This window comes from Scatophagus argus, chromosome 5, assembly GCF_020382885.2.
Source record: "Scatophagus argus isolate fScaArg1 chromosome 5, fScaArg1.pri, whole genome shotgun sequence".
Taxonomy (NCBI): Eukaryota; Metazoa; Chordata; class Actinopteri; family Scatophagidae; genus Scatophagus; species Scatophagus argus.
Window position 1 is genome coordinate 13598921 of NC_058497.1, and position 222595 is coordinate 13821515.

Consider the following 222595-nt stretch of genomic DNA (forward strand, 5'->3'; position numbering starts at 1 on the left):
GTGAGAGAGGAAGGACTGAGGGAGAAAGGGAAAGAGGAATGTATGAGACGATGAAGGAAATGAAAAGCGAGGAGGCAAGGCAGGGAGGGAAAAGGAGACGGAGGAATGAGGAATGAGTTAGAGGAAAAGGGAGTGGAGAGAAGCACAGGAAGACAGTGAGAGGATGGAAGGAGAGTAAATAAGACCTAGAGGGTGGACAAGAGAGGTGAGAGGAGTGTGTGTGTGTGTGTGTGCACGTGTAGAGGAAAACTCCCTGGAAAAATACCAGCAGGCTTTTTCATTTCCTTCATCAATGTATCTCATCACAGCTTTGAATGCAATTTGTTTTTATGTCCACAAACAAACAGACTTCAGACAACAGGAAGTATCCATATCACCTATTCAGCTTTAACTTAGATGTTAACATGTGAATTAGTTCAGATATTGGATTTTAGAGAAACAATCAATGAAGGGATATTAATGTTGATAATAAAATAAGAATAAAAGAGTTTGTTCTGTAGTGTGATTGGTGCCTCATGTTCAAGCTCGTGAATTACAGACTATTTATAGAAGCAGGAAGCGAGCCTCTGATGACTCATTGCTACTTCCTAAAGAACCAACTGAGGGCCCAGTGCAACTCACAGTCTTCTAATTACCCACATACTATACCCAAGCAGACAGCTGAGAGATAAAATGACTGCACCAAAAAAAAATCATCATGAATAGAATTAGAGTTGTGGCAGGTTTTTTGTGTATTAAGTTATAGAGAACACTCAAGTCAAAGTCAAGTCAATTTATTTTCTCCAAAGATGAGTCATGATTGGTGCTGGGAGTGTGTGTGTCTAGTGTTATGTTGCCTCTGTATAGGTCTGGACCTCAAAATGCATTGAGTTGCTGAGTATTGGGTGTTGTGCACTTTTCATGCCACATGATATGCTGGTATTGAGCAGAAGTGAGGCAGTACACTTAGTCCTCTCAAAATATTAAGCTAGATGAGAGATGTTGAAAGCTTTAAGACAAAATGAAAAGTAATTATTAACACTAATTGGCACTAAAAGTTATCTAACTATCAACTGGAGTGCAAGAATAAGATCCTTAGACTAACAGACCAACTACCAGTGAGTCCTTCAGCATGACCCTAAGCAGCCTCTTTGGTATTCAGCATATGAGCTACAGTTCAGCTATGAGTATGTATGAAAGGTAACATCAGCAGAAGTTGAGTCAAGCAGAATACTGCACAGGTTTGTAGTACTGAACGGTCTCAGCAGCAACAGCGTACAGCTGCCCTAAACCCAAAGAAAACGTCTACCAATCAGACACCACCCACATTACTTAAAGCAAGTCATACAGTCATATACCAGTCATACACTACTGAATTTGTTACGCTGTTTAGGGTTGTAAGACTGCCATTTATATGGGTGACAGTTAGTTTGGCAACATATATACACCGAGTAGGTGGGAGAAGACTACAGCCTTTGTCAATGTCAGACTGCAAGCTGAGTCAAGCAATGGCTATTTCCCAAATAAGTGCCAGTGTAGACCAGGCGGATGTAGATAGAAAGGAATCATTAATTAATTTTTGACCAGCACTCATTGTGATAGGCAGTGAAACTTGGCTTGTTTTGTTGCTCTGCTGAGAAAGATCAAAGTTTGCAGGAACAACTCACACAGCACAGATAGCAATCATCACTCAACTGCTGAGGGTAAACTGACTCGCAAGATTCAGAGGCACTTGTGTGGAGGAAGTTTTAGTGAAACAAACACTTAAATAGGACACCCGTGGTGACTTAATCAGCTTACTGTAATGCCGAGTCAGACAGGTTAATGTGGCAGGAAACCAGGATGGGGTTCACCTCACTAAAGCTCTGGCTCATACTGTAATACTGTCTGATTGTTTGCTGAGAACATCACAGACATTTAAAGACAATGCAGTGTGCAACGTGCTGCTTCTATTGTATATTTGTGTGTGTGTGTGTGTGTGTTGCCCAAACACAAGCACACAGTAGGATCTCCCTTCTCTCCTGAAGGCACAACAAGGTTATGTTGTGTATTGAAACACATTAGTTACCCAACACCTTGAACACAACCCCAGAAAACTGGACAAACAACAGCCAAAAAAATTTATCCATCTCATAGATAACATATTGTTGGGCCACTTACCCTAACAAACTATTCCAGATACATAATACAAAATAATTTAATTTAAATCCTGTGTCTACAAGGCTACCAGTAGGGGTGACCTACTGGAATATGAATGAATGTTCCTGAGTCAGAATAATGGGCAGCTTTCCCATTCTTGCTATTCAGCTGACATTGGATAAATGTAGCATAATTGCCTCCTGAGACCTCCCACTCCTGCAACGCATCCTGTAGCAGGCCGTTCCGACTTCAGTCTTTTATCAACAGGTTGACCCTGAAATTGTCAAAAAAACAAAAACTGCGATTAGCAATTGTAAAGTAATTACCAAATTTACAGTCTCTACTAGAGGTCACAGTACACATTTCTGAAAAAGGCGATTAATGTAAAATGTGACAAAGTAATGCATAATTTTTAGCTGATTATTAGCTGCCAGCTAGAGCGGAGGAACATAAAACATTCTGCCAAAGCATCAAGCCAAAACATTGTATCTGTCTGGAATACCATAAAAAGTCAAACATTTTCCATGACCAACCCTGTAAGCGTTATGTCATTTGTCCAAGCAGAAACTACTGCTCAGCCACCAGCTATTCCCTGAGTGTGTCATCCGTTCTGTCTGGGTGCATGTCTGGGCACGTCGCAGAAAGGCCTGACCCACCCAAGTCTGGATCTGACTGCCTACATGACTGCTTTCCTGAAGGGTGTGAAGGGGTAGAGAGGGGTTTGGGCTAATGGAGGGACTTGGTGGGAAGAGAAGACGGACGACAGGAGGGGAGGGGAGGGAGGGATCTCGGGAGGAAGGGAAAATGTGGGTCAACGCAGTCAAAGCCCTGTCACATGTTCCAGTCAGCTGGAATCTTGCCTCCAGTCCAAACTAGAACATTATGTAAGAGGTTATTGATCCGTGAGAGTGCATGTCGGAAAACGGAGTGCCAGTTGGAGCTGAGGCATCTCGCTGGTCTGTCTGCCGCAATGCTGTCACATGGTGTCACAGCATGGACAGCAGACATGCTAGAGTATTGCCGGAGGTGCTAACAGGCTGGCACAAACTGATCCAATGAGTATGAGATCTTGAGTTAAAATGAAACAAAAGATTTGGATGGAGTTAATGTTTAACCTGCTGGTGTGAAAAAGTAAGCCCTGATGCTTTGATACTGCAAAAAAGAAAGTGCCTGAGAGTGGCCTGTCAGTTCTAATAGCTACCACTTGTCACTAACACGTCTTCTCGCAAAGTCTCCCTATCGGAGTGATGTCATCACTTTCAAGGGCCACAGTTCTGCCAGCTTGTCTCCAGCTATTAGCTTCAACAGGCCTTGCTGCCATTTGTTTTTCTTTTTTTTTTCATTGTAAGAAGAGAGAAGAGCATCTCAGACGCTGTCATCATTAGTACTTCCAAGCATCAGACAAATAAGAGTGTTTGGAAAGAATGGAGGTTGGATCACATTGACTGAGGATAATGTGTTCCTTTTCCACAAGCAAGGCTAATCATATCTTTAAGTAGGCCTTGGCCCTGTGTGTGATAAACAAAGATAAACCTTATGGAAACGCTGTTCTCCTGGAATTCGGGCACAAGTGGACATTGCTGTGGCCTCCTCATCCTCACATGCAAAGGGATCAGACTTCCCTATTTGCTGTGGATAACAGTAGGTAATGAGTAGAAGAATGATATAATAGAGTCACACAGGTCGAAGAAACCTTTTCCAACTAAAAGATCTGATACACCTGCAGTTCAAGGGTTAGTCTAAACTGTGACTAGGCATAAAATCCCTCCCTGCAGTTAATCCTGGCTACAATTACATGAATGAGTTGACATCATAGTCACAACATGCTTATGAAACAGTTGGATGTGGATCACATGAATCAATGAGGAAACAGCTGATTCCAGAAAGTAGGTGATTTCTCAAAGTGTTCAGGGTTCAAGTGAGAACATTTCCTGGAACAAACACAACGTGGAGAGATGACAGAGACCGAGGGCAGCGGTTACAGTTCACTGACTGCAGCAGAGTACAATAAGCACAGAAAGGAGAGCACGAGGAGGACAGTACTTTGGACCAATGTTTGCTCTACTAGGAGCAGAACTTTTCCTTTGTCTGCAATTGTCCCTTTTATTATGCAAGCAGTCCTCACATTCGCCTTGTAGCATGAATAGAAAAGAAATAGTTGTATGTAAATATTCATTTTAACATTCATAACCCCTTCAGCATTCCTTCAGTTGCCTAACAGATGGCACACATGTGCAACTCAACCAACACGGTTTTCAACAAAATGACACTCACTCACAAAACTCTCAGACAGGCAGTGAGTTTGCATTGCTGTACCACAAAGTTACAAATTGTGGCTTGCCTTGTTTGAGCATCACTTTGATTTCACCATCTTTTCCAATTTGAATTGTCACCATAAATAAAAAAAAAAATTAACATTCCAGAAAAGGCCACTGGGTCTGCTACACTGGCACTGGTATCCTGATAAGTGACCATTATCAGGATACCATGATTGTGTCACAGGCTGCCGTCTGGGTGACAAAAACTCACGGAATGTAGAGAGATGAAATAAAACTTCAGCTTGATAAAGATGTCTCATTGCTAACAGCTAACAGTTGTTAGCAATCATTTAGGCTTTCACTTAGGCCCTAAATGAAGGCCTAAATGAAGGCCTGTGCTTACTTGTTGTCAAAAGTTACATGAGAACATTAATACACCCTCATATTGTATCCTTATGTTCAATGTGACACCACTGGTAGAAAGTAACTCACATACATAATCAATACAATTCAATAGGAAATACTGTAGGCTATCACTACTTTTATATAATAGGTTGAATTAGTTGTTATTTTCCATGTACTTTTACTTAAAAGAATTTAAATGTAGGACTTTTACTTGTAACAGGGTTTTTTTTACACCATGGTATTTCTTCATTTACTTAAGCCAATAATGGTGCTAAAAAGTGAGTTTTTGAGGTGCTGGAAGCACAGAGACAGGCTAGCTATTCCCCTGTTTTCAGTCTTCAAGATAAGCTAAGCTAACTGTCGCTGGGTTCCAGCTTCATGATGAACAGGCAGACGTTTTCATCTAACCCACTGTAAAAAAATGAATGACCGCATTTCCCAAAATGTATGTCTTTCAGTGACATCAAATAGAGGCTCCTTGCAGTGTTAGCTTGACTGGGATGCTGAAGATGCAGTTGCTGAAATACTGCTATACATACATATGTATATATATATATATATATATATATGTATGTGTGTGTGTGTGTGTGTGTGTGTATATACACACATGTGCAGCTCCAGTCGTCACAGAGGTGTGCTGTGCAATGCTGACTGTTGCAGGCCTGACCAGAACAATACTCAGGAGTATACTTCTCCTGTGGCCTAATGGAAGTTTCCACTGCTGCTCACAGACCTGACTTCTTCACAATACCACCCAGTGTTACAGTATAGAGAGGAAGAAGGAACAGCGCCCGGCCAGATTATAATGTGGGTCATTCAATCTATAACAGAGCTGAAAGGGCCAGCTCTTTATCAACTCTAGATCTGTGTACCAGTGTGAGGTCGACTTGGTCGGTCATATTTGAGAAAGCAGATTATAAGAAGAGGAGGATAAAATTATTGTGCAAGATGATAACCATCTTTAGAGTGATATTCTCTGGAGAATGACTTAAAATACAAATCAGGTCAAAACTAAAGTTTTATGACATAGAGTCCATTGATAGCAATCATTACTAAAAGTGTATCAAACTGAAGTTTTCTCATTAAATACTTCCTACATACAGTGAAAAAAAACTTGTGGTGAGTAAACTGAGCTTTCACACTTATACATCGCATATCCTTTCAAACCATTACTGATAGCTGTAGCGTTGCATAATGGTAGTTTATACAATGCATCTAACAGAAGGTGAACCATTGCATTGCAGCATTTTGAGTGAACCGTAGCGCAGATTGCGTTCTTGAGGGTGTCCGATGATGAAACAAAAGACCCTAATGTTCTAATGTTCCTATATATGTCTTTTCGTGTGGGTTTATGTATTGTGAAGCACACTGTTTTGCCTCATTTTGCAAGTAATGTGCTATGTTTAAATATAATTGCTATATTATCTCAGAATAAATTGCATGCTAATATGTACCCAACTTTTTTTTTTGTTGCATCGCAGCATATTTTAGCTCTATAATGCACACAGTTCACAGTCAGAGTTCAGAGCTGCAAATGAAAATGAAAATATAGTATTCATTCTTGCAAAACTTCATGTTTTAAAGGGCTTGCTTCTATGATAATGCAGTTGTTTAGTTTAGATCACCTTGTAACATTACCACCCTCAACTTACCACTCCGTTCAGTGCAGAGACTTAAAGTACTATGACCTCTCAGTCAATAACTCCCTGCTCTCCCCATGCAATTTTATGTCTCCACTTTTAAAGCAAGATGTTAAGCTAACCCAACTTGAAGGGGTCACCACAGTGCCCCTCTTAGATGGCAATGTGATTACATTTATTAAAGCATTACAGTTAAATGCACTTAGATGTTACCCAAGATTGCACTGGGTATTTCTACAACAAACATCCGTATATCCCAACTGCCAACACTTAGTCAGACCTTGTCTCCTGAGTGAAAAAAGACAGGTGCAGTCCTCTAATGGACTCTGCGCTGCTTTTACTGACAACCAATAGAACAACCCGGGTCACATAATTTTGTGATCTGCGCAGGAGGAGGGAGTGAACACTTGGCCTGATTTTGAAAGTGCATTTTTCAGGTTCTTGCATCCTGCAACGCTGGCCCTTTAAATCGCAGCAAAGTGTCATCTCACACGCACCCAACTTTGCTGAGTCATTGGGTTCAGACTGCTTTTGTAACCTCCACCCAGCAGGGCTTCTCATTGGCTTTGGTCTCCACATAGCACTCTGTGGTTGGCTGCCAGTACTACTAATCAGGTTCTTTTCACCAGAGGCATTTCTTAAAGTGACAGAGGTGCTCCCCTGACTCCCCTGTGACTGATGTCTAACTGACAGTTTGAGAGGACCAGACCCAAGAAGCCCATAGGAGTTTGGTTGTCTGGGTTTTGGAGAAAGAAGCTGTGTGGGACCTGTAAAGGGAAAGACAGGATGGGTGGTGGAGTGATGGGGTAGAGGGACACTTGTGGTGGTAAAATCAGAGACTGAAGAAGACTGGGGCATTATGGAGTAAGTACATTAACAGAAGAATAGGTGTCATTCAACAGGACATCCAACAGAAGGGGGGTCATTGGATGTTAGCTCTATAAAGTTGTGTGAAAGTTGAGTCAGTATATGAACCTGAAGCTTTATGGACATTTCTATTCAAAGAACTATCAAGCACCATGATGAATTAATTTTCACCTAAACCGTATCTCATTTTCAGTACATTTAAGTAGCTAGGATATGGAAGGATAGTTCCATATCCTAAAATGAATACTTACACATATAAATACTGATTCTTAGCCACATTAGCTGTGTGATTATGCGAATGCGGCTGACAGGCTGTCACACAGTCTGTTGATCCACCACTTTCATTGACTTTGACGATCCCTTGATGTTTCTTCTGGTGTGTCCATGGGGTTGACACTTCTGGTTTTATGATATCCCAGTCAGCTTCAGCTGTACTCTTTCAAATCCAAATTATCAAATGTTAGTTCTCTAAAACACTGATGAAAGTAAAGGTTAATATTGTAAACAAACCTGCTAAACATCTGCATTTTAGCATTAATACTGCAGGCATGTTAGCATGCTGACATTAGCATTTAACTCAAAGCACACAGTGGTCCTTTGTGTAGCAACGTCAGTAATTAAAATAAATTAATTTGCCAAGTAGAAACAAATACTACCATGTCATATTTCTTTGACATGTCTCAGTTTACTTCATTCAGCAGAATGATGATGATTTTGAGCTTTTCCTGGACCATAATACCTTGTTCCTGAGTGGCCAGGATGACGTTAGTAATTTCCTCTGCAGTCTGTCAGTGTTGAACCTTCTGACATGATGGCTTCAGGCTCTCAATTTTCTCGCTCACTCGAAGCAGAAAGCCCCCCCACCTGTTGCAGTGTATGACAATGCAATGTATTTTCTCTATTCGGCTTTGGAGAGCCATTACCTGGCTTGAATCGTTTCCAGATTGCTTCTTGTCTGGTAGAGTTGCCAATTCCGTCTTGGAAACTATTTAAGAGAGGGATTTATGTAGCCTTCAGAGCAAGGAAGATCGCAATTGAGAGAGGATTTAAAAAAAAAAGGAAGACAAGAGACCGGACACGGCGAAGAGACCGAGAAGAGCAAAATGTTTTTAAGTGAGATGAGGATGGAAAATGTTTGGCTTTAACTAACAGCAGGTACCAGTGTAATTAAATCACAGCATTGTTCTTGAGCGCGTGGTCTGGTTAAGTAGCAGCATTATGTTTCCACTGATACACTTAAACACGTCACACCAGAGGCAAAGCGTGAAGGCTCGAATGCTCTGCGATGCAACGCTTTTTCTAAATGAAGGATGGCGATACATGCTGCTCTTCATTTTTGCTAATCACTCAGGCTCTATTTATATAATAACAGTGGAAGTACACTATGATTTAGCTTACATGCACCAGAAGATCTCAGGAAGTATCCTCAGTATCAATTATTTTTCAATCACAGTTGCAATGATGACGCAAACAAATTACAGAAAGTTTTAAGGGGATCAGTGTAGGAGAAACTAATGTTCCCCTAATTATTAAAAATCTTGTATTGTGAGTAGAAAGTTTGTAATGGTGTTGTGTATGTTTGCTGGTGGGGAAGTTGAGCTACAGCTTGTTTGTATAGATAAAATTCATGTGACCATACATTTTCCTTTAGTTAACCAGAGACAACATGAGGCACACTGTAAGTTACTTATTTGAATATTAGTATTCAATCATTATTTTTAACATAATAACACATTACAGTTGTAAGTAACTGCTGAACTAAACTCAAGCCACACACAAGCGAGAGAAGTCATTTAACGTGTTGCACATGTGATGTGACTCAAAGGCTGGTGATTAGCAATTCAGATTACTAAGCAAAGCAATCTAGTCTACAATTAAGTTTTGACTCATGCTGCAAAAGCACATTTTGTGTACAGTCCTTCTGATTTCTTAATCAACAAATTCTCCCACAGACGTGCTGTTAGTTGTGAGATAGAGATAGAGATAGAGGAGATAAAAGAAACTCCTAATTGCAAAATGATTTTAGATGTTGAAAAATAATTTTTAAGGCAGTTTTCCATCGAGCGAAACAGTCCCAGTGTGCATACAAAATAGACAAGGGTTTCCAATTATCAAATTATCCTCTCCCATGAAGCCAAACCACCCTTCGATGCACTACAATCCCATACAACTAACAACTTAAGGTCTCAATTGTTACTAGGGAGCTGAAATCATCCATGACTTGGTGTGAGAAAAGGTGAACATTTTCATGTTTTACTACCGTTCTGCAGAGTCCCACTGTTGGAATAGAACATACAACGGTATGTTTGGCAAGTGGCAATTTATAAAGCAAATTAAAGATGAAGGCTTTTACATTCACTCAGCACTAAAGCATCACTAAAACTTCATAACCTAGCATAGTCTGTTCTCTGTGCTGTGCAGATGAAGATATAGAGGAAAGTATGGAAAGAAATCCTAAAGGATGCAAATTTCAGCCATGTTGCATTTTACAACTTATCAAGTGCACAGTACTTTACTGAGATTTCAAGCTTTATATGACCACTTCTCGTCCTCCTCCTACTACTAACACTAGCCAAACAAAAGATTTCACAAATATAATCATCATTGTCTGGAGTTTAACTAACTTCATAAATGTTCAGGCTGCATTCATCAGAAAACGATGAGTGAAAATATAATCCATTCATCCATCCATCCATTTTCTATACCGCTTATCCATCAGGGTTGCGGGGGGGCTGGAGCCTATCCCAGCTGACTACGGGCGAGAGGCGGGGTACACCCTGGACTGGTCGCCAGTCAATCGCAGGGCCGAAGATATAATCCAACTCCGTAAAAAGTTAAATACTCCAAAATCAAATCATTCCTTCAATTTAAAGAGATGAGATGCTAAGCATGAACTTATTCACCACTCTAAAGACACTTCAGCCCTGATAAACTCATGTAAACACTTACGATAGCACATAACATGTGATATGGCTGATATTTGAACGTAAGGATCACCAATAGCAAACAAAACTGGCTTTCAGTCAGCTCTATATGTTTACTCAAGGCTTCAGGAAGAGTTTTATTAGTTCTGCAGCAATGATGAGTGTGTATAAGAATGTGCCATCCCTGAGATATGAACTGAGAGGTTTACCCTGCCCTGATGGGTTTAAGTCAACAGAGACAAAGACAGTGCAGTACAAAACAATTACAGTGGCCTCACGGTGAGGGTTAGAACCATGCAAGAATGCATAGGGAAGGACGGACTGGTTTCTTGAACGATGTGTGCCTGTGGTGCGTTCTTTCCCAGCTTTGTGAATGCATCAACATAAATTTAGGCAAGGAATAATAGCTGTGTCACTGTGCTGAGGTTGCATTGTGTTCCTGCCTGTTTAAAATATGTTACAAAAGAGCTGATAGGTTGTTGCCCTTGATCTTCATAACTCGTCTGTTCTGTTCCCCAGCCAAATTGGGCTGACATAATGCCATGAACCGCATTTGTTTGATTCTCTTCTGACGTGAACAGGAACATTTACAATACATAGAGGTGCAACTAAATGTGCATGCTATGCGGGTTGGGAATAAAAACGGGCTGCAATATGTGTGTGCCACATGCACTCACAAATGACTACATTAAAAAGTCATGAGAAAATTCAGCCAAGATTTGGTTCTTCTCATGCTTGCACTGCAGTGGCTTAAGAAGACTTCAGGTATTTTCAATTATGCAGCACAGGGCACTGCTTGTCAGTAGACTCAATACTCTTTACTACATTTCAGGAAAGAAAAACCTGCTGGTCATGTCTACATGTCAAATGTTTCATGTTTATTCCTTTGGTTCGAAGGGAAAACACAGCACACCCCATTCTCTTTTCCAAATGTGGAATTGTAGTGACTTCAACAAGCAAGCCTCCAATTGAGGTTTCAGTGCATGAGAAGTGCAATCACTTATTTGGTAGTACCCGATTCTTCCTCCATTCCAAACCACAGGAATGCTGTGTTTGCTTAAAAAAGATGCAAAACTCCACGCTGAAATGCAGTTTAAAATGTGAAGAAGTTTTGGTTGTTAAAGCGTTCTCTTTGATGTCGACAAAAAAAAATAAAATAAAATAACACATCCATACTACAGCTTTAAATTGAATTTATTTGGATGGGAAAGTAGTTTACTAGCTGATGTTTACATTCTATTAGCACAGCAGTAACTGTCAAGAGTTAAGTCCAAGTGGTAGTCCTAGTGCCTTCTGGGAATGCATAACGTTTCATACTGTATACTAACACCGTCAGTTTAATGGCATTTTTATTACACAAAGTGGTAGTTGCATAAACCAGTGCCACTGCACAGTGAATCTGTAACGCACCCCTAACATTTTTTCGAACTTAAATAATAGTTTATTTATGTCCCTTTCCAGAGCTGTAAAAATAAAAGACAATGACAGGACAAAAGCAGGGTTGAAACATGATACATGAGGTAGCCTGTAAACAGTGTTTTAAGATGAAATGTAAAAAGCAGAGGCTGTGCCAGGTGATTTGATGCTATACGGAGGATTATTGGAGAGAGAGTTGAGGAGCCAGTACAGAAAAAAAAAAACTAGATCACCTGTAGTTGTTTAACCTGGACTCTGAACTAAAAACGATCAAACTGAAAAGGCCTCACATCTGAGCTTGTCACATGACTGTCAGAAAATAGAGTGGCCCTTGCTAGAATAGAAGAGTGGGAGCTTTTCAGTCTCTAAAGATGTATACTATACAGATTATAAAGACCTCTGAAGTGAAAATTATTATTTAGGCCTGCGTCACATATAGACTATATAAATAAAACTGACTCGATTTGAATACGGAAAAGATTTGAATTGTTACAGCCTGCAGTCACAGCAAGTTAAGACATTTCATTCCTTCGACTATCTGTAAAGTTTCATTATATTTAGTTTCATTTGAAGCCTGCTTTTGCAGAAAAGTTCCTCACACTTCACACGTTATATGTCCTCAAGCCTCATAGGTCGGTGGATGAAACGCCTCCCATGGGCGGACGCAATCCCATTGGTCACTATTTCTAGAGCCCGCCTCACTTTTCACAGACGTCTGCTTTGTCATTGGTGGATGTAACTGATCGTCATCGTGCATATACAGTGGGCGTCAGCAGGGATTTTTTTCCGGTTCCCGTCTGATTGGCCCGTTGCGGGTGTTGACGTCACGGCCCTGCCAGCTGATCGGAGTGAGAAGCCGGTTTGAAGAGAGGAGTTGGACCGGAGAGAGAGACCGGGGAGGGAGCCCCGAGCAACACGGGGTGGGACTGGCCAACCGGATACTCAGATTGGACCGTTTTTATATTTCTTTTTTAGAGGTTTAAACGTTAACACCGGAGTCCACGAGACGCGCACAGCGTCAGGCTTGTCAGGGTGAACTTGCTTTGCTTCGCGTCTCGTCTCGTCGAAACCTCTGGAGCTGTCAGAAAAAAAATCATTCAGAGTTAAGGTGTGGCTGAGGGTTTCAGTGAGGGTTCTGGACTGGAAAAAATGTTACAGAACCGACTGTTTCCATCCGAGATTGGCCAGACAGGGCTGAGGGTGTTTTATCTACCGATGGCTTTAAAGATTCTGTTCAGTCATCTTCGTCAAGGAACATATTACATAACAAATGTATTACCATCTTGATGTGCGCACCTTTTGGCTTAAATCCCTCGCAGTAGGCTAGATTAATGGGACTGTTACGCAGTTAAGAAGTAAGTCGAGTCTTTTTTTTAACAGCTTGGCAGGTCGTTTTGGTTTCATAAGTCTGTGAGATACAACGGACGTGGCAACTTTACAGTAGCCAGCTTTGCTGAATGCCACAGGCAAACTGGGCGTGGGGGAAACCGTCCGAACAGAGCCTAATAATCCACAAATCTCATCCACGGCACAAATTGCGCATATTTGAAATAGTGTGACCGCACCGACGAGAGCCTCGATGGAGCCAGTGGAATTACCTGAACCAAAGTAAGTAAGTGCGACAGTCAAATTACATTTTGCAAACTTTTCAGCGAAAGTGACATTTAAAGGCCACAAGAGAGGGCGTGCTACAGTGTTATCCGAAATGCATTTTACAGTTTTTTATGGAGACGTAGCCTGTTGTCATTCTAAACAGGAGAAACGGAGTGATTTGGCACAGAAGGTGGTGTGTCGGTCGGCGGAGGCCTATATACATTTTAATTCTCTGTGTTAGTCTATGATACAGTGCGAGGATATTACCAGAACGGGATGGGGCGGGTGTGTCTTTACCTTTACCAAACGCTCAGGGCTTTCAGTGAATTTAAACCCAGCAGGAAAGGAGCGGATTATAAGAGTTGGGTCTATATTACAGTAGTCTGCTCGACTTGTCAAAGAATATCGAGGAGTCATTCCACACTTTTGCCACGCGTTTAAAGCGCAAAAGCTAATTCAATCATAACTGAGTGCATAGGCAGAGTGACCCTGTATAGTCTAATTAAGATAAGCTTTAAGTCGTGGGGAAAGCAGATAGAGTGAATTCCTCAAGGCCCCACCCTTCGTAGCGCAACATGGATGTGGAGGGTAGCCCCCCTCCTCCTCCTCTTCCTCCTCCTCCTCCTTCTCCTCCTCCTTCTCTCTCTTCGTCTCTCCATCCGCGTCATTCATTTTTTCTCTTTCTCTTTCAAGCTTGCCTTATGCTGCCCCCCCCATCAGTATCCCCAGGTGCCCGCAGCAGATCATCTTGTCTTTTTACCAACTTTCGATCATGGCATCAGGATCTATTTCCAGGATTCTACAGAGCTGTTAAGTGGTGGAGGTAAGTTGCATTTGAGTCAACCTGTGGAATGCATAACAATATAAAATAAAAGCTTATTTATCTACTTCAGCAGAAAAAATGTGTCATATTGGTGGATAGCATGGTTTTGATCATTTGTTCCTTTCTTTTTTTGGCTGGCACCATTGCTCTGCTCATAAACCTGTTGCAAGTTCAGACAGTGTATGTACTCTGCCCCACATTTTCATGAATTTTAGTGGCAGGGATTATGTAATTTTATAGGCAGCATTCAGGGCTCTTTTTCCTTATGCAATCTCAGTTTAAAGATTTCAGCAGTAAGGAAGACAATGGGTTGAAAAAATGACAACTTATCAAAGTATCAAGTTCCACAGCCCAAAATTCGTAGGTAGAAAACTGCCTTGAGTCTGGTTACAATTCATTAAGGATGGCCGGTTTTCCGTCTTCACGTTCTATTTAGCCACCGCCTGCTTTTTTCACCTGCATCTCCATTATGTCAGACAAATGGCAGCTCAGACTTTGTCATCTCTGATCTTTGCAAGGCATAAAAGCTCCTTGACCTTGTGCAAATCACGGCCATTTCTCTGGGCCAATGACCTGCCATTTTTTTCTTCTCAGATTGTACTTCTGAGGGATTCATAAGTGGCTCCCATTGCTGCATATTTTCCAAGGGCCTGCGTAGTCTGGACAAGATTTCTTGGTGAAAAAGTAATAATGTTCCTCTTTTCTTTCAGTTCCTCCTATAATTCTACATTCACGTCATGTTTAAAGATGCTCTAAAAATGGTTGTTAGCTGCACGGGGCTCACTTCAGTGTTCCCTCACTGCCTATACCCTTTTTCACAGGAGTGCCCGGCCTTCTGTAATGATCCCCTTTTTGGGTACAAATAGTGAATAATACATGAGGCAGCAGGCCGTCAGAGTTTGGGCCACTGGAAACATCTGGATTGTCAGGATTCCACCATTTGAATTCGCAGTTTTATGAAGAGATCTAACCTGGTATTTATGTCCCAGCACATGTCTCACCCTCAATACGAAATGCTGTGCTGGGACTAGTTTCACTTATAAGGGTGTGAGAATGTATTTACAAGGCCTTGCTGACTTTATAATTACACACTGTGAGTGTTAAAAGACGGGTATGCAGAAAGGATGTGAAATTGTTGTCAGTCATAGCAAACTGAGAAGAATTTTAACAGAATGAAATCTGATCCAGGTTAGAAATGCGCATCAGTGTCACATTATTAAGTAAAAAAAAAAAGAAAGAAAAAAAAAAGCTGAATCTGCAGCCTTGGTTGCTGCATTTATGAGACTCAAGAGTAATCACTGTTGATTTGTGGAGAATTTAATGACTTTATAAATCCTCAGTCGAAATGCTGTCGAGATGATATCCTTATTCACCACAGACATTCTGCTCTTACACACCATGCAGTGTAGCATACTGCTCTGTTGCGCTAAGCAGTTGCTCCCTTATAGGCTCTTTTTCGCCCTCTTTCTCTCTCTTCTTTCTTCTTTGAGTGTTTGCTTTGTCTGGGCTCTGATTGTTTAGCCACATTGGATTGACCCACGTACGTCTGTGTGTGTTAGTGGTTAGCTGGCACAGTCGTTATCTCTGCATGGCTGGATGTGATTAAGTCAGTCGTCCAGCGGTGGCGTCCATTGTGCCACTCCCCAGACACAGGCACACACACACATAAAGGGCACGTAAGAGGGCCGAGAGAAATTGGAATCTCATGTTTGTGACCGCAAATTTGTGTCCCTGTGCTCTTTAATCTAGAGTCAAATGTCAAGTCATCCTGAAAGTTGGTGTTTTGAATGCATACGAATGCATTTTTCCTTGTGTGTGTGTGTGTCTGAGTATTTGCTTGAGTTTATGCAAGTGTGTGTCTATTTGTGGGTCAGCACATTGGGAATGGTTTAGCCTGACTAATAGACCTTTTACTTAACTTTCCAAAATAACCACAGAAGGATCTGGAACCACTTTTGTGCTTCAGAGTTCCTGACATTGATCAGAACCATAGAATATAAAGATGTGTCATTTGATGACTCACATCTCCATCTCCATCTGCTAACTCAAGCTTATGAATGACCAGCCCGTCAAGTGACTTGGTGTATCCGAGCAGGACAGAACATTGACTGTTATTGATGGCCAGTCAAACAGGGGAGGATCTGCGGTGGAAATGCAGTAGCTGCAGTGACGTTGCACATTTTATGGCCACACCCACGCAGTCTCAGAGAGCCTTCATTAGCGTGTGCCAAATTTTTGCACGGTTTAGGATGAATGCCACATTGTTAATTGGATATTTAAATGCTGCTTCTATGCTGTTCATAAGAGATTAACAAGTATAGAAATTTTTAGTGGGTTGGAAGGTCCAAAGCTCCTTGGCAGGTGTTGTCATGCTCTCCGTAGGTGTGTGTATGGTATCATCTGATGGAGAGACAGATGGACTCTGTCTGTGCCTGCATGCGTGCACACGCGCAGGACATGGATGTCTGGGAGTATGCAGCATAGCGAAGTATGAGATGTAGTACTTGGTGATGTAGCGCTAACCGTATTCCAACTGTGTCCTAGACTAAATTGTATCTGCCTCATATGGAGAGAAACTGCCACTTCTCCACAGCAGAACTTTATGTGGTTTACCAGACCAGCTCCATGCTCATATGTACAACACATGTTGCACTGTGTGCCTGCCCGCTGGAAAACTTCACTCTAAGAGCGAATATGTGAAACTAACAATGAATGCTTTTATCTGCTAAATACAGGGATAATCAGTTAACCTGTCTGTTGCTTGGTCTCATATAAGTTTTCCACATGGAGCTGCCAGACTGGACAGAAAATATTCAAGTCATGAGATGATTCCCTGGGGTATTCACCCCCCAATGTGCATCTGAAGGTGATCTAGTCAAAGAATAAGGTCCACTTTTTTATAAAATTTGCACACATATGCAAAGATAGAGCCAGAGCTTGTAGCCTGAGAGAACAGATATACAGGGAAACTGCAGCAGCCTGTATGCAAGGAACGAGAGCTTAATGAAACCTCATTGTTGCAGCTTTTAGTGCTGATTTCTGATTTGTGAGGCTGCAGGCACACGCTGAGCTGCATTAAAATTATTTTAGGCTGAAGCATTGCTGTATCACGCTCAGCTTTGGGCTGGTCTCTGCGGGGCCAGCGGTGAGGAGCGGTGGGCCTCTCGGCAGACAGGCTGGAATGTGGACCATATGTAGCAGGCATCCCAGGAATGTAACTCAGCCTTGCTGAACTGACCAACCTAAAGACTCGGGGAGAGCGGAGGAGAGAGAGGGACGGATAAAATGAATGTGGAGCAAAGAAGATGATATTAAAGGACAGAATAGATCACAGAGAGGAAATGGACTGGAGAAAAATGAAAGCTCAGAAGATAGAAGAAGAGAGTTTAACGAAGTGCATAAGAGGTGGGTGTAGGAAAGGTGGGAGGGTGAAAAGGCTTAGAAAAAGGATAGCAAGTGGCAACGGACAGGCTAAAAGGAGATAAAGTAGGTGACAGTAGATGTGTACTCCAAAAACCCTGGTTTACTTGATCAAATCGTCTAAGTCACGACATGCTGACAGAAAGATTTTTTTTACAGACTATAAGACTGCATCTTTAGTCTGCACTGCCCTGCTGTTATCAGCGTGCTAAATACACTCACACTTGCTATGACGTCTTTTCCTTATGCAGTACACTCAAGAATGAGCTCCGGTCAGTTGACAGAAAATTAATACGCAACAATTCTGAGAATCAGTTTTTGTTTTAGTCTTTTGTTTTGCCCAGTTAGTATTTAAACTGAGCAAAAAAGTATAAAATATTTGCTGGTTCAGCTATCTTAAACAAAAGGATTTTCTCCCTTTCTGTGTTTTAATTGAATATCTTTGTAGTTCAGTATGTCACCTTGAGCTTTTTAGATCTTGTGAGAGATATTTCTTAAAAGTGTTTATAGAGCTGAAAAAAAAATATTGACAGATTGATCAATCAACATCAGAACCTTTTGTCCCACTCAATAATCCCATCTTACCTCAGCAATTACAGCATGTGATGCCTCTAGTGTGACTGGAGAAAGAAACAAAGGGACACAGTTTGATTTAATTCTATGAGTTAACCTTTAATTTTAACATCTTTGGATGTATTGTTACTCTTCATGACTTGACGCTTGGTCCTTCAATTATATTAAAGATAAAGACCATTTAGGCTCAGTCTGGTGGGTTTTACTTAATGATTACCTCAGTCTAGTCATGTCATAACGTATTCAGTTAGCAGAGGCTTTATTCCGTAAATAAGGTTGTTTGAATGTCAAACTGTATCCAATGTATTCAGTAAACACCTGTACGATAGAAGATACGTAATAGGGTGAAACTTGTATGGATGAAACGTGAACGTGTGTCATTCTGTGCGTCAGACCGCAGTGTTCTTCCAGTTCACTAAGTCAGGGTGAATGTCTCCGTCTCGCCTCTGTTAGCTTAGCACTCTGTGCTCTCAGGCCATCTGGGTACAGCTGGGGCCAGAACGGCAGGAAACACACTCACTCACAGATACACACACTTAGACAAACATTTTTTTTTTTTATTCTGACATACCCCGACCGTGCCCCCTACACACACACGCGCACACACACGCACACTGTGCAGTGGAGTGTGATGGCAGTTGACCTCCACTTGCCACAGTTTTTCATTGACCAACAAAAATGTCATCTGCTTGTCATTTCATCCTCTGTCGGCATAACAGGCGCGAGCTTCTTAATCCTTTTCAATGTAATTGGAAATGTAACTCATAAAGCCATGAACCAATAAACCAAACTGTGATCTCTACATTGTGTTAGGACACTCCCATATCAGCACGGTAAGCATTTATGGTTGCCGATCTGCAGCTGGAGACGACAGGCTGAAGACGGTTGGGTTTGGACTGTGTGAGGTAAATGTTTGTCTCCACACATGAGAAAGGCAGAGGTCAAAGGTCACATCAACTTAGTATGGTCGGCAGGATAAATTCTCTGGTGCAAAACCTTAATCACACTTTATTATCAGTGGTTTATGTTTTAAATTGTAGATCTGTAGTGAAGAAGATGACATTGGTCAGTATGAAGATGGTCTATAGCATGTTTTGTGTGTGTGTGTGTGTGTGTGTGTGTGTGTGTGTCACGTTCATCGTTTGCTGGAGAGAGGATGTGGGGTGAAGGGATGAGACTGAGATGATCCTCTGGATTCACATGGGCAGCTGCCACATCTTATTCATTTGCCCTACAGGCATTTCCTGTCTTTCAGCACCCTAACTAAACTGTTGGTTAGAGGGGGGCAGGGGGTGACAAGCAATAATATGTACAGAAAGAAAAAGGAGAGCAGGGATGAATTTGTGGGGAACACAGGGGGATTTGGCCAGAGCAAGGAATGGACACAAACAGATACAGAGAGAGAAACAATACACTCTTTGACACACTTCTTCCCAGTGGTAGGAAGGGAGATGACAGCCAGAGGAAGCACACAAATATTTTCTTTATGTTGAGCCCCTTTACCCACATGTTAACACCCCTACTTCCACCCCTCTGTATCTCACTGTCTCAGGAGGCTTTTCTCTCCCTCCTGTTCAGTTATATTTTCCAGTTGATGATTTGATATGTTTGTGTGTGTGTGTGTGTGTCCTTCAAAGGTAGTTTGCATCAGAGTCATGCTGCGTCACTGTCTCATCTGTGGATGGTGGGAACACCAGCACCAGGCTGTCTGCTTCTCACTTCATGACATCACGGAGGCAGATACCACCCTGCCTCTCTCTCTTCCTACACTGACACGTACGCACATACTCCATACTGTTCCCATGCATTCCTGACTCCCGATACGCAGTATGAAATCCTGTTAGACGCTCTGCAGGACTTCACTGGAAGGGCCATTTTCCCTTCCTCTTTCCCACCTGCTGACTTCCTGCCAGTTGACATCACCTCTTCCTTAAGCAAATACCATCATGCACTTGAAGGAAATCAGTATTTTAACAAGCTGTGCTCGCTGGATCAAAGGAGGCTGCAAAAATTCACATGTGTGTGGACAATGACTGGCATAATTGCTCTCAGGTTGTTCAGTGTTCTGCGTATTTTAGAAGCAAGTCTGTCTGAGTCACTTGTTTATGCCATGTTTCATTGGCCCCACCCTCACTGCTGTCTTTCTCTGCATCCTTCTCCTTCACCCCGAAGCCTCCAGCTTCAACCTCCAAATTAAAAGAAAACCTCTTATTACTGCACTTTGGGACATTACTGGATGTTTCCTACAAGAGGAACAGCTGTAGTAGACAAAACCTCTTATGAGGAACACATTAGCCTTTTATGGGGCTTCAGTCCACGTTTAAAGAATTCCTCATTCAGGTTCCTGTTTTCAGATCCAGACAAACAGCAGCCATGGGCACAAATAGAGATTATACAATATAGATGCATTGGGTTCATGCATTTTCACACATGCACGCTCACTGATTCAGCAGCGTCAAATGGCGTTTCATAATTCACATGGCGTGAGTGTGTGCCTGTTGTGAGAGAACATGCTGCTTCTATAAAATAGGGCGTGGATTTTTTTTTCCTCTCCCATGGATGCATACATTTGCTCGCATACACATCATTCTGCTCTCACACACACTCGTAATGATCGGTTCCAGTCACTTCCCATCTTGATCATTTTGAGAAGCAAGCAGTACAAACGGTGAACGTACTCTGACAGAGTGCTAGTGTTAGCATGCATCTCCAGTCATCGGCTTTACTCATCAGCAATGTGAGCTTGTGTGTGTGTATGTGTGTGTGTGTATGTATATGTCTGTTGAAATTCATTCCCTTTTTTCTTGCTAATCCCATTGAAAGCTGTAGGAGGAAAGTGCTGGCAAATGTATTGATCCACTCTTGACTTGAAAGCAATTTGTCATGGCCTTGGGTAAAGGATTATGGGGGTTGGGTGTGCACATACTGTATGATCTGGTGCAGACCAGCTGAAATCTGTGATAATGCACATACTGCCGTGCACACTGGGGATTATAAAAGTATGAAATTTTAATTGTTACCTTTTTTTCCACATTAAATCAGATTGATATTTGACTTTAAGTGAGCTTTTTATCAGAACCAACACACACAGACACTCTGACACAGTGATGGCCTTGTCTTTGTGCTGCATATGTGACAAATCTTAGAAGAATGCAGACGCAAAGGAAGCATTTTTGTAGGCTGAGCTAGAGGTGGCTTGATTCAAAAATGTTCATTTTCCTCAGAGATTAATTTACAGAATCTTCTCTTGTACTCCTGGTGCAGTCATTATTACCTCCACCAAGGAGGTCCTGTTTTCAGTGTGGTTTGTTGGTTTGTCTTTGTGTATGTTTGTCAGCAGGATTATGCAGGATAAAACTACTGGCCACATTTCATGAAACTCGAGTGTAGCATGGGCCAAGAAAGAACCCATTAAATTTTACAAAGGATTCAGATCATGAGGCACATACACAAATTAGCTTTCAGTTTTGCAGAGTGAGTATATGTAGGCCTCGGCTGACGATTGGCCCCTTCTTCCCTCACGAGAGACCAGCAATGGTCGAGTGAGCCAGGCAGTGAATGAAGAGAGGGAGCGTTGTTAGTGACAACAAAGCAGCGAATCAGAGAAATAAAAAGTTATTTTCTGATTGTTTTCACAGTGGGTATATTTTAAGCACAAATAAATAAGCCCACACCTCCGCAAAACCCTGCAGGAAGGCACCATATCGGCGGATGTAGTGTTAATTCAGTCAAAGCACGCGTCGGTCAACAGACCTGCAGCTCTTTATACATCCATGACACAGACAGAACAGACGAGAGAGATGCACTTCTAAGTGGGTCGTACGTGTTGACTGGGTGGTGATGCTGACGCTTTCTGATGATGGGTTTCATTCACTTTCCATAGTAAAACATATGAAGCCCAAATTCTTATCAGAAATCAATTCTGTCAGTTTACGGGTCCTTGATGTGAAGAACCCCTGTCATAGTGGAGTGGACCACTGGCCTTAGAGGAGGTACGTGCTCCCCTGGTGCCCTTCTAGTTCGTATTAAAGATTATAGGCAAAGTCTGAGAACACATGTTTTGGATTATTTTTGTAGCCTACACTGACATTTATAATGTTTGCTAAGCAGTAAATGCTAACTTTCCAAAGAATGAGCAAAGTGTTTTTTGGACTTTTTGTTGTACTTTGGGCCCGCATGGATATTATGGCTGGGATGGGACCTAATGCCTGATGAATTAATTTGATTTATTTAAATTTTTTTGTGTTATAATGGAGAGAAGTTTGATATTGGACAAACTGGCAATTTGTTACGCTGTTACTGAACTGTTAGTCTTTGGTATGCTGCAAGGTTACTGCGATAAAGCCAACATTAGCCATTTTGCCAAACGTGTCTTTCAAGGGAAAATATTTCAGATTACTGAGATACCAAAAAAGACAAGGACTTGGTGACGCTGCCTGTAATTGGATATTGTTGTTGTCAGAATGTGTTTTAAAGCTGCTCTCCGCCTCAAAACAGAGCAAGCACATACTGTATTTGAGATTATCTTGCCCATGTGGAAAACACCGAGGGTATACTCAGCAGTGGTATTAGCCCTACATTTACATACAGCATACAGTCTGGCTTTAAACTTTGTGTGGTGGTTTCTGGTATCCTTGTTAGCATTTTGCTGTCTCATGCTGCAGGAGAAACGTTTATGTTCTATTTCCATTTATTCCCATGACAATGAAACTGTACAAATATCACAATACAGACTGGATGCATTTTTCACAATCAATTTTGGATGTGCATTGGCATTCTTGGAATGATTCATGAGGCTTCCCATTCTTTTGTTTTGGCCAAGTCATTCCCTGCACGGCCCTCTGAGATCTGTTGTTACTGGCAAGCACTCATCGATTTAATCTATTCTCCAGCCTGTGTGTGTGTGTGTGTGTGTGTGTGTGTGTGTGTTTTAATAATACTTAAGCAATTACATCTCAGTCAAATGAGAAAGGCCATTACAGATCAAACCAAACCCATATCTGCCCCCAGACAACTTAGGTTTCATTGGAAACATGTAAGTGTGTTTCCCATCCCTCAGAGGTAGTGCTCTGTGTATGAAGTCAAATCACTTTTCCTATGTGAATATGTTGATACTTTTGCTAGGCAAAATGTTGTCAGGTCATTTGCATTCTAAAACACTAAAATGAAAGTCCTACTTTCACATCTCACTTCAGTGAAATGTTAGCCCTCATCTTAACCAACAAAGCAAGTTAACCACCACCTCGTCCCCATCACCACTTGACACACCTTTTGGCCTAGTTTTATGTTGTGTTTCAGAGCTTTGCTTTTGCTTAACAGATATTCAGTCCATCTGTCTCCTAAGCAGTCACTGTGCTGCCTCAGGAAAAACTCACACCTGAAATACAAACATTTACTTATGGGACATTTCTCTGCGTCTCTGTGCATGTTAACCAAAGAATAATGACTCAATTTGGGGACAGTAGGCCGTGTTCTCCACAGCTTAGGTTATCACTTGCACACAGCTTGGATCTGTGCTTGAATCACTAATACGCACATGCACTGTGTGCATCTTGTGCATTTCTGTGTTTGTGCGTACACACTCCAAGGAGCCATTTTCAGCCTGTTGCTTAGGCTGGCTGTAATTGTCCTGGGAATCGTCAGCTCTGTGTAATAAATCACTCCTCTGGTACACTGTGTTCTCAGCTCTGGGATGGCCTCTGTGTGCGTGTACTGTGCATGCTTAACATATTGTGAGCAAAGAACATAGCAAAGGAATAACAGGGGTTGAAAATTACATTAAGAATGACAAAGCTGGAGCAACGGCCTTTTTAATTCACTCAAGGAGAAAAATCAGCCAGCAGATGTAATTGGTGTTCGATGAGGATGTAAATTCATTTTGTATAACCTTGTCATTTTCTGTCTTGCACCTTTTGGTGCACATTCTTGTCTCTCTTTCAATTTCCCCTTCAGCCTTACATGTTCAGACAGTATAGAAAACAGGTTTTTCTGACTCTCATTTTAAGCCATACGCATTTTCTGCTGAAGTTCCAGAGGAAGCTACAGCAGGGGTGTGTGAATATGACTGCAGATTACATCAGGCTAAAATAATTCTAGTACAGTTAACACATTAGAAACAAAGAAGGGAAAGTTGATAATCTGGTAAGGTCAAAACATGTTGACAATGTCCTTTGTTCCCTCCGACTGTGTGTTTGGGTTATTTATCACTTGTCAACAGATCCTCTTCATCTTTCCCTCTAGAGTGTCAAATTTTGAACTAATGCTACAACTTCACTGATAGTCACCAGAGATTTCTGCTAGCTTGAATTAGCAAGCCCTTTGGTTGTGAATATTATTTCATTGCACATTATGTTTTCAGCTGAACTTTCTTGTTTGTGACCTTTGCAGGTCTTATTATTTTATCTGTTCACCTCTCTCGCTCCATCTTCCAGTAAAACAATTCTTCCTAGTTTAACTGCAGTCTGTCAAACATGGGAAGAAACTTATCTCCCATCTAGCAACAAAAGCCAACAGAGCTATCAGTTGCCTCTTTACAAAGGTATTCACAAAGGTGAAGTCTTTGACCTGGATCTCCTCTTCAACAATACACACCCACAATGGATCCCACTGGATTCAGTACAAGATCGAGGCCCACAAGCCCATTCAGAATTCTTGTCTCAGTGGAAGAGGACCATTCGGTCACATTGTGTGTATGCTGTGTGTGTGTGTGTGTGTGCGTGCATGCAGTCCACAGCTTTTCTCTGTTGCTCAGAGCAGCTTGGGGTTCGTTGAGTTTCCAGGGGTTGCTGGGTTCGCCAGGCTGCTGAGAGCTAGTTTGCCCAAAGTCCTGTCCTTGAACTGTGAAAGAATATGCTGCTAGGGAAAGGCTTTTCAGACTGACTGACTGCAATAGTTGAATTTGGTCCAGCTGAACAGATGCCAGGCAAGACAAATCCTGGGCTACTTGTAAGTATTGCACAGTGGCCAGCTGAGAGCAAATGTTAAAGTGGTACATCACATGAACGGTTTTCTTGTCACTTCTGATTTCTGACACTTGATTGGGCCATAGTTAAACTTTCAAAACCACTTCATAGTAAGTGAGGTGATGGACCAAACTGGCCCTGTGTAGTTATTGTGAAGGGCTTCATCCTTCTACCAAACGTTCAGGAAGTGACATTGGGATGCAGATTTGTGGGATTTTCTCAAGGTGAAGTAACAAAATACTTGATGTGTTGGTGGAGCAGTCACACACCCAAGAGAGTGGAAGTATCTAAACTGCAAGGAAAATTCCTTCATTCAGCCCTGTATGGCTGCTGTAAACTGAATAGCCCCACAGGACAAGAGCTGTTTTCTATCAGGAGTTCCAGGCTGTAACCAGAGGCCAAGCTATCTTGCTAGCAAAGACTTCTGTATTCAATTATAGCTAAAGCAGAGAGAATGCTCAAACAGAAGGCTGGCATGTCTGATGCAGGCTTGCACCGTGCCCATACGCACGCACAGCTTGTTTGTTTATGCGCGCGCTCACATTTAAACACGCTGTAAACCACAGTGTTCACAAATAAGGACAAAAGAATGTTATAAAGTTTTCTTCTGTGCTATCTTTCTCTCTACCTCCTCACCTCTCTCCCACAACAAGTTTCCTTTAAAGCCAGACCAGAAAGAAGGAGTGTGTGAGTGTGAGTGTGTGTGTGTGTGTGTGTGTGTGTGTGTGAGTGTGTGAGTGTGTGTGTGTGTGCGCGTGTGCGTGTGTGTGTGCCAAGTGGCAACCACCGTGCCAAAAGCTGAAGCCAATGTGGAAGCGCCTTAAAATGAAGCACAAGTAATGGTTGCTAAATGCTGGCTCCAAAAAAGCTCCAACTGCATAGAATTCCATTAAAAGGTCCCAAATTTTCTCTCAGATCAGTTGTTTTGTCAGAAGAAGTTATGGCCTCAACAACTTATTTAACTTGCTAATTTGTGTCTCAGCAGTGATTCAGAGAACTGCTGATTCATTATGGACGATATAAGGACTGTGTTTGCTTAGGGTTTGCTTCAGGTGTCTTATCTTGCTAGCTTCAGTTACTGTCCCAGATGGCAGTTAAAACTGAAAGCAGAACTTCAAAATGTCAATTTCAGAAGAAAATGGTTGACTTCAGCGGCTTATTTCCATATTTTTCTTCGGCTTATGGTATGTATAAGGGCATGATGGGTAAAGGGTGCTCATTGGCTGACCTACAGCAGTTCTTCACTGGCAAGCTTTATGTCCTCATGTACCAGCTAAAGCTGCCAGCTGAAGAACTGTTGTGGTCGGCCCTTTCCTGCACTGAAGACTGAGACAGAGTACATCACCTGGACTGACATGAAGATAATGACCGAATGGCATCCAGCCTCTGACCATCATGTAAAATAATAAGCACGGTCCATCACTGCACGGAAACCCTGTTACTTATGCGGCATGTTCATGTGTTGAGATACACACCATGACACCTGCTGTATCATGTAACAAAAGCATTGCATCATGAGTGTGCAGACTTTCCTGTCTTTTGGGGTTACTTTCCATGATAGCTGTGCAGTTAAGTGTTTGTTTTAATGACATATTATTATAATATCGCTGCACAGTTTCACCTGGTTTGCATCATCCCAGAAAAACATTTTTAGTTGAGCATCAGCAGTCACATTCAAGTCTTTCATTTCTTGTTTCAAACTTGAAATAAGATTCCTCATTAAAATTTAAAAGGAAAACAAACATTTGAAAAGGATTTTTTTTAGATATTTCGAATTATATTTCCAGTGAAATATAAGAAGTTTAGAAACTCCAGTCCAGTAGATCAGCATCACAGTTGAAGCTAATAAATCTATATTAAAAAAAAACATTGACAAAGTGCTTTCACTTTTCACTTCACTATTTCTATGTTGATATTTTCAATACTAATACAATTTTAGGAAAGTCCCAATTGGTAATGGTGACAGTGGTTAGTTGTAATGATCTTTTTTATAATCTATATTTATATGCTTTATGGATAGTGAGAAAACCCCCCAACTAATAATACATTAATAAAATAAGAATTAAACAACTGAAATGTTCTGTTACCAACATGCTTCTTCTTTTCTCTTCTGTGTCATAAAAGACAAACAACATTTCTCTCCTGTTGCAACGCCGAGTGTCATGCAGAAGAGCACACATGTAAACAGACGTGCAGACATCTTTTCTGTGACCCCCCCGTGGTCATAAATCGAACTTTAAGAGAGATGGCGATGCCCAGAGCAGGATATGAGAGCGAACGTGTCCCTTTAAAAGCTGCCAGCCGGAGTCGAACAGAGGGAAGGAATGTACTGAGGCCTTAACAAAACCAGATGCCCCGGCTTACTCTCCCTTGCACACATGCTCTCTGTTGCCTTCTCTCACTCCCTGAGCTCTTACTTAACACCGCAGATGGAAGCGAGAACTGGGCAGCCTCCTTCCTCAGCCTGCCTCCAGTACATCGTCTTCTTTTTATTGACTACCTTTAATGTAGTCTGGCTCCTTGCTCCTTGTCTGCGTCCCAATCTCCTTATCTTCTTGTCTGTTCCTCTTTACATCTCTGTCCTTTATGCTTGGCAGATCTTTTCCTCATCCTCCTCCATCCGATGAGACACACACACACACACAAACGGGAAACACCATACTGGGATTATTCCGCTCTCTCTCCTGTACATCCTCTTCAGGGAGCACTGCCAGTACCTGCATTAATGCACCACACCAGTGCGTATAAGGGTCACGCCTTGACCTTATGTGTCGTGTAGGTTGGTTTCAGGTCACTGGCTCGTCTGCTTGATCCGCTCCCAGGGAAACGTTGCATGAGTGCATTAAGAGATTGTGGAAGGAGGGATGCATGAGAAGCACCTGCAGTAAGATGAATCCACCTGACCCAACAGGATGGAGTCATTTTGCGTTTTTGGTAATTCATATGTGTACATGCGGCGCTCTCTTCTTCCCTTTTCCCTTCCAGATGTGCTACACCCGTGCCACCAGACCTGAGTGCCAGCTGTGCAGGGTGAGGAAGCCGAATAGCATCAGAAAGACATGAACAGACTGCTGCTTCAACCAGAGGGATGGAGGAGCTTCATCAAAGGAGGACTGTGTCAGACTACATGTATAAAATATTCATTATTAGGTCGCAGTTATTTTACACCAAAGTACATATTATTAAGTCAAAAGCTTTTAAATCATTGTGCTGCAGTCATACACTATAAATATGTCCTATAATTAAAGTCTGTTTGTCTTTGATTAAACCCCCTCTGAAATTTCATTCACTTTAGAAAATAATAAGTATGAGAAAAACATTTTACAATATTTTTACAATACCCATGAGTACTGTGTTAATAGGAGTATTTTGTATTTTATATTTATCAGTCATCTTGCATTCAAATGAATGTTCAGACTCATGTCAGCAGATGAAATACAGCACTTTGGTGTTCCTGGCTGTGTGCTCAGGGACTTAGCAAACACACTTCCTGTTTTAAGACATACATTATACTGCCAGAGGGAACATAAACAATAATCTTCTTAAGGTGTGAACTGCTCTGTAAGCATAGCAAGGCCTTACTCAAACAATTTACTGTACGTGAAGATCAGATGGTGATTAGTGTAGTACCATAATGTGGTATTGTAGCGCACTTAGTGGTTAAGTCAATTAGACGCTAAACATACACTAAAATCATCAGGATGTTTTTGATGATATTGGTGAAACAATCAGTTCTGTCTAACCTGGCAGAGATACAAATACTGTGTTCTTAATTTACTATTAATGCATTAATATGAACATTAGCACACATAAACATTAGTATAGAACAGCACAGGTGAAATTATGACATTAACAGTGGCTCCTTTAGGTGTCACAGTGAGCTTTATCAGTATTTGTAGTATTATAGAGTCTCGGGGCCTTCCTGGAAAGCAGACATAATGGTTCATCAATGTTATCGATTACACTTCTGCTTTTCAGGCTCTCACATGTTAAAATGTCTGAGTCCCAAAGGGTTTTTTTTTTTTTTTTATCCTCAAAGGTTGCAGTTGGTCCGGCAGTAACATTTACTAATAGCAAACCTTTCACCATTGCAGTCCTTTAATCAGCATCAGACAGGCATCTGCAGAGGGTTAGTTAGCGCACAAACAGCTCAGCAAGCTATAATCTGTCTTAGCTGTGGAGGGGCTGCTGCTTGAACTTAGTGAGCAATAGCCTGAAAGAGGCTGAGGCAGAAGTGGATACAATCATTTTTAATTGTTTTAAATATAAGAGGCCAACTGAAGGACTGTTTTTTTTTTTTGGGGGGGGGGGGGGGGGGGGGTTCCATCTAAATTTTTTTAACTTAGTTTTATAAGTAACTCGACTTTGTGAATTTAAGGTGGAATTTCAGTTTCTTCTTTATTTCCAAAAACAAAGCATTTCAAATGCTGATCTGCTGTGCTGTCAGATGACAAAAATCAGAGCTTTGTGTGGACACAGAAGACTCAGTGAGACAGTTTTTCCTGCGAGGATAGGGTTGCCAGTGCCCTTTGGAATATGTAACAGCAGTAACATCTTTGCACAGCATGAAGAGACATCAGGCTGTTGACTTTGACCCCTGGTAGATTAACTTCTAGTCAAGTCATCAGAGTCAGTCAGAGAAGGTCACAGAAACTTCCTTTTGAAGAGGATAAATCAAAATCTGATCTCTGTCTACCCTGAAGATATTCTCCAGCAGGACATCTCTGTAGGATCTGATCTATGTTCCTTATCATCTGCTTTGGCTAATGGAATGATAGGCAATGTGTTTTTATCGTACTTTGAAATAAAAAGTCTGAGAACAGAACACTAATGGACAAGGTGCACATGTCCCAGATTTACAGATAAATCTCAATGGTTTGTGTGTGTGCAGGAATGACGTGTGTTGTTGCAAATGAGCAGAGGGGGTTTGGTAGATTCAGTATCTTCTGTTGCTGTCCAGCCCTTCTCCAACTCCTCAGTCAAAGCAGGAAGAAGCTCCAAGGCCAGGTCTGGAGAGGTTTACAAACCTCTCCTAAATTCTTCCCTGTGGGTAAAATCATGTGAAAGCTGCTTATGCAGATTATCCCTGCCTCGACGGCAGCTGGCAGCGCGATCGTTTGGAGTGCACCTGACTCAGTACTGGTGGTGACGCAACCTCAGCCTGTGGCGCAGCGTGCTCGCACAATCCTCTGTGACCTTTACCCCCAGGGGCAAAAGTGCATCTTGTGATTTAAGAGATCACACACACAAACTTACACCCACTGCACTAATGCCTTAATCAACATGCAAGTGATCTGATTACACAATATTTAGAAATATTTCATCTGTTACAGATGAAGCATGAAACAGTCACTTCATTGGAATCTTCGGGAATGTGTTTTAAGTAAATTGTGTGGTTATGAATAAATACTGAAACACTATGTGATTGTGAGAGGTGTCTAATTCATGTTTAACCTTTAAATTTTATGAAACATGTTTGGAATATGGCCCTGCAATTGACTAGTGACTAGTCTAGAATGTAGCCTGCCTTTCGTCCATAGTGAGTTGGGATAGGCTCCAGCTTCCCCCTGTGTAAGCAGTATAAAAATGGATAGATGGATGGAATATTTTAAATTCATGATATTGCTAAATAACAAAATGGGACAAAATCATCCTGTTCCTTTTTTGGACGTATTTCCATTATTATCCCTGGTGTTTACACAACCAGAAACCTTTCTCAAAGTTGGAGACGGGCATTCAACAAAATAACTCATTAATCACTAATAACTGTATTTAGTTTAAGCAAAGAAAAGCTGCACAGACTTTTGTTCTGTTTGAAGAAAAAACATAAAATTTGCTGTGGGTACTCTCAAGATTTGCAGCTGCACACGACAAATCAATCAAATTTTTTGTTGCTGTTGTTGTTTTAGAGTTTTAAATATATTTGTCAAGCTTTACATGGCAGACAAAGTGAATTTAAAAAAAAAAAGTTTAAAATTAATTTGACATCAAGCATTTGCCATAACTTAACATTTTGGAGATACAACCATTTCTGTATTTAGTTGTTAGTCGCATGGGGTTACTCAGTTTATCACTTTTCACAAAAACACTGGTGGAAGTAAAAGTTTTTATATTTACATGTGGAAAAAAATTGTTCACTGAATTGTGTTCTGATTAACTGATGACTATTCTTAAGGTGCACAAGCTTTGTGTGTGCTAAAACCTTGTCAGTAAACCGCAAATATAGTTTCAAAGTGTGATATTTCTAAATTAAGTGCAGGAATAAAACAGTCTCCCTCCAAGTATATTTTCACGAGATCTCAGGTGCACTGTCACCTCATGAAGACACAATGCTCTCATAAAACTCATGTCTTATCACACTCAGCCACTGAGGCGAGTGTTAATGAAAACAAAAGGCGCTTCATACCAGAGTTTTTGCCATGTAGAAAAATTACACTAATGGTTTGCTGAAGTGAGAAATACTTCTTTCTTTTCAGCCGATGCAGAGGTAAAGCATGGTGCTGTGAGCCGCTGGAATACTCTTCATTCAAAAACTACAATTTCAGGGGCCATTACACAACCCACAAAGCTAAATATACCAAACGCACTGTCTAGGCGACAGCTGTAGTCTTTGATTTGTAAACTAAAAAATATATATTTTCTCCTGTGAATGACATGAATTAAAAACAGAGAAATGCTACGATGACTCATCGTCTCTTTCCTGGATGAGCAATCAGCAGAAGGGACGTGAGCGCTTACATTGATGGCATCCAGATTCATTTGGTGAGTCTTTTGCAATTTTCTCTTCAATCATTTTTGTCTTTGTTTAGGGCCTTTTCAGACCTTCCCACCTACATGATATCATTTTCATTTTTCTGACTTAACATTTTGTCTATCGAGACCCCAGAATACAAGAAAAATAACACAGACTTGAATAAAAATGTAGAAATTCTTAGAGATATTAATCAAAAAATTCTAATGCATTGTTTCACTCTTTATATTCACAAAATAGCAGAAATATGTTGAATAAGTATTTACAGCCCATATAAAGTGATCTTTGAAACTCAAATTGAATCGAATTGCTGTTTTAAGATATCTTCATATCGTACTTTGGTTGCTGAATAAAAGCCCCACATGAGCACATGTTCCTACATGTTACATAAATAAAGATATATTACTACATGCTGAATGTATTCACGGATGAACAGACACGTAGATGTTCTCCGGTTTATGTCAAACACAAACAGAAAAGGTGCAATTACTTTTGACATGTTGATTTAATCTGATTTTTCACTAGCTTGATGTAGCAAAATTAGTGAAATGCACAAAGATGTCAGCAACTCGCTCACGAGAACTGAACTGTGACTGTAGAAACGTCAGCGGCTGAAATATGATGATGTCTGGTTCTTCTCATGCTGTCTTTTCTCAGGGTTGTACAGTCTTATTTTGAGTGTAAAGAATTTATCACCACGGTCTTTTGCCTTGTCTCACGCAGCTGTGTTACAGCTTTGATAAATGAGCAATAAATAAAGCAATTTATTGAAACAGGCAATACTGTAACCATCTTCAGAGCTTTTCGTCATATTTTTCTGTGTAACGGACATGAACATAAATCATATGAGGACCTTGCTGGCACCCATCTCTGCATAAATTGCTTCAGAAAAACCAAAGGCAGAGTAATCTCGTTTGATTTTTTTTCATGAATGTTTTGAACGTGGAAACATGCAGGTGAAAATCCAATCAGAGACGAGTCCAAAAAGAAGGATGAATTCAGTAGAGGTTGGATTTGCACCAAAATAAATCTGCATATCAAATATAATAATTCTCAGATACCAAATCAAAGAAAAAAATGTGTCACAAAACGGTTTAAAATCTGATTTCAAAACCAATACACAGCCAGGGATTGAGAGATTATAAAAAGTAGCCAACACCCACTTACCACTGTGCTTAAGCCAGAACGCATCCTGTCTCAAAGGGGCCCCTACCAGTGATGTGTTCTACACATTGCAGCTGATACTTGGCCAACACCGAGCTCCCAAAATAGACATTAGTTCCAGATAGGTGGGCTGTGAGGTGAAAGAGAGAGAAAGTGAGAAAAGGCGGTGAGAGTGGGATGCAGGGTAGAGTAACAAAAGGAAAGAGGGCTGGTGTAGTGTGACTACAGTCTGCTGCCTGCACCCTGCACTCCCAGTTCACTCTGCGGGTGTCCATGTGTGCGGTGACGTGTACAAAGGTGCTCCTGTCAGTCCGCTGCTCTTCACTGAGGGCCCATTATGTAATACTTTCAAAAGTCCGACCAGTATGGGTCAGATATCCTCGTTAAATGGCTGTGATGGGCAGACACGCAGACGCAGACTGAGGTATAAAGATGTGTGTGAAGCAGAACACAGAGGCCCATACATGTCTATGGGTTGGAGTGGGCTACAGAGAGTGGAGGCTTACCCAACAGAGTTATAAATAACTGGAAGGCCTGCACCTTAAGACGGTTTTGTCTGAGTGGAGGGCGCTCAGAGTTCAATGTAACCTGACAACTTAATCCCTTGTAAGAGAGAGGCAGAGAGACTGACTGGTGAATGTGGGGCCGTCTAGGATTTCCAAGCTACTGTTGCTTATTAGTACTTGGAGAGAAACAAACATTAGCTTTTTTGCTTTTTTCCTTCACTTTTTTTTGGATACAGTTCAGCTTGTGATACACATCCACACATTCACATATGCACATTGTTTCTGCTACACTTTTCCACTCAGCCTCACATTAGTAGGTTACTTGTAGGTGAAAATGCATTATTGGATTAAATAAATAGCTTTTGGAAACCCTGAAAAGACAGATATGTTACCATGGAGATTCAGCTGGTTGCCTGCCATCATCATCTTCATCATCCTGTGCGTGCCCCCCCGCCACCACCACCACTATTGAGAGTGAGACTGTTTGACAATAAGAGATTCAGATTTCTTCTTTCTGTGGTAGCGAACACCTCCAAGCTTCCTGTAAATTTACTCGTGTGATAAAGTGAAAGAGAAATCCATTCTCTGGTGTCATCCTTTGGTTGCATGCCAGAGACCACAGGCAGATTTTGGGTTTTTTTAAGTCGAGAGGTTTAGCAACGAAGAACTTCGCTGGAAGCACTGTTTTCCTGTTTTTCTTCTTAAACAGGTGAACAGATAGACAGACAGAAAGACAGACAGTGTGCACGGCTGTAGTAAGTCTGTGTCTGTTCACCATGTGAGAGCAGGCTGACCTTTGATTTTAGCCGCATACGACAACCTCACTAGGATGAAGAAGTGTGTGTGTGTGTGTGTGTGTGTGTGTGTGCGTGTGTATGTGAGCGTGTATGTATCTGGGAGTGTCCCTCTCTGAGCACATCTCACACATACTTGAGGAAATTGTCAATAGCTGCTCATGAAGAACAGGACCAGCTCAGTCCTGCCCTGCCCTCCGAGAGCACATGGTCCACATTAAAGCCCATCAGATGCTGCCATCTCCCACAAAGGCGTGCAGGCCATCAGGTCCTGCAGTCCAACTTCTGCCGGTTTCAGTGGTCGTTCTTGGTCAGGAAATGACATTGCATTTGAAATGGGGCTTTTGAGTGGATAATCTCTCCCGGGAGTGTTCACAGATACTTCCAAGTTCACTGGGTTTGTGTTCAGTCATGCAGAGCGTAACAGTGGACTGTGATACTGTAAGGCTGGGATCGATGCATTATTCACATAACTTGGTTTAGTTCCATGGCTCCAGAGCAATGCAGCCCAGTTTCCTTTTAAAGATATGAAGTGCACCTCAAATTAAAATCAAGCTAAAATGTGCATCTGCAGTTTGCACATCTCAGAAGGATTTCTCATTTTTATGATCTAAAGTTCACATGTAGCCTCTCTGTGAGTGCAACAGCGGTTTAGAGATTAAAACTAACCCAAAAAGACAACTGTGTTGTTACTTTGTACCGTGATTTACTAGATTTTAGGGAGACGTAGTCTGCACTTTGCTTGGTACAAAGCTCAGAGCTGAACCTGGTTGCTGGTGTGCTACAGTACATCTGCTGAAACTGGGATTAACTGATATGAAAAATGTAATTTCATATTTACTATAATAAAATAAAGTTGGTAGATGCTGTAACCCCAACTGTGGCTGGAATAAGTTTAATATCACACTTTCCGATGGCAGAATCCCAGCACATTTTGCAGCTTCAACCATCTGCTTCTGAACAGGTAGACGGTTTGACTTAAGGAATGGGCCAGGTTAAGTGTATTGAGGTCAGACAGGATGGCTGCTGAACAGCACCCATTTAATCCCTTGACCTGGCCCAACCGCCAGATTAGACCAGCTTGTTGGGGGAAAAAACTCAGGCCGATCCTGTCGCTCTCTGCTGGCTGCATTTCAATCACATTCAATATCTCACTTCCCTCTCATATCCCCATTGGCCCGACATAAAAGGTCAATACGGCACCATCACATAGCTTCACCACAGAGCGGGACTACTTTAAACAATGAGTAATGACAGGAGCACGGCCACGACTTTGTAATAGGATGACCTCATGGCATTTAGTACAGGACAGAAACCAGAAAAGAACAAGTACTGCCATAAGAGACAATGAAACCATAAGCCAGATCAGTTCCATTAAACTCGCTAAAAACACAACACCTCTGCAGTAGGTTGAATAACAACTTAAGCCAACATCATTGAACTAGTTTAATTCAAATTCAGATGTGACATGCCACAACCTTTATTTGGATAGGCTGCATATTGACTGTCAAGCCGTGGGTAAAGTCACAAGAGAGATCATAGAAGATGAAAATAAAATGTAAAAAACATCCAATAAGTTAACTTAGCATTGGTTAAAAACACTTTTGGATTATTGTTGTAATTTAGCAAAAAAAAAAGAATATATATATATACCATATACCATACCATACCATATATATTTTACCATATATATATATATATATATATATATGGTAAAAGTGCTGCTGTCGGTCATAGTAGAGTTCAGTGAATTGCACAGTGACTGACATTGATCAGGAAAGTGATGCTATAGATACTTAAAGAATAATTCATGATACTGTAAGAGTGGTGCTGGTACTAAAGAGAGCTCTTTACTGAATTTAATTTAAAGTTAACGTTTTTGAGTTTTGTATTTGTTGTTTGCTGATTGAAATAGCACAGTGCACCCGCTATGTGTCTGACGTTGTGAAAGTTCACTGCAAAGAATTCAGTCGGTAGATTAAGTTTCAGTTTGGTGAATTCATGCTTGTGTCTCACTGCGGTACTGACATAACTTTTAATGTATTTTGAGCCGTAGATTTCTCTAGACTGTCTTGCATTAGCACAAATAATCTCATGGGAATGTCCTGTGAATGTCTGTAAAAGGGCTTCTTCTGTGTTTTGTATGTTTGCAGGTGAGCCTTTGTTGAAAGTAAACAGGATTAGGTCTGTGCAGGGCTCTTAGGCCTGTTAGGTCAATAAGCTCCATAAGTACACAGCATGGACGCAGGAGGATTTGACTTGTCTTTGTCAGTCTCATCAAAACTATACTGTCAATTACTACTGACATCACTGACAACTGTCCAGAGAGATGACACTTTAAGGTGGACTGTGATGACCGGGACTTCATCCGTTCCTGAATACTGTGATCTAAAGCAAGCATTTGTCTAGTGACCCTGAGTTCTGTCCCAGCCAGTAACCCAGGGTAACCCAGCTCACTGTGAAGGTAGCTGTGACAGTGACCCTGCTCACTTGGACTTATATACCACTCTTGATGCACATCACAGTGCTGGATCCAATATTTCCTGGGCCACAGACAGCACCTTTGCATCAGTGTGTGCAGAAGAAACAGTGAGCCAGTATGTACTTCATGAGTGTGTTTATGTGTCGCGTGCATTTGCCCTTTGTCCTGGCTGCTATGTGTTCTGGTATGTAGCTAAAGGTCGGGGCCAGGCGTAGAGCAGGACGGCAGGGGCCCGTTTTAGGGGGGAAGCTGTGGAAGAGCCTCAGAGCCAAAGGCCAGAATGAGGATTAGGACAGAGCTGTGAATTTCAGAGCAAAACAATACAGATCCTTGTGTACAGACTAAATGGATTACAGCCTGTAGAATGCAAGAGGAAATAATCAGTTAGTGAATTATGTATTTTTTTTATTTCCCTCCACAGAGAGTTGTATTAAATAAAAGTGTGTGGGTAATTTAAGAGCAACAACTGATGTGCACGACTCAGGAATCTGAGCTAATGTGTAATCCTAGAAACTTCTCGCCTGCATGACTTCACAAGACTCCAGTGCAGGCTGTTCCTGAGAAATCTGCGAGTCAGGAGAGCTAAAGCACACACACACACACACACACACACACACACACACACACACACACAGCCATGCAGCTGTCCTCCTATTGGCCAGCAGAGGCACTGCAGGGTCAAAAGTCCTCTGTCCCAGCGGTTCAGAGAACAGTGTCTCTGACCTCTGACCTTTTATGCTTGGGCTTGTGGGCTGTTTCACACATGTCAGGGCTGTGTTTTCCTGCATGAATGGTCTGGATTTACACAAGCAAGAGAGTGGATATCACTGCGTGGCCTGCGCTGGATTGTTTTCCTGTTAGTTAAAATTGGAACCATTGCTAGATCTGTGCTAAACATCTATTTAGGTATGTTTGTTCCTGTGCTAATCAGAACAAGTCATTATCATTTTGATCTTTGTAATACATATTATTTGGGAGGCTGCTATTTGTTATGCAGATTTTTTCAGATCTGTGACCTACAAGGAAATTTAATATTACAAATATGTGCTAGTGGCAGAGTTGGAAACAGTATCATGAACCTCTGTACGAACTGGTGATGAACAGTATAATAACATGGATACATTTATATTTCTCTTTGCTACATAACATGTTAGGAGCACAGGCGAGCAGGTGATCGTTCAGATTACACATCTGTGATCTATGAATGAATATTGTATGCACAGCTTTCCTCCATTTTGGTCATTTTAATTAAAAAAAAAGAGCACACACACACACAATTTGAGAAGGCTGAAGGCTGAAAGGAAGATCCAAATCTGAAATCCCCTGAGCCTGAGGGATATGACCGGCTTGATTGAACTGCTGCCATCTTGCTTATCCTTCTCAAATCTTTGAAGGAAATATAAGGAATGGACCAGAAATCTTAAGAATTTTACGTCCCAATCGAGTGGAGTAGAAGAGTAGAAAGGAGTAACTTTTATTGTTTTAATTCATCAGGGGGTTTTTTTTTTTTTGATGGCCGTCTTTATGAATGACACAGTGTGGTGAGTCCTGGACATTTACTCTGTGTCAGTGGACTCTGCTGATGTGGACAGCTGGAAATTGTAAACAGAAGAAATTTTCTTTGTTTCTTTGCTATGTTGGTCACTTTTTGAACTAGTGATTCAGTCAGTGCTCTGTTTCTTAACCTGTTCAGGCAAGTTGACATTAACATATGACTAATAGAACACCTCAACATTCAAATACTGCTGGATGACTTCCAGTAACAGAAAACATATTGGAGTGTGTGTGCATGCACGAATAATGGTGAAGTTGGAGTCCTTTTTTTTCTGTTCCTGAGAGTCAGTTGGTTGATCATCGCAAATACACTCCACCCGCCCACCCACCTCCTCCCCCCTCCTCCCCCCTCCTCCCCCCGTCCCCAGCTTCCTCCATCAAGTGAGGACAAAAGGCCTCTAAATAGTATTTAAAAAAAATACAAGTGTTTAAAGTGTTGTTTTCAAAAATTCTCTTTAAGCTGCTCAAGTTAACATTTTTAAACTTGTAATGATGTAAATGCCTACTTGTGCGTGAAATGGGTTGCACATAGAAACAAATCCACAGAGAATTGTCACCTGACGCTGCAGTTCCTCTCTGGAGCATTTTGCCGTCTTTCTTTTTACATCCTGCTTTGTTTTGGTTCATCAGCCTTGTTTCAGGTGACAGCAGGAAGTTGTTTTTACTGCAGTGACGCTGTAGTTAGTCAGTCAGTGTAGTTAATTACTTTGGTTTGTTTCTGTTTCATGCAACGTGGGGTTACAAGACACAAAAAATTATTTGAGTATTCAAAAAAAAAAATCAGTGAATGCAAGTTAAAGTTACTGCCAAATTAAGCACAATCGACAAAATTTACTTGAAGTTTCAGAAGTGAATGCCTCTGTCAGTGTTAGTTGGATTATATTTATTCATACTTTAGCACATTTGCACATAATGATCCCGACGCTGCTTGGATTGCATGTTCATCTTCCTTTTAGATCTGCTAGGTCAGTTTTGTGTATCAGCCTGACAGCAGAGTGAAAGAAGATTTTCTCTCTCTCGCTCTGCCTCTTTGTGAGCCTCATTCACACAGCGAGAAGCACAAAAGGTTTACACATCCATAAACATTATTCTATGTGCGTATATGTTGTGCGTCATGGAAGGAGCCCTCCCCCATGTGTTATGTATATGAATGAATGGCTTTTACACAGGGAATGGCTCCTCCCCAGGAAATCCATGACTGTACTTTCCAGAAATAGAGTATGACTTGCTTAAAGTGGAACTAATGCATCAGCGATGGGTTTCCAGCGAAGCTAAATGTGATGGAGACCAGGGTGTACCTCCCGCTGGCAGGTCTGCCTGTAGCTGAACCCGTTCTCAAAGATGTGTGTGCATGCAGTTCAGCAAACAGGCACATTCAATTTCCCACGCTACAGTGTACATACAGCAAACACGAATGATTGTATACACACACACACACACACACATAGGCAGAGCAGTGGAGAAAGGTGTGGGTGGTGTGACGCAAGCGAAATGAGTCACTCTGACACAAAGCCTGAGTAACAACACACACCGTCGGAGCTGCAGTGATTAGTCAATTAACATATTAGATGAGAAAATTACTTACCAGCTGTTCTGATAATTGATTAATAGTCAAGTCAGTTGTTTTCTTTGTCTCTCATGATAGTAAATGAAGAGTCTTTGGTTTTTGGGCTGCTGGTCGGAGAAATGTGAAGAGCTCACTTTGGAATCTGGGAAACTGTAACGGGCATTTTTCACAACTTTTTGAAATGTTATAAATGAGTAATTGTGAAAATTCAGATTAATTAGTGATGAAAATAATCCTAATCATTTGTGATAGACTTACCTGTCCAGCATGTTGGATGGATTGCTGTTCTCCCTCCCTCCCTCCCTCCCTCACTGGCAGGAAAAATTATCAGAGTTGAAGACCCTGACACAACTTTAAATCACCAAACCAAGATCTCTATTCAGCACCTCTTTTTAACCTACAGATATGATCATGTTGTAAAAGGATGTAACTATAGCAACACAAAACCTGTCATCCGAGAGAAGCTCCCCACCATATGTCCAGTGTTTCCAGAGAATAGGATGGGGGTGCATACTGTCATTGATATTGTAATAAAATAATACTCCACCAAATCTGCAGGGTCACAGTTTCCATGTTCATGCGTCAAAGAGTGCAGTCAAATTAAGTGTATTTTACATATCTTCCTCTTTTCCTCTTTTCCTCCCTTATAAGGACTTGTATATAGCTGTATATTATACTGTGTTTACTGTACTGTAAATTATTAATTTGTTAATATGATTTATTACCTCTATATTTTTTTTGTAACTATTTTTGCACACTTTTTGCTTTTTGCACTCTGTTTCTGTTCTTGTGAGCTGCCACGACAGGTAAATTTCCTCACTGCAGGATCAGTAAAGCTCATCTTATCTTATCTTATCTTATAAATGTCTCAAAGGGCTTTAGAAAGGCCCAGTGAGATTAAAAACAGGCAGTGCCAAACTCGTGTTGCACTGCCGACCTCATCCACAAGAGAGCGTACAGTCTGTTCATTGGCTCTGCTTGGAGAGCTGCCACGTACATACCAAACTGTTGCCCAATCCTGTTTGTCACATCAGTGGGAAAAAAAAGGCAAACTTGATAGTGTGTTGCAGCACTTTCCGATGATATAGAGGTCTTATTTGAATAGAGAGAAGGTATCTCACCTTTGCCTGATAATTCATGATGAAACACCTATTCCTCCATGGAGCTCCACAGAGGAAATACAAAGCTGTAAAGTTATACAATTGTGAGCACTACACTGCCAAGGTGCAGTTATGGGGTTTTCTGTGTGTGCAATTAGTAGTGAATAAGGCTTTGACACTGAATAACGTTTCAGAATAATTGCCTTCTCAAAGCTACTTGCATACACTTCAACAGCCTTGGATTACTAACACACACACGCGCACACACACACACACTTCCCAGATGGGAGACAGATGTTTAATATACAAGGTCAAGGAGTCCATACTGTAATTGTCTGCTTCACCATTTCTCAGTATTCTCTGCGTTGTTCAGATCACCACATCCACATAAATCCAGGAAATTTCCTCTGGAATGGAAACCACGTCCTACTCTTACAGACCTGTTTGTGTTTGTTTTATTTCTTTCTCCTACTTTCTCTCTCTCTATGTCTCTCTCTCGCTCTATCACAAACACGCACACACACTTTTATCTGGTCTCATGGTAAATTCAGCAATGTCGGATTCGTGACCCACGCAGACGGTGATATGTGCGTCTAAAAAAGCAAAAACAAACATAAGTCACTCCTTCAAAAACACTGAATCAAGTTCACGTTTCTTTTATTTCGACTCTCTGTTTCTCCTCCTTTCTGGATGCTTCCGGGGTCGGACAGTATTCAGAGAAAGTGCTGGTGAGGACTGTTATGCAACCTGACAGCAACATGATGAAACATAAGGGGAGAAGAAGTTTCTAATCTCATTATCCCTACCTAATCTAATCCACCGGGAACAACACCTCCAAGACATCCACACCTTTTTACACATGTTGTGCTCCACACATCATATACACAGACTTACCCATATGATATCGATGCATGCGTGGTAATATAATAAAGAAAAAAGATGTCGGACATGCAGGATACGCTGTTGCTGGGCTCAGAGGGAATCAAGAAAACCATCCTGCATGGAGGGACCGGAGACATCCCAAAACTCTCCACCGGGGCAAAGGTAGCATCAGCCTTCAGTGATTTATTTACACTTTCTGATGAATCTAGAGCCTCACTGATACACACCTAATGTGTTTTCACTTTCACTATGTAGTGTTAGTCGACAGCTATTTCACAATACAGCCCATTTATTTATTTAGATAAATAGCAGCCCTGTTTGGGATGATTTAGAATATATCTCACAACGCTGGTTTAATTAGAGGTACTAATAGAGTTTGACAGGTGCACATGATGATTACACTGTGTACAGCACAGACAGGGCAGTCTTTTTAGGTGATAGAACAGCTGCAAAACTTCAGAAAATCTGCCTTTAAATGACAGATCTGCTATTTTTAGAATAGATTATCTAATAAAGGGTCAATTCAGCTGTGTTTGTTTTCTGTCCTTGAGCAGTTTTGTTATTGGTCTGTTGAAAAGCGTGCCTGTGACATATTCTGCAAAGGTTTGAAAGGCTTGTTGTTCCGTCTTCTTGGGACTCCTTGCATGAGATTTATTGATTTCATTTTCCTGACCACTTGAACAGGTTTTAAGGTGTTCTGACTGACCAGGATGGGTGATGAGAGGCACAATCAGGGTGTTGCAGTTCCAAAGCACAGCCAGCAGAGGGTGATAGAGGACATATATCACTCAATGCCCCTTTAATGAGAACAATATTTTCAGAGCTATCAGCACACTTTGACCCATCTGTATCAGGTTTGACAAAAACAGTCTGCCCTGAGGAATGCTGTCATGCAACATGTGTGATTATTTTTTTAAAGAAAGCCTCTCTGACGTATTAATGCTTTTGAAATATTAGACCATTCTTGAATTTGAAAAATCATCTCATATTTCTTGAAAATCTTGTCTTTACTGGTCCTGAAGGTTACCTAATAGTGTCTGACATCACCCAGGGTTCATAAAGTCGCTCTTGACTTGTACTGGTACTGTATGTGAGAGCACTGTTATCATGAATTATGGAAGAGGTTCATGAAAAAGCAGCTCCACGGTGTGCCAGCAGTTCTGTTAAATGGCTTCTGTGGGCCTTATTCAACCATGGAACCCCAAAATGCCCGTCCTTCCTCCTGTCTGTCTTCTCTGTTGAATAAGTGAGCCGTGTGAAGTATGTGACGTTACATTTTTTCTTATCTTGTTTACTCCGCTATTTCAACAAAACAAGTTAGCTTTGGCTGACAGCAAGTTTCGACTTGAGACAACACTCTGGCCTTTAGAACAATCATGTCACTTTTACTGCCCCATATTACCTGAAAGAGTTATTAGCTATTTTCAAAGCTGACGAAAGTCTTATGAGGAGTTTTTAACAAGCAATCTTCATGTGGTTCCTCTGTCAATATGGTTCTCTTTCTTTACTCCAGGTAACGTTCCACTTCCGCACCCAGTTGTGTGATGATGAACGTACTGTGATAGATGACAGCAAAGCGGTGGGGACGCCCATGGAGGTAGTGATTGGCAACATGTTTAAATTGGACATCTGGGAGACCCTGTTGGCCTCCATGAGGATCGGTGAGGTGGCTGAATTCTGGTGCGACACCACTGTGAGTGCTTAAAAAACTTTTTGTGTGTGTGCCAGCTGCTTCGTGTTACCTTGTTTTGTTTTTCAGCACGGTGCATCAGACTCTCTTCTGAGAAGTTTGACTGTTCACTTCATACAGAATGACTTCACGCTGCAGATGTGGAAATCAGAGACTGTGCTTGCAGTAGCAAGCAAAACAGCTCATCACAAAACAGCACAATAAGGTGTTATGTTCTCCAGAATTTATCACTCCTTCTTTGACATCTCTCCTGTTTATAAAACAGAGACAGCTATCACAGGCGTAACCAGACACCGTGAGAAAATGTATCCGTATGTATATAAATACATATGTTACACGACAAACATACTTCCACTGTAATCGTGTTAATTTGTCTGGTCTGTGTTCCTGTGTGTGTGTGTGTGTGCGAGTGTAGGAGACAGATGGGTCGAGGCATACTGTCATTAATCTGCGGCAGCCTCACTTTTTCCTAATCGGCTCTGATTCCTGCTGAGTCAGCACTACCGATTCCCCTCTACTCTGATTAGATCTGAAGGGGCTTAGAGCATTTATTCACTCCCCTGAACAGCACCGCACACTCCGCTTCACGCGCGCTGCAGTGTCGCTCCCATTCAGTGGAGGGAGAGGTTGGCGTGTCAAACGAGGAGGAAATTATGTGAAACTCATTTAAGCTTAAATAACAATAAATTTTTGATCAGTTTAATGTAAAATGAATCTGATTTGGCGTGCAGGGTAAGAGTAAGTACGGTATGAAGAGCATGATTTATATCACCATGGTTCTCTTTACCAAGCAAGTCTATGCATGAGACAGATTCAAACCAACAGATTAGCTTCAGAGGTAAGCAGCCACACACTGTGAGACTTGCTTGACTGCTGAGAGAGAACAGTCAGTCTTCAGTGAACACAGTAACAGGGTGGGTCCATTAAGGGCAAAGTGAATAAAAAGGTGCTGGGTACACATGATATGTTCTGCACGTCTGTCCGCTCTGCAGGAAGGATCCCTCCTCTGTTGCTTCTTCCATCTTTCCCCCATTGAAGGAGTTCGCTTAGGGATTATATGAATAGAGACTGTCATACACTGCACAGCCCGTTAGACCTCTTCAAGTGAATTTGTGAGTTGGGATACTGGACCACATAAATGTTCATATCAGGTTTGAGATGCGATTTTTAATTAGTGAGCTTAAAAGTGAAAACAGGCTGTAATGATGACATGAAGAGATAAAATGCAGAAGCTGCTTTAATGAGTAATGGAAGATTTGAAAATGTGAGCTGAGGCTTTAGAATTTATAATCTGCTTTTGCTCTTTTTCTTAAGAGGCTCAAACACCAAACCCTCAGTCACCTTTAGTCTACACTGCAGGTTATCGACAGGGAAAGAACCTTACTTTTTCTTCCTTCTCTTTTCGCAATTTAAACATTAACTGTTGTGAGTCTCTCCTCTCTCGTCTTCAGCACACTGGTGTTTATCCGCTTGTGTCCAAGAGCATGAGGCGCATCGCAGAGGGCAAAGACCCAGTCGACTGGCACATCCACACATGTGGTATGGCCAACATGTTTGCCTACCACAGCCTTGGCTACGACGACCTGGATGAGCTGATGAAGGAACCAAAACCCCTCTACTTTGTCCTGGAGCTGCTCAGGGTGAGAGAGAATAGAGACAACCACACTGATGTGTGCGGGACCTTGGGGGAATCTGAAAAACAATCTCCCATTTGTGTCTGTGTGTGTGTGTGTGTGTGTGTGTGAGAGACAGGTGCAGCAGCCCAATGAGTACAACAGAGAGACGTGGGCTATGAGTGATGCGGAGAGGCTGAAGGCTGTCCCTGTGCTGCACGGCCAGGGGAACAAGCTCTACAAACAGGGACAGTACGAAAAGGCCACGCAAAAGTACAAGGAGGCCATCATCTGCATCAAGAACGTTCAGACGAAGGTGACTACGTCAGGCAAGTCGGCCAAAGTAGAATTTCATTTGCTTCTACAAAACAGTACAGGCATGAGTGTGATGTACTTTGCCTTTCAGGAGAAAGCATGGGAGGTCCCATGGCTGAAGCTGGAGAAGATGGCCAACACCTTAACGCTCAATTACTGCCAATGTCTACTGCGCATGGAGGAGTACTACGAGGTCATTGAACACACCAGCGACATTATCAACCAGCACCCAGGTTTGGCACTGAGAGAGAGAGACTGACAGGATGTGTGTGACTCCAGTATGACAGAGTAAAGGGTTGTGTAGACATTTTAAAGCAGAAGAGGTTTTCTTTGCTAAACAGATTAACATATTCCAGCCAGTGTAAGTGTGAAAGTCTGCCGTGCTGTGTAAGGTGTGAAGGTTGGAAAAGACACACTCCTGTCTTACTACAGAGCTGCAGATGTCCCTCACACAGCAGGCCGCTCTCAGACATGTTTGTATTACGTCTTCCAGGTGTAGTGAAGGCTTTCTACCTGCGAGGCAAGGCCCATATGGAAGTGTGGAATGAGGCAGAGGCCCGGCAGGACTTCAGCAGAGTGCTGGACCTGGACCCCGGGATGAAGAAGGCTGTCAAGAAGGAGCTGGCTGTGCTTAACATGCGTATGGAAGAGAAGAACCAGGAGGACAAGAACAAGTACAAGGGCATGTTTTGACCAGGGGAGACTGCAGCAGAGGGCAGAGAATCAGAGGAGTGATGTGCTGAAGGAGAGCGAAGTTGTTTTATCACAAATCTCCACCACATCCAGCTCCCTGCACTGACTTTGACTTGGGTGAAAGTGAAAGTCTAATTAAAATAATCCCGCTTGATTAGATCAGGACCTTATTTAAACCACTCCCATATGGTCTGTCTTTCTTTTCATTCCAAACACAACTGATAACTGAGTTGATATAGATAGATAGATAACTAAACTGCTTTTACTACTGTCCTAATGCTGTTCTGATCCAAACATCCCTGAATGATTGCAACTAATAAATTGTTGTTGATTAAATGTGTCCCACCAGATTTTATGTGAGCAAGTAGCATCGTTGCATTTGTTTAAAAAATATCGACCTTTGCTATTTTCCCTCAGCAATGACAAAGAAGTGGTGGCTAAGTCGTCTCTAAAGTTGTGTGAAATAAAATTAAAAGCGAGTCCTTTCTCCTGTCTTGTAAGCACGTCGCTCTTCCACAAGGGGGAGCTCTAACTACAATTATTTTTTTTTGCTGAGGAAAGCAGCGTTCTCCTTTGCCTCAAGAGTCCTGGGGCTCGTAAAATAAACGATCTGGATTGTAGCTACGGCTGATTTCCTTCCCGCATCTTATGACATCTTACTGCAGAGTGTGTGTCACAAAGAGGGGAGAGACACAGCTTTGAGATGAGGGTCGGAGCGAGCTGAAGGTAAAGGTTGTGGATAATAGAACAGAGAACAGCGCTGAAAAACACAGGTGAAAGCACTTACGTTTGTGCAGTGAGATTAAATATTTCAGCAATAGCACTATGACATCACACTGGGAGATCAGTTTCATTGAGGGAATCCCCACTCATCACTACACTGCTGTGTACCCCCCCATCCCCACTCATCACAGGCACAGATCACAGTGCAGCGCAGTGCAGCCGTCACTCTGGAAAACGAGGCTGACGCTAATGCACCAGTCTAACGATGAGGAAAATCAATAACAGCAGATCAAAGAAAAGAATAAAAAACACGAGGATCTCGATGAGCAGGGAAACAATTCATTAATCGTCACACCTGAGTATCCGCAGTGCTATTTAGAAAACGGACTCAGACAGTTGAGTTAGTTTTACTAAAACACGACGGGACTACAGTAAATTCTGCACCGCACCACAATCTGCAGCTGGCTTTCCTCCATAAACCACTGGTGCTGATGTTGGGAAGAGGAGAAGAAAGGGAGGAGGAGGAGGAGGAGGAGGAGGAGGCTCCGCGCCAGATTGTCCCGCGCCAATAGATTCGTCAAGTTAGCCAGAGAAAGCTAATTTCAGACCGGAAGTACAAAGATCCTTTCCCTATTCGATTCTTTTTAAATGTCGGATTTTAGAGGAAAAGCAATGGAAGTACATGATTTTGTGCCACCTGTCTACTTACTTAGGTTTTTTTTACTTGTAAAATGACTATTTTATTTCAATTTACAGTTTATATACAAGATGCCGAGGGACACGATGACACGTGAACAGAAGTAGCTAAAATCTGAACCAGAAACTCTATAATTACCAGCTAACTTCTACAATCTGATCTTTATACACAGAAGCCATGTAGGCTACACAGGCCGTAATAGTAGCTTACTGAACAGTATCTGACAATATCAGGACAGAAAATATTTTGTCATTTCAGATAGTTTGCCTTGAAAGAGAACACAAAAGTCATATGTCATTAAAAAAATGTATTTAAATTTGAAATTGAATTGAACTACAACACTGGGGTGCTCCACTGAACACATATAGAGAACAAATTATAATAATAACAATAAGAAGAAGAAGAAGAAGAAGAAGAAGAGGATAAAATAGCCCTAACCCTAACCTTAAAATAAAAACTGATTGAAAATAAGTAAGTAAGCCACTTAAAAAAGCAAAAATACAGAACAAGTTGGTTTCTGGTTAAAGGTTATTCCTGACCTGGGGGTCTACTAAGATGGGCTTTAATAATAATAATAATAATAATAATAAGTATATACTTTAATTCAAGATAAAATGTATATGTTGGGGGCAGCCGTGGCCTAGAGTTTGGAGAAGCGGATTGTGATCGGAAGGTCACCGGTTCGATTCCCCCACTGGACGGGCAGGAAAAATTTGGGTGTGGTGGAGTGATTAATGCTGTGTGTGTTTCACTACATGTAATTTGCTGGGTGTTGCATGTGTGTGTTCAACTAAGGATGGGTCAAATGCAGAAGATGAATTCAGTGTGTGTATGTAAAAAATATATATACAGCCAATAAAGATTCTTCTTCTCTTAACATGTCACATACTCTACACTCAAAAGTCCCTTCTTGGCAAACGAAGCTTTTATTTTGTGGTTCGTCGTCGGAAGTGTCCTGCCTTAATCCGGGTAACTTGACGCTGGTCCCAAGTTGAGTACAGTCGCTGTGCCGCTGCGGAGTGGGGAGACAGTGGAGGAGGGGGAGGACGAGGAGAAAGTGGCTCACTTGGGCTCTTCTTTGAGGGAGACGCTTCACGTTCGTCCCTGCTCTCGAGTGAAAGCGACAGAGGGGCGTTTAGGCTACTTATCAATGTACAGACAGACTTAAAGGAAAAGTGGATGACTGTGGGCGACTGATTTGTTTCTCCTCGGATGTATCGCAGAGGAGGGGAGGTTTACTGATCAGAGCCCCACGTCGGGAATGACTCAATCGGCGGATGTGAAAGAAGGTGAAGGAAAGTGATGCGGGAGGAGGAATGACATCTACAGGAATCTTTCACCTCTTCTCTGATTTTATTCTTTTCTTTAAGGGGGTTTGATCTCACACAGCCGACATCACTTTTCAGATAATCTAATTTTTATCCACTCGCGGCGCCTCGGCTGGTGATCACACTCCTGTTATTCAGTCAAAGTGGACCGCAGCTTCAAAGATTGGTTGTAAAAACGTGCAGGTCTGTTATGGGATATCGCTGCGTCTTGGCTTTTCATCAACTTTAAAACAATTGTTAAATTATTATAAATATAATACTTTGTATTTTTTGATCTGATTTGATACGACTGACTCTTGAACATGGCCATCAACATGGACACCGACTTCCTGAGGTCCAACTTGGGTGAGGGTGGAGGATGCGCGCCGCCCGCGGACTTCCAGGAGACCGAGAAACTCCTGACGCTGACCTCCGAGCCTGGAGGGAATGGGATGAAGATGTCCACCTCCTTCACGGTCAACATGGACAGCGACAAGGGCCTGGAGGCCGACCAGAACGGCCACGGTGTCACTGTGAGATCGGGCTCTGCCGGGCAGCTGGCCGCCGCCGCCCCCCTCTCACCATCCAAGGTCAGCCTGAGCCGCTCCTCCACCGGGAACGCCACCGTCCAGGAGAGCCCGAAACCCAAGGATTACCTCATCCTGGTCATCGTGTCCTGCTTCTGCCCCGTGTGGCCCGTCAGCATTGTGGCGCTGGTGTACTCCATCATGGTGAGTGTCACCTCACTGAGCTGTCCCTGCAAAGCACCAAAACTACAAAAACAAAAACAAACAAACAAACGAGAACTACAATAGACTGTTCTGAGTAAATGTCAATGTGATGGACAGACGCTGAGGAAGATGCTGAATAGTCTCATGTCTTAATCGGACACTGATCAGTTGGAGGAGTTTAGAATTTCAAACTTCATAAACTTACCAAATACTTTTGTTGAGCTCTATGTCAAAATTAGAAAAATCGGTTTGATAACAGTAAGAAATGGCCAATTTGTAGGATGAATTTGAGACATGATGCCTCCCAGATCAGCCATATAGTCCTGCAGTCATCTGTTGGGGTTTTATTATCTTCTACACTTAAAGTGCATTTAAGCTGTCACTACATCATTTTGATGTTTAAAGAAAGTGAGAGTGAAATTATAGAGAAAATGGATATTATTACTATTAAAGAGCATTAGTGAGAGGACGGCACCATCGGGTAGTTTGAGAGGGGCATCATTTACCAATCATTTCTAATTAAAAATAGATGTTTTCCTGTGAAATAATAAGAAGAAGAGAAATCAAAAACAAATTATCCATCACAAGCTCACAGAGTCAAAGCTCACAAAGCCAAAGCTGTCTGGCCAGCAGTCCACAATTTAATTTTACATAAGATTCACAGTAATGTTAAACAGATCAAATTTGAGAAGCCAATTTGATCTTGATGAAACAGACATTACAGAACTGCAGCTGTCCACCATTCAAACTCACTTTTTTCTTTTGCTTTGATGCGTTATTAAAAAGTCATTGTTCGATTGTACAATGTAATGAAACCTGCATTCAGACTGGCTCACTATGAACCTCGCTTTCACTATGCAGTCACCGGGTATAGTCCTGGGATAAAGAAGGCCGACTGTCCATCGGGTCAGTCTGGCATCCAGGCAGTATTTCTATCAGCTTTCATGTCTCCATAATAGACTAAATGAATGAAGAAACTCCAGCTTTTGTGGTTGTAGCTGCTACTCACTTCAGCTCTGCCTTCAATAAAATCCTGAGTCGGGCCCCAACCCAGTGATGGCCCATGCGGACAGTCCACATTGTCCGTATTCCTATTGCAGCACAGAGTCTACAGATGTGCGTACGACGAAACTGAAAGCCGACACTCTCTTGTTGCCGCCCTCCGCAGTGGCGAGAGGGCCGCAGTGAAAATGGTGGAGCTGTTACTGAAGGCTGTGGGAGCTTGTAGCTTACTTCAGTCAGCGTGTGCAAAATTTAGACGTGACGAAGGGATTTAGATGTGGTGAGAAGATCAAGAGTCACCCGACTAAAGCAGGGATTTGTGTCACTTTTTTGTTTAACAGTGCTTAATAGATCGGGCAAATATGTTGCTAACTTTGTGATTTAAAAAGCAGCTTTTATGAAAGTGGGCTTTTCCTCACTGATGATGACCCCCGCTTCACTTTGGCACAAATACGGTCATAATTTATGCAGAAAACATATTAATAAAAAGTGTCATTCCAGCCAACTTGAAAGCTCCATATTGGGTCTTGTACTATCAACTACTCTTGGGCAAGTCGATACTGTAAAACATCCTGCCGGGAGAAGCTAATTACAACAGCACTATACTTTACTAGGTTAGTACAACCCATCAGATCGTCACACTCCTCCATCAAAGTAGACTCAGATGTGGAAGAGCACAGCTTTGAAATGCACAAAGTCAGTATGTGAAATAAAAACATGTCAAGGTTGTATGGGATAAGAACTGCAAATGCAAAAGAGTTCAGTATTTATTCCTTTTAATTTGTAATTGTCTTAATCTTCAGTGAGAAGATCTGACACCACCAGTGACAAAACCTCCCCTGCTGAATCATACAAAAACCTTTTGTCCTTACTGCTTACTGATGCTGATGAGGCTCAGCGATTATTTGCGCGTGTGCTTGAACTATAGACTCAACCATTTGGGATTATGCTTCCAGGTCAGAGTTATAATGGACAGCATGCAAGTCTTTGGAAATTTACAATCAGAACTTCAGAAAGTTTTAAACAGGGTTCCCATTGCAAAATCTGTGGAACCTCCCTTCCTCCTCTCACATGGGACCAGTTCTATGTTTGGTATCGTGAGCCAACCTGTCCTTTGCAGCTTTCACCAATATGTTGTCCCAGTTCAGAAATGTTCAGATACTTTGAGCTGGCAAGAATTATGAAATCCATCAATTTGTTTTTGACAGTATTCTGAATTCTATCCTCATGTAAACTATTGGTCAGCCCTGCGATTGACTGGCGACCAGTCCAGGGTGTACCCCGCCTCTCGCCCATAGTCAGCCGGGATAGGCTCCAGCCCCCGGATGGATGGATGGGATGTACTATTGCAGTCAGTGGGAAATGCACATTTTTGTCAAATATGGAGACCCCAGTTTGAAATCTGCCTTTACATACAAGCCTGGTGATTGTCATAGTGTCATGTGTGAAGTCATCACTGGTCCCCTCACTTGGTAAGTAGCTCAGCAAGATCCTGACTTAGCTGTGGTGTTTGAGGTCGTGAGTTTGAGCCCTGGGTAATGCAAAATGAACAGCTTATATCCAATCAGACATAGTGCTGGAGAGCTCCACTGGCTTCACCATTTTGCTGGGTAGCTCAACATGATCATGATGTGGCACTGGTGGTAAAAGGTTGTGACAGAAAGAACATGGTATACCTACCATGTGCTAATTAGAGTTAATTAGAAACATGACTTTAATAAGATTTAATGATAGTTTTGGTGCTGACAGTTCTGCTGAAGGACCCTCCTGTATTTCTCATCTGTCTTACTCCTCTACCTCGTCCCTCAAGAGAGGCAGTGTGAGGAGTCTCCCAAATCTTGCATTTCGTTATTCATTATTTCGTCTTAATTTGCTTTTTAAATGGAGAGCATCAAAAGCCAAAGAAGACAAACCTTGTGGAGGGGGTTGGAAATTGCAAAATATCATTTGTTAGTTTGTATCCATCTGCCACCTGTCCCCAAACTATTGTAACTGAACAGTACAGATAAATACCGTTTTTGACTGACCTTCGCGTGAAGCACCTGGCAGTATTCTACCAGGAGTCTTTCAGTATTAACTCTGTTGCACCAGGCTTTAAACTCCAGCTGACTGACTGCAGCTTAGTTGCTATTAGCACAGCCATTTGTGTTTTTCAGCGCACTTTACTTCTGACACTGTACACCAGCCAACATATCAGATCCACAGAGAAACAAGGCAAAGGCAGTGCAGTAAAGCCATTAGTTCTGTAATATCACTCCTGTGGGCACTACACACCAAAGGGAATATCAGGCAGTATCCACGAGACAGCCTGTACTTCCCCGAGCCATCATCATGAACCCACTGACATTCACAAGTCAGCCGCTTGCTAATGGCACAGGCTGTGTGTGTGTGTGTGTGTGAGAAAGAGAGAGAGAGAGAGAGGGAGAGAGGCTTTGACCGAGGGCAGAAGAAAGAAGAGTGAAGGAAGGAGAAACTGGAGCTGGCCACTAACCCAATAGAAGGCGAGAGAAGTCAATTTAGTTTCTCTGCAGAGGGCATATTGCAGCAGTTAGCCAATGCTGTGGCAGCGATCAACATCCTCTGTCTTTGTGTGGAAAGGAGATACGGGCTTCGCAAAGAAGATCTAAACATGATTCTCTACAAGGGCAGATGGGTGTGAGAGCGGGAGAGAGAGAGATGGCAAATAGCTATAAAGTAGTTCCCATCACTGGATTAGGAAGGTATTGAATCAGATACCACAGTGAAGTCAGATAAGTGCCAGTGAGTCAGAGCAGGAAAACAGAGGTTTACAACACTCGCTGTGAACAAATGAATCAAAAGTAATGTGGTTGATACCACAGGATATGTAGCCCTAGAGTGGGAGCTCGCTACTAAGTGCTAATATCGTCCTCGCCCATGTGAAATGGAGACTTTTGGAAAGTTGAATAGGAAAAGAAGAAATTGCTCAACTGATGTTAAAATGGTTTTAATGAACGGTGGTGAAAGATGACAGGAAATTGTAGACATATAGCTTTTTGTTGTTGTCTGAGTACAGTATGTGAACTTAAACAAAATCTTAAAGCTGCACTTATCCATATTTGACTGTCAAATATGAAAAAGGGCCTCTTCTGTGCACCCACAGAGGATTATCATCCAGCTCTGATGCCAGGTCCCCTTTTGGTTTTTCGGCCAACAGCTCCTCTTTCATCTATCCGTTCTTTTAGCACCAGCAGGCACCCAAAGCCGATTGGAGCAACAAAAAAAAAACCTGCCAAAGTTATCGACTACCCCGAGGAGACAGTGGAGCATTTAGCAGCTGAGGAACCAGATATTTCCCTCAGGAGCTGTTCAGGAGCTCCCCAAACCAGAGCCAAGAGTGACAGTGAATTTTACATTCATCAGCACACAAACACAACTCTAAATGAATGACAGTATTTCTTCACGTCTGCCATGTCTGTCATGTCTGAACAACTCTTTTGGATGCCAATTGGTCAATGTTTGTTTTCACCTTGCTTCACTGTTCCCAAATTGCCCCAAAAAATCAATTTATGCAGCTGTGAGCTCATCCAAAGTGTTTTATTTGCCTACATCTACCTTCAATAGACCTGAACAATTCATACTGCCACATGATTCCTTTTGTTGTGGCGATGAAACACACAAACCTTCAAAGCAAGAGAGCCTACCCTGTTTTGATGAACTACAATTAACTACAATCTGTTGAGGCCTCATTTAGCCCTGTAATAGAGTCAGCATCTTTCTGTACTGGCAGATGGCGCCTTACTAACAAGAACTCCAAAAGTTATATCCATCATCACCCACCACCACCACCGCCACTTTGAGCAGCAGGCCCACCTAAAAGCCAACCTCCAGCTGGCTGCCGCCACAGAGCTCTGACAGATGCTCTGGTGAGAAAGGATTGCGGCTGGCAAACATGGAAGATGTGCAGTCAATTACGGGGATTGGAGTGGCAGGGGTTTTTACTGCCCAGTCCAGCCTATCCCAGTAATAGGACGGCCCAAACAACGGGAGTGTTATTGCACGCTCAGCAGATTTGCTTGTGAAATATGGACTCGCTATGCTGCACTGGATGACTGCGTATGTGTGTGTGCGTAGGTAAATGACTTCTTATTAGCAGTCTAATACTGCAGACATAGTGAGAGTGCACTTCTCACTGCTGCTGCCAATAGCATGAAGCCTCTCAGAGAAGAAACCAAAGGCTGCCCATGTTGTAAGAGTAAACTGATTTATTTAATATTTGCAATGTTACCGACATAGGTGATGATATTATCATTCTACGGTCGCTAAAACAGAATATGTGGAGGGTTAACACTGTCATGTTGTGGATAGAAGTGATGGCATCAGAGGGGAGCTGTCAGATGCATACATACATGCAGGGGCGTCTGATACAGGCATGAGGTGCTTCCAAAGTCGGAAATCTTCAAGATCATACAAGAAGGAGCTTTGATACTGAAACTGAGTGAAAATTTTCTTTTTATTAGTTTTGTAATTACAACAGTACAATCGCAGCAGAAACGGGTAACACTATCTGTTCCTTTTTTGGCAGGACAATTGGTTTCCAAAGTGCATTCTGATGTCCAGTAATAAGACAATGATACGTCAGCAAAAAGAAAGATATTGCTTCACCAAATTTCAGTATTCTTTTATTCTAATATAGTTCAGTACACCTCAGCATAAAGATTTTGTCTATAGATGTTAACTCTAGTAAATGCACATAAGTTGTACATGCCCTCATGACATTTGGTTTTTAGTTGCTCACTAAACCACTTTGGTCCACACTGAAATAGCTAAAATAACTATTGAATCAGTTGCCATGAAATTTGGTTTTTGCACTCATCTCCCTCTCAACTCTTTGTATCTTTGGTGACTTTTCATTTGGAGTAATTGTCAAGTAAAATTTTTAATTTGTACCAACTTAGGTTCATGACTAAATACCTGCAAAACTAATGACATCCACACAAGCCTCAACTGCGGTGTGCTAATTAGCAAATGTTCTGCATGTTGTGCATACAAGCACAATAAAGATAAACTAAGACTGTGAACACAGTGGAAATTATACCTGCTTAATGTCAGCAGCTTGAATTTCCTATGGGATAAACAAAGTATCTATCTATCTATCTGTTAGTTTTGTCAGTGTGAGCAAGATAGCATGCTGCCGTTAGCTTTCATCTCAGTGCACTGCTGTGCCCGAGTGCAGCTTTAGCCTCTTAGTGCAGCTAAGGTTTTACAGCTGATTCCTTCAGAACTCTAAACTTTGTTTCATCATGTCTGTCCAAAATTCACATCACACTGAGGTCGTGAAGAACTATGACTATGGAGCTATGAACTATGTGTATACCCCATTTTGGAAAGGAAAGCCAGCACTTTATACTGTGTAACAGTAACATCCTTTTCTTTTGACAAACACATTGCTAATAGCAGCGTGGTCGGTTAATGTTAATAACTGTGCTCTGCTATGCACTAAATTGTGAAAGCACTCATTGCTGATGTGCTAAATGGAATATGGCCCAGTGATTTTGTGGCGCTAACACTGAGTTAGCTTATTTTAACTGTGTTTCCAGTTCACAAGCCAACCAAGATATAAATACAATTAAAATTTATGAGCTGCAGCAGCTAGAATGCATTTCATAGCTTCAAGAATGAGGGCTTTACCATCACGGGTCTGACAGATTTGATCACCTGACCACATTGAGTGGTTTGCAAATTTAATGGAGATTCAAGTATAACAAGACTAAAGAGTCTAAAAGCCTTGTTAGCGACCCCTAGAGGCCATGAGGCTCCTTACACTCAAGCAGACAAAAGAAGTATAAATCAACCGACTGAGAAGCAGTCCAATAGAACTGCTCTCTTGTTCTTTTACGGCTTAAAAAAAATCCTCAAACTGTGAACGTTTTTTTTTTCTAATTAAAAAGCTTCTAAGCTTTGTAAAACAATGGGAACACACTTTCTAGAGGGTAACATAAAACACAAAGCATGAAAGCAAAACATGAACATTTTATCAGAAATCAATTGGTGTAAATCCAAATAAACAGTTTTTATTTGATCCAGATGCTCAGGGTGACAGACAGAACTACACACCAGCTCATGGTTGTACATTGTTCCTCTCCACCAGGCTGCTGCTGGTCCTCCATTATTAATGACAAGAGAGAAAAGGGGGCACTTACTGACTTACTAGCCTCAGCTGAACACATGAACTACTGAGAGAAAGAGAGAGTGTGTGTGTATGAGTGCATGTGTGTGTATGAGTGTGTGTGTGTGTGTGCACACCGGCCACACAGACTTTGAGGGTAGAATTTCCCATTCACAAAACAAATATGACCAGGCTTATTCCCATTGCAAATCAATATAGACATTCATCTGCTTAGCCCCCACCGACACACACACACACACACACACACACACACTACATCTCTGACAGCCCCTGAGGCTGACATGAAAAAGGCTAGGTGTGTTAAGCAAGAATGCTGATATAGAAGTCTGCCCTTATTTCTTAATTTATTTTCTTTTATATGATGGATGGAAAATATTACCATTTTCTTAAAATTGTTCCATGTTGTCATCAATTTTTTTTCTCTCAGCGGGCTAAACAGGCAGTGTTTTCTGAAAGAGGCTTCCATTGATTTAAGGTGCTGATGCTGCTTTTCTTTGTGGTGTGAGTCGGGATCAATACGGGCTTCGCCGGGGCTGTGTTTGTACCATCGCTTCACATTGCAGACGTGGAAGTGAGAAGCTTAAGTGTGTGTGTGAGTGAGGAAAAAAAAAAAATCTGTTATTTTACTGTCAGGAGCCCAGATTGATATGTGCATTGATTTAGCCTTTGTGGTTTAACTCAGACTGAAAAATCCAACTTGAAAGTTTTAAAATTTCAACTGGGTTCTGATTGCTAGAATTCCCTATCTAATTAAATTAAAATCTTTTTCATAAAATGTTTTCATTGTCTTACAAAAGCATTTTTATTCTTTGAAGCAAAGTGAATTAAAGCCTGCTAAATAAATTATGTTAACCGAATCAAATTAACTGAACTTAGAAAAAAAAATTCTGTATGCTTATTAAATATATCCAAACTATTAACTTTCCCATAAGAACATTTTGAAAAGCTGGCTATATACATAAACAGGACGTTTTGTATGTATTGTTTTCAAAAACATAAAAACTAGATATCAGTGTATTCCTCATTAAAAAGTGGCTCCCTGGTTCAGCGGAGCACCCCAGGGCCACACTGTCCCCCCCGACACCGAGTCCACTGTGGGATCTGACTACACCAGAGACAGCCTGGAGACAGAGAGGCTCATGGGAGTGAGAGGATGAAGTCACGACTGGGAGACTGGGGAGGATGAAGGGAGGGCTCTCCCTCTCGCTCCCTCCGCAGTGTAATCTGATCTTGTACTGAGGCCCAACTCCACAACTTTGTAATAACTTAGCACACGTTGCCAGGGAGCCCCTTGGATCTCAGTGCTGAAATTTAAGGAGCAATGCAAAACTCATAGGGGAAAGGACACCACGCTTCTAAAAATGAAAAATGGAAGTTAATTAAGTCTAGACTGAAGAAAACAAAACACATTTTCATCACAGTGAACTAGTAAATTTGTTTTTCCACTGACATTCGACTCGCCTTCCCTCCATGTAACATCCTTTCTAATTCCATATCGTGAAACATCCTGTTCTGTTTCGTCATTGGTACGACACAATCACAGAGGGTTATCTATCAATAGATCTATTTGATCTGCTGGCTTTGATGATTTAATATACGTAGGTATACAGATATATGTACACACAATACATATTGAACTTTAAGGGTATGGGTAGTAATTATTTTGTTTAATACCACTCTATCTTCACAGAGAAACACCTTACAAAAATATGGCTGTGTGATCTAAGTTAGAGGAGGGGAGTGAGTCCAGCTGTACTGCTCTCAGCCTCTTGTTTAAATAGACACGTCCAGCACCAGGGACAGCTCCTTAAGTTTTCCTCAGCCACGGGAGAAAGGTTTGTCACACGTGACCTCTCTTCAGCCTCTCTCTTGAACACAGAGTATGAGTGGCACTTTTCTAATACTGTTTGAACAGTCTTATCAGGTCGTGGACCCCAAAAGGTCCTTAACACCACCCCACAGAGATGCTGACCCACACTGACACACACCAGCTGTCACTGTGCATAGAGAACCAATCAGCTCTGGATGGGATGCCCTAATGTGCCCCCCATGGACCAAAGCCCTTAGCTGTTTGATTGACTGCGACCCGTAGTCCTCTGCAGTGTCAGACCTGTGGATCAGGGCACTAAGTAACCTCATTTCACTGTTCATAAAGCATTCCTGAAGTGTTTTGATGTCCCAGCAATGGTGCATCATCCTATTACAATAATACAACTCTGACTGGTCATTGGTCGTTGTACAGTGTTTGCGTTAAGGACAGAACAGTTAGGCATTCTTATTATGTTTTATTTTTCCCCCCAGCTTTTGAAAGAATGTCTCATTCAGTGTAGACAATAACAGAGGTCAGAGGAATATTCAAATCAGCTGCTATCTGTCACTGGGATGATTTCATTGTTGGTTCTGGTCTTTTCACAAGATTTAGTGACAGAAATGGAAATACAGATGATCAGCTGCTAAAAAGGTTTGTATTGAAAAGTACATTCTTTCATTTAATTAAGTAGAAATACTTTCTTTATTACTTTAAGTAATATATAATATATAAAAGGAGTAAAGACTTACATATTAAATATTTTAAGATTTAAGATAAAAACTGATCAATAATAACTTTTGAATAGAAAGAAAATTGACATTTCATGAACTGAACCTTTGTTTTATGACATCTTAATGACGCATTTGGGTGGGGGTTGTATGCTCGTTTAAGTGTCGCAAATTAAAAGCAGCCCAAATAAAACGTAAACCAAGGTTGATGAGAAGCCAGCGGCATCGACTGTGTGAGATTTGTTGTTTTGGGACTCACATGTGTGAAAGCACTGCACAAGGACTGAGGATCCATCGGTCACACCTCACACACACATACACATCAATCGTCCTGTCTCCATATCTGCCTCATACATAAAGCAGTATACATACAACATTAAGTTGATCTACGGTCCTTTCACAATGGCGCGCTGACCTACTCCATCCATTTGGCTCTGTGAGTCACATCTTTCCATCAATCCATCCCACCAATCTAAAAATTGACAATTTCACCATGATAGAATAAGTTATTGTTGGTATTTTACCTTTTACAGCAGACAAGGTAGCATGACTGTACTGTGTCTGTGTCACTTCCCCTTTAAAATAACTCTGTACCATGGAGGGAAGGTTCTCTGTGCAGGGAACCCAAACCCAACGCTTCAGTTTAGTTTAATAGTGTTAGTTTGGTTACAAGTTTTCTTTGCTGCTGGTAGCTATACTGATAAATTGAAACTCAGAAATGTGAAATATGATATATATAATCACTTTTAATTTTAAAGCATTCGACACGGGAATCATTATACTTGTGCAGGACTCTTTCAGTGAAATTTGTAATGTTTTATATATTCAGTTTGGTGTGTTTTTTTTTTTCACAATATTTTCCATATCAGTCATATCGTAAAGTTAAGGTGAATGATTTTAAGCAGATATTCATCCTGAGCCATGTGTTCAAATTTGCTCAGCTATGATGTGGTGAAAGAGCAATCATTTTCTATTCCAGAAATTTTCTCTATGCTAAACGGACTTTCACCCAAGCACACCGATGGTGACAGAGCTTCCGTGCACAGACAAGAAAAGCCAGGAGTCAAACCACCGAGTCTGTGAAACTCTGTGGCACTTAAATTAATTTTTATCGTTTCAATCTGGTTTGACATGTCTGCAGGTAATAGCGGCCATCTTCACAAGTCTATATTTGGAGAAAGAAAGTATTAGGATAAAATATGTGAGTCATATGTTTGCTTAACAAATGTGGGCCAAACTTTTCTTAGGAGGGGCGTCAGTTTGGTTAGATCTCTCTCTCTGGATTTCAGATGCTCACACCTTTTTGGTGTTATTGTTGCTAATAGTTTGTAGTCTGTATTTAAAATGGATGTGGGCCTAAATGATCTGCACTGCACTTGTCCTCTTTAGGGATTATTGATATTATTCCCTTGCTCCAGTTTGTTCTTCTTGAAGCATGTGGTTAAAGCACCTGAGGAGCACAGGTGTTTATTCGGGCTTGAATGTTTTGGACAATTTGGTTATGAAACAGACTCAGCTGTGTTGTTCACCAGATGGCTTTGCCCAGTTTGGTTTTCTCTGCAGTCAGTGTCAGGTGACCTCCTGTGGTGGGAAGGTCCAGAGATTTCAAGAACTGATCCGGAGGTACTTGGGTATAAGCTGTCAGGTTGGCGTATATGTTTGTATTTCAGAAATTTTTTGTATTGTAAGGTCATTTATTTCCTCATTTTCGTCTTGTCTCTAGATTAGGCAACCCAATCACATTGAGTGTTGTTCGTCTGCGTTCTCAGTAGTGCGTTTGCTTCCGCTTCTACGCGCTCTGATTGCATTGAGGTGTGGTTTCATTTTCAGTTATTCTGTAATACGTACACTGTTATACTGTGTGTATACTGTGTTACTATGCTCTTAGTGTTACTGTTCAAATGTTCCTCTTAGTAACACTCTGTGCTTCTGTGTGTGTCCAGTCCAGAAACAGTCTCCAGGAGGGGGACATGGACGGGGCCAGGAGGCTGGGTCGACTGGCTCGTCTGCTCAGCATTGTCTCCATCGCCCTGGGCATTGTCATCATCATAGTCTACATCTCAGTTTCAGGTACAGGAACAAAGACAGGAAGCACAGATTTCAAAATACAGTGATGTAAACTTTGAAAAATAAATGCCATTCACATCAGCCTTTTTTAGTAATTGTCATAATGACTCACATATACAGTATCTGGTGAAGCATGCAGTGTGCTGTGCATGAAATAAACTTTGCAATGTACTCATGAATATGCAAAGGGAGAAATATTTGAAAATGATATATGGTGTGTGAGCATGTGTGTGTGTGTGTGTGTGTGTGTGCACGTGTCCACTCACTGACACATACACAGCCATTTAACAACAAGTGTTCAACAACAAAGAATACCTACTGCATTACGATTACAGGGTGATATATGAAACCACCACACAGGCATGAGATGTGTGTTTTTCTATATCCAAACTCAGCACATTTCCAAGCCTCGTGTTTGTGTTTGTGTGTGTGTGTGTGTGTGTGTGCAGATCGATTTAGCACTGCAGCGAGCGTAGTGGGCTGACTAGGCAGCAAGGCCAGCTACGCCACACCTCACAGCCTTCGACACCAGTGAAAAAGAACAAAAAATGAAGCTGTCTTTGTGTCTGACTTTCCCTGACGATGCTACGCTTCTACTCTTCTTTCTTTTTACAGTTACAAGCTAATGACATGGAGGACCTGAGGGAGGGAAAATCAACCGTGAAAGCCAAACCACGGATGCAACAACTATAATTAAATAATTAAATACGATTCCTAACTTTACTCAGTTCGGTGATTCATGACCACCCTCAGAATGCAAACAATAAAAATGTTAGGAAAAAAGAAAAAAATGAGAGTGAGTACGGCAACAATAAACAAGTTTTAAAAGAAAATTCAGAAATGCATGCATTAGAATTCAGTAACATTTGCTTGACAAAAATAATGAAAACCAGATGTAGCATTGTTCAGGTTAAAAGCAGAGGAGAAGGAAAATGCAGATATTTGTGTGGTCACGATGACTCAAATGGTTCTTTTGGGAATAACGGACTTCTTTACATGACAAGGATGAGGACAATAGACGTTTTCTATGTCTGGGATGGGGCTAATTTGAAGAAACGGACTCTGGGTTTGAACCTCAGCTGTGTATAATCCTCATATATTCTTTACTGAACCTCTTGCATTCAAAGCATATACAGCTACGAATATATTTGGAACATGGATACGTGAATATATATAGATGTACATTTTCTAAAACTGTTTGTATGCCAAGTGGTGCTGGGTTTGTTAAGACTGTCATAATGGCAGCTTTGTCAGTGGAAATTCAAGGGTTTGTGAAAAGGGGCAGGGAACACATTTCTAATTTTGTTATTTATTATAATTTTTTGAACTAAAAAAAAAAAAACTGAGACCAACTGCATGCCTGAATGTAGATAACCAAACATCTGCCTTCGTTATGACTGTTATTAGTTGTCACTTTTCTTAGTGGAGAGTGGAGAGGCTAACAGGTTTGCACATGGAAGAGTGATTTGTGTACAATATGTGAGTCCAGCCACTGTGGACTGTGTGAAGACTGTGATCAAACCCTCTAACACCCCCATTTTATGTCTGCAAAATCTCTTTGCCTTGCTCTGGCAGAGACTGAAACTGAAATTGCATTGACTGAAATGTCATTGCAATGCATTCCCTCCTGCAGCATCTTTCAATTCCTTCTTTTCCTTCCACATCCTCTAAGTCTGTACCACAAAAACCTGCTGTCCTTCGGTTTTGTCTCTGCTAATTCATCTTGTACCTTCAAACTCCATTATACACATTACCTTGCACTACCTTTCTGCACCGTAACTCCTCATTTTCATCTTACCATTCTTACATTGTTATACGTGGACTGTTAAATGCCATTGTTTCACCGAATGTTTTTTCCGCCCCTTGTGCTGGTATGAAATGTATTTATATGGGAAAATATATATGCAATATGTATGCATGCAGTGGGCCAAACAGGCTTACACACGTTTATTTTTTGTAATGAACAGGCCTATGAGTTTGAGTTTGACTGAGTAACAGCAAATAGCATTTAAATAATCTTTCTTTAAAATCTGAGCAGGACAGATTGTCTGTATTCATTGCTTTATCAGAGAGTCACTGTATTAAATCTGCTGTGACTACACAGGACTCTTGTATTGACACATTACATGCTTAAACTACAAGCACAGGTAACATCACTGTAAGACCATGTGCATTATATTATCCATAGCTTTTCTTTGCGCATTAACACTATTTCTTTGAGTCTTGTGCAATTTAAATCAGGAATCGTTTGCATAAAGTCCCTTTCAAGTGATAAAAAGTGAGTTCTAGTGGTTGTTTAAGGGCTCATACAAGTGAAACATGAGAACACCAGCTAATTACAACTGATCACGGATGAAATTTATTTAACTATGCAGCTAAAGTGATTCTTCCAAGTCCTAAACTGAACATCAACATAAGGCTGAACAACTGCAATCAGGTCAAGTATTAATACTGTATAGCACAATGTGTTGGGCAGTTTTTATCATCTCCATTGCAACTCGTAGTTGTACATAAAAATCACATTCTTTATCAATACATCTGAAAGCAGCAAAATCCAAAGAGTCCCCATGTTTACTACCAGACTAACAAAATAATGATCTTATATCGTTGCCAAATTGGCAACACGTGTGTAATTTCTGTAGAAAACAAATTTCCCACCTCTTAAACTGGTGTTTTACAGCCAACTGTCTGCCTATAAGCTCTGCTCTGTCAGTTAAACAGTTCAAACCTTCACTTTATCTCTATAAATATACATATATATATATATATATATCACTGTGTTTCTTTTCCAGTATACTGTATGCACCAGTTTTCATCTCTGGTGTACATTTTGCATGTCTGGAATAAATGTTACCATGCATGGTCCAAGTTTTGCTTTTTGATGATACTGTTTACAAGAAGTTTGTGTACTGACAGTCAGAAACATTTGGAAATGAGTTTAGAGAACTCCACATGAAGGCTGGACGGAGATGACACGTTGAGGTAAAGCAGGCATAATGTTTACCACCTTCACCATCTTGGCTTAGCATATTAGCATGCTAACATTTACTGTTTATCCCAAAATAAAAACTGCAGCTGAGGCTGATTGGGAGTGAAAAATGAAGAGTAGTCATCAAAGTTACCTGAGCCAAACACCACAGCAATCCAACGGACAGCTCTCAAGATATTTCATTAAAAAACTAAAGTGTTAACCTTAAGGTGACACCATAAGTAAAGTCAGGGCATCACCACAGTCACTGGGCTTTAGCCTCTGGGAGTCATGAAAGTGTGCACAATATTTAACGTCCATTCACCCAACAGTCGTTAAGATATTTCAGCCAGGACAGAAACAGTGGCCCAACCGACCAGTTCACTTTGGTACCCCCTGCTTCCCTCTGACCGAATGTCTGAAAGTGAGAGTGTTTTTGAACACATAACAGGAACAACAGTGGTGCAAAATGGTAAAGGCCCAGAAAAGCTGTAAAACATCAAAATGATATAACTAAGCCCAATTTGTTTTACTTACCTCATGCACATGCAGGGATTGGACACATTAAGAGCTATACCTGTAACAGAAAAAAAACACAATATTTGTGAATGATGTTTTTATTGGGACTGTTTTTATTATATGTGAACACTGTACATACTGCAGGTCCTGATTCACAAACACCATTTATCATGGCTGCCACAACTACAGGTTATGGATGACCCTGGGAAAAAGAAATTAAGAATTCATTTCAGATTAGGTATGTTTAAAGCCTACCCACACCTACACACTCTGCAGAGTAGCAGCCTGATGCAAACCTTGTAACACCACAATCCCAAAAGATAAAATAGACTTCCATTTTGCAGGGATTTTCTGGGTTTCAGATGTAAATAGTCTGTCCTTGTTTGTTTTGCTTAAAGTCAGAACTATGCCCACCTTGAACGTCACAGCCATGCGATTTCTTCACAGACACAGAAAGCCAGACTTGCGTCTTGTTCCTGTTGCTGTGAACAAACAGACTCTGTGCTTGTCAGAAGTCACTGTAGTCGACCTTGCTAAATGAGGGGCTCTGGTGCTTAGTCTTGCTTGGGTGGCATACAGTTTGCGTGGCTGAAATATTCAGGAGTTGAACACATCAGCACCTCCACACTCTGCTAGACAGTGTGTACACATGTGTGAACCAAATTTAGACTTCAGCACAGGGTTTCCCTCCTGAAGGAAGAGAGATATTCAGGTAAAGATTGAAATGCTTGTCTGGCTGCTGTAGAAGAGAGGAAAAGGCAATTCCTTTTATAAAATGCCAGATTGACATCCATCCATCCATCCATTTTCTATACCGCTTATCCGCCAGATTGACATGAGGATATTTTACAAAAACTGCAGTCTGCTAGCATTTCTGTACTTTTTTTTAATAGTTTTTCTTTGTGAGGAAGGCATCAAACAGAGGGAATGTGGACAAGAAACCAAATTTATCCTCTTCAGTCCATTGAAGTGAGGCTATTTTATTTGGATTCCAGTTGAGAAACAGTCTGGAGCTGTGAGACAAGAACACATTGATGTTTCTCACACGGCTGCCTTGCACAATCCTAAACCCACAACAACAAAGTGGGACTTAAACAAGTCAAACCCAGTCTGTAATCACTCCCATCTCATCTCTGAATACTTTAGTCCCTACCCTCAAATGCACATCACTTTGTGCTCCAGGTGGACTGAAATCAAAGAGGCTCATTGGCTCTGCCAGGTAGACTATATTAAGAAAGATGCAGAAGTCCTGCAGTAGCTGATCAACAAAGCCTGTTTTCATTTCTCTTCAATAGACACCTGCAAGTCGTGCAGCAAAGGCAACGGTGTTGAAGACATTTCACCACCACCACATGAACCTGGTGACTGTCAAGAAAGAAACACAAGTTTAAACCCAAATACTTGAGAGACTTGTGAGATCTGAACACTCATATTTTGATAACTGTGCACTTCTTCACTTTTCTGACTTAAAGATCACAGAGAAAGTCACTGGACATGCAGATATGAATGCAAATAGGACTTCAACTATTGATTCATATGCTGGTTATTTTTATTGATTAATCTCATCTATGACAAGTTTAATGAAATAATCAGTGGTTTCTGATTCATTTTCTCTTGAATTGGCCCAATGATTGTTTCACCTCTAAATGTAAATGAAGTCAGAGCAGGGTGCCCTGGTGGCTGAGGAGGTTAAGGAGCTGACCATAAACCACAGCTTCCATGGTTCAGATCCAGCCAGGGATCTTTTGTTTCATGTAATTTCTCGTCCCTCTCATTTCCTGCTAACCTTCCAATAAAGGTTTAAAAATAATTTTTAAAAAAAGAACAGCTGCAATATTTTTGAGATATGTAAATGCAGCTGTGATCGAAATTTCCTTCATATCTATTTTGCAGTCTCTTCTCTCAGCATAAGTTATTAGACAAACAGTGCCTGTGCCCACACTTTACATTCAGTATGCTCTGGGTCAGGAGGCTTACAGGAGACAGGGAGTAGACAGTCAGTGGCAAAGGAGACCAGGTGTCCTAAGTGGTCCACTGAGTCCTCAGGGGCTCAGTGTAGCAGAGAGGTTACTGCGTGAGGAACTTGAGATATTCAAGTAATATTTAGACTAAATATCCAATCATTTTAGAACACAGAGGATATGCCCATGACTGTAGAAATCTCCTGACTTGCATACGACAGGCAGGATCAGGTGACATTTCACCTCTGTTGCTTTGTGTTGTTGTGACTCCCTTAATGAAGCATTGTTCAATAAATAACATCTGCAGTAAGACATCATCTGGTCTCCTGAAGTCTTTCTTGTACCGAGTCCTTCAGAAAATTTCTCATCAGCAGTAAAAGTAATTATTTTAATGGGCCCTGCTACAGCATCTTGGTGGTTGAACTCACTCAGAAATGGGAAAAGCACAAAAAAATAAAAAAATCGTTCAACAGAAATTATATATTTTGAAAAATACAATATTTGAAATGTTTATTATCTAATAGTGTCACACACCTTTTTGCGCATACTGACATGAATAATTTATTAATTCAAATTTTACAGCCCACAATGAACTAGTCATCCCAATCCATCCATTAAAAAGGATCATTAAACTAAAAATCCTTCCACCTGCGGGGGGGAAAAAAAAAAAAAAAAAAAAGATAAACCACACATTCTCTCAGTCTCTTCACACTTTTCCTCTGTTTCAGTTATCAGTTATCAGTGTAAATGTTTATTATTTTATCTTATTTGAACTTCTGGACCCCCTTCTGTTGTTGGCCAAAGAGCAGCCAACCACCAGCCCTTCATTTGTCCCACTGCTGAATACAAGTTCAGAAGTTCACGTTGACCGAATTTTGTTCCCATCCAACAACTGGACCAACCGAATGTCTTTCTGCTCGGGAGGCTCCAGGGTCCTTCAATCACTGAGCTCAGTCTCCTCGGGGTGCCCATGCTACAAAGAAGCAGATCAGTCCTGCTCCTCATAAGATTTCACCCGGCCGGCACGTTCAGTGGAAAGCATAGAGCAGAAGGAGAATGGTGCACACGCCGATCACCGCGCCCAGGATCAGAGAGTCCCGTCTCTTCCGCAGGTTGATTCGCTGGATGAGATTGTTGATGGTTGGGAAACGATCTAGGCAAAGCCAAAAGTTAAGGAACATCACAAATATTTCAATTCCTGAATTTTACACTGGATTAGGAATAAATTAAGAAAAAAAACTTTTGAAAAGAGAAGCTTTTGCAAGTGACAGGTGCACTATGATAACTAAAGAAACAACTCCTATAAATTAATTAATTATTACCTAACCAATTACATTCTAACTCTTAAGTTCTACAAGAGTAGATCTCCCTTTGGACAACAGGCATGGGTCAAACAAACTGACTGAATGTCATGCAAAACCAACAACAACAACAACAATCTGAAATCTCTCAGAGTTTCATACTGGGTCTTAAAAGTCAAGTCAGCAACTTGAATAAGGATTGGTCTGGAGGCTTTATCGTTAATGTTATAAAGAAGGAGAGTGCTGTTTCATAACCAATATGCCCTTAAATCCCATTCTCAAGCAGCTGCAGCTCTTTATTCACACCTTCTTGCATTGTTTGGTGTGTACAAAATCAGAGGGTCATTTGGGTAACTGACATAGCGACAACTTGGAACATGAATCTATGAAACAGCAACACACAAGCACTGATTTCTTAAGGACTTGCAGTGATTTCATAATGGACTACTTGGCTGCGCAAGTAGCCACACACACAGAACCACGCACATAGGCAACAAAAAGGATACTGGCCAGCGTGTTGACCCTGCTCTGTATGGATTTCAGCATGCCCCTCTGAGAGGTCATGTTCTCCTTGGTCGCCATGGCAATACTAAAAGAAAAAGAGAGAATAAATTGAGAAGTGACGATATACTATACTGCATTGTAGTTATTAGTACTGTAAAGTTCATCTCAGTGAACCCACATATGGTTAGAAATTCATTTCCAAGAGGGAATTGCTTGTTGAGACATCCAGTTTAAATCTATCTATCTATCTATCTATCTATATATATATATATGTATATTACACCATAAAATTGTGGTGCAGGAAAGAATGTATCATCCAAGAAAATACAGTTTCTGTCAGCCAAAACTTGGTAACACATTTCAAGGCACAAACAGGAAATGTGGAGAAAATTACCTGATGATGTTTAATTTAAAATCAGTTGTATTTAAATCATCATTAACAGGTGCGTCTCACTCCAGCAAATCCACAGCTGTCAGTCAAATGAATCAATATGCGAATTAGACTGCAAACATCGTTTGCAAATCTTGGTGTCCTCCTGTGCTACAGGGGAGCGGATCACTCTGGGGTGAAACGCAAGTCATCTCATCACGTTTTCCTTCAGCTCAGTGTGGGTCCCTGCAGTAAGTGTGCGAGTCTCCCCGGCTTGTAGAAGGAAGGTGTAGAATTGCTGTGATATTGTACCTCTCTTGCTCTCAAAGCTGGGCCTCAGCAACTTTCAGTGCAGGAAAGTGCAGCTGGGCAGTTGACAGGAAAGGTTTCAGGCTCTGTGTTTGCCTTCTGTGGCATCTGTTACACACAATAATCAATAGCAGCCACTGAGCCCACTTTTGAATCCTTCACACTGGGAGCATTTGAGTAAAAGAAATGAGCTCCATATAAAAACAATAACTTAAGTACAATGTTGATATGCTTAAAAAAACAGGTGGTGCAGGTGCAACAGTTTTTCTCTTCATTCCAAGTTAACTTTATGTAACTCTTGAACAGGGTGACAACCAGTAAGCACTGGCCACTGGGGACGAACTCCACCCATCCCAGAGTGACAGAGTCCCACAGGAGGCAGGTCAAAACAAGGTAAATGAAATCACCACAGTTGTTTACTCTTCTGGCTGGCAGAGCTGATGAGCAGCACACCTGGAGTATGTGTGTATGTGTGTATATGTGTGTGTGTGTGTGTGTGTGTGTGTGTGTACATGAATGCAGGTAAAGGCAGAATTTGCAGTGTGTAACTAAAAGGGTGTGGGTGAGGCCTTCTCCTGGCAGTCTGCAGTTTTGGCCTGGAGCCGTGTCTTAGGGATCGTGTTCTCCTCACTCAGGGAGAAACACTTTGCTGACTCCAGCAACATCAACGAGCCTTTATGTCAATGTTAACCAGCTCATGAGAATCAGAGCTGGTGGATAAAGATTCTCTCTCACACTCACACACGTATGTGATCAGTGCTTAAAAGGGACACAGACAAGTGGACGAGTGACATGCAACGCAGAGAAAACGAAAATGGGGTTTGAACTGGTTGCCACAGGAGGGCACGGATATAAACGGTAACTTGGTAAATTTTAACTGGCTGCTTTTCCTACAGGTAGCACATCCAAATGAAATGAAACTTTTATAAGTTTGAAATGATAGAGACAGAGAGAAACAACATTAAAAAGTCAATTGATAAAAAAGCAAGGTTCAAAACATGTAAGAAAAAATCTGGTTTGCTGCAGTGCTAATGTGGGGCTGAATTTGAAAGTCGGGTACTGCAGAAGTATGTGGACGTGTTCAGATGAAAACTAATGTACTTTCAGGTTCAGGATTCAATCAAGGCAAATTCAGCGACTACGGTTGGCTGTTTTAACCTACAATGAATCAAACAATCCCACTGCCCTGCTGAGCCTCACAGGTACAGCTTCTACAAAACAGGTAGAAAAACATGATTTCTCAGAAATACAGTTAAAAATATATCACATAAAAATATTTAGAACCACTGATCATAAGACTACATTGTGATTCAATTAGCCAGGCGTCACCCGTGTGCCTATGTAAGGTCATAGCTAAAATAAATCTTTCAAATGCAGAAGTAGAGTGGGACAAAATATGACAGAAAACTGCAGCTCTGGTCACTCCTAATTTGCTTATCAGATGACAAAGGTGGAGGCGTAAAAAAGGGTACTACTTTGTCTTTCAAAGACAAAGAGAGTATACATATGGAGGTCCTATAGTTTGTTTTCTGGTATTGCAGTTCTAAAATGGCAGGTAATGAGACAACTTCATTTCTTGTTGAATTTATTCATTTCCTCACTCGGAGTTAGCACCTCTGCTCTGTACTGACAAATGAAGGATGAGGGGCAATAAACAAGGATCATTTTTCTACAGGTTTACTGCCCCAACTCGACGGTACACGTCAGATCTGACATATCCAGACGCAGTTAAGGTCCATTTTTGCACACACACACACACGAAGGGTTCTGAGTCAAGCTGGTAAATAAGGAAATGGAGAGGGGGTGGGTCGGAGCTGTTACATATGAAAATTTATGTCTTCCCATACGTGCAAGACAGAAAGCAGGTCCTACCTTATTGTGTCATCCATCAGACGGTCCGAACTATAAACAAGAGTGGGAGATGGGGGCAGGGAGATAAAGAGAAAGAAACGTTAGTTACTGACATAAGACAGTGTAGTAAAAGCATGGAATAATAATAAAACATAAGATGTGTGGGTGGTTATCAATATCAGTTTCTGACTGGCAGGGATCAATACTGAATTCTCATTTAATTAACATCTAATTCGCATACAGACACTGACACTAAACCGGATGAGAACTCAATTTGATTTCATGTTGTTTGAGACTGAATTTCCTTTTCTCGTCTCCTTATTAATCTTATCACCTCCCACGTAGTGACTAACCAGTCAGAACACAGCGTAAGGCCATTTGAATCTTCCCACTAACATCAGGGTGTTCTTCTTGTCTTTTGCTTGTCCTAACTGACACAAACAACAGAAGGTCTTTGTCATGTAAGTAAGAAGTCAGTACTAGTGTGACTGTTTAGTAATTTGTTTAGTGCGTCTTCTCCTCACAGAAGACTCACACAATGGGGAAGTTTGGACTAAGTAGTCCCAGAGAGGATTTCACTTCAGAGATCCCGGGGTTTTAGCTTTTGCATAGTTACATAAAAGAGGGAGTGTCAAACGTTTGCTATTGTCCTACAGGGAATATTGAAAGGCGCACACAGACAACCTCTTTTGTTGTAATGCCAGTTTTGTGTCTCAGTTCGCTCATAAACAACAATGCTCTCAGCAGTTTAATCCATGATTGGAATCAATCTGGATAATGTTTCAGAGAACTAAAGGGAAACCAAACAAGTAAAATTGCAAGGGGGTTGAATTTCATTGCTAAACATCCATTCATCAACTCCATATCCTCATTGTCTTTGCTCAATATGTAGTTTCTGTTAGGCCGTTAGCATGCTTATGTATCCTATCCAATCCAATCAGAGTTGTGAGAAGAGATAAGCTCTCATTCTCACACTAATGTTGTCCACACCAAAACTCAAACATCTCCAGCCTTTCCTTAAAGTCTTCTCTTTATACCTCAACTTGACCACCACTTTTACTTTAACCAATACTCTTCGTGGTTCACTATTTGGAAAAATGAAGAACCAAGCCAAAGGGAGCTTTTAAACAATTAGCGTTAATGAATTGGGACAAAGTTGTGTGCAGATGTGCCCCAATAAACAACACTTTTGTCACAACAGCCATTTTGACCTTTTCCTTCTGTGAAAAAGGCAACATCTAAAACTGATGCTCTATACCTACTTTAAGTGTGTGAGACATTCATATATTCTGCACTTCTTTTTACTTTGGCTTTATGGCAGCGTCACATCGCTTTTTATCATATCACTTTGTGTGAAAGTATTTTTATTTACATTCATTTTATCATGTGGTAAACTGGCAAAACAAGATGGACGAGTGTGTAGTTCTCCTTAAATTCTCCCTCTGCACTGCAGGTTTTATTCTGAGGGGAAAACTTACCATGAGGCCCTGTATATGCACATGCATCGTTGGCAAGTATGCGTGCTGACAGTTTTTTTCCATTTAACAGATGCTGGACTGCCTTAAAATGAGTTTCAAAGACCTGGTCTATCAAAAATTATGCATCTTAGGTAAAAGGAACTTAATAATCTCTGAAGAATGTGAATAATGGCAGAAGGAGCAGTGAAAAGCTCAAAAAGCAAACAGCTAAACTCAAGCTTGGATTCAGGCAAGCCAAAAATGATTATTTGATTGTAGTATTAGAACTACAAACACAGGTAATACCATCAAGAGCGTCTAACTACTCTGAGGCTGGTTTTGCCAATGACTTGCAATGTTAGTGTCCTTGTGGTTGCAGAGGGGTAAAACAGGAATGACTGGCCATTAAAGCTACATGAGTTTATCCTCATTAGTCTGATTTCTTCCTGCTGCTGAATTATGTTTTGGACTAATTTAACAAAGTTCCGATGTGATTTTTGTCACAAACAAACAAAATCATTTTTCATTCTAATCATTTGGTGAAATGGTTCGGTAACTGGCGCAAAATTGAGAGTGAAAGTCACAACTGATGAACACTGTAATCATGGGTAGTTATAATGCAAAGCACAGTCCAGGCTTTTTCAGTCTCAAAACAAATGTCATTTCAAAAATCTTACAAACTCAATATTTTTATTTGATTATTATTTTAAGTAGAATGTGGTGGGCGAAGGAGAGACGTCCACGTGAGGCTGATCATAAACGATCAGAGAAAAAGATATCACGGTGGACAGAGAAAACTGACAGACAAAGAAAAGCAAAACGATACATTCTGTCTGCCCACAGTGTTCAACTGATAACTCATGAGCTGAACAGCGGAAGAGAGAGGGGTTGCGAGCTGAGGCGAGCCTTGATTCATGGAGTTTTTATAGCAGAGATAAGATGGGGCCAAAGATTTATGCTTTGTTCCCCCCATAATCAAGCTGCTGCTGCTGCTGCATTGGTGTGGTTAATTGTGCCATCACATTCATGTATATGTGGTTTCGGGTTTGAGATGGGTTCTTTCCGTTTCCCCTGATCATTGGTGTTTTGCTGCAGTCATTAAATCGCTCATTAGCTCAGAGCGAATTGCCTTTTCCAATATGATGAAGCAACTCACCCTGCCCACATGCTTTCATGCTGTCTTGCCAGTCACACATGCACACAGAAATGGACAGACTACTTAATGTTCACATGAATGTGTCCATATTTTTTTGTTTGCATTCAGAACTGCTACAACCAGTAGTAAAAATGAAGCCTAAATGACTACAAAGGATTTATCAAAGTGATTGATTGCTGTTGACTCATCAATTATTCTGAGGAAATACTTGACAGCAAACTTCTGAGAGAATTGCCCTGTCTGGCTGGCTTTTAGAGCAATATGGGGGCAACTAACAGAATCAGCCAGGTGAAATGAAATTAATTACTTTGCCTATGAAACGGTCTTGTAAATCTCGGTAATTGTTGCAGAAAGCAACTACTGCATCAGTAAAAAGAAAAAGTGAGCACAAATCAGAGCTCAGAGGTGACTCAAAATCCAACTGATACACACTCAAGCTGCCATTCACAAAGACTTCGATGCCAATTAATATAAAACCAAGCATGAGAAAGATGGCAAAAACTTGAACTGCTAAACTCTAAAGTAAATCTGTAGTAATTAAGGACTAAGGAGCTACTGGCCCTCTAAATCTTCTGAACTGAACTGTTTGGATTCCTGTGGTGAAGCAGCGAGAGCAGGCCGGTACTTTATCCTGAATCCTACCAGCTCTCCTCTGCTGAATACATAAGCATATCAGGGAATCGGCAGCTCTCATCAGATTTCCTAAAGCATGCAACAGGCCAGGAAAATAAAAGTGGTGGTCTCATACTTGCGGAAAAGGAGCGACAAGGAGAGAATTAATTCTCTAAACAGGCTTTATTTGTTTTGTTTATGTTTTCAACTCGCACATTAATATTGTTTTCAACTTCTGTTTCAGTTCTAAGTACTTTCACAATGAAAGTGAATATCATGAGGCATGATTTTTTTTTTTTAACATCCTTTCTTTTGTGTTTTCTGAGCTTTCACACCATGAATAAAAAGTAACAACAAATCATTTTGAGCAAAACAAACATCACGGTCACAACTCTAAATGACAATAGTGGACTTGTTCATTGTTTTTCTCATCACCCAGTATTATATGGCAAAGGACCCAAACTTCTAAAGTTAACGTGACAGAAATGACTTGTGATGAGTAGCCTCGATTGCCCCCCTGTGCAGCCTTCTTTGTGGGATTTATGGACGAGGAACTGAAGTCATTATATTCACTTGTAAACAAGGATAGCAGGGACCAAGAACCTCTTCACAATTTGGGCCTAGAGACTCATCGAACCAAGGTAATCAGGAAAGAGCAACACTGCTTTAATAAACATTTGTGAGCTCAGATGGCCTGCGACAGCATGCAGTGCCCGGAAGTGATCCAGCCTTGGAGGCAGAGGATTATTGAGTTCAACTGCATGCAAGGCCAATGGAAAAATGTAAGTTCATGAGAAGAGACACAGTACAGGAGTTCACTTTATGAATCTACAGAGTGAGGACAAAAAAAAGCAACTGGAGGAACACTACAGAAAAAAGTGAACATCCTGGTGTGGACCACTGCTGTCCAAAAAAAAATAATAATAATAATAATCCTCTGTTAGACAGGAAGTCCTTGTCAGAGTGACCACTACCATTAGAGCTATTCCAACATGAACTTTTAATGAACCTGCCCCTCCTTCCCTCTAGTTTATTCATGAACACTGATCTTTACGGCAAAGAGATATGGAATAGCAGATACACAGAAGACCAAGGGATGAGCTAAACTTACAGACGGCTACAGAAATATCTACAGCACTTATAACTAAACAACATCAAGTTAAAAGTTAATCAACATTTAGCATGTGCTGTACATCTGCTCCTGGCTTCCTCACATCCAACCAGCCTGTACACCACAGGCTGCTGCTGTCCACCTAATATTATCTCGTCACGTAATGTGCAGGCAGGTCTGGCTGATGTAAAGAGGATACTGTTTTAAAGATGGTTTCATTAGGTTCTGTTGAGAATAAATGCCAGCTGGCAACTTTCATTCGAAAGTGATGAGTCTTGGCTGTTCTGTTTGGAAATGTCGGGACCATCACTTGCCAAAACATTATAGACTCAAACTCACTAATACTACACAATGCCCCCTATACTGTTTTATTTGAGTTTATACAGATCATACATTACATTATATACACTAAAACTATTGCAAAGACATACTCGTGATGGCTCACTCACCAAAGGTAAAAAGCCAAGGGCATAAAACATGGTTTTAATCACAAGCTGAGCTACAAAGACATCTCCACAACGCCTCTCTCTAACAGGCTTTGAGTATTAACAGAAAACATCTCAAAAAGGTAATGTTGCATAAGGGACACCTCACTATTCGTAAAACTGTCTTTTGTAAAGAGAGCATCACAGACTGTAATGCATCAGAAAGTGATTTTAACTTGAGTTTCTCCTCTTTATCAAGTATCTCTGCTTTGGCCCCACTGAGACTTCAAGACCATCGCACTGGCCACTAACACATTTTAGCCCTTTTCTCTTAAGGCCCTCTTTCCTGTGTTATGGCTCTAATAGGACCAATCAAGTGTAACTCAATCCTCATCTCCAATCTCCTCTTTCCCTTCCCATCTTTGTCAATGGTTTGGGGGAAGCCCTCTAATATGGGCTGTGGTTTAACGAGATAATTTCATTATTGATATGCCGATCAATTATGCTGGATTGGCACAAGGGCTTGAATGCTGGGAGTGCATGTGGCTACAGGATGCCAGAAGAGGTTCATTACAATGTGTCGTAGCCAGTCCTGTTCTCATTTCACATTTCTAAGATTATTTTAATCATCTGTATTCAGTCTGGATATTTGGAGCCCAGTTCGAATAAAAGAGAAAAGAAAGGGTATATCATATTATCATTTCTTGAAAAACTACTTATCTAGGAAAAAAAAATCTTTCTTCACTCAGAATATAAAGAAGGTAGACATCAGACACCTGTAACCATATGAATCAATCTTTAGGACCAAAAGAAGGATTCGCTCTCTCTCTCTCTTCTGTCTCTGCTCTAGTACATTCATTCACTGAAGCATGCACATGGATCTCTTCTAGTTGTGTGCAACTTCACACATTATTGGAATATTTATGTGAATACACTGACAGAATGCTGACAAGGAATGACAGGTGGATCAGATCAGGAACATCTGCAGGCAAAGCCAAACAAAGTACCTCTCAAGTCCCTTTCCTGTAAACCATTAAAGGCATCTGCAATGAATTGCTAATAACAATCACAATAGCATTTATAAAAAAAAATGTTTTAATATTATAGATTTAATAATAATGTTTAATTTTTAATTTAGTTATTCTATTTGGCAGAATTGTATTTTAAAGATGTTCATGATGTTGACTTCCTTTTATCATTTCATAAACTGAGAGATAAACCATGTCGTGTCAGCTGAGCTAAAGGCTGTTTTGAAATGAATTAAGAGGTCTTGATGGGGAATAATTGAGGCATTATGCCTTTGAGGGGTTGAGACAGGAAACAAACATTTGTCCAAAGAGAGAATCAATCAGCTTTGTATGCGATCATCGAGCCTGAGCAATGTTAAAAGCTCTTCTGCGGTTTATTTGTGCTTTTTTCTTTTTCTTTTTTTTTTTTTTATGGATTGTGTGTGTGTGTGTGCCCTGCTGACATCCAATTTTACTTTCCACACAGGATGCTTCTCACACCCAGGTACACACATAGAGATTTCAAAAACTTTACTCCCTCATGCTGTTCTGCAGAGCTTGAAAGTCAGCCAAATGATAGTAGGACACTAATGAGGCTGCTGGCAGATGACTGTTTGACCTACACTGTCAGTATGAAACTCTGCTTAACTTTACAGCTTTAAATTGTGGTTATGCAACAGAGTAGAAAACTTGTTTCAGGAATTTGCTTACTTGATAAAACAATAAAACCATTGCCCCCGCACACACCCAAAAGCCTGGCACTGTCGATATCTTCTTCAACAAGGCAAAAAAATATGCCTGAACTAGCCAGGAAAGCACTCAGATTTGATCTACATTTTTCTCTATCCTGAGTTATGCGACAAACTCTAGATTAATGAATGCAACATCAAAAAAAAAATGTAAAAAGTTGCTTCCCAAGTGCTATAGAGTGAAAGTGCAAAGAGATAAAGTGCCAAGGGGTGCCAGAGCTTAACAAGCAAATATGAGCAACCAGAGCAAATCCAAAGGGCTGTGCTGCACCACCACAATGATTCATCCCCTCTTCGATATCTGGAAAGCTGCTTCACCAGTAAAGGCTTTACAGCTCTGGAAAAATGGCTAACTATATTCTAATAATTCTATATTCTAATTCTAATAAACATCCTTAAAAACTCTGTTCTGAGTGAATGAAAAAGTTGGATTCACTTCAAATTCCTTAAAACGTGGCAAAGACAGGGATGTGAACTTACTTTCTCAGGTGCTCATGTTCCTTTAGAAACAGCTCTGTTCTTCTGTTGTTGACCCCGGAGCCACTCTTGTATGTCCTGAAAACAACACACAGGATAAAGAAGTAAAAAGTCTGTCCATTTGAATAAAGTCACAAATCAATTAAAGTTGTGTAACACGATATCTGAAAAGAGTCAGTGAGCGAGATTGTTTGCAACCAGCAGCCATGAAACAAAGAGAGTAATTCTTATCTTTCAAGTCTGTTTCCTATTGTGTCTAAGTCTCACCCAAGGAAATGTCTCATTCCTCTGGGCACATGAAATTTGAATGTCTCCAGCACAGCCCTGCTGCTCAGAGGAGTGAAATGCTCTGACACGGTGACACATATCATCATACAGCACAGCAGGTCCCATTCTTCACAAGATGGGCATTCTTCTTCTTCCTAGCACACTGTACAAACCCCCATTCAGGTTTCCAGCATCGACTTCATGCAACAACTCAACTGAGAACAAGATTTACCCTTGAGTGGAGCAAAAGATAGAAAAAACGAAGTTTTATTTCTCTGTCATCTCACTTTAATAACAATCTGAAACCGTCAGTGGTAAAAAAAAATACGCATTTGTAGTGGATTGACGGTGTGCAATTGCCCAGAAAAATTGTATTGCAACATATTTTGCAGGCTGCCAGCTGCAGCACTCTCACTCAATATTGGGAAAATAGGGTCCAGGGTGATAAACAGCGAAGTTACCCTTTAACTGACAGCAGACAGCCTTGAGCCTGACCATTGGCTGTAGCCTTTGCAGTATATATAGTGCTAATGACCCTTCTCTGTTCAGAGAAAGAGCTATTTGAATGGCTACATATTTAGTGAAGTTTCTCATCACCTTTTCTCTTCCTCATCCAGAGACAGTTCACTGTCTATGGTTAAGATGTCTGTCTGGCAAATTCTTCCCACATAACTTTAGGGACCTGCTGGTGTGGTAAAAGGCCTTGCTCATGGTGAAGAGAAGCTATGCTGCAAACACACATGGCTTACAGCTCTTTATCTAACTAGCTCACCTGGACTACTACTTCTTTTACTAATCCTTGGGATATTTAATCTAATCCACTAACAAAAGTCCAGGTGTAATTGCTGTGTAGACCAATTTTTATCAGTGATTGAAAGCAGAAGAAAATGCTCAGTTTGCATTAGTATCAACTTAACACAGCAGCAGTATGGATGCAGCAGATCAGAAAACACGCTATCGGTTGTTTGAAAGTCAGAGTAAGATGGCAGGAGAGGAACAAACCATGTCATGTTACACCTCAGCTTTTACAACACTGAGAGAAAGCAAAATGTTAAAAATATAGACATTTCTCTGATGAATGACCCCATACGTCAAGCCAAGTCATTTATTGCAACACTATTTCGAAGAACTGTTCCTAAGCAGGGCCAACCTGGGTCTCCCCTGCTATGAAGGAGCAATGGAAATTGGCAAAAAAATTACCAAAAATCACAGCTCTGCGTGACCCAAAACAGCTACAAATGAGCTAGAACATGGACAATGACTCAAAGCGGGCGGGTAGTCCAGAGACTTACAATTCTTATACTACTCACTGCATTAGCTATGTAAGAGACCAATGATTCATCCAAATACTGATACTATGCAATCTCAAGTTGATAAAGGAGCAGAAATAGTGTGCTTTATTACTAAACTCTGTGGTAGCAAAGCAGTCAAAGTTAATGGGCGGGTTGTTATACCACTCACAGAGCTAACACATCACATCCATTCTCCAGCTCTAGCTATCAGCATCTCTGACCAGCTGGCTTCTCTCCTGGGTTTCTGGTCATTTACCACAGCCCCACCCTCCTATTGGGTGACAACGAGATAAAAAGCAGGAGTGGAGGGAGGAACTGGAAAACACAAAGAGTATGTGCACACATATACCATTAAACACACCAGCAAACCCACCCAGCAAACTGTGAGCAGTCCAAAACATATGTGCCCAATTCGTCCCCAGTGCACCATCCAAAGCTGCTAGATGAAAACACTATATTCACTGTGTGCACCACAGAGCACAAGCTGGTTGCCCCACCAGGAGAGCTGATGCCTTTGTGGAGCTAGAATAGCCTGTACTGACAGCCAGCTTCATCACTCCAGCAAGGCTTTTTAAAAGGGCACCAATGTAAATCAAGGCTAGCTGTCAATTTTGTTGCTGACATTTAGAATGAAAGCGGGAGCAGAGCGAGTGTTCGGTCTGAGCTCAGCTCTGCTCCATTCTGCTGTTATGAATGGTGCAGCTGTGTGCACGCTTCAGAATATGTTCTGCTTACAGAGCCTGCATGCACGTTATAAGATATTGATACAGTGTTTGATAAATTGTCATGCTACTCATTTGTGTGGTTGCATAAATTAGAAAGCGTGCACTATTTCTTTTAATCAGTATGGATTTTTTTTTGAGTGTGCAGTGTAAACAACATGGACACACAAACATCTACAGTGAACAGCATACTCGTTGGGTTTACTCCATGCCAAAGATCTCTACTGCCCTCTACTGAAAAAAGCAAGAAAAAGCTGCAACAGAGACATCCATCACTGTGTTAATGGAATGAAAGCCTCCAACAGCGGATGCAAATTTGAACCTATTTCAGACTTTTGTAAAAGTCAAAAATAAGTCAAAATATTGTGCCCTTGCTTTTGTGATTTAAGCATTGCCATAAAGGAAATGTAGTTTATCTGCGATAAGTAAACTGAACATCTTGTCGATCCTAAAGGTGATCTGATCTGTGAATCAAAACTGTGATATGTGAAATGTTACTTTTTTGGGGTTTTTTTTTTTGCCACACAGCAATTTTCACTGTTCTGGAAAACAACCGCTTCACGTTTCCTGTGTTCCTCAGAAAATGCATTAAAGACAAGGCAGCTCCAAGAGACCAAGTCTTGAAAAATAATAAGGCAGCCTTCCAGCCCTCCAGGATACAGCTTCTCTCATATATTCTGAAGGTCTATTTTATCACATTCCCAACAGTAAAGGTCAGTGAAGGAGGTTAGGGACGTAACACTCTTCAAAAGAACTTCTCTCATGTAAAGCATCCACACTCCACATCTCACCGCACTGCACGTAACAGCAGCACTTATAATTCCTCTACCTGTAAGCTCAGATGGTTGCCTCATTAGCAGCCCTTGGGCACATTAGTCATCATTAGGCTAAGCACTCGCTCATTGCTATGCATTGATTTGATTCATTAGCACTGAGCCCATTAGCTGACCCTCAGTGGCACTCCTTAGTAAGGTGATTTAATGAAAAGAAAGCGAACTGTTGCATGTGGTGCCAGACCTCTCAGGATGTTACTGAGTAGAAACACAGCTCAAATTTGACAGTTTATGAGCAGCTGCGACTACAAATTATCATTAGGTAATACTGGTATGGTGGTGCATTTACAGGAGTAGCTCTAACAAAGTTCAACTTTGTTCATTTACACATAAAAGAAGGAGGCTGTTGAGGGTATACTGATTTGCCACAATATCAATACTGGCCATCACATGTTCATTGTTTTTAAGGAAATGATTTTGGATTTAGCAAACTGATTCTATACAGAGCTAACATGAAAAGACACAAAATGTCAAATGTGTCAAGTCTGGTATTTCAAAATTAAAATCACACTGTCATAGACGGTGAGCTGCACAGCTTGAAAGATCTGTGTAATGAGCTCAAGTATGTTTGCTAAGAAAGTCAATTTCTTGTAGCGCTGCCATGATGAATCGATCCAAAAACAAAAATTAGTTGCCAATTTTTGCCAACTATGTTGGTAATCCATTCTTTGTCATTTGTGATAGCAAATGAAGACAACACTTGAAAACATACAAGGTAGCCTGTACAACAATTGACAGCCTGTTTTATATCCCCCCCAAATCAAATGTATAGAAGTGTATAGAAGTCTATAATTGCACACTTATTAAATTTTACATTTTTAAGGGTAAAAACAAATGAGAATTAAAAGAATCACAATATTTAGCAATAAGAGGACTGACAACCTTCCATGGACTTTTCATTATGACAACTTCATGAGATCATGAAATCAAGTGACTGTGAGGCCTACGGAACACATAGGACTGATATCCGCATGCTATCTGCCTACCAGCTGAATGAAGGGGGATCAATAGGAATCCTGTCGTGCTCACCATATGCTCTCTGCTGTGTCTTACAGATCAATAAGCAATTCCATGAAAGAGTCACGGTCTGGAGGAGTTTCCATCTCATTTAAATACACTGCCTCACAACTGAGACAATCTGAGGAGAGGACACTTTCTCAATACAAGGCACTGAAAAGGTTGTAAATCTTCTCTCTCGGCTATCATTTGTCAAGAGCATGGCAAGTGGGAGTCAAGGTTCAACTGTGCCTCCAAGGTCTACAACACAGATGCACTGTGAATAATGCTCTGCAATTTTTATTCCTCCACAGCTGCTAAGGCCAAACACGAGCAATGTGTCACATGATAATACTATTTGTTTTGGATGAACTACCACGTACAGCTTCATGTGAGCGAGACAATAACAGACTGTGTATCAACAGTTCGAAGCACTAAAAGTGTCTTTATAATGTGAATGATAAACTGTAGAGATCACAAATACACAGTCAAATTAATCATAAAGTGGTGTGACTGGGTACTCACTCAATGTCTTTCCGGACAGACCCTAGCAGGTCTTCCCTTTCCCGAATTGCCAAGAAGTTACCTTTGGTTTTGTGGTATTCATGTGTGTAATCCTATAAAGAAACAAACAAAAGTGAAAAAGGGTTGGAGGAAGCACAAATAGCAAGAGGACAAAATGGAAACATTTAATGTAAAAGTGATGTTCTGCAGTGAACTGAGTATTCACATTCACCACACTGGCATTTTACATAAAACACAAAATACAAAGAAAGACATATAAAGAGTACAAAAAGCAGATAAGCAAGAAGAAAAAAAGACAAAAAATGAGAGGAATAAGAGGGCAAACCTGAAGGATGTCTCTGTGTCTCTGAAGTGTGTGCATGAGAGCAGCATTGAGAGAAGCCGTGCCCGGGGTGTTGGTGTACTCCGCCATCTTGTCATTCACTGCTGTTAGCTGACAGAGAGATGGAAAATGAATAAATGAATGGATAGATGGATGGATGGAAAAGACATCAAGGAAACCAGGAGATCAGCAAATGAGTTGAAGGTCCACACAGAGTCTCAATACAACAAGCTGCATATGCAAAACACAAATGGAGGATGTACACTTTATATTTTATCCTTCACACCAAAAGATACAAGATATTACAGACATGAATACATACAAACCTTTTGTGATCAGTATTTCTAAATATTGCTATTATAATGCAGCTGTTGTTTCTGACTTACAACTCACAGTTAAATTTTATTCTTCTGTTATGAACTCTTGTTCTTCATGGAGTAATTGTCCCAATTAAAAAGTATCACAAATCTTATATGTTTAAGAAAACACATTTAAACATTCTAAGATCCAGTGCAAACCATGAAGAGAAGTGGAGCCTACAGCCTCCTATTTCCTTGATGAAAGACAAGAGCCTTGGCATAATTGCTGTTGTCATTACAGTCTTTTTGCTGGCCTTTCACAAGCCACTGGCCCGTGATAATTTACTTACTTTGGCCAGCAGCTGCTCAATCTCCACAGACATGGTGTCAAACATCCTGTCCTGGGTAGAGTTGTTTAGTAGTGGGGTGGTGTCTGACCTTGAGAAGGAAAAACAAAGAATGGAAAACAATTAGACAAATTAAAGTTGTTTGCATGTCTTTTTTTTTTTTTGTTTAACCTTTACAGGTTTCTCATGCCTGAATATTAGAAAAATATTCTGGTACTGGTATGAGCTGTTAAATTAAGTGTAAAACTTGATATTAAAGGGTTATTGATTGTGTGAAGGTTCTTGTGCACTTGGGTTCCAACTGTGTAAGTTACATGAAAACATTTTAAAGCAGAAGGTTAAGTCCAAATGAGAATAACATATATCATAAACTAATGCTTAATCAAAAATTACTCAAAACTAACTTTCACTGGTACAGTTCATTTAAAATGTTTTATTAACACCGTCGCCATAGCAACAATTCCTCCAGAGAATAGACACTACTCCCCCTCTATTATACTCAGATTTTCAAGTGTGATTGACAAGTCGTCATCAGGAAGCATCAGCAGAAATATACATTGGTTGTTGGCAACAAAAATCTTCTATATACAGATGAGTAAGGGTGGGCAATGTGGCCAAAAAAATGGCATTAAAATCTATTTGATTCTACTCACGATTCCACAATCTAAATTACTTAACCTTTATTCTCAATTTGTAATGTTTGTTTCTCGTCATATTACGTTCCAGAATCAAAATTTAAAGGTTTGCTACATCTACAAGTAATTCTTACAGCTTGCAAGTAGTGGCTAAATTGCCAGTAGAAACAAGTGTGTACTGATATAATAACAGGATCTCGATAGGGAAGTTCCTCTTCGCGTGCATCCTTTCTTGGATATTATAGCCAGTGAATAACAGACACAGATGGTATGGATTCAATGTGTTATTCATAGAAACTTCCTTCCTGCAGCCAACACTTTCCTGTGTTGGCAAGCCTCCACCCGAATACCAAGGCCATCTGATGACTATAGCTTAGGCCACATTTGCATCTTCATGGTCCTTGAGATTGTTAAATAAATGCTAGAAAATTTTTCATGCAAATTTTATTTTTTATAAATGCAACCGCGGTATTAATTTTTTGATAATCCTTTGGCTTTTAAAATGTCAACAAATGCCATCACTACTTCCAAGACCACAAGGCTGCCTCTTATTCCTTATCCTGGTCATCAATCCAAAACCCTATAATATCCAATCACTGTCATATCTGATAAAAGCAAATCCTTACTTTTGAGAAACTGAAATCAGAAAAAGTTGGAATTTATGCTTTTGACTGTCAAATCAAAAGAACTCAACCTAACAATCCCATTCAGGGCAAATGTGTTTTTGCCTTGATGTACCTGGTAGTCAGAGATCTGTTTGATCGGCTGGGTGTACTTTTAATTACCTGTGTAGTCTCCAGTCAAGCTACCCTTGCCTCATTGCTTCTAAATATCCTATGACTTCTATGACTATGAATTTACATAAGGGTTTTTGACTCTGCGGGTGCGAAAAACAAACAATAAAGATAAAAAAAATAAGCAAACGTACGTGTCTCCTCGACGTCCATCCCTGGAGCTGCTGTAGCTGGTGCACAGTTTACTGAAGGAGACTAACTTCAGGTCAAGTTCATTCTCCAACTGTCTGGCCTGTTTTCGCAGATCTGAAACACAGACACACATACAGAGAGAGAGAGAGAGAAGGGCAAAACATTTCACTACTTAACAACAGCTCGTTTCATTACCTTATTTTTCATTTTTGATTACCAAAGCCAAAACAGTGGCAACGTTACTACAGCAACGCTTATAAACTTGTAACATGGTTGAGCTGAAAGAGCATGTTTCCTAATGACATGACATCCACCGAGGGAGAATGAATACAACGCATTCAGCAGCTGACATAGCTGCCTACTCGATAAACCGTTTACAGTGGCGACACAGGTTCAGCAGCTTAAGGAGTAACGTTAACTTTCATGGTGACATGTTAGCTAGCTAGTTGTTGTACAGACGCGTATGTTTAAATCGTGGTTATTTAAGGCAAACGGGCCGACAATGATAAAAAAAGGGTTGACATTATGAATATTACACTAAGTGTGGGTGCCAACTACCGTGAACTGTATATCGAGTCAAATTTTGCTCTCTTACCTTCCCAGTAGTTGCTGCTTCCTATTCCTGCCATCTTTGTTGCTCTGGGACGTCACCAATTTCCGGGGTGTGTCACGTGTCAGGAGAAGACGTCCGCTTACGAACAGCTGTAGAGTATCTATCGCACTCAGCTGAGCCTCACGGGCAATTTGTCCACACGTAGCAGCCCCAGTTATATAACCAGCGCCCCCTAGAGACCATTTAGGGTTTCTACAATAGGGTTTTTGAAGCGCTTCCACTAACATGACCCGGATGACTACATCGATACAATTGGGTTTCAACAGTCAGGTATCGATCAGCACAGTCGAAAATTTTTTTTTAAACCCTGTATGTGCTACATTCCTGTGAGGAGCTCTTTCACAACACACAAAAGACAAAATTAGGGATTAAAGCACATCATTTGCTGACAGAAGTTGTGAGATGTTTTATTACACTGTGTTTTGAGGTTTCTGAGCATATTCATGGTTAACATGAAGTGCATTTCTCATTCACAATTGGCAAACATTATTTACAGTTGATTCCAGTTTATATAAAATCTGCTCACCAACACTGCACAACCCTGACACACCCTCAACTTTCATATATATATATATAATTCATACACACATTTTGAGAGATACAATGTAAGAAAGAAAAAAATAATATACAAAACTGTCTCTACACAGATATCAGGTTCAACTTAACTGATGACAGTTGCATTTGTTTTAATATGCAAAAAAAATCTCTTCTCAAAGTAACTGAGAATCAAGGCAAATTCTTTTGTGAACGGGTGTGTGTGAGTATGTACACGTGTGATGAAAAACATGCACAGTATTTCCAATACAAGGCCTGAATTTAATGATCCAGTGCAAGTTAAGAATGGTTACACATGGATTTCTGATGCAAAGCACAATTTCAATTCTTGGCGGTTTGTGTGATTTGGTACAGGACATTTTCTATGCCATGCTGGATATTTCATCATATGACTACCAAAACTTTTTTGTCCTCCAATAACTCTTCACTTTATGTGCACCTATGCTCGCTTGATCGGTCCGTATACCCCACTCAGCGTCATCCAATCACTAATGAGATTCTTTAATGTATGAGAGAAATGAGTAATCATTTCACACCCGACTACATTGTTCTTTAAGGTCACTGAGGCAATCGGTCTGTAGCATCCCTGACAACTATCTCAAGTACTGTGAGTTTCACTGTATATTAAACTGCAAATGAAGCATATCAAATTTACAACACAACGGCAGTTGTGTACTGGGTAGCTTTACACCTGACAAGCCTCAAATCAAAAATCAACTTACTAGAATTTTTGCAACTTTCAACCACACTTCAGTCGAGTTGACTGTGATCCACACGCCCTTTGTTCTTCTCAAGTTTGGAAAATATGAATTTCATGTTCAATGGATGACTCTGACCTAATTTGTAGACGGTGATCATGAATGGACGGACAAACGTGGTACAATTTCTGCCTTCCAAAAGATTTGTTTAGCAAATAATAACATATTCAAATAAAAATAGAATTGATATTCATTATTGGAAAAAATTACAGACATAGTGAGAATGCACAAAAACAGGGCACAAAGTGACATGCACGCAAGTCAATGGCAGCTTTCCATGTACAGACAGTTTGCACCTATAGTTAAAACAAAAGGGAAAAAAAAAACATTCTTTTTAAAATTTCATATTGAAATTTTCTATTCCTGGCCAAAGACATGGGACAATCTTTGCTTTCCATTTAGTACAAGTGATCTCCATGCATACACTGGAGGACCCTGCACTTACTGGGAAGGGTTTCATTCAAGCAATTCATTGGTAACATTTTCTCCCTGATGCTTTAAAGCTTTTGCTCATTCTCTATTATGATTCTAGCCGACGCACTGATTCACAGGAAAAAAAACACAAATCTACTCAATCCAGGCCAGCCAGCCAAGACTCGTCTGTGCAGAAACAGTGCAACGCTGTAATTCAGCAGTCCATCAATTAATAATCTCTCTTTTCCTACCACCTGAGTATAGGATGGATCAAACTTCCACATGGCCCAACTAAAATCTACTCACTATCTCGGTGCTTGCTCTCATATACTACAGCCCGAGTAGACTGTGAACTTTACAGAAGCCAAGGCACAGTATTGGATTCAGTCTCCCAAAGGCTCGGACACTTCAATGTGAAAATGATGTATTGGATAAAAGAAAACAGATAATTTTTAATTTCCTAACTCAAAGCAGTGTTGGAAAAAACACGAGATCAGTGAGGAGGTGGTGCAAGACTGAGGACTTCAAGAATTCAATACAAATTCTCTAAACAAGAGTTTTTTTGGACTTATTGGCTGGGACCCCTCAGCCAGGCAGGCAGGACAGTTGGTGGTCTTAAAGGGCACTCTCGTGTGGCTTGGAAATGAAAACACTGTGGGATTCAAAACCTGGACGGATCAGGGCCACAGTGGACCAAACCTTAATTCTTCTCTTTTTTTTTTCCTTTAAAATCCCCGTCTCTGTCTTTTTGACCTGATCCAGTCAGAAAAAAGACTGTCCACTTTAGTCCAGAGCAGGATCCTCTTTACGTATTAATTTAGTAGCAATAATAACCAAGCGACTGCGAGTGAGCCTTCAGGACTTGTTGGTGTATGCGAACAAAGTGTCTTTATCACTCTTGTAAGTTGATCACAGAGAGAGGTGCAGCCTCGTTCTCAACCTGTTGCTTGTTGGCCAGGAGTTGAATTAAAAGGGGAGATCAAAACGAAATATTGAGCCAACAACTGAATTAGTGCAACGTTTCTCAGATTTTGTTGGCATACAGCGTCTCCTCATCGCTTTCACTGTCGTCCTGAAACTCGTGGGAAAGCAGCGACTTCTTGGAGCCCATAGACGTGAGCCGGATCTCATCTTCATAATCATCTCGGTGCTGCCGCAAACGGTGGAAGCCATCTTTTTGACGATTAGACTTGGCCGCGCACACACACCAGATGATGCACGCCGTCACCACCAGTGCTGTCATGGATGCCGCTGCACAGAAAGAGAACAATGGTGAGCATGTCTGTGTACTATGAACAGTTTCTAGCAGGAAGAAGACTTAACACACATTAGATTGCACTGCTCAAGACATTGTGATTTCAGTGTCCACAAAGGCAACTCTTTTTGTAGTCAAAACTGCCTGCATTTCAGAGAGGGGATGCAGTTATTTAGTGCTTGCCATCCATGTCAAAGATCACCAGAATGGCATGCTAGATGGAGGCAAAAACCTTGTGAAGAGATCTGCATCATAGGAGTTACAAAACATGGAAAAGGGTAAAAGGTTTTCAGAAATATTAAATCAAAACAACAGGTTGGGATGCCATTACAGAAGCCAAAATGACATACGCATAAGTGGACAGATCACATCATGCATACGGTCAACACTGGTTAAAGAAGGACTTTTCATAGATATGCTTACCTGCACTGGCCACCACAAACTCTCTAGGCAGGCCAAAGATGCTGTTGTCCATGTCAAACTCAATGATGATGGAGTTAGCAGCTTCATAAGAAGACACCACCACCTGCAACACAGAAAAATCTTCAGTGAGCCTCTGAGCCTTCCTGAAACACAGTCTCCTTTCAATACACTGTAACAGTGGCATTTCTAATATGGAAATTTTATGTACAACATCAGAATCAAACTTGATTTGACACTCAAACTGCAAAAATAAAACAAGTTTTCCCACATCTTATCAATTCTGGCTGTTTCTCCAAACCAAAAGCTGTGTGGTTAAGAAGTGAGTAGTTAATGGTCTAATTAGCAAGACTCATTTGCAGGTGTGACTGCTTAGTATAATGTGGCGCAGGTTGTCTTGTACATCTAAAATAGGATTTGAGCACTGGGCTCATGAAAATCCAAAATTACTAAGATATCTTCTGAGAGGTAAATTACAAGAACCCCATAATTCATATGTTGTCATTTGAATGACTTTTCTCCATAGGAAATGAAGCATCTCTCATTTATTCACAGTGCCATTATTAAAGAACAGTTTTAAAAAATGGGGAAACCAGACTCAGGGCTCAGGAAACAAGGTTTTCTATCCATGTGGTTTCAGACCTGATTCAGTAATGTCGTCTGAGCACATACTCTAAGAGTTGCTGCTAAAAAGTAAGTGCATGTCTTGACCTTGAATTTTTCTTTTTTTTTTTTTTTTGCTTGTTTTCCCACTGTCGATATAGTCTGCTGGTTGTTTTCTGACAGCAAAAAACAGAAGAACCTACAGAGGAGGCATCCAAATCTACAAAAACTAATCTCGCTTCAATTTCCAGAGGGATGAAATGCGTCCTTATGGCCTGAGGCAAAGTATCCGATGTCCCAAGAAATATGGGGAGACTATTAAAGAGAGGAAATTCATGCTGGCCTCAAGTTATGACTTGGACCGTTTATGTGAGCAGAGTGAAGTAGATCACCAGAAACCCCTGGATGACAGGCATATACGGAACGCGGCTATTCTTCCAGATCTCGAACTCCACAGTGACAGAGGCGTCGCTACTGAAGAGAGAACCTCCAGCAGAGATTCAACTAGTGAGCCAGGACCTCTGATGATCCACGGATTCACCGCATCAGAGTACCAGCAGGCATATCATTCAGTAGTGGATCCCCTGCTCTTTAGTCCTTGCGGGAAGCTCACAGCCTACAGTCTGGATCTGGGCCGTCACATTAAAGAACATCTGTTTACAGCGCTGGCCTACCCGACCCTTCAAATTTCAGAGCAGCCAAATGGCAAAATGAAGGTGATGGAGAGATTTTGTGTGCTCCGCCCAACACCTTTCATAGACATCGACAGTAATGGGGAACCACAATAATATTCTCCCACACACTTTTCATGACACAAATGTGCTATTTTTTTGTTATTTACGTCTCTTGATAAGGCATTTAGACAATTTTTGTTTTCCTTAGCTAAATGTATATTTCAAATGTTTATTGAAAAAATGAATGTTAATTTCTGATTTTTGCAATGAAACCTTGGAAAGCTTTTCAGTCACTAATATAAGATAGCATAATGTATGTGTGTGTGTGACATCACCATCCGATTTTTGCTTTCTAACACCTCCATAAAAACCTTTATTCAAAACCAGTCATCGTGAGCCTTGTGGTTTTAGTCGCATTATCATCCCATTAAAGTGCTTTAAATGAGTTAGAAAAAAACATCTACGTTTTGTACGCATTTTAAATGATCATTAAAAATATACATGAGGTACTACAACTCAGATTTACTCCTTAAATGTTCTCCATTCATGGTCATCCTCCTGAGAGAGAGTACAGCGCCAGCCCACGCAATGCATGGCATGTAAATAACCGCGTACCTTTTGACGTTGTTGTTGGTAACCATCGGCAACAGCTTCAATGTTGTGGTTTCCAGGAGCCAGCAGCGCATGAAAGTAGCCGCCCTCTCCAGTAAAGACTCTCACCCCCCCATTCAGTACGATAATGGCCCCAGCAATAGGCTTTCCACTCTTGTCTCTCACCACACCACGCACCCCTTTATGGACCTGGAAGGGGTAGAAATGAAGAGAAGAATAAGAATAATGTGTTGATGGAAAGAATTATCAAACATAGCTGAAAATATCTCATTTAAAATTGGTCACAAAAGGAGTACAGAGTCATATGACTGAAAATCCACGCTAAACAAGTCGTCCAAAAGGCTCCATGTTGTGCTGATTAAAATCCTGCATCTTACCTCCACCAACATGCTTAGGAGAGCCTTCTTGTTCTCAGCCCAAAGTGTGGCCAGCTGCTCAGCAGGAGGGAACAAACAGCAGGCAGTATACACTGTGATTTCTGGACAGTGGCCAAAGTCCATACTGAAGTCCTAGGAAGACACAGAGACACAAAACGACGCATGAGACAGTGTTGGGGCAGAAGGCCATTTCTGGTTTTGTTTTACTTCTCATTTGATCTGACAGGCATCTCCAAGATAACATTCAGGATCTCAAAACTCTTTAACAAGTTGTCAAAAAGCAACATTTTTGTGTTTTTTTCCTTTCAGGTCATATCTCAATAAAACCCAATTACTTTTTAGTGAGAGGACAGAGAAAGGTTTAAGTGCCGTAACTGCTATCATGCACACTGCAGTGACTTAGACTTACCTTCATGCTGCCCATGTGACTTCGTCTCTCTGCTGCCCTCATTACTCCATCTGGGATGTTGCTTACTGAGGAATAGAGCACCATTCACAGTTAGCCACTATTGTCTCTTTGACGAGTACCAGTCAATGCAAACATTAGAATTATTCATAGTACTTAAATTACATACCCTGCCCATTATTTGAACATGCAGTGTCCCCGAGGTGCATCTTCGGATGGTTGTTGGCATAAACACTTGCCAAGTACTTCAGTGTGCCTTCATTTTCAACTGGACAAAAAAAAAAGATTAAATAAAATCACACAACCAAATTCAGATCTATTAAGTAATGTCTAACAGCAGTCAGTGTTGACATGATTTTTCTCAATTCCACTCTTTCCAAATTCCTGTTATATACTACATAACTACAAAGGAAAAGTGGAAAAAGTGCATGAGTGGAGCTGCATTTCTCAACATTTAACACAACAAAAGAAGACAGAGTGTAAAGTTCCAATGGCGTGTGAAGTGCAAATTTACTGTAATTAATCTTATAGCCTTATCAACAATAGTTGATAAAGTCAACAAAAGTCATGCTACAGAACCGTTCAAAGGGGTGTCACACTGGAGATGGTTCATCTTCTTTGGAATGTGCTCAGTAAACATCATGAAAATCAGCGTGGTTACATGTTGATGTCTGCATAGTGGTGTTACCAGACTGGACAGGCTTGTCATAAGGGTAGGTAGCAACAAGGGAGCCTCCATCGAGGGCTACGGAGAGAGTGTAGTCCTTTTCTAGTATTAAGTCCATCATCGCTCTGGTCTCCGGTTGGGTCTCCACCACACGCTGAGACGCATTGCCTAGAAAAGGAGGAAAACACATGGACAGGAAATGGACTTGTTAGAGCATGTTCAGTTTTGCTGTAAGTAGAATCAATGAAATTTGTTTGTTACATTCACAGCAAATCTTTGACAATTGTATCTTTCATCTATCTGTGTTTCTGTCTTTCAGTTCAGTTGTACACACACGCACACACGCATACAACTGACCAAAGAAATCAGTGTCCAGGTCCTTGCCGTGAGCATTAGTCAAGCCCTGGGTGGAGGTGCACTGCTTCTCAACAGCCTGTTCTCGTCCATCTGGATTGATGGAGGGCACGATGACAATCCGGGTCTCATTGATCAGCTGAGGAGGAGAAATGGAAAAGAAACAATTACAGACATGGCTGAACACAGCTGATACATACAGTATATCAAACACTATGTTTCCCTGAGGGGTCCCAAACCTCACCCTGGTAATGGTTGGGTTTTTGCCATAGTTGATACACAGGAAGGCAGCGAACTCCAGCAGCAGCTCTGTGCCCACTGGGGAATTGCCATGGATCCCGGCTACAAAGCGGATCTTGGGTTCAGACGGTTCAGCTTCCCCTGGGTTGTTGGAGATTTCCAGAGCCAAAATGGTTCGAAACTCTACACTTTGGCCCAAACTGGAGGGATCAGGAATTATATAGTCAGTATAATAAGAGGTGTAACTGTTATGTAAGTTATGAAACACAGAGTAGATCTGGACAGCATTGAGTTTAACCAACTCAACAGAATTGACTACTGGCTTGCAGAGGATGAGAGGAATAGAGGTATGATGGCAAACAGTTATGTATCCCAGTTAAGAAATGATGTGACTATTTCAAATACAGAGTTTGTGGGAAGATAAAATCTCCCTACCTACGAAAAGATGTAATTTTGGGGAAGTTAAGCGTGAGGCCTCTCACGAACTCGGACATCTCTTTGTAGCTTCTGTAGCGGAAGCTGCTCTCTGTAGCTGTGCTCTTGACCAGCTGCTCCAAACCCTGGCCTAGAGAGAGCTCCCTGATCAAGCTCCGGAACGCCTTCTCAGAGGGGTTCTGTGTGGGCTGGGGGCCATTAGGGCCTGAGTGTACACGTGTTAGTCTGAAGTCCACCACCTCCACTCTGTCCTTTGAGACTGTGGCGTAGGTTCTCACAGATTTATATCTGACCAACAGATGGAGTTAAGGGAGAGTTTAGGGACATAAGAGCACAGAACTATACAGAATCTTCATGGCAAACTCTGTTTGTTCTTCCTACATAAATCTAAATCTCACCCATGGGCAGAGGCAGTGACAGAGTAAGTCCCAGGAACCAGCAGTCTCCAGTAGTCTCCAGTACGAGCTGTGGTGACGTTGTGGTCTATCTCCTCCACACTGATAGTGGCATTGGGAATTCCTGTACCATCCCTACTGTCAGAGACGGTGCCTTTTATGCCACTGTGAACCTATGGAGACACATAACCACACAAAAATGAATAGATGCAAAACTGAGTTAAGTGAGGAGACAGTACATGGTGATGTCAAGATTTCTGTTTATTACCTGATGAATAAACTGAAGCAAGGCTCGTCGGTTTTGCTCCCAGTATTGAGGAAGGTCCTTGGCCAAAGGGTACTTCACACAGCCCAACTCAATGGTCACCTCAAAACAGTTGGTATTTAAGTAGTTCCAGTCTTGCATGCCACCTGGAGATAAAAGTTAAGTCTTAGACTTCAAAGCTTTCTTTTAAAGCCACTACAGTGGGTATAAAAGTTTTATTTAGACAATTTAAGTGAAAGGATGGTGCAGCCTATGTGTTGCTTTTTAGCACTTTTCTCTAAATACCATCAAGTCTGACCAATGCACTGTTATACCACCACAGGGTAATGACAAAATGGCAAATTCAAACACAACGGCTTTAATTAAATATCATGATCAACTGCACAGAGTCAAAATGTGGCTGACTGACTTAATGTAATATTGTGTCAATTACTGATGAACCAGGAACAATATATTCTGCGTATGTGCACCTTATGTCAAGACAAATTCCTTGTGTGTGGAATACAACTTTTACAGAAACTTGTAAATAAAACATAAATATCAATCCTCTTTGCATTTTGATGGCATAAGATAAAAGTCTGAATGGGCCCAAGATGTGCAACCAAAGCCTATTTTCTACATAAAAATAACTTTTCTTGATTGAGCTGTTGCTGATCTCCTGCGGAAAAACAAAATGAATGCAAGTAAAGGACGATGAAAGATGTAGGCATACCGGGGACATTGTACCAATTGGCGCCATTGGTTATGCCATCCTCAAAATATTCATCAGGGTACAGGAACTCACAAGGGTGTCCATTGTGCATCAGAGCGTTCTCCTGCACACACATCAGACACAAGTGAGAACTCAACAATAAGCACTGTTGTAGCCACGATTTCAAACCCTGTTCCCACAGATTTCACGAAAAGCCACCTGCTTTTATCAGACCTAATTTTGTTTTCAATTGTAACATGGAACTAAAAGCAAACATTATTCCAGCCTGAAACAGATCTAACAGCCACAGCGTCAAGTTACCTGTGAGTAGGCTCTAGACACCTGCTGAAAGACTTTGTCATCAGGTGACTGACTGTACTGAGTTTTCCCCTTTTTGTCATCATCATATGGGTAGTTCACCACCAAGGAGCCTAAATTCCACAATACAAAGATAAGACAGAACAAAACTAATGAATTTGTGGTTAAAATAAACAGTATGCTTCACATTTCATAATCTCGTTTAAGTGTGGCATCTGTGGCAGTAATCCTTTAGAATCAGAGAAGTGGCATAAAACATGTAAAAACTTCTATAACATTTAAACTGCAAACATGATTAACAGGCTTTCACTATCAGAAAGGTGACTGTGACACTGAAAGACCATAAACTTTGGCATTAAAAGTTCAAAATAAGACCGTGCCTCCATGCAAGTTAGCTGACAGGACGAAGGGGGTGTTCTTAAGCCAGTTCATCACAGCTATAGTCTCTGGCTGTCTGGGCTCTGTGATGGTGGTAAACTGGTCTGGGAAGTTGCGGTTCAGGTCAAAATTGTTGCTGTTGTTGCGTCCTTTGTAGCCCTTCACATCACCTGTGAGGAAATAAGTGCTAATGATGAGTCATTTACAAGCATTTGAGACAGTAACCACAGCATCTTGCAGCATGAAAAACACACAAACTCAGCTTCAGCTCCTTTATACTACCTGTTATGCATCAACACTGGCTGTTGGCTAAAATATATTGGTACATGATAGAGAAACTGTTTTGTGAAACTTTCCCGTGCTGGAAAAAAGTTTGCAGAAGCAAGACGGTACAAACTAAAGTATGTTGGCTACATATTTGGTCTGAGGAACATAAGGAGATGCTGTTAGACTGTGTCATTTTGCAGAGGAAATAAGAAGAACAGCTTGTAGGCAAACAAATAACACCAACTCAAGTAAATGCTAAATGTCTACTTCCTAAATCTATAAACATTTAACATGTTGCCTCTTTCTCAAGACCTCCGCTCCGCTCTCTATACAAATGTGATCGGGTCACTTTGCAAGCTCTGTGTTAGCTGTAAATTTGATAGTGTTTAGTAACACACAGTCAAGGAATGCTAGTCAAGTGATCAAATTACTGTTCAGGTCCTGTAATGTTACATGTCTTGAAACATTACACCGTTGCTCATGTATCCAAAGCAATCTAATGCCTGTGTGACCTGTATATCAAAATAATTTTCATAATACTACAAGTATTTCATTTCATACTGTGCAGGCAATGTTATTTAAATGTTGCCTTCTACTTGTGTTTTTCCTCTTACCTTCAACAGCTACCTCATAGCCATCAGGGTTCATTGAAGGCATGATGTGAATGCGGGTATTGTTGACCAACTCCGTGACCTCTGGGTCAGTACCATAGTTACGGCACAGGTACTCAATAAGGTTGAGCATTAACTCACGGCCAACTACCTCATTGCCATGCATGTTGGCTACATACTTAAACTCTGGCTCACCTGACATGGAAACAAATAAAAGGATGTCAGAGTAATAGACACAAACAAAAAAAAAAATCACTTTGCATCTACTTTAAGAAAATGTCTTAAGACATACCATGCTCATGAACTGTGGGGTTGTCTGAGATGACCATTACATAGAGCTCACGGCCTTCCACAGAGTGACCAACTGAGTTAAGATACACAATAGAGGGAAAGTCGCTGCTGTATTTGCGTAAAAACAGCTCCATGTCTACATAGTTGTGGTGACGAAATTCCTCGGGCTGGAATGGCTGGTGTTCAGGTGGAAGTAAAGGAGGGCTGTTCTTGTTTCCCTCAGAAGGAACCACCCGCGTTTGGGTCGAGTTAGAAGAGCTGGTAGTGGCGGTGGTGGTGGTGGTGGGGATGTTTGGATCACTGGTGGATTGCATGGAATCTGTAGTCACATTGGAGCTGCCTGCAGTCTCACTGACAACAGGCGCCAAGGTAAAGTTAAGTTCTGTGGCTTTGCCCTCCATGACCTGGACAGCAGGGACTGTCATTGATGTGTACCTGTGAAAAGAAAAATAAACGCATAACCACCAAGCAACTTCAATTCCATCTTAAAATCACCAGGAAGTACCAAAATTAGACATCACAGAGGAAATACCAATAAAATCAGTCTTCAGTCCTCTTCCTGGAAGTCATTCACCAATGCACTTGTGAGACACATTTTTCTTTCCTTCACTGACAAAGAGTTACTCTGTAACTCAAAAGAGGAAATAACTCTTGTTTTTCTTTTGTGCAACGCTTGTGGGTAAGCCTGCCTGGGATATGGAGACTGAGCTTCATTGTTCGATAGTCTGAAGAGCCAGATTACAATCTTTGCTTTGTTCATTGTGATCTGGCAGTTATGAAAACACAACAAGCAGCAACTAACACACCCCTTGCTAATCCGCCTAACGAAATTTAAATCCAGGCTAATATTTGGCATTTTTGTAGGTGGGAAGCATTGTTCTTTAATGCCCAATCTCTGTTTTTGAAAATCTGCTCAAAGAAATTCAATGGATAGACCCACCCTGGAGCCACAGCTGTAATGTTGTATGTTCCTGGGAGTAGGAGACGGTAGTAGTCCCCATATTTTCCTGTGGTCAGGTTGTGGCGAATTCCTGCCACCACAATGCTGACGTTGGTGAGAGCAGATCCACTGATGGCCTCTTTCACATAGCCACGGACACCTATATGGATCTGAAAGACAGAGGTTTTGTAAATAAAGACATCTTGGTGAAATGGAGTAAAGTTATGTCACAATGATCAGGCAAGGTTTGACGGCATTATGCTTTTAAATAAAAAAACAGAAGGATGTTATGATGAATGCTTATCATCATCATCATCATTAATTCTTGAAATTATTATCTCTACCTTTTCAATGTAGGCCAGTAGAGACTCCCTGTTCAGATCCCATTCCTTGTGGAGCTCAGAAGCAGGAGGATATTTGCAGCAGCTCAGCTCCAAGGTGATTTCCAGACAGTTTCCATAGAGGTAGTTGTAGTCCTGCATCCCCCCTAAATAACAGACCCACATTTTAGTGAACTAATTACGCTGAAGATGGCACAACACATACAATAACATATTAAAACATAAAGGTACACTATGTGGGCAAAAGTATTGAGACAGAAATCTTTATTACCAAATGTGGGTGTGGTATGGGGCTGTTTTTCAGGGGTTGGGCTCAGCCCCTGACTTCCACTGAAGGGAAATCTTAATGCTTCAGCATACCAAGACATTTTGGATAAAGCTATGCTTCTAACTTTTCTATTCCAGCATGACTGTGTCCCAGTGCACAAAGCAAAGTCCATAAAGACATGGTTGGATGAGTTTGGTGCGGAAGAACTTGACTGGCCCACACAAAGTCCTGACCTCAACCCCATGGAACACCTTTGGGATGAACTGGAACGGAGACTGTGAGTCAGGCCTTTTCATCCAACATCAGTGCCTGACCTCACTGTTTCTCTACTGCATAAATGAGCAAAGATTTCTACAGAAACACCTTCCCGAAAGAGTGGAAGCTGTTTTACCTGGAAAGTGGGTACCAATTGCATATTAATATCTATGCATTTAGAATGCAATGTCATGAAAGTACCCGTTGGTGTAATGTTAGGGTGTCCCACTACTTTTATGTATGTATGTCTAAATCCAGTAATTGAACAAATGTGTATACCATGTCATCACAAAGAAAATTTTGAAACTTTTTTTTTTTTTTTCAAAACTGCCTCCCTCAATGTGATCCCCCACTGGTTCCAGGCCAGTTCATTAACAGAGAAAGAAACACTGCCTGGTACAGACCCAGGCATGACTTTGTCTCTTCTATGCCAGAGTTTCAAGATTCTGTTTAATGTGGCAATAAGCCATGACATCTGCAGTCTGCCAGTCAAACTACCCCACCCCACAAGTAAGGCAAACAGAAAGACACACAGGTTGGCAGGCTGTTCGCTTGGTCATCCCACAGCAGCAGGAGGGTTGCCATGACTGCCTGCTGGGCGACCACAGGAACCCAATGAAACAGCCACCATTTGCCACTTTGTGACAACATGAAAGGGCTCACACACCAAACACCAACAAATAACTTCGACAAAGCAACCAGCTTTCCAACAGTGTCAATGCAGAAGCCGCCAGCCACATCACAACAGATAAACATTTTATCAATCTGTAATCAGAGATGTATACAAGCACATTATTGACTTACATCATATTACATGATAAATGTTTTGTGGCACACATAACACTGAATATCCAGAAGCCAAAGACATAACAATACTCTAACACCACAACTCAGCAATCACCTGCAACTTATTTTATTAAATTCCTCTTTATAATACAGTACTATCACTGAACATTTGAAATTTATGTGTGACAAATCTACTGTTTGTATTGACCATGTGATTAAAATGCAAGACATTCATATTTTTAAACAATGTGATCTGTATGCCTAATGTCAAGATCCTCTTGAAAGTGACATTACTATCTGACTTCAGAAACACACAGGAGGAAGTGCAGTCAAGAAAATCACCATGCAACACATACAAGCCAAGTAGAGCGCTTTAGGCTGTGGCTCTGAGAATAGGAGTAAAGCAAACACAAGCTCTTCTGAGTCATCCCCGGTCAAGCGACAGCTGTTCAACGTGTCTGATTAGTTGCCAGGACATTCACTGGAAGCTGCGAAGGGCATCTTTAGAAGTCGTTATAAGTTCTTAACAGGTCACTGGACAAGTTTCAGACGTGGTTTTCAGTTGTTCAGGTCACATTGATCTGACAAGCCCCATAGTCATTCATCAGTACAAACATTTGCACAGAGAAATAGGGACTATGTCCTTTGAGCTTATTTTGAATACGGGTGTGTGTAGATGTGGATGTGTCAAGGTAAATCATTAGAGGATTTAGCCCCTGTGGGGGTAGAAGAAGCTATGTCAACCAAACCAAACTAAGCTTTTAACAAATCACACCTGCTAATCATGAGCAAACAACACTAGGCGATGCCTAGAGATCCAAACTCGGCTGAGACAATGTGTCAAACAGTATAAAATCCTTTTGTCCAGGTCACAAGGCGTCAGCCGTCATCTTGTGCTAAGTTACTTTGAGTAATTTAAACAGAATCAGGTGTCCTTCACTTAAAGTAAACACCTCTCATGCCCTGATAGAGCATGACAAACACACAGACAGACTAAGACTACGGCAGCCCAAACCTTAAATATCCTGTCTATGTACCGGATCCAGGGCCACACCCTGAACTTGGCAGGAAACCACTAAACGGACAATAGAGCCAAAATCAGAGCCAGTGGCTGAACATGCTGTTGAGGCATAGGAATCCTGAAAATACAGCATAACTTCAAGGGTTTACTAATATTCCAATGCAATAAAAAAATATCATAATTTTGGTCAAGCAGTCATGATTATTCAGGAACAAAACCATTTCACAAAGTCTTACTGTCTTATGACTGTCAGCAGTTCGCAGGTCACAGTGATGCAGCATGAAAGCATGGCTATCAGGTATCTACATGTTCACAGGCTCTTTGAGGGCCTCAAGATTATCAGAGCAACAGAGCCATATTTCCATAGAGTAAAATGATACTCTGGACTTTAGGAAGGCAGTGGAGTGTTCAACGTGTACAACAGTGTACAACAATACAACATTGAACAAATGACCCATAAACGTTTTAAAAAGTTGCATCCTTGAATCAGTGAAAAATTAGACAACAAAATGTACAACAAGCTAAAACACAAGCAAAAAGCCTGAAATAACTAACCAAAAAATTACAACCATCAACATGCATTTTCAACACCAGAGTACTCTAGTTATATGCTGTAGGCTACATGAACCAAATTAGAGTTCAAAAATAAAGGATGCTGGCTGACGCTAGACTGTGTCAAAAGATTATGAGTCCAGATAACATGTTATGCTGAATCATTATTTCAAGCCCTGACTGCCAGACAAAAAATCTCCTGTTCCTGACTCCTGGCACTTCGCCTAGGCCACTCATTATGTCACACAATCTCCTGACTGCTTCCATCATCTGCTATTAGCCCAGTTTTGCTCCACTGAGACATGATACAGATACAAGGACTGTCCATTCAACTATCTTAGACTTTATGCTGTCCATTTTTAATCACAAGATGTGGACATTATTGCTGCTAAGAGCTTTAATAACTGGCTCCGGTTACGGACAGAATCTTCTTTGCCTCAATAATGTAGTTTTAGGTGAGAAACTGCAACAGCAAAACAGGCAATTGTGAGCTAAAACAACAATTCATTTGTCACTGTGCTGCTAGTTTCTGATGACAACTGACAGCAGATTGTGTGCTAATGGCTTTGGTAATGATTTACAGCTTCAGTTCCTTCTGGTGGCAAACAGATAGTGTGACATGTAACCACATAACACCATGCAACAGTCAACAGCAGCAGTCAGTTTAACCAAAATTTCCAAATTATGAAATCTGGGGTGACGATGCAGGTTTATTAGAAAAAAAATGCCAATGAAGTAGCTGGCTCCACTGATATCAGGATATGAACCCACAAATAATCTAAGACTCTTGAAAAAGTGAAGTAGGATAAGGATGAGTGCCAGAGAGTTACAATTTAATCAAGCAAATTCAACTAGCCAAGGCAAGTGCATGCTAATGTAATTCTCTAATGGGAAAACACCAACTGGAAGACACACTACCTAAAATTTACTACAACAAAGCACATCTCATCAGGAAAAGAAGTATGGTAACCCAAAGCTGCAGATATTTACATCACCACCTCCCAACCCCTCGGACAAACCAACAAAAGTATGCCGATCAAATTTTTACCAAAGTGATGACAGTAGAGCCTTTTCTGATCCAGAATGAAGTGGACAAAGCAGCATTTACTCTAGCTTGTAAAAGACAGTAATTCTGAGAAAGAGAATTTCACCCAACAGGCTATATGTCCAGAGTGAGCCATCGTGGTACACCTCTCTACTGCTCTAACACTTTCAGTACTTACAGGCTTTGACAAACAGAAGGAGCGGTGCACTCTTACATTTTTTTTTAGCGTTTTGGCAAATTTAAGAAAAGAAAAGTATGAGACTGAAATTGATTTCGGGTCATTTACCAATTACCACTGTACAGTGGAAGGGATCATTCAATTTTGTTCTATTCTATAAAACTTTTAAGCTGTCTTTTAAGCTGTTATATGAATATGAAGTGTTGCACTGATAACTCACAGTATCTCTCAGCTTTTTACACTGCTTTTTAACCGAGCTTAGCCACTCTGCTTTGTAAAGACTGATGTTATAGTATCAGTGACCTGCAGTCGGCGAAAACATTACCTTGAAAGTAGCCTTAGCTGCACTACACAAGTAAAGGTAATTGTTATAAATTGTTCCTTCTTTTTAAACAGGTTGTAACTTGTACAAACCCACAGTCCAACAAAAAAAAATTCTTGGCTTTCAAGTGAGACGATATCAAGCAGCAACAGATTGGACTGTCAATACAAATGGTTTTCAGGCAACACAACACAGATGAACAGGGGTAATTTTTAATAAATATCTTCGTCTTCAGCTGGTTATTTACATTAAGAATGTTTTGTGTTAATACTAGTGCTGCATTTGAAGATGCATTATGTTTCATTTTCTTGTCATATTAGTTTTTACAGAGGGAATTTGTGTATTTTCTTATCACCTCATCACTCAGAAAATGCTGTCAGCAGCCATAACCAAATCAATTTTCAGCATCTATTAGGAATCAAATATTATATAAATCAAGCTGTGAATAATATATGAACAAACCCCCTCTGTGAAACGGACAGGAAGAATACAGTTTGTTGTATGTAAGTACTACTGAAGTGGCTGAGAGTCCTTTAAAGATATGTACTGTTAACTTTTAACATTTTTAGACAAAAAAATAACACACTACAAGTGAACAGGGCAAACTTTTTAACTCACAGATGTCACTTGCTCAATTGATTACTTAGATGAGGACATGTTTTCGTATTACAAGTTTACTGAAATTTTATGTTTAGACATGATGTATTGTCTAATTGTCTAAGTGTATTGTCTAATTGTCTAAGTGTGCATTAATTTCCATAAATCAACAGAGCAGAAATGTCGAGTAAAATACACATTTTCTTTCCACTAGTCCGAAAGTAATTCACTAGTGTTATGGAAGCAAAACTGGCCAGTGCATGAAAAAACAATGTTTTTGTCTGTGGCGTCTGGCTTTACTGGAGCTTTATTTTTATTTTTATTTTGAAGCAGACTGAAGTCCGTACGACTCATACAGGATGTGACACCCACAGATGAACTCTGACTGGACATTTTCACCATCCAACTACAACAATTACTTCTCGGTCATCAAAATACATATTAACAACAATGCATCATCTTACCACGCACGTCATACCACTGCGCCCCATTGGTGATGCCATCTTTAAAAGTTTCGTCCTCGGAATCGGGACAGTTTGGCTGACCGGTTTTCATCACAGGGTGGTTTTGGGAATACACCAGGGCCAGGTAGCGAAACAGACTGTCATCCTCTGACTGGCTGTAGTGGCCCTGTCTCTGGTGGGAGGCTGAGTCATCAAAAGGATAGCTGGCAACCACAGTGCCACCATGCAGGTTCCCGGAGAGCACAAATCTAGAGAGACATTGGCACATTTCAGAAGCAGCCTACAATGACAGAGTAGGTCTATTTTAAAATAATACTCACATGCCTGTATGTGAATTAAAATTTGGCACCAATACACCGTAAATTTAGGATGTTACCCACCTGGGCTTGATTTGTTAAACTGAAGACTGCTGAAACTGACACTAAGCCCCAGAATATCTTTTCTTTTTCACAGGAACGTGAATTCTGTCCTGAATCTCTTAGATTGAAGTCCTTTATTTTCAGGGTCAGCATGGAAAGCAAAAAAATAACTCATGTACATATGGGCATGTGAGTATTCAGTTAAAGTAAAGCTGAAAAAAGGGAGATCTGTGCTTTGAAATGTTATGAGGGAAGAATTCCACAGAAATAAATATTATAATGAAATCTGAAGCTAATTATAGAGAAATCCTCTTACAGCATATCAGCCCTGAAGCTGGCAGGATCATCAACTGGATGACTATTTATGTTAAGCCTAGTTTTCACACATTATGGTTACTCCGCTGCTAACCCCTGAGGTATTAATAAAGGAGAGACACACGTGTTTGAGATCAGTTAAGTTTACTGAAGCCAGTGGATTATGAGCGCAGGGGCTCTGAGGAAACCGAGTTGGTGTGTTTCTTAGAGGACAGAGAGAGACTCACTTTTTCTCCCGGATCCATTTGATCACAGCCATGACCTCGGGGATATGATCTGGATTGACTTGCGTGTCATCAAACTGGTCAGGAAAGCTTCTGTTGAGGTCCTCATTTTTGGCATTGCTTCGACCGTCGCCGCCGCCTTCGCAGTCCCCCTCTGTGGACTTCTCAAAGCCGTCGGGGTTCATACTGGGCATGATGTAAATATCCGTGTTGTTCACCAACTCAGAAATGCGCGGTTCCTCCTCATACTGACTAAGAAGGTACTCCACAAGGTACACCAACACCTGCCTGGACACGGTTTCATCGCCGTGCATGTTCCCCACGTATTTAAATTTGGGTTTCCCCGGTGAGTCTACTTCGGGGTCCTTGGTGATCCGCATCACCCAGAGCTCCCTGCCCTCCACAGACCGGCCTATGCTCGACAGGTTAGCTATGTGAGGGTATTTCTGAGCTAAGGACCGCAAACGACTGGTTAAGTCAACATAATTGTAGTATTTGTCGTAAGTTTCTACCGTTTCCTCCGCGGAGGGGGTGACGCTTCGCCTCCGGTGTAGCCTGGCGTCGCCGAGGGACAGAAAAAGACATATAAGAAAGGAGAAAAGTGACACCCGTAGTTTCGGCGTCGTCGGGAGATGGTCCCAAATGTGTACCATGTTTATATGTCTTCGACCTCTCTTGTTTGTCTCTCCCTTGCCACAAACGTCAGAACCAGTCTGGCCTCCTTGTTTCCATCTACTTCCGTTCTCCTCGCGGGGGGCGGGATTTCGATATTACGTCATGATTTAAGGTGGACCGAAGACGCAGGCGTGATTTTAGCTTCTTTTTTTTTTGCACAACTTTTCACAAATTATTACATTAACAGCCCACGAAATTTACCCCGGTAATAGCATAAATGTATTCCTCAATGGAAAAAAATAAAGAAACACCCTTTTAGTTACATATTATTACTGCTGTAGGTATGTTTTATGACTCTAAAACTTTGTTAATAGCTCAGTTTTTACATGGTCATGATGATTAAGAAAAGGAGCAGACACTCGGGTGGTGTCCATGATTAATTAGACCGGATTGAAGCTTTTTCACTTAAGCTTACGACGATATATTATCCACTACTATCACAAATACTTGATCTGTTTTTATTTATTTATTTATTTTTTTGCTTCTGCTCATTCCCTAATGTAAATTTCAGGTATCTAAATGAAAATGACATTCGCTTTATCTTTTGAATTAATGCTTTTATGCTATTATCTGCTATCAGTACACTAATGTTTATACAATTACTCTCATTGTGTGTACAGGTGGAGCCACCACAATACCTCATATGTAAGTGTTTATCTCGTGTTACAACAATATCAGAGGATGCTATTGTCAGAGAAGTGATGCTCATGATTAACAATTATTAATCACTATATGTTGGAGATGCAGACTTCCTAAAATGAATACATCAGACATCACAAGGATTGTTCTGGTTCACACTACTCAGATTCCTCATGTCTCTTTATGTTCACGGTATAAAACGAAGCATGACATTTGATGTGAGGACATGACTGTAAATGGTCGCAATCAAATGGAGAAGACAGTGTAAATATGGGAAGAAATCACAACTGAGCTCCACAGAGTTTAGCAGCAGACTCATATTTCTGTTTATTTTATGTTGCCCATTCTTTCTTCATCGTCCACTGGTCGCAACTTGTTTACCAACAAATATGAGGAGCAATGACTCTGAGTGACAACGCCGCCCTGCCACCATGAGGCCTTGAACTTCCTCTTCTTCTTTCCTTAGTGGGACACCAGTCAGGGGCTTCTCCTCAGTGGCTGTTTACTTCTTTCTTTAATTTGTAACATTTCTCGTTATTTTCACGTGGCAACAGAACAAAACAAAAGTGTGTTCAACATCTTGATTGTGAAGCACCAGGTCAAGTGTCAGCCTTTGTTCAATAAGGTCTGACAGAACTGGCTAAAGCTTGGAATGACTGGGAGGAGGGAGGAGGAGGAGGAGGAGCTGGAGGTGGTAAACAGTGAGAGGTTGGGAGGGGAGGCTGCAGGTCTCATTGTTGGATTCGACGCAGCGACTGCACCTGGAAGGACTGAGCATGGGAGCCCCACTCTCTGTAATGTTTGTACTCGCCGCCATGTCGATCACACTCCATGATGTACTGGTAACCACGGTAACCTGGAAACTGGTAGCACACCCAGCTGGAGGAGGAGGGGGAAGTAGCGATTAACAATAAACATGGTTTAAACAGTCAGTTAAATGAAGCCTTCATGATATGAAATTAATTTAGTCTGAAAATAAACACGCATCAAATGATATGTCTCAAGGGGTTTGTCTGAATATAGTTACTGTTCATGTTAGTAGTATAAAATACACTTTTCACAATTGTGACAGTAAAACAACATCTCTTAATGGAATGCAACATGTTCATAAATCCTGCATGTGAAAACTGTCCTTTGATTTAATTATTTTTACCTGCTTTTTCTGTTATCTTGTACTACTTGGAGTATAGCATTCATATATCAGGGGCCTGTAAAGGGCGATCCATCTGTGCGTGCAGAGTTTGAGACTTACGAGCCACTCTGAACTTGCATGGATCCAATCTCATTGTTGCCCCAGCCCATGGCCTGCAGAGAGGGGTAGTCATCATTTATCTCCCACTGACGTCCCATGAAGTTCTCCTTCTCAAACAGCACAATCTTGGACTCCTTGTGGTTCTGTGTGCACATGATGCAAGGAAAATTCACCACAAGTTACAATGTGTTAATACTGTAGAGGAAAAAAATGACCTAAATATTTTTGTTGTTGTGCTGTGTGCTATTTGTAATAGGTTGAAGACTGACACTGAACACACTAATATACAATATGAGGATTACATGTTTCTACAGTAGATGCTATAAACACTTCTTCATTAGATTTCTACTTGTTTTCCTGTACCATAGTCATAAATATGTTACATGTTCAGAGCAGTTCCCATCTGGAAAAAAGTTGTAGAATTCCCATATTCTTACAGTTTATGTGGGTTCAAATTTCTGTAGTGCATAAGCTCACACTGCACTCTTGTCTATTTTAAGCTGTAACCAGCAGCTAGTATTAGTTTCTTGGAAGGCCCGGTTTCTCATCCAGAGTGAGTCAAACTTAGTGCCTTTTAACTCTGAAGAGGAACACAGATGCTCACAGCAGAGCAGATGGGGCGGAAGGACATCATCCTCTCAATGTGGTAGGCGTTGCTGCCGCTCCATGACTCCCAGTGAGGATACTCTCCTCTCTCCAACACAAACTGCTGTCCACAGAAGCTGGAGTGCTCATATCCTGCCCAGCTGTCAACAGCAAGCAGACGGACATACAGACACGTGTACACAGCATGCATGATCATTGCGGTACATGTGAAACAGTAATTTAAGGGACTAGGTTAAGGACTAAATTTCCATTTTGGGAAAAATAGTAAAAACATGTTTTTAAATTTCAAATTGCTGCTGAATTTTGAGATTATACATGTTCTGACGGGTAGCTCGGTCCTTTGTTTGACTTACGCTCCACACTCCACCTTCAGGGAGCGGATGTTGTCAACGCCACACTCCATGATGTTCTGGCAGGCTGAGGTAAACTCCAAACGCTTCCCCTGGAAGTTCTCCTGGTCGTAAACTGTGATCTGGAGAGGATACAAATGCATACATGTAGTATGCACATGCCACGCACACACACTGATGTGTGTACAGACATACACATCATTGACATCATCAGGCCAGAGGTGAAATTAAAAAAAATAATAATCATAATCATCCATGAGAAAATATCACACTCACCTTCCATGGTCCCAGTGGGTTGGGATTATTCAGAGCCATGCTACTGTGAATCTCAGCGCTGATTTACCTTCAGTGTGCAGAGCAAGGAGAATCAGACTCATGATAACATTCAAAGGCTGATTAAGGAACACATTACACAGGGCAGACACAACTGTGTCCATGGTCATGTAGGAGGCATGGTTATATTGTTCATAAACTGATATTAAAGCAATAGAATATTGCTAATAAAATAACTCATTACTTATTGCATGGGTTCTATTTGGGTGAAACCTTTCTTGAAGCTACGACATGCTCCCATGTGATGAAGCCAGCTGCAGGCTCATTGCTGTTCGTTCTCACAGCGCATGATCAGGACATCTATGTGTTTGAATGTTTGGTCTCAGTCTATACACTTATAAGGCTCAGCAGAAATAATGAAGACAAAAGACACAAAAGTGTTAAGTGACTGCCCTGCACAAGTCTGTTGGCTGAATGGATTGAGATGGAGAGCTTACCTGACCGGCCCCAATGAATAGCAGTGCGGTGCTCACAAGGGGCTCCACAGAAATGATGTCCTGACCCGGAGTAAACCGACCTATTTATATATGCTGGTACTGAAAAGCAGCTGGGCCTGTGGATCGGGGCAGGAGTCAGCACATTGCTGTTCCAGTCTTTGTTCGGCACTGAGCTGCTGGGCTTTAGTTCGCCACAGTGGGACTGGATGGAGGGCACCGTGCCCAGTGCAGATAAGCACAAGTTCCAAATGGTCCATGAGCAGTGGGCTGGACCAAGTCCTGGCACGGCCTGGTCCAGGAAACAGGTCATCACAGATGTGGATGGTCTTGCCAGTGGCTCCGATGCAAAAGGAAAAACACAAAAAGCACAAAAACAGAAACGGCAGGCAACAAACAGAACATTTTGTCTCTGTATTTAAATTCTGTACGCCCAAAAAAACCCCTGATGACAAATGTGTCTAATAAACAAGCTGGAATTGTATTTTAATAATGTTCTTACCGAGTCCCATCCAGACTGCGCTGTGCTCTGTCACCACTCTGTGCATCATGTCCACCTCAACTGACCCGCCATCTCTGGTCCTTTCACCTGTTCACTCATTCCTGCATACACACGTGCTCAGTCATGCACACACGCAGCCATGGACACACAAAGGCCTGTTCACGTATGTCACACAGTGCATGTAAAGGTGCTCACACACACACACACACATTCACACAAATCCATTAAGACAGTGAATTCTTGTAGTGAACACAAGAAAATAAAAAAGGTGGGAAACTGTCCATCTGTTCTACCTCTCTAAATAACACATCTTTAAATGTAATTTTATCTTTCCATTTATCATTTCATTTTCATTCATCTCTTTTTATAAGATGGCAAAAATCAAAATTAAAACACTAATTTGAGTGTAAAAATTTAGCAATCATATGTTCAGCGGTGGAATGTACACAGTACAAGTGCACTTACTCAAGTATTTGTACTTTGAACTTGTGCTGCTTTACACTTCTACTCCACTACACCTCAGAGGGATATATTGTACTTTTTTGCTTCCCTACATGTATCTGACAACCGTAGTTAATTTTTATATTAAGATTTTATGCATCAATCATGTGATCAGTTTATAACATGCAGATGAAACTACCCAAAAGTATATAAAGCTGTTCATCTTCACTTTGACAACATTAAGAAGCTGCTTAGACTGTCATGAATCGACTTAAATAAAAATATAACACTTTATGCATAATTAGTATTTCCACTTCTGATATTTTAAGTACAATTCGTTGCTGTATTTTTACCGAAGTTGGATTTTGAATGCAGGATTTTCAAATGTAACAGCATTTCTACAGTGTGTTATTGCTGTGTTTACTTAAGTAAAACATCCTGGTACTTGTTCCACCTCTGTTTGGCATGTAATATTTTACATCCTTTCCTGTGCTTAACGAGGAGCTGATCAGTCAAGCTCAACAAAGAGCATGAGAGAGCCTGACGGCTGCAGAATCTAAACAAACGGATACTTCAGTAAGAGACAGAATATTGCAGATATAATGTTGACATTTCTGAAAGCTCACCTACTATTTGTTGTAAGCAAACATTACCAATATAATAACTAACATTGCTGTTACTGAAAATGTAGTGCGATTTGCAAAAGGGAAGATAAAACAAAAACTACGGTACTGTAAATGGTTCATGTTCTAAACTCAAACTAAACAGTAACAGCAGTTTGATTAACATATTCTACACATTCTTTATGGATAAATGATTTGATTCAGAGTGAAGCTGATCTTGTTGTATCTCTCTTATTCTTCTGATGCCTGCTCTATAAATGTCTAAAATAGCTCAGATGTCAGATGTGTTGATATTGTCTCTGCATTATCAAAACCAAAAATGACATTTCCTTTGGCTTCTTTTTCCACGCTCCAGTAATCCTATTCAAGTTCATGCTGTGAGTGTCGGCCCACAGGCCTTTCACTACAGTCTTGCAGCTGCAAAGCAATCACTAAAACAACATCAGATAGAAATCGTAATGTTCTCATTGTTTTGTAAAAATGTAAAGGATCGTAATGCCATAAGTGTGAGAGAGCGATGGGAAACAATTTATACGCCCTACGTGTAAAATCAATTACAAGAACACAGTGAAAGACCACAGACCACATGTGAATTTTTAATTTTGCTTATATAAACTAAAAAGGCATTTAACATATTTGTGGACTTTTAACATAACATGATAACATGGTCGCTACCCACTTTCACGAGCCATAAAAAGAAAATATTCTATCAGTGTGCATATACATGTATATGGGTTGTATGAGATGTCTGTGTATGGGTACAGCCTGTCCAGCATTATAGTGGAGTGTTAAACACTGGCCTGTCTAAACAATAGAGAGATGGATGCCACTCCTGCAGTCAGCACATTACACACACAGGGCTCAAAGGCTTGGACAGGCTGTGCCAAGGATCAAAAGAAAGAGGTAAAATATGGAGGTGAAAGACAAACCAGATCACAGGGAAACTGGGGACAAAGACAGAAGTACAAGTGAAAATTAGAAAAAGAATTTTTAAAGAAAGTAAGAGACACAAATTGAGAGCGGTGCTTGTAAAAGTAAGTGTGTGTGTGTGTGTGTGTGTGTGTGTGTGTGTGTGTGTGTGTGCTTGTAGAAAGCCAGGCAAACTTTCTGCTGATGACAGTGACTGTCCCCGGTCCCCCACAATGGTGCTGGACAACAAAACAGGCAGCCGAGTCAGCACAGCTTGTCCGCAGATAAGCAGCAGGACCTTTGACCCTGAGCCATGTTCCAAACAGCTCACAGCCAATGAGAAGTCAGAATCCTGCCTCTATACACTCACTCTGGTTGTGAATGTATATATATATCCCCACTCACAAGGCCTGAGTCCATCACTTTCTCCAAAGGTTGGTCCTTTTGAACCTGCAATTAACTGTAAGTCTCCACTCTAAGGTCTTCTAACTCTTTACTGCTAGAATCACTGGACATTGAGGGGAATGTTGTGGTTTTCCTGTCTACTCACACTTTGGACTGACAGAACCAAGCAAGGATTGGCTCCTCTCTTAAACTTTATTTTTGGACTGAGTAGATGGAATACTGACATAAAACCCAGCAGGGTATGATTTTGTGTTTTAGTGTTGCTCTCTCTTTTCAGTGGCTCATCCTGATGTAAGATGGATGAGAAAGATGAGCGAGCTTGCCTAATCCTACACCATAAAACGTGGTTCGTGGCACATTTGGACAGATTAGTTCTTCGTGGCTGGTTAATGAATATTCTTGCTCTCGTGGAAATGACAGAAATTCAGGAGATGCACTGGAGGAAATCTCCTTTAAGGGTCAGAATCAGATGAAAGCATGCTGCTAACGAAAAGGCTATTGGGATGGAGTTGAGCAAGCAAAATTTTAAAACGTGAGCAGAAAAGACAGTTTTGAGGTTTGCATTTTATAGAAGAAAAGAACTACAAAGCAGGACTGCTTCACAATATATTTTAAAGCTTGAGGAGTAACTTTACACGTAGTGAGAATCTTGTTTTTGCCGGCTGTAAGTGGTTTAACCGCTCACCTGTCTGCACTGATGTAACATCGTACTCCAGGGTGTGTCAGGACACTGTTACATCATCAGTGTGTGTGTGGTTACAAAGCGCATTTCTTAATACCACACTCATGGTTGGTTAACTTTTTAAACCCCCCTTTAGGTCAGTTTATTCTTGGTGACATAAATTGAATGTGATCTCACAGTTTGCTTATCACAAAATAAAGGTACATCTAGGATTTTTTTTAAATGTGCTTCAGTTCATGTGATTTGCTGAGGACATTTGGACAGACATAGTCCTGAATGTTAAATCCGTGTTGACTTGCTTTGTCATTTTACACACTACTCTCTGAGTATTGGAGTGCATTATGCATTCCAGCAGACATCTATTATCACTCTATAGTCCCACACTGATCCCTGAAATCTGACTCAGTTTGTGTTTCTTCTCCCCCTCTAGATCTGATCATGTCTCACTCAGGTGCTCAGGGCAGTATTGGCAGCCACTCTGCTATGGGGCTGCGCAATCACAAGGTACGTCTCTGCTCTATTTCTTAACCAATTTCACCTAAAAACTACCAAAACTAATTATTCATTAAAACATGTGACATCAGAAATAAATGCACTGAGTTCCTTTTATTTTTCAGATATACCTCTATGAGTACGAGAACTTCCAAGGCCGTAGGATGGACCTGTTCGGAGAGTGCCGTAACCTGTGTGAGAAGGGTTTTGAGAGAATTGGCTCCATCAGGGTGGAGTGCGGCCCGTAAGTCCCTACACCTGCCATCCAGATACGTGTTACAACACTGTACATCATTTTCCCAACAATTACAAGCATCCGTCTGTCTATCTGTCCAGCTGGGTGGGTTATGAGCAGCAGAACATGACTGGTGAGATGTTCATGCTGGAGAAGGGAGAGTATCCCCGTTGGGACACCTGGTCCAACAGCTACAGGTGTGACCGCATCATGTCAGTGAGGCCTGTCCGCATGGTAAGTTGGTACCAGCCTGTAGGATTTTTTTTTTTTCCTGCCTGTTATTGCTGGGAGGGCTGATGTTTATCACTGTTGTCTACCTCCTCATCTTTCTTCTGCTGGCACTGGAAAGTGCTTTTTATGGTTGCAGTTATATGTGTATTTATAGACTCGTTCCAAAAAGCTTTTATTAGCTGACATGCCGCTGTGTTTCGATTTGATGACTGGCAGTCTAAAAAAAAAAATCAAGAAAAAGCAAAGCACTCAGTGTTTTCCCCCACAGGCTTGGTTTTTGCTTCTAAAACAACATTTCTATTCAAAACCATAATCAGTATTACATAACCATAACTGTATAAATACAACCACAATGTTCCTGACTGGACTTTTTTTGTCTGATTGCTCTTTATTGGCTAAAATCTGGGACACAGAATGAACTAGAAGCTGCACCAACATCTATGCTATCTGTATCTAAAGTGGTCAACATCAACTTACTTGAAAATTATGTTTGCACATTAACAACTTTTGTGAACATTCGAATTTTATATGTAATTTTTTATTTATCATTAATCATTCTTGACTTTACTTTATTTGCTTTGATTTATGCATCAAAATACCAAGACAAATTCCTTATGTGTGAAAATCTACCTAAAATGAAATAAATCCGATTCTGATCTTTGTACCTAATAGGATCCCCAGGACCACAAGATTTGTCTGTATGAATGTCCAAACTTTGAGGGTCGTAAGATGGAGGTGTGTGATGAGGACATTCCAAGCCTGTGGTCATACGGCTTCCAGGACCGCGTTGCCAGCATACAGGTCACCGGTGGAACGTAAGTCATTTCTGGTCATGTTCTTTCTAACCGGTAGACAATAGTGGCCTAAAGGTCAGAGAAACTGATTTAAGATGGCAAACAAGAACTATTTTAAAGTGTTATTTAAAGTGGATTTGGAAGTAAATAAAATAGAATTTCAATGTTAATAGAGATAAGATCATGCAAAATGACAATTAAAAGGACTACCAACTGTTGGTCAGCATACATAGAGCTTTTAAGTAGAACCTTTTGGTTCACTTGTTTCTCTCAACTTTCCCACACAGCTGGGTGGGCTACCAGTACCCTGGCTACCGTGGCTACCAGTATGTGTTTGAAATGGGCCCTTACAAGCACTGGAATGACTGGGGAGCCCACCACCCCCAGGTCCAGTCCATCCGCAGGGTGAGAGACATGCAGACGCACCGCAGGGGCTGCTTTGAGATGACCGCATAGAGAGAAGTCCAGCATACTGTGGGCAAACAGGAGGGAATAGCAAGGGGTCAGGCTTGCAATGCTGCTAACCATCCCTTGGAAATTCTTCAACGGCCATTTATCCATGAAAGCTAATGGCTTCTGAATATTGTTAGTGCTTTTACAGGTAGGATTCGGGAGCATGTGGCATCATGGATGACTCTGATGAGGAGTTCTGATCTTCACAGTCTTCCAGAGCAACTGCAATACCTGTAAAAACGGTAGCAATGCTCTCTGTCTACAGACCTCATAAGAAGATTTATCATATTTTAGGAGATTAGCAGATTTAAGTTGATAGTTTGTGTTTACTAGTTTGTTTAAAAGCTATTTTACCCCTTTTATTTTTATTTACTTGCCTACGTGTTTCCAGCTGAAATGATGCCAAAAAGCCTGTTCACCAAAGTGCTCTCCCTCTCCTGGGATCCACAGATTTTAGAGAGTAAAGGGATAAATAATCACATCACTTCTCACAAAGTACTACCATGGACAGCTCTCTGCTCTGCACATGCCCTGCAGTAAGTTTGCCAAGCAGAGGGAGGCACTATCCCCTCATCACAATGCAAAAGCTCATGTCAGTGACTGGAGGAGGGTAGAGGCCAGTCTGTGATTAAAAAAGAGAAAGATGGCTGTGCAGGGTTGTGTTTTGCATATGTGAATAACTTTTGGCTGGCCCTGTTTTCAGCTCATTGATGGGGCTGTCCAGAAGATTTGCATTTTACACTTTCTCAGGGATGCTGGCATCTGGAAAGCAACTTTCCAATGAAAACAAAAGAAATAAAGATATTATAAAGCTGAAAGACAGTCTCATCTTCTTAGTGTACCTACTTTTGTTTATTTTCTTTCAGGGTCACAATCTTCTAATACAGAACACTTTTTATTAACAAGGATAGAGGTAATAAGTGTCATGTGACTGGGGTCGCTTGTACCTAAAAATCAACCCTTATGAGCATTTCATATCAGCTTTATGTAGTTTGTAGCTTCTTTCAGCATTTTCAACAAGCAAAAAAGCGCACTGTGCTCTACCTATCCATCATTTAAAAAAAACACTTGCATACTGCAGCATTTAGCAGCTAAAGAGGCAGATATTTCCTGCAAGAGTTGGTAGAGACCAAAACTGAGCTAAAAGCAAAGTGAACTCAATTCATCAGGAGGCAAGAATCACGACTCTAAATCGATGCTAAAGTTGTTCAGTGTTTGCTGAGAGGGCAACTGATGGTTTTAGCATAGTGACACATGATAGTGACATATAAGGCCATGGTATAAATTGTTATTTTTACAGGTTCTTCTGCTGCCCAAGTGGCATAAAATAAAATACATTACTACATTAAGCGCACACACACATACTGATACCTTACCTGTTGAGGTGTGTGGTGCTTCACAGTCAAATATTTCATTGCAGCTTTAGTTTTTATTTATTTATTTCTAAGGCTGATAATAACTTGATTAGTAGCGACATGAAAAGCTTTCTGGTGAGCCACCGTTTCTTTTCCTGTCACACAGAGCTAACAGCTTACCGAAACAACATCATCTGAAGAGGTTATTCCTGACACCTGTGAACTTCTGCTCCACCGAGCTCGTCTCCGAGGTGAGAAACGAGTATCGAGTAATCGGTTACTGTTTCTGAGTAAAGCCCGGCCTTGCACGCACGCTGGTGTATCAGCAGATGACGAGGCGCGCAGGCTGTCAGCCACGCACCACTGGTCGGTTTAAAGCCACAGGATTTGGATTAAATAGCTTCTGAGAGAACCGATGAGCCTTGAGCGCGGGAGGGAGGGAGCTAAGGGGCTGATTTTTATCTTTTACCGGATCGAGAAGGGGAGGAGGCACAGAGAATGAGTTATTCTTGTAGCAGCACAGAGCCTGTTTGCTGTACGGTGTATTAGCCAGCGCGCATCTAAAGGCTGCGACGCAAGTAAATCGGCTCCTGCGGCGACGACGCCGACAGCATCAGAAAGCCTCCGTTCCTGTCAGATTGCACACCAAACAGCCCTCTTCTGTTGGACATGAAAGTGCAGCAAGGCTGCAACTCATCAGACATGGGGATCCCGGTTACAACTGAAGAAGAATTGCGCAGAAATACCGTAATAACGCCCGAGGATGTGCTTGGGCTGCAGAAGATCACCAAGAGTAAGTAACCGGCTGCTGTAATTGGTACGATGTGAACAGTACTTACTGCCTTACTGTTAGAGGAGATTAGAGCAACAATGTAACATACTCCCTTCGTCAATTTATACTATTGAATCTACTTCACATAGATACCACGGACAGCGACAAAGCCTGAAAGGACCTTTTAAGGACTTTAAATCAGTGTGTATTACAGTCAGTAAGCAGTTAGGTTCAATGTCTTACCCAAAGACAGCAGCATGTCGAGTTTCCTTGTATTACTAATAACAGTGATGTATGTATTTGTAGGTGTGTGTAGGCACTAAACTTACTACATCCTCACCTCAGGACACCTGTGGCTCTGAGGTAACAGGTGGCCATAGATATGATCCGCTGATTATAGCATTATTGTTAATGCAAGAGAAGCATACAATCAGCCTGTTGTTTAACATATTGTGAAAGCTGTTTCCATATTATGTCATGGAAACAGGACAGGGACGGTTATTAAAGGCTATAAAGAGAACTCAAGTCAACTATAGGCCTGGTTTTCAAGCCCATGGGAAGAGTCAGAGGAGAGAAATTTCACAAACTTTAAACTCTATCTCTAAATATTAAATAGTACTAAATAATATACATTATCACCTGGATTATTTACTTTTTTTACTGCTAAAATTTCAGACTGAACTTGTGTGACTGAACAGGTAAAATGGTATGAGTGAATGGTATGAGAGCAGTTTGCGGAGGTTGAAAGGGGTCCAGATTTACCGTTGAGCCACTACATTATAACTGAGACTTACCAAATAGGGTGAGTTCAAAGAAAGTGGAGTCCGTTGAAGTATATTGATGAGCACAGAAGTCCACTCTTGTCCTTGGAAATATTAGTGCCAGACTGATAAATGTCAACAGCCTTTTCCGGAGCTTTCAACCTCATCTCAAGGTTAGCAAACGTACACAAACTTCATCATTATTATTACCTGCGAGAGGCGATTCAGAGTTAGGATCAGTTAAGATTTTGTAATGATGATGATTCTTTTATCAAAGTTTTGCAATAGTCTCAGTTTTACCCACCCTTCTTCACTGTACAGACATTTTCTAAATAGATATCATAAAGGAAATTGACAGCAGATTATTGCCTCTATTAGTAATCCAAATGCTACAAATAACTGGTTGGGAGTCTGCTTTCACTCTAAAGTTGATTGATTGGTCTTTTAATATAATGACAACAAAAAACACAAGAGGTAAATAAATCTGTCATCAGCATTGTTTCCTGAGTCTGAATTTGGGTTTATTGCCATTAATTCCTGTTTATAGCAGCGACTGACAGTAAAGTCCCCAGTCCCCCCTCCAAACTTTAACACCAGCTCTGCTCTCATTCCCCCTCATAGCAACACATCTGTTTTCATTTGGAAAAGCATGACTCTGCCAGTGCAGTTGTACCTAACTCAGTCATGATGGTGCAGTAACCTCCGCTCTCCATTGACATCTAACTAATCTGGATTATGTCAGGAGGTCTATAACGCCGCATTCTGCAATGACGTGATACACCTCTCGTAATCAATGACACCAGAGCAAAGGTGTAAGGGAGTTTGCTTACATTGTGGACATCAGGTTAGAACTGCAGCCATTCATTTACTGGCTTAACAGGTAATATATGTAATATGCACTAATGAGTAAATACTTTGTAAGCCATCAACAATGCATTTTCAGTTCCTTGAAACCTTAGCTCGTTGGTAACACAGAGGAACCAATGTTGAATATCTTTCCCTGTTCCCTGTTAAGTGATAAGAGAAAATTTTTCCCAAATTTGTCCCCAAGGCCCAATCATTTTAGACAAAACAGAACAATACCACAAACAACCTTTCGCGCAGAGATAAACACTGTGTGCTGCCCAGTTCAGGCAATCATTTTCTGCAGCAAGAGAGAAAAACCACAGTTGGAAAATAAGGACACAGAAAATGTCTCACCCTATAGTGTAAATGACTTTTCTGGTTGTGCTTTTGGGAGGTAAATGCCACCATTTTGGGGCAGGCCGGCTCCAATCTGTCACAGAGGTTCATTGCTGATAAGCGGGGGCATAGCGCCTCATTGTGACACAGGCAGAGAGAAGAAGAAACATAATCCAGCAGCAGAGAAGTGCTGCTATGATATGAAAATGGCACAGTTTACTGCTTACATGATTATGATAAACAGACAAACAGAAATACTGCTGTCTATCTTCTGTACTACAGTAATTGCTGATGGGTAACAGAAGAGTTCAAGAGAACACTCTTTGGTTTTTAATCAACACTTATTTTTGAAGAAAATTCTACTATTTAGTGCTAAACATCGTGTGCATTTTACACCATGTACAGCGTTTTTCTGTTTTGTGTTGACATTGTTTTTCACCGAACCAGTTTTACCCAGTTGTTTCCTCTCATCCACCATGTCTAATTGTGTTTCCATGTAATGCACTGAAGTGCAGAGAGCGAGTGAGGATTTCCTGTTGGTAAAAAGTGAAAATCTTGCTTCTTGCAGAAAATGCCCTACAGTCTTTCAATTTCACTGCTTTTAGATGTTAAACATTATTTTAATTGATACAATCCTCAGCTGGGATCATCCTCGAGCACGCTCAAGACTCATCCCTGGGCTAACTTACTGATAGGATTCAAACCAAAAACAGCCCTGCGTTAAAACACCTGAGGGGCCTGTGATGGTGTTGTTCAAGGTACCAGCCAGACAATGAAATACAAGAAAGTCCAGATTAGTGCATTTAAAGGTATATGATACTAAAGCAGACCACCAGGAATGTGGGATTATATGCATTGCCACTTGGTGTTGCGCTGCAGCAAAAGTTGAGTCTGGTTCAATCTAAGTTAAACTGGAAGTACTTTTTAGAGGAATCTCTTAAGGGCACCTGACTGTTGTTTTAAGACACCCTTGAAAAAATGTGAAGCCATCCTTTAATGTATACGAGAAAGGGCCCAGGTACGTATGGAGAAGCAAAAGAATGTTTGTATCTGTTCTTCACTGGCCACACAAAGGTCGGTGCTCAGTTTGGCTTATCAAGGCGTTTATGGAATTTTCAGTATGGTTTTCAGTCATGAAAAGTGAAGTAACCACTCACTTTGTGAATGTGGATGTGCTTGTTGGATTGTCATTTTCAAAAATTATTCATGGATGGCTAGAACTTTGTTTAAAAGCACACTGACGCTCCTAAGTGTCCAACAATATTAAAATAACCGTTATGCTTTGTTCTATACCTGTTCTTAAGCAGTTTTCTGTTAATATTGCATTACTTATTAATACTGTAAATTTCCTAAATCCCTTCATAAGAATCCTAAAATAGGTTGCTTTCAAAGGCTGAGCTGCAATTACTTATGTATGATACTTAATCTATGAAATTCTCAAACATTCTTTGTTTCTTGTTAGATCCCATTGCAGTTTATTTACCACACAAGTGAGTGGATTTCAAAACTTAACACATCAGCATTAACGAAATTTTACAATTAAAAGAAAGATACCTCCAAAAAGTAAAAACAAAGCTGGAATTATGATAGAAGAAGTAGAAGTGCATCCACACTGGATCTTTTGCTTGTATTTTTGGTTCAAAGGATCTATATCGGCTTGTAATTTTGCCTCATCCAGATGATTTACTCAGAACAGCCCAGTTCCTTTTACACTAATGGGTGATCAACTATTTGGCCTTAATAAGTCTGGGATACAGAGCAGTGCTTTATCTACTTCGGGCGGGATTTCCACACTGTGATGTCTGCCAACACAATGGCTACAGCTTTAATTAAAATTGATTGGTGCTGCTGGTTCTTAATCTCCCATGCACAGCTGTCACAAGTTTGCTCTTTCAGAGTAATTTGACATGGAGAGAGATGGCTTGTTGCATCCACATCTAATCTACGTTAATCTAATGCTTGTGCTTGGTCTTACCCCCTGAATCTTGCTGTCAGACTCAGGATCATAAAAACTCAAAATTGCAAATTTTAGCATGTGTAAGATCTGTATATCAGAGTTTGAAAGTGTTATTGATCTCAGTGATTACTGGCTGACGCCGACATTCCTGACTTTTAAAAGATGAATCCTCCTGCTATTTAGTCACTTTTGGAACTGAATGATTTGTTCAGACCAAACATACAAAGAAGCCCAGAAGACCCTCTTAGTACCAGTATGACGTTAATAATTTTACAGGCCTTGTCACTGCTTCAGGATATGGAAGATGCTCACTGGTAAAAGTCATCTTTGCTTGAAACTTTTCTCTAATCAAACACAGGCCAAAGAACAGAGAGCAGCAGCAGCAGCATAACTCTCCCCCTACAGTCAGATGTTCCCTCTTTGCTAATGTGTGCCAAATCATAGATGATATAACTATAAGTGGATTTTCTGTGGCTTGCAGTCACTACAGCATGTCAGCCAACAAGCTTTCCATAAGTGTAATAATTATGATCCAGTCTGAACATGGTCAAACCACAGGTTTGCATACATTTTCACTTGTGACCCTATCACTTGTGTCATAACATACAACATACACGATTAGAGGAACATCTTAAACAGAAACACACGTGAGAAACTTGCATACCCAGTAGACATACGTGAGGGAACTTTTGGTCTGATGAATGTAGTTTCTAGACTTAATAAAAGTAGGTATCAATTTAAAACACCATTATGCAAGAAATGGTGTTTGTTGGAGTGTTGGAGTGTAATTCACTTTTACACCACTGTCATACAGAGGGGACTCTGAACAGCTTTGACCAGGACTCTGATCTGGATTGATTTTTTATGGACAAAATATTTTCTATTTTTCCCTGTGACGTCCTCCAGCTGCTCTGCCTCTTTGTGATTTACAGAGTCTGCTGGTGGATACCTTTACTTGTTTCCAAAGTAACTGCTAACTGCTGCTAAATGTAGTTGCCGTTAGCTAGTTAGGTTAGGCAGTTTTTGTTACCTTCAGGCATACCCAGGTTAGCTGTTTCCACTTGTTTACAGTTTTTATGCTGAACTAAGTTAACCATCTCTTGGATGTAGCTTTATATCTAAGTCACAAATAAGAAGGGTAAATTGATTATTATTTCTAACTGTGGGGAATTTAAAGAGTGAACCTATCTCCCACAATGTCAGACTGTGTCTCTTTTTGTTTTTTGTTTTTTTGGTTTTGTGTTTCAGTGTCACCCTGGCAGCTTAGATCACAATATATATCCCCATAATAAAACTCTCACAGAAAAAATGTTTTTGTATTGTTTTTTTCCACTTGGTGATGCAGACTGGATAAAGATAAGAGGGAGAGAATCTCATCTGCATTCAGCTGCTCAGAATGCTACCTCTGCATGAACCTGAGTGTTTGCCAGTTTGCCTACAGGTGCTGTTAACCAAGCGACATGAAACAGCCTGTCATACACAGGTGCACTGTATATCATGATGTGAACATCAATACGTAATGCTAATGTCACTAGCTGCCTTCGGCTATGGATTATTTTAAGGTGAAGACAAGTAAACATGTCTGCGTTCTTCTCCAGCATGTTCTGGGATTAAGTGAACATGCAGTCTCCTCATTGATTGAAGACCGCAGAGTCAAATGGAGAGAATAAGGCATGTGAAGTCAATCCCTCTGGCTGAAAGTCTGTAACTCCAGGCTAATCTTGGGGATTAGGGAGCTATAAGTGGCAGCTCGCTTGCTCTTTATGAATGCCACTTTGGTGTCAGACAGGCTCTGTGTATCTGAACACAGGAACACAGCCTGACTCAAGACTTGGTGCTAATTTTACTCTCTTTTCAGAGGCTGATGCCACTTCTGTGTTCACTTTCTGTTACAGAAGAGTTAAAGGTTATTATGTTTGACAAAAATCTGCAGTTATAATCTTTGGGTATGTTGAGTAATAGGACAGGGCATCTGTACTCAGTATCTATCTATGTACACATCTAGAAAATGGGTATTTGTATGGTTTTGCTTGAAACCAATCACTGCAAGCCTTCTTTGGTCTAACTCAACACGGCATTGGCCCACGACCGCAGCAACTACAACATATACAGTGGTGTGTTGAAGTAGAACATGGTGTATTTGATGGGGCTAATTAATTTGAACACTTTCAAAATGAATTTGTGTAAAAAAATAAACTGAGTGTAAAAAATCATTCGGATATGGAGGAGTGACGATGGCATTTTACGCAACTGAATGCTTCTATTCACATCAAAGGGAGTTTTATCACTGGAAGAATTGGACGTTCTGCATTTTGATGACTCCAAATAAGTGCATAAAAATGTAATCATAATCTGCCATCTGTCACGTTGTAGCTGAAATCACTACTGACACAAACTGTCTTATTATTCTGCATCAAATCTGCAGATCCTGATTACTCCTGTGGTTCAAGGTTGTGAAATAAGGCAAAAGGAGGTCCTCAGTCTATGTGAGGAGGGCTCAGGTATACGAGGAACATTTAATTTGCATGCTACTGATATCTAACCTGTGGCACTCTGCTTTGATTTGCTGCTGCACCTTGTTATTGTGGAGCAGCCAGGTGGATGGGGGGAAGGAAAAAGACTGGCTAATCTAAGATGGCACACTATCAGAAGGAGTGTTGCTAGGTGACAGTGTTGAAGGAAGTGAAGTGGATCACTTTGTGCGTGTGTGCGCGCACACGTGTGTATGCGTGTGTGTGTGTGTGTGTGTGAAGAAAGAAGGCAAAAAGACAGAAAGAGCTGATGTGCCTGCATGTATATCATGGTGTTTTTGGTGTTCTGTACTGGAATATTTTACGCCCATAATTTCAAGACAAGGTTATTCATGCTGTAAGGAGAGTGATTAACTGATTTTAGTCTTTTTTAGAGTTTTATTGTAATAACAGTAATAATAGTACTAACAATGGCTCAGGCAACAATGTCTGCAGTACCTGTTTGCAACACACAGCTACTTGTGTAATTGTAATTGTGTGTTCACTTTTTGGCCAAAAGTTTAACAATCAGACGCTTCTCAGCATAAAGACTGGAAACAGTGAGCCTTGCCTGTTCCCAAATCTTTCTGCCAACACCTCTGCAGCTCTAGTTAACACGTTATGTCTTCTTTGTTTAATCCGTACATAAAGTGTAGAAATGAGTTTTGGTGTTGCAAGGGGATTATGTGTTAAACTATTAACTACGCTAAGCTAACTAACTGCTGGCTATAACCTCACAGTATATTGAAGTTAAGGACATGAAAGTCACATTGATCCTCTCAGCGAAACCAAAAAGATGATTAAGTGTTGTTTCCAAAATATCAAACTTCTCCTTTGACTGTTCTTCATACTTGCAGACACGTTTCCTCGTAAAAAGCTTTCTCCACCTTCCAGCTGCATATTCCCAGCAAGTAATAAAAGGGAAGTTGAAAGAAATTGTCACAAGTGAGCAACATGTAGTGAGTTGTGCTAATGTTTATCATACACAGTTCACACGAGCTTCCAGTGAAAAGTTTTTGTTGTCATCTCTGTCATCCTGAATACTTTTTTCCTGGAAAGACTCACACTTTTTTTTGTTAGTAATGTGGATTGATCCTTTGCACCCACTTTTCACTATAGCTATATTCATCACCAGAAGCTCACAAGTAAATTATCATTTTGATTACCAAGTGTGAAAAACCACTGTGCTGTATAAATTAAACAATCATATGATTATACAGTACAACTATGTGTAAACAGACAACGATGAACTGGTGGTTTTGTTCCAGCCGTACGTTTTCAGAAACCAGTTTGAAATCTATTCACACTTTGACAAATGAGAATGTTCTGCCCAAAATGAGAAATGTAAATATTCCCAAATCGTGACAAACAGGGATGTGGTTTATCATGAAAAAAGATAACAGCCTGTAAAAGAGAATACATTCATCAGATACAGTGATGAAGACTATGCACTATCCTCTGCCTCTTTCCTCCCCCTCTGTCTCACGCAAACTGAAAATTACTCTCTTCGTTCAGTGTGTGTGTTTTCTTCCTTTTCTCTACCCACAGCTCACACATCATTTTGTTGTCACTAAACAGTGATCATTTGAAAAGGGCAGATTTTTATTACTACTCCTACAAATCTCTGAAAGGCGGTGCAGCCACTCGTTATCAGTCGAGCATGCTGCATGTGCAGAGGCTATGAAAACGAAGTTTACTCCTGTGGGGTAGGTGATAACGAGCTCCGGGTTTCATGAGAACGTGATGACATGGCTATGTGTGATTGCTCGGGTGAAAGTGACTTCGGTCTGCCTGTGCTATCAGATGAAATGTTGCACCTGTCTTTTTCGGTAGGTCTGGCAAGTAGACATCTTTGATTCACAAAACACATCTATTGGTCATCTGCCCACAATGTGAGCTGCCACACAAGATGCATTTAGAGTGCTCTGCCAACAGATTTTGAATGAAGTGCCATTTTTGTCCGAAATGATAAATTCTCTGGATGACACATATTCTGCCCTTTACAAATGCTCTGTTTGGAAGATGTCCTCACTGGACTTTGTATTGAAGGAAAAGAAAGATGAAATTTTCTTCTTCTGCTTCTTCCGCTGATATGATTTGGCTGTAGGTTGGGGAAGAACCTTAGTGTCTTTAAAGGGACTTAAGCAAGTTAAAGCTAATAAAATAATTAGTAATGTTGTTATGTTATATATTCTTTTTTTAGTTAAGGTAAAGCAGAAAATTGTGTCACATACAGTGGTTCAGTTGAAGTCTGCACGATTAGAAACGAGACTCCATCAATATGGTAATTACAATTAATAAAATCCTATCCTATAGTTTTTATTGAAACATTATCAATCCTATCAATTAGCCCTTTATTAGCCAAATTACAATATAGATATTGACACTGAAAGAAAGTTGGTGGTATTTGTTTTCAGTAAGCCTGATAATAAGGCTCAGTTCACTGAGCATGCAGTCACATCAGCTAGTTTGGTTTAACCTGTCCTGTCACTTTCACTCACCTATCATGCATTTATCATATTTTATGTCAGTCAGTTGGCCAAATATACATGTGCATTACATCACTTATATATTGTTGTGCAGAACAGGTGCAGTAAAAAGAAATCAAGTCATATTATGGATGCATTTGAGTGGCCCAAGTGGTGGACAAATGCAACATTCATCTCTGCGAAGAGAAGAGAGTTTTGCTCAGTATTATGTAACAGCATTTAGTCCAGTTTCAGCTTGTCTTCTAGTGAAGATGATTTGAATTCATCTCATATTAAGTCCTTATAATGATTACTTTCAGGTCACATTGTACTCCATAGATAGTTTGTGAAAGTGTTTCCTTGCTGTTGCTTTAAATTCCCAGACTAACAGTAGGCTTATCGTAATATTCTCAGAGCAGATAAGCTCTTCACACCAAATGAACTGGCACTAGAGGGCACTGCATCAAACAGCAGCCCTCTAACCCTCTTACTGAAGTCTGGAAGGCAATATAGAGACACTCTGGAGCCAGAGCAGCTTTACGTGGATAAATCCCAACCAGTCTTGTCATGTTCACCATAGAAACACTCCATTCACATCTACAGTACATCACCAGAGATGAATCTAGTGTAGACATTCACACACAAAAATACATACTGTATATAGTGGGTACCATTCCCTCCATTAGCATTTATACAGACAACTACCTTTCTGTGGTTACAGTTGCTGATCTGTTCATTTGTTCTTGACATGTTTTGTAATCATAACCATTAAGAACCACGTGAAAAGAAGAAGATGAATTTGAAGGGTGTGTAATTTTTTTGTAATTAACATTTCATAAGATCTTGTATGGTGAAATGTGAAATACTAGAACATTGTATACAGCACACTCTCCATTATCTACTGCCTTAAAATGTTGATAAGGTTTGTCAAGTCACACTTGTGGGTTGACACTGAAGCAGCCTGACTTAATAACTTTAGTAAACCATATATATTTGTGTTTGAATTGTTTAATTATTCAATGTCATCTTAATTGTAGTGTCAACATCAGAAATTTGTTAGTCTTGAAAATATGCAGCATTGTATTGTATTAAACAGTGAGCACTAAATAGTCCCGTCTGACAAGGGGGACATTTTTAGACAAGGTGTCCTGTATAGTGTCCTGTACGTTATGAAAAGGTCTATAAATATCTTCAAGCAGGTGGCTCAAGCCTGTGTGGCCCATCTGCTTTCTAACCCTCGGAAGCAGTACAGGATGCTGCCGTGTGAGTTTGTGTATGTGCACATACATGCACACGAATATGCAGGCGCTTTCATATGTGTGTTTCTCATTTTGACCTCTTTTCTTACTGTTGCCCTTTTACTGTCTTTTCCAATACAGGAAAGACCCATCAACACTTACATAACATACACTGCCAATATTAACTGCCCGTACCATAACCCTAATGAGATAGTAGGTGTGTGTGTGTGTGTGTGTGTGTGTGTGTTTCACAACCAGTCTCTCCATGTGATGGTAAAACACAATAAGCCTCTTAGGTCTAATCCTGTCCCATTGGGAGGGGAGTGTCTCACACTTGCTCACACACACACACACACACGCACACACACACACACACACACACACACACACATGCTTGTCACCATATCTGTCACCCTGCTCAGGCTACTTGGGTTTCTTTCTTCTAGTACACTTGTGCTCACTTGACCTGCTGTTCAGTGCAAAGAGAACTTACACAATGTGAAACAACCTGTCTGGTCAGAAATATTTTAATAAGGAGGTGTGTGTTATGTGTTTTGCAGATAAATTTATTTTGGTGCATATACAGTAGCATATACTGCGCTTGTATGCTTGTCAAGATTAAATATTTATTAGTATCTTGTGATTCCCAACAAGTCCTCCAAATTGAATGACAAAACTAAATGAATTTACTTTGATGAACTTACATAAAAAATTAAAAAAATAGAAAAAAATAGAAAAGTCTCAGGAGAGAATCTAACTACACTAGAGATAAAACAAGTGGTAAAATGTGTAAAATAAATAAAAACAAGACCAGCTTTCACAAAGAGATCACTACAAAAGTGTGAGTCCACAAAGTGTGACCTAAACTTATCTCTGAGTTTGTATTGTGAAGCCGAGGTACTCAGGGGATGTTCATGTCTTGTTGGTGTCATACCTTGGCAGGGAGGAAGATCTGAAATGTAAAAAAAGCAGCCTCTTTGGCCTCATCATGATGTTTCAATTGTAAGTTTCAAAAAGCATGGAGCAGGCTTGAGTGATTGTAAATGAGCTCAGCTCAGACATGCCCATAACAGATATTACCACATCTTGGCAGAGAAGGGGACCTTTTTTTTTAAATTGACAGCTTGCTGCCAGACATGAAAGGTTTGCTTTATTCATGGTGATATCATGAAAAGAGAAAGACGAGACTGTAGTATTGTATGACAGCACAGCCTGACGGGCATTTTCTCCATTTTTTTCAGATTATCTTTGTTCTCCAGAAGAAAATGTTCACATGATTGACTTCACCAGGTTCAAGATCCGTGACATGGAGACAGGGACAGTCCTGTTTGAGATCACCAAACCGCCAACACCAGGTCAGCTCCGTATCACAACAAACAAGATAAAACTTTATGGGACAGATTTCAGAATATATTATCAAGCCTGAGTCAATGGTTAGTTACATGTGAGCCAATTGTTTTTATCCCAAAGGGTATTTAACTTGTTAAATGTTGATGCCTTAGGATAAGCAAGTAGAGGCTCAGCAAATTATATATTGAGCTCAAGAAAGCAACTTTTTTTCTATTGTTTTTGTGTAAATGTCTTCAGCAGGAGGCAGGAAGCACTGCGACCCCAACGCCGGCCGCTTTGTCCGATACCAGTTCACCCCGGCCTTTCTGCAGCTGCGGCAGGTTGGAGCCACGTAAGTTAACCTTCATTGTTCATTTGTACCATCCAAATGAGAATTGAAGACCGTGTGTGTGTGTGTGTGTAAGAGAGAGAGAGAGATGTGTGTGAAAAAGCTGAATGATGCCGTAACGTCACATACCGGATGTAGGAGGTGTGTGGGCGTCAGTGTGGGACGACAGGCTGACGGTGTTAAATGTGAGCACGCAGAGCAGCCCAGCCCACCTGCTGAGTCAGGCTGTCATGGTTCCTGAGTGGTGTTCATCATCAGACTCCTACTCTGTGACTGATTTCAATCCAATCCAGCAACTGACTCATCCACATGAATGAACTCCATGTGTCTTGAATATAATGTGTTGTGTGCCTCATGTAACAGTAAAGGTTTATTTAGCAAAGCGTCTGAGAAAAAATTGTTGTTTTGGGAAGCCAATTTAAAAAAGGATAATTCAGGGGTTTTTTTTTACCTTTACCTTTTGGGTTTGCATCAGGATTTCTTTATGTCCAAATGGGCAGCCTGATGTACTTGTCTGCAATGGTGGATGACTGTGGACATTTCATGTGGGTGTGCACACTTATGGTTTTACCTGTAAATTAAGTGCGTGATCTGATGAATTTTGTTGTATTGAGGTTGCTGTGTTCTCATATGACAGTAGTTATTTTGCTCAGTACAACGTTATCACTGCCATCAGAAATGGTGGCCAAAACTGAAAAGCAAGATCCATTACAGTTTAGTTTTTCCTAGCTGTTAAATGAATTTTCTCTCTGTAGAGTGGAGTTCACAGTTGGGGACACACCCATCAACAACTTCCGCATGATAGAGAGACACTACTTCCGCGATCAGCTGCTCAAGAGTTTCGATTTCGAGTTTGGCTTCTGCATGCCCAGCAGCAAGAACACATGCGAGCACATCTACGAGTTCCCTGCGCTGTCTGAGGAGATCAGTGAGTGCCACAACACACCCACACTCAGATGTTTTATTAGATCCAACGGGATTTAATTTTGCAGAAACCCTGAATGTTGTGTCTGTTTTGGCTCTCAGTGCGTGAGATGATTCTGCACCCTTATGAGACGCAGTCTGACAGCTTCTACTTTGTGGACAACAAGCTGGTGATGCACAACAAGGCAGACTATTCCTACAGTGGGGGACCATAGGATAGACCACCACCACCACACCGCCCCTTCACTCCTACCTGTTGTAGACATTTTCTGCCATCCGCATGTACCAATTCAGGCCCAGAAACAGATGAACTGACGGACAGTTCGCTGGCATTAAACACTTGTGTCTCACTCCTGTTAACTACATGAATTTCCATTCAGGTATTCAGCTGCCAGACCAATAGATTTCTCTTTTTGCAGGAACATGAAATTCTGTCGGTTCTATCGTTAGTTTGCATCAGTGCGTGTGAGTGAGTGTGTGGGCAGCAAACACATGCAGTGTCTGTACATACTGTTGATTTCACTCTGTATATGTGAATCCCACTCAATCATCAGGAAAACACTGATTAATTTTAATTTTCATAGCAGTTAACAGAAAAAGGACACAGTGAGTGTTGTTTGTCATCACTAAGCCAGATGAGGCAGACACACAGCGCGAGACAAAGAGAGAAACTAGTTAGTTACCCTACAGCAGTTTAATAATAAGTAATCCCTTCAGATGTACATTTATATAGTTTGTATAGGAATCTCTTTACATTTTTACTCCTGAAGTTTCTTAAATTTATTGTAGCACATACCTGAATGATTCCTCCCATGATCTTGCTCTGCCATCATTCATTTGAATGACATGACCAACAGAAGTGTGTACTTTGTCTATGTGTTGTACGTTTTCATGTTCATAGTACTACTACTGCTTCAGGAGTATTTTTTTTAAACAAATAGACATTTTGAAGCTTCAAAACAATAACATTAGCCAAACGTCAAACCAATTTTGATATCCGGTACATTCTCTGTAGTACTGAACACTGTGGATACTTTAATGATGATAAATGTTTTCAGTATAAAATGAAAAATGATGTAAAGTTTTAACAACAGAAATTCCATCACCGCAATAAATATGGGATTTTTTCGAAAACTTGATGTTTGTTGTTTGTTTATCCTTTCACAAAACGATGTGACGCACAAAGGGAAAACATGCTAGAAATGACAGACAACAGAGTAATGAATGAGCATAAAATAGAATCAGAATTAGAGCAAACTGAATGGACAACACAAAAGAAAGAAAACCCAGTCAATGTAACATATTCTGCTGGTGCTTTGTTCTTGTTTATCTCTTTAGAATTGAATTTCTTTCATCAGCCTTTTTTTCCTTTTGTATTGGTGAGACAAACTCCTCGCTCCTTTATCATTATTGCCTAATACAACAGTTGAAATTTATACGGTATCTTCTTAAATACAGTATTAATAATTTCCACAGGTCACAGGTTTGGTGTTTTACCATATTGCAACAATCACTTTAAGAGCACTGATTAAAGATCCCTTTGTTTGAGTTAATAATATGTGTATGATAAACTATTTCAGAGAATTCTTTTTAGATTTATTTAAAAATAACACTCTTCATAAACACAGCAGTTCTTGAAACTCAGTAACCCAAAGTGCTAAAATGATATCTGGTTTGTCAGGCTGTTTAATTTAGAGAACACAAGCAGGGAAATATGAACAGAGAGTAAAAGATGTAACTGTTACATCAGAAGACAACTCCTCGTACGAAACAAGCTTCAGGTCACAAAGCCTCTTTGCTGCCATCTTCTGTGACATCAGTCTTACTGCACTGTCACCATGACAACAAGTATCACCATCCATCAGGCAACCACTGTTAGCAGACGTCATTGTGGACAAATGACAAGTTCTTCCTGTGATGAGAGCCACGGTGGAGCAAATGTAAAATATACAACACAATATGTCACAGATTTGTTTTCAATAAAAATACCATTTAATTTTATTGAACTTCAATTTAGATGTTCAAACCTGCAGTAACAGTGGAAACAGGTTGTGAACACAACACTGATATAAAATAAACTTTTGTTACGGTAAAACAGCTGCTTATTTACACAGTCAGCAGTTACAGAGCAACATTGCCATTTATTTTGAAGTCATGTTTGTGTTCACCTGGCAAAAGACCAGTATTCAGTCTTTAAGCTTTGTTTTTGGCCTCTGCCAACTCCTGAGGGAATCATGTGGCTCTTTAGCCACTAAATACTCCACAATGTTCACCAGTTAGCCGAAAACTTCGTCTGACTGTGGGGCAGGGGATTTTTTTTATCACTGAAAACAACTGCCTTCTGCCACCTGAAACAGCACTGTGGGAGGGTGAACAAGGACAGTAAAGTTGTTGGTAGGAAGCACATCAGTAAGTTAAAGTCAGGGAGCTGCTGATTCAAACATTAAAAGGGTTAATTAAAATAGTTCACATACCTCATGATAATTCAGATAACTGTACATTTGTTTCAGGCTGCGGTCACTTCATGGTAAGGTGCTTGAACAGAAGACGTCCTCTAACAATTTATGTATGTCTTGTCTATGTTTTTATTTTGGTTCTTTTTTTTTTTTTTTTTTTTTTTTGGTTTTTCCTGGTCGTATGCAGAGACATGGGGGAGCCAATCACATATGACACATGACACACATGACATTACAGGTTGGGTACAATCTGGGCAGGTAGCAAGCCAATCACATGGCAGACACACAGAGACAGACAACCACACAACCTCACACCTATGCTTTAATTTAAAGACGTAAATTAAGCTAACACACACGTCTTTGGACTTTGAGAGAAACCCCACTCAGGTTTGAAACCAGAACTTTCTTGCTGAAGCAGCAGCACCATGACGGTGTGGAGGAATTATTCTGTTACAAATAGACACACAGAAATTAAATATGAAAATTGCTTTTGAAAAGACAAAATAAACAACAGGGTTTTCTTTACAAATACATTTAAAAAGTCATTAATTATGACCACGTGAAGTTTGTAAATCACTGTGATAATACAGTTTATAAAAGGTAAACAGCTAAATTCACAAATAAATTATTATTAAGGAATTTAATTATGATTTTAATTTAATGAGTGTTTCCTGTTTACTTTTTTATTCATAAAATGTTTGAAATCAGTATTTGTTAGCTCAACATGGGATATAAGAGGAGCACTTTGTTTTTAATGTGGGAAAACAGATATACATTGAAACAGACAAATAACTGAACGTGTTGGTGACAGTGGATATAAACAGAGAATACCTTAATAACTAGTCCCTCTGCAGAGTCTGTCGCACAGTTATGAACAGAAGATCTGATGGATTAAATAACCACCAAGCTAATACTGTGGCATGAAGCTGCCTGCAATGATGTCTCCCCTTCGGGTTAGCACAGAACTCAGCCAGTCAGGAGGTGTGAAAGGGCCCAGAGAGTCATGTCTTCACATTAAGGAGATGGATGTGGTACAGGAGGTCAGATACCCAGCCAGACTCTCCACCCCTGAATAAACCACAGGGTGCAGTCCATTCAGGGAGCCATGCTGCTCTAAGTGTCGTCCACTGTCTGTGTTTTCGTTCTCGTATTGTGTTTTTTGTCGATGGACGGGAGGAGGTGTGGCGTGCAGGCAGCTGGTCTGGATATGGTGGTTCTGCGGGACAGAAGTAGTGGACAGGGTCGTGTTGGTGATTTGTTGATCAGATACGAGGCTGTCCTCCCTTAACTCCTCCCATAAGTTACCTGACAAAATAAAGAAATATCAGATGTTCAGAAATCACTGGCCAGCAGTGAACAACAGTTCAGCTGCAGTCACTCAGGGACACATTTGCTTTTATTAAAGATAATTTTAAAAAAACATAGATCAACAGGCATGTGGGAACACCAAGATTAACTGACACCAATAGATTAAAGCATGTATGCAACCCTGCTCACATTACTATTTCTTCTTTCTGACATCTGCTTTTCACCACAAGTTGTGGCCAACATGCATTTTCAGCTTGCCAAAAGGCCATTTTCACAGCAGACATTTTTACTTGCTGGTACGTTCAGATGTGTTGGTTACAGGGTTCTGGCATTGTTAATGTTGGCTCACTCCGACACTAATTTGGCACACAGCCACCCCTAATGTCATTAACTGCACCTGTGCTTTTGTTTCTTTGACACAAAAATGTTTCCTGTGGTTCATGCTGGTCTCATATCAGCATGAATGAAGGTTTAATCACCACAGTCAAAGCCCACTTTCTCCTGCTTGTTTTCTACCCATCATATTGTCTCTATCTGACTTTGGTACCTTGCAGCTGCAGGTCAGTAAGACTGGGGTTGAGCGTGTCGATGTCACAGCTGGTTTCTCCCTCCAAGGGAAATTCCTGCATGCTCCTGGGGCCAAGGCTGTACTCAGTCTGCAGGGCCGTACTGTAAACAGGCGGCATCTTACCAGCCATGGGTGAGTTTAGACTTCCAGTGGCAGGTGGTTGTCCACCGGGTGAGTACATGGCAAATGAATTGCTGGGCTGAGCAGCGGCAGGGGGAAGGTAGCAGGGTTGCTGAGGTTGAATATGTGAATATTGTGGACGCCGAATGGATAGGCAGGGCAGTTGAAGCTGGGCTGGTGTGCAAGAGGCCGAGGTGGTGCTGTAGATAGGGGCCACTCTGGATAACAAAGCTGGGTTGGTGTAAGGCGGCAAACACCTGTGCTTGTCTGGTTTATCTCCAAGTAGACGATCAAGACATTCTGTAGAAAAAACATGTGTCAAGTGAAGTTTGAATCAAATAAGATGTATTGAAATTACCATCTAGCTTTGATGCATTTAAAGTGCAGGTCAGCTCAAAAACTGATTAAAAGGTCAAACGCCTGCACAACACATCTTGATCTTTCAAACTTTTACTACAGTGAATTTATGGTGTTAACAACCTTCTAAAACACATTATTTTCCTACTTTATTTGCTTAATGTCCTCTCCTTTGGTACTGACATGTTTTGATGGGTTTAGGGGACCTACCCGGCTTCGCCATACTCCGGCGAACAGTGATAGGATCCTTGCGACGCCATTTGTGCAGTTCATCCTGCATTTTCTCCACCTTGGCTGGATTAAGAGCCCACAAGCATCCTTTGCGGGACGAGTTCCCATTTTTGTTCTCCACCTTCACAAAGCACTTGTTCAGGGAGAGGTTGTGACGCACAGAGTTTTTCCATCCATCGGGAGCTGTCTGAAAACAAGGAGTGCAGGATACGCAGAAAATGAGAAAAATCAGCAAAGTCAGAAGGATTCACCCTCTGGGGACCATAAGTGGCACTGCAAGAACTGGCCAACAAGTCAACTTTAGCACCTGTCTTAAAATTAAACATTACTGTTGATGGTGGTTGGTGTATATGTGTTGCACTAAACAACACTAAATTCACTGAAATCCATATACAGAACACCAAGCCCTACCTTGAGGGAATATTAAAAGGTGCAATAATTTTCCACCGACTGTAGTGTGGAAAATTATTCATATCTGCATGCCATTACAAGTATCCACAGAAGTGAACTGATTCAGAAAATATTTAGGTATATCTCAAAAATCACAGCTTTTGCAAAATACCTTAACTTTTCCCAATGTATCACTAATCATACGCCTCATTCATTTTCTGGCCCCACAGCCCGTGTTTAATGTGACAGGCAGCTGCTTGGAAAGCAGCCATCTATAGAGTGCATTCTTTAATATGAATGGCAAGTCTTTGAGCTCTTTCCAAAGGTGAGTCTGAACATATTTGATTTGTACATATGTGGAAAATGGAAAGTGTAAGATGATCTACACGGAGGTGCAACCCAGCTGGCTAATTTAATCAGTACTGAAGCATAGGGGCATTATTTTATAATGCAACACTATCATACAAGTAGGATATCTCATCCCTGGGACGTCCCTATAAACTACATACAAACATATAGACATACATTGCAGATATAAATAAAAAAAAAACACCTCCACATTTTACTTCCAATGCCAGCCTCATGCCTCAACAGGTACAGCTCCCCAGCTGGTCCAGGGCCACCGAGCTACAGGTGTAGCACATTGCCTTTTGCAGTGTGTCATTAATCATTTGAGAGTTATTACTAGAGTAGGCTAATTAATGTCAGCTACAACACAGATGCGGTTTTGGAAGAATTTCTGCTTAGAACAAAACACTGTGAAAACCTAAAAACAAACCTTTCAGCTACAAAGGTTACAAACGCATTGTTCCACTGGAGCTGAGACTGCACTTTTGTTGGGAGCGTGAAGACAATTTGGATGGGTCTTTTCAGTGTTATACTTCTCAACCAAAACGTTTTTCTGCTTGTGCCACTGTTTTCTGATACAGAAAACAATCAACTGCAATACCTTGAAATATGGGAAGTGTTCAGTCATAAAGCTGTAGATCTCACTGACTGGCAGGCTTCCTGTTTTACTGTTCTTCAGAGCCATGAAGATCAAGATGCTGTAGTCAGAAAGGAAACATTTTTGCATTAGCATTTTATTCACATTTTAGGTTTAGTGTGAACAAAACACCTAAATTTTACGGTACCCCACCCATTTTTAACTTCAACCATATTTTTTTTCATAACACCAATGCCAGATTAATTTGAAGACGTTAATCACATAAGAATTCTAACCACTGACTCAGTATGACCATTTATTAAAGGCAGACAGAAATATAATTATATTGTAAAAGGTGATGCAATGTTACCTGTATGAGTAAATGGGCTTGGGGAAGAGGTGTTGTGTGGTGCTCTCCTGGTGTAACTGAGTGGAGTATTTTGAGCTGTTGGACTGGTCATTGTTAGTGTACTGTCTAGATGAGACCTGTAGAGAAAACAAACAGATGAAATAATTACCTGAAATCCAATAAAAGACAGATATGTCATTCAAAGCCACATGCCATATTCTTTCATCTGCTTTGACTGAATCATCGATTCTTAAACTGCTATGATAAAGCTATCACTGTGGATTGCGCTCATGCAGTAGTTTATGATGACCACAGCCACCTTTTCCTCCCAGTATCTAAACTATATGACTCGAATGCTTTTGAAACTTATGATCTTGATAAAGCTAGTATCTTGACTCCCGTAGCTTCTTACAATACCCTTAAATCACAAACCTAAATATCTATCACTGATATTTTTATTAATCATCACACACATCTAGTGTTCTTCAAAAATCCTCTATTCAGCCGACACACTCACTCACCTGATGTAGAGGGCTTGATGAACTGCAGGATGAGTAGCTTTGAGACCGGAAACTGGAGGGATCTAATGGTATGCCTGGTAATTCTGGGTACGAACTCTGCACATATGAGAACATAAAAGGGAAACCGTTTAAACTCTATTATAGATAGAGAATTATAGAATTCTTTTATGTGATTAATGAATTTTGTGATCAAATGTGGACCTAAAATTTAATTTTGCGGCATAATTTGACACCTCTAAATCTGCAACAACTGATTTTGTTGTGAGCACATCATTGGCATTTTACGTTGATATGGCCGATGTATTAGTACTCCAGGGCAGTAATGATATGATATTGAACTTGAACAAGAGATCTTATGGCCAACTAACAAGTTGCAAGCATAATATTGATATAATTGAGTTTTAAGGTGATACGCTGAAACAGTTCACACATTGTGGTTAAGCAACAACACTATCGTTCATTTGGACTTGTGTTTGTTTGAACCTGACGATTATAATACTGTCTAATAGTGGGCAGTGTCCATATTTATTTTACTTACTTACTTTACTTACTTTACTTTACTTTACTTACTTTATCTTATTTTATTTTGTTTTACCTTATTCTATTTTATTTTATTCTATTATTATATGTTACTCATTTTTACGATCTATGTATGCACCAATCACCAAGACAAATTTCTTGTAATGTGAAATCTCTTCACTTACATGGCAATAAAGACAATTCTGATTCTGATTCTGATTCTGATTGGCTGAGGGGAGGTGCAGACTCAGGTGATTATTCTCATCAGTATGATCATCAGTATGACTGACCCCTTTTAACCTTGTTACCTTGGCTTTACATTCTTTTTATAAGAATACTGATGAAAGTTGCTTGAACATTTGTGTTCAAGTGAATTTTACTGTGTTAGGAAAATGAATTTGACTGAACATATGTGAGGAACCAAGTTTAGTACACCTTTTCACTATCTCTTCTGTATATTCTCTCTTTAAGCCTTACGCTGAAACATCAATATGCTTTGGATTGCACAAAGGACTGGACTGGACCTGGACTGAATTAACAGGTGAGCATAAAATCAGTACCATAAGTCTAGAAACCTGAAAGCTGCAGTTGTACTGCTCCCAAGACGGCGGTGCACTCTCGCTTGAGCCGTGTGAACAAGTGTCAGGGCTGCACGCCTCCTCAAGACAACTGAAGGAAGACAAGCACTGCTGGAGGCAATCCGCGGCTGTCACTGCTCCTTCGCTAAACTGTCGATGGTACGGGTGGAAACGGTCGGAGTCAACGGAGCCTCGTCCTTGTGCTGAACCTGACTGTGAAGTGATGGTCTCATCAGCGCTGTGTCTCCTGCTCACAGCTGTAGTCTTCAAGCTGAAGGTGTTGTTCTCTTGCCGGGTGAAGCAAACGCCCCCAACCTCTTTAGTCTGTTGTGTGATAATAATCAGAGTGGGTACAAATCACTCGAGATGCAGATACTAACTGTTGACAAACCAGTCAGGACTGAGCTCATTGTGTAAATCCTATGTCTCTCTTGACTCCCATTTCAAAAACAAGAAGATGCCAAGATACTTGCTGGGAATCCCCTGAGGCCACTAAAACTTCTCTCCCTCATAGTAAACAGAAGTTTCTCCGCCTTTCATGTACATATACTGATAAAGAAGCAATTAAGAAAGCATGCTTAGTCATTTTATGCTGAGCTACACTAACTGCCTGTCGGCTGCAGCCTCATATTTAGCGGCCATGTGAGAGTGGTACTAATCTAATGTTCAGCAAAAAAACAAATAAGTGTACTTTCCAAATTATAGAGCTATTCCTTAAAGGGTTTGTTGTTAAGTGCTATAGGTTAGTGTAATTACTTTGCCTTAACAATGAAATATTCACCAGCATGTTAAAATGTTTGTCCTTGGAAAGGCCATGGAAAGCAAAGACCATTCGTCCATGTACATTCAATTTGTTTCACACCCCATTCATTTTTAATACCAAAGTCTGTACATAGTGTAGAGCAGACAGCAGGTAGACGTGGCTCGAAGCGTTTGATTTTCAATTGCCAATGTTACACAGAAGCTTTTTTTTTATTAAACTAGACAGCCCTGAGGCATCTCAGTACCTGTGATTCTGCCATCTGCTGGCAGGAGGTCCCACAGGGCACACAGGTGTGTAAACTGGCCTGAGGGGTTGATGCTTGAGACTTGCTGCTACTGGGGTAAAATGGCGGTGAGTCTGACATTCTGCTCCTAGGAAGAGATTTTTTTAAAAAAAAGAGAGAGAAAACAGGCTTAATTTAAGACGAGAGAGAGGAAAATTGTTGATCTTATTAATCTTATTGCTGACTGGCCCAGTTGAGATGAAGGACAGATTTCAAATATTAGCTGCGTCAATTCGAATTAAAGGGTCACACAAAGTAGGAACAGTATGGCATTTTGGGAGATACTTATTGGCTTTTAGCAGGTTGTTAGCTTAGTTTAGTATAGGGAATGGAAACAGAGAAAACCTTATAGACAGCCTGGCTCTGTCTAAAGCAAGCTGTCGGCGTATTCTGCTACCTTTGTGCAGAGCCACGGTAGCTGTTTTATACTCAGCCAAGGCCTATTTACTTTTACAGCAGACATGGGAGTGGTACTGATTATCAGCAAGAGAGCATATAAGCATTTCCTCAAAATGTTAAAATATTGCTTTAAATTGTGGAGTCAGCTGACACATGCCAGATATTTTGAGACAGCTGAGATATTTTGCAAGTGAGTTGCTGTATGTTGCATTTGGCACATGACAGGAAGTATATCTTAAGCACTCTGTCACTGATCCTTTGAGATCATATCAACAATTATTTTTTCTACTATAAATCTGCATGATACACTATACTGTGTCTTCTGACAGCATGAGAGCAGCTGAGTTCTTTTTCAGTGACAGGTTTTTGTTTTTTTAAAACACCAGAGTCTGACATTAGTGGATGTACATGAGGCAGGGGTTTATCCGGCTGAGTGTAAAGAAGTGTTATCTGATCCCAGCGGAGGTGACAAACACGTGGCCCAGGTTCCAGTAAAGGTAGCTTTAACCCCGACAAAAACCAAGCTCATTAAAACTGCCAACAAACCATGGCTGTTAGGTCATATAAAGCCAAATAACGCTGAGCCAGAGAAAGTGCAAACAGCCTCTCTTGCAGTGAGTGTGTATGAGTGAGAGAGAGAAGTAGCAATCGTAGCTCTTTCTATTCAGATCAAAGGAGGATCGAGTGTCAAGGTGAAAGTTGAGAGATTGCCTTTTCACCACTGTGGCAACAAGTCCTCTCGTCTGCTTGACAGACACGTTGCCACCAGCCAGAACGCATGCACTTACAGTAAGAAAAGACAAGCCTGTGGAGTGTGTGTGTGTGTGTGTGTGTGAGAGAGAGAGAGAGAGAGAGAGAGAGAAATGTTCGCATCATTTAGACCATTCGAAGAACCTTTTCTTTTTCTTTTTCTTTTTTTGGCTGTTATGGGCTCCTAAAGATGTCAGAATCCGTTTTGTGTGCCTCTCATGTATTAAGACTACACTGGAGTAAAGGAGCTAAGCACCCAATTATTCCAAAACATAATTACCTGTTGATTGCAAAAAAAAAAAAACAATAACAACAATTTTGTTAGGAAGGTATTGCCAGTGTCATCGAAGACTCTCTTAGCCACCTGAATTTAAAAAAAAATATTCCGTCTGTTGCACAACTAAAAAATGTTTTCAGGTTGTTCCTCTTTATCATAATCCAAACAATGAGAGTAATCGGAAATTTCATAAGTCCTGGTTCAATTTGTGCCATGTGAACCCAACTTTAAAAACTTAAAAACATTAATATATAGAGCACATCATGTCACAAACTGCTTCTGATTTTAACCCTCTCACAAAACATTCTGTTTACGACATCGTGTGTGTGTGTGTGCATGTGGGAACAGTAAAGCTTATTTTGCGTTGGTAATCATAATGTTTCATAGCGGCCCTTCCTTTGGATCTGGTTTCTGTGCGGAGTTGACTGACACTAATGTATTGTCATTTTTGTAGATATTGACTGTTATCAGCAACATCAGCTCGGGTATTTTTGGCCTGTTATGGTTTTAGTAGAAGACACATGATGCTCCACATCACCTCCTTTAGCGGCTACGCTCTGTCAAGGTCGGACCAAAAGATTTCAACACCACTTATCTTAAAGGACAGGTTCACAATTTCTCAACTCTGTCTGAAAACATTAGTTTGGTGCCCGCATGAACACTGAAACAATCTTTGCTTGCAGTCACTTGTCCTGTTCATATTGGCCATTAAGAGATCAATTCCTGTTGTGTGTTCAATCGAAGAGATGGAGGACAAAATCCACAGTCCTTCTTTTGTGCAAAAATGTATTAAAACTTTATTTCAAGCTAATATAACACCACGCTTTGACAGCCTAACATCTTGACCAAATTAGGTGATTTAAAAAGTAAGATTGCCTGCTGCCTTACCTTGGCCTGAAAGACTTGACCGACTTGAAAAGACTTAAAAGCTTGCCGTCTTTCCTGACCTGCATGATGCCATCAGGAAGGAGGTACTAGGCTGACTTCTGGAAAGAATAGTCAGAACAAACAGCAGTGGTGTGTATGACACAGGCTGTCTTGTATTCAGAAAACCTTGAAAATAGTAAAAAAAAAAACACCCTTCCTCTTTGTCCAACCTTTCCCCTCTGTCCCTGTTTCACCATCGTTTCTCTTTCACTTCAGCTTGCTAACGGTCGTTGTCCAATTGATCAACGTTTGGGACATATTGTGGACTTTGTCATGGGAGACAAAGAATTTGACACTCTGTAGTCTTTCTGTCAAGACGCTGTGAGGCATCCCATATGTGACGTTAAAACAGGTGGATTATTTACAGTGAAAGCACATTAGAGTGGATCTTTTGATGGCCAGAACATACAAGAGGAACAATTACAGCAAGCAAAACCTGTTTCAGTGTTTTCTTTGTTGTTAAGTTTGTTGTTTGAAAAACAGACTTGAAAACTGTGAACCTAATCTTTAAACTGTCACATGCCTTAACAATATTTGGCCTGATCACTGTTCTGAATGCGTGTGTGTGTGTGTGTGTGTGCACGCGCGCGTGCGTGTGTGTGTGATGACTGATATCTTGCCATTTGTTTTTTTGGTTCAGTACAGTTATTGCCAGCACTTCAGACTGAAGTCAACGCGATGTATAACAATATAACTACAGGTTTACTGAACTACTAATAGTTTGTGATGTCATTTTAAAGACATTGCAGGAATTGGAATTAGAGATAATCACAACACTGTAAATTCATATTACTGAAAGAAATGATTAAAAATTTAGAAAATGTACTAATACTAATGTACTGGGACAAAAGCATTTTGTATTTTTTAATTTTTATGCCGGAAGTGCATACAACTATTACCTTAACTTTAACTTTTTATTACTGTTAAGATTGCAACTCATTACAAAGGGTTATTTGTTTCAGTTTTAATATTACATAAATCGATCAAAAGAACTGTTATTATTTATAGCTAATTGTACTACAGTCAGTTGCAGCTGAGTTATTTTTACTTCACTTCATTATTACTATTTTTACACCACAATTACTCATACTTCTCATTTTACATACAAAACATGTAATCATCTTTTAAATCTGAATGCGACATTATAGATAATACTGCCCAGGAGTGTATAATGAAACAGCCACACCTCTACCATCTGTGGTAAATTGCTGCTTACAAGTCGATGTATCAGCAATGATAATCACATAATGTGAAATGTAACACCAACAGGAGCACATTCTACTGGCTAATTACCAAGGGTCGTTTGTTTCCATTTTAATATCACAAAAATCAGAGTATTTTGATTTAAGACAATGATTTTAACATTGATCAAATACCTCTTTCTAAACTGGATGCTTAAGTAGGTAAACAGCTTCTGTGGAACAAAAAGAAGCTCACACCACCCTTCAAATTTCTTATGTGCTGCCAGTATACTGTCATCTCGTGCAGAGCCGCTTTCCTAATATGCAAATAAAGTGGTTGCTTTTTGATCTAACAGAGCCAACAGCCAGGCTGGAATGACAGCCAACAAATTCTGTCACAGGTAGAAGTAAACAAGTTGTAAACAAGACAGTGTAGGTATTTTGTTGAAGATGATCTTATCTTTTTGGCTATAAGTCAGTTGGGGTTAGACCTATAGGGTATGGTTTGTAGGTAAAATCAACCAGCAGGACACATGTTGGAGAAGGCCCTGCAACACCTGATCCCAGTCTTTCTAGGCCTTGTATGTAAAGTCCCAGGTTTGCCTCTCTGTACATGTTTTTGACTCTGCATCATATAATTTACAACTTACACTCACCAAACTTTCTCAATGGTTTCATTTAAATGGATGCTTGAATCTCAAAATCATTAAATGATTCAATATTTAACAAGAGTCAAAGACAAAAAATATTGATTCTTCAGTGCATAAGTACCTTCAATAATTAAGTATATTTTGATGCTTTCATTTAAGTACGATTTTAAATGAATTACTTATATATATCTATATAGATATATATAATGAAGTGTTTGTGCATTGTGGTATTGGTACTTTTAAGTAAAAAATCTGAGTACCACTTGGTGTTTTGGAGGACTTTCTCAAGATCTACACCCTGGGTGGGGTGTCATAAATTACAAGTAGCTACATAGACAACCCAGCCCAGGAGGATTAATAACACTGGTTAGATGCTTATTGAAAGATTTAAAACCTGATGTCAAGTTGGGACATTTCAAAAAATAACCCTCTTATCATCGTTTATTATCATCTGTGATCAAATCCGAGAGAAGACTGAAAGTGACTCCTAATAACAAGGTTTGACATGTTTAGTGCATACTGTGTGCACAGATCTGATGACTGTCACTAAATGGTGAATGAAAATTGTTTATTTCTTTGGTAATATTTTTTGTTGTAATTCCATAAATTATCAGACATTGGTATTACAGCCCATCTCATTGCATTTTTTTTACATTACTGTATTGTATTATTATTATTGTATTGTATGTTGTTATTTTTGATTAAGCTATTATGTTAAAAAAAAAAGATACTGTACAGTAATATTTCTAAAAGTGTTATGATCGTCGTAACAAAAAGTACAGTTGTGCACAAGTAAAAGTACAGTTTACCAGGGAAAATAACACAAATTCACGATGTGGTTAATTTCATTTTGCAAATATAACAACATGATCACATGTATTCTGGATCTTAAAGAATGTATATTTTATCCAAAATAACAATCAACTGAACTTCTTTGAAATGGACAAAAAAAGGAGCAACCTCTGAACATCTAAAACAATCTGTGACTACATAATGAAAAATAACAGATTTCAATTAACTACCATACTGATTTGAAAGATGTCTTAGAAGTAGAGAGATTCTGAGTGCACACATTTGACAAACATGTTTATGAAATAGAGCTAATTCAGAACATGAGAACTAGTCTCTCTTAGGCTTAAACCCAATTGGCAGGATTACATCAACAGTGTTTTGTCAGTAGCAATGACACAACAGTGCTGCCGCTCAAAGTTCACAGAGGCAATACAGCAGTTGACACCCACAGTATCTGTTCTCTCTTGGTTATAAACACAAGGTTCAAAACAAGAGTATAAATCAAGTGCATATCACAGTGAAGAGAGAAAAACTGTGACAACAGCATCAATGTTCACACTTCGGAAAACTGTCACTTGAACTCACCTAACCTTTCCAATCAATAAGTGCTCTCCTCTCTTGTTTGTGGATTTGTGGCTTCAGTCAGATTCTCTCACTGAGATCCCCAACATCTGTGGCCACTTCCTTTGTGGATCTGTGCACCTTATGTCCCTTAACTCTGACAGTGAGCTTCGAATAGACTCACTGTCTAAATATGTATGGAAATGGTTGATGGGCTGGTTTTAGATTTTGGCAGCTCAGAAATATCATCCTCATTCTGTGTGTGTGTGTGTGTGTGTGTGTGTGTGTGTGTGTGTGTGTTTGGCACTCATCCAGGCTAGCAAAGGAATAAGATAGAGAAAGAAAAACCTGCTGCAACAGGTTCCAAAAGATCGACTGGTGCAGTCACTGGCAGCTGGCAGTTCTCTCTTCCTCCTTTCATCACTCTTTCTTTGCCTGACTGAATGGTTACTTGTCTAAATGGGACATAAGATACACTACTGATTACAGCCAGTGGCAGAGAGTGGGCGCAGTGCCCTGGTTTCTGAGCTTGCCCATGGCAAAACCTGTCATACAGTAAATACGATCTACTTCAATTTAACTGCTGCGCACTCAAACAAACATGTGCACAAGTAAACACAGGTGGGTTCATTTATGTATTTAAACCATGGAAGAACACATGCAAAGTTACATCCAAAACCAAATGAGCCAAAACCACTGTCTACTTGGGTAAACATAAGCAGACAGCTTGCAACTTTCAATTTCTGATGCAACCAACAGGAGTCAATATGATAACCAATGGACATACACACCACTGTGGTCTGGAGGATGTGAAGTCAAACGCCAAAGCATGTTTTAAGGCATCTTTTCAAGTATGTTCTATTTTCTGTTGAGATTTAAAGTCAAGTTCCTCTCTGAAACGTTTACAGTGACAGTATGAAGCTCAAAGGAAGAGGGTGGAACAGTAGAAAGACAGAGACCAGAGAGGGAGTAGAGATATGTCAATACAGGTAAATTCCTATCCTCCCAATGAACCAGGAAAACAGTAATTGCCTCAGTTCATAGCTATACCTTGAACAAACCCTGTCCTCAGCAAGAGGGTGAGGCAGAATGACAGAGAGAAAGACAGAGGATTAATTACAGATTGAATAAACTCTTGTGTTACAGTGCAAGGCCTCTGCAGGGTGAAGCTACCGCTGAAGGCTCTTTCTGCCAAAGATGGAGTTCACTAGGAGGGTGTAACTTGGGCACTTCAGTGAAAGTCTCATTGTCTTTTGGGAAAAGTTTGCCCTGGTGCTCATGTGTTCTCAGTTGCAAGATCAGGTTTTGCACAGAAAATGTTCTTAACACTTTTATAATATAAAGGCAATGAAACTGTGTCTCTTTATATTGCTCTAATGATTACTAGTCAATATTGGTAAATATTAGTGTGGAGTTTTTTATGAACTCAACCAAAGGCTCCAATGAAAAAACAATTCTAGACGTTAGTTAGTCAATCCGAGCCACTGTCCGCCCACAAGGGTTAGGCCCTCTGGTCAAATAAAGGGAAATAAATCATGACAGTGTGACAGGTAATTGCCATTGGAAGATATATCCATGATGACAGCGTGCGCGTATCTGTGCGCGCACTTTGTATTCTGTTATATTCAAATCAGCATCTTGTCATTCAAGTGGAATTTCGACATGCTGAGTCAACATCTATGATTCATCTTTTCAGATGGTTTCAGTAGAGGAGACTTCAACTGATCAGCTTGGTTTAACAATAATCTACTATAAAAAGTTGCATGAGGCATTCACTGCTCGCACTCAAGCATTTTGATTCTCTCTTGAAAGTGTCTTACATACATATGACATTCACATGCTACAATTGTGCTGGGACCATTACAATATCAGTGCAAAAGGTGATGTCATTTTTACAGACTACTACTGACAGATAGTTGAAGCCAAACTGTACTAGTAACAGATTACACCAGCGTAAGTGTCTGAACCAAACTGATTCTTGTCACACAGATTACATACAAGACTGCATTTGGTGGACATTCCTTCCAAAGAGTGATATTTTTCATCCCCAGGCTGTTTAATATGAATAATTTTAAGAATCTGAAGATTTTATTTATGTCAGTGAAGTTTGACTATATGGACTGAAGTCATACATACATTACAGTCTTATGTTACAGTATATTATATTATATTTGAGACACCTCTGGTATGTCCAACAGAACAACATAAAGTCTGAGCGTCAAGGCTTCTCTAAAACAGCCAACAAAATCTGAACTTTATAACCTTCTTTACTGTAAAATTTATTGTGGGACTGTTGCATTCGTGTTAACTAGTTACACCTAAACCAAGCACTGTCAGCTAAGCTTATAAAAACGAGCAAGACAGGAAGCAGAGGCAAAAAGAGGGGGATCAAATGCAACAAAGATCTCCATCCAGATTCACACCACTGACAATGAAATTATGTACCTTAACCCTGAGGCTACACCTCAGTAAAACTTGTATTTGGAAACAAACCATCTTTTCTCTGAAAGTTGCCACTTTGACAAAAGTAGTGACAGTAGAAGCAGATAAATAGAAGAGCAGTTTTTTACATGACAGAAGTGTGCTGTGCAGAAGCATGTATATGTTTGTATATGTTTCTCCCAGCACTTACTTCGACTCATTGTCTGGAAGTATGAAGCATCACGCTTGACACTGTAGTGTCCATTTTAATTGGTTCAATTAGTTTCCTGACAATGCATGAGAATATGAGTGTAAGGTAAATGCAATGTCAATTCTATATTTTATGTCATCAGAAAGAGTGGTTTATGAGTGTCTTTTGAAGACAGCCCCTCTGGCAGCAAGATTTATCACTGACTTCACTTTTTGGCTCAGGCTGAGGTTATATAAATTGAGGAATGGCTTTGCCTCTCCCAGAGACATTTCATAATAAAACATATAGCTGTTTCCTCAAATGACTGTTCTCAGTTTATTACTTTCACATTTACAGCTTCATCATCCATTCAGTTCACTTATCAAAAACAGGTTCAAAAAGCACCAGAGGTGTTACAGGGAGTATCAAACATTTATTTATAACATTGATCTCACTGAGAACAGTTTTTGTACATGGTCAGAAACCTGAGACTTACAAGTACTTATCGTCCAACTGGATTTTTTAGCGGGAAATGTACTGTAGCTTTAAACATCCTACTTGCCTTTTCTCTATTTAAAAGTCTTAACAAACACACAGTGCCAGATCTGGCTTACATTATGACTGGAAAAGATCAAAAATAATCAAAATGAGACAAGTTAGAAAGAAGACATCAGGGCATAAAGATGTCTTACCTGTGATAACTGACATCCATCACACCTCCATTCACTTCACCATGACTGTGAGAACCAATTTAACATGAGAATGATTTCCTTTGAATGATGCTGCCTTTCAGCCTTTACCAGAAGAGTGGTCACTAGATTAAACAAAAACATTTTGGATTTTGTACCTGCTTACTCTTTTGACCTGTGTGCTCTGTAGTTTCACCAATTTAAAATCCATTTTGCTCAGGACCTTCACATACAGTAGATATATAGACCCCTGCCAAGGAGTTCAATGAAATCTTTTCAGTTTCCTATAATTGATTTCCCTTATCATTTTGCTTTCCTTCCACTTTGACCCTTTAAAGGGATTTGCCTTCTGTCCTCTTCCTCCTCCTCTTGGCTCTCTTTAAATCAAATGGTGACCCACTGGTCTTAATCCTATGGATGACAATGAGATTTGAGCCCATCATTAAAATTATCTCAGTCAAAAACCTGCAGCATCCCTATTCAATATATTAATTTTCTTACAAGTTGAATATTCTCTGGTTGACAGACAGCACAAATTAGTAGCGACACAGAACTTTGAAAACTGCATGTGTGTTTTGTGTGTAAATTATAGTCTGAATTGTGTGTATAATTTGTTCCAATTGATAAAATACAGGTGGTTTTTGTTCTTTATGATATAGGAATCTCTCTAGTCTACATAGAGTACATGGAGCCTGGAAAGGGCCAAGGTTACAGATGTTTAGATCATGTTTACTTCATATACACAAAAAAAAAAAAAAAAAATGACATCCATCAATCCATCCATTTTCTATACCGCTTATCCGTCAGGGTCGCAGGGAAAATCTTTGACATAAATGGTATTATTGACTCTAAAAGCATTAAGGGTTGATCTGCTTGGTTGACTGGAGGTGATTTACCTCAGTGTACTGAACTCAGTTTACTCCAGTTAGCATTTCTTCAGTGGGTTTTGTGTCAGCACTCAGAGAAACCTTCTTTGAGTCTCAGTGCACATCAGGCTGGACTGGCCAGAGCATTCAGGGGACCTTTTGAATAAAAATACTAATTCAGCTGCCAGTCCAGTCCTACAAGAATGGAATCCTGAGAAATAAGCAGCTATTGTTTATCTTGACCTTCTCCACCATGTTTCTCCAGTTTTCTAAGTTCATAGTCAAGGGCTTCTGGTGACATAAGCACAATTGGGAAAAGTATTTACCTGGACTATAGCCACGCCCCACATGTGAATATGGCAATGTTGATGGTTATGACTCCAAGTAAGTTCAGAACAAATCTAGCTTTGACCTGGCACCAACAGAAAAAGAATAGAATATAAAGAAAATTCCATTTGGATCCTTAACCTTGGCAATACAATGTTTAGTCAACACCATATCAGAGTAGGTCTTATACGAATCTAATAATATTAATATCAATTTGTTGTAATACTGAGCATGTATAAATTGCTTTTGCTGCTCAGCCTGCCAGAGTTCAGTAATATTCTCTTATTGTTATTCAGGATATTGCATGTGTCCAAATAGATAATAATGATGAGATATAAAGATTAATATAAGCTGCTTATCTAAAAACTGGATATGAGCCTTTATCCAAAACACTGTGTGCATGTCAACATGCTCACTTAAAGGGAATCTATCTTTTCTTCAAAGGTCTTACCATGTCCATGACTTTAAGGCTGCATTAAGGAGAAAGCAGTGGTGTTGGTTGGCTACAAGCAGCATGAAAGTCAGAGGAACAAAATGTACAGAAGATGTATCATGATGGATTAAAGAAAAAAAAGATTAAAAAGGATATTCATTTAGACACATGTTAAACAGGCATGTTTCAATCTGTCAGGGCTTTACGCAACTGGTTGACATCAAGGATTATCATACGCGGTCATTAGCATTAGGTCATTAAGTTTTATTTTTCCATAAATATCATATCATCAGAATGATAGACCTTAAAATAGAGGTTTAATAGATGAGATATGACATTCCTCTTGCAAATTATTATAGCTAAAAGTATTTTAATCTACCGTGGAAATTTTTTTTGCGCAATAGACTTGGTCGTCAATATATTTTTAGGCCCAGTCCTGCTTGTTCCGTGGGACAAACGTGTGAATTTAGTTTTATTTATTTTAATGTGACAGTATTTACAATAATATTTTTATTAATAGTTATTCACTTTCTTCCCAGGTCAGTTGAGAAGATCGGTGGAACTCTCAAATCTGTGAGTTAAGTTGGTATCTAAAGCGAAGAGTTACTAGCTTACCTTTGCATTAATACTGAAGAAATGCAAAACCTCCTCCCAGAAGCAAAAGGATGTTCTCAGGCATCTTTTTATGGATGATGTCCCAACTAAGCAGAGGTGAAGGGACTTCAGGGGTCAGGGGCCCCTTGTAGAACAAGGTGGTGTGGAACAATGATGATAACTGCAGAAAACACTAGCTCTACAGATAAGATCCTGCAAATGCACTCCACAAAGATAAAATGAAATGTGATAAACTGGGAAACCACAAAAAAAAAAAAATCATCATCAAAATGTTGTAACTGGATTCATACTTTTAAACACATTTTCTTCCTTTCTAGGGTGAGAAATGGACTTTGGCACCTCAAGGTCTGGCTCATACCTTTTAAACAAAGATTGTGTTGATCACTGTGTTGTTCTTCTGTGTACAAAACACACAGTTTTTCCACTCTTTGAGGAGGCGCAAAGAGCTGGTTGCTTATAGACAGGAGCAGGACACGCTTAACTTAAGTTACTAACAGTGAAAAAAAAATTCATTGATACAAAAGTAATTTGTCTAAGTAGAGCACAGCATTAAGTGTTGTACAGGCTTGACCTTGGTGCTATCAGGCTACAACACAGGAAGGAGTTGGGATAACATTTATTAGAAAGAAGTGACTCAGCAAGATGAGCCGTCAAAGGCTTTAAAGGTTATAGACCGTATCTTCATCTGTTACAGTACACAGATAGGACAGATGTGATAATAAAACTGCACTCCTATCTTCATATGCCCGACCTGCCACAACATGCCACAAATATAAAATGTGGTTCAACAGTGAATGAACATTTCCCATTGTGCTGTTGAGCACAGACTGAGTCAAAAAGAGGTCAACTCCTGCCTTCTCGCTCCAACATATATCATCATATTCATGTTAATATGTGCTGATTTATCAGTTCTTTATACAGTTTTTTTATAATAAGACATGTATCACAGTGTGCCTGTTGCACACACAAAATTATCAGAAACATATCATCTTACCTGCCTTCCTTGTGTTTCTCACGGCATCTCAGCAAATTGGACGGGATGCAGAAGAAGAGGGCTGACATTAGTTTGTGAAGTGCCTGATGAGAAAACACATTTAAAATATGTACATTGCTGTTGATTTATTAACCTCCTTAGTAAACCAAGGACTGGCCAGAGGACTGCAGGACTGTGGTCATCGATTCAAACATCTGACACTGGACCATTCAATGATAAAAGAGCTACAGAATAGAAGAGATTCAGTGATTGATACACCATTAATAGTTGACGCTTCCTCATATTTTTCCTTCTAGGCTGGGCCATGTGAAAAGCCATATAACAAGCAGTTTGTCTTTGTTGAAGAGCACAGTGGCCCAGCCAGGTATGAACCCAGGTTCCTTGGTAAACCACAGAAGTGGCACCATCTTTCTTTGTGCCACATCCAAAGGACTTTTTCAGGTTGGAATAACACAATATGAAAATGAATTACTCTGTTTTCAGAGTGCAGATGTTTTGGTAGTTTGTTAAATATCATGAGTGACTCCAAACTTATTTCAAGCACAAAAACATAAATCGTGACCACAATCAAGACAGGGCGAGTATGAGAAGTATGTTGGGGAATGAGAAGCCAAACCAGCTTGCAAAGTTAATAGTGCAGCCATTATCTGGGGAGAGCCTATTAATGATTAAAAAAGAAAATCAGCCATTAGAAATTGACTTATTTACTGTTCACTCACATGGAAATGTATCTATAATTTGGCTTTAATTGTGTTGTTTCATACAAAAGAGATGTTATTTTGGTTGTTTTGGCCATCAATTATCATTGTATCATTATGATACTGTAATTTTATTGCTGAATCCACTTGGTGTGGTTTAAAAATGAAAATGAGTTCGCTTAAGTGAGTTCACATTGACTTTCAAATACTAACATGGTGAATTTATTATTGCTTAATCTGGAGTTTCATTCTTCTCCGAGGTGTGACTTCTACTGGTTTTGCCACATGGCTACAATTCAATCTGTGAATAAAATTTGGTTAAAACCATTACGAATGTCGTCCAAAGATACTGTACACCCCTCTGTAGCTGAAATAGACTGTTACTGGTAAGAAGTCAATTTGAATCAACAACCTAAGAGTGAAAAGGTTGATATAACTGGGTTCCCGAGTTTGTTTTCCTTAGATTCCTTCGAGGTCTTTATTCAGAAAACTTGCCAGTTTGTGTGTGTGTCTTTATTTGCATATTCACATGTCCAACTCATAAATCTACCCTTTCAGGATGACATTGGGTGTGGTTCCTGTGAGGGTTGCTGTCCCACTAATGCTGGCAGTCACTCACGGTCATGCCTTTCACTAGCTTAGCAAATTTTTTCTTCTTTTTTTTCTCTTCAGACCTCAGAAAAAATGCAATAAGCATACATTTGACTGAGACACTTCCCTGTTCTTCTACTTTTACTTCTGTTGAATAATTTAAACCTGTTATTATTCTTTTCTGAAGCAGGCTGACACTTCAAAGATAAGGAAAGAAAAAAACTTACTTGAAGTAGCATCATTCCTTCCTCCTTTTCCTTCGTGTCTTTGTTGTCATTATCATTATGGCTCAAACCCTTTGACATTGCCTTCTTTGGCAACTCCCATCTCAAATTGGTTGTCCTGACCATCATGTCCATCCTTCTGTCCAGCACTGCGCCCTCTGTGTCACAGAACTGCTGCAGCACAGTGTTGGAGATATCATCAGCCTGGAGAGGATGCAGGACAAATGTTTAGATGGATGGTTCAACATTAAAGAAAGCATGCATCCACATATTTTATACTGTAGCTGCAATAAGCATATGTATGTGTATGTCAGGCTGAAAGAGAGAGATTGCCCCCACAGAGATTCAAATAGATTCATGTAGGAGCGTGATACTGGTTCCAAGATCCTTAGAAAGAGGTAAAAGACCTCTACCAACTGACATGTTCATATGTTCAGTCCACATTTGGAATACCCTTGCTTGATTCAATGATGCCCATCATGGAGAAGATAATGAGCATGTTCAGAGCCACAGGGATACACTCTCCACACCAATACAGTGCCATGATGAGTGTGTTCAGAGCCACAGGGATACACTCTCCACACCAATACAGTGCCATGATGAGTGTGTTCAGAGCCACAGGGATACACTCTCCACACCAATACAGTGCCATGATGAGTGTGTTCAGAGCCACAGGGATACACTCTCCACACCAATACAGTGCCATGATGAGTGTGTTCAGAGCCACAGGGATACACTCTCCACACCAATACAGTGCCATGATGAGTGTGTTCAGAGCCACAGGGATACACTCTCCACACCAATACAGTGCCATGATGAGTGTGTTCAGAGCCACAGGGATACACTCTCCACACCAATACAGTGCCATGATGAGGACTGCTGCAAAGCCACATTTTGCCTCCTATGATGACAGACAAGGACAGCATTGCTTCACATGCTTAATGATAAATATAATACACATACCAATGATCTGATGCACACGTGTGTCTGAGCAATGGCTAGTTGGGGAAAAGAAGTAGTAAAGTTGTAATTTTGCTCGCAGATACAGTTTATCATTATGCTGTACAAAAAAATGAACAGCTGAACAAGAACAATCAAGAACCATTAACTGCTCATCTCCATTAAAATTGACTAAAAATCCATTATGATAGGGTTTGGTTAGATCTGAAAGATAACATAAACTTTGATCTCTGGTTTAATGGTACGGATAGAATCATCCCACTTTTCAATTTATCATCATCAAAGATTACATGGTACAAAAGGTCACGTTGTGGCTGAAGACAACGTAAAGCAGGAAAAAGTGAATGTATTTCCAGACTGATGTCTTTAATCCTTTTTGATAAACAGAGGTTACATCTCTCATTTTGTTGCAGCGTTTTCAGATTTGGCTGCAGTACTATTGCAACAAATATACATTGTGGATTGAAGAAAGTAATCTGAAACAAGCAGAGGAGAAACAGATTCCCATCTGATAATTATTCAGTAGCTGAAATTGTATTAATACAACATCCCCAGTGAATTGAACTGCCAAGTCAGTAAATAATGTGACTCCTACCGAGCCTCTACTCTTCTCTCTCTATCTCGCTCCTGACTTTTCAGTGGTAGAATGACATTTTTAATCACTTTCATTACCGCATTCGTGGACAGCAGAATGAGCCCTTATTTGCCCCATTAACTTTTAAACATATCACTATGAAAACAAATCATCACATGCCCTGTTCCAATAACACCTCTCTCCAATATCATACTCTAGCACTAAGACAATCTCTCCTACCACTTCTGCTATGCATCATATATTGTATTTTTTACAACACCTTTATTACCTTTCTGGAGCTACAGCTCTAGACTGTGTTACCTTAGCACTGCTTACGCCTCATAATCAAATTCTTGTAATAGTAGCAGCAGTGCAATATATCTCCTTAATTTTAGTGTTGCAGCAGGAGTTCAAGGTTGAGCATAATATGTCAGTCTTCTTTAACAGACGGACACCTGGCAGGTGGATGGACGCTGTTTAAGCACCCAACTGAGCACTGCTGTGGTGTAGTTTGGACCCTGGTTGGGGATTTGGAGAATCTACAGTACTGCGAGATTTAACATTTGGCGATGGAACTTGGTCTGTACATCTCTGTTGAGACAATGCATTCCTTACCGGAGTCGGGATGATCAGCGGCAGATGCAGAAGTAAAAAATAGATATATATATATATATGGTGAGAGGGGGAGGGAGAGAGAGATTATTAAAATAGCTGTCACAGGGCTAAAACATTCACGCTGTTCCACATCACTTGATACAGCAGTGGGAAGAATAAGGCTTATCACTGGATGCCAAAGGGAGCAAGACACACTGCACAAATTCATGGAATTTCATGACATGTCTCAAGACGTTCAACCTTAAAATAAACCAAATGAATCTATCAGATGGCACAGTTAAAAGATCATGCAAATAAGTAATGTGGGTGTAACTCACAAAAAACAAAGTTGAAATTCCTTGCAAAACCTTCCCAGAGAGGCTGCAATGCAGACAAACCAGATCATCCTTCTATTGTGTGTGCAACATGAAACGGTGAAAAGGTTTCGCAGGAGACAGTTTTGATTGATGTTTCATTGCTTAAGGCAGTTCTGAGTTTGTAATTAATTATAGAGAAAATCCCTGATAGTTACTACACAAGAACAAATGCTTTCAGAGTTAGGTAATCCTCTTTAAAACCCCAAAAAGACAACCAACACAAGAAAAAAAGCATTTTAGATGGCTTCCCAATACAGTATGACAAGATGCTTTTAAAAGATAATATCACTTATTAAATATTGGAGCTGACGTTTGAGTCTGAGAATTTGATAGACTTAATTGTGAATAAGACCAGTGACACACCATCCAAACGTGTTTGCCTGCACGAACATTTATTACTGGATCATCACCACTTGAAACTCAACGTGTGCCATTTCATGCTTTGGAATAAAGGACTTGCTCTGCTTTTAGAGGGAGTTTTGAGTTTGTACTTCCTGCCAAAATAAGCGACTTCCAAAACATCATTTAAACCCTCGTGCTAAGAAATACAATTGTCCTTGATTTGCTGTAAAATGTTACTCTTAATGCTCAATTTGTGATCTCTCAGCAAGTTGGGCTAGCTAATTAAATCTATGCTGCTCTTCAGCCTGCAGCATGATCGCAGCCAGTACCAGATCCATAGCTTCAAGTGGATGTTCCCTCGTTTCAGCTTAAAATGTGGTTCATCTATTCGTCCACACGGGGTCGCTGCGCTCCCGCTTTAATGTCATATGCACCAGTATCGTTTCCTTCAACTGTTTAGCTGAGCTGGCGGATAACTTAACCTCCAGCCTTGTTTTAGTTGGCCCAGCAGACACAAACAACGCAAACTAACTAGCATTAGCACAATGAGCTAGTTAGCTCCACAATTACAGCGTTACAGAAGAGAATATTGGAGCACAGGAGTGTTCACATACGCTGCATACAAAGTTAAAGCTAGCAACAGCGACACAGTTTATTCACAGTGGCTTAAGTCTGCTCGACATGGAGGAGCGGGACACTGCGGCGATTCTCCCCGGCGACGTGCTCACTTCAGATGACGAAGAGCCGATCACCGACTCCGGCCACAAGCATGAGCCTGACGTACCCACCACCCGCTTCGGACAGCCACAGTTTAACGTTACGTGCCCGCTGCCGGTTTCTGTGGAGCCAGTGATGTTTCTCTCCATGTTTTCTCTGGCCCTGCAAGCGCCACTGTCCACACAGTATCTGTGGGACCGCATCAGTGAAGACCTCGGCTATAACGGCTCCAAGACGTCGGAGTGCAGCAACAGCTCGGCGCGCCCCGACCCTCTTCAGAAGGTAACGCGAGTCAACGTCTTTTTAACGTAAACAATATCACAGTCATGTTTCAGTACGATTCCCAGTGCTACCTGTTTGCGGATAATGGCTTAGTCTGGGTTTTAAGTGCCTTGCTCAAAGCCAGCTCTGTGTCATAGTAGCTTTCAGTCGAAATCTGAATTATTTGAATTGCTGAACAGCCATTTTTAAAGGCTGTTGCTGAGCGAGTTAGCTAACAGCCGCAGTAGCTGTCAGGTGTGCTAATTAGCGAGATACGCACGGCAGGTGTGCATCATCATCATCAACGATCAGGGGGAACAAAACCTTTGCTTACAAACCAAACATAAACCAAAACCAACCCAAATAAATATGGGTCCGTCAGCTGAATTTTGTATCCCCCTAAATAGGTGTTACACAGTCATCCTAAAAAAATCTAAGAAGAAAAGTCAGTGTTAGTAAAGATATACAATACATCCTTATGTTACCCTGACAAGTACTTGAAATTAGTCAAAATATGCGACAAAGAAATAAAGAGTATAAACACATATTACACCTTGATGTAGTTCATATTTTCTGAGTCTTATTTGCAAAAATAGCTTTCTCTCGCTGAGACAAGGCCAATGCATGAAAAACATCATATCGTATTAATGTTACTGAAAATATGCATTTAAAAAGACCTTATAAGCCACTAAACACATGCAACACAAAGCATGACTTATACATAGGAAAACTGACACATGATGAATATAAAATACTCGTATAATCAAAGTAAGTCCACAAATGAACATGAACAAGTACATTTAGAAGAATTTGCGCAGTCAGTGGGAAAGACCCTAAAATCATCACATCACATCACTTAAGCCAGAGGAAAACAGCAAGCACCAAACAAACAACAGGGATATGAACATGCCGATAGATCAGCAGTTTTCAGCTCTGTTCTCAAGGATCCAGAGCCCTGAAAATGTGTTACGCACATCTAATCCCGTACAAAGTTACACCTAGAATGCAAGGGTCAGAGCATTGGCGACGGAAGTGTGTCAAATAAATAGCGTTGTTGAAATTTAACCTTGTGTTGCATGGAGCGATATTTCAGTTTTTTGGAGGTGTACCCACCCATACTTGAAATGAGCGTTTTACAGACATTAGAACTAGCAGTGTCATCATCTCTTTGTTGAGTGAAGCCACGTTTTGCTCAAGTTTCCAGCAGCCTAGACGCATGTGTTAGACATCACTGTTTTGTAGTGTGCAGTTGTCAGAAAAACAGGAAAATCTTATCAATTAGACAACAGAAATTGGTAAGATTGGTGGTGTGTGATTCAGATGAATTAGACAGTTTGGAACTGGTTCTTGACTCCCATCATTGCTGATAAGTGTGGTTGACCAGGTCATATTTGTTACCTTTTTTACAGGAGGTGGAGACCTTGACAGCCCACTGGAACCTATACATCAGTCTTGGGGGCTTTTTTGTAGGCCTGTTTGTGGTGCCTCTGCTGGGTTCATGGAGTGACCTCGCAGGTCGCAGACCTGTGCTTATCATCCCCAACCTGGGCATGGCCCTGCAAGCAGTGGTTTACCTAGTGGTGATGTACCTGAAGTTGCCTGTGGTCTACTTTCTAGTGGGCAGGCTGCTTAGTGGCTTTTCAGGTGATTTCAATGCCATCCTCGCTGGTTGCTTTTCGTATGTGGCTGATACCAGCGACAGAAGCTCCCGCACATTTAGGGTGGCCGTTTTGGAGGCTTGTCTGGGCATTTCAGGGATGCTAGCCAGCGTTATTGGAGGGCAGTGGCGGAGGGCACAAGGGTACGAAATGTGTGTGTTGTTGAATAAATATTTGTTATCTGTGTTATCTGATTCATTAATTGTTAACATTATATATTTATGCCTTTCTTTAGGTACATCAACCCATTCTGGCTGGTCCTGGCCACTAACTTGGCTTCGGCTCTGTACGCTTTCCTGTTTGTCCGTGAATCTGTCCTGCCAGACCCAAGTGCCAAGCTTCTCACCTTTCGCCATCATAAAGCTGTCTGGCACCTCTTCTCAACAGGAGGCATTACTAGTAGTGACGAGGGTGGACGATTTCACAGATGCAAGCTGTGGCTTTACATGTTGTGTTTCTTTCTCGTGGTGACTGTACACTTTGGCAGCAGGGAGTTATATGTGTTATATGAGCTGAGCTCACCACTGTGCTGGGGGCCAGCCCTCATTGGCTATGGATCAGCGGCTCTGCATCTGGCCTACCTTACCAGTCTGCTGGGGCTGAAGATCATGCAGTGCTGTTTGGTGGACTCCTGGGTGGCTCTTGTGGGTCTGGCCTCCAATATTGCATCGATGGTGGTGTTCTCTGTCACTGACACCACTGAGCTCATGTTCACAGGTGAGAGACGCTTGAACGAGTTAATGAACTACTAATGAACTATTTTTCTCTGTCTGCAAGGTTTGCTGTTCATAAACAAAAGTAAAGTCAGGACAATGAGATGTGAGATGACTGAAAGTCTGATTATTTCACTATTAAGGACAGAAATCAGTATTTATTTAAGCATTATTAAACAAATTATGCCTTTCTTACAATTAAATAACCATGTAATGACATTAAATTTAATATCATTTGAGATGGTGAAAAGTTTTGAAGGCGTGTGCTTTCTTTTTTTTTTTCACCATAGGTGAAAATAATGTCACTTTATCAGGCAAATGCTGTCACACAGTCACAGCTCACCAGGTGACAGACTGAACAGGTTGTCAGTGCTGGCAGCCTTGAATACCAAAAAAAACCCTCTGTACTTTCCCTTCTTATGACACACTGTTTAATCTGGTGTCACTGTTAATTTGTCTGTCACCAGGTTATGGTCTGGGTTTCCTCTTCATGGCCTCAACACCTGTGCTCAGGTCGAAACTGTCAAAGTTGGTGGAGCCATCAGAACAAGGTGAGTCACCTAAAGTATGTAGATACTACAAAAACAGATGGTGTTTAACACAACAAACTGTAATGTGATTTCAAGATGTGAGGATTTTATTGCAAAATAGCTTTTTGGGGGGTTTTTTGTCCTTATGTACTTGTGCTAAATGGTCAGGAACGTGAAGGCTAGCTCAGTGTGTCAGTGTGTAGTGTCTGAATTTGAATTGTCAGTATTATAATGCTACAGTGCAGTTTAATTTGAAGAACATGTCCTTTCTCCCAGGTGCCCTGTTTGCTTCTGTTGCCTGTGTGGAGAGTTTATGTTTTCTGGTGGGCAGTGGCCTCTTCAATGCCCTCTACCCAGCCACACTGCACTTTATGAAGGGCTTCCCCTTCCTGTTTGCTGCCATCATCCTCCTCATCCCCAGTGGAATAATTGGGTGAGTTTACATTAGCCTCGTTGGAGTAAATTACCTCATCAACAAACATACTACCACTAAGCAGCAACCTACAAGGCCACAAAATAAAGTGTTTCACTTCCACGTTGGCCTGCAGTTCCTCAAATGGCCACTTGAGGCTGTCTCCAAAAGTCAATCAGACCCCATACACTGTGCCCACATGTTAAAATGCCCAACTTTATAGCAGAATTAAACATGGTTACAGCATGATACAAAATTGTATTATATTATATTGAGTCTTATAGTTATGCATAATTAAGGATGTGGCCACTTTGAGTGATAGCTAGCCTCTAGCTTTCTGCTAGCTGTCACCTGAATGTAACCTCCCGAGTCACTGAACGTGACCTCTCAGCTATATTTGTGGTGTTGGTGCATTTTACAGTCTTTCATTCAAATATCAGACAGATAACATGGCATGCTGTGCAGTTAATTGTACCAACATACAGTCCAAGAAGTCTGTGCTCCATCTCTTTGCAGATTTTTTCTCTTAACAGCTGTGTGTTAGGCAGTCTTCACACCAAGCTTCACAATGGTGGTAGAAAGCTTTGGGTGTTGTGGATGGAGTTATGTATATATATATATATATGTATGATAAATTATTAACTGTTAATAATTTATCAGTTATTTACAGTTGTTCATGTTTGTCTTATTAGGACCCTGCAGTGTTTAGACCAGAGGAGAAACCCCACAGCATCCTGACGTGAACAGAGGCAGTGAGTTCAAGTTCATCCTGGTGTCAGTCTATAGTGTGCAGCTCTGACACAGAGGCCTCCGTCAAGTCCTTCTGTGATGCTGGGAGAGACTTTTTGATGTCAGTAACAGTGACGAGTCAGCTGACCATTGCTAGCATCAAGACCAAAGGATGAAGAACCAAGCTCCTGACTGACATTGCGGTCAGGAGTCCTCTAATAATGACCAAGAGTCAGTCCATGCTTTAAATGTTTGATTTGATACATTTTTAATATGGCATGCCAAGTGAGTGCCAAAGAATGCACCTTACATTTCCCTTTTGAATGTATTAATTTCAGTAGCTCTAATAGCCCAATGGAATGTGTTTTCAGTGAATCATTTATTGACACCAGCATATCAATCAGTAAGTGAGTCACCATTTACACACTTTCTTACAGAAAGTGCAGAAATACACTCCTGATACAGTAATAATGTTCTTCAAACCAACATCTTGCTAAAGACACAAGTAAAGGAATAACATGTCAAAAGGGATAAGTGGAGAATTATGGATAGTATGTAAAAGATTTTCTGTTAGCCTGCTGTTTTAATGTTGTGTATCAGTTTTAATTTTGTTTGTGCCTTTAAGTGTTTCATTCACAGCTACCCAAAGTGGAGCGTTGGTGCCAAACTCAAGGCACTTGTACTTTACTTGAGTATATACATATGATCAAAAACTAGTAAGCCATTGTTTAAAGTAAAAATTTTAGTGAATTACATATTTCTACACTGTGGTACTGCTACTTCCTCCACCATACTCCATTTGCACATATTAGAGTCGGCCATGTTGAGGCCTATCCCAGATCTGTTGGTGGAAGTGAAATCCTCAAATGTGAAGTGAAATCAGAACCTGAGATTCCTGGTGTGCCGCAATGCAGACAGAGCATCTGTGCGAAACCCAAATATCAGTGATCCAGCAGGGAGAGTGAAGCTGAAGAGCAGCCGTGGATTGAGTTACAGTGTGACCCTCTCTTCCTCCTCTTTCCATAAAGCAGATAGCACGGCCCCCCTCCCATCAATGCAACAACACTGGATAGTCCCAGAGCACAAGACCACCGCCATCATGCACACAGGGGTCACACTGTACTCGCACAGTGAGGGAACAAGAGCTGCCAAATCAGCTTTAAAATGCGCAAAGGGAAGATAAGAGGTTAAGTATCAATGAAGCTACATTTGATCTGTACAGACATTATTTTTGACAGTTTGGTCAGATCATGTGGTCAACGCTGTTTTTCAGACGTGCCTACAAAACTGTGTATTCTTCATCATAGTCACTCATGCAATATTTGCAAATTATTATAATTTTTGGAGAAGAATGGATCGTTTTGAGTAACTTGTGCTAAAGATGATGTCACTGTTTACATGTCAAACAGTAATAAAACGTCCAAATAAAGGATTTCACTGTTTTACAACACATTTTTATTTTTTATCATGTTTCAAAGAAAGGGACAAAATTTTGTTTGTTTCACACCAAGAACATTAATAAAGTTGATGATGAAAAATTAAATCATGTTGTACTTAATAAAAAGTTCATGTCAGTTACACACACATATAGAATGAATAACATTAAGGCAAATTAGATAAAAGCCCTGCAGAACAGTTGTTGCATTCAGGATATAATAATAGAGTTTTGCAGAACAATATGTGACCAACACATCTCGATGGCTGCTTTGGTTAATTTATGAGTCTTATTTTATCATGGCATCATCAAAGCCAAGTTTTTTTTTTATTCATTTTTGATATACACATGTACAGAAGAGTTTTCAAAGTCTCAGTGTATCATATTGCTGTATTTCTTGTTCTCTTTACTTGTCTGATTCTTTTGAATACACTGAGGGAACAAGAATCAAATTTCAGCTGCAAAGCCGTCAATGAATAACTTATCAGATTTAGTAGAGTGATGAATAAAACCTCAAGTCAGAAATGATAGTTCAGTATGTTAGACTACAATGTAACGGCCTCCTACAAGACACTCTGCAAGTTTAACTGTCAAGTCCGAGAGCTGTGCGTTACAGCTGAACGATAATGCGTTATGAGTCGCGGTTTTAGTGGCGATTTTCACTGGGGGAAAAAAGAAAAAGTAAAAATGATGTGATTTTTGCTGGGTTTTTGCTGTACCAAACAGACTCCCATGTATTCTTGCATCTGGAGAACATGAGTTGTAGGCCTGTGCTTGTGTTGCACGACACTGCTTTATTTATAATGGCATGTTGTGACACATTTTATCCCAAAAAAATTACAGCTCATGCGATTTGCAATCGATTTTAATTTCAGTAATATTTTGATTAACTGTTCTTTCCTAATGTCCATGAATTCAGAGCTAGATTTTTAACCACTTTTACAGGAGGAATTGTTTAATGCTACACGTTAAATCTGTATGTGCTTAAATCAGAGTTGCAGTTAAACAGTATGCAGCTCATTTATTTCTGTACAATATATCTTGCCTTCAGCTTAGACGATGATCACAAACCAATATATCTGCTTGAAATGGGTTCTTTACTATCACAACCCAAACACAGAAACGAAACACAAATGTCGGTAAAATCAAAGACCTGCTTTGGCCAGAAGAATGTACAGTATGTGTGTAAACCAAAAGATGACTGCATATGACGTTTATGAAGACTGAAGAGTTTAGTGGAGGCTTCAGAATCACAACTGATGATTTTGCTGGATGTCAGTGTCCTGGCTGGATCTATCACAGTTATTTTCCTGAGAGACAGAAGGCGTATACTGTACCTGATGATACCTATACAGCAATGTGAGGGTACTGTCATCAAAGGCTTACAGTTTATTATATACAATGTTATATTTGCAATACATTAGATAGATTAATTGTTTCTGTGAGCATGAAATCTTAACACAAATTCACATGATTTTGGGCAGATCCGGAGGGGGGGAAGCCTGTCAGTTTGCTGTAGACTATGTAGAGTTTGGCATTACTGGAAGCTATTATAGCTGAGATCCGTTGGTGTCATTTCTCATCTCATTCTTTCTTTTTCTGCCCTTTGGAGGCGCCTGGACTGTCCATTTGGTCTTGAGGTCCTTTCAGAAAGCGTAAGATCTTCTCAATCGTGGCCTCCTGATATTCATGAGACCATCTGTGACAAGACAACAGGAGATGACATGGATTATAAACAAATCAGTTGTCTTTAATGGATGTTTTACGGACCTCTTAAATGCCTGTCGCAAACAATAAAAAGTTAACGCTCGTATTCATAAATCATTCAGAAAAAGATACATAAAGAAGCTTTAAAAGATTAATAATGTCAGCATGAAAAGGGACTGTGTAGTTAATCACAGAACCACAACTTAAACTCTGAATTTAGCTGTTGTGCCTGTTGAGAAAGAGATTTCCCCTCCTAATTTAAGACACAGGGTAACATCCTTTACCATTCACACAGTTGTGCTAACCAGTAAACACAGAGTGACTCACTTGATGCCGTTGAAGTTGAGAATTGTTCTCATGTCCTCCGGCAGAGACATGGGGTCGGGCCACATAAAATTGTCGGTGACAGGAACTATGTTCTTCTTGCCAGCCAGGGCTGTGACTATCTCCTACGGGATGAATGATTCTATGAAATATTTCTATCAAATTCATATTTGAGTTTAATTAATTGAATCATAATATATTTTGCTGAATTTGATAAAATCAATGCAGACTGTATACAGTTTAACCCTTAACAAATCTGATCTGATGTACTCCAGTTTATACTTCTCAGCTGATCTATCAACGTGCCTGTGGAGTTTCTTGAAAAAGGATTAAGATGCAGTGTAGTGAAAGTATTAGGCAAAAAGTTGATACAACTAGTCCCTCACAATGCAGCGAATGGAAAACGTCTGACCTTATGCACCCAGTCCTTCATGTCTGTGTCACCCATGCACTTGTCGAGCGCATTTGCGGACAGGACCAGGATGAAGTTGCGTGCCCTCTGTACACTCTGAATCAGTTTGTCCTGAAATTTACCAGCCTCCAGCTTCTCCACATCTATGAAGACGCTGTATCCTCGAACCTGCAGGTGCACCTTCAGAAGGCTTGGAGAAAATGAGAAAGTCAGTGAAAGTACAGTTTTAGCACAGGTAAGAATGAATAAAGATGTTTCAGTTCTGACCTGGCCAGCTGGGAGCCGGTAGTCCGACGATAGCTGATGAACACGTCAGGACCGGCAGGCTGGGCGTCCGTGTGGCATGGTTTTAAGGGTCTGCGGCTAAAAGACAGTATCTTGGCTCTGTGGACTCCGTTGTGTATCAGGCAGTCCTGCTCCAGCTGCTGATCGGTCACATTCTGGACAACGTTGCGATCCACTCCCGACTGGACCAAGCCGTATGTGTACTGACGGAAACGAGGGTCCACCTCAGCTAACCAGTCGGCCATATTGTTCGGGTCACATGTTGAGTAGTTGGCATAAGTCTTCAATACGCGCAGGTCTCTCAAAAACCTGGAGAATGAGACAGAACAGGCGTGTTACATTGCTCAACCTCAGACGCGTGTGCTGAAAAGGTTTTCAACCACTTGCCTCTTGCGAGTGAGGCCTGCAGTCATGCCCAGATCATTGCTCAGATCCTGGTCTGTGATGTTTAGCAAGAGGTCCCCATCCACCTGGAGCTCCTACACAATAAGAGAGATTTAGAAATGTCAAACATACTGTATAATCGGTAGATTCTGATTCCCATATTCTCCTCTTGGTGAAACTTACCTGAAAACGTTCACAAAAGGCATTAAAGCCAATCTGCTGCAGCCAGGTCTGCACTTCACAGGTTTTCCAGTTGGGTACACTTGACAGGATACGTTTTGGCACTTCCTCCCCCATCATATTCAGAGCTCGCTTGGCAAGGGAAGAGGCTGTGCCATTACTGGAGTACATGACAATTCTTTTCAGGCTCTGTACCGCTCCGATCTCTTGAAATATCTTGAAAAGAGGACAAATTCAAATCATAGTCACAACAAAGCTACACCAGAAAGTACTGCCTAACATTTTGGGCGATACAGAAAGGTTACGGGGGATTATACCTTGGTATTTCGCTGACGAGACTTGATGCTGGTCTCCACACAAAGGTAAAAGGCTGCAATGCACTTCCCCTCCACTCTTGTGCCATCCATTAAGGGCAAAAGATGTTGCAGATCAGATGCCGTCTTACCCTGCATGCAATCTGCACTGTCCAATAAGCTGCGGGCAAAGTCATCTGGGTCCAAAGAGGCAATGAACGGCTCAACCAGCTCCAAGGTTCCAGATTTCACCACCTCCTTCTCAATTTCTCGGTTTGTGGCTAACACAGTCACAGCCAGACAGGCGTGGAAGCGAATGAGTTCATCCTCTTTGGAAAAAGCCAGTGGGAAAAGCCACTCAGCCGCCTGCTTCTCAATCATCCATCGCTGACAGCGGTGGCCTCCGTACATGGCACAGTTTGCCAGTGCCACGGCACAGTGGCGCAGCACAGTGGGGTCTGTGCCCCGGCACCAGTAGAGGAGGGCGTCCAGGGCACCGTTATCGATGAGGTGGATGGACGTCTCCTCCGTGTGTTTGAACATGTGCTCCAGAATGCCCGAGACACTGCGAGCCAGCTGTGCGTCTTCCTGCCGTCGAGTGAGGTTGAGGATGACCCCCAGACCCATTCGTGCTAAATAATCTCTGTCAGCAGAAGTTTGTGCAAACAAAACAACAAGAGATCAACAGATCCTCCTGAACAAATGAAGAATAAACAGGCATATACTGTATGCGTTAAGTAAAACCAAAGTTATCAATCCACTAGGGCTTGAATAGTCTTATGTTCACGCAAAAACTCAAATGTAAGCCAATAAAAACAGCCTTGCAGTTACCTAATTGTAACACATGCAAAGTTTTGGTTGATGTGTCTGAGAGGTGCTGAGTCCTTATTATCAACATGCTGTTTCTGTTACTTTGTCCTAGTTAGCTCATATGGCAGAATCACCTTCTGTTGCGCTGTATCGCATGACACTGTACTCTAATTTGCTTGTGTAGCTTTGTTTATCCCTGTACATAAAACAGACCACAATGTGATGACCTTATGCACAGACAACATATATAAAGAACCACCTGAGGATTATAAACACCTTTCTGACACAATCCCCACAGAAGTGGAATAGTAAATCTGTTAAACTCCATTAGAATATGAAAGTGCTCAGGTTATTTTGTCCACCCCTGTTCACACACTTACCTGTTGTCTGAGATCAGTATCTGCTCCAGCAGCTTTGCAGACTCATAGGTGATTTCCACGGCAGGTGTCTGTTGAAGCTGTAGCAGCAGCTCCAGGCCTCCTTCCAGTCTGATCCTGTTGCAGATCTCTTCGGCCACCTGACGGCCTACAGCGGGCAAAACCCAGGCCTCCTCCACCAGCTGAAAGATCTCCGCGATGGCCCTGCGGATCTCGTCTGAATCGTTGGTTTCTTTACCAGTCTTCAGCCTCCTGATGGCGCAGCGCAGGGCGGGCAGTGACGTGTCCAAAACCGCCTGGACGTCGGCACTGATGCCCGGGGAGACTGGTCTGGGGTCGTTGCAGGAGCCGCTCCTGCCTCTCTGCAGCCGGCTGACATAATCCGGAACTGTGAGTCTGTCTGAGCTGAACATGATGGAGAAATGTCGGTAGAGCCTCCACAGGAAGAGCGTCAGAGACAAGAGCATCTACCGGCAGAAACGCAGCGGTATCTCTGGATTGCTCAGATGTGTTTGTTTACAAAGGCCTCTGATGCCTCTCGGTGATTAAACTCTGCCACACAGAAGCCAGGCCTCAGCTGTAAATCATTAGTGACAGCTTTCACTAAATTGCATCACCTCTCTGTCTCACGATGTCCTCCCCGGCAGCATGTCCGTATAAACACTCATAAGCAGATTCTGAGCAGGTCGCGGTTTGCCTGCGCATAGTCCTGCCTCAGCAGCTGCCGCTTTGTCTCCTTTATCCCAGCGACCAGCAGATGACTTAATGCCCTCACAGGATCTGTTTGTAGGAAGAGCTCTTCAAGAGGGAAAAAAATAATAATCTCAGCTCACAGGACGTCAGAGTGAAAGAACAAACTCTATTTGTTTTACTCAAAGGAAAATAGATTCATGTTATTTGTTTCCTCGGAGACAAAGGAGATCTGTTCTTCTTCTTCCTGTTCGGTTATTCTGATGCACCCGAGCGGCTCGAGTCTTATAAAGAAATAATAAAAAAAGAAGTAAGAACTATGACCTCCCCTCTCCCCACTGCTAGTCCACCGGGCCTATAGCATCCTTCGCTCAGCATCCGCAGGGCTGCCCATATCTTCAGGGGTCTGCACCGCCCACCGGCTCCTGATGCTGCCGGGGATGATCGGGAAAAGAAGCGCCCCCCCTCTCCTCGCTACATCACAGCCGGTCAGAGCTCATCGTGCCCATAAACATTAGAGGCCCCCTGCTGGAGGAACAGGAGAAACGCATCACACCGTCACTGTTTCTTAAAATATGTTGTAATCATGTGAGCTGTAAAAAAAAAAAGAAATCATATAGCATTGTTCTAAAAGAGGAACCGGAAGACACTGTGAAGAATTTATTTATCTTGTTAGTTGCAATACCTCATTTCAAAATAATTCAATTCAAAATAACTTATCTCGAAGAAATTACAAGAATTTTGAGGCAAAAGAGAAAAATGGAGACAAAAAGAAACTGGAAAGAAAAATGAGTACTGTTCTGAAACAAGATGGGCTAAATGGCCGTGATGGAGTACATGAAGTGAACTCATGGTGGGTATTTCAAATTCTGATTCCAGCTTGCAATAAAATGTGACTGTTGTACACCAGCAGGCAAAACATTGTGGTTAAGGATTCAGGGTTTCCCCAGCAAAATGTTTCTTCATTGTAGTCTGGAGAGGACTTTTAACTCCATTTAGATGTTCATGTTATAAACCACCAGAAAATACAATTAAACATTCAACTCTATAAAACAGAAAACATGAAAAAAATCTTATTTCTGGTATGTGGTGAAATTTTCTACTATCTTCTACTTCTCAGCAAATAAGCTAATGAATACACTATCTCATCAAAAATCTCATGATGTAAAACAAAAATACTTAAAAGCATGTAAGGATAATCTGTGAAATGCCAGCTCTGTGACAGTGACATTACTTTTCATCTCTTATTTCAAATCTGGAGGAATGGAGAGAGCAGGTTTCAAGGAAGATTTAATGAAGAGAAACCAAAACAACTACGAATTGTATCATGAAAAATGACATTTATTTGGTCAGTGGTGCGTACATAAACTGTGTTGTGGATGACACCAATTTTTCACAGTCAACAGCAGGGAGAAGTCTGCAGTATCGTGCTTTTCTACAGTTGTAAACTCATATCTATTAGTTTGTGTAACAGTTTTATGAAGCCTTACAGCAGGCCAGCATTTTGCTCTCCTGTCTACACTGTGGCCTCACACTGTCACCAGGTTACATTTAGGTCTAATCATTGCCATGAAAGCAAGTATTGAAATAAGACCGGATGGTGTTGGTGATGTACTACTGAAACCTCAGGGAGAAAATCACTGCCGTGTCACCAGATGACTCATAGATTACAGTAAAAATAGAGCTGTGGCATGCTCAGAGGTCAGCAGATTTTCTCTCTGCGAGTCTCTGTTTATTTGCTCAAACAGAAAGAGGTTTGCAAATAATAAGGTTAAAGTAAACAAGGAAGTGGGGTGACTGACACATGTTTCCAATCATTGGAAGCACACTGTCCTTCATTGCTTTACTCACTCTGTCTTCTCGCACAACAGAGGCAACATGAGGCTGTGGGTCGTCCTGCTGCTCGCTCTGCTCGCTCACGCTTTCGCTGCTGACGGTAAGTACAGCATTAAATATCAGCTTTAAAGTTCAGGAAAAGTAAGGAAATAGAGGAGCGCTGCTGCCTCTTCAGTGTGGTGTTATCATGTTGCACCCGACGCTCGTCGATGGGCAGACTCTGTGTGTCAGTGTCCTTATGTACTGTCTGTATATTTAAATCAGCAGATACAACTACGTATTGGATAAAACAACTAACACTTAATGATATATCCGTTAATTTAATTTTTCATCTATTTAACCATTAGTCCAACGAGCCCCATCTACACAAGTATCCAGATTTAAGTTAAGACTGCTGCTAAAAACTATTCATTATCATTTCATCTGATGAAAAGTTTTATATTTATTAATAGTTAATTATTTCAGTCCATAAAATGCTAAAAGAGGAGCTGGGACACAAAGGATGCGCTGAAAATGCTTGATTTGGACCAGCGGTCCAAAATTCTAATGTATTCATATTTAACACTATATGTAAGTGTGAAGAGCAGCAGGTTATCAAATATATGGAGCTGAAATTAACATTTGGCCTATTTTTTTAGCTTGATAAAGAACCTTAACAATTGAGCCTGTACCAAAGCAGTTATTGTTGAGGGTTGAACTGTTTGTTTCAGCTATAATGACAGTGATGAGTACAAATGAAATAACATAAACAAGTATTGAATGTACACAGCCATCTCCAATGTGAGAAACAAATGCTAACAAAGAAGAAAATATCCCATGATGCCTTTGGCGTGCTGTCAAAGCCTCATGAGAACTGTAATCAAATTAAATCCAATTTAACTTAATTATCCTCAGGAGGAAATTCATTTGGCCTGAGGTGCAGAACAGCAGAAGCAAAAATACATCAAATAAAACATTAGAGAGGATTTTCATTTTTTTTTTATCTCTGTCATCTTATCTTCAGAGTCTTGTATGGGTCGCTGTGAGAATGGCTTCGACTCTCAGAGGAGGTGCCAGTGTGACTCCATGTGCAAGTACTACAGGAGCTGCTGCTCTGATTTTGAGACCACCTGTGGTATGCTGAGTAAGAAAACCTCCCTGCTCACTTCTTTAAAACAGGGCGATGCTGTGAGTCAGCGTGTTGCACTAATATCACTTTTTCTCCCTCAGCTCGCGGAGACACGTTTGTGTTTGCAGACGACGATGACGACGAGCTGTTTGAAGACAACACTCCGCCCCCCATTGCCACCGCCAGCCATCAGCTGAAGCCCACACAGCAGACCATCTCAGACTTCGGCCACAGACGACAGCAACATCCAGAAACCACACTGGAAATGAGCAAGAACCCACAGCTGATGGATAGCCTATTTCTGAATGTGCCTGTTAAACAGAAAGTCCCACCCACAGAGGACGCCCCCAGTGTGACTAAACTCCCTGAGACTGATGCCACAGCAGAGACCACCACTGTGACTGTCACAAACGCCACCACTGAAGCCCCTGACCCAGATGCCATGGTCTGCAGTGGGAGGCCTTTTGACTCCTTCATGCAACTGAAAAATGGCTCTATATATGCCTTCAGAGGTAAGTGACTGGCAGTGTAATCTTTCTGTTGTGGAGGAACATGCTTATGAACTTATATGGTGGGGGTTTTTTTGGTTTTTTTTAGGGGACTATTTTTTTGAATTGGACCAGAAGTCAGTTCTTCCTGGTTACCCAAAGCTCATAAAAGACGTGTGGGGCATCAGCGGACCTATTGATGCTGCCTTCACACGTGTCAACTGTCAAGGGAAGACTTATTTGTTCAAGGTGAGTACACAGGAAGTGATGTTGTATAATTTGACCAGTCAGAGGCGTGTCAGTTCAATGTTTGAATGAATCAAAACTTTCATTAGGGAAACAAGTACTGGAGGTTTGATAACGGAGTGCTGGATGAAGACTACCCTCGAGATATCAGTGTGGGCTTTGACAAAATTCCTGATCATTTGGATGCTGCGTTCGCTCTGCCTGCTCCTGGTCACAATGGAAAAGAAAAGGTCTATTTTTTCAAAGGTGCGGTCTGATTTTCCTGCAGAATATCTGGCATATCAAGCATAAAGTTATTTAAATGTCAAAGATTTTCATTTGGGAGCATCTTGTTGGTTTCTCCAGGCGAACAGTATTACACGTATGAGTTTTTGCACCAGCCGTCCCACGAGGAGTGCATCTCCATGTCTGAGAGTTCCCCATACACGCTGTTCAGGCGCTACACTGATGTATACTTCAACAACTACGAACACTTTCTCAGCCAGCTCTTCTCCGATTGTGAGTAGTGATGTGACAGATCATTAGTGCTTGTTTGGGTGTTGTCACTTATTACAGTGTGACGTTTTTCTAATCTTTAGTGCCTCAGCATCATGACAAACACCACTTCATTGAAAAAGACTGGAAGGGCCTGAAGGCTCCGGTGGATGCTGTCATGACAGGCAGGATGTATGTCCCTCCCTCGAGGTCCACACGACGCCGCAACGACCAGCAATGGGGTCATCAGCAAGGCCAGCAGGGGAACCAGCAGTATGGACAGCAGTGGGGTCGCAGGAGGCAAAGCCGCTCGCCCTTCTGGGGGTCCATGGCTGAGCAGGGTATGAACATGGGCCAGGGCTTTGCGGAAAGGGGGATGGAAATGGGTCTGAGGTTGGCAGAGAGGAGAATGGAAATGGAGGAAAGGCTTGGACGAGACTGGGACAGAAGGTGGGATCAAGACTGGGACCAGGACAGACGACGAGATGGTTACCGCCAGAACAACAGAGGCAACTATGACTCCAGAGGTGACAGGTCGTACTGGGAGTCCAGCCGCAGGGATCTGCCCATACAGACCGTCTACTTCTTCAAAGGAGGTAACGCAGCAGGGACAGATTCATTAGAAGTCCTGTTTAAGCTAGCAAGAGCCATATGAAATATTTAGAGTGGTTAGCACTGTCGCCTCACAGCAAGAGGGTTCCAGGTTCAAATCCCGGTCTGGGCCCTCCTGTGTGGAGTTTACATGTTCTCCCTGTGCCTGCGTGGGTTTTCCTCCCACAATCCAAAAAAACATTAGATTAATTGGCTACTCTACATTGCCCCTTGGTCTGAGTGTATACATGTGCGGCTGTCTGCCTTTGTGTGTCAGCCCTGCAAATGACTGGCGACCAGTCCAGGGTGAACAACACCTCTCACAGTAATCAGTTGGGATAGGCACCAGGCCCCCTCTGACCCTGATGGATAAGCGGGTATAGAAAATGAATGGATGGATGGATGGGTGAAATATATGACAACAAATTCATTCAGTCAACAAAGACTGCAGGATGCTTCTAACAGTTATGTGTATTACTCATTTATTGCCCAGTCCGAAAATAATGAAAAATGTCCATCACCGTTTTCTCAGAGCCCAAGGTGACATCTTCAAATTGTGTGTCTTTTGTCCGATCAAACAATCCAGAGACAAGAGAAAATAGCAGCAAATCAGAATGTTTTAAAATCTGTACTCTATGAATGTCGGGAATTTTTGTTTGATAAATGACTAATATCAAATCAGATCAAACATAACTTTATTAATCAAAGCAGGGAAGACATGCTGTGTCCAGTACTGGTAAGATACTTTCAGATGTTGAGGGCAGCTGGGAGACGGGACAGCAAGCCTGTATTTTTATATAACTTTCCCCAACTCTGTCCAGCCTTATTGTAACTAGTTTCTCATGCTGAGTTTTAGTCCACGTCAAAGAAACAGACGGAGAAACTCTTCCTCCACCTCATCTATCTCAAAATGATTGTCTTGTCCTTTGTGTTTTCTAGATAAATACTACAGAGTGGACCTCAGGACCAAGAGAGTTGACCCTGCCGTGCCTCCATATCCCAGATCCATCGCCAAGTACTGGCTGGGCTGTTCAGACACCACCGGGGCGGAGAAGTAGTGTCAAACGTTTTTAGGTATTTCAATGTGGTTTTAACAGATTGGTCATTTTAACTGAAACTTAGTATTCACTTTATTAACTGGCTGTAAAAAAAAAAAGTCATACATGTTCAGTCTAACACACACGAAGCTGCTCATCAACTTCAGCAAATAATTGGAGACCAGTCAAAGTCCACATACTGCTGGTCATGGCCAAAGTCCGACTGGTTGAGTTTCAGAATTTTTCTTGTTTATCTTTTGTCAACATCAGCTGACCTGCTTTATTAAACCCAGCTGAAATACTTTCAGTTTATATTTTTCTTCTCTACTTATTGTACTTGTTTACTCCACTACATGTATCCGAAAACTTCAGTTACTGCTTACTTTATGATTTTAAACACAATGCATATGGTCAACTTATAAACTATGATGCATTGTTAGAGTAAATGTAATACAAAAACATTTACACCATGAGTGTGCTTAATTTGTAATTTTGTTGGTAATACACTTATACTGATTTTGAAAGCTGGACTTTTGAGTATGTTTTGTTAGTTTTGCTTAAAACACACTGCATTGCATGCCTTCAGACCCACAGACAATAATTCAGTGATGTTATCTAAATCACGTATCTACACATTTCAAATAGTTTATTTTCATTATTAACATTGTGAACATGTATACACAGTGAATCACCCATGACGTAATCTTATAATCTTAACATACAGTCACACAGATTTTTCCTTGAGTAATGAAAAGAAAAATCCCTAAATTGTAGTAACGTGGGTTTTACCCAACAGCAGCATTATGTGACTTTCACAGCAGAGGTCAGAAGGCAGTGACAGGCGAGTTCACGCCCCAAGGCTGTAAAAACATTCTTACAGCCTGAGTTTTATAACATTTACTGACTGGTTTCAGAGGGCAAAGTGGAATTACAATACCAACAAAGCAATTTACCTTGACTTTTAGCAGCTTTTGACAAATGCCTGGAGGATGTACTGCGTAGAGATTCACAGTGTGTCATACATGATTGCATATTCACAACTGTCTGTTCTTACTTGTATTTCCATCCACAGTAAATAAAAACATCTTATTCTCATGCTTAAAATCCGTTTTTGCTTGAATTTAGAGCAAACTTCACGGTGACATACTGTGATATTTTTGTTATGGTTTCCTCTTGTCTTCTTGGAACAACCCAAATGTTCCTGTCTTCATGTCCCTTTATCTCCTGAGTCAAGGTACAGGTATTACAGTACTTGTCAGTTAATACAACATACATCACTGAAGCAAATAAAAACAATTATTGCTCAATAGTCTGAATATTCATGCTCATAAAAAACATGTAACAGGTGGTATTGTTAGGAGAAAATACCCAAATATTACACTTGGTATTCTGTAGTGTTTTTTTTTTCTTTCAGTATTTTCATTTATTTTTCAACCTAAAATATACATTTCGTCTACATAAGGTAGAATTTAGGCTAAAAGTTCAGATATTTCACACATGCTGCATACATGTGCACAAAACTGTGTGTAACAAATAACATAATTCAAGAATCACAGACCTGTTATTTACTCACATTTAGAGATTTTAGTGTCAAAGTTTTTCCCTTTGTGCCTGTAACCAGTTGTGTTTGGATCAGACCTGCTGATACATTCCTCTCTCAGAGATTATGAGTGTTTAATCATGATGTTTTCATAGCAGGGCTCTGCACCCTCATTGGCGATGACCTCAGTGAGACTCGCAGCATCTCCTGCTGGACCCACAGTCAGGTAGTTGCTCTCAGTTTTTCCCTCGGTGGGGCCATCACCCTGTCCCGTCTCTCCCTCAGCCCTCAGATCTGACCCTGAGTCAGCTGAAGCCCCCTCTGGCACGCTCTGCAAAATAGACGAAAGCGGCCTTTTGGGAGTGCCGCTCTCTAATGAAGGAGTGTCACCAGCACCAGCTGTGTCAGGGGAGTTGAGCGAAGCAAGCTTTCTCCTGATTGGCTTACATATGCCTACCTCCCCTCCAGACGGCCCTCCTTGCTCCCATACACTCACCCGAGCACCAAGCTTCTTCCTGGGTGGTTTGGTCATCCCTTCAGTGGCCTTAGGTTTGGGCCGGCCAGACTCCTGCTCCCTTTGCCTCTGGAGGCTGCCGAGTCGTCGCAGCATGGCCTGAACAGGGCCTTCGGAGCTCGACTCAGCCTTTGACATGGGCCTACCTGCCTTACCCACCGTCACGTACACTGTGGTGACCTTATCTGAGACCGCTGCCTGAGCATCATTTGTAGATGTTAGCAGCTGGGTCCCCTTTTGAGCAGCTGTGTTAGACATAGTATGCCTTCGTCCTAATGCCCCAGGGACCTGCAGGGTGGCACGGGACTGGGTTCTGTCTATTTCCTGGTCCCCTACCTCGTAGCTTGATTCCTGATTGTCTGTCGTCTGCACATCCACTTCATCTTCCTTCTCTTCACCCTCAGCTCCATCTTCCTCGCCAGTTCTAGCTGCACCTCCCTGACTTTGGAGGGAAGACAGCATCAAAACCCCCCAGGGTGACTTGGGTTTGTTGCGCAGGTGTCCTTGGAGAGCACCAGGGTCCTGAGCAGAGCCACGCCTCTCCTTGGGGCTGAAGCGAGTTCCCTCGGCAAAGGAAACAGACGGCCGCTTGGACTTGGCGATGCTGGAGGTACGAGGGATGCTGAAGGGAGAGGTGATGTCTTCACTGCTGAAGCCAGTTGGGTCGAGGAACATGTTACACTTTGAGCTCATCTCTTGGAACTCGCCACCCGCCACCGCTTCGATGTCTGCCAAAATGTTAGAGAGGGGAAAGTCGAGTGATATGAGAAGAAATGGAGGGAAAGTCTGCATTGGTGCAGTTCTGCTCGCCTACAAAAGAGGGCAATGTAAAATTTGTTGTATCCCTGCTCTTACCTTCTCTTGGAGGGACACAATAGAGCGCCTCCCCTTCCTCCTCGTCGCTGTCAAAGGACGAACCCTCGGTCACCCAGCCGGAGGAAGGAGGCTCAATGAAGCTGTGGTTGAACGTCAGCTCCGGGTCATGGTGAGATACTGTGTGTAAGTATGAAACAGACAGAACAGAAGATAACAAATGCTCTACTGCACGAAGGGGCAAATATTCCCACATTTGCTTCTGGAAAACCTTCCCAGAAGGGTAGAAGCTGTCAAAGCTGCAAAGCTGCAAAGCTGCCTATGTATTTAGAATGTGATGTCACTAAATCCCCGTTGGTGTAATGGTCAGATGTCCCAGGATTTTTGTCTATATAGTGTATATTAGGAAGAAATTTTGGCTTTGAAGCTGATACATTACAATGTACTGCAGTATTACATAGCATTACACCATAAATACTGTACAGCAGCACTGACCAGTGACACGAGGCAGGCCAGAGGACCAGTTAGAGATACAGGGGAGCGCAGCACCGATATTAGCCAGCACGCTGTAGACATGATACTTCATCCGAACTGACCAGCTTCCATCAGCCAGAGTTGCCCTGGAAGAAAGAAGGTTACAGCTTGTAGCGCTGAATCTCACTAATTCAAATCCTTGATACTGACTTTCCACTACCAGAAATACAATAATCACAATAATTCCACAATTATCACTTTTGTGGAAGAATTATAAAGCTAATACTTTCAGATTGTCAGTTATGCTTCATAAATACAGATTCAATTCAGTTTATTTTGTGCCAAATTAAAACAAAGTTGTCTTGTGACTCTTTCCAATTAGAGCAGGTCCAGACCAAACTTTTAAAATCTGTACAAGTTCACTGTAAACTCTCTTTAAATCTCACAAATCATGAATAGTACACAACATATGGCTCTGGTCCAGTTTGAGGTAGTGTTTGAGCTTCCACAGAGTGCTGAGTGGACATGATGTTGACAAAGGAAGTGAGGCACAGACCTGTCCTTGTCATCAACAGGACCTCCTCCGCAGCACAAACAGCAGCAGATCACAGCAAGGAGCAACAGGAGCAAAGGAACCAGAACACCTGCTAGTACAGACCCTCTGACACCTCACACACACACACACACATACATCACGAAGCATGTGAGACCATTCATCTCTACAGCAGCATACACAGATGCATGGATGGATGAATGGATGGACTTACTGCTGGGACAAACACCAGTGACCGGGTTGCACTGGACCCCCTCACCACAGTCACAGATAGAGGAACAGTTGGCACCGTACTGCAGGGCAGGACAGCTGCTGTTACAGCTGGAGGAAAACACGAAATCACATAATTACATCACAGCAGTGAACACAAAATCAGTGACAGTGACAGCTTACTGTAATTACTAATATGTATTTAATAAGTACTACTTTTTTTTTTGCATTTTCTGAAATTGTACACCCGTCTTGAGAACAAATTCACATTTATCTGTTCTTCTTTTCTGACTGTCTGATCACTATTGACTCTGCAGCCATTTTCAGATTGTCACAGTACAACAGGCACGACTTTAAAACAATTAGTGTGTGTGTTTTAGTGTTTTAAGTGAAGCTATAATCACGTTCAAAGGGAAACATCACCTCTCTCCATGAAAGCCTGGCTGACAGACACATCTTCCTGTCACGTGATGGCAGTTACCGTGGAAACAAGAGCCACATAGGAGACTGCAGGAGTCTCCAAACGTCCCGTTAGAGCAGGCGTCCTCACACCTGGCAAGAAAAATAATCCATTAATCCACATCCATTTTCTAATCCAAAACATGAACCCCTCTACATGCTTTAACTATTTAAAACTGATTTTGTCCCTTTCCCTTTAATGTGGATATTTGTCCCATGTATACATCACACCAAAGAGTAAAAGGGCCATGGTATTGGTGTATTAGCACATAAACATTAAATTTACAGCCAACTTTTTCCAAAGCACCATGTAGTATGACAGTCAGAATGCAAGGCTGAAACAGGAGTGGAAGAGAGAGACTCTAACTATCACATGTTCTCAGTAAACAGCTTCACCTACTAATACTTTCATTTTATCGGGTACAACGCAAATAAAACTTTTAAATGCAAGAAAATGTTGGAACTTCCCGTAAACAGCTGTATTCACCAGTAAGGAAGTGTTTTCAGTTCCCTTGTATCACCACAAGCTCAAAATGTACCTTTTTACAGAAGTAACCGTAAAATATGAGAGACTGTCTGCTCTGAAGCAAGTTTCAAATCTCTGCAAATTCATTTTCATGACAAGGTGAAATAAATAGAAGTAAACAGTAGAAAAGTAGATACACACACTAATGGCAGAGGTTTTCGAACTTGGGGTTGTGACACGGTATGACATGACATGAAGATGTGTGAACTCTATAACTGATTGTGTAAAGCATATGGGATTTGTTGATCTAAAACATGAACCCTCCCCCCCAACAGAAATGATCCAGTAAGCTTAACTGTAACTTCAGTACAGCATGCTCACCTGGGTCCAGCCCATCCAGGGTCACACCTCCAACATTTCCCAGTTCTTGGGTCACAGGGTTCATTACTTCTGCAACGTGGGCACTTCTTCTGGCAGCCATCTCCATAATAATCAGATGGGCACGGGCGGTCGCACTGCATGCCGTGCCAGCCGGGCTCACAGGCGTCACAGGCACCATCGGTGGCAGAGCAGAGCTGGTTGCCTTTACAGAAACCACAACTAAGAACAGAAGACAGACAGAGACAGCAGGATAGAGTGAGCAGTAACATGCAGGTGCTTCACCAAAAAAGTGTATCCAGCCCTACACGCACCTTATTTTACAACCGCTGCCATACTTCCCAGCTTCACAGGGCTGGTTGCAGAAGGGACCCTGGTACCCCGGGTGACACAGGCACTGCCCACTGGCCGGGTCACAGCTGCTGTGTGCGAGGTCACAGTTACATCGCCGGTCACAGCTGGGTCCCCACCAGCCTGGGTTGCACTCACACATCCCGGTGCGTGGGTTACACGGCGACAGGTAGCAGTTGCAGCTGGCTGAACATTTCAGTCCCCAGTGGCCCCTGAGGCACTGACACCGGCCTGTTAGCTGGTCGCAGCCAGGGCCCGCAGATAACCCGCTGGTGCACTGGCACGGCTTGGAGCAGGTTGGGGTCCACCAGCCCTCGTCGCAGGTGCAGTTCCCGTGGACGGGATGGCAGTGGCCGTGTCGTGTGCACTTGCAGGTGTTCTGGCACAGTGGACCCCAGCGGTTGGTGATGCAGGTGCACTCACCAGTGACGGGGTGGCAGCGGCCGTTTGGGTAGCACTGACACACCTGCCGACAGTCTGGAGCCCAGAACTCAGGAGGACAGCCTGGTTACAACCAAACAGACACAGAGAAGAAGAAGAAGAAGAAGAAGAAGAATCAGCTTTATTGACAGTATTAAATATTTTTACATGCACACACTGAATTCGTCTTCTGCATTTGACCCATCCTTAGTTGAACACACACATGCAACACCCAGCAAATTACATGCAGTGAAACACACACAGGAGCAGTGGGCAGCATCAAGTGCCCGGGGAACAGTGCCTTGCTCAAGGGAACATCAGCCGGCTAATGGCTAACTGTACAAGAATACAGAGTAAACACTACATAACGTGCTAGTTAGTCTGCAGAATGAGTACCTTTGATTTTAGGATTTTAAATGCTGCGCTTCTGCTTGGATTTGCATATTTATACGAATGTTCACGCTGGCTGTTAAACAGGTCACATGCCATTTATGAGAAACATTTATGAGTTTATGATGTTTTGCAAAAAAACAAACTACATAGCTCCTTCTGGTGATAACTTACGTGTTTTACAGTGAGCGCCGTAGTAGCCAGCTGGGCAGCGACACACTCCAGGATACACACAGATCTCATCCTTAAGGCAGGCCTGCTCACCCTCACACACAGCTGCACGCACACACACATACACACACACCAGTGAGAAAACCAGGAAACCAAAGCTAATGTGGAGGCAGTGAAAGCTAAATTCCTTCAGATTGCTATCCATTACAATAGTTACACTCACGTATGGTGCATTCTGTTCCCTCTTGACGCCATCCTGTGCAACAGACTAGGGCGGAGGGGTCCCTGAATGTACAGAATATTAGCAAGTTTGAAACTTGGCAAATAAAACCAGAAGATATCAAGATATCTGACCAGAAAATATCAAATACAAATACTAGCTATAAGCTAGGAAAATAATTAAAAGGAAACAATAATATATATATTTTTTCTTTTTTTAATAACAATATTTTTTGGTCACAAGCTTCTGTCACTGGTTTCTGCTGTCATGACTTGACAGTAAAACAGTAAAACAATAATTTTTAGGGTGTGAGCGAAGGTAAAGTTCAAGTGTACCTGATACTGGGGCAGACGTTCTTCCCAGCAGGATCCAGCGTGTGTGAGGAGGACAACGGGCAGCAGAACAGAGCACTCAGAGCTCCGAGGAGAAGATTCATCTCCACACAAAGTGCGAAAACCAAAACCGAGGACTAAATATCTTTCCGTATCACGTCCAGTCTGTTCCTGACTCCTTTCTTTCTTCCCAACGTGTTCTTCTTCCCAGTCAGAGGGAGCACAAGGAGAGGCAGTACGTCTCTCTTTCCGTCTACCCTCGACCCTTCCCTCCTTCCCCTGCTCTCTCTCTCTCTCTCTTTCTCTGCTGTGAGTCGTCTTGTGGTTCCAGCCAGAGGGGTCGAAGCCCCTGGGTTTCCGCTCCTCATTTCCTGGGGAAGTCAGAGCCACTTCCTTCTATTCAGCCAGACACAGAGCTTTTTAAAGATGGTCGAACACCAACAGGCAAAACTCGCCGCACACACTGGTGGGCCGCAAACACACACACCCATGATATTCACCTTTTTCCCAGAATCTGCTGTTGACAGTCTTCCAGGACATGATGAAGAACGCCTTCTCACTCCTTATAAGCGTTCAGTACAAAGATGATGACGTAATGACTTTGAGCTCCTGTAAAAGGTTTGGTTTTATTCAACAAAAGCAACACTTGCTGCACAACAGAATGTTTGAATTGAGTATTGTGGGAGGAAAAAATGCACTGAGAACACTGCGATTTTCATTACAGTTTTGTTTAATAGATTTTATATCTATATACCCGAAAATACACACTTTGAGTTGTTTTTTTTTTAATCACACTGCATCATTTAAATCCACTCACATCACAGCTGACTTAAATTTGACTTCTTAGATCGATTGCTGTTTTCGGCAGCAACACCTTTCCGTTGAAAAAATGCTTAGAAAGATAAATCGCAAATATGCTACAGTATTTTACGAAAACATGATGTGATTTGAAGGGCATACACAATCACTCGACAAATACAACACCGCTGCTCTGTCTGACTACTGCTGTATGGTTAGACATTTTGAGGTTACTTTACTTTGGAGGTTACTTTACTTACTAAGGTTACTTTATGGTAACGTGTCAACTGAGAATTGTGGGAGCTAAGACAAGGACATGAGTAGCTTCATTTTAAAATAAAGTAACCAGTCTGCAAACCAGCCAGATGACATGTGCTTACATGCATATTTGTTATACTCAATTTATTTATCATCATTATATCATTTATTTTGTACCATAAACATGTGAATGTGAGCTGGTATGACAATAAAGTTCCTTGAATCCTTGAATCCTTATGGCACCAACATCACATATACACCAACCAAGGGCTTTGGCTCTGTGCAGTGACTTAAAAAAAGATAATTACTAGAATACCAATAGAAGATGAGAGGTAAATTAAGGCTTAAGAGATTAAAATGCACTCACTCACTGCTGGGAGAGAAAAGTAACATGGCTACGCCTTTCTTTTTTTCTACCTGTCCCTAAAAGTGCTTCAAATCGATACATGATGAGTATACACATGGCTTAAAAATTCCTCAAATGAGATAAAAGTTACCCAATAAATTTGAGGTAAAATTTGAAATATTAGTTATAACATTAACTAAAGCGCAGTTGTGGAACACACACTGTGATCACACTGTTTTCCATATCATTAGGGGGCAGAGTTTCATTTCAGAAAATATGCATTTGTAATGTCTTTGGTTTTTGTTAAAAAGGTCTGAGGTTGTACGTAAATATCTACATGTAAGAACACATTTTTCTTTTTTTAATCACAACAAAAACTTTCTCTACCATTAAGAATAACATGATTGTTGGATTAATACTTCAATTATACAAAATACAATGTATCTTTACTGTGGCGTGGTGAAAAATATAACTCTTAATACTGTGGTACACTGTACCATATATACTGTAGTACTACATATGTACTTACTTATACATACTATGGAAAAATAATGGTATTTGGGGCAAGAGTGAAAATCAAAAAAGAGAAATGAAAGCTGAAAAGGAAACTCTCTCGCACTCATGTAGTGCTTCTGTGTTGAACACACTGGAGAAGCGTTAAAATGCCCTCGTAAGCTTCTTCCTGAGCCTCAGCCATAGGGAGGGAGAAGCTGTGTTGTGACTGAGACCAGATGGGGGTCTGTTTCAGATCAATCGGAGCCAAAATTGTAGAAAACTCTGTAGTCAGTACCAGGCTCAGGAAGTCGGTCGCTGCTCCGTCTCATCGGTGGCCTCTGAGTCCCCGATGATCTCCCAGCTGGAGGCGGAGTTGCTCATGTGGGTGGGGCTCCGGCCGCTGCCCGACCTCGTCAGGAAACCAAAGCTGCAGACGACAGAGTAGAAAAGACAGGCCTGAGGTCAGATCTGTAGCCAGGGATTACAGCTAAATATAGCAAGGGATGGATGAAGATCTCAGGACAGTGACAGCGTCAGCGGGGAGAGACAACTGCTTTGGTTCAGGGATGTCAGCTGTGTTTCTGATTTGGCTTTTACAACAGCAGTGGCTTTGGGCCATTTGTATTGCTCTTGCTTTGCATTTAGTGAGCATTGAAGTGCTACAGCTGTTACAGCTTAATGGATCACTCTTCATAAATACTCTCTACTAAACAATATTGTTGTATACTTCAGATTTTATTTCAATTAATCTGTAGCAGAAATTGCAATGCAAAATGCGAAACAGACATATTAGACTGGATGTCTAATAAATGGAAAAAGACCCATGACACATCTTAACCCAGCTGTACTTTGAGTCCTGACCAGGCGAGAGTTATTAAACACATTCTTCACTTAATCAAATTCTCAGTCACGATGCTTTCCCACACTAAAACACACTTCCCCAAAGTTACTGATTTCCGTCCCTGCAGGCTCCTGAGGATCCCTACGCTTCATTAAATGAAATTTGACAACCTTTGCTCAACATGCACGTTTCCAGGAAGACAGACTTACTTTAAGGGTAAAAACATGAAAAGTAGTAACAAGCACACTTGATTTGCTGAATTAGTACTAGGAAAATGAATTCTCCGTTGTCTTTTAGTGAAAACATATTGCTAAAACTGCTAAGAAATAAAAGAGACTGTGGGAATTTAGATTAAAACTCCCGAGTGAAGCAACATGCTACAAATGCTAAATCATCACGGTTTACATCCGTCTCAGGATTTCTGTCACGAGCCTGTCTGACAGTTCTCGTTCTCCCTCCCAGGCTTCAAGCAAATGCCATTATAATAATCCTGAGTTTGCCTGTCAGGAAAATCCTCTGTAATATCAGTGTGATTGCTGTATCATTAGTGCACAGCTACTGGCAAAATAAAGCATATACACTGGCCTATCACAGATGAGCTCTTCTTTTTATCGGGTCCCTTCAGCCATTTGTCCAAAATGTATTCAACGCTGTAAAGCAATGCACGCGATGACGTTAACAGCTATGATCTTAAACTAAAAGCAGTGACAGAAGCTGAAACAGAAATCACTGTAACTGTAAAAAAAAAAATAAAATAAAAATCTCAGCAATTCTAGCAGATGAGGACATCATCTCTGGCTTTCTGTTGTGCTTTCCAGTGTGGGCTGAAACTGTACTCACAGGTTTCGAATGCGTGACTCAGCTGGTTTGTCAGCGTCTGGACCATCAACTTCTGTCTGCCCAAGTGGGGAACTCCTCTCCTCCTCATCACTGGAGAGAAAACAAAGGAAAAAAAATGTTCTCTTCTGAACATATTTCTACACAGGCCCATTATTTCTGGATATGACGGATGTGTGCGAAAGACACCTGCTGCTGCATTGGTTCACAGGAATCCCCAGCATCTTTGCCTTAATGAGCTTTCTTCTTTTTTTGATGGCAGAGCGGACGGCTTCTAATAGGAAACCCGGGCACCTCTCCTCGTTAAGGATCTCCCTGCAGAGACACAAATGTTTTCATCTACGAACAAAAGTGTGCCAACAGTACAAAACCACATCGCCCACATGCTTGACAGTCAACTTAATTGCATTTAAATTTAACTTGTTAAGCTTGACACTTCCTAAAATGTGACACTTCAGAACTTTTTCTCAGAAGGATAGCAAAACGAGACATGTCCTCTCTTGCTCTCTCTCTCACACACACACACACACACACACACACCTCTGATAGTAGCTGAGCTCCTCCTGCACCAGGAACAGGTTGGTTTTGAGCTCGTTCCTCTCGAAAATGATGTCACGCACCTCCTTCTTGGTGAAGCACGGCTGATCAGGATCTTTCTGGTCAACCGTCGACTTTTTCTTTGACTCACGAGCTGTTTGACTTGGACTGGACTGATGGGAGAACAGAAGTTGCACAATGTGTGAAAGCAAATATTATTTTTATTACTACTATTATATTCTTTTCTTGTACAAGAAACAAGGAAACATACATCAAGGTTGGGTGATAACAAAAATCATGATCTATTTAATCGCAATCATAATCCACAATCTGAACTGCACAATTTTTTTCTCATCCATTTGGCCCCATGGATCACTCTATTACTGTAATTTCCAGACTATTGAGTGCATCTGAATATAAGCTGCACCCACTAAATTTAAAAAGAAAAAAAAACTTTTACATACAGAGGCTGCAATTGTCTATAAGCCGCAGGTGTAAACGCTGTCAGTCTCTCTTTTGTTGTCGCTCTCAATGTCACTTTCGTCTTGAGGCAAAATCCATAAATAACCCTCATCACTGTTTAAGCTGCAGGGTTCAAAGCGTGTGAAAAAAGTAGCGGCTTATAGTCCGGAAATTACGGTAGTCTATTGGTAACGCTGATCAGCTAGTCAGTGAGGTTATGTGAAGTTTGGAAACGTAAGTAAGAGAACATTAAACATTCACCTGGAAAATAGATTGTGGATTCCTTCAAACTCAAACTTGAAATAATCAAAAAATCTAAAATCTCTAAAATCTAACCTCTAGAATCATCAGATTGCCCAGCCATATATGAAATCTATACATTCATCCTGTGTAAGAGTCCTGCTTACGGGGCTGCTGCTGCTGCTGCTTCTGTCCAGCTGCGCTTGGAGGTTTTCAATCTCTTTGCTCTTCTCCTTCAGGTCGGCCTCCATGTCGGCCTTCCTCTCCACGGCGCTCCTCAGCTGGGCCTGCAGCACATTCTGCTTGTGTCGCAGCTCGCCATTCATCTTCATGAAGCGATCCAACTGCTCCTGAAGCTGCACACACACACACACACACACATATATATATGAACTACTAGCAAGAAGATCAAATAAACAGTTTTAAATACTTTTCCATATTTACTACCAGATATAAATACAGATGAACCAAAAACCAACAGGACAGGGCTCAACCAAACAGACAGTCTATCTGTAGACAGAGTACGGGGAAAATGTCTCCCGGCGTGGGATCTGGACCAAAAGTCTGGGGGAATGAGAGGGCGAGGAATGAAGCCATCCAATGTCAACACAAGTGTGGCATTCATCTGAAGGATGAAAAAAAATTCGAGGCATCCATTTGAGCAAACAGAAACACTATCTCAGTTGACCACAACTTTTTTTTCTCCCCACTCTTTCACTCAAGTCAACTGACTATGAGCAGAAAAGTGATAACACACCCAGTTATGGCTGCTATTGAAATCATGTGGTGCATGTGTCTTGACACACACACAGACACATGCAAACACTCCTACAAAAACACACACACACAGTAGCTGTGGGGGTGAAAACTCTGCCCAGACTTGTTTAAAGTGCAGCTTAATCCTCAACCAGTAACTATGAGGATAATGTCAACACTGTTCCCTTTTTCAAAACACTTCAAGCCCTCCAGTATGTTTACTAGTGTGGATTAAATGACCTCATAACCTCTCTTTAATGCTGCATGTGACACATGACTGTGTAATTATGTGTGTATAAATGTACTATATATACAAATAAAAAACATATAATCCTAAAATGACAGTAACATAAACACTTTTATTTCTGTGTTCCGTGCACACCAGCAAAGATGACAATTTTCTCTCCAGTCTAGAAATCCAGTAGCAAATTAAAAGACGAAACGTTTCTTCTTGGGTTGAGAGCTGTTGCGCATGAATGTGTGACTTTCATGTCAAGTATCAGTGTGCATTTGTGTCTCCTTACCGCCTCCACCTCTTTGGAGATGGTGGATATCTCCTGCACTTTGGCCCTCAGCTCATCTCTCTGCTTGTCCACCACCTCCTTCAGCTTCAGCATTACCTCTCGCTCCTGGCGCTGGACTCGGTCTGCACACACACACACACACAAAGGGTCAGACAAAGAAAAGTGTGCAGTATCTTTCACTTGCTCATTGCGTTTTTTGAACAGCAAAACTTTTCTTTTTTTTGAGATAAAATGCCAGTAAAAAAACAGAATAATCCACAGAGTTGGCAGTGAGAAGTTTTCATGGCAAATATTTCTTCACTAAAAAGTAAAACTTTTCACAATGAGGTCCGTGGATTATTTTGAGTAACTGAGATATTGTGCTTTGAAAGACATTTTATAACATTCCATTGACCTCTATTGTACTGGAGAGGAGAAATAAATCTCTCTCACTATCTCAAAACCTGAACAAATATAACCAAAAGCTATCATACAAATAGATATCATTCATGGCAAGATGTTAACACAAACTGGTAGACCAGCAAAAAATAAGGTGTGTCACTTAAAGCATGTACAGCAGTCACATTCATCATGTAAAATTAATGATCACATTCACCTGCCACTTGGCCTCTTGTCAAATAAATAACAAAATTATTAAGAGGACATGTTTTTCCTGTCAGGACAAGAAAACAGCCGGCAAAACAACTCCACCCTCTGCATGTTGAAATTCATCAGTCAACACAAGATAAAAAGAGTCGTTTCATCATATCTTTACTATTTCACCTTGTCAAAACAATTATTACATAAAACTGATTATGTGGATGGAAATTATTTGTACCAACAAAGCGTCACAGTAACGCACGCTTTTATATTGACTGTCTCTCTAATCTGTTAAAATTCATTAATTTTGTGAAAATAATAATTATAAAATAATTCTGTGATTAAAGCAAAAACCTATTCTGCAATTTTTTCAACACATCAGCTTTATGTTTGCAGGACAGGCGGAGCCTTCATCTGGGTCCAGTCCCACATGTGAGAACTTCTGCTGCTTCAAAAATAACTGCACTCTAAACAGTGCAACAACCAGTTTGACTGCTTTCAGCCTCAGTGCATATGACTGTTAACCTACTGATTTGAATCTGTACAGTAACTGGTGGGGAAGCATTTTTACAGAACGTAACTTTGCATACATTTGTATTCTTGGACTACAGTAGGAAGAAAAGGTTGATTTGCCTACTTAAAAAAGATCTGCTGGCGATGCTGCATAAGTTTTAGCAAAGAGGTGTAAATCCTGCTTGATTGTTTTCTAACATCCACATTTACTGTACTTATTTCATGTTATTTAAAACATATCATAACTCACCTCAAAATCACCAAATGTGTGGGAAACACTTTAGCAATTTACATTGACAGCTCAACTCTGGCAGATGGAAAAAATTCCCATGATTCCCTGTAATTCTGAGAACTCTGATGTGAGTACTAGTATTTCGTAGTAGAACAGTGAAAGGCTGTTTCTGGAATGACTCCTCTGGAACCAGTTTTATGTACTCTTTCCCAATGTAAGTAGTTTGCATATTGATGATGCCATCACACACATCATCATCATCACACGTATAACTAGCTGTGTCAGTCGCATAAAACGGGAGGTCACCTTAAGTCATATCAAAGGTAGATAGAGAAATCTTTAGCCAAATAATCCTTGAAGCCTATGAAGCAAACAAAGTTTTAAAAATCTGTGAGAGGGAGGAGTACCAGAGGGGAAGAGTAAGAGACAAGGTCAAACACACTATATACAGTATTTATATAACCTATAGTATTCATTAATTATTCATTCATCTTTAAAGTTGGCAACGCTGTCTTGAACTGACGTGGGAAGTAATTTAGCAAACAGAGGCAAGATTTCAGCAATCTGTAACATATTTTACATTAACTTCAAAATCCTGAGACGTACCCTCCTGTGCATAGCTACCCTTCAGCCTGCTCTGCAGCTCCTCCCTGTCCTCCTGGAGCTGCTGCACATGGACCTGCAGCTCCTCACACCTCCTTTTCCACTGCTGCTCCTTCTGCTGCAGCTCCTGCTCCAGAGGATGTGAGACAAACCATTAAGACCTCAGAGTCAGGACACAGACCTTCCTGGAGCACGTAAGCGTTTGTCAAAAAAAAAAGGTTGCGTTCAAGTGCGTGTGTGTATGTGCGTCATTTTGTAGTTAAGTCATCGCAGATGTTTTTCTTGAAATGGTGCCTCATTGGAGGACCACACCTCGTCATTTACTTATTAAGCCCTTCAGCCCTACAGTGCACCAATATTATGGATTATAGAGTAAAGGCTTAGACATGCTGATGAATAAACTACCTGAATAGATTTCATATGATGTGCAACAGGCAATAATGTTGGTTAAACACTGCAGAACAAATATTTTGGTAAAACTTTAATGGTGTGATCAAACACACACACACACACACACGTATGCTACAGTGACAGGGGCCCGCTGTTGAAGAACAGTACTCACATCACAGCAGAATTGTACTGTTTGTCTTCTCTATGTACTATTTATGTAGCAGAGCACACAAATATCACATAACACTGAATAATTAATAGCCTTGTGTACATATTAACTTTGATACTTAGTAGTGAATTGCGACTGCTAATATGCCATTTTATATGGCTATAGGCAAACGCCTGTGTGAATTCCCCTGTTGATTAGCTGTCTAGCTTATTTTTAGCTAACTTAGTAGCTAAGGTTGGCTAAAAATTGTGCATTATCCTACCAGAGACAACAAATATCACTGCAGAGATTAACATACAGTTTTTTACGATGATAACCCACACGTTATTGTTAAAAACGTAAATGTAAAGGGTTAAACATCCACACTTGTAACAGTTCAGCTACAACACTGCCAACTGGTATTAGCCAACCACGCCGCGGTTGCCTTAGCGACACAGGCCGGCGGCAGTGCTGGTGTTCGGGTTAGCGCTGGCGGATTGATATCAACTGGCCAGTTAACGGACAGCCAGGACAGGGTAGCTAGATTAGTACGGTTTATATGATAGAGCGACAACAGACAATCAAAAATACACACTTTGTAATAATTCAAGTTTCATGTTGAGTTAAAACGCTCTAAACCAGCCCTCTGTGTCTTTATAGCTGGTTGTATGTGTTTTTGCTACAGACATGTAGTCTCCTTTCGCCTGCCTGTCAACTAGGCGACGCAAAGTTAGATGTTCGTCACGACACACTGAACACAAGGGAAACTGTCGTTCCTGCAGTTTAAATTAGGGGTAAGTACACCATTGTAACGTCGGTATAACAGAAACAGCAAGTAAAAAGCACCGGCGCTGTTAGTTTGTTACTTACAAAATACTGGGAGGATTAAAAACTCCCACGTCTCTCACCCGTATTTCATTTTTATCACTGGCCTCGTCGCTTTCCTTCCCCGCACGTTTCTTCTGCTGTTGCAGCTGTATCGTCTCGAAGGTCTTGAGCAGCTCTTCTTCCCTCAGTTTGTGAGCATGGCTGCTTGAGGCGAAACTCTCCAGCAGCTCCAGCACTTTCACTATTTTCGGCACCAGACCCACGACGCTCTCTTTACCACAGCCATCGATAAGTTTCTCCACCTCGGTGCCAATCTGTTTGGCTATTTCATACACATCATTCACGGTTAGAGCCGAGTGCGTCCTGTTGAAACAGTCCACGGTGTTTTTGGTTTCAGTATATGCTTCGGGTCCCTCCATGTCTACAGTCCATGTAGCTCCCTTCGCATGCTGTCTTATCTGCTATCGAAACCGACAGTGGCTTGTCAGCGCGACCTGACAGCCAGCGGTGAAACAAGATGATTATAAAACTGAAAACAACAGTCTAACGCAGCTATAAAGCACGCACATTGTTGAGCCCACGCTACCGATACGCCTGAACTTGACCCGCTCCTCTTCCAGCAACACGTCATGCATTTTCACGGCGTGGTCATATTAAAACACCCTACGACAAAATGCAAAACAATGTAGTACAAGGGTAGACTGTCCAGACCAGTACCCTGCTGTAGTCTAGTCTACTCGCTGCAGGATCCTCCTACTTTTCTGACCAATGTAATTCGAGTACAGACACGCAGAAACTCGCCTGCCAGGTCAAGCATACTGATGCACGCACCAAAGCGTAAACATTGAATTTCCTTTGGATCTGCAGTCAGAAATGCTGACCCTTAACAGTCCAATAAAATGTCAGCCGCATAATTCAAATGAAAGCAGTTATAGGAGTAAGAGAAGTAACGAGACAGAGAAGTGTGCTTCCGCAGGAACCAAAGCAAGCAGAGTGATTTATTATGGGCGACCTCTGGTCTCAGCAAAACGGGGAAGCAAGCCAAAAAAAGGCATCTACAATCAGATTTAACATGGACTCTACGGGTAAAAGAGATTTTGTAACAATTACTGAGATATTAGAACAGCAGAAGAAAACACTATGACAAGTGCTTATTTAAAAAAAGATGATCTTTATTTGAACCCAAGCTACATTGTCACAGATGTTCAGTACAACATAAGCAGGGCATTACTGGCATGAAAATACAACTTTCAATTTCATTTCTCAGTGAGCTCAGGGGAAGTAAGTCAGAAGTCCCCTTTTGAAACAACATTAATTACCAAATATTACACTGAATTGTGTATTTTAAACTACACACAAATCCACATAGATGTAGAAGCCGTACTATAATAAATGAGACAAAAAATGGAACAGAGCAAAACATTTGTAGAAAATACAAAGAAAAAAAAACCATACTCCTAAAATGTCCTAGAGCTTTTACATAATTTCCAAACATCAGTAATGTGTATTCAATAGAAATATTACAAGGGCAGCTCTGGACTGGCTCGGCTCCACATGATACTTGCAGAGCTATCTACAAAACGTGTGCAGAACGTCTGCTCTCAGGCATACATGTCCTCACGGTCTGCGTTATAGATCTCCCCCTCCTGCAGTGAGGCAAAGTTTAGGAAGTGCGAGGGCCGGTGGACTTCATGGTAGAACTCCTTGGGGTTGGCCAACTGCAGGTCATACTTCATGTTGGGGTCGTGACGTACACCTGTAACATGACAAGCGAACAAAATGATTACTTGAGCTCCCCTGTTCTCGCCAGTCCTGTACGTAATCTACACCTTGGTATCAGTGGGTGCTACCACACGAATGATGGCCTTATTTAATAAGTATGTGCACTGAGCTGTGAAGCAGAGCTGGACAGTAAAAATCAATCAATCTGATACAGGGACAGAACGGAAATATCAATATATGGTTTTTTGCCACAAAGGAAAACAAATAGCAGTGATGACAATATGACAGATGTGGCCACACACACTCAGATAAATATATAAAGATAAATATAAAAAACAAGTCATCCATGAAAATAAGGAGTATAGCTACTGACCCATAAAGTTGTAGTTCCAGGACACCTGTCCAGGCACCATGAAGAAGCCCAAGAAGCGATCAGAGAGCAGCATCTGCACTCTTTCATAGTGGGATGGCAGATAGCCTTTAGGGTTGTTGCCCTTGTCCGTGTTCTGCCGGCCCCACTCATAGCCGCTTGGTGTCAGCTTATAGGCTGTAAGCGTGCATGAGCCTGGGGTGAAGCTGAAAACCAGAGGAAAAATGTATTGAATTACCATTAAACTGACAACAATTGCTTTACCATGTAGTTATAATTGTAATGCAAGACAGACCACAAAAAACCAAGCTTGTTTTTTCCCTTGCAAAAAATCTTTCCACAATTAGTTTTCTACTTCAGTATCGCATTACTTATCAGTGCTTGACTGACAGACAGTGGGTGTCTTGCTGTGAAACCTACCTGCAAGTGATGATGATGGTCTTTTCTCCATCCCAAGAAGGGTTGTCAGCCATGATCTTGGCATGGGTGGTGACGTCCTGTGGGGACAGCTGGGGGGACTCATTCGGCTGCGTATGGATCCAGCCTAAGGGCTCCATTTCCTGTTTAACAAATTGAGGGAGGGAGGGGGTGGGGGACAAATGTTAACACTGATACAAGGTATTCAGTACAACTAACAAGCATCCATCACAAAATGGTAAGAACGAGCATTATGTCTAACTACATGCATCTTACTTTCAGGTATTCATGACCAGGGAGCTGGTTGGGCAGGTGGACAGTCTGGTGTGTTCCCCACTGCGGCACCATGACAATGCACCGGATCTCCTTCACTTGGGGGTTGTCTGGTGGACTGGTGCCATACAGGTAGCCTGCAATCTGAAACACCACAGTGCACCTTTAGTTTCTACAGACACAATTTATTTCTTTACTTTGCACACAACTAATGGAGAAGCCTTGAGCAGAGAAGTCAAGGTATGGCTCAATATAGTAAATCAAAGAAAACAATTTCTCTTTAACTGAAGTAATACGAATCCCTTTCATACCTGTGCTCGCAGATCTGAGATGCAAATGAACTTCTTGAGGACGTTCTTGGGCAGGATGTAGGTGTAGCCCGTCTCTTTGATGTCATCAGATGACACATAGATGTGGTTGGTTCGGAGATGGAGGTTGGCAGCAGATATGGCCCTGAAGAAGGTGAAGAACAAGGAACGTTAAAGTCAACTGAGATGGAAACCAATTACAATAAGCTACGATTATTATTGCTTTATTATCACCACACTCTGAAATTCAAACAAACTGCCTGCATACCTGACTCTCCACTCTGTCTTAGAAGAGAAGGTCTGGGTCTCGTAGTTGGAGGTGGTGGAGGTGATGATCTCGTCACCGTGCTTGTTGACAGTTCGGGTCTGAGTGGCCGTAAGCTGCGACTGCTCTTTAGTCTGCTTCTCAATCTCTGCAATTTGCTGCCGCTGCTGAGATGGAGCCGAAATCTCCATACCCAGGATGATGTCACGGATCTCAGACTGTGTCAGCGAGGCCACGTTCACACTGGATGACAACAAGGAAAGCAATGAATACTCAATGCGGATCTGGCTTTGTGCTCTTAAAGTTACAGAGAGCAACACAGTGTACTTTCTTTAGGCAAATACTGAGTCCCTGAATGAACACTTACTTGTTCTTTTTGCCATAATCTGCCAGAATGAGGTCTTTGAGTTGCACTTCCACCTTGATCCACTCCTCGTCAGTGAGCGTGGGCCAGATGTGATGGGGCTCAGTGATAGTTGTCTTGTCAGGTTTCAGGATCACTTTGGCGCGATCATTGTTGACGTGGAGCGCTCTGAGGATCAGGATGAGTCGGGAGAAGGCCTAAAAACGCAGCAGACCAGCAAACACAAGCTATTTACACAGGGGAAGAAGATGATGTTGCCAAAATAAATGCACCCTAATGAGTTTTGTCAGGAAATCATCTCAAGTATATAAATCGGGTATATAAATATTGAATCTTGTATCTTGAATTTCCCCTCAGGATCAATAACGTATCTATCTATAAAATTAATACAATCCATTTAATCCTGGTCTGAGGGACTTGTGGGACAGTGAAACTCACTGTATAAGATGAGATGGTCTTGAGCCAGTCGTCATAGAGGTTGAACAGCACCATCTGAGGCTCCGTAGCCTTCAAGATCAGGTCCCCAAACTTCTCCACCTTCAGACAGGCCTGGAAGGGCAGCTGCAACTCAGAACCTTTGATCACGATGTTGGGGAAGTCGAGCAAGTGGACCTGCACAGAAAGAACAGCAGCATTAGACCTGGAATCCATTGAGATTATGTTATCAAGCTTTAAGAAATCACAGTGAGATGATTATTCAAGGGCTTGTAATTACTACAGCAGTTATTAGCATTAAAGCGTTTCACCTCCAGAGGATCCAGCATGCCCTTCCTGGTTACAATGATTTGTTTTGGCTGCTCTTCAACAGGGAGGGAGCGAATCAGGGCAGCCACTTCTTCAGCTGTCTTCCATTTAGCCAGCTACAGTGATAAAGGAAGTATAAAGTTAGATACTCAAGAAGAACAACTTCAGTGTTAATGAATAATTTCTATGTTATCACTTAAAAAAAGGGAAAAGCAGGTGAGTATTTCGGTGTCACTTAGCAGAGGACTATGGGAAAGAAGATTTACGATTTAGCTGAACTGTTTGTTTTAACGAAGAACTTAAAAAAAAGTGGAACAAAACACAGACCAAATATAAAAGTACAAAGTTAGTAAGCATCTGTTTCCCCTAGATAATTAAAAAAGAAACATTAAGAGTTGTACTAAAATAAAAGACAAGAAATCAAATCACTAAACACAACAGGAGTCAGGAATAAATCAAAAAACAGAGACAGAGCTGGAAACTGTAACACTGTGTGGTGGTTGAGCAGGTCCGAACCTGTCCCAGACGTTTCTGTCCTGCCCACACAGATGTGTGAATGATCTTGAGGAAGAGTTGGCCAGTCCTGGGGTTGAAGATGAAAATGGCTCCATTGATGGGCTTTGTGGTTAAGTTACCTTCAAAGGTCTGTTGAGACAAATGAGTCAAGTGATCAAATTCAAAGAATCACTTTTTTTAATACCATAGATATTCAGACACTTCATTTACTAAATGAAGAAGCAATTGCTTGGGTCAGTGCTCACCTTGTGGATGGTGACTCTGTACACATTGGTGTCATCTACAAACCAGATGATCTGGTTGGAGAAGAGTTCGCCATAGTTCTGAGAGGACAGGTAGGGCTCAGTGGGCTCAGAGGAGTACAGCTGCAGACCTTTGCGGATGCGCTCCCTCAGCACGTACAGGGCGGGGTTGGCCTTCATGATCTTGGCCATGGCTTGTTGGATCAGAGGCTTGCTTCCAGGGAACCAATTACCGTAGCCACTATGGAGGAGTTAAAATTACATAATGGTTAAATACCAACTTGAGATTGTTTCTTGCATTAATAATTGTTCTTTGGGGTGGGACATCAGGTTTGAGCTGATGTGACTTACTATTGCATTCATGTACAACAAGTGAGGAAGCCAATGCAAAGACTTCAAAGGTTACTGCAGATCATACTTGTTGACATGTGGATGTCAGAATTCATCCCATGCTGCCAACCATTTGCCTGGTAATTTCCTAGTTTATATTCATTATTTTTAACACACCTGTAACATACCGAGGCTCACTTAAACTGAGGAAGAAAACACTGCTTTGCTTTCTTCAATCAATGCTAATCGGTTACCTGTAGCCAAGATAACTGTTAGTTTATGAGCTAATATTTCCCATCATAGTGGTCATGTATCTAAGCTTTTAACAATCCTAACCTGTGGAGGTTGTAAGCCAGGTCGATGGCAATGAGCACCCCAGTGGGAGAGGGGTAGATACTCATGTTGTCAGTGGTGTAGTCCAGAAACTTGGCCCTCGCGTAGCGCTCAATGTCATGCGAGTCGTAGTCACCCCAGCGCAACTGAATGTCGATCCAGTACTTCTGTGTGGTGGTGCTGTCCATCACATCCCTGTAGGAGGTGGACAAGATTTTAATTCAAGAAAGAGTGGATAAAGGGCTAAAAATGCACCAATGACAGTTGACAAAACCTATTCCACAAAGCTTCAAAAGTCATACTTTGAGTCAGCGAGCAGAGATGGACGAGAGACGTTCCACTTGTATGACGCAAAGAGGAGGATGTCTGCACAGGAAGAGTTCATCTTGTACGACTTCCTGGGGTGGATGGTCTCCTTCTGTACCGTCTCAATCTCAAGAGCATCCAGCTCCTGATCAAACACCTGAACACAGAGAAACTCCTCATAATTATCGGAAGACCAAGTCAATAATAAAAGCATTTAAATTTGTCATTTTAAGAACATAATTCCGCTTGCTATATTTCTGCTGTTATGGGAAGTAAAAAGTTAGTCTATACCTGACAGAGATCCATGACAATGCTCTCATGAATCTTCTGCCACAAGTGAGCTCTGAAGATCTGAATGAGGGAGATCTTCAGTGTGGGGATCTTGCCGTGCATAAAGATTCCTGTCAGGTCAAGTTGCACCTGGAAACCCACGTACACCTAAAGACAGGAGGAAAATATACAGGCCAAGATGGAGATTTTTAAAACATTTAGATAGATTTTTTTTTGTGCTCCAAATAGCATGAAAAGCTATCAGTATGGGAGATAAATTTACAAATGCTGGTTTTACTCACATTGGCTCTGTTGATGGTGGGTGACCACCAAAGTGTGAAGCGACGGTTGGGGATCTGGTTCAAACCAGATCTCTGGGCATTGGTCAACTTCTTCCACTTCATGGATTCCTCAAAACCACTGGCCTTTTCCCTAAAGTACAGAAACAATCAGTGGTTTTTTATTTATATAATGAAGAAATTAACTGTAAAACAAATCCACAATTTGAAAAAAAGCAGTTCCAAGAGAAGTAAACATTAGGGACAGGAAAACAGAAAGCAAACACACAGGTACAAAAGTGTTTTTTGGTCATACCAATTTTTTTTCCATGTAGGAAGCAACACAAAGAGGTTTGCAAAACATTTCTTTGTATTTGAGTCCTAAAATGATCAAACTCTCCTTTATCCAAATGCACTGTAAGTATTCTTGCATGACAAAGTGCTCTCACCAGAAGAGACCCTCCCAGGTAGGAAAATAAGTGCCTTTGAAGAGTGTGTGTTCCAGGATGCCCTCGACGCCTCCCAGAGCCTGGATCATGTCTGTGCGGTAGTTGTTCAGGTTCCACAGCTTGCCATCGTGCCTCTGGTGAGTCCACCAGAATGGATTCTGCTTCAGCACCTGTACTCAGTCAAGACAGCAACATAAGATACACGTTAGCTAAAAATCTTATTTTTCCCCAAACAGGACAACGCATTGTTTTGCCTGTTAACAATTCACCAATGATCTCAAAGGGTCACAAGCAATATTACAATATGGTACACACCACTTCATCTCAAGATACTTTTGCCCATCAACTTGTCAGTAGTATCTCCATCATACCTGGTATTGTTTGAAATCTGTCCTGACTCTCCAGCCTTTGTCATAAGCCAGCGTGTGTCTGTCCTTCTGGAAAAGGGTGTTGATGCGAGGGATTCCCCTGTCCCACGAGTCTTCCAAATCTTCCAGGGTCAGGCGCCTGAGGCACAAGAGACACACTGCTATTTGCCTCATCTAGTTTCAGTTCACGTTTATAAAAATCTATGTACAACAACACATTCTATGGACCCTCACCCTTTATAGATGTCCCAAACAAATGTCATCTGATGAAGCAAATACCTGTTCTGGGCGATGGCCTCCTGTCTCTTCAGGGCATACTCAGCCCAAACTCTCTGGGAGTCAATGAATTCGCTTTCCCATGGCTGAATGTAACGATACAAGTTAGGGATCAGCTGGTCTTCTTCATGACTCATTCCAGACCTGAAGTGGGTGATGCCCACATCTGTCTGCTTGGACCACCTGGTGGACAGAGAGAAGAATCAAAGCCTAGTTTGCAAAATGAATTTACTGACTCGAGATCAACTAACAGCCTGGATGCTGACTTACCGCAGGTCTGACTGTGGAATAAGCACATGGCCCATGGACAGCATGCCAAGGCCACCCAACTCTTTGGGAGTGTAGAAGACTACAGGAGGAAAGCGGCTAGGCATTTTGGAGTTGAGACCAATCTTGATACGTGTCTGGATTTTGTTCTCACACTTCACCAGCAGGTCCAGGAGCTCCTGGGTATTGACCACAGCCTCACGGAAGTACGTCATCAGACCAATCAGAGCCGTGTTCCATTTGTTCACAATCTGGGGGTAAAGACAGGTCTTAGTGAACCTTTCTGACAGGGTAACCATCTCTATTTAAACAACACATGCTACAGCTCTAGTGTCTAGGGAGAAGGCTGTCTGCTGACCTTGGTGAATGTGGTGGATCCAGAGGCCATCAGAATCTGACGCACTCTGTTGTGGAAGCGCTGCATTGACTCATCGTCAACACGCAAGAAACACTGTGCTGTCCTCTCTTTGGTGACCTACAAATGTACATACAGTAGGAGAACTTACAAGAAGGAATGTGATCATTTGAAAATATGTTATTATAGAGATCAAAGTGTCAGTACAGAGAACGGGGAGGTCATTATTGTAACTGTTGCTAATTTTAGGGCATCATTTCCTCACCTCATTCTGCAGGTTCCACACACCATCCTTGTGAGTAAACTCCTCATAGCTGGTGCGGCACTTTGGCAAGATACGGCACTCAAAGCCACACATGTTGAAAAGCAGGTTGGGGTTGTCCTTGCTGTAGACTGAAACAAAGCTGTTCTCCCACTGGACAGTAGTCACTGACCTGGGCAGGCGGTTTTTGATGTCCCAGAACACAGCACGTCCACTAAAAAGGATGAGATTAGAAAATTATGGCTATTTCTTTGCCAAATCTGGTCAAATAAGTATGATGTTCAGTATACCTGTTGAATAATTCAGTAAACTATAAGCTTAAGGGTTAGAATCTTGGAGGTGGGACTCACAGGTTGACATCATGCTTCATCAGTCTCATGCGGGCATCACGGGGCCAGCACTTCTTGTTGTTATAACCCACTATGTTCTCATTGTTGGGGTCTGGGTGCTCTGTCAGGTACCTCTGGATCAGATCCCTGGCCTCGTCAGCAGAGAACCTGGAAGACCCAAGAAAAAGCCACAGGACTTATAATTTCAGTTTATCAGGAATAACCTCCTTCTCTCTGCAAGGCAGAGGCGTGTAACCAAGATTTACTTAATTTTAAAAAATGTGACCGTTTGTAAACTCATGCCATCCCTCACAGCTTGTGTAGCCAAATAACAATATTTCCAAAAGCCCGATCATGAACATCTGTCATTTTATAAGTTTGGTCAACCCCACCTGAAGAAGATATGGATGCGGTCGATGTAACGGCAGTACAGTCTGATTGGGTGGGCGCTCTCGGTGGCCGTGTCTTGGAAACTGAGGAAGTCGTTGGGCATCTGAGGTGGGCCAGCCATCTCGCTGGCACGGTGCAGGCCCAGCACCAGCAGGTCCATCACCAGGCCATAGTACTGCACGATGAATGATGCAAACTGGAGCCCCCTGATGATACCATAAGAGTTGGTGTGGTTCATATCCTAGACAGACAGAGAGAGGAAGAGAAGACACAGACAACTTTTAGATCAAATACCAGTAAAAACTTGACTGTCTCAAAATGGAAAGAAGGCTACACTGAGCTAGAAGTTACTTATGAAATTTATAAGAAAATGTCTACAAAGATGATAATAAATCATATGCGGTTCGATGAGTGTATTTACCTTGTAGTTGATCACCACGTTGTTCTTGGCTGTCATGTAATCAGCAATGTTGTGGTCAACAATAAGACGCAGCAGCCTGTTGAGCAGGGTCAGATCGATCTTCTCATACATCTTCTCATAGCGAGACTCCAGCATCACGTTGCACTCTCCCTCTGCAGTCTCCCACACATCCTGCAAGTTGTTGATGCCTGAGGAGAATTACCAAAAAGGCTTCAGATAACATTTGACTATTGGTCCTGCGAACTTAACAGGAGTCATCAGATGAGATGCATGTTATGAACACAAGTTTAAGTTTAATTCCACCTAAATGCATATCAAGGTATTACACAATTTGATCAGACTAACTTACAGTAAACTCTCTTCTACAGGTTTTTTACAGGTTTTCATTTTAACAAGCACACAACGCAGTCTGACCTTGGCACCACTTGTAGACCAGCAGTGGTGGTGGTTCAGTGTCAGCAGGTTTGATCCAGGGTGGGAAGAGACGTCTCTTGTCTGCCTCATACCACAGGTACTGGTCCAGGTAGGCATCTGTGATCTTCTCCAGGGGCTCTACATCATACACGGGCACCAGATGACTGTACAGGTCCATGAACTCGATACCCACCTGAAAAGAAAAAGTACATCTGAGACTGAACGGAATTGAATATGTCATCAAAGCTCCAACAGTTTACAGCAAAGAGTTTGCAATAATTTACAAAAAAGATGAATGCTGTTGACATTAAGAGTTTTTCAACATTGTTTTCCATGTAACTTGGTTTACATTTGCATTGTTTGCAAACTGACATGTGGAATATAAAAGGTAGTACACTGTGGACCAATAGTTTGTCTTTAAATTCCAAATGGGTGTTTGGCAGCAGAAACCTCACTGTAAACGACAAATGAAATTTTCAAAAATTTCAAAAGTATCTGCACCTCTTTGAAGGCTCTCTGGGTGAGCAGGTGACGTTTGATCCTGGACAAAGCCTCGTGAGGATTGTCATACGCCTGCTCTATCAGGCCCAGCTCCTCCCTCTGACTTTGGTTCAAACGAGACTTGACGCTAGTAGATAAAAGAGACACAAACTGATGATGTCAAATAAAATAATCTCACAGTTGGGTTGGCTGGCGTGAATAAAACCTTGCTGATAAAGATGGCCACAATGAAGCTGTGTTTACCTGTATGCCTCCTTGAGCCTCTCCAGGGCCAGGATGAGCAGCTTGGTGTCATGCTTGTAGGACAGTGGAGGGAAAGGGATGGGCGAGAACCGCCGACTCTCCAGCCAGTGAACAGTGGTGGTGTAGATGGCTACTGCCTCTTCAGCTGTGATGTAGGGACCATCCTGTAGGCAAAACATATACGCTTTTATGTAAAGACACTAACTTAATCTTTGTACGTTAAGCTGTCACTAGCCAGTACAAAGAGTAAATGTTGACACAGTATAATTTCTCACAAGCAATATCTGAATGGTGAGAGGCCAACTGCAATTGCAGCCAGTGATAAAAGAGCCACCAGTCCTTTTAATATTCCTCCAGTTCTTACGCACAGGCAAGCAACCAATGCAAGTGCGCCTTTGTAAGAGGACTTCATTCAAAACTTGCATTTTGTGTGAGTGCATCATATTTATCTTGCCACATAATGACAATCACCTACACATACAAAGTTATTACTAAATACAAATAAGGGTTTATTTAAGGTCACTGACCAAAGAAAAGTAAAATTTAATCAATAGTTTATGTATTCTTTCCGAATACACACACACTCACAAAAAGCTATAGAAAGTGTTTTTGTCTATATTTACTTATTGAGGTATCTCTTTCTCTGTGTGTTACCTTCAGGTAGTTGTGCTGTCTCTCCTGCTCAGCTTTCAGGTACAGACGGGTCAGTCTCCCCAGGTTCTTCTTGCACACTGTCTTGTCCACAGTGGCCCCACGGCGGATTCGCTCACGGTTGTAATGGGCAGTGTTGGTCCACCAGTCAGCTTTAGCCTTCACGTAGCGCAAGATCATGTTCTCGATGGGAGTGGGCAGGCCTGGCACCTGTAATGAAAATTTAATTCAAAAAATTAAATAAATATTGAGTTCAACAACTTAGAACCTGCAACCTCCACTTGCATATTTTTAAAATCTTCTCATTGTGAATTCGGTACATTAAAAAGAAAGTGTTTGAACTGAATAAAATTGCATTTTTAACCACATCTAGTACATGTGCCCAGCCTTCAGGATAAGATGGGCCCACTGTTTACATCACTGAGTGCGAGGCAAAGAAAAACTGACCTTCCAAGGGATGTTGGCCTTCCAGCACCTCCAGGATTCACTGAGGTGCTGCAGGATGGTTCTGGCCTTGTTCTGTTTGATTCCCTCAGGCATCATGTCCAAGATGTCATGCATCACAGCAGCACGCAGCTCCAGGTCAAAGTGAGACTCCACACGCTGTTTGGTCACAGTCTTTGCTACACCCTTGGAGTGCCGTCCTGTTGGGGAATTCAAAAGCAGTTGTTGCTTAAACAGTTTAGCTTCTGCTGATATAAACCTCTATGCTTCATACCACAATCTCAACCAAACCAAAAAACACAAGGTGTATATGCATACCTTCAAATTGCCTGGCCAGCAGATTCCCCAGCCACCTCTCCAACAGTGGAGTGATGCCCCTCATGAAGAACAGCCACACTCTCCAGCCAGGAGCCCAGAAGCCACAGCCTGGACCCTTACCCACCGGACCCTGAGGCAAACGGCAAATGCAATATTTAGATGCCAAGTTGGTGAGAAACCTTTTCTTTGGACACTGAAAAAAGTATCTACAGTACACAAACAGTTTAAAGATCAAATACACTGGGTTTACTTACAGTGTTGAACCGGTAGTAGATCAAATGCTTCAGATCTTTGCACATCCGGATTTGTCTCATCAACTTGTACTTGTAGCGATACATGCCTGTCAGCTGACCCACATGAGCGAAGATGTACTGCAGCCCATCAGCCAACTACAATATGGAGGCAAAATACTGGGATTGGTCAAATGTGAAATCACTGTAAAATAATCTTAAAAATTTCCATTTCCAACTAATGTTAAAACATTACCACCACTGACAATACAAACAACAGATCACACTGAAGAACAATACACTAAAATACATTTTATGCTCAAAAAGTAAATCACGCTTTCAAATTGCAACGAGTACTCTTGCCCTGTGAAAATAAAACTTTGTGCTCAATAAGTGGCTTTATTTGCCCACATGGTAAAGTTGACGAAATCACACTCCTAGAAAAAAAAGGAAGAATGCAGGTACAGCTCAGATGCAGATGGGAGGCGTTGTGCTAAATCTGCTCCTGTACTCACCTGGAAAGCATCCACATTTCCCAGTCTGTACTGCACGTGGCTGTCCACCACCAGCTTGCTGAGACGCAGCACCTCTCTGCACAGATGAAAGGCATTGCCGAATCGAGACTTCTTTCTCTCCTGTGGGATAGAGACGAGACAAAAAGTTGCGTTTTAAGACTGGTGAAAATAATAGACTTACAAACTGATCTTGGCACCAGAAGGCAGTAAGACATTTTGTAACGATATAAACAGAGCATAAATCATGTCTTTAGCTTCGCAAAAAATGTGGATTAACTACTACATTTGCAACTTTAGATTTTGCAGACAATTCAAACACGTTGAATTCATGTCAACATTTAATATACATTTTTGATGTTAATTTACACATAACTATGTCAGAGGAGTAAACCAAATGGTGGATGTGTGCTGGAGATTTTTACCTTGGTAGTCAGAGTCTTGACAGGCTTCAGGTTGAAGTTGTAGTCGAGATGCAGGTAGTTGAGGTTCTTGCGGTGGATGAGCAAATTGAGCATGTTGTAGCCCTGTCGGCAAACCTGAAGACCCACCTCTACCCAATCCAGCTTGGTGGACTGAAAGAACTTGGTTGCTTTGAAGGAGCGGAACAGATACCTGAAAGACAGGAAAAAGGGAATATCTTTACAGACAAGCTGATTGATGAACAAAAACAAAGCTTGAATTAGAAATACGGTTTAACAAGCAATCAAAAGAGTGTCTAATGATGCTCACCTCTTCTTCTGGGCTTTGGGCGGTCTGTGTTTGAGAGCATTGAGCACATAGTACTTCAGCAGTTTCTGGTATGACACTCTCACTTTCACTGGCTGTCCTGCAGGGCAGTGCTCACGGTACCTGTAGAATAATTTAACCCCTCCCATTTAGAATATCGCCATAAAATGTTCATCATCTGGATGAGATAAAGAAAATAAACTTTCCACAAAGTTGACCCATTTGTTTTTCCATCAGTACATTACGAAATATTTAGCCTTGATAAAAAAATGTTGGTTAGTTAGCTCACCAGTTTTTGATGAGGGGGATATCAATGGCACGTCTTGTGCGTCCAGACCGGAGATTGAAGGGTCTTGGCGCCCACAGCAAAGCAATGCCATTGGCTGTGTTGTCTGTGTAGAGTGGGGTTTCCTTGAGGAAGGGCTCTACATACTCAGGAAGCTCAAACTCCTCATCATCATCTGGCAGAGGCTCCTGACTCTGAGTGGACGCAAGAAATTACAATATAAACTAAAGAGCAAGTAAAAGAATGAGTTGTCCTTTAAAAAGAACAGTTGCAGTGAAAAGGGATCTGCTTCATTCCTGTAGAAGATTTAGCCAAATCAATCTGACATTTAAGACTGAAATTATCAGAAGTAATATCTGAATGGTGAAGGGCCGACTGCAACTGCAGCCAGCAATACATAGAAGAGTCACCATTCATTTCAGTTTTCCTCCAGTTCTTACGCACAGGCAAGCAGACCAATGCAAGTGCGCCTTTGTAAGAGGACTTCATTGAAAACTCTGCATGTGACTACTAAAGGCAGAATAATAATCTACCCCAATCATACACACTTACTTTGACAGAATGTCTGTGTGAGATGGGGTTGATCAGCGGATCGAAGTAGAATGCAGGGAGATCTGGATCCTCTGTCTTGATGAACACCACGTTTGGTGTGTGATACCTGCAGGGGTAAAGTCATGAGTAATTTTCATTGGTCATAGCCAGTGTGAAAAATATTATTGTAAATTGTTGAACAAAGAACTTCAGGGAAATTTCACACAATTCAAAGCTAAACTACTTCTCCTTATATTATTTCAAAATACTTTTTAATGAACAGCAAATTTAAAAAATAATTATTTATTCATTTATTACCAGGTGAGGTGGACATGGTGTGGCAAGTTGTTGTACAGGTAGGGGAAGGCGATTTTGTACTCAGTCCTGATAGGCTGTCGGATGATGATCTTGTTGATGTCGTTGAACTCATTCCAGTCTTCATCTCTGCAGGAGAAACACAAGAATCAGTCATGTTACAAGTCATCCAGCATCTGTTCTTACTTTGTTTTGTCTGAGGTAGAACAGGATTATCATTCAAACATTTACAAGATACAAGTTCTCAAAAGCAAAATGGATAGAAAAGCCTCATAAAAGTGTTAAGTTTCATGAGCATACGAGCATTTTCCCGCCGACCAGCCTCTACAAATCACTAAAAGTGATTATGTAATGACTGTGGGTCTATCATTTATTAAAAGCGGGAGGTCCTTACTGGAGATTGATGTCCCGAACCAGAGGCTCAAATTTTGGTCCACCGGGAATGGCCATATTTAAGGCCTTCGAAGTGAAGAAGGCCTTGAGGTCAAACAAATAAAAGTAATTAAAATCCACCAGGTCTGTCAGCAGCTGATTGGCCAAGCGGTACAGTGTAGACATCATTGGCAGGGTGAACTGCCAGCGACGGTAGGTGGTGCCGTTCACAAACCTGAAAAGGGCACAAATTAATTATTGTTTGATTTTGCATGCTAAAGCTCAGCTGAATATATAAAATCTTAAAATGTTTGTGGCAAGGTGTGACAAGGATGGCATACTTGGCAGTGTCTTTGAGGGGCTGGTGCTCATAGAACCACTCCACACATGAAGAGTCCTCCTCAGGGTCCAGCTCCATCTGGATGGCCTCCAATGGTTCCACATCAAGAATGTTGTCAGCATAATCCAGTGGAGGCTCCTCATCATCAAATGGTGGAAAGCGCATCCTCTTGAAGTGCCTACGATCACGCTTTTCACGACGCATCATGATCCACATGGTGCTGGAGGAAGAATATGGGATACAAATGACTATATACATATTTTACATATTCAAATGACTACAATGCACTTTATGCACATGTAGTACAAACATGATCATCACCCAACACCCACAAGACTCGAACTTACCCCCACTGCGCAATGTAGACCGGCTCTATGACCCAGGGGATTTCATTCACAAAGGAAATGGCTCCAGTAATGTGGTAGAGGACAGGCACATCTCGGATCTGTTCCCAGGGCATAGGCATGTTTTCCAGCAGCTTCAGAACTGCATGGGGCATGTACTTGAGGGCACTGCAAACAAAAAGATAAAGGATGAACTATGTTAGTGGTAATGGATCCTCTTAAACACTGAGAAAACAAATAAAAATTACACAGTCAGTTTTAAGCTTACATGTACATTTTATTCTACCTAGGATTATTTATTACTGAAAAAAAATCATTGTTACCCAAGGTACACTCTCTTGTCATGGCGAAACTTTCTATTGGTCATGTCTCCATGGTCCCTAATGATCTTGCGAACATGCTCAGGTGGCATGTCTTCCTTCTGAGCATCCACAAAGCCAAACTTTCTCTTTTCTGAGTAGCGCTTTGCCTGCAGCTGCTGCCATTTTCTTGCTGTAGAATTAGATGACATATAACGTTTAACGACAAAACTAACCACGTTCAATTATCATATAACACTTGACATTCAATAAAACCATGAACGTACTACATTGAATGAAAGTCAACAAACCTTTCTCTTGGAGCTTTTCCTCCGACATGAAATCTGGGACCGGCGCAGGAGGGGGTACACCTGGAGGCATCCCTGCAGGGACCCCTCTGTAGGGGAAGGTAGCTGCCATGGCGCCTCGCTACTAAAAACAAAAACACCGAGCAAAAAAATCCTCATCAATGCTGACCCCAAAAATGTGTGTAAGCGTTTAGTTTTAATGTTTCAAGTCAAATTCTGTTCGTAACATTAAATTAGTGCAACGAGTTCTCTGGTTCGCTCCAACAATGAAGATAAGAACTTTATTGATCCCGCAGGAAATTGTTGCAGGTTACTCGCCATTTCGACAAAATGCTAACGTTACCTCATGCACACCAAGAAATGTTGGAGAAGCCATTGCAGGCGAAACTTAAATTGAAATTCGACGCAATCTGATACTCGCCTATTGACAGTGTAAAAAACAACAATTTCACACTGACCTGGAAATGTAATAGCAAAGTTACCATGCCGATAGTTAACTAGCGGTTAGCTAGCTAGCTTAGCAACATGGCTTCCCGTGAGGGACAAACGCAGAACTTAAATTGCAGATTTAGCTCATTATCCATTCAGTAAACTTCACATAATTAAACAGAAATTCTAGATTGTTTACCATACGTTTCACCCAAAATCTGCAAAACCTTTTTTTTCGAGCGTGGCAATCCAGTGGTCGATTAGGCCAAGCGGTAACGATGAGGCGGTAAGCTGCTAAAACTAGCATAGCAGCTCACGGCTCAATGTTAACAAAACGGAAATGCTTGCAACACTGCTTACCTTGCTACCTTTACTACCAGGGTGATTTCTTAACTCTGAAGAAAGCCTTTTTCCCGCACACGGTAAGCTACCACAACATTTCTCGTTCAAAGGTCTGTTGTCCTTTTCTGATTCACTGTTGTATTCATTTGTCGTCGTGAAACTGCATCACGCACGATGAACGACAGCGGCCACACGTTGAGCACAGTTCAGCGGAAATCACAGACGACAGATACGCCAGATTCAAGTATTTCTTACTAATAGTCAGTTACGCCTCTACGTTGAATAATACGCAAACGTTAGACAAGCGCAATTTTGTAAATACCCGGATGTTCTCGTTTCCGACACACTACTGCCACCTGCAGTGCTGGGGTGTAGCGCACAGAGCTTCAACAACAAACGTGAAGACCAGCATACAGCGTATTTCAGGTTACATATTGGCCCTTCCCTTCTTTTGATATATAACTATACTTTTTTTTGTTTAGGTTGGAACATGTAGGAACATGAGCAATATGCAGAAAAGTACGGGATCACTGGGAATTTAGACAGTTTCACGGTCCACAGTGTGTTAAACAATAATGTCTGCAGTCTTGCATGATTTGACATGAATGGTGTTTCAATCGGGACAGCTGGAGCTGCAACAAATGTCAAATAGAAGAAGAAGTGTTTTTAAAGCCTTGAAATCATTTTTCATGTTCCAAGTGCTGCAACTGCTGAATTATTGCTGACAGACCTTCAGTATTTGTTGACATGTAATGTTGACATGAGTCAGAAAAGATATGCATTTGAATTTTTGAGTGCCAAAGCCGTTCAAAATAAAATGACAGAATATTTTTAGCTTTCATTCCGGAGTTTTCTCCTGGACAGCAATGTTTCATCATTGCTCATTAAGCCTTTTTTTACTGGAGTTTTTCTTTAGGTTAAATAATGTAACATGCACCACAGGAGGTACATGTTAGTATCACAGACTAGAGATGGAGAAGAAAATAGTTAAGTAAATCCCTCCTCCCACTGGATGAGTGTTATTAGTATTAATAACAATTAGTATTAATAATAATAATAATAATTAGTATTAGCTATTCACTACGCTGTGGTCTGTTGGGGACCGGGCAGCACGGACCGGGACAGGAAGAGGCTAAATGAGCTGGTCGGGAGGAGGAGGTGGGTGAGAGGAGGATGTGAGCCAAGCTTACATCCATCATGGACAACACCTCTCACAGTGGAGGCTCTGAGCAGCTCCTTCAGTGGCAGACTGCTACACCCTCAGTGCAGGAAGGAGCGCTACCGCAGGTCCTTCATTCCCACTGCGGTTAGACTACGTACATAATTCAATGGTCTAGTCCTCTTTTCCTCCCTTTTGAGGACTTAGAATAGATTAGATTAGAATCAACTTTATTGTCATTGCACATGTACAAGTACAATGCAACGAAACGCAGTTTGGCATCTAACCAGAAGTGCAATAAGCAGTAAGTGCCAGGTATACAGTATTTACAGTATGTACAGGGTATGTACAGGTGTCTATGCGTGCCTCCTCTCTCCCTCCTGAAGTCCACAATGAGCTCCTTTGTCTTGCTGGTGTTAAGGAGCAGGTTGTTGTCTGCGCACCGTGTGGCCAGGTGCTGTACCTCCTTCCTGTAGGCTGTCTCATCGTCGTTGCTGATGAGGCCAATAACTGTGGTGTCATCAGCAAATTTGATGATGGAATTGGATCCATGTGCAGGCCTACAGTCATGGGTGAAGAGGGAATAGAGGAATGGGCTCAGCACACAGCCCTGTGGTACGCCTGTGTTGAGTGTGATGGTGGAGGAACAGATGTTGCCTGACCTAACATGCTGAGGTCTGTTGGTCAAGAAGTCTCTGATCCGGTAGCAGAGGGAGGTGTTGATGCCCAGATCTCCAAGTTTGGTGATTAACTTGGAGGGTCTGACGGTGTTGAATGCTGAGCTGAAGCCCACAAACAGCATCCGTGCATATGTGTTGTTATTGTCCAAGTGTGGGAGGACAGAGTGCAGTGCTGTGGAAATTGCATCCTCTGTACTCCTGTTGCTGCGGTAGGCAAACTGATGTGGGTCCGGTGTGGGTGGGAGGTAGCTCTTCAGGTGTGACAGAACCAGCCGCTCCAAGCACTTCATGACAATGGGTGTGAGTGCAACTGGGCGGTAGTCATTCAGGCATGTTGGGCTGGAGTGTTTTGGGACTGGTACAATGGAGGTGGTTTTGAAGCATGTTGGCACAGCTGCTTGGGGAAGGGACAGGTTGAAGATGTCCGTAAAGACCCCGGCGAGCTGCTCCTCGCATGCTTTTAGCACACGACCAGCGATGCCGTCTGTGTGTGTGTGTGTGTGTGATGCATGACAGAGAAGTGTGGGCATGTGTGATATGAACACACTGCAGGAAATCTTGACAAAAGATTTTCAAGATTTCCTGCAAGATTTTCTCTTTTGACAGACACACGCTTCTGAAAAGTGTTCAGATTCAGCAGTTACTGAGACGTAATGAATCATTGTTCATTAAGCCTTTTTTTTTTTTTTTTTTTTTTTTTGGACATTTTGTTTAGGTTTTGGCTTCCTCCCTCCCGTCCGCCCTACCGCCCACCCTCCCGTCCGCCCGTGCGCACGATCTCGGGTCCTGCCTTCCTCCCTCCCACCCAGCAGACCCGATTATGGAGATTCCTGATCACTGAATGATCTCTGGAACCGAAACTACTGCGCGCAGTAGTCGGGAGACCCGTCCGTCTCGACTAGACACTAGTCTCCTACGAGATGCATCCTGCTTACCAGCAGCATGGTGAGAATCTCAGACGGCTACCTCAAACTTACGCTCGAGGGGGATCCGCAGATGAGCTGGCAGCTCCGCTATTTATAGACTTTCCTGAGACAACGAATGGCGTCACTTCGACAAAAATAAAAGAGTTTTAGTATAAGAACTCTGTTAAACTTGGCTACGTCATAGTAACCATGGTGATGAAATTACCCGTATGCCAGAACGCACCTGGGCAAGAACCGTTTGGACTCACGGTGCATCTTACATTATTTATCGAGCTCGTTTTTCTGCTTATAATGTGTATTTTAAGTCTTGTTTCATCAAATCTTGAATACCAGATGTGGCAGGTAGAGTGTTGCTCCACCTCCACCCCCAATTGTCCCACTGATTTTATTCTCACCGCCAATTTGCAGCGAAAATCCCAACTGAGTGGAAGTCTCCACTTTGGGAACATGAGCAATATGCAGAAAAGTACGGGATCACTGGGAATTTAGACAGTTTCACGGTCCACAGTGTGTTAAACAATAATGTCTGCAGTCTTGCATGATTTGACATGAATGGTGTTTCAATCGGGACAGCTGGAGCTGCAACAAATGTCAAATAGAAGAAGAAGTGTTTTTAAAGCCTTGAAATCATTTTTCATGTTCCAAGTGCTGCAACTGCTGAATTATTGCTGACAGACCTTCAGTATTTGTTGACATGTAATGTTGACATGAGTCAGAAAAGATATGCATTTGAATTTTTGAGTGCCAAAGCCGTTCAAAATAAAATGACAGAATATTTTTAGCTTTCATTCCGGAGTTTTCTCCTGGACAGCAATGTTTCATCATTGCTCATTAAGCCTTTTTTTTACTGGAGTTTTTCTTTAGGTTAAATAATGTAACATGCACCACAGGAGGTACATGTTAGTATCACAGACTAGAGATGGAGAAGAAAATAGTTAAGTAAATCCCTCCTCCCACTGGATGAGTGTTATTAGTATTAATAACAATTAGTATTAATAATAATAATAATAATTAGTATTAGCTATTCACTACGCTGTGGTCTGTTGGGGACCGGGCAGCACGGACCGGGACAGGAAGAGGCTAAATGAGCTGGTCGGGAGGAGGAGGTGGGTGAGAGGAGGATGTGAGCCAAGCTTACATCCATCATGGACAACACCTCTCACAGTGGAGGCTCTGAGCAGCTCCTTCAGTGGCAGACTGCTACACCCTCAGTGCAGGAAGGAGCGCTACCGCAGGTCCTTCATTCCCACTGCGGTTAGACTACGTACATAATTCAATGGTCTAGTCCTCTTTTCCTCCCTTTTGAGGACTTAGAATAGATTAGATTAGAATCAACTTTATTGTCATTGCACATGTACAAGTACAATGCAACGAAACACAGTTTGGCATCTAACCAGAAGTGCAATAAGCAGTAAGTGCCAGGTATACAGTATTTACAGTATGTACAGGGTATGTACAGGTGTCTATGCGTGCCTCCTCTCTCCCTCCTGAAGTCCACAATGAGCTCCTTTGTCTTGCTGGTGTTAAGGAGCAGGTTGTTGTCTGCGCACCGTGTGGCCAGGTGCTGTACCTCCTCCCTGTAGGCTGTCTCATCGTCGTTGCTGATGAGGCCAATAACTGTGGTGTCATCAGCAAATTTGATGATGGAATTGGATCCATGTGCAGGCCTACAGTCATGGGTGAAGAGGGAATAGAGGAATGGGCTCAGCACACAGCCCTGTGGTACGCCTGTGTTGAGTGTGATGGTGGAGGAACAGATGTTGCCTGACCTAACATGCTGAGGTCTGTTGGTCAAGAAGTCTCTGATCCGGTAGCAGAGGGAGGTGTTGATGCCCAGATCTCCAAGTTTGGTGATTAACTTGGAGGGTCTGACGGTGTTGAATGCTGAGCTGAAGCCCACAAACAGCATCCGTGCAAATGTGTTGTTATTGTCCAGGTGTGGGAGGACAGAGTGCAGTGCTGTGGAAATTGCATCCTCTGTACTCCTGTTGCTGCGGTAGGCAAACTGATGTGGGTCCAGTGTGGGTGGGAGGTAGCTCTTCAGGTGTGACAGAACCAGCCGCTCCAAGCACTTCATGACAATGGGTGTGAGTGCAACTGGGCGGTAGTCATTCAGGCATGTTGGGCTGGAGTGTTTTGGGACTGGTACAATGGAGGTGGTTTTGAGGCATGTTGGCACAGCTGCTTGGGGAAGGGACAGGTTGAAGATGTCCGTAAAGACCCCGGCGAGCTGCTCCGCGCATGCTTTTAGCACACGACCAGCGATGCCGTCTGGGCCAGCAGCTTTGTGTGACTTGTATATAGCTGTATATTATACTGTGTTTACCGTAAATTGTCACAGTGGCCTAGAGGTTGGAGGAGCGGCTTGTGATCGGAAGGTCACCGGTTCGATTCCCCCACTGGACGGGCAGGAAAAATTTGGGTGTGGTGGAGTGATTAATGCGACAAATGCTCTCCCCCCTCCATTAGCCAGCTGATGTGCCCTTGAGCAAGGCACTTAACCCCCCAATATGTTCCCCAGGTGCTTGATGCGGCCCACTGCTCCTGTGTGTGTTTCACTGCATGTAATTTGCTGGGTGTTGCATGTGTGTGTTCAACTAAGGATGGGTCAAATGCAGAAGATGAATTCAGTGTGTGTATGTAAAAATATATATACTGTCAATAAAGCTGATTCTTCTTAATTTGTTCATTTAATTTATTACCTCTCTCTCTATATATATATATATAACTGTTTTTGCACACTTTTTGCACTCTTTATCTGTTCTTATGAGCTGCCACGACAAGTAAATTTCCCCACTGCAGGATCAATAAAGTTCATCTTATCTTATCATAGTGTGTGTGTGTGTGTGTGTGTGATGCATGACAGAGAAGTGTGGGCATGTGTGATATGAACGCACTGCAGGAAATCTTGACAAAAGATTTTCAAGATTTCCTGCAAGATTTTCTCTTTTGACAGACACACGCTTCTGAAAAGTGTTCAGATTCAGCAGTTACTGAGACGTAATGAATCATTGTTCATTAAGCCTTTTTTTTTTTTTTTTTTTTTTGGACATTTTGTTTAGGTTTTGGCTTCCTCCCTCCCGTCCGCCCTACCGCCCACCCTCCCGTCCGCCCGTGCGCACGATCTCGGGTCCTGCCTTCCTCCCTCCCACCCAGCAGGCCCGATTATCGAGATTCCTGGCCACTGAATGATCTCTGGAACCGAAACTACTGCGCGCAGTAGTCGGGAGACCCGTCCGTCTCGACTAGATACTAGTCTCCTACGAGATGCATCCTGCTTACCAGCAGCATGGTGAGAATCTCAGCCGGCTACCTCAAACCTACGTTCGAGGGGGATCCGCAGATGAGCTGGCAGCTCCGCTATTTATAGACTTTCCTGAGACAACGAATGGTGTCACTTCGACAAAAATAAAAGAGTTTTAGTATAAGAACTCTGTTAAATTTGGCTACGTCATAGTAACCATGGTGATGAAATTACCCGTATGCCAGAACGCACCTGGGCAAGAACCGTTTGGACTCACGGTGCATCTTACATTATTTATCGAGCTCGTTTTTCTGCTTATAATGTGTATTTTAAGTCTTGTTTCATCAAATCTTGAATACCAGATGTGGCAGGTAGAGTGTTGCTCCACCTCCACCCCCAATTGTCCCACTGATTTTATTCTCACCGCCAATTTGCAGCGAAAATCCCAACTGAGTGGAAGTCTCCACTTTTGGAACATGAGCAATATGCAGAAAAGTACGGGATCACTGGGAATTTAGACAGTTTCACGGTCCACAGTGTGTTAAACAATAATGTCTGCAGTCTTGCATGATTTGACATGAATGGTGTTTCAATCGGGACAGCTGGAGCTGCAACAAATGTCAAATAGAAGAAGAAGTGTTTTTAAAGCCTTGAAATCATTTTTCATGTTCCGAGTGCTGCAACTGCTGAATTATTGCTGACAGACCTTCAGTATTTGTTGACATGTAATGTTGACATGAGTCAGAAAAGATATGCATTTGAATTTTTGAGTGCCAAAGCCGTTCAAAATAAAATGACAGAATATTTTTAGCTTTCATTCCGGAGTTTTCTCCTGGACAGCAATGTTTCATCATTGCTCATTAAGCCTTTTTTTACTGGAGTTTTTCTTTAGGTTAAATAATGTAACATGCACCACAGGAGGCACATGTTAGTATCACAGACTAGAGATGGAGAAGAAAATAGTTAAGTAAATCCCTCCTCCCACTGGATGAGTGTTATTAGTATTAATAACAATTAGTATTAATAATAATAATAATAATTAGTATTAGCTATTCACTACGCTGTGGTCTGTTGGGGACCGGGCAGCACGGACCGGGACAGGAAGAGGCTAAATGAGCTGGTCGGGAGGAGGAGGTGGGTGAGAGGAGGATGTGAGCCAAGCTTACATCCATCATGGACAACACCTCTCACAGTGGAGGCTCTGAGCAGCTCCTTCAGCGGCAGACTGCTACACCCTCAGTGCAGGAAGGAGCGCTACCGCAGAAGTACAATAAGCAGTAAGTGCCAGGTATACAGTATTTACAGTATGTACAGGGTATGTACAGGTGTCTATGCGTGCCTCCTCTCTCCCTCCTGAAGTCCACAATGAGCTCCTTTGTCTTGCTGGTGTTAAGGAGCAGGTTGTTGTCTGCGCACCGTGTGGCCAGGTGCTGTACCTCCTCCCTGTAGGCTGTCTCATCGTCGTTGCTGATGAGGCCAATAACTGTGGTGTCATCAGCAAATTTGATGATGGAATTGGATCCATGTGCAGGCCTACAGTCATGGGTGAAGAGGGAATAGAGGAATGGGCTCAGCACACAGCCCTGTGGTACGCCTGTGTTGAGTGTGATGGTGGAGGAACAGATGTTGCCTGACCTAACATGCTGAGGTCTGTTGGTCAAGAAGTCTCTGATCCGGTAGCAGAGGGAGGTGTTGATGCCCAGATCTCCAAGTTTGGTGATTAACTTGGAGGGTCTGACGGTGTTGAATGCTGAGCTGAAGCCCACAAACAGCATCCGTGCATATGTGTTGTTATTGTCCAGGTGTGGGAGGACAGAGTGCAGTGCTGTGGAAATTGCATCCTCTGTACTCCTGTTGCTGCGGTAGGCAAACTGATGTGGGTCCAGTGTGGGTGGGAGGTAGCTCTTCAGGTGTGACAGAACCAGCCGCTCCAAGCACTTCATGACAATGGGTGTGAGTGCAACTGGGCGGTAGTCATTCAGGCATGTTGGGCTGGAGTGTTTTGGGACTGGTACAATGGAGGTGGTTTTGAGGCATGTTGGCACAGCTGCTTGGGGAAGGGACAGGTTGAAGATGTCCGTAAAGACCCCGGCGAGCTGCTCCGCGCATGCTTTTAGCACACGACCAGCGATGCCGTCTGGGCCAGCAGCTTTGTGTGACTTGTATATAGCTGTATATTATACTGTGTTTACCGTAAATTGTCACAGTGGCCTAGAGGTTGGAGGAGCGGCTTGTGATCGGAAGGTCACCGGTTCGATTCCCCCACCGGACGGGCAGAAAAAATTTGGGTGTGGTGGAGTGATTAATGCTCTCCCCCCTCCATTAGCCAGCTGATGTGCCCTTGAGCAAGGCACTTAACCCCCCAATATGCTCCCCAGGTGCTTGATGCGGCCCACTGCTCCTGTGTGTGTTTCACTGCATGTAATTTGCTGGGTGTTGCATGTGTGTGTTCAACTAAGGATGGGTCAAATGCAGAAGATGAATTCAGTGTGTGTATGTAAAAATATATATACTGTCAATAAAGCTGATTCTTCTTAATTTGTTCATTTAATTTATTACCTCTATATATATATATATATATATATATAACTGTTTTTGCACACTTTTTGCACTCTTTATCTGTTCTTATGAGCTGCCACGACAAGTAAATTTCCCCACTGCAGGATCAATAAAGTTCATCTTATCTTATCATAGTGTGTGTGTGTGTGTGATGCATGACAGAGAAGTGTGGGCATGTGTGATATGAACGCACTGCAGGAAATTTTGACAAAAGATTTTCAAGATTTCCTGCAAGATTTTCTCTTTTGACAGACACACGCTTCTGAAAAGTGTTCAGATTCAGCAGTTACTGAGACGTAATGAATCATTGTTCATTAAGCCTTTTTTTTTTTTTTTTTTTTTTGGACATTTTGTTTAGGTTTTGGCTTCCTCCCTCCCGTCCGCCCTACCGCCCACCCTCCCGTCCGCCCGTGCGCACGATCTCGGGTCCTGCCTTCCTCCCTCCCACCCAGCAGGCCCGATTATCGAGATTCCTGGCCACTGAATGATCTCTGGAACCGAAACTACTGCGCGCAGTAGTCGGGAGACCCGTCCGTCTCGACTAGATACTAGTCTCCTACGAGATGCATCCTGCTTACCAGCAGCATGGTGAGAATCTCAGCCGGCTACCTCAAACCTACGTTCGAGGGGGATCCGCAGATGAGCTGGCAGCTCCGCTATTTATAGACTTTCCTGAGACAACGAATGGTGTCACTTCGACAAAAATAAAAGAGTTTTAGTATAAGAACTCTGTTAAATTTGGCTACGTCATAGTAACCATGGTGATGAAATTACCCGTATGCCAGAACGCACCTGGGCAAGAACCGTTTGGACTCACGGTGCATCTTACATTATTTATCGAGCTCGTTTTTCTGCTTATAATGTGTATTTTAAGTCTTGTTTCATCAAATCTTGAATACCAGATGTGGCAGGTAGAGTGTTGCTCCACCTCCACCCCCAATTGTCCCACTGATTTTATTCTCACCGCCAATTTGCAGCGAAAATCCCAACTGAGTGGAAGTCTCCACTTTTGGAACATGAGCAATATGCAGAAAAGTACGGGATCACTGGGAATTTAGACAGTTTCACGGTCCACAGTGTGTTAAACAATAATGTCTGCAGTCTTGCATGATTTGACATGAATGGTGTTTCAATCGGGACAGCTGGAGCTGCAACAAATGTCAAATAGAAGAAGAAGTGTTTTTAAAGCCTTGAAATCATTTTTCATGTTCCAAGTGCTGCAACTGCTGAATTATTGCTGACAGACCTTCAGTATTTGTTGACATGTAATGTTGACATGAGTCAGAAAAGATATGCATTTGAATTTTTGAGTGCCAAAGCCGTTCAAAATAAAATGACAGAATATTTTTAGCTTTCATTCCGGAGTTTTCTCCTGGACAGCAATGTTTCATCATTGCTCATTAAGCCTTTTTTTTACTGGAGTTTTTCTTTAGGTTAAATAATGTAACATGCACCACAGGAGGTACATGTTAGTATCACAGACTAGAGATGAAGAAGAAAATAGTTAAGTAAATCCCTCCTCCCACTGGATGAGTGTTATTAGTATTAATAACAATTAGTATTAATAATAATAATAATAATTAGTATTAGCTATTCACTACGCTGTGGTCTGTTGGGGACCGGGCAGCACGGACCGGGACAGGAAGAGGCTAAATGAGCTGGTCGGGAGGAGGAGGTGGGTGAGAGGAGGATGTGAGCCAAGCTTACATCCATCATGGACAACACCTCTCACAGTGGAGGCTCTGAGCAGCTCCTTCAGCGGCAGACTGCTACACCCTCAGTGCAGGAAGGAGCGCTACCGCAGAAGTACAATAAGCAGTAAGTGCCAGGTATACAGTATTTACAGTATGTACAGGGTATGTACAGGTGTCTATGCGTGCCTCCTCTCTCCCTCCTGAAGTCCACAATGAGCTCCTTTGTCTTGCTGGTGTTAAGGAGCAGGTTGTTGTCTGCGCACCGTGTGGCCAGGTGCTGTACCTCCTCCCTGTAGGCTGTCTCATCGTCGTTGCTGATGAGGCCAATAACTGTGGTGTCATCAGCAAATTTGATGATGGAATTGGATCCATGTGCAGGCCTACAGTCATGGGTGAAGAGGGAATAGAGGAATGGGCTCAGCACACAGCCCTGTGGTACGCCTGTGTTGAGTGTGATGGTGGAGGAACAGATGTTGCCTGACCTAACATGCTGAGGTCTGTTGGTCAAGAAGTCTCTGATCCGGTAGCAGAGGGAGGTGTTGATGCCCAGATCTCCAAGTTTGGTGATTAACTTGGAGGGTCTGACGGTGTTGAATGCTGAGCTGAAGCCCACAAACAGCATCCGTGCATATGTGTTGTTATTGTCCAGGTGTGGGAGGACAGAGTGCAGTGCTGTGGAAATTGCATCCTCTGTACTCCTGTTGCTGCGGTAGGCAAACTGATGTGGGTCCAGTGTGGGTGGGAGGTAGCTCTTCAGGTGTGACAGAACCAGCCGCTCCAAGCACTTCATGACAATGGGTGTGAGTGCAACTGGGCGGTAGTCATTCAGGCATGTTGGGCTGGAGTGTTTTGGGACTGGTACAATGGAGGTGGTTTTGAGGCATGTTGGCACAGCTGCTTGGGGAAGGGACAGGTTGAAGATGTCCGTAAAGACCCCGGCGAGCTGCTCCGCGCATGCTTTTAGCACACGACCAGCGATGCCGTCTGGGCCAGCAGCTTTGTGTGACTTGTATATAGCTGTATATTATACTGTGTTTACCGTAAATTGTCACAGTGGCCTAGAGGTTGGAGGAGCGGCTTGTGATCGGAAGGTCACCGGTTCGATTCCCCCACCGGACGGGCAGGAAAAATTTGGGTGTGGTGGAGTGATTAATGCGACAAATGCTCTCCCCCCTCCATTAGCCAGCTGATGTGCCCTTGAGCAAGGCACTTAACCCCCCAATATGCTCCCCAGGTGCTTGATGCGGCCCACTGCTCCTGTGTGTGTTTCACTGCATGTAATTTGCTGGGTGTTGCATGTGTGTGTTCAACTAAGGATGGGTCAAATGCAGAAGATGAATTCAGTGTGTGTATGTAAAAATATATATACTGTCAATAAAGCTGATTCTTCTTAATTTGTTCATTTAATTTATTACCTCTCTCTCTCTATATATATATATAACTGTTTTTGCACACTTTTTGCACTCTTTATCTGTTCTTATGAGCTGCCACGACAAGTAAATTTCCCCACTGCAGGATCAATAAAGTTCATCTTATCTTATCATAGTGTGTGTGTGTGTGTGATGCATGACAGAGAAGTGTGGGCATGTGTGATATGAACACACTGCAGGAAATCTTGACAAAAGATTTTCAAGATTTCCTGCAAGATTTTCTCTTTTGACAGACACACGCTTCTGAAAAGTGTTCAGATTCAGCAGTTACTGAGACGTAATGAATCATTGTTCATTAAGCCTTTTTTTTTTTTTTTTTTTTTTTGGACATTTTGTTTAGGTTTTGGCTTCCTCCCTCCCGTCCGCCCTACCGCCCACCCTCCCGTCCGCCCGTGCGCACGATCTCGGGTCCTGCCTTCCTCCCTCCCACCCAGCAGGCCCGATTATCGAGATTCCTGGCCACTGAATGATCTCTGGAACCGAAACTACTGCGCGCAGTAGTCGGGAGACCCGTCCGTCTCGACTAGATACTAGTCTCCTACGAGATGCATCCTGCTTACCAGCAGCATGGTGAGAATCTCAGACGGCTACCTCAAACCTACGTTCGAGGGGGATCCGCAGATGAGCTGGCAGCTCCGCTATTTATAGACTTTCCTGAGACAACGAATGGTGTCACTTCGACAAAAATAAAAGAGTTTTAGTATAAGAACTCTGTTAAATTTGGCTACGTCATAGTAACCATGGTGATGAAATTACCCGTATGCCAGAACGCACCTGGGCAAGAACCGTTTGGACTCACGGTGCATCTTACATTATTTATCGAGCTCGTTTTTCTGCTTATAATGTGTATTTTAAGTCTTGTTTCATCAAATCTTGAATACCAGATGTGGCAGGTAGAGTGTTGCTCCACCTCCACCCCCAATTGTCCCACTGATTTTATTCTCACCGCCAATTTGCAGCGAAAATCCCAACTGAGTGGAAGTCTCCACTTTTGGAACATGAGCAATATGCAGAAAAGTACGGGATCACTGGGAATTTAGACAGTTTCACGGTCCACAGTGTGTTAAACAATAATGTCTGCAGTCTTGCATGATTTGACATGAATGGTGTTTCAATCGGGACAGCTGGAGCTGCAACAAATGTCAAATAGAAGAAGAAGTGTTTTTAAAGCCTTGAAATCATTTTTCATGTTCCAAGTGCTGCAACTGCTGAATTATTGCTGACAGACCTTCAGTATTTGTTGACATGTAATGTTGACATGAGTCAGAAAAGATATGCATTTGAATTTTTGAGTGCCAAAGCCGTTCAAAATAAAATGACAGAATATTTTTAGCTTTCATTCCGGAGTTTTCTCCTGGACAGCAATGTTTCATCATTGCTCATTAAGCCTTTTTTTACTGGAGTTTTTCTTTAGGTTAAATAATGTAACATGCACCACAGGAGGCACATGTTAGTATCACAGACTAGAGATGGAGAAGAAAATAGTTAAGTAAATCCCTCCTCCCACTGGATGAGTGTTATTAGTATTAATAACAATTAGTATTAATAATAATAATAATAATTAGTATTAGCTATTCACTACGCTGTGGTCTGTTGGGGACCGGGCAGCACGGACCGGGACAGGAAGAGGCTAAATGAGCTGGTCGGGAGGAGGAGGTGGGTGAGAGGAGGATGTGAGCCAGGTGCTGTACCTCCTCCCTGTAGGCTGTCTCATCGTCGTTGCTGATGAGGCCAATAACTGTGGTGTCATCAGCAAATTTGATGATGGAATTGGATCCATGTGCAGGCCTACAGTCATGGGTGAAGAGGGAATAGAGGAATGGGCTCAGCACACAGCCCTGTGGTACGCCTGTGTTGAGTGTGATGGTGGAGGAACAGATGTTGCCTGACCTAACATGCTGAGGTCTGTTGGTCAAGAAGTCTCTGATCCGGTAGCAGAGGGAGGTGTTGATGCCCAGATCTCCAAGTTTGGTGATTAACTTGGAGGGTCTGACGGTGTTGAATGCTGAGCTGAAGCCCACAAACAGCATCCGTGCATATGTGTTGTTATTGTCCAGGTGTGGGAGGACAGAGTGCAGTGCTGTGGAAATTGCATCCTCTGTACTCCTGTTGCTGCGGTAGGCAAACTGATGTGGGTCCAGTGTGGGTGGGAGGTAGCTCTTCAGGTGTGACAGAACCAGCCGCTCCAAGCACTTCATGACAATGGGTGTGAGTGCAACTGGGCGGTAGTCATTCAGGCATGTTGGGCTGGAGTGTTTTGGGACTGGTACAATGGAGGTGGTTTTGAGGCATGTTGGCACAGCTGCTTGGGGAAGGGACAGGTTGAAGATGTCCGTAAAGACCCCGGCGAGCTGCTCCGCGCATGCTTTTAGCACACGACCAGCGATGCCGTCTGGGCCAGCAGCTTTGTGTGACTTGTATATAGCTGTATATTATACTGTGTTTACCGTAAATTGTCACAGTGGCCTAGAGGTTGGAGGAGCGGCTTGTGATCGGAAGGTCACCGGTTCGATTCCCCCACCGGACGGGCAGGAAAAATTTGGGTGTGGTGGAGTGATTAATGCGACAAATGCTCTCCCCCCTCCATTAGCCAGCTGATGTGCCCTTGAGCAAGGCACTTAACCCCCCAATATGCTCCCCAGGTGCTTGATGCGGCCCACTGCTCCTGTGTGTGTTTCACTGCATGTAATTTGCCGGGTGTTGCATGTGTGTGTTCAACTAAGGATGGGTCAAATGCAGAAGATGAATTCAGTGTGTGTATGTAAAAATATATATACTGTCAATAAAGCTGATTCTTCTTAATTTGTTCATTTAATTTATTACCTCTCTCTCTATATATATATATATATAACTGTTTTTGCACACTTTTTGCACTCTTTATCTGTTCTTATGAGCTGCCACGACAAGTAAATTTCCCCACTGCAGGATCAATAAAGTTCATCTTATCTTATCATAGTGTGTGTGTGTGTGTGATGCATGACAGAGAAGTGTGGGCATGTGTGATATGAACACACTGCAGGAAATCTTGACAAAAGATTTTCAAGATTTCCTGCAAGATTTTCTCTTTTGACAGACACACGCTTCTGAAAAGTGTTCAGATTCAGCAGTTACTGAGACGTAATGAATCATTGTTCATTAAGCCTTTTTTTTTTTTTTTTTTTTTTTTGGACATTTTGTTTAGGTTTTGGCTTCCTCCCTCCCGTCCGCCCTACCGCCCACCCTCCCGTCCGCCCGTGCGCACGATCTCGGGTCCTGCCTTCCTCCCTCCCACCCAGCAGACCCGATTATGGAGATTCCTGATCACTGAATGATCTCTGGAACCGAAACTACTGCGCGCAGTAGTCGGGAGACCCGTCCGTCTCGACTAGATACTAGTCTCCTACGAGATGCATTCTGCCTACCAGCGGCATGGTGAGAATCTCAGCCGGCTACCTCAAACTTACGCTCGAGGGGGATCCGCAGATGAGCTGGCAGCTCCGCTATTTATAGACTTTCCTGAGACAACGAATGGTGTCACTTCGACAAAAATAAAAGAGTTTTAGTATAAGAACTCTGTTAAACTTGGCTACGTCATAGTAACCATGGTGATGAAATTACCCGTATGCCAGAACGCACCTGGGCAAGAACCGTTTGGACTCACGGTGCATCTTACATTATTTATCGAGCTCGTTTTTCTGCTTATAATGTGTATTTTAAGTCTTGTTTCATCAAATCTTGAATACCAGATGTGGCAGGTAGAGTGTTGCTCCACCTCCACCCCCAATTGTCCCACTGATTTTATTCTCACCGCCAATTTGCAGCGAAAATCCCAACTGAGTGGAAGTCTCCACTTTT

General features: G+C 41.4%; 14 protein-coding genes and 2 long non-coding RNA genes across 23 annotated transcripts; 7 read left to right on the forward strand and 9 right to left on the reverse strand.

Moving 5' to 3' along the window:
- The first annotated feature begins 41704 nt into the window (after positions 1–41704).
- On the forward strand, positions 41705–46648 carry aipl1 (aryl hydrocarbon receptor interacting protein-like 1). Its single transcript, XM_046388633.1, has 6 exons — positions 41705–41961; positions 43313–43492; positions 44941–45129; positions 45242–45418; positions 45509–45650; positions 45911–46648. The coding sequence occupies exons 1-6, from the start codon at positions 41857–41859 to the stop codon at positions 46108–46110; spliced, it is 993 nt and encodes a 330-aa protein (XP_046244589.1). The 5' UTR covers positions 41705–41856; the 3' UTR covers positions 46111–46648.
- A 1908-nt stretch (positions 46649–48556) lies between these two features.
- Positions 48557–64142, forward strand: trarg1a (trafficking regulator of GLUT4 (SLC2A4) 1a). Its single transcript, XM_046388914.1, has 3 exons — positions 48557–49568; positions 61200–61326; positions 61939–64142. Exons 1-3 carry the CDS (start codon positions 49161–49163, stop codon positions 61947–61949), a joined length of 546 nt encoding a protein of 181 aa, XP_046244870.1. The 5' UTR covers positions 48557–49160; the 3' UTR covers positions 61950–64142.
- Positions 64143–67266: 3124 nt separating this feature from the next.
- gosr1 (golgi SNAP receptor complex member 1) lies at positions 67267–86015 on the reverse strand. Of its 2 annotated transcripts, none has more exons than XM_046388912.1 (9): positions 85860–86015; positions 85267–85378; positions 83707–83794; positions 83061–83168; positions 82736–82827; positions 78104–78178; positions 71128–71157; positions 68579–68661; positions 67267–67924 (listed from the first exon to the last, which is right to left on the reverse strand). In XM_046388912.1, the coding sequence occupies exons 1-9, from the start codon at positions 85891–85893 to the stop codon at positions 67800–67802; spliced, it is 747 nt and encodes a 248-aa protein (XP_046244868.1). In that variant the 5' UTR covers positions 85894–86015; the 3' UTR covers positions 67267–67799. The 2 variants fall into 2 exon arrangements, with proteins under 2 accessions (XP_046244868.1, XP_046244869.1); XM_046388913.1 differs by lacking the exon at positions 67267–67924 and adding an exon at positions 69259–69363.
- A 253-nt stretch (positions 86016–86268) lies between these two features.
- cpda (carboxypeptidase D, a) lies at positions 86269–105284 on the reverse strand. The gene is made up of 21 exons (XM_046388911.1): positions 104534–105284; positions 103633–103880; positions 98148–98290; positions 97804–97973; positions 96865–97298; positions 96576–96767; positions 95697–95864; positions 95320–95429; positions 95020–95122; positions 94311–94453; positions 94046–94215; positions 93648–93935; positions 93217–93412; positions 92976–93111; positions 92640–92786; positions 92121–92219; positions 91955–92019; positions 91546–91677; positions 91172–91357; positions 89283–89385; positions 86269–88855 (listed from the first exon to the last, which is right to left on the reverse strand). The coding sequence occupies exons 1-21, from the start codon at positions 105181–105183 to the stop codon at positions 88629–88631; spliced, it is 4110 nt and encodes a 1369-aa protein (XP_046244867.1). The 5' UTR covers positions 105184–105284; the 3' UTR covers positions 86269–88628.
- On the forward strand, positions 89631–90144 carry LOC124059134. Of its 2 annotated transcripts, none has more exons than XR_006843370.1 (3): positions 89631–89747; positions 89835–89972; positions 90134–90144. It is a non-coding gene; the product is annotated as an uncharacterized LOC124059134 (long non-coding RNA). The 2 variants fall into 2 exon arrangements; XR_006843369.1 differs by having other exon boundaries at positions 90066–90136.
- A 1210-nt stretch (positions 105285–106494) lies between the features above and the next one.
- On the reverse strand, positions 106495–108367 carry cryba1a (crystallin, beta A1a). The gene is made up of 5 exons (XM_046388589.1): positions 108329–108367; positions 108056–108174; positions 107701–107842; positions 107097–107239; positions 106495–106723 (listed from the first exon to the last, which is right to left on the reverse strand). Exons 1-5 carry the CDS (start codon positions 108365–108367, stop codon positions 106576–106578), a joined length of 591 nt encoding a protein of 196 aa, XP_046244545.1. The 3' UTR covers positions 106495–106575.
- A 4449-nt stretch (positions 108368–112816) lies between these two features.
- Positions 112817–115373, forward strand: crybb1l3 (crystallin, beta B1, like 3). The gene is made up of 5 exons (XM_046388628.1): positions 112817–112885; positions 112999–113117; positions 113210–113342; positions 114012–114154; positions 114421–115373. Exons 1-5 carry the CDS (start codon positions 112820–112822, stop codon positions 114587–114589), a joined length of 630 nt encoding a protein of 209 aa, XP_046244584.1. The 5' UTR covers positions 112817–112819; the 3' UTR covers positions 114590–115373.
- Positions 115374–116367: 994 nt separating this feature from the next.
- unc119a (unc-119 homolog a (C. elegans)) lies at positions 116368–131603 on the forward strand. The gene is made up of 5 exons (XM_046389774.1): positions 116368–116734; positions 128071–128184; positions 128417–128510; positions 129263–129435; positions 129534–131603. Exons 1-5 carry the CDS (start codon positions 116611–116613, stop codon positions 129644–129646), a joined length of 618 nt encoding a protein of 205 aa, XP_046245730.1. The 5' UTR covers positions 116368–116610; the 3' UTR covers positions 129647–131603.
- A 588-nt stretch (positions 131604–132191) lies between these two features.
- foxn1 (forkhead box N1) lies at positions 132192–144593 on the reverse strand. 4 transcript variants are annotated; one of them, XM_046389772.1, is made up of 9 exons: positions 144361–144593; positions 138761–138887; positions 137751–138077; positions 136657–136752; positions 136157–136272; positions 135811–135907; positions 134451–134658; positions 133743–134183; positions 132192–133103 (listed from the first exon to the last, which is right to left on the reverse strand). In XM_046389772.1, exons 2-9 carry the CDS (start codon positions 138878–138880, stop codon positions 132889–132891), a joined length of 1620 nt encoding a protein of 539 aa, XP_046245728.1. In that variant the 5' UTR covers positions 138881–138887; positions 144361–144593; the 3' UTR covers positions 132192–132888. The 4 variants fall into 4 exon arrangements, with proteins under 4 accessions (XP_046245728.1, XP_046245729.1, XP_046245727.1 ...); XM_046389773.1 differs by having other exon boundaries at positions 132192–133192; positions 133887–134183; positions 144361–144591; XM_046389771.1 differs by having other exon boundaries at positions 132192–133192; positions 144366–144587.
- Positions 144594–146986: 2393 nt separating this feature from the next.
- LOC124059062 lies at positions 146987–152573 on the reverse strand. The gene is made up of 3 exons (XR_006843360.1): positions 152388–152573; positions 149878–150954; positions 146987–148047 (listed from the first exon to the last, which is right to left on the reverse strand). It is a non-coding gene; the product is annotated as an uncharacterized LOC124059062 (long non-coding RNA).
- A 2697-nt stretch (positions 152574–155270) lies between these two features.
- On the forward strand, positions 155271–161014 carry slc46a1 (solute carrier family 46 member 1). Its single transcript, XM_046388921.1, has 6 exons — positions 155271–156230; positions 157619–158010; positions 158103–158584; positions 159048–159131; positions 159387–159543; positions 160215–161014. Exons 1-6 carry the CDS (start codon positions 155913–155915, stop codon positions 160258–160260), a joined length of 1479 nt encoding a protein of 492 aa, XP_046244877.1. The 5' UTR covers positions 155271–155912; the 3' UTR covers positions 160261–161014.
- A 2048-nt stretch (positions 161015–163062) lies between these two features.
- Positions 163063–167731, reverse strand: sarm1 (sterile alpha and TIR motif containing 1). The gene is made up of 8 exons (XM_046388920.1): positions 166462–167731; positions 165296–165914; positions 164982–165194; positions 164802–164893; positions 164397–164723; positions 164130–164319; positions 163721–163842; positions 163063–163385 (listed from the first exon to the last, which is right to left on the reverse strand). Exons 1-8 carry the CDS (start codon positions 166923–166925, stop codon positions 163271–163273), a joined length of 2142 nt encoding a protein of 713 aa, XP_046244876.1. The 5' UTR covers positions 166926–167731; the 3' UTR covers positions 163063–163270.
- Positions 167732–168926: 1195 nt separating this feature from the next.
- Positions 168927–173236, forward strand: vtna (vitronectin a). Of its 2 annotated transcripts, none has more exons than XM_046388926.1 (8): positions 168927–169084; positions 169988–170107; positions 170194–170604; positions 170690–170829; positions 170916–171072; positions 171172–171324; positions 171405–171896; positions 172831–173236. In XM_046388926.1, exons 1-8 carry the CDS (start codon positions 169027–169029, stop codon positions 172947–172949), a joined length of 1650 nt encoding a protein of 549 aa, XP_046244882.1. In that variant the 5' UTR covers positions 168927–169026; the 3' UTR covers positions 172950–173236. The 2 variants fall into 2 exon arrangements, with proteins under 2 accessions (XP_046244882.1, XP_046244883.1); XM_046388927.1 differs by having other exon boundaries at positions 169988–170098.
- A 71-nt stretch (positions 173237–173307) lies between these two features.
- Positions 173308–181112, reverse strand: scarf1 (scavenger receptor class F, member 1). Its single transcript, XM_046388925.1, has 11 exons — positions 180223–181112; positions 179891–179952; positions 179671–179772; positions 178650–179190; positions 178339–178557; positions 177456–177584; positions 177037–177143; positions 176826–176937; positions 176291–176415; positions 175838–175975; positions 173308–175710 (listed from the first exon to the last, which is right to left on the reverse strand). Exons 1-11 carry the CDS (start codon positions 180321–180323, stop codon positions 174593–174595), a joined length of 2754 nt encoding a protein of 917 aa, XP_046244881.1. The 5' UTR covers positions 180324–181112; the 3' UTR covers positions 173308–174592.
- Positions 181113–181959: 847 nt separating this feature from the next.
- Positions 181960–190475, reverse strand: LOC124059144 (Rab interacting lysosomal protein). Its single transcript, XM_046388928.1, has 8 exons — positions 189687–190475; positions 188244–188367; positions 186314–186435; positions 185201–185389; positions 184335–184504; positions 183984–184109; positions 183798–183887; positions 181960–182543 (listed from the first exon to the last, which is right to left on the reverse strand). Exons 1-8 carry the CDS (start codon positions 190023–190025, stop codon positions 182417–182419), a joined length of 1287 nt encoding a protein of 428 aa, XP_046244884.1. The 5' UTR covers positions 190026–190475; the 3' UTR covers positions 181960–182416.
- Positions 190476–190757: 282 nt separating this feature from the next.
- Positions 190758–207332, reverse strand: prpf8 (pre-mRNA processing factor 8). Of its 2 annotated transcripts, none has more exons than XM_046388924.1 (43): positions 207088–207332; positions 206302–206419; positions 206015–206183; positions 205695–205859; positions 205349–205567; positions 205030–205242; positions 204639–204764; positions 204342–204447; positions 203793–203983; positions 203507–203626; positions 203200–203389; positions 202778–202897; positions 202287–202421; positions 202033–202162; positions 201718–201914; positions 201274–201480; positions 200620–200783; positions 200377–200503; positions 199876–200068; positions 199462–199649; positions 199043–199281; positions 198672–198818; positions 198325–198535; positions 198063–198179; positions 197708–197955; positions 197441–197620; positions 197165–197300; positions 196794–196963; positions 196369–196498; positions 196088–196234; positions 195793–195953; positions 195494–195685; positions 194831–195068; positions 194586–194714; positions 194072–194185; positions 193764–193937; positions 193329–193522; positions 192965–193204; positions 192700–192841; positions 192392–192532; positions 192119–192258; positions 191702–191904; positions 190758–191362 (listed from the first exon to the last, which is right to left on the reverse strand). In XM_046388924.1, exons 2-43 carry the CDS (start codon positions 206408–206410, stop codon positions 191208–191210), a joined length of 7017 nt encoding a protein of 2338 aa, XP_046244880.1. In that variant the 5' UTR covers positions 206411–206419; positions 207088–207332; the 3' UTR covers positions 190758–191207. The 2 variants fall into 2 exon arrangements, with proteins under 2 accessions (XP_046244880.1, XP_046244879.1); XM_046388923.1 differs by having other exon boundaries at positions 206302–206422.
- Between the last annotated feature and the right edge of the window lie 15263 nt (positions 207333–222595).

What these genes read in the sequence shown, in the direction of transcription:
- scarf1 (XM_046388925.1), bottom strand. Translation starts at nt 180,323, where the DNA reads ATGAATCTTCTCCTCGGAGCTCTGAGTGCTCTGTTCTGCTGCCCGTTG. An exon ending in AACGTCTGCCCCAGTATCAG is followed by an intron (nt 179,953 to 180,222) that starts GTACACTTGAAC and finishes CTGTACATTCAG; the next exon opens with GGACCCCTCCGCCCTAGTCT. An exon ending in CACTGGTGTTTGTCCCAGCA is followed by an intron (nt 176,938 to 177,036) that starts GTAAGTCCATCC and finishes TGTGTGTGTGAG; the next exon opens with GTGTCAGAGGGTCTGTACTA.
- gosr1 (XM_046388912.1), bottom strand. Translation starts at nt 85,893, where the DNA reads ATGGCAGGAATAGGAAGCAGCAACTACTGGGAAG. An exon ending in TTGAGCAGCTGCTGGCCAAA is followed by an intron (nt 83,169 to 83,706) that starts GTAAGTAAATTA and finishes TCTCTCTGTCAG; the next exon opens with CTAACAGCAGTGAATGACAA. An exon ending in GAACATGAGCACCTGAGAAA is followed by an intron (nt 71,158 to 78,103) that starts GTAAGTTCACAT and finishes TCTTGTTTATAG; the next exon opens with TTCGGACCGTCTGATGGATG.
- slc46a1 (XM_046388921.1), top strand. Translation starts at nt 155,913, where the DNA reads ATGGAGGAGCGGGACACTGCGGCGATTCTCCCCGGCGACGTGCTCACT. An exon ending in GGTGGAGCCATCAGAACAAG is followed by an intron (nt 159,132 to 159,386) that starts GTGAGTCACCTA and finishes CCTTTCTCCCAG; the next exon opens with GTGCCCTGTTTGCTTCTGTT. An exon ending in ATCCCCAGTGGAATAATTGG is followed by an intron (nt 159,544 to 160,214) that starts GTGAGTTTACAT and finishes TTGTCTTATTAG; the next exon opens with GACCCTGCAGTGTTTAGACC.
- cryba1a (XM_046388589.1), bottom strand. Translation starts at nt 108,367, where the DNA reads ATGGCTCTGAATAATCCCAACCCACTGGGACCATGGAAG. An exon ending in CTGAAGGTGGAGTGTGGAGC is followed by an intron (nt 107,843 to 108,055) that starts GTAAGTCAAACA and finishes TGCTGTTGACAG; the next exon opens with CTGGGCAGGATATGAGCACT. An exon ending in TCCGCCCCATCTGCTCTGCT is followed by an intron (nt 107,240 to 107,700) that starts GTGAGCATCTGT and finishes ATGTGCACACAG; the next exon opens with AACCACAAGGAGTCCAAGAT.
- sarm1 (XM_046388920.1), bottom strand. Translation starts at nt 166,925, where the DNA reads ATGCTCTTGTCTCTGACGCTCTTCCTGTGGAGGCTCTACCGACATTTC. An exon ending in CTCGTCAGCGAAATACCAAG is followed by an intron (nt 165,195 to 165,295) that starts GTATAATCCCCC and finishes CCTCTTTTCAAG; the next exon opens with ATATTTCAAGAGATCGGAGC. An exon ending in CTCAACTTCAACGGCATCAA is followed by an intron (nt 163,386 to 163,720) that starts GTGAGTCACTCT and finishes GTCTTGTCACAG; the next exon opens with ATGGTCTCATGAATATCAGG.
- trarg1a (XM_046388914.1), top strand. Translation starts at nt 49,161, where the DNA reads ATGGCCATCAACATGGACACCGACTTCCTGAGGTCCAACTTGGGTGAG. An exon ending in CGCTGGTGTACTCCATCATG is followed by an intron (nt 49,569 to 61,199) that starts GTGAGTGTCACC and finishes GTGTGTGTCCAG; the next exon opens with TCCAGAAACAGTCTCCAGGA.
- prpf8 (XM_046388924.1), bottom strand. Translation starts at nt 206,410, where the DNA reads ATGGCAGCTACCTTCCCCTACAGAGGGGTCCCTGCAGGGATGCCTCCA. An exon ending in ATGAAGCATGATGTCAACCT is followed by an intron (nt 198,536 to 198,671) that starts GTGAGTCCCACC and finishes CATCCTTTTTAG; the next exon opens with TGGACGTGCTGTGTTCTGGG. An exon ending in GCATGCTGGATCCTCTGGAG is followed by an intron (nt 193,938 to 194,071) that starts GTGAAACGCTTT and finishes CTTTCTGTGCAG; the next exon opens with GTCCACTTGCTCGACTTCCC.
- foxn1 (XM_046389771.1), bottom strand. Translation starts at nt 138,880, where the DNA reads ATGTCAGACTCACCGCCATTTTACCCCAGTAGCAGCAAGTCTCAAGCA. An exon ending in AGTACAACTGCAGCTTTCAG is followed by an intron (nt 136,753 to 137,750) that starts GTTTCTAGACTT and finishes TCATATGTGCAG; the next exon opens with AGTTCGTACCCAGAATTACC. An exon ending in AAGCCCATTTACTCATACAG is followed by an intron (nt 135,908 to 136,156) that starts GTAACATTGCAT and finishes TTCTGACTACAG; the next exon opens with CATCTTGATCTTCATGGCTC.
- crybb1l3 (XM_046388628.1), top strand. Translation starts at nt 112,820, where the DNA reads ATGTCTCACTCAGGTGCTCAGGGCAGTATTGGCAGCCACTCTGCTATG. An exon ending in CAGTGAGGCCTGTCCGCATG is followed by an intron (nt 113,343 to 114,011) that starts GTAAGTTGGTAC and finishes TGTACCTAATAG; the next exon opens with GATCCCCAGGACCACAAGAT. An exon ending in ATACAGGTCACCGGTGGAAC is followed by an intron (nt 114,155 to 114,420) that starts GTAAGTCATTTC and finishes TTTCCCACACAG; the next exon opens with CTGGGTGGGCTACCAGTACC.
- cpda (XM_046388911.1), bottom strand. Translation starts at nt 105,183, where the DNA reads ATGGTACACATTTGGGACCATCTCCCGACGACGCCGAAACTACGGGTG. An exon ending in AAAACCCAACCATTACCAGG is followed by an intron (nt 93,112 to 93,216) that starts GTGAGGTTTGGG and finishes TCTCCTCCTCAG; the next exon opens with CTGATCAATGAGACCCGGAT. An exon ending in CCTGGACACTGATTTCTTTG is followed by an intron (nt 92,787 to 92,975) that starts GTCAGTTGTATG and finishes CTCCTTTTCTAG; the next exon opens with GCAATGCGTCTCAGCGTGTG.
- aipl1 (XM_046388633.1), top strand. Translation starts at nt 41,857, where the DNA reads ATGTCGGACATGCAGGATACGCTGTTGCTGGGCTCAGAGGGAATCAAG. An exon ending in AATTCTGGTGCGACACCACT is followed by an intron (nt 43,493 to 44,940) that starts GTGAGTGCTTAA and finishes TCTCGTCTTCAG; the next exon opens with CACACTGGTGTTTATCCGCT. An exon ending in CATTATCAACCAGCACCCAG is followed by an intron (nt 45,651 to 45,910) that starts GTTTGGCACTGA and finishes TACGTCTTCCAG; the next exon opens with GTGTAGTGAAGGCTTTCTAC.
- vtna (XM_046388926.1), top strand. Translation starts at nt 169,027, where the DNA reads ATGAGGCTGTGGGTCGTCCTGCTGCTCGCTCTGCTCGCTCACGCTTTC. An exon ending in AAAGGTCTATTTTTTCAAAG is followed by an intron (nt 171,073 to 171,171) that starts GTGCGGTCTGAT and finishes TGGTTTCTCCAG; the next exon opens with GCGAACAGTATTACACGTAT. An exon ending in CAGCCAGCTCTTCTCCGATT is followed by an intron (nt 171,325 to 171,404) that starts GTGAGTAGTGAT and finishes TCTAATCTTTAG; the next exon opens with TGCCTCAGCATCATGACAAA.
- LOC124059144 (XM_046388928.1), bottom strand. Translation starts at nt 190,025, where the DNA reads ATGGAGGGACCCGAAGCATATACTGAAACCAAAAACACCGTGGACTGT. An exon ending in GTGATAAAAATGAAATACGG is followed by an intron (nt 188,368 to 189,686) that starts GTGAGAGACGTG and finishes CCTCTGGAGCAG; the next exon opens with GAGCTGCAGCAGAAGGAGCA. An exon ending in TCTCCAAAGAGGTGGAGGCG is followed by an intron (nt 185,390 to 186,313) that starts GTAAGGAGACAC and finishes GTGTGTGTGCAG; the next exon opens with CTTCAGGAGCAGTTGGATCG.
- unc119a (XM_046389774.1), top strand. Translation starts at nt 116,611, where the DNA reads ATGAAAGTGCAGCAAGGCTGCAACTCATCAGACATGGGGATCCCGGTT. An exon ending in GCTGCAGAAGATCACCAAGA is followed by an intron (nt 116,735 to 128,070) that starts GTAAGTAACCGG and finishes CATTTTTTTCAG; the next exon opens with ATTATCTTTGTTCTCCAGAA. An exon ending in CTGCGGCAGGTTGGAGCCAC is followed by an intron (nt 128,511 to 129,262) that starts GTAAGTTAACCT and finishes TTCTCTCTGTAG; the next exon opens with AGTGGAGTTCACAGTTGGGG.